General features: G+C 34.1%; 4 protein-coding genes and 1 long non-coding RNA gene across 7 annotated transcripts; 3 read left to right on the top strand and 2 right to left on the bottom strand.

Moving 5' to 3' along the window:
- Positions 1-29,942: 29,942 nt before the first annotated feature.
- On the bottom strand, positions 29,943-31,421 carry LOC127813128 (cytochrome P450 94C1). Its single transcript, XM_052353946.1, has one exon. It carries the CDS (start codon positions 31,419-31,421, stop codon positions 29,943-29,945), a length of 1,479 nt encoding a protein of 492 aa, XP_052209906.1.
- Positions 31,422-40,562: 9,141 nt separating this feature from the next.
- On the bottom strand, positions 40,563-43,621 carry LOC127787251 (uncharacterized). The gene is made up of 4 exons (XR_008020131.1): positions 43,400-43,621; positions 41,738-42,004; positions 41,178-41,354; positions 40,563-41,064 (listed from the first exon to the last, which is right to left on the bottom strand). It is a non-coding gene; the product is annotated as an uncharacterized LOC127787251 (long non-coding RNA).
- An 18,622-nt stretch (positions 43,622-62,243) lies between these two features.
- Positions 62,244-74,769, top strand: LOC127812338 (fatty acyl-CoA reductase 3-like). Its single transcript, XM_052352777.1, has 10 exons — positions 62,244-62,450; positions 62,682-62,785; positions 63,174-63,379; positions 63,499-63,599; positions 63,883-64,075; positions 65,905-66,066; positions 70,590-70,671; positions 70,840-71,130; positions 71,564-71,691; positions 72,717-74,769. Exons 1-10 carry the CDS (start codon positions 62,261-62,263, stop codon positions 72,871-72,873), a joined length of 1,614 nt encoding a protein of 537 aa, XP_052208737.1. The 5' UTR covers positions 62,244-62,260; the 3' UTR covers positions 72,874-74,769.
- On the top strand, positions 62,312-183,537 carry LOC127812351 (fatty acyl-CoA reductase 3-like). Of its 3 annotated transcripts, XM_052352782.1 has the most exons (12): positions 62,312-62,341; positions 105,405-105,507; positions 105,733-105,836; positions 106,212-106,417; positions 130,277-130,377; positions 130,663-130,855; positions 133,106-133,267; positions 134,157-134,238; positions 181,667-181,954; positions 182,378-182,505; positions 182,628-183,031; positions 183,181-183,537. In XM_052352782.1, the coding sequence occupies exons 2-11, from the start codon at positions 105,429-105,431 to the stop codon at positions 182,782-182,784; spliced, it is 1,500 nt and encodes a 499-aa protein (XP_052208742.1). In that variant the 5' UTR covers positions 62,312-62,341; positions 105,405-105,428; the 3' UTR covers positions 182,785-183,031; positions 183,181-183,537. The 3 variants fall into 3 exon arrangements, with proteins under 3 accessions (XP_052208742.1, XP_052208740.1, XP_052208741.1); XM_052352780.1 differs by lacking the exons at positions 105,405-105,507; positions 105,733-105,836; positions 106,212-106,417; ... (2 more) ...; positions 182,628-183,031; positions 183,181-183,537 and adding exons at positions 129,125-129,227; positions 129,453-129,556; positions 129,928-130,133; ... (1 more) ...; positions 135,109-135,236; positions 135,349-135,592; XM_052352781.1 differs by lacking the exons at positions 181,667-181,954; positions 182,378-182,505; positions 182,628-183,031; positions 183,181-183,537 and adding exons at positions 134,411-134,701; positions 135,109-135,236; positions 135,349-135,589.
- Positions 183,538-193,660: 10,123 nt separating this feature from the next.
- LOC127812387 (alcohol-forming fatty acyl-CoA reductase-like) lies at positions 193,661-204,769 on the top strand. The gene is made up of 11 exons (XM_052352784.1): positions 193,661-193,802; positions 194,034-194,137; positions 194,546-194,751; positions 194,888-194,988; positions 195,248-195,440; positions 197,487-197,648; positions 202,548-202,629; positions 202,794-203,084; positions 203,521-203,648; positions 203,770-204,168; positions 204,351-204,769. Exons 1-10 carry the CDS (start codon positions 193,724-193,726, stop codon positions 203,924-203,926), a joined length of 1,503 nt encoding a protein of 500 aa, XP_052208744.1. The 5' UTR covers positions 193,661-193,723; the 3' UTR covers positions 203,927-204,168; positions 204,351-204,769.
- Positions 204,770-239,069: the final 34,300 nt, after the last annotated feature.

Raw genomic sequence — 239,069 nt, 5'->3', positions numbered from 1 at the left:
TAGTAGGTGATTGTACACCACAGGTTGACTTTGATTGTAAACATTTAGACAATCCACACATGGACATCGAATATCACATTCTGAACCTATATGATTTTTCACAAATTTCATAAACATCTCCACGCCTTCTACATATTGAGTTGACCATTTTCTCATAGTCATCCAAGTCTTGTCCATGTGGCTATATCTACACCCACACATACAAATTTTTATTCAAGGTAAGATCAAATAAATTTATCAAAATAATAAACATAAACATGCATGCACTTCAGTTTAATAAAAACATGCCTAAATATCATAAACATGCTTCTTTATTATCTACTGAAATTTTCTATAAACCAAACACATTTTATCAGTAATGAAAAGAACCAAGAGCACTATAGTAAAGGAAAATAGTACTTATCTATAAAAATAAATGACGCAAGAAAGAGATGACAAATTCAGCATACCTTCTATCAGCAACATTCAGCTATCATCTTTCTCATAAAGAGATAACAAAGAAATAACATAATCACCAATGTTAAGGGTAAACAATGAATGAAAAAGTGTTTAAATACGATGCGCTAACAGGCTATAGACTCTAAATAGACTAGACCTTACAGAAATATGACATTTGGCTACCATCTCTCTATCTCTCCCGTCTGTCGCACATCTCCATTGCTTCGATCTACAAGGAAGTAAGTCTCTACCACAATGCTACAAGAAATATGACATTTGGCTACGTTTTTTTTTTTTTTTTGTTACGTTTATGAAAACGTAGCTAATAGTCTACATTTTGCTACATTTTTAAGTTAACGTAGCTAAATATTTCAAATATTGGATGCAAAACTTTATGTGATGAAAAGTTTTTATTAGCTATGTTTTAAAATGTCGCCGATACCTAGATCATAAGGCAACGTTTGGAAAATCGTAGGTAATTCTAGAGCGACCAATCAAAAACATAGCCAATTCTATCATTAGTATTAGCTACGATTCTTGAAACGTAGTCTATACTCTCATATGAATTATCTGTGGTTTGATTTTTATTTTAGCTACATTTTAGAAAACGTAGCTATAGTCACGTCGATTGATTTTCTCTTTTTTTTTTTTTTGCTACATTTTTTAAAACGTAGCTAATAGTTAGTTTATTGTTTTTTTGTTTTTTAAAGGAAAGATGGGTAGGGACATTGAAAATAGATGTCCCACCTTCAGTGAGGGTCGGGTAACCTTGGTCACAGATGGAGGCACAATAGTGACGGCCACACGCGGTCGTCACTAAATGTGCCACCTTCAATAGTGACGGCCACACTTGGCCATCACTAAATGTGATATATGGTAATTATCATTAAATGTATAATTTTATGGATTAAAAAAGAATCATTAAAAAGAGTTGCACATTAAAACATATATATATATATAAATTTAACATGATTTAGTCTTAATACACTTAATTATGTAATTTTAAACTAATAAAATGAATCCACTTAAATAGCGATGGTGTAGTTTTTGAATTAAAAAAATATATAGATATACTAATGTCTTCAGACAAATTAAATTGTAAATTTATATATTTTTTAACTCTAGATAATTAATCATTTTTTTATTCAAATAATTGGATATTTTGAGTAATTTTATTTATCTAGTCACAACAATTCTTGTAATATACAAAAAATAATTAATCAAATTTTTTATTCACTACAAAAAAGTTGTTTCGAGTGTTTTTATTTAAAACAAAATCCAAATTCAAAACACATAAAACAAATTTCATTTTCAATATTTATTCATATTTTATTATTGTAATGGGAAAAATATTACAAAATTCACTAACTTTAAAATGTATATATTTTTAATATTATATTAATATTAAATATTTATAATTTATTAAATAATCAAATTTATAAAGCACACAATATATAACTTTAAAAACTTTCAATTAATCACATAAAATACTCAAAACATAATACTCATTCAAAATGTTTAATACAGTTACAGGAGATCAAGCCATACAATTACTCAAAAGAAAAAGTCAAACTGTAACAGCCTGTCTTCTTGGGCATGTTATGCCTTAGGAAATTTGGTTAAATTTTTTTTTTTTGAACATTATTTTAAAATTCCCTAAGACCGTGTCTAGTGCCAGATGAGATATCTAGACTAGAAATAAATGCAAAGCGGAAGCTGAATCGAACCTGCTCATGGTAATGCATAATTTAATAATTATACATGGCATTTAATACAAGTTATTACATAAAGCATTTGATGATGGGACAATATACATAAATCTTAAACTAATCATGTTACATTTACTCGCATCTTGATGTCTCGTGTCACTACACATCACCACTCTCTGAATCATCTCTGCAAGTCCCGGTTGGAACGTTGAATGTTCCAGGGGCGAACCCATGTTAGATGATGAATCATCTAAGTAAGAATACCAAATGCAATGCTATGAGTGTATGCAATGTCTTTCATCGTAGGTGTCAACTACATCCCTCATGCTGCCTATCATTTTAGCGGCCATCTCTTCGAAGCCGGGGTGTATGGGTGCACCCTTGATAGGCCAGCGGTGTCAGTTCGTACTCCCTACGGCCTCATATGCGTGTGATCAACAGTATCATTGTGCATGTATGCATTTCATAGTCATGCCGTTGATGCAGTTTACATGATGGTTTCATATCATAGCATGCCAATATGATAAAAGCATTTACATTTATAACTGTATTAAATTCAAGCAGCATACTTACAGCTAATTTGTCTCAAACTACGTGCCAAGCGGCTATCCCTTAATCTCCTTGCTCACAAGGACCCCTACAACATAGATTTATTTTTAGAATACCATTTGCTAGTTTTTTCATAATTTCTTTCCATTTTTCTTTTATTCCTAAGCTTAATTTCTTCCGAAATTACATAATAATTATCTAGGATTCATGAAAATTTACTTTATTTTTACCAATATTCCTTAAATATACTCTTAGCATTCTGGAATTTTTCTTGGAATTTTCAGAATTAAAATTCTATTTTTCTTTATTTCTATAATAGAAAAATTTACTTAAATTACATAATAATTACCTAATATTTCATTTTATTCAATTTATTTTCACTAATATTTCTTAAATATCACTTATAACATTCTGAAATTTTTATTGGAATTTTCAGAATCAAAATTCTATTTTTCTTTATTTCTATAATAGAAAAATTCACTTAAATAATTAATAATTTTGACATTTTCAGAAAATTGCTTTACCAATATACCATAATTTCAGAAAATTGCTTTACCAATATACCATAAACAACATTTCAAATTTAATAAATTTTTTTCAAAATTTTACTCTTTTTTTTTTTTTTAATTTTCCTAGCGGGCGCGTGAGCCGCACGCGCCTTCTTCCCACTCGTGGGCGCGTGCAGCTCACGTGCCCGACTGGTTCTTCTTCTCTGGCGAGAGCTTCGCCGCCAGCCGGCCATTTAACCTCTAAACTCGATTTTTCTACTCCTAATCTCTAGATCTCGACATTACGAACACATTGATACAAAAATTACAAAAAAATAGGATCGAACTTACCTCGAATTGGCCGAATATCCCTCGGCTCCGGCGAGTCGCGCGTTTTCCAGCGACGCTTCGATTTGCCTTCTCCTTTGCTCCGTTGGCCTCCAATTTCTCCAGAAACGAAGCCCACGTCTTGAAGATCAGAACCCCACTCTCCAATCTCACAAAATCACTCCCAATCGACTGATCTAGGCTTTGAAATTTTCGGATGGATTGGGCAGCGCGAACTTGGCTATTTATAGCCCATTTTCAACGTGCTTTGCTTCCCCATCGACGGCCACGCGTCCCAGAGGCCATTCCTCGATCATATCAGCATTTAAATCCCCTCATTTGCCCTTAAGAAACAATTTGTAGGCGCGGCCATGCTCTGGCCGGGTACTGCTCTGCAAAATTTGATTTTCGGATTTTTTTAATATATATATATTTACATATACACGACATACATACGAAAGAAAAATTATGATTTTCATTAATTTTAAATCATATTATGATTTCATTTAATCCTTTTAATCATATTTATATATTTATTTATATTTTTCATAATCACACTTTAGGTAAAATTAATGACATACACCTAATAAATCATTTAACATAACTTAATTAAATTTATTTATAAAATTTAGGGTATTACACAAACTATATAATTGATAATGTTGCCGATGCTCAGTGACGATGATGGTTTCCAAACACGACGGGTCCTAACTCATCGATGTCCTCCCGGAGTGGCATCCGACTACCGCTAGTGTTATCAGGGTAAGGTAAAGAAATAGCCTCGGAAAAACTAGGGAGCAAGGCATTTTCTAGAATGATGGGAAGATCTGAGCTCTAGTTTGGGTTTGGATCGGGTTGAGGAACAGGTTGGGGATGTGAAGAATAGTGTGCGAATAGTGAATTCTGCAATAGAGCTCAATAAGTTTGCAGATCACTAACCTGCTGTTGAAGGGCAAAAATCTGGGATACACAACCATAGATGGTGTCCTGAATCCAGGCTTAAGCTTCAAATAAGAGTGTCATAACAGCTCTAAGCCGGTCACTTACCGGAAGATAGGCCAGGAGGATGGAGGCATTTCTGGCACCAAAAATACTGTGGATGGCAGCAAAATAAGTGGATCCTTGCTCATGACAAAAATAAGGAGCAAAAATGCACCGTGGGGTACACTGTCTTCTTAAAATTCTATAGGCACCGCATCGAAACGGGTCGAACCTTAGCATGATAGATCTGAGTCGGGTCGAGTTGGTGGATCTGAGTCAGGTCGAGTCGGGTTAGTGGATCTGGAAGGCATTGGAAATTATTGGTTTGACAAATTACAATAGGCATCGGAAATTATTGGTTGGCATGAACCATTAACTATATATTTGTAAGAGAAACAATAACAAAAAATGCTAAGTTTTTTTTTTCTTTATTTCATTTTTATTATTATTATTATTATTTTATTTATTTTTTTCCAGGAAGGCGCAACCAGCTTATTAATCATAAGAAATTTTATCATTTGGGATAAGGGTTTTACTTACAAATAAATTGAGCTCTAGTTATGCACAGGCAATAGTGGGGAGCAAGGAACAGTTAATGGAGAAAAGAGGCATACTCCTAAAGATAGACTAAAACAGAGAAGAGTGAAGGTTAAGCAGCATGAAACATGAGACTATTGCTTAACTATAGTCTAGCGACACATAGGTATGAGGTGGGCCTATGGGGCTTCTTCATCTTTTCAATTTTGAATTCCTTATAGTTTTACAAAGGGGATAGTTGACAAAAAATATGTCAACTCAAAGCATGTTATAGTGCATCATTGATTGGAGATAAAAGGTTGCAATAAGGGGCTGAAATCCAAGGTATATGCGCCTTGATGTGCCAACATAGAGGGAAAAAGAGTTTTTTTTTTTTTTTTTTGGGGGGGGGGGGGAGAGGGAAAGAATTGGTAAATTTGATATCTTGAGATAGGATTGTGGGCAGGAAATTGCACCCCTATGGGTACATTTGTCCAAACAAACATATTAACACTTAGACCAGTAAGGAAGAGAATTAGTTGCCAGGACAGAAAAAAAAATCACAATTTGTTTCTTTGTTAAAAACCCTAATAGTAAAGATTAAGTACTATCAAATTATTACTATCAAATCCTTTTGCCTCTCCATATGCCACAACCCAAAATTCAATTTTTTTTTCTTTTAATTTCTTTCTTTAGAGTCAGTCAACATGAAGAGTTTTGTTTAAAAATACTATCAAATTATTATAATAGGAATTAACATTTTATTATGATAATAAACTATTTTATGGGTGTTTTTCTTTCTAACTTTACATATAATTACCTATGATTTACCCGTGCCACCAAATATTCAAAATAAAACTTTTCAGCTGCAGACAAGATGAGTTGGGTGCTGAAGCATGCTTAAATAGATGGCAATATAAATCCTAATGATTTTCCCAGAGCAAAATCATGAGAACCACAAAACAACGCATTATCTATAGCAATTTCATTTGATAAAGGCCCAAGGAACATGAGATTTTTCAGATCCAGAAATGGTGGCCTGGCTAAACTCAAAAGTTTTTCCAACTAAAGAAAGGTAAATTAACGTAAGACATATGACAAGATAGTTTTCAAAGCAATGGCACCGAAACATTAATATATATATACACACACAATCAAAATGATAAATCTTAAACCCTAAATAATATATGTATAATCAAAATGATAAATTGGAGATACACTTGAAATCATTGAAATTTCACAAGTTAGATTAAGTGTTTTTCTTGTTTGATAAGTTTTTTTTTTTAATTTAATGTTATTTTATTTTTTAAAAAATTGAATCGTAATTCTATATTTTATTAGTAAATATATATGGTAAAAACTATTATTTTATTAAAAAAAACAAAATAATATTCAAGTTTAATTAAGATTCTAGTTCCTGTCATCCTATGTATGCATCATATTTAAAACAAATTAGATCATAAATTACGCTTATATATTAGATACATTAGCTTAATCTTTAACTTTCTAGGACATGAATTATGACAACCCCTACCTAGCCCTCTCAACTACTTGCAACATCAACAAATTAATCCTAATCCATGGGAAATTGAAACCCAAAAATTTTCGTTGACCATATATATTAGCAAGCAATTAATAGACTGAAGCACTACTTGGAGTCGATACTAATTTCAATTTGGAGGCAGTAACATTGGATGGTTATAATATATATATATATATCATACATATAGTAGCAAGCATATTCACATAGAGATACAAGAAGAGGGAGAAAGAGTCTGGGGGATTTGAGCAATGGGTTTGGGGGATTTGGGCGTTAATCTAGGTGAATCTAGAGAAAGAGAGTTTGGGGGGGAGGGGAGATCTAGGAGATGGGTTTGAGGGATTTGGTTGTTAATCTGGGCAGATCTAGAGACAGAAAATTTAGGGGATCTAGGCGATGGGTTTAGGGGATTTAGGCGCTGATCTGGAGGGATTTAGAGACCGAGAGTTTGGGGGATTTAAAAGATGGGTTTGGGGGATTTGGAAGCTGATCTGGGTAGATCTAGAGATAGATAGTTTGGGAGATTTGGGTGAAGCTTACACAAAATACATATATACACATATAGTTTTTTGTTCATAAACTTACCAACAAAGGCTGCGAGGAGGCGGTGGAGGTGATTCAACAAAGGCAGTGAGGAAGCAGCAATCGAGCACAGCAAGGATGCGACCCAGGATGCAATAGAGGCAGTAAAGAGGCTGCAATCGAGCTGATCTGGGAGATGGCAGAGGAAATTCAACAGAGGGAAAGAAGGAAAGAGGAAGATGAAGAAAATATGGCAGGGGAAAGAGGGAAAGAGGCGAGGCATCTCCTGCCTCTTTAATTATTTTTTAATGAATTAATAATATTTGTTAAATATTATTTTTTATTAAAAATATATTTTTTAAATTAACTTATTAAATATTTTTTAATACTGTATTTATTCTTAAAAGTATTATTATTATTTTTAAATAATTTAAATAATTTTCTACAAATCTGTATTGAAAGTGATTGGTATTTGGTTTTATGGGCATAGAATTTGCATACGGTGTTTGTTTTCAGCCCATAATATATGCTTTTGGGGTAGCTCGACGAGCCGAATTGAACTAGCTGCTTTGCCGCTACTATTATCGTGTTTTAGCCATTTGAAATTGCCTTTTATGATTTTTTACGATTTCTTTATTTTATGTTTCGGTTATGCTTTTGTTTTGAGCCTATTCTGTAAGGCCCAGTTTATTTAAAGTCTGTAGCCCGTTAGCGTATCGTATTTAAACACTTTTTCTTTCATTGTTTGCCCCTAACATTGGTGATTATGTTATTTCTTTGTTATCTATTTGTTAGAAAGATAATAGCTGAATGTTGCTGATAGAAGATATGTTGAATTTATCATCTCTTTCTTACGTCATTTATTTTTATAGATAAGTACTATTTTCCTTTACTATAGTGCTCTTGGTTCTCTTCATTAAATTTTTTTTTTACTTTCAATTACCTACGATTTTCTAAATGTTACCTTATCATTTAGGTATTGCTGATATTTTAAAATGTAGGTAATAAAAACTTTTCATCATATAAAGTTGTCTCTAATATTTGAAAGATTTAACTACGTTAACTTAAAAACGTAGCAAAATCAGAACTATTAGTTATGAAAGTATAGACTACGTTTCAACAATTGCATTTAATAGTAATATTAATAATTTTTATCTATGTTTTAAAAAACATAGCTAACATTATAATTTTAACTATCTAGCCCATCTTCTCTAAAAAAAAAAAAAAATAATAGAAATGTTTGCTACATTACGCAAAAAAACGTGGCTACATGTTGACTATTAGCCATAGAAATGGCAAACGGGCTGGGCCGGGCCGGCCCGGCCCGCCACCAAGTGGCCCGCGGGCCAAGCGGGCCGGGCCAAATCGGCCCGCTTAAAAACGGGCCAGCAGATTGCTGGCCCTAGCCCGGCCCGCCACGGGCCCGCCAAATTTTTGAAAGTCAGAGACAGGCAGCGTGAGCGAGGCAGTAAGCGAGAGATGGCGAGGGGCGCGGGCGACTGAGGAGCGAGGGCGAGAGCAAGAGGCGCGGGCCAGGGGCTAGGGCGTGGGCACGGGCGAGGGCGAGGGCGAGCGCGGGCGCGGGCGAGAGCGAGGGCTAGGGCGAGCGCGGGCGAGGACGAGACAGAGGGAGAGCGTGGGTGAGGGCGAGGGCGCGGGCGAGAGCGAGGGCTAGGGCGAGACAGGGGCGCAGGCGAGGGTGAGGGCGATGACTAGGGCGAGGGCGAGACAGAGGGTGAGCGAGGGAGAGAGCGAGACAGAGGGCGAGGGCGAGGGCGAGGGTGAGGGCGAGTGAGACAGAGGGCGAGACGAGGGCAAGCGAGGGCGAGAGCCAAGGGCGAGGACGAGAATGACAGAGGGCGAGACGAGGGTGAAGGCGAGGGCGAGGGCAAGGGTTAGGGTTAGGGTTAGGGCGAGGGCGAGAGAGAGGCGAGCCTGAGGGTGGGGGGGTTTTGTGGGCCGCGGGCGATTAACGGGCCGGCGGGCCAAGCGGGCCAGCCCGGCCCGCCACCATTTGGCCCGCCGGGCCAAGCGGGCCGGGCCAAATCGGCCCGGCCTTAAATGGGCCAGCAAACTGCTGGCCCTAGCCCGGTCCCGGGCCGGGCCCATTTTTCCATCTCTAATTAGCCACGTTCTAAAAAATATATAACTAAAAAAAGGAGCTTGCATCTATTTTCAATGCCACTACAGCCATCTTTTCTCTAAAAAAAAAAATAATAATAAACTAACTATTAGCTACGTTTTATGTAACACCCCAATTCCTGGGAGCGTTAACGTAACGTAAGATTCCGGGGATAATTTTTTTTTTTCAAACAAAAACCCAACACAAAAACCATTCTCCGAAGATCCCGTTACACCTTCTCAGTATATCAACTATGAACCATTAATAAACCAAGACAGATTCACCAACACAAATGCGAAAGATAGATCGAAATCTCAACAGGTCATAACCGAAACCACTTTATTTATATATAAAGTTGCACCAACGTTTACATAATGGTTTCAAAAGTAAATAACATAACTGAAAAGACATAATGTAAACTATCCGCTAATCGCCGTCACTCCTCGACAATTCCTTTCCCTTTTGCACCGCTGCCTTCACCTGGAACGTTTGAATATTCTAGGGACAAAGTCCAAATTAGATGATGAATCATCTAAGTGAGAGTTCAAAACACATTTTTCATAAATAATGCAAGACATGAAATAAACCAATACACCCGGTAAGCCCTAACTCAAGAGAATTCCCACGCGCTTAACCCTACCAAGGGGAAAGAGCAATCTCTCTAAAAGCTATGCCACCACATCGACTCGACGACACGACGACGCGACGCGATTCTAGCTTAAATGGGGCTGCCAACGCATCTCACCAGAATACGTTCCCACCTTAAGCATCCAGGAACTACCATACAATCCCAACTCCAAAATTTCACATGGACCACCTAGTCGTCTTAGTGCAACTTCCCTGGCCAAACGGCCTGGCAAGGAAATCAAGTCGGCTATCCTGACATGCACACTTAGCATCAGATACCCCTATTATTCCGTCACGCCCTTGGAGAATTACGGCTACACTATCTAGACAACATCCTAGGCTGACATCCCACATGAACAACACAGTATGGACCACCTAGTCGTCCTAGTGCAACTTCCCTGACCAAACGGTCTGGCACGGAAACCAAGGCGGCTATCCTGACATGCACACCAGCATCAGATACACTTATTATTCCGTCACGCCCTTGGAGAATTATGGCTACACTATCCAGACAACATCCGAGGCTGACATTCCATACGTACACATAAAACTCAAGACAATGCCACAATTCACAATTCAATGCATCGTATAAACTACATTTATAAAATGCAATGCACAGTTCAAAATGTTTAGAGACAAACCTCCCTCATAAATCCAACCGTCACCGGTTACCATTTTAATGCACAAAACCATTTTGCATGAAATCAGCATATGTTCAGATAGAACAAGCACAATAAATCAAGTTTTGGGGGCAAACACTCACAACTTAAAACCAAGTTTTCAGGTAGAACACTCACAACTTAAAACCAAGTTTTTCAGTAGAACACTCACCTTGAACGAAACTCAGAACACCTCGAATCTTGTGCCCAACCTCAATTTTCGTGCAACTCCTCAAGTCTTTTAACCAAACCACCTCCTTACAGGTCCTCACGCACTGCTTAAGTGCTCTACGCGTGTGATGCCCCGCGTATGCTTTAAAAACCCTATATCCACTAAACCCGAAGCATTCTCGTCTAGCACAAATGTATCACAACTTCGAATGAGAGAATCCTTAGCCTTGAGCCCCTATTTATATGTTTAGGAAACTTAACCACCAAGAAATATATATTCTGCAATCATTTCAAATCTTTCAAAATCTTTTCCAATCATTCCAAATCTTCTAATATCTTCTATAATCATTCCAAATCTTCTAATATCTTTTGTAATCATTCCAAAATCTTCTAAGATTCTCTGCAATCATTGTAAATCTTCTATAATCATTCCAAATCTTCTAATATCTTTTGTAATCATTCCAAAATCTTCTAAGATTCTCTGCAATCATTGTAAATCTTCTATAATCATTCCAAATCTTCTAATATCTTTTGTAATCATTCCAAAATCTTCTAAGATTCTCTGCAATCATTGTAAATCTTCTATAATCATTCCAAATCTTCTAATATCTTTTATATAATCATTCCAAAATCTTGTAAGATCTTCTGCAATCATTGTTATCCAAATCAAATCTTTTCTTATCCAATCAAATCTTATACAAATCTTATCCTTAAAGTCATCATGAGCCTTCATCTTATCTCCAACGTCATCATGAGACTTCATTCTTATCTCTAAAGTCATTTATGAAGCTTTTTCCTGAATCTCCCAAATGCCCCTAGTAAAAAGATTTCAAGAATTACACTTTGGCCCGAACTTTTGGATAATTGTACTTGGACCCTTTTCAACATGGTCCCCAGGATAATTTTTAATTGCATTTTAGTCCCTGAAAAATGGACTAATTGCGCTAATGCCCCTAATTTTTAGGTAAATTACACTTTTACCCCAACCTCAAAAATTACGATTTTGCCCCTGGCTCAAAAACTGAACTTCTCTTTAAAGACCTTTATAACCCTTTGAAATATCCTAAAACATTCTTTTTAAAATTCCGAAAACATATCGTTTCGATCTCCCTCCGTCAATTTCAAACAAACTGCACTTAGGCTCGAATCGTCGTTTTAGCTACAAACCCTTTTGTTTCTTCCAAAAACTACTGAAGGGTTACTCTATATGCCAAATATGAACTTCCTCGGGGTTCCATTGACTTCCCGGATGCCCCGTACGATAATTCGGTATTTCAGCCTAAATCACAATTGCCTTTTTTTAGCTGTACCGGGAACCGTTCCCGATCCAACTTCTTTTGATGCCTAAAATCATAACTCGTATTACTTGTCGATACTATACCATTTTCCTTGGCTATCTAGGGTCCAGGGTACTCCCTCTGACTAATTCGATCGTCCAAAGTTGCGTTAGTGTACCCTATAGTCTTATTTTCCGCAAAGTCCATTTATGCCCTTCATCAAATATTATTTATGACCTCAAATCATTCTCGGGTATTACATTCTCCCCCCCTAAATAAATTTCGTCCTCGAAATTTGGTCCGTGATAATTGAATCACTGCTATTGTTAATGTCTCCCAATTGAAATGTCCTAATTACCATTCCTAATCCTTAGAATTTACTCATAACCTACATCTCTATATGATTCGAGCTTACCAAACATGTCTCTTATCTTCCAGAATATCTTGTTGTAGCTCAAAACAGGCGGTTACACATATCCAAAATAATTCATAATACTTAATATTATTTCTAATCGTGTCCTCAAAATACATTTCATTGACTCCCAGCCGACTTTATTGCTAATGCATATGATAAAATCACACAGAAATTGACAACATTGAACTTAACTCGGCGTACCTTTCTCTTTTGTCCGGTAGATATCGTCGTCATCCTTTGACAGGTAGAAAACTCGTCCAGGGCGAGCTTTTTGAGCCTCGTTTGCTTTTCCCATTTGTTCCACCTTCTGCCTCTTTGGACATTCGCTCGAGTGGTGACCAGGTTGTTGACACGAAAAACATGTAATCCTCATTCGATTCCTGGTCAGTGGTGCCTCTTTATTCTTAGGACAATCATTTTGCTTGTGTCCTTCTTCACCACACGAAAAACATCGAATATGTCCTTGGAAACATTGTTTCCCAGAGTGTACCTTGCCACATCGGGAACATGACTAATTGCTTTTGGAGTTCCTTCCATCTGATTTATGCTCCCCACCTTTCGGATCTTTCTTCTTCTCGTCCGATCGAATTAAACCAACTCGCAGTAGATTAGTCTCAGTGGATAAGGCTCTATGCAATGCCTCATTGTAGGTGTCCAAAGTCCACGAGCTAAGAGCTTGCTGTAGTCCCACTTTCAATCCACCCACAAATTTCTGGGCTTTCTGCCACTCATCGGCTTCGTACATAGGTACATACCGGATCAGTTGAGTAAACTTTACATCATATTGGGTCACCGACATCTCATCAGTCTGCTTCAACTTCATGAACTCCCAAGTCTTTTCTTCTCTCCAGCTTCGAGGAAAATATTTTGTGTCAAACGCTTCCTTGAATCTAGCCCAAGTCACAGATTGAGCTTGCCTTAGCCTTGGATCTTGTTCCACTTGCCTAGGTGTCCTTTGCAAAGCTCGCTGGGCTGATTGCCACCATCGTGCAGCGTCTTCCTCAAGCATGAACGTAGCACAGTTGACCTTATCTTCGTCACTGCACTGCAAATGTTGGAGCAGCTTCTCGGTTTGCTCCATCCAGTATTTCGCCATGCAGGGGTCGTCTTCTGCTTTTCCCCTGAACACCGGGGGTCTCTGTCGGCGATACTGATCCAACACATGAGTTGTATGCCTCGATGGCTCGTTCCTCGTTACATGTGTCAGCATGCCTTCTAAGATTCTTTCCATTCGATCAAATCTATTCTCATTAGGACCTGATCGCTCATCTTGTCGTCCATCGTTTGTGACACGATTCGTAGAACAGCTATGATGACTGCTACTACTGTCACTTTCATCTCGCTCACTGAGATCCATGACTCTCTGAGTTTTCACCATCTGAAAAAGAAAAACACTTCCTTAATCAGTGCAAATCTCACGTAAAGATAATCTCTATCTTGCTAAAAGATCTTTCAGGTCCCACAACCATTAAGGATACCCTGTCCAAATCTCAAATCATGAATAGTGACAATTTCTAATTTCCAATCATCTTTACGGGACTCGATCCTACAACCCGACCACTTCAATCCTCAAAATCCTTAAACTCGATTCTCTAAAACACTTATCGAATCATCCTGAGTTTAATATCCCTAGGATCCTCGATCCGAATCGAATTATTTCTAACTCGATCATTCTCGATAACTACCAGTTATCTCATTACTCCACATGAAATTTCAACTATTGCCCTCGAATCGATAGTTTCTAAATTTCCAACGAAATCTATAATCTTTAAATAACCATCGCTCTAATCAGAGTCCCTTAAATTTCAAACCCTAATCAGAGTCTCTTAAATTCCAAACCTTCGCTCTGATACCAATTGTAACACCCCAATTCCTAGGAGCGTTAACGTAACGTAAGATTCCGGGGATAATTTTTTTTTTTCAAACAAAAACCCAACACAAAAACCATTCCCGAAGATCCCGTTACACCTTCTCAGTATATCAACTATGAACCATTAATAAACCAAGACAGGTTCACCAACACAAATGCGGAAGCTAGATCGAAACCTCAACAGGTCATAACCGAAACCACTTTATTTATATATAAAGTTGCACCAACGTTTACATGACGCTTTCAAAAGTAAATAACATAACTGAAAAGACATAATGTAAACTATCCGCTAATCGCCGTCACTCCTCGACGATTCCTTTCCCTTTTGCACCGCTGCCTTCACCTGGAACGTTTGAATATTCTAGGGACAAAGTCCAAATTAGATGATGAATCATCTAAGTGAGAGTTCAAAACACATTTTTCATGAATAATGCAAGACATGAAATAAACCAATACACCCGGTAAGCCCTAACTCAAGAGAATTCCCACGCGCTTAACCCTACCAAGGGGAAAGAGCAATCTCTCTAAAAGCTATGCCACCACACCGACTCGACGACACGACGACGCGACGCGATTCTAGCTTAAATGGGGCTGCCAACGCATCTCACCAGAATACGTTCTCACCTTAAGCATCCAGGAACCACCATACAATCCCAACTCCAAAATTTCACATGGACCACCTAGTCGTCCTAGTGCAACTTTCCTGGCCAAACGGCCTGGCACAGAAATCAAGGCGGCTATCCTGACATGCACACTTAGCATCAGATACCCCTATTATTCCGTCATGCCCTTGGAGAATTACGGCTACACTATCCAGACAACATCCTAGGCTGACATCCCACATGAACAACACAGTATGGACCACCTAGTCGTCCTAGTGCAACTTCCCTAACCAAACGGTCTGGCACGAAAACCAAGGCGGCTATCCTGACAGGCACACCAGCATCAGATACCCCTATTATTCCGTCACGCCCTTGGAGAATTATGGCTACACTATCCAGACAACATCCGAGACTGACATTCCATACGTACACATAAAACTCAAGACAATGCCACAATTCACAATTCAATGCATCGTATAAACAACATTTATAAAATGCAATGCACAGTTCAAAACGTTTAGGGACAAACCTCCCTCATAAATCCAACCGTCACCGGTTACCATTTTAATGCACAAAACCGTTTTGCATGAAATCACCATATGTTCAGATATAATAAGCACAATAAATCAAGTTTTGGGGGCAAACACTCACAACTTAAAACCAAGTTTTCAGGTAGAACACTCACAATAAATCAAGTTTTGGGGGCAAACACTCACAACTTAAAACCAAGTTTTTCAGTAGAACACTCACCTTGAACGAAACTCAGAACACCTTGAATCTTGTGCCCAACCTCAATTTTCGTGCAACTCCTCAAGTCTTTTAACCAAACCACCTCCTTACAGGTCCTCACGCACTGCTTAAGTGCTCTACGCGTGTGATGCCCCGCGTATGCTTTAAAAACCCTATATCCACTAAACCCGAAGCACTCTCGTCTAGCACAAATGTATCACAACTTCGAATGAGAGAATCCTTAGCCTTGAGCCCCTATTTATATGTTTAGGAAACTTAACCAGCAAGAAATATATATTCTGCAATCATTTCAAATCTTTCAAAATCTTTTCCAATCATTCCAAATCTTCTAATATCTTCTATAATCATTCCAAATCTTCTAATATCTTTTGTAATCATTCCAAAATCTTCTAAGATTTTCTGTAATCATTGTAAATCTTCTATAATCATTCCAAATCTTCTAATATCTTTTGTAATCATTCCAAAATCTTCTAAGATTCTCTGCAATCATTGTAAATCTTCTATAATCATTCCAAATCTTCTAATATCTTTTGTAATCATTCCAAAATCTTCTAAGATTCTCTGCAATCATTGTAAATCTTCTATAATCATTCCAAATCTTCTAATATCTTTTATATAATCATTCCAAAATCTTGTAAGATCTTCTGCAATCATTGTTATCCAAATCAAATCTTTTCTTATCCAATCAAATCTTATACAAATCTTATCCTTAAAATCATCATGAGCCTTCATCTTATCTCTAACGTCATCATGAGACTTCATTCTTATCTCTAAAGTCATTTATGAAGCTTTTTCCTGAATCTCCCAAATGCCCCTAGTAAAAAGATTTCAAGAATTACACTTTGGCCCGAACTTTTAGATAATTGTACTTGGACCCTTTTCAACATGGTCCCCGGGCTAATTTTTAATTACATTTTAGTCCTTAAAAAATGGACTAATTGCGCTAATGCCCCTAATTTTTACGTAAATTACACTTTTACCCCAACCTCAAAAATTACGATTTTGCCCCTGGCTCAAAAACTGAACTTCTCTTTAAAGACCTTTATAACCCTTTGAAATATCCTAAAACATTCTCTTTAAAATTCCGAAAAAATATCGTTTCGATCTCCCTCCGTCAATTTCGAAAAAACTGCACTTAGGCCCGAATCTTCGTTTTAGCTACAAACCCTTTTGTTTCTTCCAAAAACTACTGAAGGGTTACTCTATATGCCAAATATGAACTTCCTCGGGATTCCATTGACTTCCTGGATGCCCCATACGATAATTCGATATTTCAGCTTAAATCACAATTGCATTTTTTTTAGCTGTACCGGGAACCGTTCCCGATCCAACTTCTTTTGATGCCTAAAATCATAACTCGTATTACTTGTCAATACTATATCATTTTCCTTGGCTATCTAGGGTCCAGGGTACTCCCTCTGACTAATTCGATCGTCCAAAGTTGCGTTAGTGTACCCTATAGTCTTATTTTCCACAAAGTCCATTTATGCCCTTCATCAAATATTATTTATGACCTCAAATCATTCTCGGTTATTACATTTTAAAAAACGTAGCCAAAAAATAGAGAAAATCAATCATCATGACTATAGCTACGTTTTCTAAAATGTACCTAAAAGAAAAATCAAACCGCAGATAATTCATAGGAAAGTATAGGCTACGTTTCAAGAATCGTAGCTAATACTAATGATGGAATTAGCTACGTTTTTGGTTGGTCGCTCTAGAATTACCTACGATTTTCCAAACCTTGCCTTATGATCTAGGTATCGGCAACGTTTTAAAACGTAGCTAATAAAAATTTTTCATCACATAAAGTTTTGCATCCAATATTTGAAAGATTTAGCCACGTTAACTTAAAAATGTAGCAAAATGTGGACTATTAGTTACGTTTTCATAAACGTAGCAAAAAAAAAAATGTAGCCAAATGCCATATTTCTTGTGGTGCTATTTATATTACCGACACTAGCATAGCTATCTACACCAAGGTAAGAGATTTAACACCCCTCCCCTTTTCCCAAAAGTAATCACGTCAACCCCTATTTTCAATTTTTGAAAAAAAAATCAATTTGTTGAGTTTGAGTAATTCAATCGATTCGATTACATCCCTATAACATAGTTAAAAAAATAAAATAGATACAAATTCTGTTATAGTTAAAAAAAAAATTATTATTTATGATTACAGTTGTAATTATTAAAATAATTATAATTGTAACTGTAACTGTAGTTGTAATTGTAATTGAGGTAATTATAATCAATCTATAATAATTATATATAATATTTAGTTTTTATATATATAATAGTATTAATTTATAAATAATTATTTAAATATATATATTCCTTTATAAAATATTCTTAAGTTATAATTTATTTATAAGATTGCTCAATAAATAAAAATATGACATTAAAAGATATTGTAACAATATTTTAAAAAAATTATAAAATTATTTTCATACATGTATGTATATGGGGTATAATTTGGGGGGGGGGGGGGGGGGGGCGTTGTTGCCCAATGTGGCAATGCCAAGTCTACGCCGGGCAATATAAAAAATATCCTACATGTGTAACAAATCGATTCTGTGTATATATATATATATATATAATATGTCAGGGTTCGCTCTCGGATTACCCACTAGCATAAGAAATCAGTGAGAAGGTCCATACAAGATGGATATAGATACAAGACATCAATTAAAAATTTTGCTCATTAACGAAAGGAGCCATAATAAATATTACATAATTTATCTAGGGCTTACCACTCACATAATTTCAAATTGAAAGGTTTCAATACTATAAATACAAAATGAGGCCTACTATTGAAGCCCTTTAAAATTTCAACCATAAATCTTTGAGGCCGGGACATTTCTGTACACATGTAATTAACCAGAATTCACCCCACTTATTTATCTTCCATTTACCTAGAATGACAAAAAGAATAAGAGTGAGCCACAAGACTCAGCAAGTATATATATAGCAAGGGAGACATTAATAGGATAATATATGAAGGCATGAGCAATTCAGAGCCAAGAAAAAATCACAATCTTGACAACCAAACCTCACTTAAAACCACGCCTTCTATGCTTGACAACATCATCTCCCAAGAGGACAATTTTTTACTTTCTATTGAAATACATTTTTCAAAGTGAGCCATAAGGCTCGACATGTGTCTATAAACAATGAAAATCGGGTATAGCTAGCCTATCCCTGAATATCATGCATATCATGCCACATATGAACACTTGCCAATCTCAAAAACATAGATGAAACACAAATCCATGTCTTCTATATTAATCATGATTCAATTAATATATATATCATGCTTTCTTTTCTTACAACAATTCACACATTTTACCAAGGAAGGTAACATTCACCCACTTAGACCATGGCATAACGCCATTTTATTAACATAACTTATGGTACAAAAATGGGTAATACATACAAATCAATCATGCGGTCACACCGCATTTTTGCGAATACACCACCTTTTGTAATATATAGAACATAATGATATGCATCACAATTGCAAGCACAATTACAACAAGTAACATTTACACACTTGATGCCATAGTACAACGCACTTAATCAACATAATCCATAGCATAAGAAAATAGATGATGCACGTATAAAAACAAATGCGGACGAGTCGCCTCGGTAGGATATCCCTATTTCTTTCTCTCTTGCGGACGAGCTGCATTTCTTTTCACATTTCTCCCTTTGCGGACGAACTGTCTTTCTTGTCATGGCATGTCTTGGGGATATCCACTTACTTTCTTCCGTGAAAAATAATAGGTGCGCAAAGACAATATATACACATACATATGCATACACATTCATTATCTTTACAACTTCACAACTGTAGGTTTTGTATAACCTGATTTCTCGGCCAAACACAAATTAAGCGCGATACACAGTAAACCAAAACTTTAAACAGAAAAGTATAAATGCAAGACACAACGATATACGTGTTCGGATCAATAGATCCTACTCATGGCAGAGGCTCCGCCTCTAGTCAATCCACTAGATCTCAAGTTTACAAACGATTACAAGACCATGAACAGTAAAATAGAAACAGTATTGCAGTACAACTGAAAAACAGAAACGAAAATAACAAGATCAAGGTAGATCTGTTCTATACCGATCTCACGATCAAGGCAAAGATCTGTTCTATCAGTTTACAACCTCTCACGCCTCAGGCGTTCTAAAAACAAATAGAGATTTAAGCAATAGCCGTTCTTACCGTCAGATCTTACCATGGAAGCAACCAAAGAATCGAATGAAACATAGATCAGAACGAAGGATTCACGAATAGTGTCTCGCTTCAAGAATCGCCGACTTAAGGTTTTCAGAGAGAGAGCACAAGACAAATATCAGAGAGTTCTGGAAATTAGGGCATCGAGCTGCTCTTTTATAGCAACACCAATCATGGGCTAAACAGGAATAGGCTCGGCCAGCAGCACACAAGGCAACACGGATGGGCTCGGCCCATATAACACAACAGCCCAAATAACATGCAGCTGATATATATTAACAACATATATATATAACAGCATATAATGGGACATTTATATTTAAATGAAACAAGTATAATAAAATACATCTCAGCAACATGTAACAGCATGCCAGAAATCTGATAAAAAAAACATTTTTGAATCACATAATATCAACAAATTCCACCTTGATTCAAGAATGGATTAAAAATAGTGGATGTTGACTAGAGACCCCTGCATATCTTCCACAGCTACGTTGGAAGAATATTGAGCAAGTCCAAAGCCTGCTCAAACTTCACTACAGGTACAGATTTAGTTAGGATATCTGCAGGATTTATCAAGGTAGAAATTTTTTCTATTTTTACCTGACCTTTAGCTATAATATCTCTAACAAAATGAAGGCGCACATCTATGTGCTTGGTTCTTTCATGGAAGGCACTGTTCTTTGAGAGATGTATTGCACTTTGGGAATCACAATAAATTTTAGGAATTTGGTTACCTAAACCTAATTCTCTAAGTACTATTCCCTGTAACCAGATGACTTCTTTCATAGCTTCTGTTAAAGCTACATATTCGGCCTCAGTGGTTGATAACGCCACTATGTGTTGGAGATTTGCTTTCCAACTTATCACATTTCCACCCAAAGTGAAAACATATCCTGATAAGGATCTTCTCTTATCCAAATTAGCTGCAAAATCAGAATCACGGTAACCCTTAATGCTGCTGGAATTTTCAGCATTTGATTTAAACACTAAACCCTTATTCACCGACCCCTTTAAATACCTAAGGACCCATTTAACAGCTGACCAATGTTCCTTAGATGGATTGCACATGAATCTACTTACTAGGCTAACCCCATAGGCTATATCAGGCCTGGTACTTATCATGGCATACATGAGGCTTCCCACTGCATTAGAGTAGGGAACCTTCTTCATGTAGTCAGCTTCTTCTTTAAGCAAGTTTCCTTTTACAGCTTGGAGCTTAAAATGAGGAGGTATGGGGTTTGAAACAGGTTTGCAGCCTTCCATATCAAAGATGCTTATTACTTTCCTTAAATAGCCTGATTGGGACAAGGTCAATATACCCCTTTTTCTATCCTTAGTGATATCTATCCCTAAGATACGCCTGGCTGCTCCTAGAGTTTTCATTTCAAATTCTGATTTTAATGCTTGAGTCAATCTATCTATTTCTCCCTTCTCTTTACATGCAATAAGCATATCATCAACATATATAAGGAGATATATAAACAGTTTTTCTTTAAGCTGTTTATAATAAACACAGTGGTCAAAGTTACACCTAGTGTAATTTTCTTTGAGCATAAACTCATCAAATCTCCTATACCACTGTCTAGGAGATTGCTTTAAACCATATAAGGATTTTTGTAACAAGCAGACCTTATTCTCCCTTCCCTTTTCTATGAAACCTATAGGTTGGTCCATATATATTTTCTCTTCTAGGTTTCCATGAAGGAAAGCAGTCTTAACATCTAATTGCTCAAGCTTTAGATTATTTAAGGCTACTAAGGCTAAAACTAATCTTATAGAAGTATGCTTCACTACAGGTGAGAATACTTCATGGTAGTCAATGCCTTCTCTTTGAGAGAAACCCTTGGCAACTACCCTAGCCTTAAATCTGGGTGGTTCTACACCTGAGATACCTGGTTTTCTTTTAAATATCCATTTACAACCTATAACTTTCTGGTCTTTAGGTTTATTTACAAGAATTCAGGTTTTATTCTTTTGAAGAGATTCCATCTCTTCCTTCATTGCCTTTAACCAGTTAGTTTTATACTTACTGGAACAAGCTTCTTGATAACTAAGAGGCTCTTCATGCTCTATTGAGTCTCCAATGTTAAGAGCATAGGCAATCACATCAGCATGAGCATACCTAGAAGGAGGTTTAATTTCCCTTCTTATCCTATCCCTAGATAAGACATAATCATCCAATTCTGGAATGGTTTCTACTGAGTTTTCATTATCCTCACTCTCTATTTCAGCTTCAGTAAAATCTTGTGAGCTAGACTCTTGATGACTATCGTGGTTAGTCTCTATTATATTCTCATTAATTTTATCTCTTTCCACCTCAAGTTGAAATTTATCAGCTTGATCTTCCTTAGCATTTTCCACCTTATTTGGGGTATAGTATTCTGATTCTTTGAATACTACATCCCGGCTGATAACAGTTTTCTTTTCATCAATCAGCCATAATTTGTATCCTTTTACCCCTTGAGGGTATCCCAAGAATACAGCCTTCTTGGCTCTAGGGTCTAACTTCCCTTTTTTCTTATGGACATAAGCTGTACATCCAAAAGGTCTAAGATGGTTAAGAGATGGGATTTTCCCACTCCATAGCTGCTCAGGAGTTCTAAATTCTATGGCGGAGGAAGGAGATCTGTTTATGAGATAACAAGCAGTTGAAACTGCTTCAGCCCAAAATTTCTTGGGCAAGTTTGAATCCTTTAAAAAACATCTAACTTTGTTTAGGATGGTTCTATTCATGCGTTCAGCAACTCCATTTTGCTGAGGTGTTTCACTGCATGTTCTATGCCTTGCAATGCCTACTTGTGTGCAGTAATTAGAGAATTCTTGATTACAGAATTCCAGGCCATTATCTGTTCTAAGGGTCTTTATTTTCTTGCCTGATTGTAATTCTACATAAGTCTTCCATTCCTTAAATTTAGCAAAAGCTTCACTCTTATACTTAAGGAAATAGACCCAAACCTTCCTGGAATAGTCATCTATAAAGGAAAGAAAATATTGGGCACTTGAAAGGGAGCTAGGGACTTGGGGAGATCCCCAAAGATCGGAATGAACATACTCTAGAACATCTTTGGACTTATGAGTTGCAGAAGCAAACTGCAACCTGTGAGACTTGCCCAAGGCACATGTCTCACAAAAGTCTAGGTTTCCAATCTTCCTGGAATCTAAGATTCCTTGCTTACTTAATTCTAGAAGACCTTTCATTCCTATATGACCTAGTCTCCTATGCCACAACACAGTGTCATCTATTTCAGAAGATGAAACTACAGCACACCCAGAGATTGACTCTCCTTGAAGGACATACAGTCCTTGCTTGCGGATTCCCTTAAGAACTACCATGGATCCTTTAAACACCTTAAGGACCCCATTTTCAGACTTATAAGACCCCCCATTAGAATCTAACATACCTAGAGTAATAAGATTTCTTCTAAGGTTTGGCACATACCTCACATTGTCTAAAGTCCTATATGTTCCATCCCACATTTTAAACCTAACTGACCCTAAACCGGTTACATTGCAGGATTGATTATTACCCATTAGGACTTTGCCACCTTCTATATGCTGGAAGTTGAGCAACCAGTCTTTCCTAGGTGTCATGTGAAAAGTGCAACCTGAATCTAAAATCCACTCATTATCTATGGTATGTTCTATTATAATTAGGCCTTCTGCACTATCATATCCATAAGAAATATTTGCTGCATCCTGATTACTTGGGTTTTCATTTTCTAGATCTTTCTTTCTCTTATAGCAGTTCTTTCTTATATGACCCTCTTTCTTACAATACCAACAGGTTCTTGTTTTTGAGGATCCTCTACTTGTTTCTCTTGATTTAGAATTTGACCTTGTTTTACTCCTACCCCTTGAATTCCCTTTGCCTTTGCTCTTAGATTTCTGTTCCCAATTACCCTTTACATTTAAGCCTTCTGCACTATTTATTTTCTTGTCTTTCTTCTCATCTTCAAGATCCCTAGATCTTAAGGCAGACACTACATCCTCTAAGGTTAAAGAAGTTCTACCATACTGCATTGCAGTCCTTAGATCTCTATATGATTCAGGCAAGGCATTTAGAAGAATTACAGCTTGATTTTCTTCTGAGATACACTCATCTATGTTTTCTAGACCTATTACAATGACATTAAAGTCATCTAGGTTTTCTTCTAGAGTTTTAGAGGTATTCATTTTAAAACCAAACAGTCTTCCTTTTAAGAAAATCTTACTTGTTAAAGACTTAGTCATATATAGAGATTCTAACTTATTCCACACCTTTAAAGCAGTCTTCTCCTTATTTACTTGTCTAAGGACTTTATCGGAAAGGTTTAGGATTATTAGACTGTAAGCTAACCTATCCATTTTCCGCATTTCAGGAGTAGGTGGAGATTCTATTCTATCCTTCTCAGCTGCAGAAGGTTCATCCAGTGCTTCAGAGCACTGGTTTTGAACCAATACTGCAGTCATTTTCTTTTGCCATAACGAAAAATCACCACTACCATCAAACTTATCTAATTCATACTTAGATGGAGCCATTTTATGGATAGGAATAAAGTAGAAATAGGAACTAATAGGTATGAGGAACAGATAAGATATAAATCTTATTTAGGTTTTGAATATAAGAATTTGAAATTTAATTTTTCCAGAAATTAACTAAACCAGAGTTTGAATTTTCAAATTCAGACAAGAATATAAGGTAAAGAATGTTACAGAACAAGGTAAATGATAGATTACTTATTCAAGATCAAGAAAGTACAGCTTGAATTAAAGCATGCAGAACAACGATTTGGAAAAACCCTAAGTTTTTGAAGTTCTTACCAGATTTGAGATTTTACCTTTCGGATCTGAGACAGTCTGACCGGGATCTTAGAACCTCGTGGCTCTGATACCACTCGTAGGTTTTGTATAACCTGATTTCTCGGCCAAACACAAATTAAGCGCGATACACAGTAAACCAAAACTTTAAACAGAAAAGTATAAATGCAAGACACAGCGATATACATGTTCGGATCAATAGATCCTACTCACGGCAGAGGCTCCGCCTCTAGTTAATCCACTAGATCTCAAGTTTACAAACGATTACAAGACCATGAACAGTAAAATAGAAACAGTATTGCAATACAACTGAAAAACAGAAACGAAAATAACAAGATCAAGGTAGATCTGTTCTATACCGATCTCACGATCAAGGCAAAGATCTGTTCTATCAGTTTACAACCTCTCACGCCTCAAGTGTTCTAAAAACAAATAGAGATTTAAGCAATAGCCGTTCTTACCGTTAGATCTTACCATGGAAGCAACCAAAGAATCGAATGAAACATAGATCAGAACGAAGGATTCACGAATAGTGTCTTGCTTCAAGAATCGCCGACTTAGGGTTTTCAGAGAGAGAGCACAAGACAAATATCAGAGAGTTCTGGAAATTAGGGCATCGAGCTGCTCTTTTATAGCAACGCCAATCATGGGCTAAACAGGAATGGGCTCGGCCAGCAGCACACAAGGCAACACGGATAGGCTCGGCCCATATAACACAACAGCCCAAATAACATGCAGCTGATATATATTAACAACATATATATATATATATAACAGCATATAATGAGACATTTATATTTAAATGAAACAAGTATAATAAAATACATCTCAGCAACATGTAACAGCATGCCAGAAATCCGATAAAAAAAACATTTTTGAATCACATAATATCAACAACAACATCATGCCTAAAATCACCCACTAGGATTCTAGGCGCCACATCACATCATGAACATACATATGATTTCATTCACATCCATTAAGGGAAATTATTCATATAGTGATAGGAATGCATCACCCATGAAACTACATGGGCATACCAACCAAAAACATTTCATAACAAACTCCTAATGATTATTTTTATACTTCCTTATGCGAGCCATTTATATTTTTATCTCACGAATCCCATGTATTTACATACATACATCTTTAAACACATCTTACTATTTTAGAAGATTGAGGGATATCAAATGAAGCATTTAAAAACAATTTACTTTGACAATTTTACTTGATTTAGTTTAAGAAAGGCCTTAACCAATTCAAATCATAACCAAAATATATGATATTATATATCAAATCAAATCCTTCGAAGTCTAGTTTATGACGCTTCAAAAGAATCGCAATTCCGAGCTCTACATCAAAAGTTATGGCCGAAACAGCGAGACATGCGCAGAGTAGTTAAGTTGCGGCCAAGTTGACTCGGCGGAAATCTGAGTCGACTTGGCATGAGTCGACTCGCCCAAAATTGAGTTGACTCGGCCCGAGTCGACTTGACCTCATAGGCAAATCGACTCGGCCAAGAACGAAGGAAAAAAGCCAAAAATCCACCAAAAACATTCAAAACGGACACCAAACACTCCAAAACTCCCATTCTAACTTCCTAACTCACCCAAGTCATTCCTTGAAGGAAGAATTAAGTGAACAAATCCCAACGAAACTAACACCAAGACCCAACAAAAGCTTTAACACAACTCAATATTTGAATGAAAGTGAAGATAACATCTTCCATCAATACGAAAAACCATTTTAACATCAAAGGATGCAATACCAAGATATATCTTCGACAATACAACCAAAAGAGAGAAATAACTTACACAATATAGGGAAAAAGAGTGCAAGAGGAACTTGCCTTGGGTGATACTTAGAAGAAGAAGCAATCCACTAGAACTCAACCCTCACCACTTGAAGCTTCAACCAAGATGATGATGGAAGAAGAAGAAAAGAAGAAAATGGAAGGAGAAAAACATTCGGGAAAGAGAAAGAAAAGAAGCAAGAAGAAAAATAAAGAATGGAGGAGGAATGGCTTTCATGCCACCTCCAACCACTCCCCCCAACCTTTCTCTCCACATTATGCCCCTCTACACAACACACACTCCATTAAATATCTCAACCCATTTTGGTCTTTTTCCATTTTCATTTCCTTTCCCATTTATTTATTCCACTCATATAAACACATGGGCCCAAGCCTATTTCATTAGCCCAACTCAAAGGGTCTCAACAAATCCTTAAGCCCATTTTTAACATTTGCTATATTTTTTATTTTCTTATCTCTTTTTCTATATTCACAAATTTTGCACTCACAAAATCATGCACATATGCATATATATATATATATAATGCCAATGCCCACTTTACTAGTGGCCCAATTTATTTTAGGCCCATGGGATTTGTCTAAACCCATCACATTCATTGACCTTAAACACTTGGTCCAAATGGGCAACCCAATTCATGAATTTAAATACATACATTTATTTACATATATTTGCCACATAAAATATTATTCACATTTAATTTAATAGGCTAAATTTTTCAATTCCCATAAATAAATTATTAATAACTCCTAGACCCATTAACGGGTGATTACATAATATTTAGTTATTTTACTTAGCATTAGTACTTGTGCACGAGGCTGAGCCCAAGAATCCCATTTAAGCCAACACTTGTTAGCTAGGGCTACACTTACTCTTTGTTGGGCAGCTAAAAATTTCTGCGAAAATATCAAAATAGTGTCAGTTTAATGTTTTTGAAATGTTTCTTATCCTGAAACATTGAGAAAAATAAATTTTCAAGTTATTTTTGTAATTTTGAAAATATTTCTTGGTCATTTTGAAATATTAGAAAAATATTGAAAATATGTTTATGTTCTGCAACTATATTAGAGACTCTGCTATCTCAATTACTACGTTAAAACACAAATAACTAGTGTTTATATATATTTATAAAAAGACTAATATTTTTTTATTTACACATTTTTCTATGTTTCTATTTTTTACTTTTTTAAAAAATATCATTTCTCTATTTTAGTTTCCATCAAATTTAGCTAGAAACCACAATTGTAAATTTTGAATCAAACAAGGTATTGCATTTTTTTTTATATATATATATATATATACAATAAGATGTTAGATAATATCGTGTATTATTACAAATTTATTGGCATATATAAATTAATAATATGTATTATAAAAATATATTTAAATATTATAAATTTTTCATACCAAAATGACATCATATATATAGAAACATAAAATTTGTTAGTTTCAAAAATATTGGGTAAAAACAAAGTGGAATTGTACTGATTGATATGATCGGGATTGGAGGACATGGTTCGTACCGATTCAAATGTAATATATACTACAAGAAATTTCATAAGTTATGATGCAACAAAACATATTGGTGACAAAATATGTTACAAATTTTATGCATCACTAACAATGTTATTTCTAATGACAAATTTTATGTGTCACTACTTCTCAATACTTCTCAGCTAAATCCTATATGTTCCGTAATGTTGATTAATGTTAATGGTTAGGAATTTGATTTTGTTGTTATTAAGGTGCCCTTTTCTTGCAATTACTCATTAGGAGGTTAGGGTAATGGCTTTAAGAAAATAAACCATTCCCAAGTTAGTGAAAGCGGTAAGACTTCTTCTTTTACGTCCAAAAGCTTGAACTTCTCCGTGTTTGAGGTTGAAAAAGGAGATGAGTTGTTGGGGGAGCTATAAGAAACAGTCAAGGAGACCCTGCCATTGGAATTCCGAAGGTTTACTAGGCTATTGCTTATGGAAATGGAAGGAAAGTCTTGGGTTGATGATGCAGAAGGCTTTGCTGCTTGTTCCTAGTGATCGCTTTCGTTTGGGCAACTGACTGTACAAAGTGAATCGTTATTGTGAAGCTTTGGTAATGGAGGATAGTCCTTTTGTTTTGCTCTTCTAGAAATGAAGATGTTACCTCCACAGATTGTCTTGCAACCAAGGTGAATCGTTACTGTGAATAGAAGACAAGTAAAGGTAAGAGCTCTAAGACAAGTAGAAAAAGGGGCTCCAGTTTAGTTCCATTAGGAAAGAAAAGAAATTGAAGAAGTTTGATCGGATGACCAACCAGGCACAATTTTGCAGAACTTAATATTTGATGGGAACATTTCCAATACGAATCAGATTCTCATATTCTTTGATGGAGTGACCAACAAAAGGTTGTTAACGAGTGGGCTTAGAAGAAAAGCTAGCATATAAGCATGCGGTCTCTGGCTCCGATCGACCACGTTTGCCATAACTTGGCTATTTTAGCCAAGGTTATGGTTACTTGGGAGTTCAAGGTACGTAGAGGAAGTTAGGAAGAGTTGATTCAAATATTAGTCGATCAAGACACTGCTAATCTAAAGGCATATGGGATGAGGAGAAAAGGGGTGATGCAAGGGGTAGTAAGGTGATCCAATGAAGATCCTCTCGTGGAATATATGGGGGGGCTTGCACTTGAGGTTAAAGATGTAGCTAGGCAATCCAAAGATGGGTAAAGAAGAAGGGTGAAGATTTTATTGCGATCCAAGAATGTGAGCTTGATTTAGTTGACGAGGGGAGGGTTCGAAAAAAGGATTTGCATGCAGCTTTTTGATAGATTTTTATATATAATTGGATCTTAGATTGAAGCAGTAAATTCTACATGCCGTATTCTTGTAATTTGGAACTCCAAGGCGTTCGAGTCCACTAAACTGGTAAAATCACACACTTTTGGAATATGGAGCTAGGCCACTTGGAAGGAAGTCAGATTCCATTGTGTAATGGTAGTCATCTATATATGCTCCATCAGTGGAGGTGAACAGAACTGAAGTCTGGTAGATTTTGGAATTCAAATTGACTCCTTTATAGCCTTGGTGCTTATTACTTGGAGACTCAAATTGAAAACCAAAAACAAAATGAAAAGAAGATAGAATTTTGTTTTTCTTTTTTGGGTACAATATATATATAAATTTATTTTTCAGTTTATTTTTTATACATACATATATATATATATATAATTGGCACACATTTTTGAATAATTTGTACTTATGTCTAATACACATTTAACCTCACGCTTACTTTTTCAACTATCTTATGTACATTAATTATGGAATGTAACGTTGAAACAACTCACAGATTCTTCACCGACAGATGGACAATTACCCATTTGATACCCATCAGATCCTGAAGGGCGTTCATATTCACTATCTTTAGATGCAGATGGATAGTTGCCCATTTGAGAGCCACCAAATCCCAAATGGCGTTCATGTTCTGTTTCTTTCTTTTGTTTTTTGTTTGCCCTCTAAGTAATTAAAAACATAGCGTTCATATTTACCATTAGCTAGGCTCTCCGTTCTTGGATTAGCACCGGAAGGCCGCCGCTTATGGTGGCGGTCAGGCCGGGTATGAATCGTGGCCGATGTGTTGGCATCACTGCCCGGAAATCAAACTGCCGGATCAGCGAAATGGTGACGATTTTCATCAGCTCTAGTGCCAATTCCTTGCCCAGACAAACCCTAATCCCGGCTTGAAAGACTGAGTACTTGAAAGGACTGACCGGCCGGAAAACTCCGTCTTGCAACCACCTCTCCGGCTTGAAATCCAGACTACCCTCGCCCCAAACCCGCTCCATCCGACCCATTGCGTAGGGATGGTACGTAACCCTAGTCCCTCTCGCGACAAAAGTACCATCCGGAAGAGTATCGTCTGCTTGACAGAATTTGGAATCAAATTGGACTGGTGGGTAGAGTCGCAGACTCTCGTAGATTGTAGCTTTTAAGTAGTTCATGTCCTTCATTTGCTCGAAGTTCGCTAGGTTTCGAGTTGATCCCATGATTCGATCAGATTCGTCACGAATGGCTTGCACAACCTTTGGATGATGAGCCAATAACCAGAAGAGGCCGGTCAGAGATGAAGCCACAGTGTCATGGCCGGCCAAGAGGAAGCTAATGACAATGTCTCTAAGGTACCCATCATCGTTCGTGGTCGCCATGAATCTAGAAAGAAGGTCTTTCCGTGTGAAAAACCCTAATTTTCTCCTCTGCTCGATCACCTCATCAACCAGGACCATGACCATTTTAATGGCTTCCTTGAGTTTCTTCTCGGAACCCAGGTTTAGTAGCCTCTTGACCTTCCAAATCGCCTGCGAGGCAGCCATGGCTCTCTGAGCAGATAATTTTGAAGCAAGATCAAAGGCCACAGAAAAATCTGAGATCGGTAGGGATAATTGGAGGCAACCGGGGTCTAACCCAAACGAGAATCGACAAAAGTTATCCAATGAGAATCGTCGAAAAACGTCTTGTAAATCCAAAACACAGTTTTCTTTGGATGACAAGAGGGGAATCAGCCTGGACTGGATCTCGGAGCTGACGACCTCAAAAGCAGACGACTTTATTGAGACACTGCCGAGCTCAAGGCTCGCCATCTTCCTCTGAAACTTCCACAATTCGCCGTCGACATTGAAGATTCCCCGGCCGAGAAAATCGCCCATGATTTCAGAGAAGGGCTTTCCTTTTGGGTAATTCTCGAACCTTGTTTGGAGTATATGCTCGACGTTTTCTGGGTTCCCGGTGATGATATTGTTGAGTGCATGAACGTGAACTGTGCCCGTCGGCGAGTTACGGAGAAGATGAGTGTACCAATCGCATAGATTATCGAAATCTGATGTCCAGCTCTTCGTGATGTAACTCTGGCAGATTTCACAGTTACAGCTTGGATTGATCAGCCAGCTCAGTGTGAAGATCAAGAGAGAGAAGACTACGAGAGAGATCGGTGCATAAAAGAATGAGGAACAAAAAGTTGCATAGAAAGATTCCTCCATACTCAAACTAAGAAACACTAAATCAAGGGGAGAGAGAGAGAGAGAGAGAGATTGGGCAGACAATGGGAAGCTAATCATTTTATAATGGCGCTTGCGTGCTCATATGGTGGAGACATCTTAATTAGTAGTAAAGAAGTTTAATTACTTTTACAAGTATAGTTTGGAAAAAAATGTTAACTGAAAGGACTGTTGAATTAATTGGTTGATAAGATTGAGAAAGGTACGTAGGTTTTTATTTTTCACTATTTTTATAATGAATTACTTGAGTTTATATAAGGGAATAATTTAAAAAAGGACCCTTAAGATACAAAGCTCAAAAATCCTTAAATACAACAACTACAGTTCCCGCCGCTGCCAGCCACAGACTTCCTCTAATTCGCAAACTGCTCTACAAGAGCAATAGACCGATCACTGATTTTCTCATCATAATCTCGTGTGGTTTTCTTGTTAATATATTTTTATTTACAGATAATAATAATAATAATAATAATAATAATAATAATAATAATAATAATAATAAACTATTCTGAAAAGAATTAAACTTCAGAAAGGTTGTTTTCTCCACTTCTGATGCACCCACGAAGGATCACGATGCTTCTGCTACCTAATGGGACACTGGCGCCGCACAATGTGTCAAAAGTTAAAAATGAAAATGATGCGAAACACGTGCTGCAAAATGGATTAAATTGCATTGATATTTTTGTACTTTTAAAAATGATCTAATTTTTTTGGGAGTGAATATATAGGCCAATTAAATTGACCATTTACCATTATATATATTTAAACAATTTTTCCTTGCTCTCTCTTTCTTTCCCATTATTAATTCTCTCTCTTCTCTTGTGTGTTGATTTATCGACCGAGGAGTCCAAGAACTCGAGTTTGAGAGTCGTTGATAACCTCTCTCTTTTGTAGAAACTCCTATCGAATGGAATTTCAAACTCTTTTTTTGTTGTTGCCATTGATCAAGATTTCAAATCCCTATTGTTGTTTTTGCAAAAACCCTTATCAACGGGCATTTCACAATCATCAATACAGAAACCTCCTTGTCACCACCATCGATTTGGTTGGAAGCTAGAGATTTTTGGACGAGACATGGTGGGACACTGGTAAAGTCCATGTTTCAATGGTGACTCTCTCTCTCTCTACAACATTCTTTTTTTATATCTTTTTTTTTCTCTATTTTGGATTCAAACCTAAATAAACCTATATTTTTGGGTTTCTAGACTTTCAAACTCTGACAGTCAATACATGTTCGGTTTCATTTTTAACCTAGATTCTCTCTCTCTCTCCTCAACGGTTAATGATGCCCATCATTGACAGTTGGCGAAACCTATCTAGCAGTCAATGATAGGAAACAATCCCATTGTCAATCGTCGAAACTTATGATATTCTATAATTTTTTTTTTTACTTTTATGTATTTTAGAAGAGAGTAGAGAAAGGGAACATTATTTTGGAGATTTTTAAAAAATTAACTATTGTTAATTAACAATAAAAGAGTATGGGGTTTGTGCTATAATTCACCTCCAAGATTTGGTTAAATTGCACTGATTATTTTTGTGTTTTTAAAAATAACACTACCATAAGTCTAATTACCGACTGTCTCATAACAATTCTTTATCATATATTAATTAATTAAACAAACAATAGTAATTAGTTGTTTACTTTTGTTGTCACTTGGATAACAGGCTGTAGGAATGGGCTCCCATGGCTTATACTGGAACCCCTTAATGTTGGCATGCAAATTAAACATATGAAGTGAGGAGTTCAAATCCTGATCCCTAAATGTGTAGACATGCTAGTAGTCCCACATGTATGCATATCAACTTAATTAGTGTTAAATTTAGATTCATCTAATTATATAAAAGAAAAAAATTGATATAATTTTGATATCGTGCTAATTACCGTCTTTTTCTAGGCTTCGCGTCCAGATTCTCTGTAATGAATGTTAAACAAAATAAAAAAAGAAGAAGAAAAGGAACAGTGATAGTGTACCGCAAGCAATAATTGAATTATGATAAAGGCTTCAACAAGGAATCAGAATAAATAACAAGATATATATGGATTGCATGGGGACAACCTTCTCCAATTTAGGCCTGCCATCACATGCAAGACACCAAATTGAACAAATACTCTCTCTCTCTCTCTCTCTCTCTCTCTCTACATATATATATTTATAGTCCCACAAACAATAATTGACTTAGCGATGTATGCAGCGCCCATGAAGAACCCACAAATGTTGTGCAGAAAGTTGGGTTTAATATTGTATGTACAAGTACAACGTTTTAAATTAGCTAAAGTTGGGATTAATTAGGTTCATTAATCCCTATGACATAACCCAAAATGTCAATGTTCCTGTGCTTCCTACAGATCATGAGGCGCCGACAAGCTAGCACATGAACAACATTTGGTTTAGACTGATGAATTATATGATTTTTTTTTTTTCTTTTGTGTTTTGCTCATTTAGGGAAACGAAGCAAATTAATACCTCCCTCCTACATTACTCAGCGTTATCTCATGAATCACAATCAACACGACTGATTGCTTTGAATCCACTGAATTTCCTCTCTGTTAAAAGATGGAGATTAAATTAGTTTAAGTTTGATTTGGGATCAGATTAATTTGTGTTTAAATTAGAAAACTTCAGTTCTAAGTTTTATCTCATTCATGTTTGTCCTTTATTAGTTTTGTTTATAAATGTTTTGCACATCAATCACAAAATTCACTTCAGGATGACTGTGGTTGCGTGACTCCTGTGTTCATGTTTTTAATTTTGTAAGGAGAGGTTAATTGTAGAATGTGCCTCGGAGAGATCAAAGTTTGAACTCGTGATCCACTAGGATGACAGCAATATATCACGACCCGTCCTTTGTCATCCGAGCTATGCCCAGGGCCAGAAAATTCACTTCTTGTTTGATATTTTATATGCCATAGTGTCTGCTCTTGGGAGCACTAATGGTGGTTCTCTTCTTTGTTTCTGCATATAATCGGAATTAGCAACAAATTAAAAGAAAGAAGTATCATTCCACACAATGTGTTGTATGGTTCTCAACATTCCAATTTGAATAGATGATAGACGATGTGGCAGAATGCATGCATGCCCATCTTGAGAAGATAGATACTGGATGTAGAATATAGCCAACTCCAGTGGTCAGTCCACCAATATATATCCACACATTTGGCTTCATCCATTTGTGAGTCTGTGTGGGGGGGGGGGGGGGGGGGGGGGGGTCTGCCTCTCGCATGTGTTTGTGTTAGGAAAATGATAAAAGATCTGCAACGTGCAAAGATTTGCATGCAGTGTACTTTGACCTCATTATTTTTAAAATATATAATAAATATTTTGGCAAGTGTATTTATTTTATTTAGAATATTTTTTTTCTGTAAATATAGAATATTTTTTTACGTATCTTATTTAAAAATAAAAATTAATTACATTAGCAAGATTTGAATCGAAGAGCTCTGAATGATAATTGATTTTTTCAATACTTTTATCCCTGTACTAAACATCATTTGATTTAAAATTTTATCTGAAAATATTAAAAAGTAATCTATATCTGTCAAATGTTACATAATAAATTTTCACATAATCTTTTTTTATAGGTGCCTGACACGATTGTAACATCCCGTTCGAGCGATAGGAAGGACTAGAACAATTTACCCTGATAGATTTACGCGAATTTCCCAGGGGGGTCACCCATCCGTGGATTACCCCAGGTTAAGCACACTTAACTTGGGAGTTCTTTACCAACATTCAGCCCAAAAAGTATCCAACTGGTGTTGTTTCATTTCTTACACTATCCTCAGTATATACTAACTTCTTTGGGCTCTCGGGGTATTACATTCTCCCCCCTTAAGCACATGACGTCCTCGTCATGCGACTTTACAACCGGTCCCAAATCTCTCCCCTTGCATGGCTGATGTGGGATTCGCCTAAGGTGCTTACACGCACCCCCCATAGGGGCCTACACGCACCCCCCTCGGGACTCAGCCTCCTCGCTGAGGTTTGCCCCACCATCGCGTTCAGAGGCTCGGGAGTCGGCTCTGATACCATCTGTAACATCCCGTTCGAGCGATAGGAAGGACCAGAACAACTTACCCTGATGGATCTACGCGAACTTTCCAGGGGGGTCACCCATCCCTGGATTACCCCAGGTTAAGCACGCTTAACTTATGAATTCTTTGCCAACATTCAGTTCAAAAGGTATTCAGCTGGTGTTATTTTCTTTCTTACACTATCCTCAATATATATTAACTTCTCTGGACTCTCGGAATATTACAACAGTCACCCCTCTCTAGTATATATTAATTGTAGTTTGTAGATTTGTTTGTTGTAATTTAAATGATTTTATTTTGTAAATTAACTATAATTGTTTATTTCCTTTTGTACAAGAATAATTAGCTATAACTGAAGAAATTAACCCCTCGTGCAAGAATCATCATCATCTTTTTCTTTTTTAAAACGAAGAGATGATTTTATTCAATTAAAGAGAAAAGTAAAATATTATCTGACAATACTATTAAAATAATTATCTATAATTCTCTATCTTTCTTTTTGGTATATATATATACAGAACAATAATGAAATGCGTATAGTTCCTTGTCCAAACTGAAGTGCATTACATCAATGTGAACTCGATCATCTGAATCGAGCTGCAATTATTATTCATTCTTGTAGAGCTGCAAATAGAGCATCCATGAATTGGTTAAATGGGCCAAAAATGCTAGAAACATTGTAGTTTCTTATTTTTTTCCTTCTCCTATTAGCCTTGAAGATGTATTGTTCCCTATTTGTATCCCAGATATGTTTTTTTTCCTAGCCTCCTGATGTATTTTACCTATTAAAAGACAAAATACATCACCAATAATTAGCGGGACTGACCTGAATTAATGGCTTGAGACCTCAGTGTTGATTGAGAGCCACTGATCGACTGGACCTAAGATTTGGTAACTTGCAGCTATAACGAAAAATTGTTCTAAAAAGGAAGAACAACTAGATGAAAACAAATAAGGAGCTCAAAGAGATGAGAGATCGAGCTTAGAGTTATGTCAATTCGTGATTGCACCCACATCTATACTCGGTTCCATATATATATGTATATGCTCAGCAAATTCAATGAAGCTTTCTGGCATCTTCGTGACAAATTCAGAGTTATTGAAGGTACAAACTGACCAGCTAGCGGCTAGATCACTAACATTCCGTGTGACTGCTAAGGTTGAATATCTACGACAAGCTGATCTATTACCCATTGAATGAGACTGTAGAAAATTTTTCAAAATCTTTATTTCAAGTGCTATTCCAAGCTCATAAAATAGACTAAACTTTTCACTTCAAAAATTACTTATAGCATAATATCTAAACGTATGAACTTTTCCATTAATTCCTAAGAACAAAAACTAACTCAAAAGTTGGTATCAAACATATACCCTGCCATGGAATTACACCTTGTAGATTTGCACCAAAAACAAATAAGTTAGTATATTTGCATACTCAAAATGGTAATTGTATTTAAGAAAAAGAGTAACATAATTGTATTCAAAGAACAGTAGGAGCACGTTCCTTTGGCATGATCAGTAGGACCTTTTAAATGTGCTTATTCATCGCTTCTTACACTAGCTACCTTAGCAATTAGGAATTTCAATAATGGCTAAGGTCTCGGATTTTGTTGAGGATGGTTAATTTCTTGGATTTGGCCGGAGAATTCTTCCTCTCTACCTTTAGACCTTGTTCGGAATCACCTTCCTAGTCTCCCTTGTCTTGAGCACTATGATGAGCCTTATTGGCTTCCAGCCTCAAACGGGGTTTTTTCAGTTAGGGCTATTTTTCAAAACTTTCAGGGTTAACGTCCTTGGGTTTCTTGGTATCTCTTAGTTTGGTGGTCTGTGGGTATTCTCGCCCATTCATTCATTCTCTTGTTAGTGATTTAGGAATGTTTATCTATTCTTGATTGTATTAACTTGTTCTTGTCATTTTCGAATAGATGTTTTTTCAAAATCTTTATTTCAAGTGCTATTACAAGCTCATAGAATAGACTAAACTTTTCACTTCAAAAATTGCTTATAGCACAATAACCAAACGTATGAACTTTTCTATTAATTTCTAAAAACAAATTAAAACTAACTAAAAAGTTGGTATCAAACATACCCTACCACGGAATTACAACTTCTTGTGGATTAGGGGTGCGTAATGGGCTTTTTGGAGATGTTTTTCAAACCAAATCACTAATCTCGGTTTAGCTAATGGTTTCTTGGAGATGAAACCATTCAAACTTTTAGCTTAGCATTTTAGCCAGTTTGAAGAAACATATATAATATAATAATAATTATTGTATGTGTATATCATATAGATATACATAGAAATGTAAGATGATTAATTATTAATATACATGAATAAATGAACATAATTAAAAATTTATTTAACCATGTGTAAGATGTATGCTAATATACAAATAGACTTCAATTCTTATAATTATTAAAATGTATTAATAATCGTTAGAATTTATAAAATATTATGTAGATCTATAATTTTATATAGTGATCTAGTTCAGATGCCCTCGGAGATTGAATTTGCAAGAATTTGAACAAATGTATTGATGAATCGATGTAGTGAATGCGAATTAATTGATTGAAACCTTATCTCTTCTTTCTTTTTCTTTTTTTTTTTAATTTTCCTTTATGGAGATTGAAGCCCTATCAGTTATCATTGTAGAGTGCAGATGTAGGGTATGGCATCTAAGGCCGGCCATTTTCCGGTGGTATCAACTGTTGTATTTAATTGTTCCAAAAGAGATTTGTACCAACAACAAATAAGTTAGTATATTTGCATACTCAAATTGGTAATTGTATTTATGAAAAGAGTAACATAATTCATTATATTTTCACATCCAAGATCAAAATAATTTATTATATTTTTGTACCCAATATCACATTATTAATTATTATAGTAGCTGCTATGTAACAGCATTTCAATTTTATTAATGACGTTAACTTTATTTTTCATTAAAAGAATCTTATACAATTGTAATGCTCAAATCAAAGCTCATATCTAAATTTGAAGAACCCCAATCACCTCACAAGGCAAGAATCCTAAATCGCAATTATGTGTGCTCTTGCCCAATGCGTTTAGAATAAGATTTTAGATCTAATTTTCAAGTTAAAGTTTGATTAAGGATAGTGTTAACGTTATTAATAGAATTAAAATTGACATTTATTATAAAAGCTAACATAATTTTAGATTTAAAAATAAAGTGGTCTATTTGTTTTTTTTTTTTTTTTTTTAAATACAGCAATCAATTTACCTTTCAAATTAAAATAAAATATCTTATTTGGTACTAACTCAAACACAATTATAAAATAAATAAATGAATACAGTCAACACACTTGAAAAAAGTTCACACCTGCCAACTTAATTCAAACAAACTACCTCAAAACAGAGACTTTCCTTTTGAATCCAAAAAGGGGTTTTCCTTGATACCTAACATAATGCATAAAAAGATTCTTGAACAACCATGGCCTGAAAATCTTTAGAAAAGACTTCTAAATGTTCTATTTTCAAAAGAAATATACACCTAAAACTTAGTTCTTTCCCTAGATAAAACTTTTTTTTAAAGGGTTTAATACTCAGTTCATTTAAGCCTTACTACATGAATATTTCAGAATAGAAATAAATATTTTTTTTCTTAATTCTTCATATCAGTTGGATTATTTAGGAAAAATTTATGTTTACATGATCTCATAACAAATCATTAATGATTTGCCAGATCATTGATATAAATTATATCCAAATACCAAATCTGTCTTCTATATAAACCCCCGTGAAGTAAAATAAACTTTTGGGAAGGTCAAAGATTTGTGCTTTAATTTAATATAGGATCACCTAATTTATAGGCAAAATCTAGCCACCCCTCCAATGTAGCGTGTCACCAATATATCGCTTTCGTCATTGTCGGTTGCCATCCAACACCATGTCACCGTCTGGTCGTTGCCTAACATTTGCATGTCCCCAATCACTTCTATCAATCTCTCATGATGTATTTTCGTAGTCCCTCAATTTTTTTCAACTTGATTTCCATTACATTTTTTTTTTTTTTGTAAAATTTCAGCTTCGGTATCTTTTTTTTCTATAGTCAGAAATTTTTATCAAATCAAAGCACTGACTTGTTCTCTTCCATGTTGTATATATGCATCATAGAATGTTTTGATCCAATTCATAGCCATTTGTTTAAAATCTTGGTTCGAAATGACATACCCAAGTTATTTGTTGTGTGTTGGACAACTTTTTATGCAATCTTCGGAGCTCAATTATCTTCAATTCAAGGGTTAATTATGAAATCCGATCATGCTATTGGGCTTGTTTGTTGCAGCTTAAAAGCTGTAACTTTTAGCTTCTAGTTTCAAAAAAATTGGGATGTAGTGTTTGTTTTAGTTTATAGAATTCTAACTTATAACTTCTACTAACTTTTAGAAGGGATAGAAGCTGGCTTTTTCAAACCTGGGGTACCCCAACTTTTACAACTTCTACTTAAATGATTACATTTTTATGACAATTTTACCTTTATTTTTAACAAAAAATTACTTTCTTGTCTACGCAATCATGAGTTTTTCTTCTCCACCACCATCTCCATTTTTAGATCTTTTCCTCTCTCTCGCCATCTTCCTCTCTCTCTATACTTTAATTAATTTTTTTTATAACACTTGAAACTTATACATATACACTAATTAATTTTTAAATTATCATTCTATAACTACTAAGGGTATTATGGATAATTATATAAAAATAAGTTATTTTACAGCTTATTGTATCAAACACCACAACTACTTAACTACAACTTCTAAGAAGTTGCAGCAAATAGGTTCATAACTTATTCTAAGTTTTAGAAGCTATAATCTAAAAAGTTAGAAACTATAATTTCTTTAATTAAGCTACAACAAACGGGGCCATTGTATTATTGGTTATGCCTATTTTGTCACCATCTTTTGATTCATTTGAATTTGAGCTAGTTTAAATAAAAGGTCACTAGTGATGTTAAAATTTTTTATTAAAAAGACCATAGAATGCAATTTGTAAACCCTTGAGAATTTGAATCCCTCTCAAGAAAAAAAAAAAAAAAAAAAGGAGAGATAACCCCATCACTATTAAATATGACTTACAAATCAACACAATCTTTCCGACATAGCAACAGATCTCCGGATTTACCATAGATCTATTATACCCATGAAATGAAAGTTATTACATTTAGAAGCATTTATTACTTTTTGTCTCTACTAATAATGTTTTAAAGGCAAAAACAATATTCACCTCTAATTACCAACCTCTAAAAGATTATTATATTGGCTTGTCCAAATTATAGTTTATTGAACAACAAATACCATAGACTACTATTCTTATAGGATGCGTTTTAAGTGTAGTTCTTCACACCACCCATCTAGTTGAGTTGTGTCACAAACCCATCTATAAATTTGGAAAAACATAAAGCCTTGTAATTTAATTGTGATTAGAATATGTATTTGACGACCCCAGGTAAATGCGCGTGCATTATGTAGTCTTCCCAATCAATGCACTCTGGGTTGCAACAAAACCCTTCGTCCTCTAAACCATCCTTTCCTGCTGTCGTCCGCAATTTTTCAGCGTTAACATCATCAAAACTGCATGCCACAGAAGGCTTACCGTCAACAGGTGTAGGGTTACGAGTTTCCATTGGGATAGAAAGATTAGAATAAATGAGTGCAATCTTCGCATTGAAGCAAAAGGAACTTACATCCCCTTGAAGAAGAGGTATGGTAAGAAAAGTTGTACTAGCTAGTTGCTTCCCGGCGTTGAACTTTTGATAAGAGTTTGTTATATGTGCCTTGGAGACTTCGACAAAGTATTGCATTCAGCAATTTCAATAATAGCAACATAGATTTACCTGCTGGACATTGTTTGTACAACAGTACTGCAACGTATATATGTTTAATCAATGGAAGAACACAGTTGTGTAATTTCCTTGCATCTTTCACTAAATAAAAATATCTCAAGAACATCATCTTATCCTCTTTGCTAATATTAATTGTAAAGCAGATTGAATGCCAACAACTTATGGCATATATGATAAACAAAGCAACCATGTTCAAGACGGTGAGATGGTTCAAATCTTCTCCTAATATTCAGTTTGATAAACTTATTTTTAGATGAAGAACATTAATATAACTTTTAACTGTATAGATAGAGAATTGGTGCATTCTTTACCTAAAAGTGTATATTAATTACAACAATGAGAGTGTCTGAGAAAGAGCAAACAAATAAAAACACACACACACACAGAGGTTGAGAACGAACCTCTCGTGGTACCAGGTAACGTCTTGCAACATATTTCTGATGGCTAGCCATGTCAGTAAGGACTGTAATTTTGCCAACTCTTAATTACCAGTTTTCCGTTGTCACCTATCCATAGATTCTTTTTGAAGTATTGATGGGTATAATCGTGAAGAGTAGCAATTCTTATAGGATTCCCAAGAGAGGATCCGAAATGGTAAATAATTTCCTCACAAGGTTGCTTCTCATTCATAAACATGGCTGCCAAAACGAAATTCACCGCCATGTCACCTGGTATCGGAAAGGAATTGCGAGATTCAGCTTGAAATGCGTTGAAAATATGCATTATATAAATCAAATGTATTTTGTTAAATTAACCTAACTTTGGGTTTTTTATTCAAACATCTCCTCAACTTTAAATTTTATCAAATCGGTCTACAAAGTATCCCGATTAACCACAATACCCCACCTATTACTACCGTTAATAACTACATTGACTATACCCCCCTAAACTTTGGACTTTTATCCTTGACACTCCCTAAATTTTATTTTTCCCTTAATAGGTCCTAAGCTTTTTCAAAATGGCCAAAACAACGCCGTTTATAAGAACCAATCTTAATTAAACTAAAATATGTTAGAATTATCCCTAATATCTACTTAAATTAATTTAGTTAATTTTCTTTCTGTCTTAAATAAGGGATGTTGTGGTCTTTTTAGAAAAGTTCAAGGATTGATTTGGCCGAAAACAAGACTTAAAGGATGTTCAGACTAAAAACTCAAAGTTGGGAGAGTATAAGATTAATTTACTCTAAGTAATTAGTAACAGATAGGGTGTCGTAGCTAATTTTTGAATGATTATGAACTGATTAATTAGGTGAATTATAAATATGAAACGAAAAGAGGTATCCTAGCCAATAGATTTAAAAAAAAAAAATTCATAGAGGACAAACCATACGTAGGATCAAATATGTTAACTCATGTTCTAGCTAGACGGTATTAGTCTAGTCCAAATCAAATTATGAAATAATATAAAGAGACTTTGTCCTGTCATGATCTCCACAATGGTAATAAAATTTATTGTGTTTTAGCCCCCCAAAAAAGAAAAAAAATATGAAACGAAGATAACAAAGCGATCAACAAAACACAACCTAAACAAATAATTAAGGACAATGGTCCATAACCAATTTATGAAAAACAAATAAGGAAGATTAAACAAAAAAAAAAGTCATATGTAGCAATCCAGTCATTACTTTTAATTTTTTTTATGATAAATAAACTAGACTTTATTAATGAAACAAAAAAAAAAGGTCAAGTGATAAATCTAGAGGAGCTTTCAACAAATCACTTTAAACAATTACTTTCACTATTTATTAAAAAAATTACTTTAAACATCTGGAGGAGCTTAACATAGCATATGCAAATCTGCAAGTAACATTGACCAACATGGAGAAGCCATCCGTTCTAGTCGGTAATCGCACTGCTAGTCCAAGGACCACAGACCATATATACTATAAAGAGCAACTAAACGAATGATCCTAAAGTTCCTAAAAAGGATAGAAATTACCAATAAAGATTGTTGTACTCTTATTGAGTGTCCAGGACAACTAAAATAGTAGCAAAATGGTGAAACCACTGCAAAAAAAAGAAAAAAAAGAAAAAAAGAAATGGTGGGTGAAAAGGGTATACCTGCTAAATCAATATTGGGCATCATTAATTTTGGGCTTGGGCATGCTAGATCGGAAGTAGCGTGTTGTCCGAATTGGATTGAGAAAGTAAAGGTAAAACCCTTGGGCATTACTAGATATACACCAAAACCATAATTAAAAATCTATAACAGATTCAACCGAGAGGGTTTTATGGGACGAAAGTTCAACAGGAGTCGATGAAAAGTAAGTGAGACAATGAGAGATAGTGGAAGGGTATATATAGGACGTAATACCGCAACAAGAGGCGACGACAATTAGAGGGAAGAGTGAGAGATAGTGTTAAATGTCATCTCTAATTGATGGGACACCAAGTTGATGATGAGATGAGTCATCATCTTTAAGTTTACATCATTAGTTAAATGTGTGGCTATTATTTAGCCAAATGTGCGGCTATTATTTAGTCAAGTGTGTGGTTATTATGTAGTTAAATGAGTGGTTGTAATTGCTTGAGAACTAATATAAATAGGTGTGTTTAAATTGCTAGTTTCAATCATCAAAGAAGTGAGTGGAAACTCATTAGTAAAGAGTTCCAAGTGTGAGTTAGAAAGGTTCTAGCAATTGTTGTAAATAGTCTCTTCTTCTTTGAGTTGTCAAGTTAGAGTTGAGTACTCCTTTATTTTTCAACAGATACTGTCGATTGTTGTCAAATAAAGGTAGGAGCTTGGTAATTGGAAGGCCTAGCAATGATCAAGGTGGTTGGAAGCGACCAAACATGACCTAAGAGCCACGGTGGCCATTAGCAACTGGGCGGAATCATGCCAATGGCACTCTTCTAGAAAAACCCTAGACAAAGAAAGGGTTGGAGGGGATTTTTTAATTTATTTTGTATATAAGTTTTCTTAAGGGTTAAGGGTTGTGCAATATTTTTCATTAATTATACAAAGAAAAAAATATAAATTGATGATGAATTTTAAGTTTAGTGTTAGAGTTTGATTTTGAGAATGTATTAATGATGAGAGTTTATATGCAAAACTTTAATAAACTTTTTTCACTAGGATGTTTTGATGATGAGAATATAGGATTAATTAACCTTAATGTCTTACTCTAAGGTTTCATGGACTAACTTAAGTATCCAAAGCACACAAGTGAAATCCTAAGTGTACTTAGAGTATACTTAAACATGCTTTGAATGATTAAAGATGATATTTTAAGTGTTCAAATATGTGTTAGTTGAGTAACGCAGAGTAAGCTTAAATTACAAATATTACTCTAAGAGACAACATTACTGAAGGTTTAAAAGAAAGATGTTTCAAATATATACTTGATGTTTAGGTGACAAACATCAAATCCTTAAGTGAATGAATGTGTATTCAAGTGATATAATATTGATACTTGATTTCTGGAAAATTATTCAAATTGATTATTTAATGATTAAAAATATCAAGTACTTGAAGTTCTTAATGCTTTGAAATTGAATGATGTTGGAAGAACAATTAAAAGACCTAATGGTTAATTAAGTGTTTGTTTGCTTGACAAGCAAATCATTTAAATGTTTGAAGGATTTATAAGTTGTTAATCGAGTATTAAGTGACTAATACTAGAAGTGTTTAAGGTTCAAAAATGGAGTTTTGATGAAATCAATAATCAAAATTGTTAAGATTACAAAACATTAGGATGTTAATTGAGTAATATGGCTAACTTAATCGATTAACATATATTTTACTCAACTAAGAATCTGCATTAATTGAGCAATTATTTTAGAAAACTCATTTTTAATTAACTTTCAAACATTACTTGTAGTATTCAATATTATTAATCGAGTAAAATATTTTAGGTTTTGAAGTTTAATTGAATAAGGAAATATCTCATTAGAGTAACAAATATATATCTTACTTGACTAAGTTTTCCTTTTAATTGAGTAAGAGTAGAAAACCTTAATGTTTAATCGATTACAAATCAAATAAGTGAAAATATAATCTTAATCAAGTAACCAAAGAGTTAACCAGCTAATTGATTTTTGTCATGGGGATAGAGAGTCTGTCTAAGTTTTGAAATCTTGCTTGAATTGTTTTTCAGCTTTTTCTGGCCTTAAAACTAATCTGACTAAAGTATTGCTGAGTACATGACTACTATCAAAGGTATCTCTAAAACTCTTTCTCTTGTAGGTTCGCCTAGCGCCGACTCAACGAATTTGGGGGTCTTAGGCAAAAAAATTTGTCGACACCTTTTCAAGAGTTAATTTTTTTTGTAAAAAAATAAATAATACACTTTTTTACAAGAAAATTCCATCATTTTTTAAATTAAAAAAGAAAAAAAAGTTAAACTTCAATCAACTACAAAATACAATAATCTCTTAGTGATAGTAAATTTTCAATTAAAATATAATGTCTCAGAAATCAAAAAAAGCCAAACAACCTACGACAATATATAAAGAAAAACAAAACTATTTTTTCTTAAAACTCTAAGAAGATTAGTCCAAGTCGAGAAAAAAATTATACATTTCTGATTCTCCTATAAAAAGAAATAAAACAAAACATTAAACTGATAGCATTAAAAAGATAAAATTTACCAATAATGAACAAATTTTAATTCCACAAACATGTGTTGAACTATGTTCAACATTAATTTTGCTTGCCTTTTGAGATGCAAAATTATTTATTAAATCTCCATAAGCAAGTTTATCTAATAAATCATGTTTAATGGATAATATAACTAATTTATTTAATCTTTCTTGTGACATAGTTGACCTCAAATATGATTTTATCAACTTCAATTTTAAAAAAACTTCTTTTTGCAGAAGCTACTGAAACTGGAATTGTGAATAATATTCTATAAGCAATATATCCATTCAAAAAATAATCGACTCTTTTGATGTATTGAAGAATTTTCATTGGACTATTTTTTTCCTTTTGAAAAGTTTCTCTTAACACTCTTAATTCTAAAAATAAATCTAAACTATTTATATTAAAAAGTTTATCAAATTTAAAAATGTTTTCAAGATTCAAACAATACTCTTTTAAAACATTTTTATCCATTGATTTTAGTTTCTTGAAATTGCATAGGAATCCAATTTTTTTTTCATATATTCCAAATTGCTCAAACCTATTTTGAAGTGAAGAAATGACTTGATCAATTATGTATATAAAATAATCAACTCTAAAGGATTTTTCAACAGATTGTGTTTTATTATCATTGACGTTTTCATCAAATTATTTTTTCCTATAAATCACACATTTTTCACAAAATATGGGTTCTACTTCCATTTCATTTGCAAGTTTTTTTTGGTAAAAACCATAGCAAATTGAAATCCATTTTCCCTATAAGTTTCAAAAAAAGAAAGAAGACCTTTTAATTGATCTATAGCAATATCAATATGCATATATTCACTTTGAAAGCTCTTACTAACTGAATTAACTGCATACAAAATATTATACCAAATAGTCATGCCCAACAAAAAAAATTAAAATTCTCTAATTCATACATTCCAAGACATTTAGTTTCACTCTTTATTTTAAGATCATCACTACTTTCTGCTAATTCAAAAAAAACATCTCATATTTTTGGAGCTTGAAATCTAATTGCCTTGACACTTTCAATATGACTTTTTCAACGAGTTTGTGACAATAATTTGACAGTTAAATTAGATAAGTTATCCTTTAATATTTTCCATCTTTTGGGTGAAGAATAGAATAATAAAAATATGTGTTGTAGAACTTCGAAAAAATATGCAACTCTAACATAAGAGGCGATAACATCAGAAATTACTAAATTAAGATTATGATAACTACATGGTGTATATAATGCTTTGGAATTTATCTCCAATAGTCTTTTCTGCACACCTTGTTGTTTTCCCTTCATGTTAGACCCGTTATCATATCCTCGTCCTTTTATATCATTGATATTGCGATTCAAATTTTTAATTTCTCTTGTAAGTTCACTAAAGAGGCATTTTCTAGAAGTGTCATCCACTTTTAAAAATCCTATAAAGTATTCTTCAATTATTGGTGTGAGCGATAGATCTACAAGACAAGGCGTTAGTGCAATTTATTTGATAAAACAGAATACAAAAATATACACACAAAGTATATGAAATAAACTCTCTGGCAGTTACGAAGATCACATTCAAGGCTCAGATCTGGGTAATGAATCACCACTTAGGCAACTCCAAGAATAAGGCCCCTCTCTCTTTAGGCCGAAAAACAACCTTTCTTGCCAACAGAATGCTCTACATGAAGTAGAGTCCATAAAGGAACAAGAACCATAAGATAAAGCAAGAAGCGAGAATGAATCGATCGTAAGAGCTTACCTCCATGGATCAGCTATGCCAAATATATAGAGAGGGAAATCGATGAGGCGCAACCCAACAAAGGCTTGAGATCACCGCATGAATCACCAAGGGGATGTCGTACAAAGTAGTAAGAAAAGATCGATATGGGCTATATCCAGGACTAATTCAAGGAAGGGAGAGAGAGAAAATCGGCCTTCGACTAAGGGAAAAAAGAAAGAGAGAGTCTCCAAAGAACATATATATATGAGGCAACTAGGGCATAAAAGTAATTGGGCTTGCACAAAGCAAATGGGACACACACGAGAAATGGGCTAATATAAGTAATGGGCTGGGTATCTCCATCTCTTGAGCAAATGGGTTAAGGCCCATTTCTCCTCTAAATAGATGATAAATGGATTTATGGCCCGACTTCTAATTGGACTACCAATAAGTGGTGATATTTGGGTTATACTTTAATCATGGGCTGAAGCCTATAAAGATCATACCTGATCGAAACATCGTCACTACCTTGGGCCTTATTTGGAAACACAACCTAACAATTGGACCAGTTGAAACATCCATACACCTTAATATGAGAGACATTTGTTCTTGGTGACTTAAATCTGGAGTACAATCAAGTATAATAGAAATATATTTTTCCTCATTAATTCTCTTCAAAATCATACTCTTAACTTCATGTGCTAACATCTATATCAATTCATTTTGAATATTATGTCCCATGTAATGATTATGAATTTCACAATTTTGAATACGTCGAACATGTTCTTGTAATAATGGATCAAATTTAGCTATCATCTCAATAAGACTTAAAAAATTTTCATTATTCACATGATAGATCTTTTCATTAATTTCACGAAATTCCAAATTATTTTTAGCTAGAGCTTTTACCACATCAATGATTCTTTTTAAAATATTTATCCAATGTTCTTTTTCTTTACTAATTCTTACTTGCACATCCCTATCAATTTCTTTACTCTTAGAAAATCTAAATTCTAAATTAAACCAAGCATTCTTGTTAAGTAATTGTTCATATTACAGGTTTCATGACTTTTCAACTTAGTATTAGGATTTTTCCAATCTTTAGTTCCTTAATTGCCAAATTGGCTTCCATTAGATTTTGTACCAAACAGTTTGCAACATAAGCAATAAACTTTGTCAAAATTCTTTCAATATACCAACCATCTTTTGTCATGAGTTTCCTTATTTGATAGCCTCCTCGTATAATAAAAAGTGGAGAAAAGTTTCATCCTACAAAAAATCCATATCACTTTCTCTACACTACAAAAAAATGGCATTTAGCGAAAGTTTTTTTGGCATTTAGTAGTGGTTTTCAGCAACCATTGGAGTAACTGCCTCTAAGTCATATTTTTTATGGTGATTTTTAAAATATTTAGCAATGGTTTTGGAACTGTGGCAAAAAATTCCAAAAATATTGAAAAATTGTTGCTAAAATTCCAAAAATTTTGAATTTTTTCTAGCCCCTCGTGCGCGTGGCCGACTAGGCCCCTCACTCGGCCACCAGTGCCTAGCCCCGCGTGCGCACATGCGCGCCTAGCCCCTACGCACCACGTGGCGATACTAGAAATTAATTTTCCAACATCCTTCCTTGTCTCCGATTTTGAACCCGGGATCTCCCTTACCCGCGTACGCGCGCGAAACTATCAAAGCTATGAAGCCTCGATGTTATATATTTGTGCATATATATTATATGCTAATCCAACCACTATTTTCTAGAATTATATTTTATATTTTTTAATATAAATTAAAAAAACAGAAATTAATTGATTATTTTTTAAAAGAATAATGGAATAAATTAAAAATAAATTAATTGAATTAAATTAAATAAATTAATTGATTAAGAAATAAGAAAGAAGATTTTACATATATATTTTTAAAATTTTTAAAATTAAAATTTTGTTAATTTTTTTATTTTTTTAAATTAATTTTTTTAATGAATTTTGTGACGATTTTTCAAAATTGTTGCAAATGTTATTTAAATTTTAAATTTACAACAGAATATTCCATTGCTAAAAAATAAAAAAAAATTTAAATTTAAATTTTAATTATTTCGCGATGGGCATGACCCCGTCGCTAAATTTTTTATTTATTTATTTTTTAGCGACGGGAGTTACCTGTCGTTGAATTTTAAAATTTTAATTATTTTTTTTATTTTTTAGCAATAGGCGTGATCCGTCACTGAATTTTTAATTTTGATTTAATTTATTTTTTATTTTTTAGCTACTAGCATGACCCGTCGCTTAATTTTTAATTTTTATTTAATCTTTTTAATTTTTTAGCAACGGGCATGACTCGTCGCTGAATTTTCAATTTTTATTTATTCATTTTTATTTTTTAGAAACGGGCGTGACTCGTCGCTGAATTTTTAATTTTTAATTAATTTATTTTTTACTTTTTAGCGATGGGCGTGACCCTGTCGTTGAATTTTTAATTTTTATTTAATTTTTAGCGACGAGCGTGACCCCGTCACTGAATTTTCAATTTTTATTTAATTTTTTTTATTTTTTAGCGACGGGCGTGACCCTGTCGCTAAATTTTTAATTTTTATTTATTTATTTATTTTAGCGATGAGCATGACTTGTCGCTGAATTTTTTATTTTTATTTAATTTTTTTTATTTTTAAGTGACGGGCGTGACCATGTCTTTGAATTTTTATTTTTTATTTAATTTTTTTTATTTTTTAGCGACGAGCGTGACCCCGTCATTGAATTTTTAATTTTATTTAATTTTTTTATTTTTAGCGACGGGCATGACCCCATTGCTGAATTTTCAATTTTTATTTAATTTTATTTTTATTTTTTAACCACCGGTGTTATCCCGTCGATAAATTTTCATTTTTTATTTTTTAGAGACGGGTGTGACTACATAGCTGAATTTTTAATTTTTATTTATTTATTTTTTAGGGACGGGTTTGTCCCCGTCGCTGAATTTTTATTTTTAATTTAAGTTTATTTTTACTTTTTAGCGACGAGTGTTATCCCGTTGCTAAACTTTTTTGTTATTTAATTTTTTATTATTTAGCGATGAGTGTTTCCTCATCGTTAAATTTTCATTTTTTATGTAATTAAATTAAAATTATTTAACGACAGAATATTCTGTAGCTAAATAATTAAAAAAATTAATTAATAATTAGAAACTTTAGCGATGGGATAACCCTATCTCTAAAGCAGAAAAAAAGTAATAAATAAAATAAAATTTATTAATTATGTATTAAACAAAGATTAAATAAAAATTAAAATTCTTTGGTATTTATATTTTATGTATTTTATTTACAAACCAAAATATGTAAATTGATATGATATTGTAAAATTTATAATAAAAAATATGTATTAAACTAATTCTTAATGAAATAAAACTTAAATATTTAAAAGATTCATTAATTACAACATTTAAGTGGTACATTAGTTGAGTTAAAAATTTACGAAATTTATTTTTTTAAGTATTAATTTATGAATAATTTAAAAGATTTAAAATTTAAAATATTAATTAAAACAGCTGACAGCTGAATATAGTATATAATTAATATGTGCAGTATATGTAGTAAGAAGACTTGTAGCTTGGACGGTCGTGCGCGTGTGTGCTCATGCGATGGACCAGGGATTGAAACTAAGGGAAGAAGGGAACTACTTGGCGCGTAAAGGCGTGCGCACATGTCCACTCGTGGGATTAATTATTTTATTTCTTTAAAATAAAAGTCAGCGATGGAATTGTTTCCGTTGTTGATTAGCGACGAAACTTTTTCGTCACTGATTCAAATTTATTTTAATTTTTTTTATTATGTATTAGCGACATAATTTTTCGTTGTTAAAATAATTTTTAATTTTTAAAATTTTTTTGTTTTTATTTTTTTAATTAGTGACGTAAATTTCCATTGCTAATTTGTGCCGTCACAAAGTCCTTCGCTAAAAGTTAGGGATGCCATTTTTAGCGACGAATTTTAATGTTTTATCCGTTGCTAAATATCGTTTTTCTTGTAGTGGATAAATGGTAAGAGCATACATGTTATATATAATGAAATTGAAGTTTGGTTGCTGACTTATCTTTCCAAGCGGCACGTAGCAATTGAAAGGAAAAAGAAAGGGAGAAGAATTAAAGTATAAATATTAATTAAAATTTTAGAATTAAAAGGGAGGAAGGGCTCTATAAATAAAGCACTTTTGTGGAAGTTAAGTATACTTGCAAAAATTTAAAGGATGGATTGAGAGTTAGTAGTAAAGCAAGTTAGATCATTGTAATCATAATGTATGAGATCCAATATTATATTTAAAAGTAGTTTAGTAATATTTAGTTAAAACAATTCTTTTAACTTATTATATTAAATTTTTTTAGAAAAATTCTAACACGTGGCAATAGTGTTTCAACACTTAAAGAATTTAGTCAAAGAAATTTGTCAAGGCAATTAGTAAGGGTTAATATATATTTTACGTGCAAATTTTGTGATCATAACTTGAATGTGATCGCAGAGAAGTGCCTAGACATGAGGCTAATCTTAGGGACATAACAGACCTTGTGTTGGGCTCTATGAGAAATCATATGAGGACCACCAAAAGTCCAGGATGGATGAGGTGGACAACCCTGCATGCATAAATCACTTCATATTTTTTGTCCCTGCTTGTTATAAATTGTGATTTGCTATTTTATATATATTACATTTGTCGAGTCTTAGGACTCACCCCCCTAATTGACCATATAGATAGCTCATGCCCTAATAAAGAAAAAGCAGTGTTAGTGGAAACATAGCCCTCAACTACGGTCAAGGAGCCTTGAAGAGTCTCTTGTCCACAAATCATTTTACCAAATTATGTGGTTGTAATTAACGCCATTTCGGGGCATTTTAATAGCGGATCTAGTCATTTCTAGTAAGGTTGGACTTGGTTAAAACTATCTTTGATGAAAATACTTGTGTATATATATATATATATATATATTTAAGCGAAAGGATATGTATGTCAACCTCATCCAAATTTTTTTCTAGCCTGGGAGAGGGCTGTCACATCGTCAAGACTCCACAAAAAAAAAAAAAAAAAGGCAATTAGAGAGCACAGGGCATTCCCTACACAAACTCTTCGATACTTAATTAATTAGATATCTTCTTGAAAATGCTAAAGAATTTACAGTATTCTTTTTCGAATATAAGTTGACAGTGGTAAATATTCTCTGTATTCTGAGATCATTTAGGATTTGGATTATTCTAAATAAGTATTATCCTTTGAGAGATTCCTAAAAAATTTTTCAGAATTGTTCTGTTTGTACTTATAGTTTTGAGAATATCCAATAAGAGACTTCTCTAGGATACCTTAGGGTCTCTTAAGACCCTCTTTGCACGAGTTTGCTCAGACCCTCCCAAAAACCATACTTTCGAGGGAAAGTTGGATAGGTCTCTCTTGAGACCCTCTTTGTGGGAGTTTGTTGAGACCCTCTCGAAAACCCTACTTTCGAGGGTAAGCTGGATAGGTCTCTTAGAGACCCTTTTTCTAGGAAGTTCTCTCCGACCACAATTCTGACATTATGAGACCAATCATGAGGAAATTAATTAAGATTCCATAATTCAACATTTCTAGCTTATCATAGATGGCAATTGTACTGGATTCTTTTTGACAAAAACTCTTCATGCCAATTGGAATTTCTTTTTCAGAAGCTTTGTCAGCTCGACGCTCGTTTATTTTCTTCTCCATTAGTTTTTTCTCTTCATCAATGTCCAAACAACACTCTCCATTCAGTTCAGGGTCTCTCCCATTCTCAATCGCTTTTCCAAAATAAGCCCAGCCTTTTCCCCGGATACATAAGCTGATGAACAATCCAACAACCAAGAATATAATATAACAAGGAGGTCCAATCATTAACAATTTATCTTCTTCTTAGCCAATTAAACCAGTAGTTATCCAAAAGGAAATTAAACACGATATTGAGTATGTACTGTGAGGGAATTTACACATCTGACTAGTGGACACGTGAGGAAGCATCTTTAAGTTGGTACATCTTTTGTCAAAGTTGAGAACGTGCATGGCTCCCATAACATTGATGTCCATTAAATAAATATATATTAATTTGTGGGCACCTTCCATAAAATTCTGTGGTTGCAGCCTAAGTCGTCAAAACCAATGTCCCCATCAACCAGAATCACCTCTTCTTTTTTCTTCTGAAATTAGGGAATTAAATTTGGTGCCCCCCTTCTTTCTTGAAACTTTGGACTATCCTATTAGTATTTCTCGAAGTACACCTTAAATTACACAATGCATGTAAAATGATAAAAATATCTCTTGTTTTTCACCATCTCATCTCACCGTTTTAGATAAGAGATATTTTTATCATTTTACATGTATTGTGTAACTCAATGTGTAGTTCAAAGAGTATCAATAATATTTTCTTAAAACTTTGAAAAACGTTAGTAACACCTGTATACAACACATTTCTCACAATAAATTGCTAGTTAAATAATATTATAATAGAGGTGGGTGTAGATTAATGACTTTATCAATGGAAGAGCAAGATCTGTCAAAGTCCAAATCGTCCATGATTTGAGTGATTTGAAGTATTTAATTAGTGAATTCATCCTACTTTGAAAGATAAAAAAATCTACTTAAAAAGATTTAATTTAAAAACATCTCTCGAAATTACTTAACGCCCACCCCTTAACAGGTGTGGTGTTTCACATTGAACCCAAGTTAGGGTTCAGATCCCCCCAGCACAGTTGCAGGGATAATTTTTTTAGGGCACAATGGCAGAGATCCACTGAACTTGGGCGAAGGTGAAGGGAAGTGGAGATGAATCTCTACCCAAACATGTTTTAATTAGTTGATGCTCCAGACGTATTGATGAATCGATATGCATGTGGTGAATAATGCGATCAACTAATTAATGCAGGCAGGCCTGTCATTGCACAGGCGCAGCGGTGCAGACGTTCCACCTGGCATCTAAGGCAGGTCATTTAATTTCCAATGCACCTACCTACTTAATTTAATTGCTTGAAAAAGAAATTAATATTTGACTTTATAAAATATCACATGGCTAACTTGTGCTTGATGTATTTCTCTCTATCTGCGTATACTCTTTTTTATTGTGTATTATAATATAAAAGGATAAATTTTAAAATGAAGCGAAAAGACATTGATTATCTATCTATTCTTAAGAATACCATACAAAATCTAAATTATAAAAATAAATTAATTATTAGGAGTAGAGGATCAATTTAGTGGTTTATTGAGACATAAAACTCAAAATAAATCTCATTAAACAGCTTTAAATTGTTAAACTATAACTGATATCACTAATTTTATAATCAAAGTTATAACTTAAAAATCTGTGACAATTTATAATTTGATGAATTTAAATGTTTGATGTTTTGTTTCTCACAAATAGATGCATTTCATTCTATCTATCGGTGGCCAGTTCTTTCAACAAATTAAAACTGCTGGCAGTGACGATGAACTGTATATCTCTTTAATGACTACTGAAAGTAGTTGGGGGTATCAACAAAAGCTTAATTAAGGGATAGAGAAGTGACTCCTTACATTTTTGTTAATTAAAATCTTAATTAAACGTGAAGCTAAGCTTAAGGGATAGAGAGAAGTTATTAATGATTACAACCACCCCATGTGTATTCAATTTCATTAAGAATTATCACTGCTTATAAATGATCATAATAATCATATAATAACATTTTATAAAACTTAAAAATAGTTAAATATAACAAATTAACTTATATTGTTATAAAAATTACATTGTTATAATTTAAAAAGTTATAAGTTTTATAAAAATATAATGTATATTGTTATAAAAATTATTTTCTGTCATTTTAACATTTAATTGAAACTTGACACATTAAAACTGTCTAAATGATTATATGAATACTGTTTATATTCTCTTATTTCTTGTCATTGTGTTATGGCATTTTTTTTATTAATTTATAATTTTTAAAGCAGTAAACTTATCAAATTAGATATCAAAAATTTAAAATCAAAATTACAATACAACAAATTATATTTTTTTTATTTTAAAAATACTTTTAAATTGTGCCCAACAAGCTAGGTTGCTGGGTAGTGGGCCAATAAGCCGAGGTGAGCCAAGCCAACCTTAGTTAATCACGAGCTAAGTCAGGCAAAATCGTTGAAAATATGATTGGCCCCCGTTGAGATAAATCTAGGCTGATATATAAGTGATAATAAGTACAAAAGGGGAAAGTGATATATATTTTGTTAAGTTAAGAGAAGTGAATATGATTTATAGATGGAGGGAATACTCTCTAAATTATGCTAAATCTCAATGATGCAGAAAAAACTCTCTCTTAAATTTATAATATTAATTCACTAAAAAATAAGTTTTGGTGGAAATCCTCCTTAATTTCATACCTAGAAAAAATATAAAAGAAATTTACCTTTTCCCTTGTTTGATTTGTCAACTTATCAACGATAATCACCATCCATCACTTGTATTCAATCTCGGCTCAAGGCATAGGCCACTAAGGCCTATGTCTAGGGTCCCAAAAAAGAGGGGTTTTAAAATTATTTATTAATTAAAATATAATTTTTTTAAATTTTAAGATACCAAATTATTAATTCTATTTTATGTTAATTTTTATCTGAATTCATACTTTATATATTTGTTATTCTATTTGGATAAGGAGGCTCCCACTCCCTAAGTCTATAGATCATTTTTTAATATTAAGTAGTGAATAGTAAGATGCCATTTAAATGAGAAAACCCTCTAATTTTCTAAGTCCATGGATTATTTTTTAATGTTAAGTAATAAATAGTGAAGTGTAAACCAATAACGTAACAAAAAAATAATGGAAGAAGTAACATTATTTTAGGAGAACAATTTGATAAGATGATTTTTTGGATGGCGAAAACTTGGTTTGAGGAATTTCCATTGATTTGGGCATTAAAGGAAAAAAACAAAACAAAAGTGAATTAGTGATTTTTTAAGTTACAAAACTTGACTATCGACTTTCTATATTTTTTACTTATTCAATTCTTATATTTTTAATTTTTTTCCTTATTTATATTATCAATTAAAAAAGATTTATTTTTTGAACTTGAATACAAAAATATAATTAGTGATTTTGCCTCTCAAAAAGTAAACAAAGTAAAAATTAAATAATTTTTAATATTTATTTATATTATTAAACGAACACCAAAGTGACTCTCACAAATATTTTTATTAAGAAATGTAGTTCTCATGGAATTGTTATATTTTGTTATATGCCTTCAGTCACCAGCCCTTTTTTAAATCAGATGCAAAGGCTGGATTAGAAGGAGTTGTAATATAAGAAGAGATGGTGGTGCATTCAATTGAGTCTCAACAATATTTACAGCCCATAAATCATCTTCATAAATATTTTTCAGTCCCAGAAGTCATCAATAGAGAATAATTATGTACCTAATGCCCACCCAATAAGTGTCCTTGAGGTTAGGGCAGCATAAATACAAACAAATTGGAGGTCACAGACATGGCCACAAGTGTTGAGAAGACATCCAAATTAACATCAAAATATATATTCAATGAATCTGTACGGAGTTTTATGAAGACTGTTGCTGCTGTGAGTGACAAAATATATATTAATTTATTTTAGCTCATATTTGAGAAAATGCTATTATTATTATTATTATTATTATTATTATTATTATTATTATTATTAATTTACATTATTTTTAACCTTTTTTGTATTTTTAATTGACTTAAATATTTAATATTTATTTAAATTAATTTATAAATTACTATTTAACTTTCTCAGCTCACTAAGTTTGTAAATTCGATAAATTTCTCAAACCATGATATACACCAGATTAATTAATCAAAAATATAACAACAACAACAACATATCCAATATTTATCCTACTATGTGAGGTCGGCTACATGAATTCTAAAATTCCATGTATTTCTATCTTTTGTCAAATTTTCATTGAGATCCATACACTTCATATCAAAATTTAATGTCTCCCTCAAAGTCTTCTTAGATCTGCCTCTACCTCTTTTTTTGATTAATTGTTCTATTTCATCAACTCTCCTCACAGGAGCGTCTCTTGGTCTCCTTCTCACATGACCAAACCATCTTGGTCTAGTCTCTCTCATCTTCTCCTCTATTGACACTACTCATATCTTATTACAAATAACTTCATTTCTAATTTTATCTTTTCTTGTATGACCGCACATCCATCTTAACATTCTCATCTCCGCTATACTCGTCTTTTGCTCATGCTGGTATTTGATTGCTCAACATTCTGAACCGTACAACAAAACTGGTTTTATAGCCAAGGTTGTTAAAATCGGGATTTTAAGTGGGATCGACAAAGGGTCCATAAAATCGTATCGTAAAATCGTAAGATTTTAGAGATAATTAAAAATACCCTTTAATTTTTGTAAATATATGTTTATAATAACATAATTTTGTAGAAAATAAATTAATATCATTTAATAACCTAATTATTCTTTATTATAATTCAAAAGATGATATTTCTAAAATATAGCTCAAAAACTAGCAGGTTGGTATAGGCAATTTAAAGGCAAAATATAGGTAATTTGGAGGTAAAATATAGTTTAAAATTCTTTAGAAGATGCTTCCAACGTCTTCCATGAGATTTAAATTGTAATTTTTTCTTGATTTAACATTGATTAAATCAAGTAATATCCCGATTTGGAGTTGGGTGGTCCATTAATTAATTACTTGTTTGTCTTGATTTACTTATGCAATCAATATTAAATCAAGTAAAAATTATAATTTAAATCAAGTAAATTGAAACTTATGCAATTAATGTTAGATGCTATGTGACATTGGAACTTATGCAATCAATGTTAAATCAAGTTCCAATTTAGAGGCAAAATATAACAATTCATTGCATAAGTTCCAATGTCAGATGCTATGTGACATTGAGACGTTGGAAGCATCCTCTAAATTACAACTTAAATCAATGGAGGTCTTTGAATCGTAAAATCGTTTGAAGATCTCTGAAGCGTAAAATCGTAAAATTGAACATGTAAAATCGAGATTTTATAGGATTTTATCCCAAATTGGATTTTACATGGGATTTGAATCGTTTGGGGGTCTTCGAATCGTAAAATCGTAAAATCGTACGCATAAAATCGAGATTTTAACAACAATGCTTATAGCTATCCTATAGAATTTTCCTTTCAATTTTAATGAGATTTTACCATCACATAACACTCCCAATGCATTTCTCCATTTTAGCCAACCTGCTTTAATTCTATGTGTGACATCCTCGTGAATTTCTCCATCTTTTTGAATCACTGATCCCAAATATCGAAAATGGTCTTTTCTTTGTAAGATTTGGTCTTCCAATTTTATTATAACATCTTTCACTCTTGCATTCTTACTAAATTTACATTCCATATATTCTATTTTCTTTCTGCTTAATGTAAATCCCTTAGATTCTAAATTGTTTCTCCATAACTCAAGCTTAGTGTTCACTCATTCTTTTGTTTCATCCACCAACACTATGTCGTCTGCAAATAGCATACACCATAGTACATCTGTCTGAATATCTTTAGTGAGTTCATCCATTACTAAAGCAAATAAGTATGGACTTAGTGCAGAACCTTAATGCAATCATATTGTAATTTTAAACGGTTCAGTATCCCCTCCGCATGTTCTGACCCTTGTCTCTGCACCATGATACATGTATTTAAGGGCTTGTATATAGGCTATTCGGACTCATTTCTTCTTTAAAACCCTCCATAATACTTCTCTAGGGACCCTATCATAGGCCTTTTCTAGATCTATAAACACCATATGTAGGTCCTTCTGATGATCCCGATACCTTTCCATTAGGCGCCTCAGTAGGTATATAGTTTCTATTGTTGACCTACCGGGCATGAAACCAAACTGATTTTCTGAGACCTCTGTTTCTTTTCTGAGCTTCTGCTCTATTACTCTCTCCTAGAGTTTCATGGTATGGCTCATTAACTTAATTCCTTTGTAATTTTCACAGTTTTGAACATCTCCTTTGTTCTTATATATAGGGACTAAAGTACTCTTCCTCCACTCATCTGGCATCTTTTTTGATTTAAGAATCGCGTTAAATAATTTCGTTAGCCAGGAGATACCCTCTTCTCCCATGGATTTCCATGCTTCTATTGGTATATTATCTGGTCCCATCGCCTTATGATTTTTCATCTTTTTTAATGCTTGCCTTATTTCATTTGGACTTATACGTCGATAAAATATATAGCTCACGTTCCCTTCGCAGTTACTAAGATGTCACAACCTAACTCTTGTGTCGCCATCATCATTGAATAATTTTGTGAAATACTCCTTTCATCTCTCCTTAATCGCTCCCTCGTTCACTAATACATTTTGATTTTCATCTTTTATGCATTTCACTTGATTTAAATCCCTTGTTTTAGCTAATTTATATATATTGCTTTCTCCATCTTTTGTATCAAGTCGTTTATATAGATTCTCATATGCTTTTGACCTTGCTTCATTAATAGCTTTTTTTGCTGCATTTTTTGATTCTTTATAATTTTTTTGATTTTCTTCATTATTGCACTGATATACAGCCTTATAGCAATTTTTCTTATTTTTAATTTTCAATTGCACTTCTTCATTCCACCACCAAGACTCCTTAAGGTTAGGGGCTCTACCATTTGTCTCTCCAAACACTACCTTTACTGTGTTTCTCAAGGCATTAGCCATTTCTCTCTACATTTGGTTTGTCTGTCCTTCTCCATTCCATTCTCTTCTACCCCTTAATTTTTCTTTGAAGATTAGTTGTTTCTCCCCTTTTAAATCCCACCACCTGATTCTTGGATTTTGTTTTATGTGATTTTTTCTCTTCCGATTTCTTACTTGGACGTCAAGTACTAGAAGTCTATGTTGAGTAGTCAAACACTCTCCCAGTATCACCTTACAATCCCTACAACATACCCGGTCCTCTTGTCTCATGAGGAAGTAATCTATTTGGGTACTTGATGTGACATTTTTATATGTGATTAAGTGTTCGTCCCGTTTTTTGAACATAGTATTGGTTATGATGAGCCTATATGCCATTGCAAAATCTAGAATAGATTTACCCTCATTATTAATTTCCTCGAATCCATACCCTCCATGTACCTCTCTATAGCCGTTTCCGTCTCTACCCACGTGACCATTTAAGTCACCTCCTATAATCACTTTCTCTCCTCTTGGTATCATTTGTATGAGTCCCTCTAGGTCCTCCCAGAATTTTGCTTTTATCTCCTCACCTAACCCCGCTTGTGGTGCATATGTACTAAAGATATTCATAGTCATTATTCCTAGAGTAACCTTCACCATAATAATCCTATCCCCTATTCTCTTTACATCCACTACCTCATCTACTAAGCTTTTATCCATAATGATCCCCACTCCATTTTTTGCTCGATCATTTCCTGTGTACCATATTTTATATCCATTTTCTGACAAAGTTTTTGCTTTTTTCCCTACCCATCTCGTCTCTTGAAAGCACATAATATTAATCTTTCTTCTAATCATCACATCTACCACTTCCATAGCTTTGCCTGTTAATGTTCATATGTTCCATGACCCAATCCTTAATCTATGATTTTGTTTTTGGCTTTGACTTTGACTTTGATTTTGTTTTTGATTTTGATTTTATTTTTGGTTTTGATTTTGATTTTGATGTTGGATTAACTTCTTTACCCACATCCGTCCAAGCAAATGCGAGAACTCTTGATCATTTGTCATTACATCCGGGCACCGATGCAGCGGCCCTAGCTTACTTGACACTACATGCGGGCAGTGTAGCGTGTCGCTATGAAGGGTTACGCCCACACCCAAACGTTTTTTCATAATTTGTCTAGAATTCATGTTTTGGATCCGACTAAGTTTTACGTTGGCTGTCGGCTACCTAACACAACCCTCATCCTTTATCTGGGCTCGGGACCGACAGTGGATAACATCCCCAGACGGAGTTTTTAATTAATCAAAAATATTAAAAATAATTCTGCATAAAATTCTATGTCAAGACAAAAGTTGACTTTTCAAACAAATGTTAGTATTATTTTTTGAAATCATAAAATTCTATTGAACTCCTTGGTTTTTTAGTGTAAAAACCATTTAATTGATCTTCCTTAGGCTATGATTTTTGTCCGAAGTTTTAGAGCCAAATAATTAGAGGTAAATAGGGATAAATATAAATATATGTCTCTAAATATTTTACTATATGTCCCTTAATTATAAAATATGTGTAATTTGATAATAATAATAATTATTGCTAAAGATATAAATAGAGACCCGAGCCAATAGAATGCATATATTGCAAAGAGGGCATATATATTTGTCCTGTTCACTTGTGTTCATAGTTAATTATTAATTATATCTTTAGTAACAATTAATCATTATTAAAAACACAAATTTAATGATTTAGAGACACATGACATTACACTTAAAACACATTTATCAATTTTTATCTTTAATAATTATATTAATTTGAGTCTAATTATTTGGGTTTACAGGATACATTTGTTGAAACAAAATATCTATAACCATTTGTGAAAGCAATCCACATATTAATTAAATTAGTATTTCTTAGACCTAAAATCTAAGGAATTGCGTGCACTCCATCCTGTGTATCACTTTGAGCATCATCAGCTATATATATGAACTGTTATTGGGCTTCTTCACTTGAGCTCTCTCGACGTCTTTCCTGTTTCTTGGGCTCTCTCTCTCTCTCTCTCTCTCTTCCTTCCTGCTTATCACTTTCTTCTTCCATGGAGTTGCCTAGTATTCTCCAGTTTCTAGAGAACAGGACCATTTTAGTCACTGGTGCCACTGGCTTTCTAGCAAAGAGTACCCCCCTTCTCTCTCTCTCTCTCTCTCTACATGTACATATATATATAATATAATATTTTTTATAAATAAGATTTCACCGCTAGGAACTTAATTAGTGTTTGAACTTAGAATTCAGACTGACCACATTATTATTAGATTACAACTCGCGTGATTAGACATGCATATATATATATATGTATATGTATATATACCTGTGAATATGGTGACACCATGCTTGAATGGATGTAGTTTTTGTGGAGAAGATACTTAGAGCTCAACCAAATGTGAAGAAGCTCTACCTTCTTCTAAGAGCTGCAGATGCCAAATCGGCCTCTCAGAGGTTACAAAATGAGGTCAGCGCCAACATTTCTCTCTCTCTCTCTCTCTCTCTCTCTATGACTATATCTCTGAGTCATGCTTTGTGTAAACTTTTCCCAGTAAACAAACAAGAAATATATATCTTGACTCATGAATCAGATGTCACCTTTTAATTTACGAGCAGTCTTTTTCTTTAAAATAATATACAAATAATTTAGAAAACGTATATGATCACCATCATGCATTATTTTGGACGAGTGGTATCTTCTTCTGTGAAATGAACAAAACTCCATCCAAATCAAAATTGCATGATTTAATTTTTCAGCCGCTTTGAATGGGTGATTGCTGCTATATACATACATAATTACATATACAGTAACATACATGCATGTGTGTGTGTATATATATATATATATATTATAGGTCATAGCAGAGGACTTGTTTAGGGTTCTAAGGGAGAAAATGGGAGAAAATTTGAGCTCCCTTCTAGCAGAAAAGGTGACGCCGGTGGCCGGAGACATTAGCACCGACAAGAACTTGGGCGTGAAAGACTTGAACTTGGTGGAAGAGATGTGGAGAGAAGTGGATATAGTAGTTAACATGGCCGCAACAACCAACTTTGATGAAAGGTATGGATATACTGACTTTCAGTTCATCTTATCATCGTATATATATTCATTACAACGACAACAAATACTAGATTCAAATATTTATTGTGCGCTTTGTGTTTGATTAATTTTGTGTGTAGATATGATGTGGCATTGCATCTAAACACATTGGGAGCTAAGCATGTTCTCGACTTTTCAAAGAAGTGTGCCAAGACAAAGATGCTTCTCCATGTGTCCACTGGTTAGAACATTCATTGGTCAATCAAGGACTGATGAATTAATTGCTTGTTAATTTGATTTATGTTATATTTATTATTATTAGTATTTCGGCGCACAAGTTATTGCACTCTTCATAGAAGTTTGAATGTGTTTGATTAATTATGATTTAATAATAATTTAATTTCTTAATTATCACCACACACACACACACACGCAAAGATAGAGTCATTTAGGCTAGTCGACAATTAATTAATATATAATTGAAATAAGCACCACTTTTAATTAAAATAGGGGTAATTTTGCAGCTTATGTATCTGGTGAAAGAGGTGGGCTCATATTGGAAAAGCCCTGTCGCATGGGTGAGGCTCTAAATGGAGCCCCAGGGTTGGACATTGACATGGAGAAGAAAGTCGTGGAGGCGAGATTGAGCGAGCTCCGGCAGATAGGAGCCACAGAGGGAGAAATTACAATGGCAATGAAGGATTTGGGCATTCAAAGGTTAGTTGCCACAACTCATTAACAATTAATTAACCTTATATCTTATTAACTAATTAATTGAAGCATTTATAATTACTTATATAATTTACTTAATTTCTAATCATAAGAGCCAACCCAAGTGGGGATGATATACACATGGTCACTTGATTTTGTCATCAACTAACTAAAATTTCTTTTTTATTTTTATTCTTTTTGATACGTAAAAACTTAAAACAACTGCAAGCATAGCCTCCAACATTGTAGACTAAAGATGGCGGCCCTCCCATTAATGCAAAACAAGATGCAAACAAACTATGAATAAACCCTAAATCCTAAATACAACAGTCTTTATAAATCAAACCCACTTCAACAAAACAAGAGAGAATCTTCTATCCGAACAATAAACCCATTTAATTTTGGGGGGCTATTCTTGATAGCTTGAGAGGGCTCCAAAAAAAGGATAAAAGCGATCGTTGCATATGAGTGTACTCTCATTAAGAGGTCATGGCTACAAAACAACCTCATACATAGACTGAAATGGAAAAGAGAAGTTTATGACTGATGGGTTCGTAGATGCACCCATTTGAGTGAGGAAAAAATGGGCCGCCCCTGGAAAAAAAATCATCCTCTCTCAAAAAGAAAGGTCGCCAGGGGACAGTACGTGGGGGTGCGATGCAGACATTAACGCATACACAAAGAGTAAGAACAAGATAAGATTTATTTAATTTGGTGCATCAAATGCTACCTCTTCTCATATTTGTCCTTAGAGTTGGTAAATGGGCCGAGCCGCCAAAGGCCTGCCTCCTAACCCAGTCCGACCTGATTCTGTAGCAAATGGGTTGGGCTGGCTTGCCCCAATAATGCAGGCTGTGTCTGACCCATTTAATAAAGGCAGGTTGTCTTTAATAACAAATGGATGTGCCACTTAAGTTGGCACATCGAATTTTTACTTTAAAAAAATAGAGGTAGGTTGTCTTAAATGACTGAAATGTTAAGTTAGGTACATTTATAAATAAGCAATTAAAACATTTAATACAAAAAAAAAATTAACATTATAACAAATTTTATTATAAATTGTCCCTATCTATGTTTTTATGTTACATATATGGGACTCCAAATGTCTTATGTTGAGGCACATTTAATAGTTGTCTCTAATACTTTGTAGAAATATGTGTTATGAGGGGCTGTTTACCTTTTTGTTTGAAAATACATCTAGAGACAAAATTAAAATGTCTCAAAAAAAAAAAAAAATTTATCGCGCATATAGATGATTGAAAAACACAATTAATAAAGCAATTCTATAATTAAGGTGAAACATAACTTCTCCTTTGATGGTGATGAGAGCATATATGTGAATATATAGCCAATGACACATCAACATATATAAATCACGATCATTAGTATTCTGAGATATATATATATATATGTGTGTGTGTGTGTGTGTGTGCGCGTGCGTTGGTGCGTGTGCGTGTGACAAGAAAAGAAATCAAATCAAATCAATCTGTCAGGTTCACTTGTTTTGGAATATCATAAATTTTACCCAAATTGGATATCATAAATCAATCTATATATGTAATTTTTCCCAGTTTACATATTTCTACTTCTAATTAATGACTGCAAAATTTAAATATAAAAAGACAGAATTTAATAGTTCTGTAATAATTAAAGTTCCCTAATTCATACTCTTGAGACAACCAAAAGAATATGAAATATGACGTTTTGAAAAAAAAAAAAAAGAAATATGACACACACACACACACATATATATATATATATAGAGAGAGAGAGAGAGAGAGAGAGAGAGCTAACAGCCTTTTGATGAACCATTTGTATCTGTTTTTGTTTGGCAGGGCAAGGAAGTATGGGTGGCCAAACACCTATGTGTTTACAAAGGCAATGGGAGAGATGCTTTTGGGAGACTTGAAAGGAAATCTTCCCTTAGTTATCATTCGTCCCACCATCATAACTAGTACTTTCAAGGAACCTTTCCCAGGTTGGATTGAAGGTGTCAGGTACATACAATACAAACTCTTGTTTTTTATTTTTTATTTTTTATTTTTTATTTTTTCTTAGTTGGTAATTAAATATACAAACTTAATTATAACAGCCAAGGGTTTGGCAGTTTTTTGGTAGTTGGGCAACCTAGGGTGTTTATTTTTGAGCTGGTGTTTAGTTTTTATTGGTTTTTTACAAGTTAATTAATTTATTTTTATCTACTTTATTGTAACAAAAAATTAGACTCTGTGTATATTGTGGAATACCCTAAAAAAATGAAATCAAAATCCAAGTATTCAAGAAAGCTGAAGACCCTGAAGAGTCTTTCGAGCAAAAATCTCCTGATGACTCTAAAGTATCTTTGGGGTAGCCATGTCCTTAAGCCCCAAAGCCCAAGACTCATCTCGAAGAGGCATTTAGGCATAAGTCACTTGATGACTCCGAAGAGTATTTGAAGAAAGGCCCCTTTGAATGCCCTTACGTTGTTCAATCCTGAAGACTCACCCTGAAGAGTCTTCCAGGCCAACCCCTTTAATTATCCCAAAAACTCAAAAAGTCTTCGGGGTCTTAGGAGAGATCTCATCCCAAAGGATTCTTCTTGGGGTATCTCTTCCCCGAAGATACCTTTAGATCCTCCACCCTCATCTATTGCCTTTTTGCCCAAAGAGTCGGACCACCTTAGCTTGTCATGTGTCCGGCCTTACCACTTGGCTTAGCAATCGAAACCCATAAATAACCCCCCACAAGTTCGCGTGCTTGAGATCCAGATTTAGCACCCGAAGACCTAGACCTAGACCTAACACTTCATATCCAAACTCATCTGAAGACACCCATCCAAAGACTCTCATCCAAAGCCTCATACAACATAAACTCATACTTCATTTTACAGCATGGCATGATCTGACTTTGGCATCGGAGGGCCTGCACAGGGGAGTTCTCTACGTACTTTCTAATTATGCTTGGGCCACAAACTCACCCGAAAACATCGGAGCATTGCATCGCCTAGAGACTCTCTTAACTCTCCCAGAGTCGAGTCATCCTAAGACTAGCTAGCCAAAGACCCACGTTTTTGAGGGAAAAGCCTCCCAAAGACCCATTAGGCATCTGAAGACTCAAGGCATCCTATTAGCTCTCTCAGATAACAGATCGAGCTTGGCCCTAATAATTCTTCTCTCCCGTATACCAAATCGAACCATCCTCCCATTAGGAGCCTGCTAGCATCCCTTGCCAACACATACCTTACCCCTGACTTCCTCATTGGGCTTTGCCAAGTTATTTCCTAGGACATAAATTTAATTATTGTATTTCAACAAGAAGTTGGCATCGTCTGTAAGGAAACAAGAAAAAAGTTAAACTTTATGGCAAGGCGAACAAGGTCTACTCATGGAAGGGTATCCCAGCCTAAGGCCACACATTTCATTCTCCTAGTTGGATAATGGAAGGCTACTATTAGAAAAAGTCCTTCTACTATTTCACTAGGTTCATGGGGCGCGAACCTTGCAACATCGCAAAGAAAACAAATGAGCTGAGTGGCCAGCGAAAAATATTTTCTATAGCAAGGCTGGTTCATCGAGTAATCATCACTTGATCATGCCTTCTTTACATGCCCTGACGACCTTTCGGACAACGAGGATGTCCTATTTGGCAGGTTCTTAAGCCTGACCAACCCAGTGACACAGAAGGTGATTAGGTCCAAGCTGAAGCACCAAGAACCTCTAGAGCTCGAAGGTCATCTATTGTATATCTTGAAAAGTTTCATAAGTTAGAACAAAGATACGATGACTTGAGGAGAAGCAATGAAGAAAAGTTCAAGGTCTTAAAGCATTTATCTGAATTGTTGCACGCACTCCTACTAACTCTTGGGAAGGCTTACACCTCTAAGCCTCCTACCTTAGGGGGAATTCAAATCGGTGCCTCCCCTAGGCAGACTCTAATAGCTCCGTAGCAGCATCCATCGTAGCCACTAATGGCCCCTCTAAGATCACAATTACGTGTTGCTATGCAAGATGAGTTGTATGCAGAAAGGCATAGGAACACATGCAAAATGATTACACAGGAAGACACGATGGGGAGCACCACCTTTGTCAAGGATGTGTGGAGGCCAACACGAGACTCTAATCGTAGAGCCCTTCTAGCTTCTTGGAGCTCAAAAAATGGCAAGAGTAGTGCCTAGTGATAAACAAATGCGGAGAGTCCCATTTTTTGAGGAGATATTGAGTTGTTCCCTTCCTCCTAAATTCAAACTTCCACAGTCGCCCAAGTTTGATGGAAAAGGAGACTCTATTCTCTAGGCACAACGGTTCAAATCCTTGGCATATTTACATAAGTAAAGGTGATGCCACAATGTGCTTAGTCTTCCTTCAGTCTTTGGTCGAGTACCCTCATGTTTGGTTCGATGAGCTTCAATTCGTCTAGATTCGCTTCTATGAGCAGTTACGCTCAAAGTTCATAGCAACTTTCATAGCTAATGCCCTAAGGAAGAAGGCTCCCACTTTCCTTCTTGGTATTCATCAAGGGGCCAAGGAAACATTGAGACAATACATCGACCGTTTCTGGAATGTCATCCTAGACGTCCAAGATTTGTAGGTTGGTGTGGCAATATCGACTTTTTTGTAGGGAACTACACTTTTACCGCTAAGGAAGTCCCTAGCTCTTAACCAATTGACAACACTGGTTGATTTATTTTCCCATGACAACAGATATGTGGTGCAACTGGATATTCTATGCACTTGTGAATTCCTGCCAGAATAGCTTAACGAGGAGACAAAGAAAATGGGGTGACTAGCTGGTGAGAGGTCTAGGCAACATGATGTAAAAGGCTCTAGGTCTGACGACTACAGTCGACCTAGGCTTTAGACAGATGTACCACCCTCGGCTAAGTTCTAGGCGTACATTTCTCTGTCTAACTTTCGCATAGCCATTCTTTCATTTGTGGCGTATACCAATCTCATCAATTTCCCTCCACCATCTGATAGACCAATAAGCATGGACCTACAATCTTTCTATTAATTCCATCAATGTTTAGGCCATGCAACAAAGGAGTGTCGCCATCTTCGTGGTTATATTGAGTTATCATCCAGAGAGGGTAAACTGGATCAGTTCCTCCTAGATCGGCCTAGGCCGGCCCAAGAACAGCAAGGGGGCCCACACTTTGGCTATTTCCAGCAACCGGATAAATCTCCAAGAATGGACCCCAACCCATGGAGAGAAGAACCCCGAGGTGGTGGTAATCAGCAAGAAATGGCTCGGCAGTAACAATAGAGGAAGCCCCAAGAGGGAGAAACTTCTACAACCCCTACAAACAATAAGCCAACATGGGAGCACATCCACGTTATTTCTGGTGGGAAAACTTTGGCTGGGGACTTTTCATCAGCAAGGAAATCATATGTGCGTCAAGCCCTTCATGTGGATTAATTTAGTGGCTCAAGTGAAATTTGATAAGGAGCCTATAAATTTCAGTCCTGCAGACTAAGGGAATGTGTTTATGCCCCATGATGATGCTCTAGGGTAGTCATCCATCCTGGCTATCTTTTGATGAAGTTCTCAACTTTTAATGGTGTGAGACAAGTTTGAGATGATTAGAAGAAGGCTCATATATGTTATGTCTCATCCATAAAGAGTGTCAAGGGCAAGAAAGTTTCTGATGCTCCAGTTGAGACCACATCCATTTCTGAGCAGGCATCGTTGAAGCCATAGTTGGTGAAGGCCTTAGAGCCTGTCAAACTATATGCATATAATAAGGAGAAATTGGTCTATGTCAGGAGCCAACTGCCACCACAAGAGAAACAAGAAATTATACAATGCCTACAGAATAATGCAAACATTTTTGCATGGAGACATGCTAGGAGATAATCCTCAGGTGATCTCCCATCAATTGAATGTACGACCATGAACTAGACCTTCCACACAGAAGAAGCGAAATATTGCACCTCAGAAGTTGTCAGCCCTCGAAAAGGAAATTGACAGGCTTTTGAAGGTCGAATTTATTTCGTGAGGTCTACTACCTCAACTGACTTACTAATGTGGTAATGCTAATGAGGTCCACTAAACCCGAAGTGAGTGAATTTCAAAACCAAAACTCAATTTCATATGTCCCAATAAAAGTCCATATATACTATTCCTTAGTTTATATTTATATATATAGAAAATATATTTTAATAAATATATTTATTTTCATACTACTTTTAAATATTTTTATAAAATAGATTTATAAACTATATATTCTTTAATCACAAATATTGAGTTATGTACAGTTGATTGAAGAAAATAAAAAACATAATTTTAATTGAATTTTTGTTATATATTTAAAAATATAAATTATTATAACTTATATATATAATATTTACAATTAACTTTATATCATTTCTAATTATTTTACTATTTAAACTCACCTTATAACTCAAATATTTACCCAACATTAACTTTTAAACTTGCCTCAATCAACTCAACTCAGCTCACGCCCGAAGTTGTTGAGTCGGGTATATTTCTCCTTTAATTAAATAAATTTTATTTGACTTGTGTTTTGGCTGATTACATGCAGAACGGTTGATAGCTTGTACATTGGATATGGGAAAGGAAAGTTAACATGCTTCCTTGGTGATCCAGGATCTATAATCGATGTGGTGGGCTAATTAATTAATTAATTACTTAAACGCATTATTTTCTAATTTAGTAAGCAGTAATTAATTAATTCCGATAATGATTAAACCATGTTTATTTTGCCCAAGTAATTAAGAAAATCAATTAATGTTCATTTAGAAGATTAATTAATTATTATTGGATGAATGCAGATCCCGGCAGACCTCGTGGTTAATGCGATGATGGCGGCCATGGCAGCTGATTATTATGCAATTAATCAAGCAGCTGCAGGGGATGAAGAGACCATAATATATCATGTGAGTTCATCGGTAGCTAATCCCATAAGATTCACCAAACTCCAAGATTATGCCTTCCATTACTTCACTGAGCATCCTTGGATTGGAAAAGATGGAAAACCCGTCAAAGTTGGCAAGCTCCCAGTGTTCAGCTCTATGGATAGCTTCCGCAGATACATGGCATTTCGTTACGTCCTTCCACTCAAGGTTTGTTAGTTGATTAATTTTTCTAGTTAATGTCAACTTTAGTATTTCTTTAACTAAATTAATTAATGTCAAATATGTCTTCTAATTAATCATTAATGTTACTAGGATGTTCTTTTTTTTAAAAAAAAAAATTTACTAAACACCCTTAATTAAAATTTATATTTTGGGACACTTTAATTACCACTTGTGGTTTTGTTTTGATAGATAACCTCTTGACCTAAAATTAACTGTCAAAAAAGAAAAAATTAATTCACATGCTGAAAAAAATTTTAAGTGACTATAGAATGGTTTCTAAGGGGTTTCTCTGTCAAAAATAAAATTTTAAGATGGTAAAACTGTCCCTAATTGTAAACTTAATGTAAGGGGATTTAATGGATTTTATTCTTTTTATCTTTATGGAATCTAATGGTATCATTTCCTATCCTTTCTACAGGGATTACAACTAATAAACATGGCATTTTGCCAATATTTTCAAAAGATGTACATGGATCTACATCGAAAGATCAACTTTGTGATTCAGATGGCTGAGATTTATCAACCTTACCTGTTCTTTAAGGGCATGTAAGTGCTCATTACATATATTTGCCTTGGTGTTAATCTAATTGTTGGGGCGGAAGCACTCGCAAAACAAGGTTAATGCACAATAACCAAAACTAAAAGAGTAAACCGATAACAACAACAAGAAGAACACAAAATAAACTCCCTATTTTGGCCAATGAATGACAGTCATGAAGACAATGGATCAAGGCTCAAACCTGGGCTATAGAACCACCACTTAGGCAACACCACAAATAAGGCCACCAAACCCCAACGAAACCCAGCCATGAATCGCCCAAAACGCCCCTCTCTCTCAACCAAAATGAAAAAAACCTCTTGTCAACAGCTCTACACAAAGTAGAGTTCACAAAGGAACAAGAATCATGAAGATAGAGCTAGAGACAAGAATGCAGTAAATCGCAAAAGCCTCTCCCAAAGAATCGGCCATATCGAATATTTAGAGAAGAAAATCGAGAGGCGCAGTCTAAGAATGGCAAAGAGATCACCGCACAAACCAGCAAGGAGATGTCGCACAAAGCGGCAAGGAAAGTCGGTGAATGAAGAGGAGACATCGGCGCCGACAAGAGAGAAAGAGAGAGAGCGACTTGAATCTCCAAAAGGAACTAACAAGGCTTATATATGAGGCAGCTAGAGCACCAACAAATGGGTTGCGGCATGGGCCACACAGAGAATGGGCTTGCACAAAGCAAATGGGCCATCATAACAAATGGGATTGCACAAGACAAATGGGCTAAGACTTCTCCATCTCTTGAGCAAATGGGCTAAGGCCCATTAATTTCTCCTCCAAAGAGATGGTAAATGGGCTTATGGCATGACTTCTAATTGGGTTGCCAATAAGTGGTGATTATAGGTTAATACTTCAATCAAGGGCCGGAACCTATAAAAATTATACCTACTTGAAACCATCGTCACCGTCGTAGGGCTCATTAGGAAACACAAACCCAACACTAAGAATTCATTAATTAATTACTAATATTCATATCCATATGGCTAATTAGTCTAAAAGTGAAGGTGTTTTTTGCATTCAGGTACGATGATATAAACATGGAAAAGTTGCAGATTCTAGCCCGAAATGGTGGCAATGTTGAGACAGATGTGTTTTACTTTGATCCCAAGATCATTAATTGGGATGATTACTTTATGAAGACTCACATTCCTGGCATGGTAAAGTATGTGTTTAAGTGATAATTACATTAATAATTAATAAACATATGTTTCTCTTTCATGAGAAATTGTAAAATATTACATCAAGTCCTCATATATATATATATATATATGCCACAAGAGGTTTACATATAGTTGTAAGGAGTTTCGATCGAAATAATATGAAAGGAAGTACATGGCAAATGTTGCATTGAACCAATGGAACCTACATCATCTGGAAGAACTTGTATGGTAAGTAAACTTCTGCTAGTCGAATCCTATTTTTTTCTTTCGATTGAAGTCATGATAAGGAAAAACATTCTGATAAGAAAAGAATATGTTGCGAAAGAACACTTACAAAGTAGAACCGGTTAGTGCAATTATAAAAAAACAGAACATCGAAAATAAGAACCCAGATAAGAGCATGAAATAGAACTCCCTGTAAAGGCGTTTCAAGACTCAAATTTGAGTCTTCCCAGTTCGTACCACTCAGGTAACACCAACGGAATAGAGTCACCAAATCACAGAAAAGCCCTAAAAATCCCAAGGATAGTAACCCTCTAACACTCAAGCCCTCTTACCGATTTACAGATCTCGCTCAGAAACCACCCAAACGGTTACTCACCAAAACGATCCACTAAGGAACAACGAGCACCACTCAAAAAGAAGATGGAAGTAAGAATAGTAGGCCGAGAGCATCCCTTAGACGGATCTGCCGAATCGAATAAATAGAGACTACTCACCGATCGACCAAGAGGTCCCAAAGGAAAGGAAGACCACTGCCATGGAAAGGGAGATTTGGCTAAAAGAGAAAGAACAAACTCACGAAGATCAGCCATCAAAGGAAACTATTGAGAGAGCAAAGAGAGAGAGAGAGAATTGGCCGTTAATAAGGGCAACAAGAAAAGGGAAAGAGCCTTTTTATACGACAGAGCTAGGGCAAGGCAGAGGGCTTAGTGGGCTTGGGCTTCCTTAAGCCTTGAGCAAATGTGCTCAGCCCATTTCTCCTCCAAAGGCTTAATAAAGGGCTTACGACCCGACTTCTTTAATGGGATGCCAATGAGTTGTATTTTTGGACTATACTTCAATCCCGAGCCGAAATCTATGAAGATAAACCCAAATTATCGTCATCGCCTTGAGCCTCATTGGGAAACAAAAACAACATAATACATGTGGAATCATCTATCTCTACTTCATCCAGTTCCCTGTACTGAAAATGGCTTACATATCCATAGGGATTTGGAGCATCATTTATTTTCCTCCAATCCAAAAAGGCATGTCTCCCGGAGATACCGGCAAAGTGCTTTGTTCAACCATTTCAATAGCTAATGAAAGTAATATGAAAATCTGTATCTGTATGGTTCTAATTAAGGGTGTGCAATCGGTTATAACCGAACCGAATCGACCAAAAAATACTAACCGAACTGAACCGACTAGTATATAATAACTTAACCGAATCGAACCGACCACTACAAGAAAAATGTATTTTAGCGACGAAATTTAGTGATGGAATTATTCGGTTGCTCATTAGCGACGGATAGCGACGGAATTTTTATCACAAATTTTTTTAATATTTTTTTAATTTAGCGACGGAATTAACGACGAAAATCTTATAGCAAAAAATAAAAAATATTAAAATTTAGCAACGGCCTCAACCCCATCGCTAAACATTAAAAAATATTAAATAAAAAAATTAAAATTTAGCGATGGGTCAATCCTATTGCTAAAAAATAAAAAAATTAAAATTTAGTGACGGGCTCAACCTCGTCGCTAAAAAATAAAAAAAATTAAATAAAAAATTAAAATTTAGCAACGGGCTCAACCTCGTCGCTAAAAAATAAAAAAAAATTAAATAAAAAATTAAAATTTAGCGACGGGCTCAACCTCGTCGCTAAAAAATAAAAAAAAATAAAATAAAATAATTCAAATTTAGTGACATGCAACCCTATCGTTAAAAAATTAAAATAAAAATTAAAATTTAGCGACAAGGCCAATCCTGTGGCTAAAAAATAAAAAAAATAAAAAAAATTAAAATTTAGATAAAAGAGTTTAAATAAAATTAAATAAAAAAATTTAAAATTTAAAATTTAAAATTTAGCCACGGGGTACACCTCGTCGCTAAAAAATGAAAAATAAATAAATAAAAAAATTAAAATTTAGCGGCGGGGGAACCCGTCTCTAAAAAATAAAAAAAAAATTAAATAAAGAACTAAAATTTAGCGACTGGTCAACCCCGTCGCTAAAAAATAAAAAAAATTAAAATTTAGATACGCGGTATTCCCGTCGCTAAAAAACAAAAAAAATAAATAAATAAATTAAAATATAGCGACGGGGTTCACCCCGTTGCTAAAAAATAAAAAGATTAAATAAAGGATTAAAATTTAGCGACGGGTGACTCCGTCTCTAAAAAATAAATAAAATTAAGTAAAAATTTAAGAATTTTATATTTAAACATATCATAATAATTTTTACTAACATTAATATTAGTAAAAATTAAACTGATAATTTTTAAATATATTACAAATTAAAATAAAAAAACATAATTTTTCAATGCTAATATAATAATTAATAAAGTTTTATTTGAATTAATAATGAAATAAAATTAAAATTAATATTCATTTCCCTTTACTAATATTAATATTAAAATTAATATCATTAAATAAGTTTGAGAAATTTTGGTATATAAATATAATTCTAAAATATTTGAAAATGAATACTATAAATATATTTTATCTACATTAATAAACAAGAAGGCTTCTAGATCGGTTGGCTTGCGCACGGAACTTGGTCATGAGAGGTTGGGGGTTCGAATTCGGTGGAGAGCTTGAGATAATAACTGGGAGTAATATCGCATCGTTGCGGGGATGCCGGGGGGCCTAGCACGCATTGAATTTTGAATTTTGGGGTTGAATTCTAAAAAATAACATATTAAAATTTAGCGACGGATTCAAACACATTGCTAAAAAATAAAAAAATAAATAAAATTTAGCGACGGGCTCAAACCCGTCGCTAAAAAATAAAAAAATTAAAATTCCCCATCGCTGATTAGCGATAGGTACAACCCCTATCACTGATTCCGTTGTTAAATTTCAACGACGCCCTTTTTAGCCACGAAAAGATACCCATCACTAAATTCGTCGCTAAAAATATTACCTACGAATTTTGATGTTTTAGCGATTCCATCGCTAAAACGCTGATTTTTTGTAGTGGACCAACCCCACTAACCGAAACTGAACTAACTAAAAACTAAACTGAATTAACCAAATCGATAATCGATAACCGATTATGCAAAATCAGTATAAAAACCAACCGATTTGTAGAAATGAAATACAAGAAGAGCATATGCAAAACCATTTAGAAATTGAGAGAATACAAATTAATTTGTGCAAAAAAAGGAAATAGAAATGAAAGGAAGAAATATCAAGAAACTATCTCACTGAAACTAACCTCACTGAAATATCAAGAAACTAACCCATAACAAGGAGACGAAGGGGACGGCCAATCATCACTGAAAGTTAACAAAATTGAAAAATTAAAACCCTAACCTAACGTCAATACTAACTTCTATCTGACGGCCAATCATCGTTGGTATGGGGTCGATCGTCCAAGCACAAGGAAAGGAAGAAACAAGGAGATGAAGGGGACGACGAACCTCTGTCTTCGAAGTGCACGTCATCGTCGCTGATTGCCCCTCCACCACTTCGGCAGCCGCCGCCATAGCCTAGATCTTGGAATAGCCCTTGTTGATCGTCCAAGAACAAGGAAAAGAAGAAACGAAGGCGAGGGATGGTGGGGTGAGGGTTAGGGTTCGATTCGGTCGGGTATGGATTCTGTGTTTTGGGTAGCCGGAATCGATCTCGCAGTCTCGCCTGCGAGTGAAAGGGTAGGGGCAGATAGATAGATAGATAGATAGAGAGAGAGAGAGAGAGAGAGAGACAGAGAGAGAGAGAGAAGGGGGGGAGTGTGAGTGTCGTGGATTGGGTGGGTTCCGTGTTTGGGGGTGGGGGGGCAGTTATTGATTCGCTGAACCGGTTACTTCGGTTAACCGAATAACCGAAAATTAAAAATATTATTAACCGAACCGAACCGTCTCATAAAAAAATCGAAGCAAATTAACCGAACTAAATTATTTTATCAAAAAAAACTGAACCGAACCGACCAAACTAATCCGTTTAGTTCGGTTAGTTCAGTTTATTCGAACTTCTGCTCACCCCTAGTTCTAATACGAATCGTATCTGTATTTGTACGGTTCTAAGTAGTATCTATATCTGTATAGTTCTAATATAATTATGAGAGGCAAAAATTCATAAATGTCTTTAAATATAGGCCGAATAGACTAATATATCTTGAACTTAAGGTCAATTTTCATTTTTATCCAGTTTTGACCTTTGCTTCAATTTGGTCATCGAACTTTCACTTTTGTTTCAATTTTATCCTCGATCTAGCAAGCGTGCATTCCATCTTACGTGGTAGTTGATGTAGCGTGCTGACGTGTTCAATAATAGACATGTTAGCAAAATGACGCCATTTTTGTGTCATACCAAATTTATCAAATTGAAAAATGAGGCGAAGAGTCAGAAGTAAAAGTTAGGGACGATAAAGCTAGATCTAATGATCTCTCTAGCAAAAGATGAGGTGGAGAGGTAAAAGTAGATGTCGTCAGATTCGACAATCTGACGGATCATCAGTTCTTGAGGCGACATGAATTGATGTAGCATCCATCGTAAGATTCAACTATCTTAGCTAACTGCCAAAGGCGATGGAAGGGTTTTCGGTGCTAGAGAGCTTAGAGGATGGGGCAATCAGATTGGCGTTGCAGATGAGGGTATTGGGGACCTTGAGCTCGGCCTCTTTTTTGTCTCTCTTCTAAGTCATGGCTATAGCAGCGACAACGACGACGTGGTTTGTGGCTGGTGAGAACGGACGACGTAAGAAGAAAGAATAAAATAGTGGTTTGGGTTTTATTATTTGATGGGGCTTTGGCTTTGGGTTTGATGGAAATTAATTTAATGCGATTGAAAGGGATTGAGAAATTTGGTATGGGTTTGAGTTTTCAGAACAAAAATCTCCAAATTGTCCACAATCTTCCACGTATTGTCGAACACGATACATTGTGCTACTCCCAGGCCGTTGTCCGCTGTTTCTTGTGCGGCTCCACCACCCTCTCGCCAACTATTGAGGACGACGATGCTTCTTTTGATGCATTGTCCACCTTCAACTTGAGGCCCAGTGCTTCGAAGTCGTAATCCATGTCGCTGCCGTCGTCGTCATAGGTTTACAACAGCCCATCGAACGTCAGCCCCTTCTCGTTATCGATGAACTCATCATAGGTCCGAAAAACTTCATTGAGAATCACATTTATTTGCTTGTGGCTGAACTTGACCCTAGGGTTTACGACGACTACTAGAGTTGCCATTTCCTCCCTATTCAGCCCACCATCTCTATTGGCATCGAATTGTTGGAAGATTCTCTTCGCCTTCTCTAATCTGCTACCTCTCGTCGCCATCCATAGATCACAATTCCAAAAATGTTCCCATGGTTTTAGAAAATTTACAGCCATTCTAAGCACACTGGACTTGGCCCAGATGCAACCCAACCCGACCCAATTCACCCATAGTTCTAACCCAAATCTTGCCCAATTTACCCATGTTGATGACTTGTCTATTATTGGACACGTCATCACACCACATTAGCTGCCACATAAGTTGGGACACACGTTTATTAGATCAAGAATAAAATTGAAACAAAAGTGAAAGTTTAATGACCAAATTGAAACAAATGTCGAAATTGGATAAAATTGAAAATTGACTATAAGTTCAGGATATATTAATCTATTCGGCCTTAAATATAATATTATATGCCTCTAAATTATTTAATATGTGTTTTTAATTAATGATGTCAAACCATCTAGGGGCTTGTAAGCTTGCTTGGCTTAGCTTGTGATTAACTAAGCTTGGCTTGGCTCGCCTCGTGCTTGTTGGCCCACTATAGCCCAACAACCTAGCTTATTGGGCACGATCTAAATGTATTTTTAAAATAAGAAATTTACAAATTGTTGTATTGTAATTTTGATTTTAATTTTTTGATGTTTAATTTAATAAGTTTACTGCTTTAAAAATTATAAATTAATAAAAATATGTCGTAACACAGTGACAACAAATAAGAGTACACAAATAGTATTCATATGATTATTTAGACAATTTTAATGTGTCAAGTTTCAATTAAATGTTAAAATAATGAAAAATAATTTTATAACAATATACATTATATTGTTATAAAAGTTATAACTTTTTAAATTATAACAATGTAATTTTTATAACAATATAAGTTAATTTGTTATATTTAACAATTTCTAAGTTTTATAAAATGTTATTATATGATTATTATGATCATTTATAAGTAGTGATAATTCTTAATGAAATTGAATACAAGTGAGGTGGTTGTAATCCTTAATTACTCATGCTTAGCTTCACATTTAATTAGGATTTTAATTAACAAAAATGTAAGAGTCACTTCGCTATCTCTTCAACTTTTGTCGATAAACCCAACTATTTTCGGTAGTCATTAAAGAGGTATATAGTTAATCACGACAGCTAGAAACTTTTTAATTCGTTAAAAGGACTAGCCATTGGTAGATGAAATAGAATGCATCTGCAGGTGAGAAATAAAACATCAAACGTTTAAATTCTTCAAATTATAAATTGTCACATATTTTTAAATTATAACTTTATAAAATTATTGATAAGTTATAGTTTAACAATTTAAAACTGTCTAATAAGATTTTTTTTTATTTTTATGTCTCAACAAACCACTAAATTGATCCCTTACTCCTAATAATTGTTTTTTTAATAATTTAGATTTTTTATGCTACTCTTAAGAATAGATAGATAATTGATGTCTTTTCACTTAATTTTAAAATTTATTCTTTTATATTATAATACACAATAAAAAAGAGTATATGCAGGGAGAAATACATCAAACACAAATTTATTTTTAAAATTTGAAGACTACAAGAAGGCATCGTCAAGCTAGCCTCCGGTGGTTTCTACACGACCCAAGCTTCATCTTTTCTAGAATCTGTGTCAACATGAGAGGTATTCTAATCTTTTTTTTTTCCCGATGTTTTCTCAATAGTTTTGGGTCCCAACAATGCCCGATATCCAACTTCCTCTTAACACATTGGCGATCTACCTGGCTTACTATAAAAATAAATGCCTCATAAGGCGACTTACCCAATGCTGGAGTGATAACTATTATTGTAGGCAACTTTCACCAACTATATTTAATCATTTCAATAGCCATGGAACTTCCTTACGCACACTCCCAGCATATCCCCCTATGTCCGAATAAACCTCATTGTCCGCTTCACCACCACGGACGAGATACAATGCTGAACTTCCACATGGACCTCAAGGTATAACGCAAAGCGTCTTTCAAGTCCACAGATGTGGTCAATACCAAAGCCTTTACTATTTAACATTCAGGTTCTAAAAACCAAACCTCCCCATCGAGGGTCTTTCCCAATAAGTTTGACCCCTTTTCTAAGTCACTCAACACAACGGAGCAGTGATGCTCAAGATCCCTCTTTAATAAACCACATCAATGCCTTGTTGTCTAAGAGACCCTATATTTGCAACGATCATACATAGCGATCACTTCCCTACCGCTCAAACCCTGGGCAAGATCCACAAAGAGACTATTCCTTCCGCCAAGATTCGCATTTTCTATTCCTAGCATACATCTTGCAATTTCCCAACTTGGACAAGGTAATCCTTTAAGCATTCCTAGTGACTCTTTTCACTAGGCATGTATCTCCACATCTCTCCCATAAAAACCGTAGTGCTAATTCAGAGATGACTTATCTCCCTGTCTCACCGTTCACTAATACTATCTGGACCACATGACTTATCTCCCCGTCTCAGTAGTTATCCCAACAATCATCCTCTTACGGCGGGGTTCTTATTTGTCACGGTCACTTATTCCCGGCACCACCATCCGTGCACGGGAATAAGTGAGTCTCTTCACTTATTTGTCACGGTCACTCTCTGTATACTCTTTTTTATTGGGTATTATAATATAAAAGGATTAATTTTAAAATTAAGCGAAAAGACATTGATTATCTGTCTATTCTTAAGAATACCATACAAAATCTAAATTATAAAAAAAATAAATATTAGGAGTAGAGGATCAATTTAGTGGTTTAGTGAGATATAAAACTCAAAATAAATCTCATTAGACATTTTAAATTGTTAAACTATAACTGATATCACTAATTTTATAATTAAAGTTATAATTTAAAAATCTGTGACAATTTATAATTTGATGAATTATAAATTTATATTTTGTTAAGTTAATAGAAGTGAATATGATTTATAGATGAAGGGAATATACTCTCTAAATTATGCTAAATCTCAATCATGCGGAAAAATATTTCTCTTAAATTTATAATATAAATTCACTAAAAATAAGTATTGGTGGAAACCCTACTTAATTTCATACTTAGAAAAAATATAAAACGAATTCGACTTTTCCCTTGTTTGGTTTGTCTAACTTATTAACGATAATCATCATCTGTCACTTGTATCCAACCCCAGTTCAAAGCATAGGCCACTAAGACCTATGCTTAGGGCTCCCAAAAAAAAACGGTCCCAAAATTGATCACTTATTAATTAAAATGTATTTTTTATTTTTGAAACGTAAAATTATTAATTAAAATGTATTTTTTAATTTTTGAAATGTACAATTATTAATTCTATTTTATATTAATTTTTATTTAAATTCATATTTTGTTTATTTTGTTATATTATTTAGACGAACACCCCTATTCCTTATGTCTATAAATTATTTTTCAATGTTAAGTAGTGAATAGTAAAATGTCATTTAGACAAGAAGACTCCCAACTCCCCAAGTTCACTAATAATTTTTTAATATTATATAATGAATAGTGAGGTATAAATCAGTAACGTAATAGAAAAAAAAAAAAAAAAAGAAGACAAAAAGTGACGTAATTTTAGGAGGGCAATTTGATAAGATGATTCTTGGGATGACAAAAATTTCATTTGAGAAATCTCCATTGATCTGGGCATTAAAGAAAAAAAAAAGTGAATCGATGACTTTTTAAGTTGTAAGACTTTGATTGTGGATTCTTCACATTTTTTGCTTATTTAAGTCTTACATTTTCAAATTTTTTTCTCTTGCCTATGTTATTGAAAATTATTTATTTTCTGAACTTGAATACAAAAATTTAATGAGTAATTTTGTATCTCAAAAAGCAAGTAAAGTAAAAATTAAATAATTTTTAATATTTATTTATATTATTAAAAGACCACCAAGGTAATTCTCACCTAGAGCCACAAATATTCTTAAATCGGGTTGCAGTTTTCATGAACTTGTTATATTTTGTTTCTATTTAATAAATAACTGACCAACCAACCATAGTTTTTCTATCAACCCATGTCACCCAATGCCTTCAAATGCAAAGGCTGGATTAGAAGGAGTTGTAATATAAGAATAGACGTGAATTCCATTTATTGAGGTAATATTTGTTAATTAAGATATAAGGTGAAAAATGTTAAATATGGAAAGTATTTAGAATATTTTTCATTTTCAATGTATTTGTTAAACTTATCTGACATTCCCCAAAAAAATCTTCACGTGATTTCTTATTTTATTTTTTATAGATAAATTTATTTGACATTTTACAAATAAGCCTAAATTACTCATATGTCCCTTATAGAATAATATAATGTCATTTAATATATTTTTAAAATTTAAATTTATTAAGTCTTATTTTTACAATAAGATTGATTTTAAAAGAACTTATTTATTTAATTCTTATAATTAATGTCATTTAATATATTTTTAAATTTCCATATATTTTGAAATTTTTTAAAATTTAAATGAAATTATTCCTTTCACTGATTTTAAAATTTTAAATTTATCTCTCTCTCTCTCTCTCTCTATATTTTATTATCTAATACAAATTCTTTTCACGGATTTTTTAAATTATTTCATTCAATTTTATATTTTATTAACTATTATGAAAATATGTTTTGACAATTTTAATTATCTATGTGGAATTATTGTAATTTTACCAATAATCATTTTTAGTTACTAAGTCTTTTCAGAATCTATTTTTGAACATTAATTTAGAAAATAAAACACTATTTTTTATTTTTATTTTTTAACAGTTCACATAAATCATGAAATACTATTTTAATCATAAATTTGTTGTTGATGTTAATATACAGTTTTAAATGAATTTTGTAATAGAGATATTTTAATAAAAAAACCTTATCCTGGTGTTTATCATATGCATTTAACAAACATATAGAAAAAAAGTATAATTCTCATTAAATTTCAAAAAAATTAATAAACAATATGGTATAAATTTTAGAATACTTCCCAACCTTATTTTTACCATTTTATATTTTGATTTAGAAAATATTTCAATTTTATCTTGATACTCTTTTATTTTACTCATTTTAACAAATGCTACCTGAAAAGAAAAGAAAATGGTATAAGAATTTTGAGTCTTATAAATCATCTTCACAAATATTTTTCAGTGCAGAAGTCATCAATAGACAATAATTATGAACCTAACGCCCACACAAGTAGTGTCCTTGAGGTTAGGGCAAAAAAAATACACACAAATTGGAGGTCAAAGAAAAGGCCTCCAATTTGTGTTGAAGACATCCAAATTAACATCAAAATATATATTAAATGAATCTGTACGGAGTTTTATGAAGACTGTTGCTTCTGTGAGTGACAAAATATATATTAATTTATTTTAGCTCATATATCAGAAAATGCCATTATTATTAATTACATTATTTTTAACTTTTTCTGTATTTTTAATCAACTTAAATATTTAATATTTATTTAAAATATTTATATAAATTAATATTTAAATTTCTCACCTCACTAAGTTTGTAAATTCGATAAATTTCTCATAAAATTGTTTCAAAAATTGACTTTTGAAACAAATGTTAGTATTATTTTTTGAAATCATAAAATTCTATTGAACTCCGTGGTTTTATAATGCAAAAACCATATAATTGATCTGCTATGATTTTTGTCCGAAGTCTTAGAGCCAAATAATTAGAGCTAAATTGGCATTAATATAAATATATGTCTCGAAATATTTTACTATATGTCCCTTAATGGTACAATATGTGTAATTTGATAATAATAATAATAATAATAATAATAATAATAATAATAATCGCTATAGATATAAATAGAGATACGAGCCGAAAGAATGCATATATTGCAAAGAGGGCATATATATTTGTCCTGTTCACTTGTGTTCATAGTTATATCTTTAGTAACAATTAATCATTATTAAAAACACAAATTAAATGATTCAGAGACACATGACATTACACTTAAAAACACATTTATCAATTTTTATCTTTAATAATTGTATTAATTTGAGTCTAATTGTTTGGGTTTACAGGATACATTTGTTGAAACAAAATGTCTATAACCATTTGTGAAAGCAATCCACATATTAATTAAATTAGTATTTCTTAGACCTAAAATCTAAGGAATTGCGTGCACTCCATCCTGTGTACCATTTTGAGCATCATCAGCTATATATATGAACTACTGTTATTGGGCTTCTTCACTTGAGCTCTCTCGTCGTCTTTCCTGTTTCTTGGGCTCTCTCTCCCTCTCTCTCTCTTCCTGCTTATCATTTTCTTCTTCAATGGAGTTGCCTAGTGTTGCGGAAGATAATGTAATTCAAAACAGAAAGGAGGTTAGAGCAATATATAATCAAACCAAATAGATATCGAACAAATCAGCCAAGAACATGATAGAACAAGAGAAACTCCCTGTAAATAACTTGTCAAGGCTCAGATCTGGGTCAGTCCAGATTATACCACCCAGGTAACACCAAAATAGGGACACCAAGCCTCACGGAAGCTCACAAAGGACAAGCCACACAAGACCCCAAATCGGAACCCTAAACCCTCTCGGCCAGTACACCAATCTTCTCCCAAAACCACACAGGTAACGTTCACCACAAGATCCACCAAGGAACAAGAACGATCACAGAGATATGAGACGAAGAACAGTGTAATGACCCTAAATTGGGTCTAGGTGTTTTAATATTTAATTTTAATTCAAGGGCATTCTAAATGTGGGTCAAAGTATTTTAACAATTTATTTTGATGGCATAAAATGATTTTGGATTAATATGAAATTTTCTTAGTGCATGTGATCATGAATTTAAGTGTATGGGTCTAATTTTTAAGAATTTAGGAAATTGATGTTTTGAGCTCTATTTAAATAGTTAAATGAGTTCATGGGTTTATTAGGTGGGTTAAATGAATTGTTGGGTTGGGCTTGGGCCCAATGATGAAGGAGAATTGAATTCCATGTGAGCCAGAAAAGGAAAAATGGAAATTTAAAATATGTCTCAAATATCAAGAATGTCCTAAAAGATTCTTTGTAATGAGATAAAGGAGGGGCAACTCAGTCTTTTTGAGGGGGACAGTAGCAGCCTTCTCTTGCTGTGCCTTTTACTTTATGCTCAAACCATAACCCCATTTTTTTTCAGCGCCTATATACCCATGTGCCCCTACTATTGCATTGCCTTTCTTCTTCATTGCTTGCTGTGTGTTCTCGTTGCTGGTTGAGTTTGCGCATTCCATCAGGCAAGTTCCTCTGTTTGCAGTCTTTTTAAACTTCAGCAAGTTTTCTTATGCTATTTCTCCAAGTTGTTAATCTCCATTGTTAACCTTTGTTCCAAACTCGCTATATATATATATATATAAGTATCAACATGTTGATTCATTATGGAGTTCTTATTCAGCCAGGAATGTCCCTATGTAAATATATATATATATATAAGTATACATAGAACGTTCTCTATCCCAGTGAGTTCCTTCTTCACCTATGCTTGTCCATATATATAAATCCATATATTGCGTTGTATGCAGTGAATGTTAGCTTGTGGATTATACATTCTGAATCATTGTGCTACGACTTTCCAGTTGGTTTTGGATCTCGTTGTGGTCTCCAATGGGGTCTCATTTCACCCTAAGTTTTCCTTCTGTGAATGGCAATTTTTTTTTTTGGGTAGATGAAGATGCAAAGATTTGCTCATTTTTGTATCTATATAAGCTGGTCATCCGACCCAATAATCGTAAGCTTGCTGAAACCATCAGGATATAAACCCAGCCTGCTCCATTTACATATTCCCCCATGCCTTTTTGAATCTTATATATATATATATATATACATATACAAACAGCCTCCATTGATGGCCCAGCCGAGTGACCCACATATATATTTGTATACATATACATACCAATCAACTCCACTGTTATCCCAACTGAGTGACCCACATATACATCTATACACATATACATAACCGATTAGCTATCTTAGATTGCCCTGTTTCCGTTCCAGCCAACCCATCATTTATGTGCTCATACACATGTTCATATGCGCGCAGTGCAGCCTCTCTCTCTCTCCCTCTCTGTTTTATTTAAATCCCTCCCCTGCACTCACTGTAAGCGTAAGGCACTGAATGATACACATATATATATATATGTTATATATGTTTAATAGTCTCTGTAAGTTAAAAATAAGTTTAAGAGCACTTAAATAATATATATATGTATATGTATATGTAGATTTGCTATTCTCTGTAAGTTTAAAAAACCAGCGTAAGGCACTTAATAATACACACATATATATATATGTTATATATGTTTAATATTCTCTGTAAGTTAAAAGTAAGTTTAAGAGCACTTAAATAATATATATATATATGTATATGTAGGTTTGCCATTCTCTGTGAGTTTAAAAAAAAAACTAGCGTAAGGCCCTTAAAATATATATATATATATATATGTATATGTGTGTTGCTATTTTTTATAAGTTCAAGAGCACCCAAATAATATATATATATATGTATATTATGTATACACATTTAACACCCACGCACCCATTGTATATTGCCATGAGCATTGTTTAATTAGCTATTAAATGATTTTTGAATATGTCCAAATTTATGAGAATTCATACCAAAATTTTTCTTGTATTTTTAATAATTATTGGAATACGACCAATAAATTAAATGCCACTGTGTGTAAAGATTAATAGGGCTAATGTACTTGATGTGGCTCTTTTAGTTGCATGGGAACTCAAATCATAAATTTGAGACTTTTTGTGGAGGTATATTTGTCATCAATACGTGATATTAAACCATGTGAATACTTTTTATGCATTTGAGAGCATGGCATCAAGGTCGGTAACCTTGCGTGATTTCATAAATGGTATGTCAAAATATGATATATATACCATTGTTATTAAATTTTGCGCACCTATTATTTTGCGCGGAGGGAATGGTACCCTAGAGCACCTGGCACGGGACGAGGTGGCCATAGCTCGGCAGGTTGGCTCCATATTGAATGTGAGTTTTTATCCTCTTGATGCACTTAAGTACAATGGGTGGTTTTCAGCAACCACTGGAATAACCACCGCTAATTTTAAATTTTGCGACGATTTTTACCATCGCTAAATAAGTCATTTAGCAGCGGTTTCTGTAATATTTAGCGGAAATCGCCGCTAAAATTAATAATTTAATTCTAAAATTAAAATATTATTTTTTTACGGACCGCACAAGCCAGCCCGCCCCACCCCTGCGCGCCACGTGGCGATGCTGGAAATTAAATTCAACCATGCTCTTCCCAAGTTTCGAACCTGAGACCGCTTATGCGAGCGCGCGCGCACGAACCGCTTGATCTGCGAATACATCCTTAACATATATGCATATATATAAATTATATACTAATCTAACAACTAATTTTTAGAATTATATTTTATATTTTTTAATATATATTAAAAATATTTATTAATTGATTATTTTTAAAATAATAATAGAATAAATTAAAAATAAATTAATTGAGTTAAATTAAATAAATTAATTGATTAAAAATAAAAAAGAAGATTTTATATATTTTTTAAAAATTATTAAAATTTTATATATTAAAATGTTTTTAAATTTATTTTTATTTTTTTAAATTATATTTTTAATGAATTTTGCTATTAATTTAAATGCAATTTTATATTTATTTTTAATATTTTATATTTATTTAATTTTTAATTATTTTCTTAAGAAAAATTTAATTTTTTTTAATGAAAATAATGAATTTTAATATTTCAGATTTTTATTTAATTTAATTTTTATTTTTTTTTCAATTTAGCGGCAGTTTTCGAAAACTGCCGCTAAATTTAATTTTTTAATGAATTATTTTATTTTTTTTAATTTTAAATTATTTAATTTTTTTTTAAATTTAGCGGCGATTTTTGAAAAACCACCGCTAAATTTATTTTCTTTTGAATTTTGCGGCGGTTTTTGAAAACCGCCGCAAATGTTAATTTAATTTTAATTTTAAATTATTTAATTTTTTTAAATTTAGCGGCGATTTTTGAAAAACCGCCGCTAAATTTATTTTTTTTGGAATTTTGCGACGGTTTTTGAAAACCACCGCAAATGTTAATTTAATTTTAATTTTAAATTATTTAATTTTTTTTAAATTTAGCAGCGATTTTTAAAAATCGCCGCGAAAACGAATTTAATTTTTTTATTATTTAATTATTTTTTAAATTTAGCGACAATTTTTAAAAACCGCCGCCAAAAAACATGTTTTACTGAATTTTGCGGCAATTTTTTGAAACCGCCGCAAAATTTTAAAGAAACCGCCGCAAAATACCATGTTTTGCGGCAATTTTTAAAATTGTCGTAAAAAATCAATTTTTTTGTAGTGAAATCAGGTGATGCGATCATAAGTCTCCATGATCGCATTTTCAATTTCGGCCTGAACGGTGTTGATAGGCGAGCTAACTTGAGACGACACGAATGGACTAGCGTTCATGAGTAGGCAGAAGTCCGTCGAAGGGCAATGCAGACCGCCATGAGTTTTGCGATCGAAGTGGACGACGGGTGCGGAAGTTTCAATGTGATAGTGAATTCCGCTGGTGTTAATGTGGACGACTAGGAGACTCCCTACCAAAGTAGAAGGCCTGTACGAGAGCTCTGTTGTAGTTAGCGACTCGGAAGAGGAAGGTGTTCTAGCTATTACCAAATGTGACCAGTGAATTCCGTTTGATTTTCCTTCCTCTAAACTCTCTCTCTCTCTCGAATTCCGTTTGATTTTCCTTCCTCTAAACTCTCTCTCTCTCTTGATCTTTCCCTCCCTCACTTTCTGTTCTTCCCTATTCTTCTTTTAAATTCTCCCTTCATTCTTCTAATTTCCAATCCAACCTTAGGCTATACCCTAGGTTTATGACAAAATTGTACCACCATTGGGCCAAGGGTAGCCATTTGTGCCACCCAATTAGATGCACAAAACACAAACACCTCAAATACGTTTCCAAGCACAGATTTACTCGCTTAGTCTACCCATCTGTTTTCAGATGGTAGGCCGAGGACATGTGTAGGTGTGTTTCTAGGGACTTCATTAGCTCCTTCCACAATAAACTCGTAAAAATTTTATCCATGTCTGAGACAATCGTTTGAGGCAGTCCATGTAACTTCCCCACTTGGTTTAAAAATGCCCTAGCTACCTCTTGGGCCATGAAGGGATGGGTTAAGCTAAGAAAGTAGGCATACTTCATCAGTCCATCAACCACCACAAGGATACAGACCTTTCCCTCGGACTTAGGCAGGCCTTCCACAAAATCCATATTGATATGAGTCCACGCCTATTCAGGTATGAGTAATGGTTGCAATAGGCTAAGGGGGTGTATATTCTCATGCTTACATCTGTTGTAAACATCACGTCATCACATACTCCTTAATTGTTTTCTTCAACTTAGGCCAATAGAAAAGCTGTTTGATCCTGCAATAGGTGTTTTGTATCCTCGAATGTCCCCCAACTAGGGACTCATGTAGGGCCTTCAATATCCTATTCTTGATGGAGTCATTATCCTCGATCACTAACCTCCTTTTATACCTGATCAAACCATTGCCAAGTGTGTATCCTTATCTACTAGAGCGATCAAGGATTAACTGCTCCATTAGCTCCTTAGTCCATTCTCCTTTATCATAACTAGATGCCACTTCCTAGTACCAATCTGGAGTGAGAGAAGTGATGGTTGTGGATGTCCCTTCTTCAAAACATGGGGAGAGGGCACCTACTACCTTGTTCTCATGTCCCTTCCTATATTGAATTACATAATCAAGTCCCATTAATTTTGATGTATCTTTCCTTTGAAGATGAGTATATAATGAATTTTCCCCCCTTTAGATAGTGTTTCCACTTCTCCACAACTATTAGAACGACCGATAATTCCTTATCATACACATTGACACTACAAAAAAATTGATTTTTTACGGTGATTTTTTTGCGGCAGTTCTAAAAATCGCCGCAAAACATGGTATTTTGCGACGGTTTTGAAACCGCTACAAAATATGATTTTTGTGGTGGTTTTCTTAAAATTTTGCGGCGGTTTCATAAAACCGCCGCAAAATTCAATAAAACATGTTTTTTTGTGATGGATTTCAAAAAATCGTCACTAAATTTAAAAAATAATTAAATAATAAAAAAATTAAATTCTTTTTCGCAGTAGTTTCTTAGAAACCGTCGCAAAATTAAAAAAAATTAAAATTAAAATTAAATTAACATTTGCGACGATTTTTGAGAAACCACTGCAAAATTCAAAAAAAATTAAATTTAGCGGCAGTTTTTCAAAAATCGTCGCTAAATTTAAAAAAAAAATTAAATAATTTAAAATTAAAATTAAATTAACATTTGCGGTGGTTTTCGAAAGCCGCCGCCAAATTTAGAAAATATTAAATTTAGCGGCGGTTTTTGAGAAACCGCCGCTAAATTTAAAAAAATAAATAATTCAAAAATAAAATAAAATAAAATAATTCATTAAAAAATTAAATTTAGCGGCGATTTTTGAAAACCGCCACAAAATTCAAAAAATATTAAATTTAGCGACGGTTTTTGAGAAATCGCCGCTAAATTTAAAAAATTAAATAATTTAAAAATAAAAATAAAATAAAATAATTCATTAAAAAATTAAAAATCGCCGCAAAATTCAAAAAATATTAAATTTAGAAACGATTTTTGAGAAATCGCCGCTAAATTTAAAAAAAATTAAATAATTCAAAAATAAAAATAAAATAAAATAATTCATTAAAAAATTAAATTTAGCAGCGATTTTCGAAAACCACGCTAAATTGAAAAAAAAATTAAAATTAGAATTAAATAAAAATCTGAAATATTAAAATTTATTATTTTCATTAAAAAAATTAAATTTTACTTAAGAAAACAATTAAAAATTAAATAAATATAAAATATTAAAAATAAATATAAAATTGCATTTAAATTAATAACAAAATTCATTAAAAATATAATTTAAAAAAATAAAAAAATTTAAAAAAATTTTAATATATAAAATTTTAATAATTTTTAAAAAATATATAAAATCTTCTTTTTTATTTTTAATAAATTAATTTATTTAATTTAACTCAATTAATTTATTTTTAATTTATTCCATTATTCTTTTAAAAATAATCATTTAATAAATATTTTTAATATATATTAAAAAATATAAAATATAATTATGGAAATTAGTTGTTAGATTAGTATATAATATATATATGTGCATATATGTTAAGGAGTTTTTCGCAGATCAGGCGGTTCGCATGCGCGCGCACGCACAAGAGGTCTTGGGTTCGAAACTTGGGGAGAGCATGTTGGGATTTAATTTCCAGCATCGCCACGTGGTGCGCAAGGGCGGGGCGCGACGGGCTGGCTTGTGCGGGCCTAAAAAAAAATAAATTTTTTATTTTAGCGGCGGTTTCAAACCGCGACTAAAATTAACAATTTAATTTTTTTTATTAATTTTGCGGCGATTTTTAAAATCACCGCAAAATTTAAAATTAGCGGTGGTTATTCTAGTGGTTGCTAAAAACCGTCGCTAAACGCTCCGCGACGCTGACTTAGCGGCAATTTTTGTTAAAAACCGCCACTAAATGCAAAAAAACAGTGCTTGGCTAATGAAAGCTAAAGGCTTGCCTCCTTGCATTAATATTGCCCCTAACACAAACGACTGACTAAAGTTGGGGAGACTTAGTGTAGGAACTTCACTCAAAGCTTTTTTAAGTAGCTCGAAGGACCCCTCTGCCTATTTACTCAAGTGGAACCATTCATTCTTCAATAGTTCTGTCAATGGCTTGCTTATTATCATGACCTTAGGAGCAATAAAGGGGTAATATTATAATAGGGTTATAATTTTGTTATGAGATATTTTGTAATTTGTTAGGAATACATGGGTGCTGTTATGAATTCAGTTAGCAGCCAACTATGCCTATAAAAAGGGCTATTGTAAAAGGATGGGATTATATGAAATGATATTGAATTCCCTTTCCTTCTAATTCTCTCTATCATTCTCTTGGTTCTCTGTAATCTCTCTCTCCCTTTCTGCTAATTTCTCTCCCCCTCTCTATTCTTCTACAACTCTCTCTCATTCCCGTCTATTATCTCCCCCATTCTGTCCAATTCCCTCTCCAATCACTTCTATTCTTGGTCCTAATTCCCTTGGAATTTTTCAATTTCCAATCCAAACCCTAGGCTAACCCTAGATACATGACACTTATAATGCCACAATTCTTCACAAATCTTCGATAGTAACCTGTGAGACCCAAAAATCCCCTCAAAGCTCTCACATTAGCAGGTCGAGGCCATGCAGTCATGGCTGCTATCTTCTGAGGATCTGTGTTCACTCTTGCACCCGAGATTATATGGCCCAAGTACTCCACTTGGGTCCATGCAAATGCACATTTAGACTTCTTGATAAACAACTTGTTGAGTTTAAGGATTTGTAAGGTGGCCCTTAAGTGCTCTAATGTGTTTGGAAAATATAGGACCATAAACTAGGATGTCATCAAAGAATACCAGGATAAATTGGTAAAGGTATGGTTCAAATATTTGATTCATGAGGGCTTAAAAGGTTGCTGGGGTGTTGAATTTGTAATGTTCTTGATGGGTTTTGAATGCTGTTTTATGTATGTCTTTAGGATGCATTCGTATCTGATAGTACCTCGAACGGAGGTCAAGTTTGGTGAATGCTATGGCTCTGTGTAATTCATCCAATAAATCCTCGATGATAGGTATGGGGAATTTGTTCTTGATAGTGAGGGAATTGAGTTGGCCATAATCAATACAGAAACACCAACTTCCATCTTTCTTTTTGACTAGGAGTAAAGGAGAGGCATACGAGCTTAGACTTGGTCTGATGATGGACATGCATTTGCAATATGTCTTTAATCATCCTTTCTATTTTGAATTTTTGTTTTGGGGGGTATCAGTAAGAACGTAGGTTAACAGGTTCAGTGTTTGGTTTAAGGTTGATGGTGTGATCTAGGGGTCTTTTAGGTGGTAGGGTCTCAGGTTCCTCAAACAAGTCCCCAAACTCAACTAAGAGTGAATCAAGAGAGTCTAGTTGGTTTACCTCCCAAGGAGTTAGGGCATAGCCATTAGTGATCAGCTTTAGCTCTCCTCCTCTGCCTGATTCTTCTTCCTCTTGCTATAGAGCATTATAGAAAATAATTGGGCCACCTACAATCATTTGTTTTTGAACATTTTTTGCAGCCTTTTTCCCATGATTAACTTACTCATCTGCACTGCCTGTTATAGTCATTCTTTTACCCCCATTTTCAAATGTGATTTCCATCTTGTTGAAATCAAAACATATGGGGCTTACATCTTTCATCCAATCCACTCCGAGGACAATGTCACATCCTCCAAATTTAAGTAATCGCAAGTCAGCTTCAAAATCTTCTCCCTACATCTGCCAACAAAACCCCATGCAGGCTAATTTGCATAACACCTTATACCCATTAGTTACAGTGACTGATAGGGGGTGAGTCTTCGTGAGGCTGCACTTTAGCTTTTTAGCCGTCCCTTCATGTAGGAAGCTATGGGTGCTCCCACTACCGATTAGTATCATCAAGCTATTGTCCCAGGCCTGCCCTTCCACCTTTATAATCTTACTGTTAGTTAGTCCCCTTAACGCATGTAGTGAGATCTCCACATTCTCTTCCTTCCCCTGATTGCCTTCCTCTTTTCCTTCTTTTTCCTCTTCCTCATTTCCCTCCAGTAGTAATAGCTGACATTTACACTAATGCCCCAGGGAGTATTTGTCTCTGCATCGAAAATAGAGGCTTGCCTACCTCCTCTATTCCAACAATTTATTGGCCATCTGTTGTGGGGGTGCTGGGAGAGCTAACCCCTTACCCCCCTACCACTTTGTCCACCACCTCTACTCCACCCCTTGTTCCCTATTATACTGATCCACTCTGTCACCCCTTACTGATCATTCTCTACTTCTTCATAAGTGCCTCCATAGTCAGTTCCTATAACTTGGCACACTTTGCAGCTTGGTTGATGGTCCTAGGTTGAAACATCTTGACTGTAGAATGTAACTCTTCGTTCAAGCTGCTAATGAAGCTTGATACTAAATAACCTTTAGTAAGGGTGGGATTCAAAATCAACATTAGAACTTTCAACTCCTCAAATTTTTGCTGATAGATCTGGACTGTTCCCCTTCCGCCTTAATTTGTTAAATTCCTTGACAACATCCAACATTTCCCTTTCGCCAAAACGATCGCAAAGATTCTCCACAAACTCTGCCCATGAACAATTCTCCTTTACCCCACTCCATCCTTGGAACCACGCGTCTCCCGTGTCATTTAGATAGGCAGTCGCTAAGGTCACCTTATGTTTTTCTACCACATTGTAGAGGTTGAACATCCGTTCATAGCGCCACACCCACCATCTTGGGTTATGGCCGTCAAATAAGGGGATCTCTATCTTCAATATTGGAAATCTGATTTGATTAGAACCAGTCACATTTCCATGCCTCATTCTTCCTTCATTCTCTCCTATTGCTTGAGGTTTTATCTCAATTTCATTCGATCCATCAAATTGGGAATTCACTCCCTAACTGGGTAAGATTGGCTCAGATCTCTTCCTAGGAGTGAATTCAGGAGTCTTACTTGGGTTTGGTTGGTGAACATCATCATAAACTATTGCATTTGATCCCGTAGGATTTGGCCCTACACCCTCATATGATTTGGCAGCCTCGTATTTTGCTCCCTGCTTTCTTTACGCCACCTATTCATTGCCCCTTTGATCCTCCTCTCCACCTCTCCACTACTAAGTCTACCAAACTCTCGAGTGTTTCCATTCAAATCTGCATGTCTACTATCATCACCCACACCTATTGAAGTTGTGCCTCCATCTGCTTCATCCTTGCCCAATTCGCCATGATCAAATTAGGAGGATATTTTTTTGTGGCCGGGACCTTGCTCTAAAACCAAATTGTCAGAGTTTGATTCTGACAAGGGGAATTCTCCTGTAACCAATGGTGTGTTTGATCAAAGAGAATAGTGGGAGAGAGAGAAGAATTGAGAGAATATATATATACACATTATATGGATGGAGAGAGAGAGAGAGAGAGAGAGAGCGCGCTAGAGATTGAATCAATTGTATTCACCCATGCCTCAATTAGCCTAGGGGTTCGGATTATATACTAATCCGAAGAGGATTGGAGCCAGAAATTCAAACTATACATCTTCTACACACTTCTATAGGACCCCTGATACAATCCATATTACCCCTTCTTGCCTTGTACCCGGTTACATGACACTATCATTTACATGTTTGATGGTTTATTTGTCTATGGTTTCTATATTAAAAAGTAGAAAAAAAAAATTATTTACTGGATCAATTGTGTTACCGTTGAGGCTACTATTATCTAATTGTGGCAATGGGCCAGGTTTTACTCACCTTGTCCCCAATCTTGATATCCCAACTCTCTCCCTATTTGTCCTGTGGCCTATTGGGGTAAAGAATTGAAATTTCATCCCTGCCCCCAATAGGGAAGAATATCCCCAAACTTGTCTAGTTGAAATGTGACTTTGTCCCCAAAGCTGATTAAATGATCTTACAAGGCTTCCCACTTTGTAAGGGTTTAGGAGATGATTGTTTTTGCATGCAGCCTTACCCTTGCTTTGCAAAGAGGTTGTTTTCACAACTCAACCCATGATCTTTCAATTATAATGGAGCAAACTCACATACCAAGGCCCACCCTTGATTCAATGAGATCTTATAAAAAAATAATAATAATAATAAAACAAATACTTACCAAAAGAATAGATGTAGTAGAAACCAACTAATCAACACCAAGATTGTAGCTCCCAAGCTTAGGAAGCGACAATGAAGGTAGAGGCAGGCTAGGAAGAAAAAGGATACAAAGTCAGCAAACTGGCTGATGGCTTGGGGAGGAAAATAAAAAGGTCATACACTGATAGATGGACATGATTTGCTACATCATCTAGGGAAGAAAAGGGGGAAGGAGGAGATGAAGCTGGGATGGTCAGAAAGGGGATAGAAGTTGGCAAGTGGTCAGCTGGAGAAGAAAAAGGAAAACCAAAGTGAAATTTCTGAAGAGGAGAGGATTGAGTGATGATTAACAACCGACTATGTTAAACAACATGAAATTCTCAGGTCTATATACAAAGGAGAGGATTGAATGTGACCGAATGTGAATGATTGATTGGGATGAGAGATCAGATCCTAATGTGGCCTTAAGAATATATTAAAAGCTATATTTGCAATTTTATGTACTAGTTTTGGGTGAGGTGTATTTGTCAAACCCACCCATCCTCAACCTAAAAGAATTGGGGAAGCTCGAAGCCAGTCAAATAGTGTGGACCTCACCCCAATTGGGGTATGTCTACAGGTTTGGGTAGAATTGCCATCTCTCTAGTATTAATCCCTATCTTGAGAGTTAATATTCATTTTAATGGGGTTGAGTTGTAAGCCAGATTACTCATACGGGCTACAAACTCTCTAAAGGCTACACTGACTATTCATTTCTGACATAGATACATGTTGGCTTGTGAAAATACGTCTTGTGCACAACATGAGGCCATGGTGTGCCCAGTGGTGGCCAGCTGGTGAAGTTGGGGTATGTGTGGAAGTTGAGAGTTGAGTTTGTTTTTGTTTTCCCCACCTTTTTTGTGTTTTCTCGAACACAAGTTCTTTAGCTTAAGTTGTTTTTATATTTGTGCAATAGTCATCTTTGAGTTATAAAAGAGTGTCACTGTTGTATATTGGATCATGTTTAATTTTTCCCACCTTTTTTGTGTTTTCTTGAACACAAGTTCTTTAGCTTAAGTTGTTTTTATATTTGTGCAATAGTCATCTTTGAGTTATAAAAGAGTGTTACTGTTGTATATTGGATAATGTTTAAATTTATGGGTTAAATGGTATTTTTCATGTTTAATTTTTTTTTTAATATTTTGGTGGTTCATGTAAATTAGATGGAGATAGCAATATCTTCCCCCTATGTTCCTGATATGTTAGCATTTTCATTCTTCTTTTGAATTTGTGTATCCCATATTCCATATTAGTTTTTCTATGGCTAATGTTATATGGAACATACTTGGCCCTTTTTGTCTATCCAGTTTGAGATTAATATTATTACTACTACTACTACTATTTATTTTTTGGGGGGGTGACTGGATTCTTGGCAAAGTGGCTGGCTAGTGTTCAACGCCGAAGGGTTTTAGTTGCCTTGTTCTTTGTTGTAATTTTTGTTTAGCCTTAAATACAAACTGAAGTATGTTTTTACTATCAAAAAAGAAGAGAGAGAGAAGTTCTTCCTATGTTGTTTTTTCGTCCTTCGGTCACAGTTAAGCCATTAATGCCTGCCTTAGACCTCCCATTTTTCTTTTATGGTGAACTTAACCTTCTTCTCTTGATAAGGAAAAACTACCTTTTCTTTTCTAGACTGAAACCGTAAGAGCTTGCATCAGTACATTTCCACTATGGGCGGGGGTGGGGTGGGCTCTAAACTTTCTGCATAATCAGATTTGATTGACTGGCAGAGTTTTATTTCTTCCTTGTTTGGATATAGTGGACTCAAAACACCTTGTTATTTGCCCTTTTCTATTTGGTTTCTACTACTTAGTGTTGGATGGGGATCCCAAAGTCATTTACCCAGGCTTCTGCAGGGAATGAAGAAGCACAAACTGCTGAGGGAAGATATCCTTCCATCAATGGCATCAAACAGAAAAGTTCAGCGCCTGCTTAATGAATTCGTGGATCTTCTATCTGAATATGAACTAATTGACGCCAATCCAGAGCATAAAAATTCCACCCCTCCGGCACCCTCTTTGCCAGCAACGGATGAAATGGATAAAGCCCCTCCAACTGAGAAGACGGCTTCTTCCCCTCCTGCAGCAGATCAGATAGGCTCTTCAGCACCAGCGAACGATAAAACAGACTGCGGCCCAACATCAACAGATAAAATGGACTCTGTTCTCCCAGTAGCAGACGAAGCAGAATCCACAGGGCCCATGGTAAATGAAGTAAACCTGGATCAACCTGCTGCAGATCAACTAAATCCAGCGACACAAGTAAAAGAGACTGCTTCCTGATGATAATCTGTACCTTCTCATAGTAGAGGCAGTGTTTCAAGAGATTGAACACCGATGCACAGAGTTGTTAACTATTTGATTCTGCCGTGCTTGGCACTGTTGCATGACGCCGGTTTGACCCCCCCGGAGTTCCAGGACTGGATCGCCGTTCTCATGGTGATATCTTTGTGTATACTTTTGTCTCCGGCACATGCTCATTCAAGTAATTCTGGGGTGTGGAACTGGAGTTGACTTTTGTAACAGCAAAAGGTTTTGATTTTAATTTTAGTTCTGATTTTGATAGCAACTTAACAAGTTTCTGTAATCAAGTTAATTTAGCGGATGCGGAGTTAAAAGGTGGATCTTGTCAGTTGTATATCATTCTTACCTTCTTCCGTTCAATTCTGTAGTGTGTAATGATAATTTTTTGTTTAATTATGTTGGAGTAAGCTAAGCTCATAGGATTGCATCGGATGATTGTCTGGTCCATGCATGCAATGCCTCCTGCCCTTTCTACGGTTTCAGGATGGTCAAGTCATCCGGTAGTTTTCGGCCTCTTTGTGAATCTTTTACAGGATCAGACAGACTTATAGAAAGTGAGCTAAAAGATTAAAATACCCTCACCCACATTGCATTAGAAAAAGTGTAATACAATGTGAGTGAGGACATTTTAGTCTTTTAGCCCATATTTTGTAAGCCTATCTGTTAACTTGTCTGGCTCTGAAGAATTTTTCTTCGGTTTAATCAAATTCGTTAAATCAAATTGATCAAATTTGTCAGTTCAATTTGGTTATTTTCTTGTAATGGTTTGGTTTTTAGTTTGGTTATATTTTTAGTTTCTTTTGTCGGAATAATCGAATCGAATGAAGTATTTTTTTTAGTCAATTGATTGGTTCGGTATTTTTTTTTGTCAATTGATTAGTTCGATTTTTTTGGTCTATTGGGAAGTTCGATTTTTTTTTTTTTTTTTTTTGTATTAGTTCGATTTTTGGTTCGATTTATATGGTTTATATTTGGTTAATTTAGTTATCGATTAGTTTGGTTATTTGGTTTAATCGCTCAATTCGATTCAAAATCAATCGTTTGCACACTCTTACTTTGAGGTAAGAGTTGTATAAGCGCAACCGAGCTCATTTATTTACATTAGTCATAGACTCATTTTTTGGGTCGTGTCATCTCAAATTAATTAAAGAAAATATTATATTGATAAATAATTTTGATAAATTGATTTGATATGCATATATTTATAATAATTTTATTTAAAATTAATGATAATTTATAGTAGCCAGTAAATTTATTAATAATTTTAGATAGAATTATTATGAATTTAGATTAAACAATTATGAATCTGTGTAAAATTATTATAAATTTGTGTATGTTACGTCAATTTATGAGAGTTATTTATCAATTTTTTTTATAAATATAACATTTTTTTATTAAAACAACAATGATAAAATATAAAATTTTAAACTAATTCGATCTTTTGAGGAGACAAACAATATAATTTATCCTCGTATTAAAGGCTCAATTACATATATTCAAAAATTTATTACCTTTGGCAAAACTTAGTCATATTTTTAAAAAATTTCTATTCTTTTTTATTTTTACTTTCTACTCCTTTTCCACCCTTACTCTAAAAAACATGATTTATAATTCTTTTTCTTGCAAGGTTTATAAAACACAATGTTTATCCTTCAGTCTTGTTAGTTTTCAACACAAAAAAATCTCTTTAATCTAAGTCCTACCTATATTATTATTGAAAAATGCAAGATTTATAAAATTCTCACATTTTCCCTCGTTTTTACAAAAGTTTTAGCACAACGGGTGAGGGAACTTTTTCCGCAATATAACTTGAATATATTTAGTTTTAGTTTAATGTCTCTAATTAACCATTTCATGAATTAAAAACCTATCAAGAATGATGGAAAAACTTTGTATTTTTAAAGTCTAGTAAGAGTAAAGATTTTGTGGACTGAATACGGATGAAAATAAAATAAATAATTACAAAAAAAGATTGCAAAATTATTGAAAATATGAGTAATCTTGTTGAGATAAATTTATAATAGTACAACGGTACCTCATGTATACAAAAGAAGAAAAATATTATGATAAATATGTCAAATGAATGACGAATTTATTGGTCGAGTTTAATGACCAACAAATCACTCATTTTGACCTTACTACAACAATCACAATTGTTGTTCCAGAAATGGAAAAATGAAAAATTGTGACAAATTAAATATTTATATGATCCTTCCTTATTCAGAAGAAAAGCTACATTAATGCATCATAGTACGAAACTGGGGTGGATTCATCGATCTACATTTAAAATTGTTAGGTGGCCGTCAGAGGCAGCTGCACTCGCCAAATTCCAATCAAATTAATTGCCAAACCTAATGCTTTGCTCATGGCAACACTAAATCCGATCACCAATAATTACTTCACAAGTATTGTTGAGGTCGTTTTCAATTTTTTATTTTAATTTTTATTTTAAACAAAAAAAATGAGGTTTATTGTTGTGGCATATTTATTTCTTACAAATTGACTGCAGTCCTCATGGAGTTGTCATATTTTGTTTTTTTTTTTTTTAAGATAGTATTTTTTAAAATAAACAAGATAAGATTGTAATACTTTTTAGAGAAAAATATGGAACGGTCAAGATGAGACTGAGAAATATTTTAGAATTTTTATTAAATTGTCTGTTAAATTTTTTTGAATACACTGGAGAACATATGCATTATTTTTTCTTATTTGTAAGATCCAAAATATGCTTATCTAGAAAGAGGAAAGATAAACATATATAAAAATACCACATAAGAAATCACGTGACTTTATTTTAGGAGTCAACGAATATATTTAACAAATACATTAAAAATAACAAAAATCTGAAGTACTTTACATATCTTACATTTTTTTTATTTTTTTTTGTTACACACCATCTCAAGCGTCTCCCACTGTTCGGCCCCACGATGTCAGCAAGAGATGTAAATTAGGAAACTCAACAATCAATTTAAATTCCTGACACACCTACTGACGTGAGAGCGAAATGCCTTTTTTTTATCTATATTATAATTAACCAACACTTGTTTAATAAACAACTGACCAACCAACCAACCACACTTCTTCTATCGACCCATGTCACCCATCGGCTCTTTTGATAATCAGATGCAAAGGCTGGATTAGGAGGAGTTGTAATATAAGAAGAGATGGTATAAGAATTGTGGGTCTGAACATTAATATTTACAGCTGCTTGTAGTATGTATGTACGTATAGTGGACGAAACCCATGAATCATCATCATCATCTTCATAAATATTCTTCAGTCTCGCAAGTCATCCAAGGATGGAGCCAGCATAGGCCCAGTGCGGGCCATGGCCTTGACTGGGCCTTGGCCCGCTATTAATTTGGCCCACACTAAGGCCTGCCCTAAATCTGCAAACCCTCCCATGTCCCACCTTCATTTCCTCTTTCGCTCAAGCGCCCGCACTCAGTTATCGCCCATCCCCTGTCTTTCGCTCTTGCCTTTATCTGGCTCGGTGGCTCCGTTGCTCACTGGCGCCGCCTCGGCCTCGCTCTAACCGCCTTGGTCATCTCTTCGTTCGCCCTCATCGGTCGCCAGCTCTCTCTCAAACCTCGGTCTCTCGCAGTCTCGCTCTTGCTTGCTGCTGCCTCTCTGAGCTCTCTCACAGCCTCACTCCGTCGCTCGCCGACTCACCCCTCCTCCGGGTTTCAGCCCTCTGTCACTCGCTGCCGCCTGCCTGACTGCCTCTCCACTCCGGCTCTCCGTCTCGGCCCTGCTTCATGTAAATCAGTGAGCAGCACAGTAGTAAGCTTCTGCTTCACTAATTTTTGTTGTAAAATCTTGTTTTTTTTCAATTTTAAAATTAATTAAGTGAACTTGAATTTTGTTAATTGATGTTAGATTTCTCAAAAATAAGTTTGTTAATGTGATGTTAAAGATTGATAAATAAGTTTATTAATTACACGGGCATAATATTTTGATTATTGGAATAATTGCACAGGCATACATAATTTGATATTTGATTGTTGGATCACTTACACATAATTTGATATTTCAATTATTGAATTAATTGCACAAGCACATATAATTTAATATTTTAATTGTTGGATCAATCACATAATTTGTGAATTTATGAATTTGTGCATTCTCTAATTATCATTTGTTATATTAAATTTGAAATAGTTATGGAGAAATTTTTAAAACGAAAATCTTTGTCATATGTTAACAGAGAGAAATTAAATAAATAATATTAATTTTTAATATGTTTATATTATTTATTATTTTTTTTTTAAATAAATTTCGCTCACTGAAAATATTTTCTTCAGTCTCAGAAGTCATCAATAGACAATAATTATTATGTACCTAACGCCCACATGTGGTGTCCTTGAGGTTTAATCCACACGAATTGGAGGTCACAGAAATGGCCACAAGTAGTGCTGTAGACATCCAAATTAATTAACATCATGTGAGAGTAGCATCAAACCAGCAATGAACCCAATGTTTCTGCCCCATCCTACTAATTATATAAGCTCTTATTCTTATATATATTACAGAATTCTGTGCAAAAAACCCACATGAATACGTGCAAGATGGTACGAAATTTTAATTAAGTTTATAGCATTTAAAGTCTAATTAATATTACTGTACTGTATATAAATTGAATCTGTACGGAGTTTTATGAAGAATGTTGGTGCTGTGATTGACAAAATATATATTAATTTATTTTAGCTCATATTTCAGAAAATGCCATTGTTATTAATTACATTATTTTTAACTTTTTTTTTGTATTTTTAATCAACTTAAATATTTAATATTTATTTAAATTAATTATAAATTATTATACTATTTAACTTTCTCACCTCACTAAGTTTGTAAATTCAATAAATTTCTCAAACCATGATATACATCAGATTAATTAATCAAAAATATTAAAAATAATTTTGCATAAAATTCTATGTCTTGACAAAAACTGACTTTTCAAACAAATGTTATTATTATTTTTTGAAATCATATTCTAAAAATTAATAAGAAAAAAAGTACTTTTAGGCCAGCTGTTCCACCACATTAATATATTGTTGGAGGTAGGTTGGAGCTTATCTAACCCAACCATCCAATAAAAGAAGAAAAAGACATTATTTCACAAGAATAATGTTGGGAGTTAAGTTGATTGCAATGATTAGTTATGTAGTGTCTTTTTATTAGAGGAGGTTAAGAAAATAATGTGCTATTATTTTCTCTACCTATCATCTCTTTTAATAAGAATGTGACACATAAATGATAATATCATTATCTGTCATGACTCATAACATTACTTATTTCACAATTGTGGTTGAAATATATCTGTGTGTGCACGCAAGCGTGCAAGTATGTGTGTGACCCATCAATAAATGTTGGAATTGTAAAGTCAATTTAGGTCATTAACTCCATGGTTTTTAATGTAAAAACCCATTTAATTGATTTTTCTTAGGCTATGATTTTTGTCTCAAGTTTAGAGAGCCAAATAATTAGAGGTAAATAGGGATCAATTTAAATAAATGTCTCTGAATATTTTATTATACCTCCCTTAATAATACAATATATGTAATTTGATAATAGTAATTATCGCTAAAGATATAATTTTGAAGCATGAAAACAGCAAAGACGACCTGAAATGTTTTTTGAGCTATTTTTATAATTTGTGAAACGTTTCAGAGTGTTTAACAAATTACAGAAAATGGCCAAAAATACATTTCCGAAGACCAGTAAATTCTAGTGTTCAATCTTCTTCTTCTTTAAGTTATTTGCGTTTTTGAATCCCGAAGTTCCACATCTTGCATTAGAGCTTGCTTCTCCATCATCGTTTCGTTGCTTTTGGTCGTTATTGCTCATTGCTGCTCATATATATGTGTGTGTGCGCGCACGTGTGGAGAGAGTAGGGAAAGAGACTGAAATAGAGATTAATCAAGGAAGAGACGGACAAAAAAAAAGTAGAAGAAGACGCACAATCAAAGGACCCAAGAAAGGAGATTAAGGGCGTCAGGACTACTGCATTTTTTTTAATATAAAATATATTAATAATATATTATAACATTATTGCACCAAGGGAGGAACAATTCCACTTTATCTAGTTTCTTGATCCAAAAGGTGAAATCGCTCATTCCGGACGCCCCCCACACACTTTATCTAGTTTCTTTGTTGTAGGCGCGTTATTTCCCCTGCAACATCCTATCTCTTTCATTATCTTTTATTTCTTTCAATTTGATTTGACAAATTTTATTTTTTTTGGAATTAATTAATTAATCATTATAATATAATATACACTATAATAATTATACACAAAATATTATACAATAATTAATTACATATTGAAAACATTTCTAGAATTAGTTGTACATGTATTACTAAAATAAAATTATACATTAACTTTAACATGCTATATTTTTATGTAAAATCTTCTAAAAAACTATTTTTTATAATTTTTTATATTAAAAATTATATTTATAAAAAATTATTATATATATATTTTAAATTTATACTTTATCCCGCTTTTCCTTTTTTTAAAAAAAAATACTATTTTTTTATTTCTATTTTATATCGAAAACATTTTTCATTTCCGCGCGACATAAGATATAAGTAAAGATGCAATCAAGTCAAATGCATATATTGCAAAGAGGGCATATATATCTGTCCTGTTGGCTTGTGTTCACTAGTTATATCTTTAATAATAATTTATCATTATTAAAAACATAAATTAAATGATTTAGAGATACGTAATATTACATTTAAAACACACTTATCAATTTTTATCTTTAATAATTGTATTAATTTGAGTCTAATTATTTGGGTTTACAGGATACACTTATTGAAACAAAATGTCTATAACCATTTGTGAAAGCAATCCACATATTAATAATTAAATTAATATTTCTAGGCCTAGCTTGGAGTTAAAAAAGGATCTTCAAAGTAAACTAGCCCTAAAGTCTAAGGAATTGTGTGCACTCCATCATGTTTACGATTTTGAGCATCATCAGCTATATATATGAACTGTTATCGGGCTTCTTCACCTGAGCTCTCTCGTCCTTTTTCCTGTTTCTTGGGCTCTCTCTCTCTCTCTTCCTGCTTATCATTTTCTTCTTCAATGGAGTTGCCTAGTATTCTCCAGTTTCTAGAGAGCAGGACCATTTTAGTCACTGGTGCCACTGGCTTTCTAGCAAAGAGTACCCCCACCCCCCCTCTCTCTCTCTCTCTCCATGTACACATATATATAATATAATATTTTTTATAAATAAGATTACACCGCTAGGAACTTAATTAGTGTTTGAACTTAGAATTCAGACCGACCACATTATTATTAGATTACAACTCGCGTGATTAGACATGCATATATATATGTATGTATGTATACCTGTGAATATGGTGACACCGTGCTTGAATGGATGTAGTTTTTGTGGAGAAGATACTTAGAGCTCAACCAAATGTGAAGAAGCTCTACCTTCTTTTAAGAGCTGCAGATGCCAAATCGGCCTCGCAGAGGTTACACAATGAGGTCAGCGCCAACACTTCTCTCTCTCTCTCTGACTATATCTCTGAGTCACGCTTTGTGTAAACTTTTCCCGGTAAACAAACAAGAAATATATATCTTGACTCATGAATCAGATGCCACCTTTTAATATACGAGCAGTCTTTTTATATAGATTAATATACAAATAATTTAGAAAACGTATATCCCCATCATGCATTGTTTTGGACGAGTGGTATCTTCTTCTGTGCAATGAACCAAACTCCATCCAAATCAAAATTGCATGATTTAATTTTTCAGCAGCGTTGAATGGGTGATTGCTGCTATATATTCATACATACATAATTATATATACAGTAACATACATGCATGTGTGTGTGTATGTATATATATATATTATAGGTCATAGCAAAGGACTTGTTTAGGGTTCTAAGGGAGAAAATGGGGGCAAATTTTTGCTCCGTTCTAGCCGAAAAGGTGACACTGGTGGCCGGAGACATTAGCGCCGACGAGAACTTGGGCGTGAAAGACTTGAACTTGGTGGAAGAGATGTGGAGAGAAGTGGATATAGTAGTTAACATGGCCGCAACAACCAACTTTGATGAAAGGTATGAGTCTACTGACTTTCAGTTCATCTTATCATCATATATACAACATATATATATATATTCATTACAACGACAATAAGTACTAGATTCAAATATTTATTGTGCGTTTTGTTTTTTTATTAATTTTGTGTGTAGATATGATGTGGCATTGCATCTAAACACAATGGGAGCTAAGCATGTTCTCAACTTTTCAAAGAAGTGTGCCAAGACAAAGATGCTTCTCCATGTGTCCACTGGTTAGAACATTCATTGGTCAATCAAGGACTTATGAAAACGGGTAGGGTAGGGTCTTGCGGACCTGCCGACCTCCACGTGTTGTAGCCTGCCAACTACACGCGTCGTCTCAGGCCAAAAAGTAGGTTGGCATGCACCGGTCAAAGCGAAGCTACTCGGATAGGCAATCACGAATTTGGGGTTGGTTTACCCCGAATCACTCACTACACAAAGCAATAGGAGTTAGACAATTCGAGTTCCAACGTAAACCCTAGAATCACTTACCGTGAAAATCAATCGAGAAAACCAGAGTGGTTTTTCGATTAGGCTTTGATTTCGCACAACCCAGGAGCCACATGAGGCTCTGATACCATTTGTTGTGGAAGAACACTTACAAAGTAGAACCAGTTAGTGCAATAATCAAAAAACAAAACATCGAAAATAAGAACCCAGATAAGAGCATGAATGTAACGCCCCGCTTTCCCGGGCGCGTTATGACTTTGGACAATTCCGGGACAATAAATTTTTTTTCGTTCAAACACTAAAGCTGAACCACATCATTCCTCGAAATCGTCCCAGAATTTTCATTTATTTATCTCGAAAGAGAATCACTATACATATCAAATGCGAAAGCAAAGATCGAAACCTGATATCTTAACATTGATCATAATTCAGTTCTTACATTTTCATTAACTATAAGAATATAAATCAACATTCCTTAAAACGTTCGAAATCTAAAGTAGCAGAACTTAAATACATGGGTTGCACAACATACATTCCATTCTTCATACACCTTACTAAGTGCCATTTCATGCCTCAAATCTGCTACAATCTCCACCTGGAACGTTTGAATATTTCAAGGGGCAAAAACTCAATTTAGATAATGAACCATCTAAGTAAGGGTACATAATGTTATATCATGTGTGTATGTAATGTTTTTCATCGTAGATGTCAACTGCACCCCTTATGCTACCTACCATTTTTGCGGTCACCTCTTTCGAAGCCGGGGTGTATGGGTGCACCCTTGGTAAAGTAGCGGTGCCAGTTCGTACTCCCTACGACCTCAAATGCGAGTGATCAATGATATCAACGTGTATTTATGCATTTCATAGTCATGTCATGTATGCAGTTTAGGTGATGGGTACATATCAGAGTATGTCAATATGATGAAAACATTTACGAGGAACATAAATCACTTATAAACCAACCATTTTCCATAAAACTAAATTCAGTTGGGAAGTACCACTTACCTTCTCAAGCTTATTTAGCTATCTCGATATTCGCGCCTGTCTCGAAATTCGTGCATCACCTCGATTTGCGTGCCAACCTCAAAATTCGACAAGTCACTTCAACTTAAGCCTCAAAGCATCCTAATCACCATAATTATTTAAATAAACATGAAAACCTATTTTTCCATAATTTCTGAAATTTTCTTTAATTTTCTTTCTATCTCTTCCTAATTTTTCTTTATAAATCCAAACTAAATATTTCTAAAATATTTTCTCAAATATTCTTTTACAACAATTCATAAAATAATATTCTTGAATTTCTAGAATTTTTTAGGAAATTTTACTCACCTTAACTTAGCATCTCTGACTTCCTCGGTATGCATGCCATATTCCCGAAACGCATGCTCGAAACTTTTTTTTTTTGGTCCAAAATCTTCGGGATAACCATAAAACTCTATTTCCTATTTTTCTTAATTTTTTTCCCACATTTCCTCTATTTTCTACTATTTTTTCTTTCATTTTCCTTTTCTGCCTTTTTTTTTTTCTTTTCTTTTTTTCTTTCCTTTTCTTTTTTCCCTCATTCTTCTTCCTCCTCCCTCCCCGCGCTGCCTGCCAACTCTCTCTCTCTCTTTTTTTCTTCTTCTTTTTCTTTCTTTCTTCTTCTTCTTCTTCTTCTTCTTCTTCTTCTCTCTGCTGCCTCCTACGCAAACAGCCATGCGCATGAACCAGCCATGCAGCCATCGCTGCCGGGCCCTTCGCCCACACCGCTGCTCGCCAGGGATTCCGCGCACCTCCTTGGCCGCCCCCGCTGCCCGCACAACGCCGCTAGCAGCTATTCCCGGTCGCCTTCGGCCACAGCTAGTTGCGGTCATAGCCGCCATGGCTTCCGTCGGCCGGTTCACGGGCCTCTACCGAGCTCTCCCTCCTCCACCGAGGGTGCTGCTAAATTACCATAAACGAAACGAATGATACTACCATAAACGAAATGAAATGAAGAAGCAACTAACCGCTGAAAGTTGAAGCAGATCTGGAGTTAGAGCATCTGAGAAGCAAGTCTAATCTGATGACCCAATTGGCAATCAAGAGGTAGCGAGCCACCGACCACAACCCACAAGGGCGAGCGACGGAGAGCAATGGTGAGCCAGCGACCGAGCAGAGCAACGAGAGGCGATGCTTGCTGGGCGAGCGCCCGAGCAGCGAGCCACCGGCCACGAGGGCGAGGCAAGTCGCTGAGGACGAGCCATCGCCGATCGAGCAGCGAGATGGCGAGAAAGCGAGGGCGAGGGCGAAGGGCGAGGAGCAGCAAGAAGAGAGAGAGGTAGCGAGCTACCAGCGACGGAGCAGCAGCGAGAGGCGAGAGCGAGGGTGAGGGCGAGGCGCGACGGAGTGAAAGAGAGAGATGGAGAAGGGTCGCGAGAAATGGGGCGAGGGCGAGGCGCAACGGAGCGAAAGAGGTAGGGCTACTAGGGCAGCGAGCGAAAGAGAGAGGGGGAGAAGGGTCACGAGAAGAGGGTGAGCGGGCAGGCGAAAAAAGCATGGGGCCCTGAGCTGTGAAATTTCAATGGGCCCCTAGTTGTGAAATTTGCATGGGCCATTTTCAATTTATAGGCCCCTAAATTGTAAAATTTCCATGGGCCCTGAGGCAATTGCCTCATGGAAGGTTCGGCCCTGACTGCCATGGCCGATGCCGCTTGCTCGCTGCTTCCTCTCCAACTTCGCTTGCCCACTTTCCTTCTACTTCTTAGTCCTATTTATAGGCAACCGATTGCTCCCTCACCTCATGGCCATATCATCTTGCGTGTAAAATCTTCCTTACGTGCAAAATCTTCCAAATCATGGATGGCTTGGGGATTAAAAGTTGCAGGATATGGGAGAACGTTGCAGAGGGTATGGGGTTTGAGTGGCATGGCTATTGCGTGCCTGACCACACATATATATAATTATATAATTATATATTGTACACTAATATTTATAAGAAATTATACCATTAAATTCTAATTTTCATCTTATATCACTTGGGCAATTTTCTTATTGCAATCATGCCCTCAAACATTAATTAAATTTGCATTTTAATACCGAAAATTCATATTTAATAATCCAAATCTTAGTTGAAAATGACGATTTTGCCCCAGTGTCCTCACCGGGCTATCGATTAATCCTGAAACTATTGAAGGGTTATTCATAACGCAAAACCAGAGCCCCCCTAGGGTTCCGTTGATTTTTTGGGAGTCCCCTGCGATAATTCGATTTTTCAGCCTAAATGGCAGTTGTATTTTAGCTGTACCGAAAATCGTTCCCAATCCGATTTCTTTTGCCACCATAAATCTTATCTCAGAACGCTTGTCGAGACCATATAATATTCCTTAGATAATTTCACTCCGAGGCATTCCCTACGGTCGATTCGGTACATATAACTACTATCAACCCAATTTTTTGGTATCCTAAATTCATCGAAATTACGTGGCATCCTCATATGATCATGAGGTATTACAATGAAATAGAACTCCCTGTAAAGGCGTTTCAAGACTCAGATCTGAGTCTGCCCAATTCGTACCACTCAGGTAACACCAACGGAATAGAGCCACCAAACCACAAAGAAACCCTAAAAATCCCAAGGACGGTAACCCTCTGACACTCAAGCCCTCTTACCTGTTTACAGATCTCATTCAAAAACCACCCAAACGGTTACTCACCAAAACGATCCACTAAGGAACAACAAGCAACACTCACAAAAAAGATGGAAGTAAGAACAGTAAGCTGAGAGCATCCCTTAGACGGATATGCCAAATCGAATAAATAGAGACTACTCACCGATCGACCAAGAGGTCCCAAAGGAAAGGAAGACTATTGCCATGGAAAGGGAGATTTGGTCGAAAGAGGAAGAAATGACTTACGAAGATCAGCCATCAAAGGAAACTATCGGGAGAGCAAAGAGAGAGAGAGAATCAGCGGTTAATAAGAGCAACAAGAAAAAGGAAAGAGCCCTTCTATATGACAGAGCTAGGGTAAGGTAGAGGGCTTAGTGGGCTTGGGCTTGGGCTTCCTTAAGCCTTGAGCAAATGGGCTCAGCCCATTTCTCCTCCAAAGGCTTAATAAAGGGCTTACGACCTGACTTCTTTAATGGGCTGCCAATGAGTGGTATTTTTGGACTATACTTCAATCCCGGACCGAAACCTATGAAGATAAACCCGAATTATCGTCATTGCCCTGGGCCTAAACCCGAATTATCGTCATTGCCTTGGGCCTGATTGGGAAACAAAAACAACAGAATACATGTGGAATCATCTATCTCTGTCGTTGTCCAATCCCATGTCTATTTCATCTAGTTCCCTGTACTGAAAATGGCTTACATATCCACAGGGATTTGGAGCATCATTTATTTTCCTCTAATCCAAAAAGGCATGTCTCTTGGAGACACCAGCAAAGTGCTTCGTTCAACTATTTCAATAGCTAACGGAAGTAATATGAAAATCTATATCTGTATGGTTCTAATTAAGGTTGTGCAATCTGTTATAACCGAACCGAATCGACCAAAAAATACTAACTGAACTTAACCCACCAATATATAATAACTGAACTGACCACTACAAGAAAAATGTATTTTAGCGACGAAATTTAGTGACAGAATTATTCCGTCGCTCATTAGTGACAGAATTTTTGTCACTAATTTTTTTAAATATTTTTTTAATTTAACGACGGAAACTAGTCACTAAATTTAGCGACCGAATTACCGACGAAAATCCTGTAGCTAAAAATAAAAAATATTAAATAAAAAAATTAAAATTTAGCGACAAGGTCAATCCCATCCCTAAAAAATAAAAAAATTAAAAATTAAAATTTAGCGACGGGCTCAACCCCGTCGCTAAAAAATAATAAAATTAAATAAAATAGTTCAAACTTAGCGACACGCAACCCTGTCGCTAAAAAATAAAAAATAAATAAATAATTCAAATTTAGCAACGGAGTCAACTCGTCGCTAAAAAATAAAAAAATAATAAAATTTAGCGACAGGGCCAATCCCGTCGCTAAAAAATAAAAAAAATTAAAATTTAGATAAAAAGAATTTGAATAAAATTAATTAAAAAAATTAAAAATTAAAAAAAAAATAAAATTTAGTGACGAGGTACACCCTGTTGCTAAAAAATAAGAAAAGAACTAAAATTTAGCGACGGGTTAACCCTGTCTCTAAAAAATAAAAAAATAAATAAATCAATCAAAATATAGCGACGGGGTTCACCCCGTTGCCCAAAAAAAAATAAAGAATTAAAATTTAATGACGGGGTGACCTTGTCGCTAAAAAATAAATAAAATTAAGTAAAAAATTAAAAAATTTACATTTAAACATATCATAATAATTTTTACTAACATCAATATTAGTAAAAATTAAACTAATAATTTTTAAATATATTACAAATTAAAATAAAAAAAACATAATTTTTCAATGCTAATATAATAATTAATAAAGTTTTATTTGAATTAATAACGAAATAAAATTAAAATTAATATTCATTTCCCTTTACTAACATTAATATTAAAATTAATATCATTAAATAAGTTTGAGAAATTTTGGTATATAAATATAATTCTGAAATATTTGGAAGAGAATACTATAAATATATTTTATGTACATTAATAAACAAGAAGACTTCCAGATCGGCTGACTTGCACGTTGAACTTGGTCATGAGAGGTTAGGGGTTCAAATTCGGTAGAGAACTTGAGATAATAACTAGGAGTAATATCCCATTGCTGCCACGTGGCGAGTAGAGGCGCAGCCATGTGGTGCACATGAGGGGAGGTCGGGGCTTGGCGCGAGTTGAATTTTGAATTTTGGGGTCCCCTGTCGCTAAAAAATAAAAAAATTAAATAAAAAAAATTAAAATTTAGCGACGGGTTCAAACCCGTGGCTAAAAAATAAAATAAAATAAAATAAAAATTAAAATTTAGTGACGGGCTCAATCCCGTCGCTATAAAATAAAAAAAAATAATAAAATTTAGTGACGGGGTTGACCCCATTGCTGATTAGCGACTGGTACAACCTCCATCGCTGATTATGTCGCTAAAAAATACCCGTCGCTAAATTTCATCAATGCCCTTTTTAGCGACGGAGAGATACCCGTCACTAAATCTGTCGTTAAAAAAATTAGCTATAGATTTTGATGTTTTAGCGATTCCATCGCTAAAACGCTGATTTTTTGTAGTGTACCAACCCCATTAACCGATCTAACCGAAATCGAACTAACCAAAAACTAAACTGAATTAACCGAACCAATAACCGATTATGCAAAATCAATATAAAAACAAACCGATTTGCAGAAATGAAATACAAGTACAGCATATGCAAAACCATTTAGAAATTGAGAGAATACAAATTAATTTGTGCAAAAGAAGGAAATATAAATGAAAGGAACAAATATCAAAAAACTATCTCACTGATACTAACCTCACTAAAATATCAAGAAACTAACCCATAACAAGGAGACAAAGGGGAAGGTCGATCATCACTGAAAGTCAACAAAATTGAAAAATTAAAACTCTAACCTAATGTCAATACTAACCTCTGTTTGACGGCTATGGTATGGGGTCGATCGTCCAAGCACAGGAAAAGAAAGAAACAAGGAGACAAATGGGACGACAATCGGCGTCTGCAGCGTCTTCGAAGCACACGTCGTCGTCGTCGATTGCCCCTCTGCCACTTCGATAGCCGCTGCCATGGCCTAGATCTTGGAATAGCCCTCGTCGATCGTCCAAGAACAAGGAAAAGAAGAAACGAAGGAGATGGATGGTGGGGTGAGGGTTAGGGTTCGATTCGGTCGAGTGTGGGTTATGTGTTTTGAGGCCACCGAAATCGATCTCGCAGTCTCGCCTGCGAGTGAGAAGATGGGGGGAGATATATATATATATATATATATATATATAGAGAGAGAGAGAGAGAGAGAAAGGGGGTGCGGTTTCAACAACAGTTGCAGGGGAAGGTGGGGGGAGAGAGAGAGAACTCAGAGAGGGATGGAGTGTGAATGTCGCAGGTTGGGTGGGTTTCGTGTTTCGGGGTGGGAGGGGGGGCACGGTTATTGATTCGTTGAATCTGTTACTAGGGGGGTGGTTATTGATTCGTTGAATCAGTTACTTCGGTTAACCGAATAACTAAAAATTGAAAATATTATTAACCAAACCAAACTGTCTCATAAAAAAATCAAAGCGAATTAATCGAACTAAATTATTTTATCAAAAAAACTGAACCGAGCCGACCAAATTGATCGGTTCGATTCGGTTAGTTCAGTTTATCCAAACTTCTGCTCACCCCTAGTTCTAATATGAATCGTATCTGTATCTGTACGGTTCTAAGTAGTATCTATATCTGTATGGTTCTAATATAATTATGAGAGGCAAAAATTCGTAAATGTCTTTAAATATAGGCCAAATAGACTAATATATCTAGAACTGAAGGTCAATTTTCATTTTTATATAGTTTTGACCTATGCTTCAATTTGGTCATCGATTTTCACTTTTGTTTCAATTTTATCCTCAATCCAGCAAGCGTGCATTCCATCTTACGTGGCAGCTGATGTAGCGTGCTGACGTGTTCAATAATAGACATGTTAGCAAAACAACACTATTTTTGGGTCATACCAAATTTATCAAATTGAAAAATGAGGCGGAAAGTCAGAAGTAAAAGTTAGGGACGATAAAGCTAGATCTAATGATCTCTCAGGCAAAAGATGAGGTGGAGAGGTAGAAGTAGATGTCGTCAGATTCGACAATCTGACGGATCATCAGTTCTTGAGGCGACATGAATGGAGGTAGCGTCCACCATAAGATTCGACTATCTCAGTGAACTGCTAGAGGCGATGTGAGGGTTTTCAGTGCTAGAGAGCTTAGAGCATGGGGGAACCAGATTGGTGTTGCAGATGAGGGTATCGGGGACCTTGAGCTCGACCCTTTTTTTTTCTCTCTTCTAAGTCATGGCTACAACAGCGGCAACAATGACGTGGTTTGTGGTTGGTGAGAATGGACGACGCAAGAAGAAAGAATAAATAGTGGTTTTGGTTTTGTTATTTGATGGGGCTTTAGCTTTGGGTTTGATGGAAATTAATTCAATGCGATTGAAAGGGATTGAGAAATTTGGTATGGCTTCAAGTTTTCAGAACAAAAATCTCCAAATCGTCCACAATCTTCCATGTATTGTCAAACACGATACATTGTGCTACTCCTAGGCCATTGTCCGCAGCTTCTTGTGGGGCTCAACCACCATCTTGCCAACTATTGATGACGATAATGCTTCTTCTGACGCATTGTCCACCTTTAACTCGAGGCCCAATGCTTCGAAGTCGTAATCCATGTCGTTGCCGCCATCGTCATAGGTTTGCAACAGCCCATCGAACGTCAGCCCCTTCTTGCTATCGATGAACTCATCATAGGTCCGAAAAACTTCATCGAGAATTGCATTTATTTGCTTGTGGCTGAACTTGACCCTAGGGTTTACGACGACTACTAGAGTTGCCATTTCCTCCCTATTCAACCCACCATCTCTATTGGCATTGAATTGTTGGAAGATTCTCTTCGCCTTCTCTAATCTGCTACCTCTCTTCGCCATTCATAGATCACGATTCCAAAAATGTTCCCATGGTTTTAGAAAATTACAGCCATTCTAAGCTCACCAGACCTGGCCCAGATCCAACCCAATTTACCCATGTTGATGACGTGTCCATTATTGGACACGTCATCACACCACATCAGCTGCCACATAAGCTGGGACACACACTTACTAGATCGAGAATAAAATTGAAACACACTTACTAGATCGAGAATAAAATTGAAACAAAAGTGAAAGTTTGATGACCAAATTAAAGCAAAGGTCGAAACTAGATAAAATTAAAAATTGACTATAAATTCAGGATATATTAGTCTATTCGGCCTTAAATATAATATTATATGCCTCTAAATTATTTAATATGTGTTTTTAATTAATGATGTCAAACCGTCTAGGGGCTTGTAAGCTTGCCTGGCCTAGCTCGTAATTAACTAAACTCAGCTTGGCTCGCCTCATGCTTGTTGGCCTACTATAGCCCAACAACCTGGCTTATTGGGCACAATCTAAATGTATTTTTAAAATAAAAAAATTACAATTTGTTGTATTGTTATTTTGACTTTAATTTTTTTATGTCTAATTTAATAAGTTTACTACTTTAAAATTTATAAATTAATAAAAATTGTCGTAAACAACAAATAAGAGTACACAAATAGTATTCATATGATTATTTAGACAATTTTAATGTCAAGTTTCAATTAAATGTTAAAATAATGAAAAATAATTTTATAACAATATACATTATATTGTTATAAAAGTTATAACTTTTTAAATTATAACAATGTAATTTTTATAACAATATAAGTTAATTTGTTATATTTAACAATTTTTAAGTTTTATAAAATGTTATTATATGATTATTATGATCATTTATAAGTAGTGATAATTCTTAATGAAATTGAATACAAGTGAGGTGGTTGTAATCCTTAATTACTCATGCTTAGCTTCATGTTTAATTAGGATTTTAATTAACAAAAATGTAAAGAGTCACTTCGCTATCTCTTCAGCTTTTGTCGATAAACTCAACTGTTTTCAGTAGTCATTAAAGAGGTATATAGTTAATCACCACAACTAGAAGCTTTTTAATTCGTTAAGGGGGTGTTTGTTAACCAAGATAAGAGGGAGAAAATGTTAGATATGGGAAGCATTCCGGATGTTTGGTCTTTTCAACGTGTTTGTTAACCTTATCTGACCATTTCCGGAAAAGGCCTCACGTAACCTTTTATCTTCCCCTTTCAAGATAAATTTATCTGACCTCCTCCCTCGGATAAATTTATCTAGCTCTTTCAAGATAAGGCTAAATTACTTATCTGCCCCTTGTAAGATAATTAATGTCATTTAGTGCATTTTAAAGATTTAAATTTATTAAAAAATCTTATTTATTTAACTCTTATAATTAATATTTTTTTAATATATTTTTAAATTATTATATGTTTTGAAAATTTTTAAAATTTAAATGACATTATTCATTTCATTGATTTTTAAAATTTAAATTTCTCTCTCTATATATATTTTATTTAACTCTTTTCAACTCTTTTTAAATTTATTTTTTAACATGAATTTGGAAAATAAAATATTATTTTTAATTTTAATCTTAATTTTTTTGACAATTCATATTAATCATAAAATACTATTTTAATCATAAATTTGATAATAAGGATATTTTGGTAAAAAAATCCTTATCTTAGTGTTTATCATATGTATTAACAAACACATGGAAAGAAAAAATACAATTACCAGTGGATTCTAAAAAATTTAACAAACAGTCTGATAGAAATCTTGGAATGCTTCCCGACCTTTTCTTGATCATTCCATATCTTGGTCTGGAAAGCATTCCAATTTTATCTTGATACCACCTTTCTTGCTCATTTTAACAAACGCCCCCTAAAAGGACTAGCCATCGGTAGATGGAATAGAATACATCTGCAAGTGACAAACAAAACATCAAACGTTTAAATTCTTCAAATTATAAATTGTCACATATATATTTTTAAATTATAACTTTATAAAATTATTGATTAGCTATAGTTTAACAATTTAAAACTGTCTAATGAGATTTTTTTTTTATTTGTATGTCTCAACAAACCACTAAATTGATCCCCTACTCCTAATAAATTTTTTTTTTATAATTTAGATTTTTTATGCTATTCTTAAGAATAGATAGATAATTGATGTCTTTTCACTTAATTTTAAAATTTATTCTTTTATATTATAATACACAATAAAACAGAATATATGCAGGGAGAAATATATACATCAAACACAAATTGATTTTTAAAATTTGAAGACTACAAGAAGGCATCGTCAAGCCAGCCTCCGGTGGTTTCTATGCGACCCAAGCTTCATCTCTTTGAGAATCTGTGTCAACATGAGAGGTATTCTAATCTTTTTTTTTTTTCCTGATGTTTTCTCAATAGCTTCGAGTCCCAATAATGCCCGATATCCAACTTTCCTGTCAACATATTGGCGATCTACCTGGCTTACTATAAAAACAAATGCCTCATAAGGCGACTTACCCAATGCTGGAGTGATAACTAATATTGTAGGTAACTTTCACCAACTATATTTAATCATTTCAACAGCCATGGAACTTCCTTACGCACACTCCCAGCATATCCCCCTATGTCCGAATAATCCTCACTATCCGCTTGACCACCACGGATGAGATACAATGTTGAACTTCTACATAGACCTCAAGGTATCACTACAAGAAATTCGGGATTTAGCGACGGACATTTCCTTCGCTATTTTGCGACGGAACAGCGACGGAATACGAAATTTTTTTTTTTTTAAATTAGCAACGGATTTTAGCAACGAAAAATAATTCCGTCGCAAAAAAAATAAAAAAATAATTTTTTAGCGACAGAAACAGTAATCCATCGCTATAATTAGCGACGGAAAATTATTTCCATCGCTAAATTTTAATAATAATAAAAAAAGTAAAAATAAAAATTTTAATTTTAGCGACGAAAACAAATTCAGTCGCAAAAAAATAAAAAAATAATTTTTTAGCAACGGAAACAGTAATCCATCGCTATAATTAGCGACGAAAAATTATTTCCGTCACTAAATTTTAATAATAATAAAAAAAGTAAAAATAAAAATTTTAATTTTAGCGACAGAAAACAATTCCGTCGCAAAAAAATAAAAAAATAATTTTTTAGCAACGGAAACAGTAATCCATCGCTATAATTAGCAATGAAAAATTATTTTTGTCGCTAAATTTTAATAATAATAAAAAAATAAAAATTAAATTTTTAATTTTAGCGACGGAAAAAAATTCCGTCGCAAAATTTTAAAATAAAAAATTAATTTTAATATTAAACGTTAAAATAAAAATTTAAAATTTAAAATTAATTTAAATTAAAAAATAAAGTTAGCGATGGATTATCCGATTCCGTCGCTGATTTAGCGACGAAAAATTTAATCCGTCGCTAAAATTAATTTTTTTATGTTTTTTATTCAGTTAATTTATAAATATTTAAATTTGAAATGAATATTTAAATATATAAATATTTAAATATATAAAAAATTAAATATACATTTAACCATGAGATGAATATAAAAAAATTAATTTATAAAATTGAAATAAATATATTAATATTAAAAATCATAATATTGCTAAATTCTAACTCATCAATTAATATATTTCATGTGCATAAAATAAAAAATATTAAATGTATAATAATTAATTATTTGTAATATTTATTAAATGTGTACAAAATATAAACAAACACTATATTTGAAAAATAAATAAAAAGTTTTAAAACTATAATATTATTGAAATTTTCTTTATTTTAAATTTTAGAAATCATAAAAATAAAACAATATTGAGGGATTACATTATATAGAAAGAAGTCTATGAGCTATCTTGTTAGTATTTTTCTCTCTATAAATAGGAGAATTTTTTGGTAAAATAAAAATTTTAAAAACCATAATATATGGATGACATTGTGTCTTATACTTGATAACAGTATCATATGTTACTATCTAATATATAAACATTATAACACAATTAAATGTATAATTAAGTCGTTCATAATAAACAACTAGAGAAGTGACATATGCTGATCATGATAAGAAAGTATCAAAATAAGTTCGGGATGATTTTCGAACGAATTTATGGAATGATTTTCCCCCCTTAATAGTTAAACTATAAAAAAACTATATGGGTTAATTTTTATTTTTGAAGTTTAAGTATTATGTATAAAACATTAATGTTGACTAATAAAAAAATAAATATATCTCTTTATCATTTGTCCTCTCTAATTTTGTTTCTAAGTTATAGATGAAATTCAACAATTTAGAACTCATTGTGTTGATTAAATGAGTTCTGCCATTAGTATAAATATTATGTAGATTTTGTTTAATATAATTTTTATTTATAGAAAAAATTTATTTTTTTAAGATTACAAACTATTAATAAATAATTCAATATATCAAATTAATTTATTATAATTATTAGATTTATAATATAATTAAATTTTTAAATAAATATTATTTTGAAATACAATAATTTAAATTATTTTATTATCACATTTTAGATAATTATAATAAAATTTTATTTAAATTATATTATTTTTATTAATTAAATAATTATTAATATTATTTTTGTATAATTATTAAATATTAAAAAAATAATTTCAATTCCCGCCTCTGGCAAATCCCGCCCCCCCTCCCCCTACCTTTTCCCCCCCAAATCCCCCCAAAATCCCTAAAGTCCCCCCCTCCCCCCAAATCTCTAATCCTCTGGCTCTCTCTGGTTCGCTTGCCGTCACCTCTCGCCGTCGCTCTCTCATCTCGGTCGCTGCCTCGCCCTCACCCCCGCTCTCGCTCGCTGTTTCGCCCTCGCTCTCGCCTCTCGCTCTCGATCGCTCTGTTGCCCTCACTGTCTCGCCTCTTGCTCGCTCTGTCGCCCTCGCGGTCTCGCTCTCGCTCTCGCTCTCGCTGTCTCGCCCTCGCCCCTGCTCCTGCTCGTGGCTCGCCCTCGCCTCTCGCTTGCTGCTCGCCCTCGCCTCTCGCTTGCTGCTCGCCCTCGCCTCTCGCTTGCTACTCTGTCGCCCTCGCTGCTCGCCATCGCCCTCACCTCTTGTTAAATTTTGTAAATTTGGTGTTTTCTCATTTTTTTGGTTTAATTTTTTTTATTTTTCTTTCTTTCTTTTTTGCTGCCCATGTTAAATTTTGTAAATTTGTAATGTTTGTTGCTGTGGTTTTTCTAGTGAATTATTAAAAATATTTTTTTATTTTTTATATATATTTTTATGTTATTTTATTAAAAATTTATTTATTATGTTATTTGCTGCTCATGTAATATATTTTTTATGCTTCTTTCTTTTTTGTTGTATTATTTTATTTGTTAATACGTTTTATTTTTTTCAATAAATTATTAAAAATATTTATTAGGATTTTAGTAAATTATTTTATTTGTTAATATATTTTTTAATAATTATTATTTTTTTATTTTTTTATATACTTTAGCGACGGAATATTTCAATCGATAAATATTTTTTTATTTATTTATTTTATATTAAAAATAAAAAAATATATTTATAAAAAAATTAAAAAATAGCGACGGAATATTCCGTCGCTAAAATAAATTTTTTATTTTTTAAATAATTTTTTTTTTAAAAATAGCAACGGAAATTTTCGTCGTTATTTTTTTAAAAAATATTTATTTAGAGACGGAATTTTTTCCGTCGCTGATCCGTCGCTAAATTGGCGACGGATCCGTCGCAAAAAAAAAATAGCAACGAGTATTTCAATGACAGAAAAAATCCGTCGCCAATCCGTCACTAAATTTATTTAGCGACGGATTTTTTACTTTAGCGACGGAAATATTCCGTCACTAAATGGCGAATTTCTTGTAGTGTATAACACCAAGTGTCTTTCAAATCCACAGATGTGGTCAATACCAAAGCCCTTACTATTTAACATTCTAGTTCTAAAAACCAAACCTCCCTTATCGAGGGTCTTTCTCAATAAGTTTGACCCCTTTTTTAAGTCACTCAAGACAACGGAGTAGCGATGCTCAAGATCCCTCTTTAATAAACCACATCAATGCCATATTGTCTAAGAGACCCTATATTTGCAACGATCATACATAGTGATCACTTCCCTACCTCTCAAACCCTAGGCAAGATCCACAAAGAGACTATTCCTTCCGCCAAAATTCACATTTGCTATTACTAGCATATATCTTGCGATTTCCCAACTTGGACAAGGTAATCCTTTAAGCATTCCTAGTGAGTCTCTTCACTAGGCATGTATCTCCACATCTCTCCCATAAAAATCATAGTGCTAATTTAGAGATGACTTACCTCCCCATCTCACCGTTCACTAAAACTATCTGGATTGCACGACAATCTTAGAAAATGCCCCGTCTCAATAGTTATCCCAACAATCATCCTCTTACGTCGGGGTTCTTATTTGTCATGGTCACTTATTCCTGGCACCACCATCAATGCACGTCCTTTCACTACCATATTACTTCCTCTCTTTACAAATTGATCATGATCATCTAAGCGCTATTAATATATATATATATATATATATTAATACTACGCATCGAATATAAATACACATACATGTATATTTTTATAATTATAGACCGCATTACTATTTCAATGGTTTTAGAAAATCACACTCAGTAAAAACACAATCGACAGACGAAAGAAAATGAGTGACCGTTCACAACTAGTCGACAACTCCTTAGCATCGGTCAACAACTGCTATGCTTTGTCAAAAGCTTTGTAATTTCTTTTTCAGAAGCTTTGTCAGCTCGACGCTCGTTTATTTTCTTCCCCACTAGTTTTTTCTCTCATCAATGTCCAAACAACACTCTCCATTCAGGGTCTCTCCCATTCTCAATTGCTTTTCCAAAATAAGCCCAGCCTTTTCCCGGGATACATAAGCTGATGAACAAACCAACAATATATATATATATATATATATAACAAGCAGGCTCAATCATTAACAATTAAGCATCCTGTTTATTAGCCAATTAAACCAGTAGTTATCCGAAAGGAAATTAAACACGATATTGAGTATGTGCTGTGCGGGTATTTACAAATCTGACTACTATAGTGGACACGTGAGTAAGCATCTTTTGTTAGCACGAGTGTGATTTTGTTCACCTTTTAACAGGATGATCATCATCCTTACTACTTTTGTGAAGATAAAAAATAACGGAACGACATAAAAATAATATTTAATTATTATTTCGTTATTTTTTATTTTTATAAAAATAGTGAATGTGATGATAACCCATTAAAGAGCAAACAAAATCGCACTCAGTTGGCACATCTCTTGTCAAAGTTGAGAACGTGCATGGCTCCCATAGCATTGATGTCCATTAAATAAATATATATTAATTGTGTGTCCCTTTCATAAAATTCTGTGGTTGCAGCCTTCTCCTTCACTGTTAAGTCGTCAAAACCAATGTCCGGCAGGGACCCGCTGAACTTGGGGCGAAGATGAAGGGAAGGGGAGATGAATCTCTACCCAAACATGTTTTAGTGGTGAATGCGATCAACTAATTAAAGCAGGCGCAGCGGTGCAGACATTCGTTACCTGGCATCTAAGGCAGGTCATTTAATTTCCAATGCTAATTTGTGTTTGATGTATTTCTCTCTCCGTATACTCTTTCTTATTGTGTATTATAATATAAAAGGATAAATTTTAAAATTAAACGAAAAGACATTGATTATCTATCTATTCTTAAGAATAGCATACAAAATCTAAATTATATATATAAAAAAAATATTAGGAGTAGAGGATCAATTTAGTGGTTTATTGAGATATAAAACTCAAAATAAATCTCATTAGACAGTTTTAAATTGTTAAACTATAACTGATATCACTAATTTTATAATTAAAGTTATAATTTAAAAATCTGTGACAATTTATAATTTGATGAATTATAAATTTATATTTTGTTAAGTTAATAGAAGTGAATATGATTTATAGATGAAGGGAATATACCCTCTAAATTATGCTAAATCTCAATCATGCGGGAAAATATTTCTCTTAAATTTATAATATAAATTCACTAAAAATAAGTATTGGTGGAAACCCTATTTAATTTCATACTTAGAAAAAATAAAAAAGGAATTCGCCTTTTCCCTTGTTTGTTTTTTCTAACTTATCAACTATACTCATCGTCCGTCACTTGTATCCAACCACGATTCATAGCAAAGACCACTAAGAGCTATGCCTAGGGCTCCCAAAAAGGAGTGGTCCCAAAATCACTTATTAATTAAAATGTATTTTTTTATTTTTGAAATGTAAAATTATTAATTCTATTTTATATTGATTTTTATTTGAATTCATATTTTGTTATTTTATTTAGAGGAACAACCCCTACTCCTTACGTCCATAAATTATTTTTCAATGTTAAGTAATGAATAATAATTAGATGTCATTTAGACAAGAAGACTCTCAACTCTCCAAGTTCACTAATAATTTTTTAATATTATGTAATAAATAGTGAAATGTAAACTAGTAATGTAATAGCTAGAAAAAAAATAAAAAAAGACAAGAAGTGACATAATTTTAAGAGAACAATTTGATAAGATGATTTTTGGGATGACAAAAATTTTATTTGAGAAATCTCCATTGATCTGGGCATTAAAGAAAAAAAAAAAAAAAGTGGATCGATGACTTTTTAAGTTGTAAGACTTGATTGTAGATTCTTCACATTTTTTGCTTATTTAACTCTTACATTTTTAAATTTTTTTTCTCTTGCCTATATTATTGAAAATTATTTATTTTTTGAACTCAAATACAAAAATTTAATGAGTAATTTTGTATCTCAAAAAGCAAGTAAAGTAAAAATTAAATAATTTTTAATATTTATTTATATTATAATTAAAGGACCATCAAGGTAATTCGCACCTAGGGCCACAAATATTCTTAAATGGGGTTGCAGTTTTCATTAACTTGTTATATTTTGTTTCTATTTAATAAACAACTGACCAACCAACCATAGTTTTTCTATCGACCCATGTCACCCAATGCCTTTAGATGCAAAGGCTGGATTAGAAGGAGTTGTAATATAAGAAGAGATGTGCATTCCATTTATTGAGTTAATATTTGTTAATTAAGATATAAAATAAAAAATGTTAAATATAGAAAGCATTTAGAATATTTATCATTTCCAACGCATTTGTTAAACTTATCTGATCTTCTTCAAAAAAATCCTCACATGATTTCTTATTTTATTTTTTATAAATAAATTTATTTGATATTTTTCAAATAAACCTAAATTACTAATATGTCCCTTATAGGATAATAAATGTCATTTAATATATTTTTAAAATTTAAATTTATTAACTCTTAATTTACAATGAGATTGGTTTTAAAAGAACTTATTTATTTAATTCTTAAAATTAATGTCATTTAATATATTTTTAAATTGCCATATATTTTGATTTTTTTAAAATTTAAATGAAATTATTCCTTTCACTGATTTTAAAATTTTAAATTTTTCTCTCTCTCTATATATATTTTATTATCTACTACAAATTCATTTCATGGATTTTTTAAATTATTTCATTCAATTTTATATTTTATTATCTATTATGAAAATATGTTTTGACAATTTTAATTATCTATGTGGGATTATTGTAATTTTACCAATAATTATTTTTAATTACGGAGTTTTTTTAGAATCTATTTTTGAACATAGATTTAGAAAATAAAATACTATTTTTTATTTTTATTTTTTAACAATTCACATTAATCATAAAATATTATTTTAATTATAAATTTATTGTTGATGTTAATATACAGTTTTAAATGAATTTAGTAATAGAGAAGTAATATCCTGAAAATTCAGAAATAAATAATGAATATTAATTCGGTGTTGAGGACATTAATGCATATTTGAGAATTTAAGTGGAAGTATTTACTTGTGTGGTTTTGAGGAAAATAAGGAATTAAATTTAATTAATTAAATTATTTGGTTGATAATTATTAAATTATTTGTATTATGGAAGTGGGAAATTAATTGTTGGAAATCTGAGGGTATAAGAGATATTTTGATATGGGGTGTTTATGAGAACTTATGAAAGTATGGGGGTTTAAATGTAATTTCCGGAACCGTTGTGGGATAACCTTAAATCTAATTTAGTGTTTATATGTTGAAGAATGCAGCAAGATTGCGCGGTCACGCCCGCGCACGAGGGAGCAGCAGGTCACGGGTTCGAGCCCCCCGCGGTGTGCGCGCAGTGATGGATTTTGGCTGGAATTTTCCAGCCAAACCTTGCCCAAAACGACGTCGTTTTGGGCAAGGCGGCGGCACCAGCTGGGCTGCCACGCGGCAGCCGTTGGAGGTCTCATTTCTCTTAATTTTTAAGCTGCAATTGCAGCACGAAATTGGATCAAATCGGGCAGAAAGCGGAGAGGAATTAAAGGGAAGAAGAAGCAGCACGCGGGGCCGATTTTTGGAGAAAAAAATTGAAGATTAAATTACGTTTAATCGTGGTTTAATTAATCAGGTAAGTAAATAAATATGTAATAATTATTCTGTATGGTTGAAATTTTATTTTAGGTCTAATTTTATTAATTTTGGGAGTTATTCTATTTTACAGCGTGTATTATTTTGATGGCATTTAAGTGTGAAAACGTTGTAAACGACTAGATACAGACAAGCTCTCACCTACTCTTATAATTTCTTTCCATTTTATGAACCCCTCGTCTTCTCTTAATTCGTTTTGGTGGCGCGTATTAATTGTATAATTGAGAATGTTATTAGTGTGATTTAATTTAAATTAAATATGAAACTCGTTGGGATTTTAATTGTGGTACGCCTACATGAGATTTTAGACAGTTAAATTATTTATATTACACGGTTAGATTTAATTAATGCGAGTTATGAGTTTTATTAATTGCTATTAAACATTTTACTTCGCAGCGAGAGTGCAAGTAATGCAAGAAACGGTCGTGTAAAGGCAAGCTCCTAACCCTCTTCTCATGATCTTTAGTTCCCGTGAAAGACCCCGTGATTTCCTGTATTTTATCCTTTCCCTTACTCTAATTCGGCACCTAGCATTAATTATTGAATCATTATTCATTTATTTTAATTTAAATTAAATCCGAGACTTCTAGAATTTTATTCGTTGTGAGCCTATGGGGGTTTGTACCGCCCCCACTCCTTTTGGGAATGATGCTGAACTAGCCTGGGAATTAGGTTCCTAGACGTGCGGGTTTATTTATTATTTTTCTCGAATTTATTTATGGTTCGGTTAGAGCTATCGAGCAGTAGGACAGGGGTTGATTGTTGGTGACGTTGGGGTAGACTATTGTACGGCCCTGAAGTGGACCGTCGGGTGGACACTCCTAGTCACTGGCCGTTGACCGATGCCGGGCACTGCTGACCAGCTCTGCCAATACGTGATTTACTGCACGTTTAGATTCATTATATAACTATTTATGATTTGATATGCACATGGGTACGGGTTGCATGTTGGGATATTCATTTATTGAGTATACTTGGACACAGACATTCTAGCTTGGTTAGGTTACATCCAGCACGGGCATATGCATTGTGTGTGGTTTACTATGTGGGCGGAGCATGGCCTGATGCCTGGATGTATGGGCGCCATGTATCACGTTGATGCTCACTACGCCATTGCATTTCTATGTGCATTGCATGGCTACTGGTAGTATATAGTTCTTGGACGGGAGTACCGTTCCGAGGGAGCCTATGGCTTCGATGTTGGGAGTACCGACATGGACGGGTGACTGGAGTACCGACCCGGGACAGTGCGCGCAGGTTTGTTGGAAATACATGTTGCCTCTTAAAGCAGCGACAGGTTGGTATGGGAATTGGGTGTCGTGTGTCTTGTGTGGGCCCCAAGGACCGGTATGTGCTTTTATTATGTTATACTATTGTGTTGTAGCGTCTCACGGCTTGTGTGTACTTGGGGGTTTATTCTGGGGAGAGTTTATTGGATCTATACAGCCTTCAGCCTTTATTTCCTTATGCTTGCTGAGTCTTTCGACTCATCTTGCTTTCCATCATTCCAAGTAGTGGCAGCGTGGGCCATGGCAAGGGAGTCATCTTTTAGCGGCAGAGTCGGTATGATGTACAGGCAGTCCCGTCAATTCCTATCAACTCTGATGTCTGAGTAGGGTTTATTCTATTATTTTGTATTGTGCCAAGTCTTTTCTCGAGTCTCGTGTATGTCGGCACATGAATCTATGTTTATTTATTTATCGTGTGATCGTTGTGCTAGCGGGCTACCCGTAGTGCATGCATGTGTTTAGTTTTACTTCCGTTGTTCTTATTTTTGTGTATGCATGCCAGGGTGGTTTTGGTCTTATGTGTTCCATTCTTTTTCCCTTCCGTAGGCGCTCCCATTCGGATAGTCCGGGTGGTTGAGATATTCGGGCGGGGGTGCTTACAAGAGATATTTTAATAAAAAGACCCTTATCTTGGTGTTTATCATATGTATTTAATACACATATAAAAAATATATAATTCTCATTAAATTTTAAAAAAATTAATAAAATATATGGTATAAATTTTGAAATGCTTCACAATCTTATTTTGATCATTATATATCTTGATTCAGAAAATATTCTAATCTTATCTCGATACTCTTTTACCTTACTCATTTTAAAAAATACTACCTAAAAAGAAAAAAAAATGGTATAAGAATTTTGAGTCTCAACAATATTTGCAGCCCATAAATCATCTTCATAAATATTTTTCAGTGCAGAAGTCATCAATAGACAATAATTATTAACCTAACGCCCACACAAGTAGTGTCCTTGAGGTTAGGGCAACAAAAATACACACAAATTGGAGGTCAGAGAAATGGCCACAAGTGTTGAAGACATCCAAATTAACATCAACATATATATTAAATTAATCTGTAGGGAGTTTCATGAAGACTGTTGCTTCTGTGAGTGACAAAATATATATTAATTTATTTTAGCTCATATTTCAGAAAATGCCATTATTATTAATTACATTATTTTTAACTTTTTCTGTATTTTTAATCAACTTACATATTTAATATTTATTTAAATTAATTATAAATTACTATTTAAATTTCTCACCTCACTAAGTTTGTAAATTCGATAAATTTCTCAAACCATGATATACACCAATTATTTTGCATAAAATTCTATATCAAGACAATAATTGACTTTTGAAACAAAAGTTAGTATTATTTTTTGAAATCATAAAATTCTATTGAACTCCATGGTTTTATAATGTAAAAACCATATAATTGATCTTTCTTAGGCTATGATTTTTGTCTGAAGTCTTAGAGCCAAATATTTGTCCTGTTCACTTGTGTTCATAGTTATATCTTTAGTAACAATTAATCATTATTAAAAACACAAATTAAATGATTTAGAGACACATGACATTACACTTAAAACACATTTATCAGTTTTTATCTTTAATAATTGTATTAATTGGAGTCTAATTATTTGGGTTTACAGGATACATTTGTTGAAACAAAATGTCTATAACCATTTGTGAAAGCAATCCATATATTAATTAAATTAGTATTTCTTAGACCTAAAATCTAAGGAATTGCGTGCACTCCATCCTGTGTACCATTTTGAGCATCATCACCCTATATATATGAACTGTTATTGGGCTTCTTCACTTGAGCTCTCTCGTCGTCTTTCCTGTTTCTTGGGCTCTCTCTCCCTCTCTCTCTTCCTGCTTATCATTTTCTTCTTCAATGGAGTTGCCTAGTATTCTCCAGTTTCTAGAGAGCAGGACCATTTTAGTCACTGGTGCCACTGGCTTTCTAGCAAAGAGTACCCTCCCTCTCTCTCTCTCTCTCTCTCTCCATGTACATATGTATATAATATAATATTTTTTATAAATAAGATTACACCGCTAGGAACTTAATTAGTGTTTGAACTTAGAATTCAGACTGACCACATTATTATTAGATTACAACTCGCGTGATTAGACATGCATATATATATATATGTATATATACCTGTGAATATGGTGACACCATGCTTGAATGGATGTAGTTTTTGTGGAGAAGATACTTAGAGCTCAACCAAATGTGAAGAAGCTCTACCTTCTTTTAAGAGCTGCAGATGCCAAATCGGCCTCGCAGAGGTTACACAATGAGGTCAGCGCCAACACTTCTCTCTCTCTCTCTGACTATATCTCTGAGTCACGCTTTGTGTAAACTTTTCCCGGTAAACAAACAAGAAATATATATCATGACTCATGAATCAGATGCCACCTTTTAATATACGAGCAGTCTTTTTATATAAAATAATAAACAAATAATTTAGAAAACGTATCACCATCATGCATTATTTTGGACGAGTGGTATCTTCTTCTGTGCAATGAACCAAACTCCATCCAAATCAAAATTGCATGATTTAATTTTTCAGCCGTTTTGAATGGGTGATTGCTGCTATATATTCATACATACATAATTACATATACAGTAACATACATGCATGTGTGTGTGTATATATATATATATTATAGGTCATAGCAAAGGACTTGTTTAGGGTTCTAAGGGAGAAAATGGGGGCAAATTTGAGCTCCCTTCTAGCCGAAAAGGTGACGCCGGTGGCCGGAGACATTTGCACCGATAAGAACTTGGGCGTGAAAGACTTGAACTTGGTGGAAGAGATGTGGAGAGAAGTGGATATAGTAGTTAACCTGGCCGCAGCAACCAACTTTGATGAAAGGTATATATGGGCTTACTGACTTTCAGTTCATCTTATCATCATATATACAACATATATATATATATATATTCATTACGACGACAATAAGTACTAGATTCAAATATTTATTGTGCGTTTTGTTTTTTTATTAATTTTGTGTGTAGATATGATGTGGCATTGCATCTAAACACATTGGGAGCTAAGCATGTTCTCAACTTTTCAAAGAAGTGTGCCAAGACAAAGATGCTTCTCCATGTGTCCACTGGTTAGAACATTCATTGGTCAATCAAGGACTGATGAATTAATTGCTTGTTAATTTGATTTATGTTATATTTATTATTATTATTATTATTAGTATTTCGGCACACAAGTTATTGCTCTCTTCATAGAAGTTTGAATGTGTTTGATTAATTATGATTTAATAATAATTTAATTTCTTAATTATCACCGCACACACACGCACAGATAGAGTTATTTAGGCTAGTGGACAATCAATTAATATATAATTGAAATAAGCACCATTTTTAATTAAAATGGGGTAATTTTGCAGCTTATGTATCTGGTGAGAGGGGTGGGCTCATATTGGAGAAGTCCTATCGCATGGGTGAGGCTCTGAATGGAGCCCCAGGGCTCGACATCGACATGGAGAAGAAAGTCGTGGAGGCAAGATTGAGCGAGCTCCGGCTGGTAGGAGCCACAGAGGGAGAAATTACAAAGGCAATGAAAGATTTGGGCATTCAAAGGTTAGTTGCCACAATTCATCAACAATTAATTAACTGTATATCTTATTAACCAATTAATTGAAGCATTTATAATTTCTAATATAATTTACTTGATTAGTAATCGTAAGACCCAAGTAGGGGATGATATACCCATGGTCACTTTAAAATTTCTTTTTTTATTTTTAGTTTTTGAATACGTAAGAACTTAAAACAACTGCAGCTTAGCCTCCGACATTGTAGACTAAAGATGGAGGACATCCCATTAATACAACACAAGATGCAAACAAACTATGGATAAATCCCAACAACACTTGCATACTTGAGCAGGAAAGTTAAAGAAAATCAAATAGTGAGCAACACAACAGGCTTTATAAATCAAACCCACTTCTTCAACAAAATTTCAAATAGTCGAGAACTAGAGATGAGGGCAAAAAGAACCTAACAAGAGAGAATCTTCTATCCGAACAATAAACCCATTTAATTTTTTTGGAGGCTATTCTTGATGGCTTGAGGGCTCCAAAAAGGAGATAAAAGCGATCTTTGCAGATGAGTGTACTCTCATTAAGAGGTCATGGCTACAAAATAACCTCATACATAGATTGAAATGGAGAAGAGAGGTTTATGACTGATGGGGGGTTCATACATGCACCCATTTGAGTGAGGAAGAAAAGGGCCTCCCTTGGGACAAATTCATCCTTTCACAAAAAGAAAGGTTGCCAGGGACACTGAGTGGGGGTACGGTGCAGACATTAATGAATGCACAGAAAGGAAGAACAAGGTAAGATTTATTATTATTTGGCCCAATATATAGGTTAGATGACTAAAGGGCGAGCGATATGTCAGAATAGTCCGGTGGATCATGAGTTTAATTCTTCTTTTATATAAGAGACAAAGGTCTAACTTGTGATTTACCTCTCATTGCATAATCAAAAACACGAACACAAGAGGTTGCAAAAGAACGATCATCTCAAGTAAGATTTATTTAATTCGATGCATCAAATGCTACCTCTTCTCATACTTGTCCCTGAAATGGACACTTAAGTTGGCAGATCGGATTTTTAGTTTAAAAAAATAAAGATAGGTTGTCTTGTTGCCCCACTGCGCTCCTCTTAAATGAATGAAATGTTAATTTAGGTATATTTATAAATAAGCAATTAAAACATTTCATACAAAAAAACTTGACATTATAACAAATTTTATTTTTGAAGCAATTTTATTATAAATTGTCTCTACAAAGTATTAGAGACTAACTATTAAATGTGCCTGACAGAAGACATTTGGAATCCTATGTTATGAGGGGGCCCTTAACGTTTTTGTTTGAAAAGACATCTAGAGACAAAACTAAAATGTCTCAAAAAAAAAAAAAAAATCAAATCTATCGCGCAGTACTGCAATTAAAACATGCATGAGTTAAAAGTGAAGTCTATTCAATCACTTAAAACATTGCATCACATCTCATATTGATTTAAAATTTGTGTAGAAGATATAAAAATTAATTTACCATCTTCAAACATCATTCATTTAAAAATTACTTTTTACTTCTATATGCATAGTACAACCCACAGATGACAGATCTAATATAAGATAATTAGATGAGGATTCCGCCAATACATTATTTAATTATTGGTCTAAAAAATTGTACAAGAAAATAAATCTCCTAAAGTTGGGGTAATTATGTCTATCAATTAAGCCAAAGCCATAATCAGAAGCCCTTTTCTACGCTTAAATTTGGGATTATTTTCAACACAATCTCCAACTTCCAAACTAACTTCCCATATAGATGATTGAAAAACACAATTAATAAAGCAATGCTATAATTAAGGTGAAACATAACTTCTGCTTTCATGGCGATATATGAGAACATAAATGTGAATATATAGCCCATGGCACATCAACAATCTATATATGCGTGTGTGTGTGACAAGAAAAGGAATCAAATCAAATCAAATCAATTTTACCCAAATTGAATATCATAAATCAATCTATATCTGTAAATTTTTCCCAATTTACATATTTCTAGTCCTAATTAATAACTGCAAAATTTAAATATAAAAAAAGACAGAATTTAATATATAGGTTCTGTAATATATAATTAAAGTTGCCTAATTCATACTCTTGAGACAACCAAAAGCATATGAAATATGACGTCTTGATAAAATAAAATAAAAAAGAAATATGACATTTTGATAAAATAAAAAAAAGAAATATGACATTTTGATCAATCACACATAAAATTAAGGTGAACCATTTGGATCTGTTTTTGTTTGGTAGGGCAAGGAAGTATGGGTGGCCGAACACCTATGTGTTTACAAAGGCAATGGGAGAGATGCTTTTGGGAGACTTGAAAGGAAATCTACCTATAGTTATCATTCGTCCCGCTATTATAACTAGTACTTTCAAGGAACCTTTCCCAGGTTGGGTTGAAGGTGTCAGGTACGTACAATACAAACTCTTATTTTTTTATTTTTTCTTAATTGGTAATTAAATATATACAAACTTAATTATAACCAGCCAAGGGTTTGGTAGTTTTTTTTGGGCTCTCCAGGGTGCTTATTTTTGAGCTGGCGTTTAGTTTTTGTTGGGGTTTTTTTTACAGGTTAATTAATTTATTTTTATCTATTTTAGTTTTTATCTGTTTTTTTGACAAGAAATCTCGTGATTTAGCTCATTTGAGCTTTAGTAGTGGCATCTATGATTAATCTAATTGAGTTTCCATCCTAATTGAGTTGAGTTGGGGGCCAAATACTAAAATTTTAATTTGGTAAACACTTACTTTTCCAACTAAACCCAAAACTCAATTTCACAATTTTGGTGATGTCGAGTTTAAGAGAAATAATATATTTTATTTTTTTGTGTATTTTAATTTTATCCTTCTATAATAACTAAAAACAAATTTTAATTTGTCATGTGTCCCAATAAAAGTCCACATATACTCTTTCTTACTTTATATTTATATATATAGAAAATATATTCTAATAAATATATTTATTTTAATACTACTTTTAAATATTTTTATAAAATAGATTTATTAACTATATATTCTTTAATCACAAATATTGAGTTATGCACAGTTGATTGAAGAAAATAAAAACATGGTTTTAATTGAATTTTTGTTTTATATTTAAAATATAAATTATTATAAATTATATATATAATATTTACAATTAACTTTACATCATTTTTAGTCATTTTTCTATTTTAACTCAAATATTTACCAAACATTAACTTTTAAACTTACCTCAATAAACTCACCTCGGCTCACGCCCGAAATTGTTGAGTCGGGTATATTTGTTTGAGTTGTGTTTTGGCTGATTACATGCAGAACGATTGATAGCTTGGTCGTCGGATATGGCAAAGGAAAGTTGACGTGCTTCCTTGGTGATCCAGGATCAGTAATGGATGTGGTGGGCTAATTAATTAATTAATTAATTAATTAAACGCATCATTTTCTAATTTAGTAAGCAGTAATTAATTAACTATGATCATGATTCAACCATGTTTATTTTGCCCAAGTAATTAAGAAAATCAATTAATGTTCATTTAGAGGATTAATTAATTATTATTGGATGAATGCAGATCCCGGCAGACCTCGTGGTTAATGCGATGATGGCGGCCATGGCAGCTGATTATTATGCAATTAATCAAGCAGCCGCAGGGGATGAAGAGACCATAATATATCATGTGGGTTCATCGGTAGCTAATCCCATAAGATTCACCAAACTCCAGGATTATGCCCTCCATTACTTCACTAAGCATCCTTGGTTTGGAAAAGATGGAAAACCCGTCAAAGTTGGCGAGGTCACAGTGTTCAGCTCCATGGATAGCTTCCGCAGATACATGGCATTTCGTTACGTCCTTCCACTCAAGGTTTGTTAGTTGATTAATTTTTCTGGTTAATGTCAACTTTAGTATTTCTTTAACTAAATTAATTAATGTCAAATATGTCTTCTAATTAATCATTAATGTTACTGTGATGTTCTTTTTTTTTTATATATTTAGTAAACCCCCTTAATTAAAATTTATATTTTGGGACACTTCAATTACCAGTTATAGTTTTATTTTGATAGATAACCTCTTGACCTAAAATTAACTGTAAAAAAAAACTAAATTCACATGCTAGAAAAAATTTTAAGTGACTATAGAATGATTTCTAAGGGGTTCTCTGTCAAAAATAAAATTTTAAGATGGTAAAACTTTATGTAAGGGGATTTAATAGATTTTTTTTTTTTTATCTTTATGGAATCTAATGGTGTCATTTCCTATCCTTTCTACAGGGATTACAACTAGTAAACACAATATTTTGTCAATATTTTCAAAAAATGTACATGGATCTACATCGAAAGATCAACTTTGTGATGCGGTTGGTTGAGATTTACCAACCTTACCTATTCTTTAAGGGCATGTAAGTGCTAATTACATATATTTGCCTTGGTGTTAATCTAATAATTCATTAATTAATTACTAATATTCATATCCATATGGCTAATTAGCCTAATGGTGTTTTTTGCTTTCAGCTACGATGATATAAACACCGAAAAGTTGCGGATTGTAGCACGAAATGGTGACAGCATTGAGACAGATGTATTTTACTTTGATCCCAAAATCATTAATTGGGACGACTACTTCATGAACACTCACATTCCTGGAATTGTAAAGCATGTGTTTTAAGTGATAATTGCATTAATTAATAAACATGTGTTTCTCTTCTAAGAAAAAATTATAGAATAATATTACATTAAGTCCTCATATATATACATATATGTATGCCACAAGAAGTTCACCATCAATAGGTATAGTTGTAAGGAGTTTTGATCGAAATAAGAAGACTAAGAAAGGAAGTGCATGGCAAGTGTTGCATTGGAACCGATGGAACCTACATCCTCTGGAAGAACTTGTATGGTAAGTAAAGTTCTGCTAGTCGAATCCCACTTTTTATCTTTCGATATATTGAGGTCATGATGATAAGGAAAAACATTCTGATAAGGAAAGAATACATGTGGAATCATCTAAACCTATTCAGCAAACTATTCCTTAGGAAGAAAATTACTGTTTGAAAGAGGTAAATGAATGTTTTCCCGGTCTTGGCAGCATCCTTCTCTGCTCGCTTCTTGCATCTGTGCATTTTGGGCCTTAGGCAAGTCATCCCTCCCGCCATTCCTGGATCAGGCCTATCTCTGCCGCTGTCCAATCCCATGTCTACTTCATCCAATTCCCTGTACTGAAAAGGGCTTACATATCCACAGGGATTTGGAGCATCATTTATTTTCCTCCAATCCAGAAAGGCATGTGTCCTGGAGATACCGGCAAAGTACTTCATTCAACCATTTCAATAGCTAACGCAAGCAATATGAAAATCTGTATCTGTATGGTTCTAATATAATTATGAGAGTCAAAAATTCGTAAATGTCTTTAAATATAATATTATGTGCCTCTAAATTATTTAATATGTGTTTTTAATTAATGATGTCAAACCGTCAAGAGGCTTGTAAGCTTGCCTGGCTTAGCTCGTGGTTAACTAAGCTCGGCCTGGCTCGCCTCATGCTTGTTGGCCCACTATAGCCCAGCAACCTAGCTAGCTTAAAATAAAAAAGTTATAATTTGTTGTATTGTAATTTTGATTTTAAAATAAAAAATTTATAATTTGTTGTATTGTAATTTTGATTTAAAATTTTTGATGTCTAAATTAATAAGTTTACTGCTTTAAAAATTATAAATTAATAAAAAAATATGTCGTAACACAGTGACAACAAATAAGAGTACACAAATAGTATTCATATGATCATTTAGGCAATTTTAATGTGTCAAGTTTCAATTAAATGTTAAAATAATGAAAAATAATTTTTATAACAATATACATTATATTGTTATAAAAGTTATAACTTTTTAAATTATAACAATGTAATTTTTATAACAATATAAGTTAATTTGTTATATTTAACATTTTTTAAGTTTTATAATATGTTATTATATGACTATTATAATCATTTATAAGTAGTGATAATTCTTAATGAAATTGAATACAGATGAGGTGGTTGTAATCCTTAATTACTCATGCTTAGCTTCACGTTTAATTAGGATTTTAATTAACATAAATGTAAAGAGTCACTTCGCTATCCAACTGGTTTCAGTAGTCATTAAAGAGATATACAGTTAATCGCCACAACCAGAAGCTTTTTAATTTGCTGAAAGGATTGGCCGTCGGTAGATGGAATAGAATGCATCTGCTAATGAGAAACAAAACATCAAACGTTTAAATTCTTCAAATTATAAATTGTCACAAATTTTTAAATTATAACTTTATAAAATTAGTGATCAGTTATAGTTTAACAATTTAAAACTGTCTAATGAGATTTATTTTGATTTTTATGTCTCAACAAACCTCTAAAATTGATCCCCTACTCCTAATAATTAAATTTTTTTATAATTTAGATTTTTTATGCTATTCTTAAGAATAGATAGATAATTGATGTCATTTCACTTAATTTTAAAATTTATTCTTTTATATTATAATATACAATAAAAAAAAGAGTATAAAAGTGAAGGTGTTTTTTACATTCAGCTACGATGATATAAATATGGAAAAGTTGCAGATTCTAGCACGAAATGGCGGCAATACTTAGATAGATGTGTTTTACTTTGATCCCAAAATCATTAACCGGGACGACTACTTTATGAACACTCACATTCCTGGCATGGCAAAAATTAATAAACATATATTTCTCTTTTCGAGAAAATTATAAAATATTACATTAAGTCCTCATATATATATATATATATATACATATATGTATGCCACAAGAAGTTTACTATCAATAAGTATAGTTGTAAGGAGTTTCGATCGAAATAAGAAGACTATGAAAGGAAGTGCATGGCAAGTGTTGCATTGGAACCAATGGAACCTACATCCTCTTGAAGGAAGAACTTGTATGGTAAGTAAAGTTCTGCTAGTCGAATCCCAATTTTTATCTTTCAATATATTGAGGTCATGATGATAAGGAAAAACATTCTGATAAGGAAAGAATACATGTGGAATCATCTAAACTTATTCAGCAAACTATTCCTTAGGAAGAAAAATACTGTTTGAAAAAGGTAAATGAATGTTTTCCCGGTCTTGGCAGCATCCTTCTCTGCTCGCTTCTTGCATCTGTGCATTTTGGGCCTTAGGCAAGTCATCCCTCCCGCCATTCCTGGATCAGGCCTATCTCTACCGCTGTCCAATCCCATTTTTCTTTATTAATATTCCAAAATAAATACCTACACCTATTTTTCTTCAAATATTTTTACATGGAAAATCACCAAATAATTTTCTAAACATTTTAAAAAAAAATTACAAAAAAATACAAGGCCGCACGCGCCGGCGGATGGTAGGGCGTGTGAGACTGGCACGTGGAGCCCACGCACTGGTCATCTTCTCCGGCGATGGCTTGCCGAAAAACCTGGATTTTTACACCATGACCAAGCCTATGCTGAATCAATCCTAATGGTACCTGAGATGGCTCGAAAGGAGGTCTGGAAGTGTCTCAATTTGAAGCTCGAATTCTCGGCCAGGCAGACCGCTTAGGGTTTCAGCGAGGCTTTGATTCTCCTTCGTTTCTGCTCCATTGCTCACCAAATGCTCCAGATATGACCTTAAACCTATGGGCAACAAAAGCCCTCTATCCTTGCCTCTTACCTTCGATTTGAGCCTCCAATCTTTGAAATTTTTGGCCATTAATGTGTTCTAATTATAGGCGATGTTGAAGCTCCAAATGGCCTTGGCTGCCTTACCCATTGCCTTAAGCGTCTTCACCGCCCCTAGATTGACCTAAAAGCATCAATAATTGACTGCAAAAACTAGTTGCAGGGCTCGACTTTTTGGCCAACTTTCTTTGCCAATTTTTTCAAAAATTCAACCACTCTAGTGGCCATTGTCGGCTCATCATCACTCCTTGCCCTCCTTGACCATTGCCCATGCAACCCTAGAAACTTTCAGCAACCCCTCATGGCTTGATCGGATTCAATGGCCAAGATTTTCATTTTTTTGCACTTTTGCCCCACTGTTTTGGTTTTTTTTTCTGTTTTGGCCCTTCTTCACAAAAGCCCCTCAACTTTCTATTTCTCCCTTGAAACTTTCAAAAAATGTCATCTTGACCCTTTCCGGCAATTTTAAAAAATTACACTTAGGCCTGAATTTTCGTTTTGGCTTTAAACCTCTTGGTTTCTTCCCGAAACTTCTGAAGGGTTGTCTTACTCGATAAACCAGAGCTTCCCAAGGCTTCCGATACCTTCTCAGGAGTCTTCTACGATAATTTAGTTTTTCAACCCGATCCATAACTGTATCGAAAATGATTTCTGATTCGATTTCTTTTCGTCTTAAAAATCCTACCTCGATATGCTCATTAAAGGCGTTCCTTTTTCCTTAGACATTTAAGCTTCAGGGTTCTCCCTTCGGCTGATTCGGTAAATTTTTTGGGCTTTTCAGATACCTATTTTCCCCGAATTTCCATTTTTCCTTTAAAATAACAACCCAAAGTTATTGGGTATTACATTCTCTCCCCCTTAAAGAAATTTTGTCCTCAAAATTTTTGCATTTATACTTACTAAAACATCAATATCTGGCTAATGATTTATAAGAGTAACGTCTTCTATTTCTTAGCCAAGCATTACCGTTGATTTTTTTTTTGCAACCACATTAATTTACACTATTTACACAAACAATGCCTATCGGGCATACTGTGTTTATTATAGAATGTCCCGTTGTAGCTCTTTACCATGGGTCACACATATCAAGATTAGTCTATATTTACTCAAATGTAAATGTACTATTCAAAATTATCCCTTTATTTCACAATACTCTTAGTACATTATATAAAGCCACAAAGTTTTGCTACTCTTATTTTATTTCCTCGAATAATTGGAGATATTTTTTCCTAATCGTATTCTCGAGCTCCCACGTACCTTCTTCCTCAGTGTGATTTCTCCATTGAATCTTTACCAGCAGGATGAATTTATTCCTCAGAGCTTGGTCGCATCGATCTAAGATTAGCTCGGGCGACTCTGGATAACTCAAATCATTTCTTAGCTCGATTACTTCCACACAAATTTCTTGGGTCGGATCCTGTATATGTCTTCGAAGCTGAGACACATGGAAGACATCATGGATGTTGGACAGGCTAATAGGGAGTTCTAAACGGTAAGCCAACGGTCCAACCTGTCCTTTGACCAGATAAGGTCCTATAAATCGAGGTCTCAACTTACCTTTCTTTTTTCCCCGTGTCGCCAAATGCTGGGGTAATACTTTTAGATACGCATGATCTCCTACCTCGAATTCCAATTCTTGCCTCCTTTTGTCTGCATAAGACTTTTATCGACTTTGTGTAGTTCGAATTCTCTATTGTATCTTCTGAATCTTTTTCGTAGTTTGCTGAACCAACTCAGGTCCCAATATTTGTCTCTCTCCTACCTCGGTCCAATAGATCAGTGATCGAAATTTTCTTCCATACAAGGCCTCATAAGGTGCCATTCATATACTGCTATGGTAACTGTTGTTATAAGCGAACTCTACCAAGGGCAGATGCTCTTCCCAGTTACCCTTAAAATCTAAGGCACATGACCTTAGCATGTCTTCTAGTGTTTGAATGGTCCTTTCAGATTATCCATCCGTCTGCGAGTGATAGGCCGTACTAAGATTCAATTGGGTCCCCATGTACTCCTGCAAGCTTCCCCAAAATCTTGAGGTAAATCTCGGATCTCGATCGGAGACTATGCTTACTGGTGTGCCATGAAGTCCGATTATCTCTCCAATATACTGCTCCGCAAACTTTCGTATTAGCCTATCCATTCGCGTAGGCAAGAAGTGTGCTGACTTTGTTAGCTTATCTACGATGACCCAAATTGCATCGTTACCTTTCTGACCCCTAGGAAACCCTGTCACAAAATCCATCGTGACATGCTCCCATTTCCATTCTGGGATATCTAATGGTTTCATGAGCCCAACCAGTCTCTGGTGCTCGATCTTTACCCTCTGGCATGTATCACATTGAGCTACTTTCCTTGCCACACTTGTTCTCATTCCCGGCCACCAATAGACTTCTCGGAGATCTCTATACATCTTCGTGGCTACTGGGTGTACTATATAACGAGTTCTGTGGGCTTCATTTAAGATCCTTTGCCTTAAGTCTTTCAAGTTTGGCATGTAGATCCTTTCCCAAAATCTCAATATGCCATCATGCATTTCAAAGTCAGATCTCTTAGGCTGGCCATGCTCGTCCACCCATAGATGTATTTGCTTATCATCCACATATACCTCCCGTATTTTGTTCACCAAATCCAGCTGAACTACCATGCTAGCGATAAGGATGGATGATTCCTTCGCCACTACACTCATCGTCAGATGGTTAAAAGCCTCTAACATCTGTCACTCACGGACCATCATCCCGGCCATTGAAATAGGTACATTCCTACTCAGTGCGTTAGCCACCACATTGGCACGCCCCGAGTGATACTGTATGGTGCAGTCGTAGTCCTTAAGAAACTCCATCCATCGTCATTGTCGAAGGTTCAACTCCTTTTGTGAGAACACATATTTCAGGCTCTTGTGGTTCATGAACACCTCAAAGGTTTCACCATACAGGTAATGTCTCCATAGTTTCAGAGCATATATTACGGCTGTCAATTCCAAATCATGCGTCGGGTAGTTTACTTCGTGCCTCTTTAATTGTCGCAAACCATATGCGATCACTCGTCGGTGTTGCATTAACACGCAACCTAGGCCTATCTTAGAGGCATCCGTATACACAACGAATCCTCCGAGCCCACCTGACATTGCTAAAACAGGTGTTGTGGTTAGTCGATCCTTGAGCTCTTGAAAACTTTCCTCGCACTTGGCAGTCCATTCGAACTTGACATCCTTCTGAATAAGCTTCGTTATAGGTGCGACTAATTTCGAAAATCCCTCCACGAATCTTCGATAGTAGCTTGCCAATCCCAAAAAGCTTCATATCTCCGTCATACTCGTTGGCTGCTTCCATCCCTGAACAACCTCAACTTTTGCCGGATCTACTGAGATTCCTTTGGCAGAGATCACGTGTCCAAGAAACGCGACTTGGGGTAGCCAGAACTCACACTTTGAGAACTTGGCATATAACTGATGCTTCCTGAGAGTTCCTAGCACCGTCCTTAAGTGCTCCTCATGATCGCTCTCATTTGAGGAATAAATCAATATATCATCTATAAATACAATCACGAACTAGTCCAAATAGGGTGTGAACACCATGTTCATGAGATCCATAAATACTGCTGGAGCATTTGTTAACCCGAATGGCATCACGAAATATCAAAATGGCCATACCTTGACCGAAAATCCATTTTTGGAATATCATCAGGCTTAATCCTCAATTGGTAATATCCAGACCTTAAGTCAATTTTTGAAAATATCTTTGCTCCTTGCAGCTAATCGAACAGCTCATCGATCCTCGGAAGTGGATACATATTCTTTACCGTGGCCTTATTTAGTTGACGATAGTCAATGCACATTCTTAAACTTCCGTCCTTTTTTTTTTTACAAATAGTACCGGCGTGCTCCATGGCGATGTGCTTGGCTTAATGAATCCTTTATCTGTCAGTTCCTGAAGCTGACTCCTTAGTTCCTTCATTTCTGTCGGAGCCATTTGATATGGAGGAAATGATATCGGTTTGGTTCCTAGCATTAGCTCAACTGAGAATTCGATCTCTTGAGGTGGCGGGAGTCTTGGTAGTTCTTCCGGAAACACATCCTCATACTTTTGTACTATCCGCACTTCCTTGAGTTCTGGTACTTCTTTCTCTTCACAATGAGCATAAGCTATACATCCATGGGCTCCTTGGGTTATCAACTTTCTTGCCTTCTCGGCCAAAATCATTTTCCCATTCTTGTGGTCACCCTGACCTCGAAATTTGTCCCATTCACCTTCGATTTTCTTTATGGTCATTATTTTTCTTCGACAATCTATGCTGGCATCGTATCTAGACAAGAAGTCCATTTCTAAGATTACGTCGAAGTCATATACTTCTAGCAAAATTAGATCAACTTGAAACTGAGCATCACTTAAACTAATTTCACATCCTTATAACACTTTTGAAGATCTTGCACTTTTACCCATGGGCGTTGAAATTACTATCGAAAACTCCATAGGTTTAGTTTCTACCCCTAAACTTTCAGCCAAAGCCTATGACATAAACGAATGTGTTGACCCAGGGTCTATTAATGCATGTATAGGGGTATCCAATATAAAGAGTGTACCTCGTATGACTGTTAGATCTATCCCCACATCTTCCTTGGTGAGGTTATAGACGCATCCCTAACGAGTCCCACGAGCCTCCCCTGCTTTTTCAACTGGTCCATCTACTTGTCCGAGTTTCAGCTTCTTCAGGCAGTTCCTGGAATAGTGCCCTAGTTAATCACACTGGAAACACACCACCTTCGTTAGGCTTTTCACTGAAGGTGTTTCTTTTCTCTTGCGACAATCTCTACTTATGTGTCCTCGTTCTCCGCACGAGTAACACCTGGATGTCCCTGCCAAGCATTTTTTTCCTGGATGGTTCTTCTTGCATTTGGGGCATTGCCTGCTGTTTTGGGAGCTTTTATTTCCCGATTTCTGTTCCGAGTTTCCCTTCATTTCACCAGACCTAATGAGCTTCACTTGAAGAAGATTCCTTTCTCTTATCAAAGTTTTACTCAAGGCCTCTTCATAGGAGTCAATCAACCAAGTGCTTAAAGCCTGTAGCAGCTCTACTCGAAGCCCTGACATAAACTTCTATGCCTTTTGCCATTCATCGACATCATACATTGGCACGTATTTGATGAGCTAATTGAATCAGGTGTCATATTGAGCCACTGACATTTCCCCGGTCTGCATTAGGTTTGTAAACTCCCAGTTCTTTTCCTGTCTCCAGCTAAGAGAAAAATACTTATCATTGAAGACTTTCTTAAATGCCTCCTAGACTGATACCAGAGTCTCATCGGATTCTGATCTTTGCCTCGAGTGGGATCGTTGTAAAGCTCGTTCTGCTGTCTGCCACCATCTTCCAGCTTCTTCCTCCAACATGAAAGTGGCACAATTCAATTTGTCCTCATCATTGTACTGCAAATGTCAAAGCAACTTCTCTGTTTGCTCTAACTAGTATTTGCCCATGCTGGGGTCATCATTGGGTTTTCCCTTGAACGTTGGTGGTCGTTGTCGCCTGTACTATTCCAGCACATTATCAGTGTGCTTGGCCGGTTCTCCCTTAGTTGTGTGGGTTACGAGATTCTCTATGATCTTCTCAATCTTATCCAATCGTCCTTCGAGGACCGTTGATTCTGTCTCTTGTTCCTCAGTCCGGATGCTACTACTATTGGCACAACTATAGCGACGATTCCCACTGTTTCTTTCATCCTCGATTTCTCGATTGGGGTTGAGAGGAGTCATGTTCCTTTGTTGTCTTGTAGTTACCATCTAAAAGAAAAGACAAGATCTCACTCCACGAGAATTTCTTCAAAACGAAATTTCATTTCAAAACACGATATATATAACATCGTTTAAGAAAAACACACATCACACATCTGACACACTAATAAGTGAAATAAAATCGTTCATGATTCTTCCTATGGGCTGGTTGACTTCCAGAGCCAAGCATTATCGTTCGCTGCGTCGTCTTCAGACTTGACTGTAGGTCCCTCGAGGTCGCCGTGCACAGTTGCTTCTTCTTCTTCGTCATCCAAGTCAAGGTAGCCAACGCCCATCATATTGGCTTCGACTGCCTCGATCTCATCCCAATCTTCATCTGAGTCCATCATTTCATCTCCTTCTACTTCAATCCCCTCATACATGTTGGCGGCATGGTCGCTAAACTGTTGGCAATAAAAGTATAAGGATGCGTAATTGCCTTGAAGGTGAAGTCCTTCAGCTAGGTCTCGCCAAACCCCTTCCATGTGATTTATCAAGAATTCTACCTAGGCATGCATCGGGGTTGGTCGCACGAAATTGCTCGGTGGCACATCTCTTAGTATACCTTCGAGAAGATCAAGGTGACCGGAGACGTCTACCATTATTGGTTCGTTGTCCACCCATCGGTTGTTCCAGTGGGTCACCCAGAACTGCTTAAGGTAATCTCCTTCCATTCTGACATTGAAAAACCGATTAGATTTCCATTATTCACCGAAAATAGTAGACCATAGTGTCTGTACATGAATAATACACCAGGTAAGCTCTCAGGAAAGAAAGGTGGGTCCCAAATGAACGCATTTAAGTACCAAGTCTTTCTTTAGCCAGAACTTTCCTAGACATGTACATTCACTACAGCACACTTAAGTCCATAATCCCTAGGTAAAGATTTCTTAATCTAAGTTTTTCTAACCTCGGTTTCATAGATCCCAAATGATCTATCCTAAATCTCCAAATAAAACTGTAACACACCGCCTTCCAAGGCATTAACATATCTGCTAGGATTTTTTTTTTTTTTATATACCAACACAAATCAATAATAAATCCTCAAGATAACCTTTATATATAACACTCCCAACCATAGCGAAGGAATGATACAATTTAAACATAAGCGGAAGTAAGATTAGAACCTGCATGAAATGTCAAAAACATAACCTAGGTTCATAAACATCATTTACCCAACACATTTATTTAAAATCTAAATAATACAGCCGAATGAAATATATGGTCCTAGCCCCTTATGGGACTCACAAAATTTTCGTCACGATCAGGTCTCGATCACCTCCTTGCCCTTCTGGACGCTTGCCTCGTCTAGAATGTAAAATATTCTAGGGACATAGTCCAATATTAGAAGATGAAATCTTCTAAGTGAGGGTTAGATAAGCATGAATGAATAAATGATGCATGAACACTTATAAACAGATACCCTTAGTGTAACTTCCCTGACCTACTAGCCCGGCACGGAACTCTAGGCAAAATCTCGAACCTCTACAGGATAACCCTAACACTGTTCCACCAATTTCCCTTGGGGAATTACAACTACACTCTTAGGGCGACATCCCAATCCCATGCATGAGTTTCAATATGACAATAATATCGTGTCATGTAAGTATCACAACTTTCCATGCAATTAGAATATGAACAAATATGACAAAGATGATCATAACATACATAAATATCATGCATAGAAAGGTATTCATGTTATATATAGATTATAGGGACAAACCACTCACCTTTCACAAAAATTGAGACACCTCAAAAAGCGTGCAAACTTCTTCAATTTGCGTGCCAACTTTGAAATTCGTGCCAGATGTTTCACCTCAAGTCCAAAAGCACCATAGGCAAGATATTTAGTTAAATAATCAATAAACACTATTTTTCCTCAATTTTCTTGCCCTTTTCTCTATTCTTCTTTAATTTTTCCTTACTAATATTCCAAAATAAATACCTACACCTATTTTTCTCCAAATATTTTTACATGAAAAATCACCAAATAATTTTCTAAACATTTAAAAAAAATTGCAGAAAAATACAAGACCGCACGTGCCGGCGCGTGAGACTGGTGTGTGGAGCCCATGCGCCGGTCATCTTCTCCGATGACAGCTTGCCGAAAAACTTGGATTTTTACACCACGATGAAGCCTATGCTGAATCGATCCTAATGGTAACTGAGATGGCTCTGAAGGAGGTCCGGAAGTGCCTCAAATTGAAGCTCGAATTCTTGACCAGGAGGACCACCTAAGGTTCCGACGAAGCTTCGATTCTCCTTCATTTCTGCTTCATTGCTCACCAAATGCTCCAGATATGACTTTAAACCTATGGGCAACAAAAGCCTTCTATCCTTGCCTCTCAATTAGTTCAAAAACACCTTTAATTTGAGCCTCCAATCTTTGAAATTTTCGGCCATCAATGTGTTTTATTTATAGGCAATGTTGAAGCTCCAAATGGCCTTGGCCGCCTTGCCCATTGCCTTAAGCGTATTCACTGCCCCTAGATCAACATAAAAGCATCAATAATCGATTGCAAAAGCTAGTTGCAGGGCTCGACTTTTGGGCCAACTTTCTTAGTCGATTTTTTCGAAAATTCAGCCATTTTGGTGGCCATTGTCGGCTCATCATCACTCCTTGGCCCTCCCTGACCATTGCCCATGCAACCCCATAAGCTTTCGGCGACCCTTCATAGCTTGGTCGAATTCCATGGCTAAGATTTTCATTTTTTTGCACTTTTGCCCCACTATTTTGGTTTTTTTCTATTTTGGTCCTTCTTCACAAAAGCCCCTCAACTTTTGAATATTTCCCTTAGGTCCCTCAAATCCTAATCTTTCCATTTCTCCCTTGAAAATTTCAAAAAAATGTCATTTTGACCCCTTCCGGTAATTTTAAAAAATTACACTTAGGCCCGAATTTTCATTTTAGCTTTAAACCTCTTGGTTTCTTCCCGAAACATCCGAAGGGTTGTCCTAGTCGATGAACCAGAGCTTCCCAAGGCTTCCAATACCTTCTCGGGAGTCTCCTACGATGTTTCAGCTCAATCCATAGTTGTACTGAAAATGGTTTCTGATTCGATTTCTTTTGGTCTTAAAAATCCTGCCTCGATATACTCTTTAAAGGCATTCCTTTTTCCTTAGACATTTAAGCTTCAAGGTTCTCCCTTCGGCTAATTCGGTAAATTTTTTAGGCTTTTCATGTACTTATTTTCCCCTAATTTCCATTATTCCTTTAAAATAACAACCCAAAGTTCTTGGGTATTACAGGCATAACACATCACAACCCAACCCTTGCCACAAGAGGATCACATCAACACTAACCCTAGGAAACAACGTCCACCTTAGAAATAATGCTATCGCTCAAAGGAATCTAGGGTAGTGTCCACTCTAAGTCTCGTCACTTGAGCCAGATCCGGGGTGGTGTCTACTTTCAGTCCCGTCACTTGTGAACCACTCAGGGTAGTCTACATTCTCAGCCACTGCCACAAGTGGGCATTACTCATTAGCATGCATCCCTAGTGTTATCACTCAAGGAATAAATCCTAGGTTGACATCCCTACATCCCACATGGACAACACCTAAACATGTCAATGTCGCTATCACATACCATGTATCATATAAAATCAACATTTCAATGCATGTATTTTAACGCACGAAATTCAATGGACATGTATAAAATATTTTGGAACGAAGTTGCCACATGAAAATAACCATTCACAGGTTAAATCATTTGCAATGAAACCAAATCAAGTATAGGGTCGAATAACCCACAATAAACGAAGTTTTAGGTAGGAACACTCACAAGTCAAAACCATTTGTATAAAATCAACAAAATTTTGATAGTAAAACCACTCACAATAAACCAAGTTTGAAGTAGAAACTCTCACCTTGAACGTAACTCAAATTATCTCGATTCTCGTGCCCAATCTCAATTTTCGTCTTAGGCCTCAATTAATCATACTATTACTCAAGCTCGAGTCTCAACAATCCCTAGACATCATATTCATTCAAAGGAATGTCAATATTTATTTCCCCTAATTTTTCCTATTTTCTTCCCTTTTTTTCCTCAATAATTCTATAATAAATACCTCATCAAGCATTTTCTTAATTTTTTCTTCACCATAATTCATAAAATAATTTTTTTTTTAAATAAAATTAATTTCTGGAAAATAGCTCGTTCCACGCGCCTTGCGTGTGAAGACACGTGCGTGCACTACACACGCCGATTGCTTTCTTAGGCGAGCCAATTGCCGCCGGCGACCAAAAATTTTCCCCGATCACACCACCTTACAGATCTCTTTAAGTCGATCCAAGTGGTACATTCTGTTGCTTGAAAAACCCACTAGAAATGCTCCAATCGAACGGCCAAAGCCTTGGCTCTAACAACCGGTCGCGATTCTGGCCAATTTTAAATCCCACTCAAACTTGCATCAAAACTTCCCAAATTTTCCAAAAAAAATCTCCAAGGTACAAGGAACAAAAGCCCTTTATCCAATCTCTTAAAAACACTCCAAAACATGAGCAATTTGTATGCTAACCTTCGACCAAAACCCTTGCTATTTATTGGCAAAAATCGGCCACCTTTCGGCCAATCAATGGTCGATCCTTGGTCGCCAAGTTGCCTAGGCCATAATGGCCTTATCTTTGAGGGTCTATGGTGGCTAGCCAGCCGGTAGCAGGTGTGATAGTGCGGTGGCCGATTTTTGTTACAGTGTTCGTACTGTAAGTTTCAAAAATTATACTTTTACCTTCTGATCATTTCTAATTGCATTTTGGCCCTTTTCCAGAAGTACTTAAACTTTGATATTTTACCACTTGAATCCCTAAGTTCCAAGCTTCTTAATTGGACCCACGAATTTGGAAAAAATATCATTTTCAACCCCTTTTTAACTAGAATTAAAAATTACACTTAGGCCCTAAAATCATACTAAGGCATCTTCCAAAAATTTTCATACGAAACTGCTTTAGGGTTGTTCTACATACAAAACCAAAGTCTCCTTAGGGTTCCGTAGATTTTTTAGAAGTCTTCTATGATCATTCGATTTTTCAAGTTGAATCATAGTTGTACTAAAAACTGTCTCCATTTTGATTTCTTTCAACGACATAAAACTTGTCCTAATATGCTCGTCAATAACATACATTTTCCTTAGATATTTACATTTTGGGGGTACTCTCTTCCATTAATTCAACAATTAACTAACTACATTCTCAAACCGATTTTCAGTTCTTTGAACTTACTTAACATTACGCAATATGAGGTATTACACACAAGAACAATCATAGATGCAGCTATAGGTGGAGCACTTATGGATAAGTCATTTGATGATGCCTACACCTTACTTGAAGACATGGTTGCAAATAATTTGTTGATTATGAAGCATTCGACGACACCGTTTCAAATTAAAGGAATCGGGCATGAGAGTCAGTTGCAACCGTTGTCACGTGGCAGTGGAAGGCAGCTTGGCAACCGCCCGGCTGTCCTTCTCTCGATCGTGATGAATGCCTTATGCTTGTGCTCAATTTGGACCGTAGATGCTGCCTTTTATCTACTGTAATCCCCGCCATTCTTTTGCATCATGCAACCCTTATTTATTCATTGTGTATCGGGATTTGTAATGATCAGAGATTGAGAGGGGGGTGAGTAGACATTAAGGGGTTCGAGGGTTTTTCTCATTTTTGTTGTTTTCAAACTCTCTAGCTCCTTCTCATTCTCCTTTCTGGTTCAATAGGGTAAGCCTCTAATCTTCCTCTTTTTATAGTTTTGAGGCGATTTTGATAGTGAACCAATCTGTGTAAATAGAGTGGTTGTGAGACTTGTATACTGTAAGTATTGTAAACCCTATTTTACTCCAATAGTGAGCTTTCCTTTGCCGGAGCTCAACGTGGACGTAGCCCTTTTGGGTGAACCACGGTATATCTCTCGTGTCATTTACTTTCCATTATCTTATGATTGTGTTCGTTGTTTATGTTTTTCATTACCAATTTTGTCTCTGTTGTTGGATTTTAAAGGCTTGCAGTGGTATTAGTATGTGTGCGTGCGCGATTTGCGATTCTGTTGTTTTCGCAATATAATTATTAGTGGAATCCTGATAGGACTCCTCGAAGAAGGATTGCAGGTGTCTATGAAATTGAAGTAATATTTGCCTTAATCGCTTAGGTGCATGCTTTGACTAAGCAGTTAGCTCAAAGTGGAATTCAGACATCTCAAGAAATTAATTGTTGCATCATGTGATTTATGTGGAGGAAATTATCTCAGGGAAAGGTATGGATTGATGGCTGCACTCTCACCTTGCAATTAAAACACAATAAAAATACAATTAAAACATAATAAAACTTTTATTTTTTTTCTTTATTTCGATGAGAGGTTTATACTCGTCAATGTACGAGTGCAGTTGTAGTCCAAATTTAAATTTATATTTTCTGGATGAGTCCAGGTCGTCCACTAAGAGATTTATTTATGGCAAAAGAAAAAGAATGTCACATACACACACGCATTTAGATAAATTGGTAACAAGATTTTTTTATGAATTTTTAGATAACAAATACTAAGAAATAAAGCAAGGTAAAAGTTGAAATAAACGCTAAATGTGAGGATATGAAATTGGATAGCACTTGAGTTAAAAACAATTTTAGCACCAACCCGTTGATTCCCAAATTTTAGCAGACAAGGTTAGTAACATTAATTTAATTTCAAATATGAGGGTTTGTTATTAAGTGCAATTAGAGATGATGATAGCTCTAGTTTAAGCAATCTCATACATGATATGCGGGATTCTAGTTTAAGCAACTACCATAAATCAGATTGCAATTAATATACAAAACAACTAAATTAATCATCCGGGTTTGGGTACGATAGCATTTTCAGTTCTAGTAACTCCCATACATGGCATGAAAGCTCTAAATGTATTAAACCAATTAATTAAATAAAATAAATTAATTGATTAATTAATTTAAAATAAATAAATTATTTAATTTAATTGAATGAAATTAAATAAATTAATCGATTTATTAATTTAAAATAAATAAATTAATTGATAACTTTAAAATAAATAAATTATTTAATTTAATTGAATGAAATTAAATAAATTAATTGATATAAATAAATTAATTGATTAAAAAACAAAAAATTTCAGATTATTTTGTAAAATTTAATTTAATTTAATTTTGAAATTATTAATTATTTTTTGAAATTTAATTTTTTATTAATTGAATTTTTTTATTATTGAATTTTGAAATTATTTATTTTTTATTACTAAATTTAATTTTTAATTTTTTTATCATTGAATTTTGCGGCGGCTTAAAAACGTCGTGAAATTTAATTTTTGATTTTTTTATTATTTAATTTTGCGGCGGTTTAAAAATCGCCACAAATTTAATTTTTGATTTTTTTTATTATTTAATTTTGCGGTGGTTTTGATGAAATCGCGGCTAAATTTCATTATTTTATTTTTTTTATTATTGAATTTTGCAGCGGTTCTGAAAACCTCCGCTAAATTTAATTATTTTATTTTTTTTATTATTGAATTTTGCGACGGTTCCGATAAAACCGCCACTAAATTTAATTTTTGATTTTTTTTATTATTGAATTTTTCGGCGGTTTTCCGAAAACTGCCGCTAAATTTAATTTTTTAATTTTTTATTATTGTGTTTAGCGGTGATTTTTTAAAACCGCCGCTAAATTTAATTTTATAATTTTAATTAATTAATTTTTGATTTTTTTTATTATTGAATTTTTCGGCGGTTTTCCGAAAACTGCCGCTAAATTTAATTTTTTAATTTTTTATTATTGTGTTTAGCGGTGATTTTTTAAAACCGCCGCTAAATTTAATTTTATAATTTTAATTAATTAATTTTGCGGCGATTTTTCTAAACCATTGCAAAATATTGGATAAACCGCCGTAAAAAACATATTTTGCGGCGGTTGAAAAACCGCCGCAAAATACCATGTTTTGCGACAGTTTTGAAAACTGCCGCAAAAAAATCGCCACGAAAAACTTATTTAATGTAGTGATTAGGATTAAAAAAAATGCTTGGGCCTTCTCCAAATGACGTCTTCCATGAGCTTGCTCAAGTTGGGTCTTAAACATGTGTTGGGCCTTGGGCCTTTAATTTAATGAGCATGTGTTGAGTTTTAATTCTTCATGGGTTGAGTTTAAATTCTTCATTCTTAAATCCAATTTGAGTCTCCAAGCCCATCTTCTTCATGCCTACAAGAAAGCAATTGAGTATTATTAAATTATATATTATGTATATATTTATATGGTATATTATATACTTATATATTATATAGATGCTCCATGCATGTACTTTATTGAGTATATGTATTATGTTATAATATATATTATATTTACATGTTTATTATAATATATTATATTATATATATATATTACACATAACTATTCAATTAAACCAATTTAAAATCAAAACGGGGGTTATAATTATAACAAAATTTTACAAAATTAACCACTAATCATATCCCCCAACTTAAACATTTCTAGTCCCTTAGCAATCAGACTATACACTTGCCAAACTTTATTCGCAATAACTGTATGAATGTAAAAATTTCAAATTCGAAACCGAAATGCATAAAATCGAATAAATAATTTAGTATTTTAAATCAGATTTTTGGTTAAAGGTCATACAATCTCAAGAATGGCAATTAGGATAACCAACACATAGACTTACTCTCTCGAAGTTTTGACTTCAAACCTTACTATGGATTTTCCCTCCAATAAAAAGGATTCCTCAGGTGTACACACAAGGGGGTGCACCGTTATAAGAGTAAATGCAGAACAAGTTCAAAACTCGATGTCATCCCAAATACGAGGAACGTATTTTCATGAAAGTACAGGGAAAATGACAGTTTCATGACTGAAATAATGCTCTAGATGAATAGTTTCTGAATTTAAACATAATTCCCTACTCCAAACTCGAATTCTGAGATTACATGATTTATAGCATCAAGAGGAACTAGACCGAGTTGTAATTGGGTTATGAGGTTAATATGGGTTGTCAAAGAAAAGGTAGAGTGTGCAAAGAGTGTGTCGGGATTTTTTTTTCAGCATTTATTTTGAAACAATTGTGCTGAATAGCTAAGAGAATTTCTCCTTTTTTCACTTCTTTTTTTCTTCTTCTTTTTTTTTTTTAAATATGAAAATAGCTAGATAGACTAATTCCCAAAAACACACCAGGTTGGACAAAATTCATATGATTATTGGTTAAGCGAGGATAATGAAAGAAATTGTACTACAAATGACTCAAATGGGCTAGCAAGGAAGGTTAATTTAAGGAAAGAAAAAGGTTAATAGGCTCAAAATGAAAGAAATTTATCCCCCTATCATGATTCTACAAAATGATGATACTCAGTCATCTAATTCGGAGTTTGAAATCAGTTAAATTCATCCGCTATCATACTAGACATTCAAAGCAAATTGATATTTTGAAGCTATTGAAAAGATAAGATAAATAATAAAGCATATTTAGAGTAAGTGTTATTTCACTCAGAATTAACGGTTATTAGGCTCAAACACTCACTTGGGTAATAGTCTCCGGCCACTTCTGTTGAGGGATCATACAGTGTACGATTGCTAATTACTGTTACCTTTGACATTATGACCGATAACCAATTTTTAAATTTTGAATACCCGATGAATGCAAATTACTTGTTCTAATGCATATACGTTTTCAAATAAGAAATCAATGTATTCATATTTCGTATTGCAAACTTAACCAGCTATCTGCATAACTTCAAAACTTTAGGAATAACACAATTTTTTTTTTTTTTATAATAAGAGTAGATAACGATAACTAATTCACACAAGACTACAAGCAAACAATAGCAAACTCACAATTAAACATGAACTAGATAATTCATAATTAGACCTTACACCCCCCAACTTGAATTGCAATAATAAAATAGGGTTGTTAGGAATACCTGTAACTCCACAAGTCCATAGATTTACTGTGAACTACTAAAAATTAAACAAATAAATGAGCATATCATATAAATATATATTTATATTTTCACACCAAAATAAAAATTTCATGCAAGTTATAAGATAAACAAAATGCTTCTCAAGAGTACAAAAAGTACTCCTTACTCAACCATCTTATTATAGACTTGCCTAACAACATTCCACAGTTTTTTTTTTTATTAATTAATTTTTTTTTTTAGGAACACAACTAAGAAAAATCTTGCAAGTTATACAATAATTAGATGCATCTCAAGAGTACAAAAAGTACTCCTTACTCAGCCATCTTAACAAAGAGCACTCCTCACAATGATAAATTTAAATTAATCGGACCCCTTTGGTGCTTGTTACTGATTGCCTTAGACCAATCTATCCGAGGCTCATAAGGATCGTGCTGCGAAACATAAGCATGTAATTTCTCTAGTAGCTCCTCAATGGTGGATGCAGAAATGAGAATCTTTTTTGCTGAAAGAGAAATAAACTTTTGCTCCACAACCTGATCAAGAAAATAAAGCAACCCATCAAAAAAATGGTTAACATTTAAAAGTCCAATGGGTTTGGTATGGAGATTACTCTTGCCCTAGGAGATTATACAAAAGATTTCTTCAAGTGTTCCAAAACCTCCTGGTAAAGCAATGAAGGCGTCTGATTGATAAATCTTATAAGCTATGCGCTCAAACATAGAAGTTGTTTCTATAAGTTGACTGCGTGTAATCCCGAAAATATGTGGTTCATCCAAAGGGATTGGCATTACACCTACCATATATGATTTTCCAAGATGTGCAGCTTGTGAAACATAACCATTCAATCCATGACTTCCCCCTCCATATACCAAATTAATTTTTTTCTCTCCTAATTTTTGGCCTAGTTCGCTTGCTGCAAGTGCGTAACAAATATCGTTCCCAAGTTGAAAGCCACAAAGTACACATATGATATTAATTCGACGAACTAACTGACCTTCCATGTTTGTTCCTTTTGTATGCCCTAAAAAGAGGTTTGGCAATCAAAAGTAGTTATACAAAAATTCAACAAGAAATAAATATAAACAAAAATCATGCGTATGTACAAGTAGTTGTGATTGTGGCTCACATCTTCCTCCAGTTTTATGTCCAGAAACGGCTTAAACACTTTCTATGAAGTGGGGATAGGCTTCCCATCCAATTTTCTTATAGATTGGCAAACATGGTCGTTTTTAGTCAGATTCCCAAGACTATAGCATTGGTGGTCACTTATGAACTGGGTCCATAAAGCAAGAAGTTCTCTTTGCACTATTCCACATGAATGCGTCTCAAGAGTCAATCAGATATCATCCAATGACTCCTTACTCAGTCCATCCTTTATGAAACTAATTTTATCTTCTCGATTTACGGACGTGAACCCCATAGATTTGCATCGTGTGTTACAGGTCCAACGAGCACACTTGTGACAACCATTTACTCTTTTCGCTCTTCGTTTCTTCGCAAAACTACTCTTTCCCAAGCCTGGAAAGTGCTTAAAACTAGGTGAAGTTTCGCCAGCTAATCGAACTTTTACTTCGATCAGCCAACGAATATCTTTAGGGATGTTATTACATATCAACAGCCTAAGTCTTTCGCACCTAGCAGCATAATTTTTTTTTAAATCATTCTGCAAGAGAGATGGATAATACTTGCGAATTTTTGAGAGATAAAGATTTACTTTTTTTTTTTTTAAGAAAACTATAATAAGAAGAAAGTAAAGAACAATAACTTTACAAAAGGGATGAGAGTACCTGATCGGAGAATAACACAAAAGAGAGAAGACTGAGCTCAAAGAAGTGTGGCTTGCCTCATACAGATATGGAGTCTCTTATAGAGCAATGAGCATCACCATTCTACAATCAGCTCGAGGTATGCCATAATTGCACTGTCAGACTTGGCGTCGTCTAGCGTCTCAATTTTCAACATTTGGCAGTGTGCCTCTTTTTTCAACGCTTGGCGCCTCCTTTTTCAACATTTGGCAGTGTGCCTCTTTCTTTATAGGGCAATGTGATTGCTCTGCCCAAGAAAAATGGCTACCACCAATCTTAAGTCTGTCTCCCTCTTTTCTCTATCTTATATATATATATATATATTTTTATTTTAAAAAAACAAATTTCTATTTTATTATATATTTATATTTTATTTTTTAGAGTTTTTTTTTTTTCTTTTCTTCCAGTTAAGGATCAAATGAGTGGTTACCCACCTAATCGTATAATAACTCCCATTCGTTACACCACTTTTAAAGTTATTTTCAAAATTATGTAAATTGATTTTTCTCATGAATGCACATACATATTTTGAAAATATATAATCTGGAGGTGTTGGTTTTATTACATCAGAGTATGGCATATTAATTCGCATAAACACCTCACACATGTCAGGTTTAATTTGATCCCCAATAATATAGACTAGCCTAAAAAATAGAAATTTAGGCTTGAATGTGAATAGACCTATGACATCTTCACATTTTGGCTCTCAGATTTTATCCTCTTCTTCCTATCAAGTTTCTTCTTTTCTCACATCATTTTGGTCCAATTTTTCTTCTATAATTGCTTGTACCATCCTAAGTTTATCAAGTCTCTCAATTGGCTCATCATTCCTAGGGATGGATGTAAATTGGACCAACTCTTGACCTATGGGCGCATTGAATGACGATTTCCCCTTTTCAAAATTTTGATTGGGTTGGTTTGGAAACTCGCTAGGCTCACTCACTCTCGAGGTCTGTGTAAGCTCAATCAACTGTTCTAAAATGTCACCTATGGCCTTAGTAGTTTGTTCTTGAAATTCGGCCACTTGTGCATTAAAACTCATTTGACCTTGCATAAACTTCTGAAGGGTGTCCTCTAAAAAATTTCCATCCAAAGGTTGATAAGTATCAGATGTAACCCCTTGTTTTAACTCGAATTGGTGAGATACTGGAAAGAAATGTTCATGAGATTGGAACAAAAAATTATCGTTCCAAGAATAATTCCAATGGTCATAGGAACTGGGGTAATCAGTGTAAAGATCTGGGTCGTAACCCGAGATATAAGAATTCTCCCTCTGACTCTGGTTAAAAGAAAACCTCCCCTCACTGGACTCGGGATGGCCAAATGCATTAAAAGACACATAATTGCTAAAATACTGAGACATAAAGAATATGAAAATGACAATTCAACAACAGATAATGATGCTAATGAATCAATTAATGTTTCAATAATCATACCTGACAGTAGTCTTTTGCACTGTTTAGTAACTAATAGTTATCTAAATATATATATTTTTTATTTTTTTATTTAAATTTTTAATTTTTTTTAATTTATTTTTTTTTCTTTTTGCCTCAATCTCCCCAACAATGGCGCTAAAATTTGGCTGCACTCTCACCCTGCAATTAAACACAATAAAAACATAATAAAACTTTTATATTTTTTTCTTTATTTTGGTGAGAGGTTTATACTCGTCAGTGTACGAGTGCAGTTGTAGTCCAAATTTAAATTTATATTTTCTGGATGAATCCAGGTCGTCCACTGAGAGATTTATTTATGGCAAAAGAAAAAGAATGTCACACACACGTACATGCATTTAGATAAATTGGCAACAAGATTTTTTTATAGATTTTTGGATAACAGATACTAAGAAATAAAGCAAGGTAAAAGTTGAAATAAACGCTAAATGTGAGGATGTGAAATTGGATAGCAATTGAGTTAAGACAATTTCAGCACCAACCCGTTGATTCCCAAATTTTAGCAGACAAGGTTAGTAATATTAATTTAATTTTAGATATGAGGGTTTGTTATTAAGTGCAATTAGAGATGATGATAGCTCTAGTTTACGCAATCCCCATACATGATATGCGGGATTCTAGTTTAAGCAACTACCATAAATCAGATTGCAATTAATATACAATACAACTAAATTAATCATTCGGATTTGGGTATGATAGCGTTTTCAGTTCTAATAACTCCCATACATGGCATGAAAGATCTAAGTTAGGCTTACGCTCCAATGCAAACCTAGTGATTTCTCAATAATTATTACACACCCATACTGAAATTTAAATTAATGTCACTCATTTAAAGTGCACATTTCTTTGAGAATCATTGACGTTGAACACTGTTCTTACCTTAACCCAAGATTGGATTCAACTACTCATTTCTATTTAAAAGTTAATTGACAGTAATGTAAATGGCGTAATTTAAATAACAGAATATAAATGACAGGAATTAAAATAGCAGAAATTAACTGGCCATTTAGATAGTGAAAAATAAAATGACAGGAATTAAAATTACAGAAATTTAAAGGCATAAATTAACTGGCCATTTAGGTGGTGGATAATAAAATAACAATAAATGACATAAGAATTCAAGAGAATAAAAAAAGAAAGTAAGATTGCAAGAGAAAACAATAGAGAAAATAAGAAAGAACAAAATCAATTCTCAAAGGGAGAATTCTAAGAAAACAACTAAACTTTTATTCAAGAATAATAATTACCCTTATAAATGCAATCAAGTGAGCTATTTACAGCTCACAAGATGCAATACAAACCACACAATTTTAATTATTCAACTAGATATAATTATATCTAATGGGCACTCACACACTTAAAGTTAAATGGATTTTAGCTATAATACACACCTAAAGTTAAATTGATTTTAGCTAAAATACACACATAATAAAACATTCATAAAGTTAAATAGATTTTAGTTATAATACATACCTAATAGTTAAATGAATTTTAGCTAAAAAACACACATAATAAAGCACTTATAAAACAAATATTTAAAAATAAAAATAAAATAATATAAAATAAATTTCCACAATTGGGTTTTTGGTCTTCATTAGGATTAAAAAAAATGCTTGGGCCTTCTACAAATGATGACTTTCATGAGCTTGCTCAAGTTGGGTCTTAAACATGTGTTGGGCCTTGGGCCTTCAATTTAATGGGCATGTGTTGGGTTTTAATTCTTCATGTGTTGGGTTTAAATTTTTCATTTTTCAATCCAATTTGAATCTCCAAACCCACCTTCTTCATACCTACAAGAAAGCAATTGAGTATTATTAAATTATATATTATGTATATATTTATATGATATATTATATGGTATATTAATACTTATATATTATATAGATGCTCCATACATGCACTCCATTGAGTATATGTATTATGTTATAATATATATTATATTTACATGTTTATTATAATATATTATATTATATATATATATATTACACATTACTATTTAATTAAACCAATTTAAAATCAAAACGGGGATTATAATTATAACAAAATTTTACAAAATTAACCACTAATCAATTGAAAACAGAGTTTGCACAGTATGTTGGCAATTATAACAGGCAGCAAAATAATCCCAACTTGAATTTCTATAATCTGGGTTGAAGAATTTCTCATGGAGCAACAACAGCCTATTCATAGGTCAAATAATGGTCCTTCAGGATTCTATAACAATCTAGTGCAAGACAAAGTTAAATCAGTTGATGAGTCTTTGAATAAGTTCATGGGGCAGACTATAAATCTTTTTCAGAATCAATATGCCCAAATTCAAAGTCAAGGAATTGCAATAAAGAATATTGAGAACCAATTGGGGCAATTGACAAATTCCATGAATGTTCGACCACAAGGTGCCTTACTCAGAAACACTGAACAAAACCCGAAGCAAGAAGGTAAAGAATAGTGCAAAGGAATTTCAAGCCACCAAGCTCATGAGCTGACCAGCTTATATGCTCAACAGTCGGATCCCAAGGAAATAAGTCAGTAGCTCGTGCAAGGCCAATTAAATTTTAAGCAATTTGTGGATATGGATAATGAGTTGAATAAGCAAGGAGTGACTTCAGGTGATCAAAATAAGGCTAAATTTGATGCACATGGAGAAAATTCTAAGAGGCAAAGGAAGAAGAAAGAGGATAACTATTCAACCGAATATGACCCCAAATTTGGACACCTACCTCTTTCTTTTCCTTAATGCTTACAAAAACAAAAATAAGAGCAAAAGTTTTATAAATTTCTTCAGATATTTAAAAAACTGAACATTAATATTCCTTTTGTAGATACATTGGAGCAAATGCCAAGTTATGCTAAGTTCATGAAGGACATACTCTCAAGGAAGAAATGGTTTGAAGACTACGATAAGGCATCGTCAAGCCAACCTCTGGTGGTTCTTACGCGACCCAAGCTTCGTCTATTTGAGAATTTGTGTCAACATGAGAGGTATTCTAATCTCTTTGAGGCTAGGGAAGTCCTCTATGGTAGATATCACTACAAAAAATTCATAAACTAGTGACGGATTTAGCGACAAAATTTTTTCGTCGCTAATTAGAGACGTCTAAGTGACGGATATTCCATCACCAAATTTTTTATTTTTTTTTAAATTTAGTGACGGAATTAGCGATGGAATATTCCGTCACTAAATATTTTTAATATTTTTTATTAAAATTTTAAATTTAGCGACGGAATATTCTGTCGCTAAATAATTAAAAATATTATTATTATTTTTTATTTTTTAGCGACGGGTGTGACCCGTTACTGAATTTTTAATTTTTATTTAATTTTTTTAATTTTCTAGAGATGGTTGTGACCCCGTGATTGAATTTTTAATTTTTATTTATTTATTTTTTATTTTTAGCCACGGGGTTATCCCATCGCTAAATTTTTATTTTTTAATTAATTTTATTTAATTTTTAGTGACACGCGTGACCCCGTCGCTGAATTTTTAATTTTTATTTATTTATTTAGTTATATATTTTTTTTAGCGACAGTCGTGACCCCGACGCTGAATTTTTAATTTTTTTTATTTTTTAGCAATGGGCTTGACCCCATTGCTGAATTTTTAATTTTTATTTATTTATTTATATTTTTTAGTAATGGGCATGACCCCATCGCAGAATTTTTAAATTTTATTTAATTTTTTTTATTTTTTAGCAACGAGCGTGACCTCGTCGCTGAATTTTTAATTTTTATTTAATTATTTTTTTATTTTTTAGCTACGGGTGTGACTCTGTCGTTGAATAATTAAAAAAAATAAATTAATAATTAGAAACTTTAGCGACGGGATAACCCCGTTGCTAAAAAAATAAATTAATAAAAAAAATAAAATTATTAATTATGTATTAAACAAAGATTAAATAAAAATTAAAATTCTTTAGTATGAATATTTTATGTATTTTATTTACAAACCAAAATATGTAAATTGATATGATATTGTAAAATTTATAATAACAAATATGTATTAAACTAATTTTTAATTAAATAAAAATTAAATATTTAAAAGAATAATTAATTACAACATTTAAGTGGTACATTAGTTGAGTTAAAAATTTACAATATTTATTTTTTTAAGTATTAATTTATGAATTTAAATTATTTAAAATTTAAAATTTTAATTTAAAATAAAATTAAAATGGTTGCAGCTAAATTTAATATATAATTAATATGTGCAGTATATATAATAAGATGACTTGCAACTCGGATGGTCGCGTGCGTGCATGCTCACGCGAGGGAACTAGGATCGAAACTAAGAAGGGGGAAAATATGGCTATGCTGGGGAATTAATTCCAGCATACACGTGGCGACTTAAGGGGGCGACTCTTGGCGCGTAGAGCCGCGTACACTTGTTCGCCCATGGGGTTAATTATTTTATTTTTTTAAAAATAAAAATTAGCAATGGAACTATTTCCGTTGCTGATTAAAATTATTTTAAATTTTTTTTAATGTTTAATTTTTTATTATGTATCAATGACAGAATGATTATTTCAAATTTTCGTCGTTGATTCCGTTGCTAATTTGTGCGGACACAAAATCCGTCGCTAAATTTTAGTGATGCTATTTTTAGCGACGGATTTTAATATTTTAGCAACAAATATTTTCGTCGCTAAATGTCGTTTTTCTTGCAATGTATCTTGATGAATACTTTTTGAAAACCATAAAGTTTCCCCACATTCAAATGTTTAAGGATTTCGATTGGTGGCGGTTTATATCTATACATAGAACTATTTTGGAAGATGTTGTTAGGGCATTTTATTCGATTCCTAGCAATCTTATCAATGTTAACACGTGTTCACCATCCATGATGTCAAGACCAAATCAAATTAACATTAATTATGTAAAATTTGATTATGAATTCTCTATTGTGAATAATTAATTTGTTACCTAGCAAAAAGAAAAAAAAAAATTGTTGGGAGCTATCATAAAATTTAGTTGTAAAGTTCTTTTTTTTTTTTTTAATCAATCCCAACCTTTTTTTACATTGTTTAGTTAACTATGTTAATTTAGATCTATCTAGCTGAAGTTAAATAACTCATTCTTTTGATTTAGCTACACGTGGTATATATGTTTGCTATAATTCTCTTTATGTCTGTTTTTTTGTTTGTAAGATCTTGTAAGTTAGTAGCTTCTAGAATCTTTTAAAGAGTGTTGTTGTCTGAATATAATAATAAATTTATTTATCAAATAATCGTCTTTCAACTGTTAAGACTCTATAAAAAAAAAGACAATCAAAGAACACAAGACATCGTCATGAATCTTCATAGGGTCTACGATTCAGGACACCGTCATGAATCTTCATAAGGTTATCCTAAAATTTTCATAGGGTTGGGCAATCAAGTAATTGTCTTGCTCAATCTTTTAGTTGTTAAGTGATGTGGCACCACTTAAAATTATAAGAATACCCCTACGCGCTAGTAGTCTTGCTCGTCACGTGGATTGCTTGAGAGACTGACCCCTAACAAGTTCACAATTCGAAGCGGAATTCGAAAAATTCGGGCCCGACCGCGAGACTCGTTCCAGCTTGAACGGGGTTCTCGAGAGTCATGCCCGCCTATCTTAGGCACCCTATAACGGACCCACCTATAAAAAGCAAGGGTCCTTACCAGGTATGATGAATCTCTCCAGCTCTTCCATTTATTACTACATGCATTTACTCTACTGATTTGAGCGTCGAAGTCCACCTCGGAGGATCCGAGCCCCGCCACTCCATTGTCTTACAGGTTCTATCCCCGAGTTCTATTCTCGAGGTCTATTCGCAGAGGTGGCACATGGTGGTCGGTCCCAAAAACCATCATCATTTGGCGCCCACCATAGCCAAATGGCCTTGGCCGAGGCAGGCCAAGGTCGAGGTTGGCCATGGTTGACCTGGCCGACCCTGGCCGTGTCTCGGCCAAGGCCAAGCGTGAAGAACAGCCATGGCCGATTCTAGCCCCGAAAGGGCTTAGAAAAATGCAAAAAATAATAAAATTAATATAAATAGAAAAGCAAAGAAAGAAATAAAAAAAAGGGAGAAAGGAGGAAAAAACAACCTCAAGAGTTTGGGGCTTGGCTGTCTCATGCTTAAAAATACTCTTGTGCATCTTGGGGAGAATCTACAGTCAAATAACCTCAAGAATTAAGCTACTACTCGACCAAGCATTAGTTTAAGCTCGGCTCAAGGAGTGGGGGCAAGTGATGTGGCATGACCTAAAATTACAAGAATACCCCTACGCGCTGGTAGTCTCACTTACCACGTAGATTGCCCGAGAGACTGACATGTGACAAGTCCACAATTCGAATCGAAATCCAAAAATTTCGGTCCGGACCACTAGACCCATTCCAGCTTGACCGAGGTCCTCGAGAGTCATGCCCTCCCATCTCAGGCACCTTATAATGGACCCACCTATAAAAAGTAGGGGTCCTCACCAAGTATGATGAAGCTCTCCAACTCTTATATTTATTACTACCTACATTTACTCTACTAATTTGAGCGTCGAAATCCAGCCGGGGGGATCCGAGCCCCACCACTCCATTGTCTTGCAAGTTCTATCCCCGCGAGGTCCGACAATATTATCAATTCCGAGGTTCTATTCCCGAGGTCCATTCGCAAAGGTGGTACGTGGTGGTCGGTCCAAAAAACCATCATCATAAAGACTTCACAATTTCTTGGAAATTTTTACTCTAAGGCTGGGTTATCCCAACTTTATTTCGAATTAGGACTTCATTTGATCTTTCTTCTTACTTGGGAGACTTTCTCACATCTCTCTCTTTCTTAGTTGGCCTCTGGAAGGGCCTTACGGGAGATTCTCGAACGGTAGGCCTCAGAGAGAGGGCCTTGTTGGAGAGTCTCTTACAAAATTTCTACTAATGGACCTTTTGTATAATTCTGGAGAGTGGGTGGAAATGGAGTCTTTAGTAGTGCATTCTAGAGGAAGCTTGTCATCTCTCGAATAGCCTTGGTGCTCTCTTCGCACTATTGTTTAAATCCTAAAAGGAATAGTTTGAGCAACTGTCCTAGAGCCTCTAATTAGGAGGACAAGTCAATGTCATGACTGTCCCACTTGTTCTTGTTTTCAATAGTGTGAGATCTTGGAAAACCTTTTTTAGTTTTCCAAAACTTTTCAATCGGTTTCTCATAAACGACACCAATTGTTGTTATATGAATACAACAATGAATTTATTTGTTAGGAATCGTTTTCTAGTCGCCAAGACTTCACAAAAAAAAAAAAAGGCAATCAAAGAGCATAGGGCATTCCCTACACGAACTCTTCGATACTTAATTAGATATTCTTGAAAATGTTAAAGAATTTGCAACACTCGTGAATTAGTATTAGAGGTATATATTTTTTGAATATGAGTTGACAGTGATAAATATCCTTAATATTCTAAGATCATTTAGGATTTGGACTATTGTAGATAAACATTATCCTTTTAGAGATTTCTGAAAAGATTTTTGGAATTGTCCTGTTGATTTTTGGAATTGTCCTGTTTGTACTTTTGGTTTTGAGAATACCCAATAAGAGACTTCTCTAATATATGTTAGGGTCTCTTGAGACCCTCTTTGCAAAAGTTTGCTAAGACCCTCCCAAAAACCATACTTCCGAGGGTAAGTTGGATAGGTCTCTTGGAGACCCTCTCTCTCGGAAGTTCTCGCCGACCATAATTCTAACACTATAATAATTTTAAACTATGAGCTTTCCCACATAGTTTTCATAGTTAAATGTAAAATTTACAAAAATTCCAATTAACTTCAAAACAAGAACAAAATTTTTCGTTGCTAATATAATAATTTATAAATTTTTATTTGAATTAGTAATGAAATAAAATTAATAAATTTTAAAATTAATATTCATTAAATAAGTTTAGAAAACATTTTTAGTGTAAATGTAATATTGAAAAGTTTGAAAGAAAATATTATAAATATATTTTATGCAAATTAATAATCAAGGAGTCTTTCAGATCGGTTGGTTCACGCGCGTGACTTCCTCCCAGGTGGTTGACGGGGGTGCCCGTCACTATTCAACGACGGTGCTGCCCGGCGCTATTCAGCAACATGGGCTGTCCGTTGCTAATCAGTGACGAGATTCTCCCGTCGCTGATTCCATCGCAAAAAATTGCTTGTCGTTAAATTCATCACTAAACTATTTAGCAACGAATTTTTAAGGTTTAGTGACTGAAATTTTTCGTCACTAAACGTAGGTTTTGTTGTAGTGTATAAGCTGATGAACAAACCAACAACCAAGCCAACAATATATATATATATATATAACAAGCAGGTTCAATCATTAACAATTAAGCATCCTGTTTATCTTCTTCTTAGCCAATTAAACCAGTAGTTATCCGAAAGGAAATTAAACACGATTATTTACAAATCTGACTATTATAGTGGACACGTGAGGAAGCATCTTTGAGTTGGTACGTCTTTTGTCAAAGTTGAGAACGTGCATGGCTCCCATAGCATTGATGTCCATTAAATAAATATATATTAATTGTGGGCACCTTTCATAAAATTCTGTGGTTGCAGCAGAGCTTACGATAACATCAACGAGCCCCCGCATAAAATTCTGTGGTTGCAGCCTAAGTCGTCAAAACCAATGTCCCCATCAACCAGAATCACCTTTTTTTTTTTTTTTTTTTTCTGAAATTAGGGAATTAAATTTGGTGCCCCACTGGCCACTTCTCTCCTGAAATTTTGGGCTATCTTAGTATTTTTTGAGGTACACTTTAAATTATATAATGCATGTAAGATAATAAAAATATCCCTTGTAACTCACCATCTTGTCTCATCACTTTACATGAGAGATATTTTTATTATTTTACATCTATTCTTTAGTTTAAAGTATAGTCTAAAGAGTACCAATATTATCATTTTCTTAGAACTTTGAAGAACATTGTACGCAACACCCAATATACAACACATTTCTCACAATAAATTGTTAGTTAAATAGTATTATAATAGAGGTGAGTGTAGATTAATGACTTTATCAATGGAGGAACAAGATCTGTCAAAGTCCAAATCGTCCATGATTTGAGTGATTTGAAGTATTTAATTAGTGAATTCCTCCTACTTTGAAAGATAAAAAAATCTACTTACAAAGATTTAATTTAAAAACATCTCTCAAAATTACTTAACACCCACCCCTTATCCGGTGTGGTGTTTCACATTGAACCCAAGTGAGGAATGAACCTCAACGACTCATGTGTTAGGGTTCAGATCCCCCCCCCCCCCCCCCCCCCCCCCCCCAGCACAGTTGCAGGAATAATTTTTTTAGGGCACAATAGCAGAGACCCACTGAACTTGGGCGAAGGTGAAGGGAAGTGGAGATGAATCTCTACCCAAACATGTTTTAATTAGTTGATGCTCCAGACGTATTGATGAATCGATATGCATGTGGTGAATGCGATCAACTAATTAATGCAGGCAGGCCTGTCATTGCACAGGCGCAGCGGTGCAGACGTTCCACCTGGCATCTAAGGCAGGTCATTTAATTTCCAATGCACCTACCTACTTAATTTAATTGCTTGAAAAAGAAATTAATATTTGACTTTATAAAATATCACATGGCTAACTTGTGCTTGATGTATTTCTCTCTATCTGCGTATACTCTTTTTTATTGTGTATTATAATATAAAAGGATAAATTTTAAAATTAAGCGAAAAGACATTGATTATCTATCTATTCTTAAGAATACCATTCAAAATCTAAATTATAAAAATAAATTAATTATTAGGAGTAGAGGATCAATTTAGTGGTTTATTGAGACATAAAATTGAAAATAAATCTCATTAGACAGCTTAAAATTGTTAAACTATAACTGATATCACTAATTTTATAATCAAAGTTATAACTTAAAAACCTGTGACAATTTATAATTTGATGAATTTAAACGTTTGTGATATCACTAATTTTATAATCAAAGTTATAACTTAAAAATCTGTGACAATTTATAATTTGATGAATTTAAACGTTTGATGTTTTGTTTCTTACCAGCAGATGCATTCCATTCCATCGACCGGTGACCAGTTTTTTCAACGAATTAAAGCTGCTAACTGTGGCGATAAACTGTATATCTCTTTAATGACTAGTGAAAGTAGTTGGGGATATCAACAAAAACTTAAGGATAGAGAAGTGACTCCTTACATTTTTGTTAATTAAAATCCTAATTAAACATGAAGCTAAGCTTAAGGGATAGAGAAGTAATTAATGATTACAACCACCCCATGTGTATTCAATTTCATTAAGAATTATCACTACTTATAAATGATCATAATAATCATATAATAACATTTTATAAAACTTAAAAATAGTTAAATATAACAAATTAACTTATATTGTTATAAAAATTACATTGTTATAATTTTAAAAGTTATAAATTTTATAATAATATAATGTATATTGTTGTAAAAATTATTTTCTGTCGTTTTAACATTTAATTGAAACTTGACACATTAAAATTGTCTAAATGATTATATGAATACTGTTTATGTTCTCCTATTTCTTGTCATTGTGTTATGGCATATTTTTTATTAATAATTTTTAAAGCAGTACACTTATTAAATTAGATATCAAAAATTTAAAATCAAAATTATAATACAACAAATTATATTTTTTTTTATTTTAAAAATACTTTTAGATCGTGCCCAATAAGCTAGGTTGCTGGGTATAGTGGGCCAACAAGCACGAGGCAAGCCAAGCCAGCCTTAGTTAATCACGAGCTAAGTCAGGCAAAATCGTTAAAAATATGATTGGCCCTCTTTGAGATAAATCTAGGCTGATATATAAGTGATAATAAGTAGAAAAAGGGAAAGTGATATTGTAAGGGCCCACGCTCGAATATTCCCGCTAGCATAGAATATTCGAAAGGAGGTCATCACAGAGATGATATAGAACAAACCATAATAAAACATACAACTCAATTTATTACTAGCAGCGGAAACTAAATTAAGATTCAATTACACTTCCAATATCTCAAGAGTTCGGGCTCAACGGCCATACAAAATAGATAAGAGACTCTAATGTTAACTAACAAAATAAGAGTCATTTCATCTCAAGTCTCACCAAAATGCTAAACAGGATCTTTAAGTTAGGACGCGTCCCCGTACACCACTATCCTTAGGCCTTAGTCCCACTGGACTCGCCCCCAATAATAGCTTTCTCTTTACCTGGAATGGCAAAGAAGATCAAGTGAGCCACAAGGCTCAGCAAGTTCTAAGACAATAATGATCATGAACCGAGAATAAGGTGACACCAAAAAGAGAGTAATCCAGAACTCAACAATTGTATACAAGTATCACAATTTAAGAATTGATCAATTCTAAGTTAAATGTATCATGCCACCATGTACTATTTTGAAAATGTGCATATAAATTAATGTTAGTATCAAATCTCATAGGCTCGCAAGCCATCAATTCACACACGCCCAAGTGCATCATGTAAATAGAAACTCACAAATAAATATGGAGCCAACCTGCTGGGCTATGGCCATCTCATCCCGTGCCAAGTGCTCTAGGGTACCCTTTCCTTTCGCGCAAAATAATAGGTGCGCAAAGATAAATAATACAAAGTATCATAACATACACATGTTAAACATGTACGGAACATATCATGCATTCCTTTCCATATATATATATAGAATCCACGAAATTTCATCTCACAAATTATTGTCATACTTATACAAATAATTTCTTCCCATTCACATTATTGAGTAGCTTTTCGCTTACATCAAGCGTACACACGCTACAATAATTTATTCAAGAGTTCATTAAATCGATTACTAAGATTTATAATTTACCGGGTGCATAACAAGTATTCATATATATATATATACACGTATATTATTTATACATATACCTTGAGCTATTAAAATTTAGAACATCACCAACTATATAAGATATTTTCTATTATGATTATAATAGAAATATGTGGTTAAGGATAAGGTGCAACGCAAGGTCATTCCAATGGGCTTTTAATATATTGAATGGCTTGGAATATATATATGGACCTTGAATATTTATGTGGGTGGGCTTGAGTATTTATATAAGTGGGCTTGAATATGTACATAGAAATGCACTCTAATAGTATATATGAGTTTGCTTGGACATCCAGTAGCTTATCTTGGACGTGTGTAGATATATATATATATAAATATAGAATTTTAAATGGGTTTACATGGAGCATCCAGTGGGTATGGATATATAGATATATGGCTTCCAAATGTGAACAATGGCTGGACTTCACTTCTTTACAGTGGGTACTAATATATGTATATATTTATATATATAAGAGAATGTAAATGGTTTCCAGTGGCTTGAACGTGTATATGTATACATATATATATATATAAATGTAGATGATGAGTTGTTTGGAGCAGAGTATTTGCTTGGACGTGTAAATGCACATATATATATATATATAAATGTAAATTGGGTTACTTGGAGCAGGGCGTGGACGTGGATATATATATATATTATATATGAATGTAAATTGGTTGCTTGGGGCAGGGCATTGGCTTGAACGTATCTGTAAATATAAATGTAAATGGGTTCATTTGGGGCAAGCATCCAGCAACTTGGGTGTGTATGTATATAAATATATATATATCTGCAAATGTGGGGTGGCCGAACAAAAACAAAGCAAGTTGTATATGCATATATACATCTTGGGTGGTTCAAATGGGCAAAAAGGAGCTTCCGGGTGTAACAGTGAGGGGAGAGAGAACCCCATTTGGATGGTTTTATTGATATATATATATAGAGAGAGAGAGAGAGAGAGAGAGAGAGCTTCCAGTGAGCAGCTACTCTGCTACGCACAAAAGTATATAAGTATGAAGATGTAAATGGGTCTACTGGGAACAGAGCATCTATGGTCGAACTGTGTATGCATATATATTTATATATATATATATGTAAATGTAGATGGGTTGCTTGGGACAAGGCATTCAACGGCTAATACAGCTACAACAATATATATATACAAATGGGTTTGCTATTCTGGTTAACGCATTCAACAGAGATGGTGCATATATATAAATATGTGTATATATACATCTCTATATAATTTAGCTGTTATGGATACAATGAATTAAGATTTGCATCCTTATCTACCAAGGAGCCATTCACTTGAAATAAATAGGGCGATCCGAGTCCCCACTGTAACTCAACAATTTTGTATGTATATGCTATCTACCTTACATCATGCTAGCAAGTTGCAAAATGCTAAGAAGTTGAGTACGAAATGTAGAGAGTGTAATAGAGGTTGAGTAAGAAACTTGCCTGATGAAGATGTAAGCAAGAAAAGCTCCACCAGCATAAAAATGGAAGGCAGCAGCGAGATGAACATAAAATGGAAGGGGAAGGTGAAGTATAAGAAGATGCTAGGGAGTGAGGAAAGGAATCAAACAGTGAAGAAAGGAAGGGTTTTAGGGGTTTTATTGACAAATGCTAACTTAATTTATTTTCTTATTTTTATTTTATTTATTATTGTTATTATTATTCTTATTTTAGTTTATTTTTATTACACCACCAATTTCATTATTTTCAAGCTATTTATCACCATGGGCCTAAGCACAGCCCCATGTACTCCATATATATATATCAAGCCCACTAGGCTTGATTTCCCACCCTGGTCAAACTCATGATCTTGTTAACTAATTAATTGCGGCCCATTACATTATTTCTAAATTCAAAAAAAAAATTAGACCCACACACTTATCTTCCGACCATATGAACTATAAAATAAAATTATTCGACCTAAAATTATTTCTACGCCCTCAAAGAAATTTTATTAAATATTAAAATAATTAGACCTCACATTTAAAATACCATTAAACTAATGTTAAGTGTTAAAACATCTAGACCCACTTTAGGGCCGTTACAGATATATATTTTGTTAAGTTAAGAGAAGTGAATATGATTTATAGATGGAGGGAATACTCTCTAAATTATGCTAAATCTCAATGATGCAGAAAAAACTCTCTCTTAAATTTATAATATTAATTCACTAAAAAATAAGTTTTGGTGGAAATCCTCCTTAATTTCATACTTAGAAAAAATATAAAAGGAATTTGCCTTTTCCCTTGTTTGATTTGTCAACTTATCAACGATAATCACCATCCATCACTTATATTCAATCTCTGCTCAAGACATAGGCCACTAAGACTTATGTCTAGGGCCCAAAAAGGAGGGGTTTCAAAATCACTTATTAATTAAAATATATTTTTTTAAATTTTGAGATTCAAAATTATTAATTCTATTTTATGTTAATTTTTATTTGAATTCATACTTTGTGTATAATTTTGTTATTCAATTTGGATAAGAGGCTCCCCACTCCCCAAGTCTATAGATCATTTTCTAATATTAAATAGTAAAATGTCATTTAGATGAGAAAACCTTTTAACTCCCTAAATCCATGGATAATTTTTTAATGTTAAGTAATTAATAATTAGGTGTAATTCAGTAATGTAATAGAAAAATAATGCAAGAAGTGACATTATTTTAGAAGGACAATTTGATAAGATGATCCTTTGAATGGCGAAAACTTCGTTTGAGGAATCTCTATTGATCTGGGCATTAAAGAAAAAAAACAAAAGTGAATTGGTGATTTTTTAAGTTGCAAAACTTGACTCTGTACTCTCCATATTTTTTATTTATTCAACTCTTATATTTTTAATTCTTTTTTTCTTATTTATATTGTCAATTAAAAAAGATTTACTTTTTGAACTTGAATACAAAAATATAATTAGTGATTTTGCCTTCAAAAAGTAAACAAAGTAAAAATTAAATAATTTTTAATATTTATTTATATTATTAAAGGACCACCAAAGTGACTCTCGCCTAAAATCACAAATATTTTTATACAGAAATGTACTTCTCATGGAATTGTTATATTTTGTTATATGCCTTCAGTCACCAGCCCTTTTTTAAATCAGATGCAAAGGCCGGATTAGGAGTTGTAGTATAAGAAGAGATGGTGGACGCAACTTAAAAAAATGGTATAAGAATTTTACAGCTGCTTGTAGTATGTATGGTGGACGCAACCCATAAATCATCTTCATAAATATTTTTCAGTCCCAGAGAAGTCATCAATAGACAATAATTATGTACCTAACGCCCACCCAAGTAGTGTATTTAGCGCAACGTAAATACACACAAATTGGAGGTGACAGAAACGGCCACAAGTGTTGAGAAGACATCCAAATTAACATCAAAATATATATTAAATGAATCTGTATGGAGTTTTATGAAGACTGTTGCTTCTGTGAGTGACAAAATATATATTAATTTATTTTAGCTCATATTTCAGAAAATGCCATTATTATTATTAATTTACATTATTTTTAACTTGTTTTGTATTTTTAATCAACTTAATATTTAATATTTATTTAAATTATTTATGTAAATTACTATTTAACTTTCTCAGCTCTCTAAGTTTGTAAATTCGATAAATTTCTCAAACCATGATATACACCAGATTAATTAATCAAAAATATTAAAAATAATTTTGCATAAAATTCTATATCAAGACAAAAATTGACTTTTCAAACAAATGTTAGTATTATTTTTTGAAATCATAAAATTCTATTGAACTCCATAGTTTTTTAATGTAAAAACCATTTAATTGATCTTTCTTAGGCTATGATTTTTGTCCGAAGTTTTAGAGCCAAATAATTAGAGGTAAACAGGGATTAATATAAATATATGTCTCTAAATTTCTTACTATATGTCCCTTAATGATAAAATATGTGTAATTTGATAATAATAATTATCGCTAAAGATATAAATAGAGACACGAGCCAATAGAATGCATGTATTGCAAAGAGGGCATATATATTTGTCCTGTTGACTTGTGTTCATAGTTATATCTTTAGTAACAATTAATCATTATTAAAAACACAAATTAAATGATTTAGAGACACATGACATTACACTTAAAACACATTTATCAATTTTTATCTTTAATAATTGTTTTAATTTGAGTCTAATTATTTGGGTTTACAGGATACATTTATTGAAACAAAATGTCTATAACCATTTGTGAAAGCAATCCACATATTAATTAAATTAGTATTTCTTAGACCTAAAATCTAAGGAATTGCGTGCACTCCATCCTGTGTACCATTTTGAGCATCATCAGCTATATATATGAACTGTTATTGGGGCTTCTTCACTTGAGCTCTCTCGTCGTCTTTCCTGTTTCTTGGGCTATGAATGTGTTTGATTAATTATGATTTAATAATAATTTAATTTCTTAATTATCACCACACACACAGGTAGAGTTATTTAGGCTATAGTCGACAATCAATTAATATATAACTGAAATAAGCACATTTTTTAATTAAAATGGTGTAATTTTGCAGCTTATGTATCCGGTGAGAGGGGTGGGCTCATATTGGAGAAGCCCTATCGCATGGGTGAGGCTCTAAATGGAGCCCTAGGGCTGGACATCGACATGGAGAAGAAAGTCGTGGAGGCGAGATTGAGCGAGCTCCGGCAAGTAGGAGCCACAGAGGGAGAAATTACAATGGCAATGAAGGATTTGGGCATTCAAAGGTTAGTTGCCACAACTCATCAACAATTAATTAACCTTATATCTTATTAATTAATTAATGAAGCATTTATAATTTACTTATATAATTTACATATTTCTAGCTCTAATTAATGACTGCAAAATTTAAATATAAGAAGACAGAATTTAATAGGTTCTGTAATAATTAAGTTGCCTACTTCATACTCTTGACACAACCAAAAGAATATATGAAATATAACGTTTTGAAAAAAAAAAAAAATTGACATTTTGATAAAATTAAAAAAAATGACATTTTGATCACACACATATATATAAATATATATATATATATAGAGAGAGAGAGAGAGAGAGAGAGAGAGAGAGAGAGAGAGAGAGAGAGAGAGCTAACAGCCGTTTGGTGAACCATTTGGATCTGTTTTGTTTGGTAGGGCAAGGAAGTATGGGTGGCCAAACACCTATGTGTTTACAAAGGCAATGGGAGAGATGCTTTTGGGAGACTTGAAAGGAAATCTGCCCTTAGTTATCATTCGTCCCACCATGATAACTAGTACTTTCATGGAACCATTCCCAGGTTGGATTGAAGGTGTCAGGTACATACAATACAAACTCTTATTTTTTATTTTTTCTTAGTTGGTAATTAAATATACAAACTTAATTATAACTAGCCAAGGGTTTGGTAGTTTTTTGGTTGTGCACTCTGGGCTGTTTATTTTTGAGCTGGTGTTTAGTTTTTGTCGGCTTTTTTTACATGTTAATTAATTTATTTTTGTCTAGTTTTTTTTGTAGCAAAAAATTAGACTATATATTGTGGGATATCTTAGAAAAATGAAATCAAAATTCAAATATCCAATGAAGCTAACAACCCCAAAGAGTCTTTTGAGCAGAAGTCTCCTGATGACTCCAAAGTATCTTCGAGATAGCCATGTCCTTAAGCCCCAAAGCCTAAGACTCATCCCGAAGAGACTTTCGAGCACAAGTCACCCAATGACTCCAAAGAGTATTCGAAAAAAGGCCCCTTTGAATGCCCTCAAGTTGTTCAATTCCAAAAACTCACCCTAAAAAGTCTTCTAGGCCAACCCCTTTAATTATCTCAAAAACCCAAAAAGTCTTCGGGGTCTTCGAAAGAGTCTCATCCAAAGGATTCTCCTTAGGGAATCTCTTCCCCGAAGATGTACCTTCAGGTCCTCCGCTCTCATCCCCTGCCTTTTTACCCAAAGAGTTGGGCTGAATGTAGGCAAGGAACTCCTAGGTTAAGCGTGCTTGAGCTGGGGAAGCTCAAGAATGGGTAACCCCCTGAAAAGTTCGCGTACTGTAACAGCCTACTCCTTCAGAGCGTGTTATGCCTTAGGAAATTTGTTTTTTTTTTTTTTTTTATCTTTACATTATCCCAAAATTCCCTAAGACCTTATCTAGTGCGAAATACCTACACTAGAAATAAATACAAAGCGGAAGCTGAACCAAACTTGCTCATGGCATTATATAAATAACCGAACATAGTGTTTATTACAAAATTATTACATAAGCTTCTGAAAATAAATGCAATGTACATAATTCTTAAACTATTCATATTACAACATGGTACATTTACTCGCCTCTCGACGTCTCGCGTCACTACATCTCACCAATCTCGGAATCATCTCTGTAAGTCCCGACTGGAACGTTGAATGTTCCAGGGGCGAACCCAAGTTAGATGATGAACCATCTAAGTAAGGGTACATAATGCTATGTCATGAGTGTATGCAATGTCTTTCATCGTAGGTGTCAACTGCACCCCTCATGCTATCTACCATTTTAGCGGTCACCTCTTTCGAAGTCGGGGTGTATGGGTGCACCCTTGGTAAGGCAGCGGTGCCAGTTCGTACCCCCTACGACCTCATATGTATGTGATCGATGATATCAACGTGTATTTATGCATTTCATAGTCATGTATGCAGTCTACGTGATGGATACATATCAAGGCATGTCAATATGATGAAATCATTTTTGAGGAAGTACCACTTACTAACCAAGCATTTTTCATAAAACTAACTTTAATTGGGGAGTATCACTTACCTTCTCAAGCTTATCGGGCAACCTCGATATTCGTGCCTTGCCTCGATTTGCGTGCCAACCTCAAAATTTGCACGAGTCTCTTCAACTTCAGCCTCAAAGCATCCTAATCACCATTATTATTTAAATAAACATTAAAACCTATTTTTTCATAATTCCTGGCATTTTCTATAATTTTCTCTCTATTTCTTCTTAATTTTTCTCAATAAATCTAAATTAAATATTTCTAAATATTTTCTCAAATATTTCTCTACGAAAATTCATAAAATAATATTCTTGAATTTATGAAATTTTCTAAGAAATTTTACTCACCTTAACTTAGCATCTTGAATTTCCTCGGTATGCGTGCCCTAACCTTGAAACGTGTGCCCGAACTGTTTTTCTTTCCAAAATCTCCGGGATATCACCGAAACATAATTTCCTATTTTCTATAATTTTTTCTGGAATTTTGCTAACATTTTTTCTATTTTTTCCTAATTTTTTTTCTTCTTTTCTTTTCTTTTCCTTTTCTTTTTCTTTTTCTTTTCTCCTCCCTTCTTCTTCTTCCTCCTTTTCCCGCCTCCTGCACCTCCAACTTCTTCTTTTCTTCTTTCTTCTCTTCTTTCTTCTTCTTCTTTTCTTTTCCTTCTTCCTTCTATTCTTCTTCTTCTTCTTCTTCTTCATGGCCGAGCCAGCACCGCTCGCGGCCGTCGCTGCTAGCCGCTTCCAGCCCCACCGCGCCTTGCTTCCACCGTCGCTGCTCTCGGATCAGCCACCATCGCGTGCTGAAGCTCCTCATCGCGTTGCACCCTGCTGTCATCACCGCGGCAGCTGCTCCAGCTCGGTGAGCTCGCGGCCATGGCTACCATGGCCGCGGGCTTGCTGCTCTCGGCCGCCTCTCGAACTCCATCGCCGCACCAACTCGCCAACAAGCTGCCTCTCGCCACGAACCACCGTGCGAGGTTGCCTCGGCCCCGCATCCACACCCCGTTGCAGCTTGCTGCTGCTGCCCTGCTCCATTCGAGGTGCTGCCATGGCCGCCTGCCCAAGCTTTCCTTTCCTTCTACATTTCTTGCATTTGCTCTCCACTTCCTCTTCTATTTATAGGCAACCCCGACCCTCAATTCCTTCGGCCGTCCCTCCTTTTAGCGGGAAGATTACGGCATTTACAGAGCATGGCCACACTTGCGTACATATATATATATATATATATAGTACCACATTTAATTAATGAGAGATAAGTCAATCTCTCAATTCTCCCTACCCCATATCTTTTTGCTAATTTTCTTTCAAATCTGGCAGGGCGTCGCTTAAATCTTGTAGGGTGTGGCTGGAGGGTTACAGGGGGCGTGGCCATTGCGTGCCACTACACGCATATATATATATATAATTATATATTATACTAATTTATATAAATCTCAATTTTTATTCATAATATCTCTTAGGTAGTTCTCTTATTCTAACTATGCTATTAAATTTCAAATTAATTTACATTTCAATACCGAAAATATAAAATTAATAATTCGAATCTTAGCTAAAAAGACGATTTTGCCCCAGTGTCCTTATCGGGCCGTCATTTCACTCCGAAACCACTGAAGGGTTGCTTATTACGCAAAACCGGAGCCCCCTTAGGGTTCCGTTGATTTTTCGAGAGCCTCCTACAACGATTCAGTTTTACAGCCTAAATGGCAGCTGTGTTTTAGTTGTACTGAAAATTGTTCCTGATCCGATTTCTTTTGATACCATAAATCCTATCTTGAAACTCTCATTGAAACCATATAATTTTCCTTAGATAATTCTACCCCGAGACACTCCCTGCAGTTGATTCGGTACCTGAAATTGCTATAAAATCTATTTTCGGTATTCTAAACTTATTAAAATTACATGACAGCCTTATCTATACATGGGGTATTACAGCGTAGGCCTATTAGGGTAAGTTGTTCCGGTCCTTCTTTATAGCTCGAGGTGGGATGTTACAGCATGATCTAACTTTGGCATCGGAAGGCCTGTGCGGGGGAGTTCCCCGCGTACTTTCTAATTATGCTTGGGCCACAAACTTATCCAAAGACATCGGAGCATTGCACCTAGAGACTCTCTCAACTCTCCCAAAGCCAAATCATCCTAAGACTAGCCAACCAAAGACCCGCATTTTCGAGAAAAAAGCCTCCCAAAGACTTATCAGGCATCTGGAGACTCAAGGCATCCTATTAGCTCTCTCAGACAACAGATCAAGCTTGGCCTTAATAATTCTGCTATTTTGTATAGGGAATCAAACCATCCTCTTGCTAGAAACCTGCTAACATCCCTTGCTGGCACATACCTTATCCTTGACTTCCTCACTGGGCTCTGCTAAGTTGTTTCCTAGGACATAAATTTAATTGTTGTATTCTAATGACAATTTGGCACTGTCTGTGGGAAACAAGCAAAAAGTCAAACTCTATAGCGAGGAGAACATTGTCTACTAATGCAAGGGTATCCCAGCCTCATGAGACCACACATTTCATTCTCTCTAGATAACGAGAGGCTACTACTAGGAAACGTCTTTCAGCTATTTCACCATGTTCATGGGGTACGAGCCTTGTAACATCGCAAAGAAGATAAAGGAGTCGAGTGGCCTACGAACAGTATTCGCTAAAGCAAGGCTGGTTCATCAAGCAATCATCACCTGCGCATGCCTCTCTTGCATGCCCAACCTCTACATGCCCCAGATGACTTTTCGAACAACGAGAATGTCCTATTTGACAGGTTCCTGAGCCCGACCAACCCAATGACGCAGAAGGTGATCAAGTCTAGGCCGAAACACCAAGAACCTCTAGATCTTGGAGGTTATCTATTGTATATCTTGAAGAGTTTCAAAAGTTAGAACAAAGATACGATGACTTAAGGAGAAGCAATGAAGAAAAATTCAAGCTCTTGAAGCATTTATCTGAATTGTTGCATGCACTCTTGCCAACTCCTGGGAAGGCTTACACCTATAAGCCTCCTAGCCTTAGGGGGAATTCAAATCGGTGCCTGCCCTAGGCAGACTTTAATGCCTCTGTAGCAGCATCCATCATAGCCACTAGCGGCCTCGCTAAGATCACAGTTGCGCGTTCCTATGCAAGAGGAGTTGTATGCAAAAAGGCATAAGAACACATGTAAAACGATTACACAGGAAGAGACGGTGGGGAGCACCACCTTTGCCAAGGATGTGTGGAGGCCAACACGGGACTCTAATCGTAGAGCCCTCCTAGCTTCTTGGAACTCAAAAAATGGAAGGGGCAATGCCTAGATAAACAGACGCGGAGAGTCCCATTTTTTGAGGACATATTGAGTTGTTCCTTTCCTCCTAAATTCAAACTTCCACAATTGCCCAAGTTTGATGGAAAAAGAGACTCTATTTTCCAGGCACAACGGTTTAAATCCTTGGCATATTTACATAAGTAAGGGTGATACCACAGTGTTCTTGGTCTTCCCTTAATCTTTGGTCGAGTACCCTCACGCTTGTTTCGGTGAGCTTCCATCCGTCTATATCACCTTCTATGAGCAGTTGAGCTCAAAGTTCATTGCAACCTTCATAGCTAATGCCCTAAGGAAGAAGGATCCCACTTTCCTTCTTAATAATCGACAAGAGCCCAAGGAAACATTGAGACAATACATCAACTATTTTTGGAATGCCATCCTAGAGGTCCAAGATTTGTCAATTGGTGTGGCATTATAGACTTTTTTGTAGGGAACTACTCTTTTGTCGCTAAGGAAGTCCCTAGCTCTTGACCAACTGACAACACTGGTTGATTTATTTGCCCATGACAACAGATATGTGGTGCAACTGGATATTCTTCGCACTTGTGAATTCCCACCAGAGTAGCTTAACAAAGGGACAAAGAAAAAGGGAAAACCAGTTGGTGAGGTGTCTAGGAAACTTGATGTAAAAGACCCTAGGTCTGATGACTATAGTCAACCTAGGCTTTAGACATACGTACCACCCCCGACCAGGTTCTAGGCGTACATTCCTCTATCTAACTTTCGCATAGCCATTCTTTCATCTGTAGCATATACCAATCTCATCAATTTCCCCCTACCCTTTGACAGACCAATCTGCGAGGACCTACAATCTTTCTGTTAATTCCATCAATGTTTGGGCCATGCAACAAAAAAATGTCGCCATCTTCGTGATTATATTGAGTTGTTGGCTAGAAAGGGTGAACTAGATCAGGTCCTCCTTGATCGGCCTAAGTCGGGCCAAGAACAATAAGAGGGGCCGCACTTTGGCAATTTGTGGCAATCGGATAGATCTCCAATAATGGACCGCAACCCATGGAGAAGAGAACCCTGAGGTGGTGGTAATCAGCAACAGATGGCTTAGTAGTAGCAACATAGGAGGCCCTAAGGGGGAGAAACTTCTACAAACCCCTACAAACAATAAACTAATGTGGGAACACATCCACATTATTTTTGGTCTTCATCAGCAAGGAAAACATATACGCATTAGGCCTTTCATGTGGATTTAGTGGCTCAAGTGAAGTTTGATGAGAAGCCTATAACTTTCACTCCCGTAGACTAAAGAAATGTGCTTATGCCCGATCCTCTGGTTATCTTTGCTATGATTCTGAAGCACCCGATTGATCAAACTCTTGTTTATAGTAGTAGTTTTATTAATTTGATTTATTGGAATTATTTCGAGCAAATGCATATTGCTCATGACTACCTCAAGCCTATTTCTTCACCTCTATACAACTTGACTGATGAGGTGGCACCCGTCGCGGGTTTTGTACAGCTACCAGTAACATTGGAAACGCATCCCCAGAATGACACTGACTAGGTGAATTTCATGGGGAGATCACTTATCAATAACACGAGGGCAGTCATCCATCCTAGCTATCTTTTGATGAAGTTCCCGACTTCTAATGGTGTGAGACAAGTTTGAAGTGATCAAAAGAAGTCTCAGATCTATTATGTCTCATCAATAAAGAGTGTAAAGAGCAAGAAAATTCCTAATGCTCCAGTTGAGACCATGTCTATTTTTGAGTAGGCATCGCTGAAGCCACAGTTGGTGGAAACCTTAGAGCCTGTCAAACTATATGCATATAATAAGGAGAAATGGGTCTATGTGAGGAGCCAATTGCCATCGCAAGAGAAACAAGAAATTATACAGTGCCTATAGAATAATGTGAACATTTTTGCATGGATACCTGCAGACATGCTAGGAAATAATCCTCAGGTGATCTCCCAATATTTGTGATTAAAATTATGTTTTTTATTTTAACCCCTAACCTTAACTCAAATATTTACCCAACATTAACTTTTAAAACTTGCCTCAATAAACTCAACTCACCTCACGCCCAAAGTTGTTGAGTCGGGTATATTTCTCCATTAAATAAATTTTATTTGACTTGTTTTAGTTGATTACATGCAGAACGATTGATAGCTTCTACCTCGGATATGGCAAAGGAATGTTGACATGCTTCCTTGGTGATCCAGGAACTATAATGGATGTGGTGGGCTAATCAATAATTAATTAATTAAATGCATCATTTTCTAATTTAGTAAGCAGTAATTAATTAATTCTGATCATGATTAAACCATGTTTATTTTGCCCAAGTAATTAAGAAAATCAATTGATGTTCAATTAGAGGATTAATTAATTATTATTGGATGAATGCAGATCCCGGCAGACCTCGTGGTTCATGCGATGATGGCGGCCATGGCAGCTGATTATGCAATTAATCAAGCAGCTGCAGGGGATGAAGAGACCATAATATACCATGTGGGTTCATCGGTAGCTAATCCCATAAGATTCACCAAACTCGTAGATTATGCCCCCCATTACTTCACTAAGCATCCTTGGATTGGAAAAGATGGAAAACCCGTCAAAGTTGGCAAGCTCACAATGTTCAACTCCATGGATAGCTTCCGCAGATACATGACATTTCGTTACGTCCTTCCACTCAAGGTTTGTTAGTTGATTAATTTTTCTGGTTAATGTCAACTGTAGTATTTCTTTAACTAAATTAATTAATGTCAAATATGTCTTCTAATTAATCATTAATGTTACTGGGATGTTTTTTTTTTTTTTTAATTACTAAACCGCCTTAATTAAAATTTATATTTTGGGACACTTTAATTACCACTTATAGTTTTGTTTTGATAAATAACCTCCTGACCTAAAATTAACTGTCAAAAAAAACTAAATTCACATGCTGGAAAAAATTTTAAGTTACCATAGAATGATTTCTAAGGGGTTCTCTGGCAAAAATAAAATTTTAAGACAGTAAAACTGTTCCTAATTGTGAACTTAATGTAAGAGGATTTAATGGATTTAATTTTTTTGTATCTTTATGGAATCTAATGGTGTCATTTCCTATTCTTTCTACAGGGATTACAACTAGTAAACACAATATTTCGCCAGTATCTTCAAAAAATGTACACGGATCCACGTCGAAAAATCAACTTTGTGATGCGGTTGGCTGAGATTTACCAACCTTACATGTTCTTCAAGAGCATGTAAGTGCTCATTACATATATATATTTGTCTTGGTGTTAATCTAATAATTCATTAATTAATTATTAATATTCATATCTGTATGACCAATTAGCCTAAAAGTGAAGGTGTTTTTTGCATTCAGCTACGATGATACAAACACGGAAAAGTTGCGAATTATAACACGAAATGGTGGCAGCATTGAGATAGATGTGTTTTACTTTGATCCCAAGATCATTAATTGGGATGACTACTTCATGAACACTCATATTCCTGGTATTGTAAAATATGTGTTTAAGTGATAATTGCATTAATAATTAATAAACATATGTTTCTCTTCGGAGGAAAAATTGTAGAATATTACATTAAGTACTCATATATATAAATATTATTATATATACACGTATGTATGCCACAAGAAGTTTACTATCAATAAGTATAGTTGTAAGGAGTTTCGATCGAAATAAGAAGACTATGAAAGGAAGTGCATGGCAAGTGTTGCATTGGAACCAATGGAACCTACATCCTCTTGAAGGAAGAACTTGTATGGTAAGTAAAGTTCTGCTAGTCGAATTCCAATTTTTATCTTTCGATTGAGGTCATGATAAGGAATATCATTCTGATAAGGAAAGAATAAATGTGGAATCATCCTTAGGAAGAAAAATACTGTTTGAAAAAGGTAAATGAATGTTTTCCAGGTCTTAGCAGCATCCTTCTCTTCTCGATCGCTTCTTGCATCTGTGCATTTTGGGCCTTAGGCAAGTCATCCCTCCCGCCATTCCTGGATCAGGCCTATATCTGCCGCTGTTCAATCCCTTGTCTACTTCATCCAGTTCCCTGTACTGAAAATGGCTTACATATCCGCAGGGATTCGGAGCATCATTTATTTTCCTCCAATCCAGAAAGCCATGTGTCCTGGAGATACTGGCAAAGTGCTTCGTTCAACCATTTCAAAGGCCTATATCTGTATCTGTATCTGTTCGTTTCTAAGTAGTATCTGTATCTGTATGGTTCTAATATAATTATGAGAGTCAAAAATTCGTAAATGTCTTTAAATATAATATTATGTGCCTCTAAATTATTTAATATGTGTTTTTAATTAATGATGTCAAACCGTCAAGAGGCTTGTAAGCTTGCCCGGCTTAGCTCGTGATTAACTAAGCTCGGCTTGGCTCGCCTCGTGCTTGTTGGCCCACTATAGCCCAGCAACCTAGCTTATGGGGCACCATCTAAATGTATTTTTAAAATAAAAAATTTACAATTTATTGTATTGTAATTTTGATTTTAATTTTTTGATGTCTAATTTAATTAGTCTACTGCTTTAAAAATTATAAATTAATAAAAATATATCATAACAGAGTGGCAATAAATAAGAGTACACAAACAGTATTCATACGATCATTTAGACAATTTTAATGAGTCAAGTTTCAATTAAATGTTAAAATAATAAAAAATAATATTTATAACAATATACATTATATTGTTATAAAAGTTATAACTTTTTAAATTGTAACAATGTAATTTTTATAACAATATAAGTTAATTTTTTATATTTAACAATTTTTAAGTTTTATAAAATGTTATTATATGATTATTATGATCATTTATAAGTAGTGATAATTCTTAATGAAATTGAATACACATGAGGTTGTAATCCTTAATTACTCATGCTTAGCTACACGTTTAATTAGGATTTTAATTAACAAAAATGTAAAGAGTCACTTCGCTATTCCTTCAATTTTTGTCGATAAACATAATTGCTTCTAGTAGTCATTAAAGAGATATACAGTTAATTGCCAATCGCCAGAAGCTTTTTAATTCGCTAAAAGGATTGGCCGTCTATCGATAGAATAGAATGCATCTACTGTGCCCCCACGGGCATAGCCCGTAGGGTTGAGACTGTACATATGTTGGTCCCAAAAAGACTTGGATTCTAGTTGCTATATAGCCAATCACAGGTCCCGTGTTCGAATCTCATTATTGGGTTCCGTAATTTACCTCTCCTGCAGAAATCTTGGGGTTGAGCTATGGGGGGCTTTTAAGGTAAGGAATTTCACCTTTTGGTCCCAAAAAATGCATCTACCGGTAAAAAACAAAACATCAAACATTTAAATTCTTCAAATTATAAATTGTCACATATTTTTAAATTATAACTTTATAAAATTAGTAATCACTTATAGTTTAACAATTTAAAACTGTCAATGAGATTTATTTTGATTTTTATATCTCAACAAACCACTAAATTGATCCCCTACTCCTAATAATTAAAATTTTTTATAATTTAAATTTTTTATGCTATTCTTAAGAATAGATAGATAATTGATGTCTTTTAACTTAATTTTAAAATTTATTCTTTTATATTGTAATACACAATAAAAAAGAGTATATGCAGGGAGAAATACATCAAACACAAATTAGCTATGTGACATTTTATAAAGTCAAAAATTTCTTTTTCAAGCAATTAAATTAAGCAGGTGCACTGGAAATTGATAGAGTTTAATTTTATATATATTTTTATTCAATTACCAGCTTAACTCTATCTTATTTGTCCTATTAAAGTGTGAGTTTATATGAATTTTATATAATTCGAATCTTTTTATAGGAATCAAGTAAATGAGATAAAGTTAATAAATTGGGCTCTTAAGAATATATTTTTAATTAATTTATAATATTAATTTTGATATTTTAAATTAATTAATAAATTAATAAATAGAAGGCAGCGGGGCAATTCAAATGGCAATTGGAGAAGAGACTGGAATTGAAGTTGGATTATTAAATTGAGGGAAGCGACAAAAGTCCAATTAGAAGAGGAGTTCAAATCATTAAAGAATTACTTGAAAACAGAAGGAATTGAAGAAGCAGATCCGTTACGGACAGAAGGAAGCGGCGGACAAAGGAATTGGACGGTGCAAAGGAGGATGCTTGGAATTGGAAGCAGCCAAGAAAGCACGTGCAAGACAGCGAATGCACACAGCAAATCTGTTCTAGATTTGTTTCAGATCTGGCCAGAGAGCTCCTTTCGTTTCTTCTTTTGAGTTTCTGTTGTTCTTTAATTGTTTAAAATTTCAATTATGCAACAACTCTCAACTCGGTTGATTTTAAGAATATATTATTTATTATGAGGGGTTAGTTAATTGTCTAGCGTTTCTAAAGGATCTTATGTATTGAAACTTTATTGGTTATTCAATTTTTAGTTGTAATTGTTACTTCAACTATGTTTATTTTGTTTTAAACTTAATACTTATAATTACTTGATCACCAATTACATGAGAAATAAACTCTTAGACAAAATAACATATATTAATTGAGGAAGATATTCACTTAATTGCATGTGCAATCTTTAATTCTAATTCATATAGACATGTAGTGAGTTAGGCTAATTGAATAAATTTGTTAGATCTATACATAGGCTAATAAATAAATTAGAGTACTTGATTGACATAGCTTGTAACTTAATCAACCAAAGATTGAAGTAACTTGAAAGTGGATTTGCTGGGTAAATTTAGAAAATCCTAAGTCTTAATCAATTAAATTTTAATTTTTAATTGATTCTTAGTTGTTTATTTTTTTTAGTGTCAAATTTAAGGATTAATTTCTTTGAGTAATCAATTGTTCAAATATAGTTAGTTGTGACTAATTTTAGTAATTAAGAGGTCTAGTTACCAATTTTCGTGAGAACGATTTTTATTCATCACTTTACTTGTCTTGACCACATATACTTACGAGTTATTCGTGGATTACATAAAATCACGAACAAGTTTTTGGCGCCATTGCCGGGGATTGTGTTTACTATTTTTTTTAATATTAATACCAATTGCAATTAATTATAATTTGAAACTTATGTTTACTTATTTATTATTATTATTTCTTTTACTTGTGTAAAGAAGTAGGTTAATGCATCAATACAAGATCTAAGGGCATTGATCCTATTCCACTTGACTTGGAAATTGAGAGAACTATTTCTCGTTTGAGAAAAGTAAGGTGAGGTAAGTCTAGCAAATCAAATCAAGCTGAATTATCAAGTGAAGATAAAAAGGAACCAATAGATCAGCAAGAAGGACAAAGAAAATTGAAAGAATATGCTATGCCTATGGTGAATGGGATTAACTCGAGCATTCAGAGGCTAACAATATGCAAGCAAATAATTTTGATATCAAACCATCCATAATTTAGATGATTCAGACGTCTGTTCAATTTAGAGGTTTGTCGAATGATGATCCCAATTAGCATCTCATTAACTTTCTAGAGATATGCGACACTTTCAAGTTTAATAGTCTGATGATACAGTGAGACTGTGGCTTTTTCCTTTCTCCAAGATACAATGAACAAAAACTCTCTATCCAATCTCTTAAAAACATTCCAAAACATGAGCAATTTGTGTGCTAACCTTCAATCAATACCCTTGCTATTTATAGGCAAAAATCGATCATTCTTCGACCAATCAATGGTCAATCCTTGGTCGCCAAGTTGCCTAGGCCATGATGGCCCTATCTTTGAGGGTCTATGGCGGCTGGCTAGCCAGTTGCAGGCGTGCACAATGCGGTGATCGATTTTTGTTGCAGTGTTTACACTGCAAGTTCCAAAAATTATACTTTTACCCTCTAATCATTTCTAATTGCATTTTGGCCCTCTTCTTGAAAACCTTAAAATTTGATATTTTACACTTGAACCCCTAAGTTCCATGCTTCTCAATTAGACCAACAAATTTGGAAAAAAATCATTTTTAACCCCTTTTCAACTAGAATTAAAAATTACACTTAGGCCATAAAATCATACTCAGGCCTATCTTACAAAAATTTCCATACGAAATTGCTTCAGGGTTGTTCTACTTACAAAACCAAAGTCTCCTTATGGTTCCGTAGATTTTTCGGAAGTCTTTTATGATCATTCGATTTTTCAGACTAAATTATAGCTATATTGAAAACTGTCTTTGTTTTAATTTCTTTCAGTGTCATAAATCTTGTCTCAATATGTGCGTCAATGACATACATTTTCCTTAGATATTTACGTTTTGGGGCACTCTATTTCATTGATTCAGTAGCAATTAACTAACTACATTCTCAAACCAATTTCTAGTTCCTTGAACTTACTTAACATTACGCAATACGAGGTATTACACATAAGAACAATCATATATGCAGTTGCAGGCGGATCACTTATGGATAAGTCATTTGATGATGCCTACACCTTACTTGAAGACATGGCTGCAAATAATTATCAATGGAATCCTCATAGGACTCCTCAAAGAAGGATTGCAGGTGTCTATAAAATTGATGTAATATTTGCCTTAATCGCTTAGGTGCATGCTTTGACTAAGCAGTTAGCTCAAAGTGAAACTCAAACATCTCAAGAAACTGTGGCATCATGTGATTTATGTGGAGGAAATTATCTCAAGGAGAGGTATGGATTGAACACAGAGTTTGCACAGTATGTTGGCAATTATAACAGGATGCAAAATAATCCCAACTCGAATTTCTATAATCTGGGTTGGAGAAATCATCCAAATTTCTCATGGAGCAACAATCAGAATATTCAATAGCCTATTCATAGGTCAAATAATGGTCCTTTAGGATTCTATAACAATCTAGTGCAAAACAAAGTTAAATCAAAAGGGGAAAGTGATATATATTTTGTTAAGTTAAGAGAAGTGAATATGATTTATAGATGGAGGGAATACTCTCTAAATTATGCTAAATCTCAATGATGCAGAAAAAACTCTCTCTTAAATTTATAATATTAATTCACTAAAAAATAAGTTTTGGTGGAAATCCTCCTTAATTTCATACCTAGAAAAAATATAAAAGGAATTTGCCTTTTCCCTTGTTTGATTTGTCAACTTATCAACAATAATCACCATCCATCACTTGTATTCAATCTCGGCTCAAGGCATAGGCCACTAAGGCCTATGTCTAGGGTCCCAAAAAAGAGGGGTTTTAAAATTATTTATTAATTAAAATATAAATTTTTTAAATTTTAAGATACAAAATTATTAATTCTATTTTATGTTAATTTTTATTTGAATTCATACTTTGTTTATTTGTTATTCTATTTGGATAAGGAGGCTCCACTCCCTAAGTCTATAGATCATTTTTCAATATTAAGTAGTGAATAGTAAGATGCCATTTAAATGAGAAAACCCTCTAACTTCCTAAGTCTATGGATCATTTTTTAATGTTAAGTAATAAATAGTGAAGTGTAAACTAGTAACGTAACAGAAAAACAATGGAAGAAGTGACATTATTTTAGGAGAGCAATTTGATAAGATGATTTTTTGGATGGTGTCGAAAAACGATAGGAAGCCTTAGGGTTTTACAACTTTCAATCTCAGACTATCAATGGACAAAATAGGAAACAGAAATAAGCATCCACAGAAATGAAACGAAAAGTGAAAAATGAGACACGAGGGATTTACCGTGGTTCACCTCAAACCGAGGCTACGTCCACGTTGAGCTCTGGTGAGAAGAGCTCACTGAACTATGAAAAACCAAGATTACACCCATATATAAAACCTCCCCCTCTCTCTGTACATATAATGGTTCGAGGAAACAAAACTTGCCCTTAAAATCACTTAAGCATATAACATGCTCTATACAAAGCATTTACAGAAGAAAAAGAAACAGAGAGCAAACCAGGAAAGAAAACCCTAGCCCTAGGGCGAAAGCCAACAGCCGAAAACAAAATCCTCATTTTTCTACTTCCTTTCCTTCTTCTCACATTTTTTCCCGATTTTCGTCTGATTTGAGCACATCCCGAGGCGAGATTAAAAGCTATAAGAAATGGCTGGGATTGACTCTCATAAAGCACTGAAGGATGGCTGAGATTCAATCGTGCAAGCACGATTGATTATTCCAAAAGAAATAGTAGGGAATAATATCGGGCATGAGAGAAATCAACAAGGCGCCAGCTGAGGCTACGGATGGTTGCCACGTGCTGCCATCCAGCAGCTGCCAATTGGCAAGCTACGGTTGCAGCACGTGACCCTCCAATCCAGCTAAGAGGGACGGCGTTGTTTAATGCTTCATATCTAGCAATCTCCACCTTGAAGCATCAAACAGAGGGCAAATCTCACAGATTCTTTAAAGTTTAGCATGCATCAATCCTCACCTTCATAGCTCTAGCTGAGCTGATCAACCAATACCCACATGCAACAAGTCCAAGCAATGCTTGAATTTTGTTGCATTTAGCAACTTTGTACCCATGTCTGCAGGGTTATTTTCTGTAGGCACTTTTAGTATAGAAATAGTGCCATTAATAACCAAATCTCTAACATAATGATACCTGACATCCACGTGCTTTGTGCATTCATGATAGACTGGATTTCTAGTCAGGTGAATCGCACTTTGATTGTCTGAATACATCTCAGCCTTACCTTGAAGCAGGTGAATTTCCTGGAGAATACCTTGAAGCCATACAGCCTCTTTAACAGCATCAGTCACTGCTACATACTCAGCCTCAGTGGAAGACAGAGCAACCAAAGGCTGCAGCTATGATTTCTAGCTGATGCAATTTCCACCTAAGGTGAAATATAGAGCATTAGTGGACTTTCGGGTGTCTCTATCCCCTGCAAAGTCAGAATCTACATACCCAACAAGATCAAGAGAATTAAATCTTTTCTTGTAAATTAATCCAACATCAGTAGATCCGTGTATATATCTTAATAAATATTTAAGAGCCTCCCAATCAGGTTTACTTGGGTTGGACATGAATCTGCTAAGGGATGATATAGCATAGGCTAGATCAGGCCTTGTACTAATCATAGCATACATGATAGTTCCAATTGCATTAGCATATGGAACCTTTTCCATTTTAATGATTTCAGGGTTGGACGAAGGGCATTGAGATTTAGTTAAGACAAAGTGTCCAATTATTGGAACACTTACTGGCTTGCAGTTTTGCATGCCAAACCTTTTTACAACTTTCATTAAATAGTCATTTTGATGAACCTTTAAGCTGAAATTTCCTCTATCCCTTTCTATTGACATTCCTAAAATTTTCTTAGCTGACCCTAAGTCTTTCATGTCAAAACTTGTGTTAAGCATTTGTTTTAATTCATTTATCTTAGACTTAGACTTGCTGATTAACAGAATGTCATCTACATATAACAGTAGATAAATTGGAACATTTGAGAGAATAAAATAGAAACAGTTATCATATTGACTCCTTACAAATCAAATCCCTAAGACAAAATTATCAAACTTTTTATACCATTGTCTTGGGGATTGTTTTAAGCCATAAAGGGATTTTTTCAATAAACATACATGATCAGGCTTATTTGAATCAATATATCCAGCAGGTTGGGTCATATAAATTTTCTCCTCTAAATCTCCATGCAAAAAGGCTATTTTAACATCCAATTGTTCTAATTCAAGGTCAAATTGAACAACTACTGATAACATCATCCGAATGGTTTTGAATTTAACTACAGGGGAGAAAATTTCAGTGTAATCTATACCTTCTCTCTGAGTAAACCCCTTTGCCACTAATCTTGCTTTATACCTAATCGGGTCAATGGGAGATAAACCTTCTTTTAACTTATACAACCACTTACACTGAATTAACTTCTGTTTCTGAGGTCTAGACACCAACTCCCAGGTGCCATTATTTTTAAGTGAGGCCATTTCCTCATCCATGGCCTGCTGCCACTTTACACTTTCCTTGGAGCTAACAGCCTCCTCAATTATTAATTCTATTTTATGTTAATTTTTATCTAAATTCATACTTTGTTTATTTGTTATTCTATTTGGATAAGGAGGCTCCCACTCCCTAAGTCTATAGATCATTTTTTAATATTAAGTAGTGAATAGTAAGATGCCATTTAAATGAGAAAACCCTCTAACTTCCTAAGTCTATGGATCATTTTTTAATATTAAGTAATAAATAGTGAAGTGTAAACCAGTAATGTAACAGAAAAACAATGGAAGAAGTGACATTATTTTAGGAAAACAATTTGATAAGATGATTTTTTGGATGGTGTCGAAAAAAGATAGGAAGCCTTAGGGTTTTACAACTTTCAATCTCAGACTATCGATGGACAAAATAGGAAACAGAAATAAGCATCCACAGAAACGAAACGAAAAGCGAAAAATGAGACACGAGGGATTTACCGTGGTTCACCTCAAACCGAGGCTACGTCCACGTTGAGCTCTGGTGAGAAGAGCTCACTGAACTATGAAAAACCAAGATTACACCCACATATAAAACCTCCCCCTCTCTGTACATATAATGGTTCGAGGAAACAAAACTTGCCCTTAAAATCACTTAATACATATTAAAAGGCAACCTAATCGAACCATATAACATGCTCTATACAAAGCATTTACAGAAGAAAAAGAAACAGAGAGCAAACCAGGAAAGAAAATCCTAGCCCTAGGGCGAGAGCCAACAGCCGAAAACAAAATCCTCCTTTTTCTACTTCCTTTCCTTCTTCTCACATTTTTTCTCGATTTTCATCTTATTTGAACACATCCCGAGGCGAGATTAAAAGCTATAAGTAATGGCTGGGATTGACTCTCGTAAAGCACTGAAGGATGGCTGAGATTCAATCGTGCAAGCACGATTAATTATTCCAACAGAAATAGCAGGGAATAATATCGGGCATGAGAGAAATCAACCAGGCGCCAGCTGAGGCTGCGGATGGTTGCCACGTGCTACCATCCAGCAGCTGCCAATTGGCAAGCTACGGTTGCAGCACGTGTCCCTCCAATCCAGCTAAGAGGGACGACGTCGTTTGATGCTTCATATCCAGCAGATGGCGAAAACTTCGTTTGAGGAATTTCCATTGATTTGGGCATTAAAGGAAAAAAAAAAAAACAAAAGTGAATCAGTGATTTTTTAAGTTGCAAAACTTGACTATGGACTTTCTATATTTTTTACTTATTCAACTCTTATATTTTTAATTTTTTTTCTTATTTATATTATCAATTAAAAAAGATTTACTTTTTGAACTTGAATACAAAAATATAATTAGTGATTTTGCCTCTCAAAAAGTAAACAAAGTAAAAATTAAATAATTTTTAATATTTATTTATATTATTAAACGACCACCAAAGTGACTCTCACAAATATTTTTATACAGAAATGTAGTTCTCATGGAATTGTTATATTTTGTTATATGCCTTCAGTCACCAGCCCTTTTTTAAATCAGATGCAAAGGCTGGATTAGAAGGAGTTGTAATATAAGAAGAGATGGTGGTGCATTCAATTGAGTCTCAACAATATTTACAGCCCATAAATCATCTTCATAAATATTTTTCAGTGCAGAAGTCATCAATAGACAATAATTATGAACCTAACGCCCACACAAGTAGTGTCCTTGAGGTTAGGGCAACAAAAATACACACAAATTGGAGGTCAGAGAAATGGCCACAAGTGTTGAAGACATCCAAATTAACATCAAAATATATATTAAATGAATCTGTAGGGAGTTTTATGAAGACTGTTGCTTCTGTGAGTGACAAAATATATATTAATTTATTTTAGCTCATATTTCAGAAAATGCCATTATTATTAATTACATTATTTTTAACTTTTTCTGTATTTTTAATCAACTTACATATTTAATATTTATTTAAATTAATTATAAATTACTATTTAAATTTCTCACCTCACTAAGTTTGTAAATTCGATAAATTTCTCAAACCATGATATACACCAATTATTTTGCATAAAATTCTATATCAAGACAATAATTGACTTTTAAAACAAATGTTAGTATTATTTTTTGAAATCATAAAATTCTATTGAACTCCATGGTTTTATAATGTAAAAACCATATAATTGATCTTTCTTAGGCTATGATTTTTGTCTGAAGTCTTAGAGCCAAATATTTGTCCTGTTCACTTGTGTTCATAGTTATATCTTTAGTAACAATTAATCATTATTAAAAACACAAATTAAATGATTTAGAGACACATGACATTACACTTAAAACACATTTATCAGTTTTTATCTTTAATAATTGTATTAATTGGAGTCTAATTATTTGGGTTTACAGGATACATTTGTTGAAACAAAATGTCTATAACCATTTGTGAAAGCAATCCACATATTAATTAAATTAGTATTTCTTAGACCTAAAATCTAAGGAATTGCGTGCACTCCATCCTGTGTACCATTTTGAGCATCATCACCCTATATATATGAACTGTTATTGGGCTTCTTCACTTGAGCTCTCTCGTCGTCTTTCCTGTTTCTTGGGCTCTCTCTCCCTCTCTCTCTTCCAGATTATCATTTTCTTCTTCAATGGAGTTGCCTAGTATTCTCCAGTTTCTAGAGAGCAGGACCATTTTAGTCACTGGTGCAACTGGCTTTCTAGCAAAGAGTACCCTCCCTCTCTCTCTCTCTCTCTCTCTCTCTCTCTCTACATGTACATATGTATATATATATATAATATTTTAAGATTACACCGCTAGGAACTTAATTAGTGTTTGAACTTAGAATACCAGACTGACCACATTATTATTAGATTACAACTCGCGTGATTACACATGCATATATATATATATGTATATATACCTGTGAATATGGTGACACCATGCTTGAATGGATGTAGTTTTTGTGGAGAAGATACTTAGAGCTCAACCAAATGTGAAGAAGCTCTACCTTCTTCTAAGAGCTGCAGATGCCAAATCGGCCTCGCAGAGGTTACACAATGAGGTCAGCGCCAACATCTCTCTCTCTCTGACTATATCTATGAGTCAAGATTTGTCTAAACTTTTCCCACTAAACAAACAAGAAATATATATCTTGACTCAATCAAGAAATATACAAGAAGGTAACATACATTCATTATTTTAATGGGTAACATTAAAATAAGAAATATTTTGGACGATATATACAAGAAGGTAACAAGAAATATATATTTAGAAAACGTATATCACCATCATGCATGCATTATTTTGGACGAGTGGTATCTTCTTCTGTGCAATGAACCAAACTGCATCCAAATCAAAATTGCATAATTTAATTTTTCAGCCGCTTTGAATGGGCGATTGCTGCTGTATATTCATACATACATAATTACATATACAGTAACATACAAGCATGTGTGTGTGTGTATTATAGGTCATATCAAAGGACTTGTTTAGGGTTCTAAGGGAGAAAATGGGGGCAAATTTGAGCTCCCTTCTAGCCGAAAGGGTGACACCGGTGGCCGGAGACATTAGCGCCAACGAGAACTTGGGCGTGAAAGACTTGAACTTGGTGGAAGAGATGTGGAGAGAAGTGGATATAGTAGTTAACATGGCCGCAACAACCAACTTTGATGAAAGGTATGGGCATACTGACTTTCAGTTCATCTTATCATCATATATATTTATATATATATATTTATATATTCATTACAACGACAATAAATACTAGATTCAATTTATTGTGCGTTTTGTGTTTGATTAATTTTGTGTGTAGATATGATGTGGCATTGCATCTAAACACATTGGGAGCTAAGCATGTTCTCGACTTTTCAAAGAAGTGTGCCAAGACAAAGATGCTTCTCCATGTGTCCACTGGTTAGAACATTCATTGGTCAATCAAGGACTGATGAATTAATTGCTTGTTAATTTGATTTATGTTATATTTATTATTATTAGTATTAGTATTTCGGCACACAAGTTATTTCCCCCTTCACAGAGGTTTGAATGTTTTTGATTAATTATGATTTAATAATAATTTAATTTCTTAATTATCACCACACACAAATAGAGTTATTTCAATTAATATATAATTGAAATAAGCACCAAAATTAATTAAAATGGTGTAATTTTGCAGCTTATGTATCTGGTGAGCGGGGTGGGCTCATATTGGAGAAGCCCTATCGCATGGGTGAGGCTCTGAATGGAGCCCCAGGGCTGGACATTGACATAGAGAAGAAAGTCGTGGAGACAAGATTGAGCGAGCTCCAGCAAGTAGGAGCCACAGAGGGAGAAATTACAACGGCAATGAAGGATTTGGGCATTCAAAGGTTAGTTGCCACAACTCATCAACAATTAATTAACCTTATATCTTATTAACTAATTAATTGAAGCATTAAAAATTTACTTATATAATTTACTTAATTCCTAATCTTATAAGACCCAATTGTAGGGGATGATATACGCAAGGTCACTTTAGGTTTTGTCATCAACTAACTAAAATTTCTTTTTTTTTTTAATTTTTATACTTTTAGATGCATAAAAGCTTAAAACAAGTGCAGCTTAATCTCCGACATTAATTGTAGACTAAAGATGGAGGCCCTCCCATTAATGCAAAACAAGATGTAAACAAGCTATGAATAAACTTTAAATCCTAAACTCTAAACACAATATCTTTTATATATCAAACCCACTTTAACAAAATTTTAAATAGTCGAGAACTAGAGATGAGGGCAAAAAGAATCTAACAAGAGAGAAACTTCTATCCGAACAATAAACCCATTTAATTTTGGGGGGCTAGCTTGAGGGCACCAAAGAGGGGATAAAGGCGATCGTTGCAGATGAGTGTACTCTCATTAAGAGATCATGGCTACAAAATAACCTCATACATAGATTGAAATGGAGAAGAGAGGTATATGACTGATGGGTTCATACATGCACCTTGCAACAAATTCATCCTTTCACAAAAGGAAGGTCGCCAGGGGACAGTGCGTGGGGGTGTGGGGCAGACATTAATGCATACACAGAGAGGAAGAACGAGATAAGATTTATTTAATTTGGTGCATCAAATGCTACCTCTTCTCATACTTGTCCCCCAAATGTACACTTCAGTTGGCACATCGGATTTTTACTTCAAAAAAATAAAGGTAGGTTGTCTTAAATGAATGAAATGTTAAGTTTGGTATATTTATAAATAAGCAATTAAAACATTTAATACAAAAAGAAAACAACTTAACATTATAAAAAAATTTATTTTTAAAGCAATTTTATTATAAATTGTCCCTATCTATTTTTTTTTATGTTACATATATAGGACTCCAAATGTCTTATGTTAGAGGCACATTTAATAGTTGTCTCTAATACTTTGTAGAAATATATGTTATGAGGGGCCGTTTACTTTTTTGTTTGAAAAGACATTAGGGACAAAATTAAAATGAATCAAATATGTCCCGCAGTACTGCAATTAAAACATGCATGAGTTAGAAGTGAAGTCTATTCAATCAATTAAAACATTGCATAACATCTCATATTGATTTAAAATTTGTGTAGAAGATACAAAAATTAATTTATAATCTTCAAACATCATTCATTTAAAAATTACTTTTTACTTCTATATGCATAGCACAACCCGCAGATGACAGATCTAATATAAGATAAGATGAGGATTCCGCCAACACATTATTTAATTATTGGTCTCAAAAATTGTACAAGAAAATAAATCTCCTGAACTTAGGGTAATCATGTCTATCAATTAAGCCAAAGCCATAAGCAGAAGTCCTTTTCTACACTTAAATTTAGGATTATTTTCAACACAATCTCTAACTTCCAAACTAACTTCCCATATAGATGATTGAAAAAGACAATTAATTAATAAAGCAATTCTAAAATCAAGGTGAAATATAATTTCTGCTTTCATGGCGATATATGAGAACATAAATGTGAATATATAGCCCATGGCACATCAACAATCTATATATGCGTGTGTGTGTGACAAGAAAAGGAATCAAATCAAATCAAATCAATTTTACCCAAATTGAATATCATAAATCAATCTATATCTGTAAATTTTTCCCAATTTACATATTTCTAGTCCTAATTAATAACTGCAAAATTTAAATATAAAAAAGACAGAATTTAATAGGTTCTGTAATATATAATTAAAGTTGCCTAATTCATACTCTTGAGACAACCAAAAGCATATGAAATATGACGTCTTGATAAAATAAAATAAAAAGAAATATGACATTTGGATAAAATAAAAAAAAGAAATATGACATTTTGATAAAATAAAAAAAAGAAATATGAAATTTTGATCAATCACACACACACACACATAAAATTAAGGTGAACCATTTGGATCTGTTTTTGTTTGATAGGGCAAGGAAGTATGGGTGGCCGAACACCTATGTGTTTACAAAGGCAATGGGAGAGATGCTTTTGGGAGACTTGAAAGGAAATCTACCCTTAGTTGTCATTCGTCCCACCATCATAACTAGTACTTTCAAGGAACCTTTCCCAGGTTGGATTGAAGGTGTCAGGTACATACAATACGAACTCTTGTTTTTTATTTTTTTTATTTTTTCTTAGTTTGTAATTAAATATACAAACTTAATTATAACAAGCCAAGGGTTTGGTAGTTTTTTGGTTGGGCACTCTGGGGTGTTTATTTTTGAGCTGGTGTTTAGTTCTTATTGGGTTTTTTACAAGTTAACTAATTTATTTTTGTCTATTTTACCGTAACAAAAAATTAGATTTTGTATATATTGTGGGATACCCTAGAAAAATGAAATCAAAATCCAAATATTCAAGAAAGCTGAAGACCCAGAAGACCCCGAAGAGTCTTTCGAGCAAAAGTCTCCTGATGACTCTGAAGTATCTTCGGGGTAGCCATGTCCTTAAGCCCTAGAGTCCAAGACTCATCCCAAAGAGGCTTTCGAGCATAAATCACCCCGTAACGCTAAAGAGTATTCAAAGAACGGCCCTTTGAATGCCTTTAAGCTTTTCATCAATCCTGAAGACTCACTTGAAGAGTCTTCCAATACAACCCCTTTAATTATCTCGAAGGCCGAAAAAGTCTTTGGGGTCTTCGAAGAAGTCTCGTTCGAAGGATTCTTTTTGGGGCATCTCTTCCTCGAAGATACCTTTAGGTTTTCCTGCCTCATTCGCTGCCTTTTCGCCCAAAAAGTCGGGTCACCTTACCTTACCATGTGTCATGCCTTACCACATGGCCCAACAATCGAAGCCTATAAATACCCCCTAGGTTCGTGCCCTTGATATCCAGATTTAGCACCCGAAGACCCAGACCTAACACTTCAGAGCCAAACTCACCCGAAGACACCCATCTGGAGACTCTCATCCAAAGCCTCATACAGCATAAACTCATACTTCATTCTACAGCATGGAATCATCTAACTTTGGGATCAGACGGCCCACGCAGGGGAGTTCCACACATACTTTCTAACTATGCTTGGGCCATAAACTCATCCGAAGATATTAGAGCATTGCACCTCCTAAAGACTCTAAACTCTCCCGAAGTTGAGTCATCCTAAGACTAGCCACCAAATACCCAAGTTTTTGGGGAAGAAGCCTCCCAAAGACCTATCAAGCATCTAAAGACTCAAGGCATCCTATTAGCTCTCCCAGACAACGAATCGAGCTTGGCCCTAATAATTCTACTCTCTAGTATAGCAAATCGAACCATACTCGATCCCGCTAAGCGCCTGCTAACATCCCTTGCCGGCACATACCTTGCCCTTGACTTCCTTGCTAGGCTCTGCCAAGATGTTTCCTAGGACATAAATTTAATTGTTGTACTCCAATAACAATTTGGTACCATTTGTGGGAAACAAGTAATTAAAAATTCAAACTCTATGGCGAGGAGAACAATGTCTACTCATGCAAGGGCATCTCAACCTGAGGCCACACATTCCATTCTCCCTGGATAACGAGAGGCTACTACTGAAAAATGTCATTTAGCTATTTCACTAGGTTCATAGGGCGCGAGCCTTGCAACATCACAAAGAAAACAAAGGAGCTGAGTGGCCAATGAACAGCATTCACTAGAACAAGGCTGGTTCATCGAGCAATCATCACCAGTGCATGCCTCCCTTGCACGCCCAACCTCTAAATGCCCCAGACGGTACTTTGGACAACGAGGACATCTTATTCGATAGGTTCCTGAGCTCGACCAACCCAATGACGCAGAAGGTGATCAGGTTCGAGTCGAAGCACCAAGAACCTCTGGAGCTAGGAGGTCATCTATTGTATCTCATGAAAATTTTCAGAAGTTAGAACAAAGATACGATGACTTGAGGAGAACCAATGAAGAAAAGTCTAAGGTCTTAAAACATTTATCTGAATTGTTGCACACACTCTTGCCAACTCCTGATAAGGCATACACCCTTAAGCCTACTGCCTCAAGGGGAATTCAAATCGATGCCTCCCCCAGGCAGACTCCAATACCTCCATAACAGCATCCATCGCAGCCACTAGTGGCCCCGCTAAGATCACAATTGCACACTCTTATGTAAGAAAAGTTGTATGCAGAAAGGCACACGAACACAAGCAAAACGATTATGTAGGAAGAGACGATGGGGATCACCACCTTTGCTAAGGATGTGTAGAGGACAACACGGGACTCTAATCCTAGAGCCCTTCTAGCTTCTTGGAGCTAAAAAAATAGTAGGGGCAATGCCCAGTGATAAACATACATGGAGAGTCCCATTTTTTTAGGACATATTGAGTTGTTCCCTTCCTCCTAAATTCAAACTTCCACAATTACCCAAGTTTGATGGAAAATGAGACTTTATTCTCCAAGCACAACGATTTGAATCCCTAGCATATTTACATAAGTGGGGTAATGCCACCATGTGCTTGGTCTTCCCACAGTCTTTGGTCGAGTACCCTCATGCTTGGTTTAGCGAACTTTCATTCATCTATATCACCTCCTATGAGCAGTTGTGCTCAAAGTTCATTGCAACCTTCGCAGCTAAGGAAGAATTGATCCCACTTTCCTTCTTACTATTCGACAAGGGCCCAAGGAAACATTGAGACAATACATCGACCATTTCTAGAATGCCATCCTAGAGGTCCAAGATTTGTCTATTGGTGTGGTAATATTGACTTTTCTATAGGGAACTGCTCTTTTGCCGCTAAGGAAGTCCCTAACTCTTAACCAACTAACAACACTAGTTGATTTATTTTCCCATGACAACAGATATGTGGTGCAGTTAAATATTTTACGCACTTGTGAATTCCCACTGGAGCAGCTTAATGAGGGGACGAAGAAAATGGGGCGACTAGCTGGTAAGGGATCTAGGCAACGTGATGTAAAAACCCCTAGGTCAAATGACTACAGTCGACCTAGGCTTCAAACATGCTCACCACCCTCAGCTATGTTCTAGGCGTACATTCCTCTATCTAACTTTCACATAGCTATTCTCTCATTTGTAGCGCATACCAATCTCATCAATTTTGCTCCACCATCTAACAAACCAATAGGCAGGGACCTACATTCTTTCTGTCAATTCCATCAATGTTTGGGCCATGCAACAAATGAGTGTCGCCATCTTCATGATTATATTAAGTTGTTGGCCAAATAGGGTAAATAGGATCAATTCCTCCTAGATCGACCTAGGTCAGCCTAAGAACAGCAATGAGGGCCGCACTTTGGCTATTTGCGACAATCAGATAGATCTCCAAGATTGGACCACAGCCTATGGAGAGAAGAACCGCGAGATGGTGGTAATCAGCAACAAATGGCTTAGGAGTAGCAACAGATGAGGCCCTAAGAGGGAGAAACTTCTACAACCCCTACAAACAATAAGCCAACGTGGGAGCACATCCACGTTATTTCTGGTGTGGAAACTTTGGCTGGCGACTCTTCATTAACAAGGAAATCATATGTGCGTCAGTCCCTTCATGTGGACTTAGTGGCTTAAGTGAAGTTTGATGAGGAGCCTGTAACTTTCACTCCCATAGACTAAGGGAATGTGCTTATGCCCTCCGATGATCCTCTGGTTATCGCTGTTGTGATTGTGAAGCACTTGATTGATCGAATTCTTGTTTACAATGGCAGTTCTATTAATTTGATTTATTTAAATTGTTTCGAGCAAATGCATATTGCTCATGACTACCTCAAGCATGTTTCTTCACCTTCGTACAACTTTACTGATGAGGTGGCACTCATGGAAGGTTTTGTACAGCTACCAATAACATTGGAAATGCATCCCCAAAATGACACCGACCAGGTGAATTTCATGGTAATAAAGACATTGTCTACAACATATAATGTTATTCTAGGGAGATCGCTTATCAATAACATGAAGGCAGCCATCCATCTTGGCTATCTTTTGATGAAGTTCTTGACTCCTAATGGTATGGGACAGGTTTGAGGTGATCAGAAGAAGGCTTAGATTTGTTATTTCTCATCCATAAAAAGTGTAAAAGGTAAGAAAGTTCCCGATGCTCTAGTTGAGACCATGTCTATTTCTGAGTAGGCATCATTGAAGCCACAGCTGGTGAAGGCCTCAGAGCCTGTTAGACTATATGCATATAATAAGGACAAATTGGTCTATGTCAAGAGCCAACTGCCACTGCAAGAGAAACAAGAAATTATATAGAGCCTACAGAATAATGCGAACATTTTTGCACGAACACCTGTAAACATGCCAAGAAATGATCCTCATGTGATCTCCTCTCAATTGAATGTATGACTAAGAATTAGACTTGTCAAACAAAAAAAACGAAATATTGCACCTGACAGGTTATCAGCCCTCAAAGAGGAAGTTGACAAACTCTTGAAGGCCGAATTTATTTGTGAAGTCCACTACCCTAGCTGGCTTACTAATGTCGTAATGCTAACGAGGTCCATTAAACCCAAAGTGAGCGAATTTCAAAACCAAAACTCAATTTCACAAATTTGGTGATGTCTAGTTTAAGAGAAATAATATATTTTATTTTTGTATATTTTAATTTTATCCTTCTATAATAACTAAAATAGATTTTAATTTTTCATATGTGCCAATAAAAGTCCATATATAGTATTACTTACTTTAGATTTATATATATAGAAAATATATTTTAATAAATATATTTATTTTCATACTACTTTTAAATATTTTTATAAAATATATTTATGAACTATATATTCTTTAATCACAAATATTGAGTTATGTACAGTTGATTGAAGAAAATAAAAAACATAATTTTAATTGAATTTTTGTTTTATATTTAAAAATATAAATTATTATAACTTATATATATAATATTTGCAATTAACTTTATATCATTTTTACTTATTTTACTAACTCACCTTAACTCAAATATTTACCCAACATTAACATTTAAAACTTGCCTCAATAAACTCAACTCAGCTCACGCCCAAAGTTGTTGATTAAATAAATTTTGTTTGACTTGTTTTCGCTGATTACATACAGAACGGTTGATAGCTTGTACATTGGATACGGCAAAGGAAAGTTGGCATGCTTCCTTGGTGATCCAGGATCTATAATCGATGTGGTGGGCTAATTAATTAATTAATTAAAGGCATCATTTTCTAATTTAGTGAGCAGTAATTAATTAATTCTGATCATGATTAAACCATGTTTATTTTTCCCAAGTAATTAAGAAAATCAATTAATGTTCATTTAGAGGATTAATTAATTATTATTGGATGAATGCAGATCCCGGCAGACCTCGTGGTTAATGCGATGATGGCGGCCATGGCAGCTGATTATTATGCAATTAATCAAGCAGCTGCAGGGGATGAAGAGACCATAATATATCATGTGGGTTCATCGGTAGCTAATCCCATAAGATTCACCAAACTCCAAGATTATGCCTTTCATTACTTCACTAAGCATCCTTGGATTGGAAAAGATGGAAAACCCGTCAAAGTTGGCAAGGGCACCGTGTTCAGCTCCATGGATAGCTTCCGCAGATACATGGCATTTCGTTACGTCCTTCCACTCAAGGTTTGTTAGTTGATTAATTCTTTCTAGTTAAGGTCACCTTTAGAATTTCTTTAACTAAATTAATTAATGTCAAATATGTCTTCTAATTAATCATTAATGTTACTAGGATGCTCTTTTTTTAAATAAAAAAAATTACTAAACCCCCTTAATTAATTTTTTTTTTTTTGGGACACTTTAATTACCACTTACAGTTTTGTTTTGATAGATAACCTCTTGACCTAAAATTAACTGTAAAAAAAAAAAAAAAAACTAAATTCACATGCTGAAAAGAATTTTAAGTGACTATAGAATGATTTCTAAGGGGTTCTCTGTCAAAAACAAAATTTTAAGATGGTAAAACTGTCCCTAATTTTAAACTTAATGTAAAGGGATTTAATGGATTTTATTTTTTTATCTTTATGGAATCTAATGGTGTCATTTTCTATCCTTTTTATAGGGATTACAATTAGTAAACACAGCATTTTGTCAATATTTTCAAAAAATGTACATGGATTTACGTCGAAAGATCAACTTTGTGATACGAATGGCTGAGATTTACCAACCTTACCTCTTCTTTAAGGGCATGTAAGTGCTGATCATTACATATATTTGCCTTGGTGTTAATCTAATAATTCATTAATTAATTATTAATATTCATATTCATATGACAAATTAGTCTAAAAGTGAAGGTATTTTTTGCATTCAGCTACGATGATATAAATATGGAAAAGTTGCAGATTCTAGCACGCAATGGTGACAATGCTGAGATAGATGTGTTTTACTTTGATCCCAAGATCATTAACTGGGACGACTACTTTATGAACACTCACATTCCTGGCATGGTAAAGTATGTGTTTAAGTGATAATTGCATTAAAAATTAATAAACATATATTTCTCTTTTTGAGAAAATTATAGAATATTACATTAAGTCCTCATATATATATATATATATATACATATATGTATGCCACAAGAAGTTTACTATCAATAAGTATAGTTGTAAGGAGTTTCGATCGAAATAAGAAGACTATGAAAGGAAGTGCATGGCAAGTGTTGCATTGGAACCAATGGAACCTACATCCTCTTGAAGGAAGAACTTGTATGGTAAGTAAAGTTCTGCTAGTCGAATTCCAATTTTTATCTTTCGATTGAGGTCATGATAAGGAATATCATTCTGATAAGGAAAGAATAAATGTGGAATCATCTAAACTTATTCAGCAAACTATTCCTTAGGAAGAAAAATACTGTTTGAAAAAGGTAAATGAATGTTTTCCCGGTCTTGGCAGCATCCTTCTCTGCTCGCTTCTTGCATCTGTGCATTTTGGGCCTTAGGCAAGTCATCCCTCCCGCCATTCCTGGATCAGGCCTATCTCTGCCGCTGTCCAATCCCATGTCTACTTCATCCAATTCCCTGTACTGAAAAGGGCTTACATATCCACAGGGATTTGGAGCATCATTTATTTTCCTCCAATCCAGAAAGGCATGTGTCCTGGAGATACCGGCAAAGTGCTTCATTCAACCATTTCAATAGCTAACGCAAGTAACATGAAAATCTGTATCTGTATGGTTCTAAGTAGTATCTGTATCTGTATGGTTCTAATATAATTATTAGAGGAAAAAATTCATAAATGTCTTTAAATATAATATTATGTGCCTCTAAATTATTTAATATGTGTTTTTAATTAATGATGTCAAACGGTCAAGAGGCCTGTAAGCTTGCCTAGCTTAGCTCGTGATTAACTAAGTTCGGCTTGGCTCGCCTCGTTCTTGTTGGCCCACTAGCCCAGCAGCCTAGCTTATTGGGCACCATGTAAATGTATTTTTAAAATAAAAAAGTTATAATTTGTTGTATTTTTAAAATAAAAAAGTTATAATTTGTTGTATTGTAATTTTAATTTAAAATTTTTGATGTCTAAATTAATAAGTTTACTGCTTTAAAAAGTATAAATTAATAAAAAAAATATGTCGTAACACATTGACAACAAATAAGAGTACACAAATAGTATTCATATGATCATTTAGACAATTTTAATGTGTCAAGTTTCAATTAAATGTTAAAATGAATAAAAATAATTTTTATAACAATATAAGTTAATTTGTTATTTTTGACTTTTTTTAAGTTTTATAAAATGTTATTATATGATTATTATGATCATGTATAAGTAGTGATATTTTTAATGAAATTGAATACACATGAGGTGGTTGTAATCTTTAATTACTCATGCTTAGCTTCACATTTAATTAGGATTTTAATTAACAAAAATGTAAAGAGTCACTTCGCTATCCCTTCAACTTTTGCCGATAAACTCAACTGCTTCCGGTAATTATTAAAAAGATATACAGTTAATCATCACAAGTAGAAGCTTTTTAATTCGCTGAAAGGACTCGCCATTGGTAGATGGAATAGAATGCATATGCTGGTGAGAAACAAAACATCAAACGTTTAAATTCTTCAAATTATAAATTGTCACAAATTTTAAAATTATAACTTTATAAAATTAGTGACTAGTTATAGTTTAACAATTTAAAGCTGTTATTATGTCTCAACAAACCACTAAATTGATCCTCTACTCCTAATAATTAAATTTTTTTTATAATTTAGATTTTTTATGCTATTCTTATGAATATATAGATAATTGATGTCTTTTCACTTAATTTTAAAATTTATTCTTTTATATTATAATACACAATATGCAGGGAGATATACATCAAACACAAATTAGCTATGTGACATAAGTCAAATATTTCTTTTTCAAGCAATTAAATTAAGTAGGTGCATTGAAAATTGATATCTAATCTTATACATATTTTTATTCAATCACGAGCTTAACTCTATGTTATTTGTCGTATACATACCTTATTTAGCTATGTGAGTTTATATGGATTTTATATAATTTGAATCTTTTTATAGGAATCAAGCAAAGGAGATAAAGTCAAGAAATTAGGCTCTTAAGAATATGTTTTTAATTAATTTATAATATTAATTTTGATATTTTAAATTAAGTAATAAATTAATATTAAAGAATTAATAAATAGAAGGTAGCGGTGCAATTCAAATGGCAATCGGATAAGAGATTGGAATTGAAGTTAGAGATTAATTTGAATTATTAAATTGAATAACGCGACAAAAGTCCAATTGGAGGAGTTCAAATCATTAGAGAATTGCAATTGAGAATTGCAATTATGGGAAGAAGAGGGAGCATATATATATATATATATATATAATATTATAATGAAGACAGAAGACTGAGCAAAGGAGGATGCTTGGAATTGAAGAAATTGAAGAAGCAGATCCGTTGCGGACAGAGGGAAGCGGCGGACGAAGGAATTGGACGGAGCAAAGGAGGATGCTTGGAATTGGAAGCCGCCAGGAAAGCACGCGCAAGACAACGGACGCGCACGACAAATCTGTTCTAGATCCGTCTTAATCAATTAAATTTTAATTTTTAAGTGATTGTAATTAGTTGTTTAATTTTTTTAGTGCACAATTTAAGAATTAATTTCTTTGAGTAATCAATTGTCCAAATATAGTTAGTTGTGATTTATTTTAATAATTAAGAGGTTTAGTTACCAATCTCTGAACGATCTTTATTCATCACTTTACTTATCTTAACCACGTATACTTGCGTGTTATTCGTGGGTTACATAAAATCACGAACAAATTTTTGGTGTCATTGTCAAGGATTGTGTTTACTATTATTTTTAATATTAATATCAATTGCAATTAATTAGAATTTGGACCATATTTTTTTTTTTTTTTTTTTTACTTGGGTAAGGAAGTAGGTTAGTGCATGAATACAAGATCCAAGGGCATTGATCATATTTCACTTGACTTGGAAATTGAGAGAACTATTTCTCATTTGAGAAAAGTAAGGCGAGGTGAGTCTAGCAACTTAGATCAAGCCGAATTATAAAGTGAAGAAAAAAAGGAACCAATGGATCAGCAAGAAGGACAAAGAAAATTGAAAAAATATGCTATATCTAAGATGAATGGGATTAGCTCGAGCATTCAGAGGCCAATAGTGCAAACAAATAATTTTGTGTTGTCCATAATTCAGATAATTCAGATATCCATTCAATTTAGAGGTTTTCCGAATAATGATCCCAATCAACATATCATTAATTTTCTAGAGATATGCAACACTTTCAACTGTAATGGAGTGTCTGATGATGCAGTGAGATTAAGGCTCTTTCCTTTCTCTCTTCGAGATAAGGCTAAAAGTTGGTTGAGTTCGTTACTCCATGGATCCATTACTACTTGGACTGATTTGGCATAGAAATTTTTGGCAAAATTTTTCCCACCTAAGAAGATGAGGAATGACATTACTCTCGTTCATGCAACAAGATTTAGTGACTTTGTATGAGCCTTGGGAGAGGTATAAAAAGCTACTAAGAAAATGTCCACATCATGGTATTCACTACAAGAAAAATAGTTTTTAGTAATAGAATTTAGTGACGGAAATTTCGTCACTAATTAGCGACAGATATTCCATCATTAATATTTTTAAATATTTTTTTAATTTAGTGACGAAAACCCTGTCACTAAATAATTTTTAAAATTTTTAATAAATTTAAAACTTTAGTGACAGAATAAATTAGTCGCTAAAAAAGAAAAAAAGAAATTAAAAATTTAAACTTTAGGGATGGAACAAATTTGTCGCTAAAAAAGAAAAAAATTAAATTAAAAATTCAAACTTTAGCGAAGAAACAAAATCCGTCACTAAAAAATAAAAAAATTAAATTAAAAATTTAAAATTTTAGCGACAGCACAAATCCGTTGCTAAAAAAGGAAAAAAATAAATTCAAAATTTAGCAAAGGAATAAATCTGTAACTAAAAAGAAAAAAATTAAATTCAAAATTCAAAATGTAGTAACGAATCAAATTCGTCGCTAAAAAAGAAAAAATTAAATTAAAAATTCAAACTTTAGCAGCAAAACAAAATTTGTTGCAAAACAAAAATTAAATAAAAAATTTAAAACTTTAGTGACGACACAAATTCGTGGCTAAAAAATAAAAAAATAAATAAATAATTTAAAACTTTAGCGACGGAACAAAACCAGTTCTAAAAACTAAAAAAAATAAATTAAAATAAAAAAATTAAATAAAAAATTTAAAACTTTAGCGATGAGACTGATCCGTCTCTAAAAACAAAAAATTAAATTAAAAATCAAAATTTTAAATTAAAAAAAAAATTCAGACTTAAAAATTAAAAAATAAATTAAATGGAGTTTATATTTAATGTGAAATTCATACTTTAATTTTACATTTTAGCAATTAAATTTATATTTTTGGCTCAATTTAACCAACCTAATCAAGAAGGCCCACGGGCTACAGTAACCAACCAAAAGAAAATTTAAAACCCGACAATGACATAAAAGTATTTAAATAATAACCCTAATGGGCTATAGGCTCCTATAGATCGGGCCCTTACATTAAAGGCCCAAATCAAAATAAAAGACTCTAAAATAACTAAAAAATGTATTTAAACATAAAAAGAAAATTTAAATGAAAAAAAAACATAGTTAGTATAAGCAGCAAAGTTGCTAGTTGCAACCGTCTCATCGAGCTATCCTAAAAGCATATATTATGAGTTAAAATCGGAGCCCGTACACAAATTCTATGTTTGTTTCTTCAAAGAGTTTACATACAAATTTAGTAATGTTATTGTAAATAACCTTTAACAAAATATTTATAAAAATTTAATGTGAAATTTATAAAATATTTAAATTAAATTTAAAATCTGATTTGATAACAAAATTTTTCATAGTAAAATGTAGAATTTATAAAAATTCTAATTAAATCCAAAATTAGTAACGAAAAATTTGTTGTTAAGTTGTAAAATTAATAAAATATGAAATTACAAATTAAAATCAAAATAAGAACATAAAGAACTTTGATTAATTAAAGTATGAAATGATATTCCAATTATCCTTGGAAGACCCTTCTTAGTCAGAGAAAGAACTTTGATTAATGTTTAAAAATGAGAACTTACCAAGAAAGTTCAAGACTAAGAAGTCACATTTAATGTCTTTAAACGTATGAAATTTCCTAATTAATGATGTTGACAATTGTTTCAAGTTGGATGCTTTGGAAACTTTGATGTTTGCCTTTCCCAAACCTAAAGAAGATGATCCGTTCCAAGTTGCCTTGACAAATTTTGAGTCTTTTGATGATAAAATCAATGAGTGTTATAGGTTTCTTGATGCTACACCAAAAATTCTGGCCAAGAAGACAAAAACTGATCATTTGCCATGTAAAAAGTTAGATTTTTATACTTCCTCCCATGAGCAATGTATGAATGTAAGTGAAACTATTCCTACATTAGAATTGAAACCTTTGGCTTCTCATCTCAAGTATGTCCTTTTAGGTGAGTCTTCTACATTTGCTGTGATTATATCTACTGATTTGAATGAGGAACAAGTAGAGAAATTACTTAGGATCCGTGGAGAGTATAGAAAGGTTATAGGTTGGACGTTATCTGATATTAAAGGAATTAGCTCTTCAATTTGTATGCATAAGATTAATTTGGAGGAAAATAGTAAAGCAACTATTGATGCACAAAGATGACTAAACCCTATCATGAAAGAAGTGGTAAAAAAAGAGATAATTAAATGGTTGGCAATGGCATAATTTACCATATTTTTGATAGTTCATGGATTAGTCATGTTCAATGTGTTCCTAAGAAAGGTGGGATGATTGTAGTTCAAAATGAGAAAAATTAATTAATTCCCACTAGGACTATAATCAGTTGGAAGATTTGCATGGATTATAGGAAACTTAATAAGGCTACAAGGAAATATCACTTTCCTCTACCTTTAATTGATCAAATGTTGGATAAATTAGCTAGTCATGAGTTTTATTGTTTTCTAAATGGTTATTCTAGTTATAATCAGATTGCTATTACCCTTGAGAACTAAGAAAATACCACTTTTACTTGCCCTTATAGGACTTTTGTCTTTAGACGAATGCTATTTGGTTTATGTAATGTACCTGCTACTTTCCAACAATGCATGATGGCCATATTTTTTGACATGATTGAAAAGTTCATTGAGGTGTTTATAGATGATTTTTCAGTGTTTGGTGACTCATTTGGTTTATACTTAGCTAACTTAAAACTTGTTTTGTAGATATGTGAAGACACTAACCTTGTGATAAACTAGGGAAAATATCACTTTATGGTTAGAAAATGTGTGGTATTTGGTCATAAAATTTCTCTGAAAGGCATTGAAGATGATCGTGCTGAAATTGACACAATTGCCAAGTTACCACCACCTACATCTATTAAAGGAGAAAGGAGTTTTCTAGGCCACGCAGGTTTCTACAAGAGATTCATCAAAGATTTTTCTAAGATCTCTAAACTCTTATGCAACTTGCTTCAAAAAGATGTGCCATTTATTTTTTATGATGTAGGCATGAATACCTTTCTAGTTCTTAAAGAAAAATTAACTTATGCACCTATTATTGCTACTCCTAGAACTTACCCTTTGAATTGAAGTGTGATGCTAGTGATCATGCCATAGGTGCAGTGTTAGATTAATGGAAAAGTAAATTGTTTCATACCATCTATTATGCTAGTAAAACTCTTAATGATGCGCAATTGAATTATGCTATTACTGAGAAAGAGTTACTAGCCATTGTTTTTGCCTTTGACAAATTTAGATCATACTTGATTGGTTCTAAAGCTGTTGTTTTTATTGATCATTCTGCAATCAAGTATCTTCTTTCTAAACAGGATGTTAAGCCAAGACTTATTATAGGTGGGTGTTGTTACAGGAATTGGACTTGGAAATTAAAGATAAAAAGGGTGTCGAGAATCTTGTAGCTAACCACCTCAATAGATTGGAAAAGCATGGAAGCAAAGCAGAAACACATGACGTGATTAGATAGGAGTTCTCGATGAAAAATTACTTACTATTCAAACTTCTTCAATTGCTTGGCATGTTGGGTTTGTCAACTTTATTGTAAGTAAAGTCCTTCCCCCAAATTTGAATGCTTATCAAAAGAAGAAATTTGTACATGATGTTAAGTATTATATTTGCGATGAACCTTTGTTGGTCCCTTAAGGTATGGCCACTCAAGAGGGGGGTGAATTGAGTGTTTAAAATGTTTCTCTCTTTTAATAAATATTATTGATTAATTATTTTCTTTTAATTAAATTCTTGTTATTTAATTTTAAACAAATTAAGATTTTATAACTATGTATATGTAAGTTTGAGATTAATAAATTGCAAGCCACAAGATATAGCAAGAATAAATAAATGAGGCACAAAACAATTTATAGTGGTTCGGTGTCTCCACACACACCTACTCCACTCTCCCAATGTCTCAATCACCCTTGGGGTTCCACTATTCTCACCAAGATTTTCACACTAGCTCACATTGGAAACCTAGATACACTCCTAGATTACAATAGGTTTTAGGAAAACCACTAATACCAAGGTTTTCGCCCTTCCTTATTTTGAAAACTAGATTCACTTAGATTTTAATGGTTTTAGGAAACCTATACAATCTACAATAGTAATTTAAATGTTATAAATAATTTATCCACATTTGGACACAAATAAGCAATTAAGAAAAAAATATACAAGGCAATAATATTTAAATAAATAAATAAACGGTGACCTTAGTTTTAATGGAAAAGATCGAATTTGGCTTTGCGATCTCTTTTTCTCCTCTTGCCTTGTAGCTCTTTGGTAGATGAACAATGAATCTTTGAAAGTCTTGAAATGCTTGAAAATTAGCTTGAGAGCTTTTTGGAGCTTTGGATGTGCAATATATGCAATGGATACTCAAAAATGAGTTTGGAGGTATTTATAAGCATTTTAGCCACTAAAAAAATGGTTAATATTAAATTTGAAATTCAAAAAATGTTTAAGCTTTCTCAAACAATAAAAAAACATATCTCACCTTTAATTCAAAATAAATTTACTTTTTGCATGAGAAATCAAGATTTAAAAATTCAAATATAAGCTTTTGAGACATAAATGATTAAAATAATAAAACATGTCTAAAAGCAATCTCTTTTAATTCAAAATAAGTTTACTTTTTGTATGAGTAAGAAAAAACATGTTTAAAAACAATTCTCCTTTAATTCAAAATTTAAAAATTCAAATATAAACTTTTGAGACATAAATGATTAAAATAAGGAAACATATCTAAAGACAATCCACCTTTAATTTAAAATAAATTTATTTTTTATATGAGAAAGAAATACATTTATATCATAAAAATATTTTTGTTAATCATTAAAACTTAATTAATATGAGCAAGTTGGCTCAACAACTTTACTTGTTCATAATTTGTAATAATCAAATGCTTAGGAGATGTATTCCTAATGAAGAATATAATGATATTTTGATCCATCGTCATGCCTCTGATTATGGTGGTCACTTTTTAGGGAATAAGACTGCTACAAAAGTCTTGCAGTCAGGCTTTTATTGGCCTACTCTTTTTAAGGAGGCCTTTAACTTTGTTAAAAATTGTGATAGATGTCAGAGAGTAGGTAACATATCTAGTAGACATGAGATGCCACTGAACATAATGCTTGAAATTGAACTTTTTTATGTTTGGGGTATAGATTTTATGGGACCATTTGTTTCTTAATCTGGAAATAAATACATCTTAGTTGCTGTGGACTATGTTTCCAAATGGGTAGAAGCAATGGCATTGCCTAAGAATGATGCTAGAGTGGTGACTAGATTTTTGAAAAAAAACATCTTTACTAGGATTGGCACTCTTAGGGTAATTATAAGTGATGAAGGTTCACACTTTTGTAACAAATAATTTGATGCTTTGCTTTCCAAATATGGGGTTACACATAAAGTTACCACTATTTTTCATCCCCAAACTAGTGGACAAGTAGAAATTTCTAATAAGGAGTGTTAAGCTCAAGAGTAAGTAAATACAATTTTGATGATAACAAAAATATTTTTATGATATAAATGTGTTTCTTTCTCATGCAAAAAGTAAATTTATTTTGAATTAAAAGTGGGTACAAAGAGTAAATTTATTTTGAATTAAATATGGATTGTCTTTAGACATGTTTCCTTGTTTTGATCATTTATATCTCAAAAGTTTATGTTTGAATTTTTATTTCTTGATAAATGCATTTTTATTTATGCAAAAAGTATATTTATTTTGAATTAAAGAAGAATTATTTTTAAACATGTTTTCTCTTTCTCATACAAAAATTAAATTTATTTTGAATTAAAGAGAATTGGTTTTAAACATGTTTTCTATTACTCATGTAAAAAGTAAATTTATTTTGAATTAAAAGAGAATTACTTTTAGACATATTTTCTTGTTTTAATCATTTATGTCTCAAAAGTTTACATTTGAATTTTCAAATTTTGAATTAAAGAAGAATTATTTTTAAACATGTTTTCTCTTACTCATGCAAAAAGTAAATTTATTTTGAATTAAAGAAAAATTATTTTTAGACATGTTTTCTTGTTTTAATCATTTATATCTCAAAAGCTTATATTTGAATTTTCAAATCTTAATTTCTCATACAAAAAGTAAATTTATTTTAAATTAAATGTGAGACATGTTTTCTTATTGTTTGAGAAAGCCTAAACATTTTTTTAATTTCAAATTTCATATTAACATTTTCTTTAATGGCTAGTGTGTTTGAAAGATGTATATATATAGAGTAAGTATGGAGGCTCAAGGTAGAACAAACTTGATAGAGCATTCAAACAAGAGTGAGAAAGTTTGAAGTGCTGAAAGTGTGTTGGCTGGTAGAATTCTCAACCGTTGGTGACTTGTTTGTAATTGTTTCTGGTTGTAAGTTTGTTATTTTTACTCACTTGTTATGTGAAAGGATTGTATTTGATAATAGTGTGCTAGTGGTTCTTGCTTAGGCAAGGGATTGTATGTTGGTTCGAATTCCAATTAAAAGCTAGTGTTGATTCTCCATAGTGAAACCTCAAGGTAAGTCTTAAGAGCCTCAAACTAAATCTTGAGAGAGATGATTAGGCTCTTTAGAGCCGAACCTCTATAAATTTCTCTTGTTCTGTGTGGTTGTGTGATTTTATTGATTTCAATCCTACTGCATTCACCACATATTAAGATCACAAATTTAAGAGTTTTCAAAAGAGTTAAAATTATTAATTTTTAAAAAACTCAATTCACCCCCCTCTTGGGTATTTTTCTGGGCAACAGGGAAATTAAAAGAATCTTGGAAAAAATAGTGAACGGCTTTAGGAAAGATTGGTCTCAAAAGCTTGATGAAGTATTATGGGCCTATAGAACTGCGTTCAAAGCTTCGATTTGAATGTCTCCTTGTAGACTAGTATTTGGTAAAGTATGTCATTTTCCTATTGAACTTGAACATCATGCATATTGGGCTATCAAACACTTAAATTTTGATATGCAAGCTACAAGTGAGAAGAGGCTTTTGCAATTAAATGAGATGGATGAATTCAGGTTAGATGCATATGAGAATGCCAAATTATACAAAGAGAAAACTAAGATCTAGCATGACAAAAAGATCTTGAATAGGAAATTTGAACCTAGCCAATTGATTTTATTGTACAACTCTAGGTTAAAGCTTTTTTTTGGTAAATTGAAGTCTAGATGGTCAAATCTATATGAGGTTATTAATGTTTCTCCTTATGGAGCAGTGGAACTTCAAGATTTGGATACTAATATAACTTTCAAGGTTAATGGACAACGGTTGAAGCATTATTTTGGTGGACCTATTAATCTCCAAGTGTCCACATTCAAACTTTCCACTCCCCAATGAAAGTGGTCATCAAGCTAAGGACTTAAAATTAGAACTACCACTTCCCTTTTAATCAACTTTTTAATTTCATGATTTCTTTCTTTCTTAGCTTAATAAGTGGTAATTGGCCATATTTGTAACGACCCGTTAGTGGGTCTAGGTGTTATGGGTATTTTAGTTTGCACATTAGAGTTGTTGCCTTTATTAATTAATTGTTAAAAATATTATATGAGTTGGTAATTGGGGTAAATTAATGAAAATAATATTTGGTGTGAAAAAGTCTCAAAGTTGTGGGCTAAATGGGTTTGGGCCTTATTTGAATTAGACCATTGATAAATAATTAAATCTTAAGTGTAAATGAATTGGGTTGAACCCAAATCTCAAGAAAAGTCCATTGGGCCTTAATTGGCTTGGGCCATATATTTTGACTTGGGCTTGGGCTATATATTTTGACTTGGGCTTGGGCCATGGGCATAGAGAATGGTATCTTAATTAAAAAGAAAAAAAAGATTAAGAAAATGGTAAAATGACCAAAATGGGTAAGAGATATGTGAATTGTGTGTGTTAGTATGAAGGGCAAATTAGAGAAAATTAAAAGGGAGATGGATTGAAAGGAGTTGGGAGACAAGTCTCCCACATTTTTTCCCTCCTTTTCTTCTTCTTACTTTCTTGTTCCCTTCTTCTTCTCCCTCTCCCGATTGTCTCTTCTTCCTCCATTGTTCTTCTTCATTGAAGCTTTAAGTGGAGACTATGGAATTTTCAATTTCAAGGGGTGTCTTCATCTCTTTGGATTTGCAACCATCTAAGGCAAGTTCCCTTCCTTCTTGTTTCAAATTCAAGATCTCCTTCTTCTTCTTCTCCTTATGATTGTGTAAGTTCTTCTTCTCTTGATTATCTTTTAATGCAAGTTCTTCAACCTTGTTTCCATCTTAGAAGGCTTGTTTCCTTCATTTTTAAGTTGTTGCTCTTAAATTCTTATTCTCGGATTCACTGACCATGTTATGTTCTTTGGTCTATAACTCCTTGTGTTTATATCCAAATTGAGATCCGTTTGTTGGGTTGTAAACTAGACATCTTAATATTCATTTTAGACACAAGAATCGAATTTTTTGACTAAGATTTGATCATGTTATAGCCTTGTAAATCCCTGCTAAGATCTGGAAATTTTACTGCTTTCGAGTAAACTGACCTTGTTGTACTCTTTAGGGTATAACTCTCTGTGGTTATATCCGATTCAAGATCCGTTTGTTTCTGTATAAACTAGACTTGATAATCTTCATTTGGTAAATTTTTTAGAATTTTTGGCTGTGTTTTGAGCCTACAGTATCCTTGTAAATTCTTGCCCAGAATCTGGAAATTTTCTGCTCTATTTTTGAATAATCTGTTCTTGCTTCGGTTTTGGGGGTATAATGCTCTGTGGTTATATCCAAATTGTGATCCATTTATTTTTTCTATAAAATAGACTTCATGGGCTTCGATTCAGTATAAGATTTGAAATTTTTGGTTATGATTTGTACCCATAACAACCTTGTTGAATTCTATGTAGAATTCTGTAAATTACTGTTACAAATTCTGCCTTGTTTCGGTTTTTGTGGAATATCTCCTTGTGATTATTTCCGATTTCAAATCCAGTTGATGTTCCAGAAACTAGACTCATTAGGCTTTGATTTGGTATATCGTTTGTGGTAATTGACCAAATATTGAGCCCAGATTGGATTTTTGAAAATATGCTTGAAATCTGGAAATTTCTTAAATATGTTGTTATTCAACTCTTCCTATGTAGTCTATCCTTCCTACGTTTAAAATTATGATTTTTGTATAGTTCTTCCATTGTTTTTTTGAATTATTCTTGATAACCCTTATTGTTGGATAAAAGGGTTTTATTTTCCTTATTTCGATAAATCTTGCAATATTAATTCGTTTTCTTGTTGAACATTGCAAAAATCTAAATAGGGTTTTGTGTCACCCTACATTTCTTAAGGAATGACGTTTATTCATTAGGGTCTAGTGTCATGCAAGATTTAGTGTTTCTTGCATGTATAAATTTTGATTCCTTGCGATTATTATTGGGGTAAAAATATACCGTAAATATTGGTTTGGGCATTTCTATAAGTATGAGTCAATAAATGTATTAAAATTTACCCTGTGATCATAAGATAGTGCACACTTTAATTTATGTAATTGTGCATATTAAGCATGATTTGAGATTTTTCTTAATCATTGAGGATTGACATGAAATGGGGATATGCATATGTGATGCATGATTATACTGATTTGCGCATCTATTATTTTGCGCGACGGCTAAGTCCGTGGATGAGAAAGGATATCTTATGAGCGCTTGACGCGGGTGAGGTGGCCATCAACCCAGAAGGCGTGGCTCAAATTGTTATCATTTGTTGATGTATTTTCATGATGCATATATATTCATGAATTGATATATATATATATTTATATATAGGCCGTGAGAGCCTTGAGAATTATGCAGAAAAATTCCCTACTATTGGTGCATATGCATGAGCATGGGAACGAGTGCATAATATATGTAATAATCACGGCATGGGAAATTAATGTAAACCGAGAACTTATGAGTCGCGTTATACTAATATCTCCTCATAGAGTTGTTTATTCTATCTTGATTATCCCTGCCTTTGATTCTATATCTCCATGCTTTATAAATACACTTGCTGAGCCTTGTGGCTCACCTTGTTTACTCTCATGTCATTCCAGGTACAAGTAGAGCAGTGGTTGAGGGCGAGCCCAGTGGGGCTAAAGCCCAGGGTTAGAAGTGTACAGAGACCTTCCAAATTAGATGGTCTATGTTAGCATTTGTGATGAGGGCAAGTGTGAGGAAATTTTATGTTGTAAAATTTGTTAGTGCCCTTGTATTTCATTTTGTTTAGACTATGGTCTAAGATGTTGTAAACCTTTATGTTAGCTTCCGCTGAGTTTATCTAAGGATAGTATTATGGTGTTGTATGTTATTGTTCTATATCACACTTGTGATGACCTCCTTTCGGATATCCTATGCTAGCGGGACTATCCGGTAGTGGGCCACTACAATATTAGTACTAGTTATTTCTTTCTTTTTCGAATGCTACTTTGTTTCTTGTATTCTCAAGTGTCGGCAGGTTTCATGGCTAGTGGTTGTGGTCTCCTTTTTCTTTCTCAATGCATAATTATCTTCCAACTTTAGCTCATGAGCCGCACGCTTTGAATTCACAATCAGGGGAGTATTGCTTTTTTTTTTTCTTATTTTTAAACATTGAGGATAATGTTTAATTTAAGTGTGGAGGTGGCAAATCCAATAATTCTTATATTTTTCTTGATTGATAAAAAAAATAATATATAATATGCATGAATAATTATTTTTTTTAGAAAAATGTTTTATTTTTATGTCTAGACCGATTTCATGTTGCCTGTATTAACTTTGGTTCAATGCATAGTTAATTCAAGATTGGAAATTGTTCTATTTGATTATTGATTCTAGGTTTAGCAGTATTAAGGAAAAGGAATTGATTATGCCAGATTATCATGATTATTGAAATATATACTTCTTGACAAAACTCATGGGATTTTGTGATTATGCATGATTGATTATATGTGAATAATATTGTGATTATTTCTCAAAATTAGACCTAAAAAAAGTTGAAGTAAAAAGGGATGATGGGAAAAGAATAAAAAAAATGTTATTGTTATTTATCTACTCCTATGTTTTGAGTTGTTTAGTAGTAACTGGGGTTTAACAGTTTGCTCTTGCATCATCCTTCACGTCAAATGGTGGTTCAAAATATGAGTATACATATGCATCCTAAGCAATTATTTAAGGGAGTAACTAGGTGTCCTCATCACAAAATGTTGACATTCGCGTTAAAAGCCAAGTAATGCTTAAGAAAGAAAATAAAAGAAAGAAAGAAAGAAAAAACTCATCCTTGTTACTCCTTATGTTTGTAGTAGTAGAGAGAAGTGATTACAAGAAAACTATTACATGATTTAATTGAGTTAATTGCAAGGTTTAGTGAATCAATTTTGAAGCATACAAGGAAGAAAAAATGATGATTTTGCAAGATTAAGGCTTTTAATTAATGTTGTTGGATTTAAAATTGATATGATAATATGGATTGTAACTAATTTGGTGATTAATAATATGTTGTGGGTTTCTTGATTTTAGCCTAGCGTAAAAATAAAATGTTTGTTTTTAGTTTCTTCTCTATTTTGCTTGAGGACAAGAAAAAAGTTAAGTGTGAGGGTATTTCATAGGGTTTAAATTTATACATATTTTTATTCAATTCCAAGCTTAACTATGTTGTTTGTCCTACTTAAAATGTAAGTTTATATGGATTTTACATAATTTTAATCTTTTTGTAGGATCAAAGGAGATAAAGTCAACACATTAGGCTCTTAAGAATATATTTTTAATTAATTAATAATATTAATTTTGATATTATAAATTAATATTAAAGAATTAATAAATAGGAGGCAATGGTGCAATTCCAATGGCAATTGGAGAAGATATTTGAATTGAAGTTGGAGATGAATTTGGATTATTAAATTGAGGGACGCGCGAAAGTCCAATTGGACGAGTTCAAGTCATTAAAGAATTGCAATTGAGGGAGGAAGATGGGAAGACACACACACACATATATATATAACACTACAAGAAAAACAGCTTTTAGCGACGGAATTTAGTTATGGAATAATTTTGTCACTAATTAGCGATGGATAAATTTTTGAGACAGATTTGCAACGCTTTATTCCGTCACTAATTAATTTTTAAAACATTTTAAATTTAGCGACAAAAAAAATAAATCGCTAAAACAGAAAATTATTTAAATTAAAAACTAAAAAATTTAGCGACGAAAATTATTTGTCGCTAAGAAAAATTAAACTAAAAATTAAAAACTTTAGCGATGAAAATTATCAATCACTAAAAAAAATTAAATTAAAAATTTAGCGACGAAAAATATTCGTTGCTAAAAATGAAAAACAAATAAATTAAAAATTAAAAACTTTAGCGACGAAAAATATTCGTCGCTAAAAAAGAAAATAAAATAAAATCAAAAATAAAAAAATTTAGCAACAAAAAATATCTGTTGCTAAAAATGAAAAAACAAATAAAATAAAAATAAAAAACTTTAGCAATGGAAAATATTTGTAACGACCCAAATCTAATTATGCAGTATTTATTATGCTCTGAGGTTGAATTAGTTAGCCTAAATGTGTACTTGATAGTTTTTCGTAGTTATTTTCTAACTATTTGGATGTCTAGGTGTGGTGTATGTGTATATATTTAAAAATATATTGAAAGATCCGAATGGGGCATGTAAGGGCCCACTCTCAAATATTCCCGCTAGTATAGAATATTCGAAATGAGGTCGTCACAAAGATGATATAGAACAAACTATAAATAAACAGACAACTCATTTCATTACTAACAGCGGAAATTAAATTAAAGCTCAGTTACACTTCTAATATCTCATGAGTTTGGGCTCGATAACCATACAAAATAGATAAGAGACTCTAATGTTAACTAACAAAATAAAATCAATTCATCTCAAGCCTCACCAAAATACAAATCAGGATCTTCAAGTTAGGACGCGTCTCCGTACACCACTATCCCTGGGCTTTAGTCCCACTGGACTCACCCTCAATAACGGTCTTCCCTTTACCTAGAATGGCAAAGAAGATCAAGTGAGCCACAAGGCTCAGCAAGTTCAAGGAACACGGAACAATGCACATGATGCAAGAAACATAGTGACACCAAAAAAGAGTAATCAAGGACTCAATAGTTATATACAAGATTCGTAACTTATGACTTGATCAACTCCAAGTCAAATGCATCATGCCACCATCTATCACCATGCAATTGTGCATATAAATTAATGTCAGTATCAAATCTTGTAGGCTCATAAGCCATCAATCAACACATACCATAGTGCATCATGTAAATAAAAACTCATAAATAAATATGGAGCCAACCTGCTGGGCTATGGCCATCTCGTCCCGCACCTGGTGCTCTAGGATACCATTTCCCTCTACGCAAAATAATAGGTGCGCAAAAATAAATAATAAGAAACGTCATAACATGAACATACTGACTGTGTACAAAACATGTCATGCATTCATTCCCATATAAACATTATGAAATATCGTTTCACAACTGTTGCCATACTTATATATATTTTCTGTCCATCTCACAATATTAGATAGTTTTCCACTCACATCAATTATGCTCACGAGACACAATGATTTATCCAAGAATTTATTTAATCAATTTTCAAGAGGCTCATGAATTCTTTATTGTAAGGCCCGCTTCCAAATATTCGAAAGAAGGTCCTTACATAGATGATATAGAACAAAACTGAACTCAAATAACAACTCATTTCATTTCTAGCAGCGGAAATTAAATTAAGGTTCGATTACATTCCCAATATCTCATAACTCTAGGCTCGATAGCCATACAAAATGATAAGAGGATCAAATATCAATAACATAATAAATTCTCATTATTACAAATCTCACCAAATCACTAACTAGGATCTTTAAAGTTAGGACGTGTCTCCGTACACCACTATCCCTAGCTATAATCCTACTAAACTTGCCCCCAATAATAGTTCTACCTATACCTAGAATGGCAAAGAAGATCAAGTGAGCCACAAGGCTCAACAAGTTCGAGAACAAAGAACAATATATAGGATCCAAGAACATGATGACACCAAGAAGAGTAATTAAGGACTCCACAATTATATACAAGATTCATAATTCATGAACTTATCAATTCAACTTAATATATCATGTCACCATATATCAATATGCAAATATGCATAAATCTTCAATGTCATTATCAATTCTCATAGACTCGCAAGCCATCAATCAATACATGCAATAGTACATCATTTCATTATCAATATCAATTTTTCCTGGCTCTCAAGCCATAATTCAATGCATGCAAAAATGCATAAGTTCCATAAAACCTCACAAGTAAATATGGAGCCAACCTGCCGGGCTATGGCCACCTCGTCTCGTGCCAGGTGCTCTAGGGTACCCTTTCTCCCTCCACGCAAAATAATAGGTGTGCAAAACATATATATATGAAACCTATACATGTATGCATTTGCCAACCATATGTATTTAAATTCTTGTTTCTGCAATATTCATGCTGTTAACATCACTTACCCATACCGGGTATTTTTCCATCATCAGATAAATTCAACATATCTTACTTCATAATGTTTACCACATTCCAGATGTAATTTATGACACAGAAATGCTTGATGTAATTTACAACACAAGAATGCTTCTTTGAGATGTGCTATTTAATATTAAATCTCAATTCACCAGCTGAGGAGTATTATAATTTAATAACTATTTTTTTTCCCATCATATGATTGTTGTGATTTCATTTAACCAGTGATAGTATGCATTTACTTGCATTCGTGCTCATAGCTCAAATTCATGATTAGCCCCCATGCAATCAAATGACCACACCACACAAAATTTCTGGTCAAACATAAACCTGAAATTTTTCTAAGACAATGGACCAAATAGAACATATTTTGAAAATGTTTTCATTTTGAAAAACTAACTCCCGGTATTTTGATAACTAGCATTCATTGTTGTAAAAATAATTTTTAATGAATTTTTCAAGAAACGAAAACTATGTATTTCGATGGAGGTAAAATTGCAAATTCGTGAATTTGTACTAAAACCAAAATTATATCTTTTTATTTTTATGGATTTTGATTTTTTGATATTTTTATTGAATCCAAATGGGGGTACTTTCTTATTTACATTTATGTATTAAAGTAAATGAAAGGTAAAATAGATAGGATGTGAGCAGAAAGCTCCCATTCAAAGGCTTATGGGACGAGCTCGGGAATAGCTCGAGGTCTTGAGTTCCCAGCTTACGGAGAGAACTCGGGAGAGCTCGGGGAGAGGACAAGTGAACGAGCTCGAGGTCATGAGGTGAACATGAGTTCACTGAACAAGCTAGAGGTCAATGGCTTGAGAAACGAACTAGCGGGAAAGAACTCGCGATTGAGCTTATGGTCAGATAACATATAGGTATGAGCTCACGGCAAAGAGCTAGAACGAGCTCGCGGAAAGAACTGGAACGAGCTCGCTAGAACATTAATGAAGCTGAACGTGTATATATATATAACTGGATTTGCCGAACAAAACAAAACAGGGGCATTCGAACGACTGTTTAAGCATGAGTATATAGTGGATGTCGACGTTCAATTTTAGCCAACCGTGATTCGTTTTGGGCCGCGGTGAGTAAATCAAAAATACCAAGAAGAAGAAAAAAACCCTAAATTCCAAACGTGAGTCAACACCGGAATTTTTTACGTGGTTCGGCCAGAACGATACCTACTCCACGACCGCACTCTGATAATTCTCTCAGAATGGCAATATCTAATTATTCTCCTTGTCTCTCTCCATGCCTCTCATGATATATATTATTCTTATTTATACTAAGGGGTTTTTACAATTTAGATAACATAAAGAAATATAATGAGTGTATAATGGGGGACAAATAGCCCTTATCGTCTACACAAAACCGAGAGTGGGATCATCATTACGAGGGGCATGGGTTACTACAGGTAAAGTGAATAGTCCCTACCTCTGACTTCTCAGCAACTTTACCACTTATGCGAGCTGATGGTTTTAGCCAGCGACCTGGGTGGTACAGCGAACTGAGAGTTTTATAGCGAACCCGTTAGTCGATCGTTGAGAGCTCGCCAGGGGTTTTATCAGGAGCTCATAAGGTGCTTGCTTTACGGGCTTCGAGCTTCGGTGGTGTATGGATTTCATTTGACGAGGTCGCTGGGATCTTCTAAGCTCTGGGTGATTGGGCCGGCCTATTGGACTGAGCTTGGCCCATAAAGGGGTGATGCTAGAATAGCGTATAACAGTGGATTAGTTAGGCAATGCATGCTCTAATAAGCTTTACAAATCTCTGAGGGGTATCAGCTCATTACGCATGTTATATATATGTATTTATAAGTGGGTCTCATATATGGGCGAACAGTATATATATATTTCCAGTTCAACTTTTGATGTTTGATGCGAGATCTCCAAATACCTCAATGAAATCATTCGAATGAGTGGCAGATAACTTAGCATTTTACATTCCGACATAGCACACACAACTATAAGAAGCATTTGGAGCAGCGAGCTCATTCAGATATGATATACACACAGATATATATATATACATACATTTAGCACTGCTTCTTTGGATGCAGAACGAGTAGAGGTTCTCATCCTCACCTAGCTATATAAAATGTCATTCACGAAGAAAGCTTGGGGTGAAAACAAGCCCCATTTCGAGACCACAAGGAGACCCACAAGAGATACAGAAACAAAAGGTTGAACACAGTGAACTAAAGAGAACACAGCGAGCTAAAATGAACATAGGAAACCAACATGTACATATCAATCTTTTCAACAAAAGAAGATATATAAAAGAACTTGCACTGCAAATCAAAAGGAAGTACAAGAAAAACTTGCAAAACAATAAAAGAGATAGCAGAAAATCCAAGAGAGTGAAATACAAGGCATATAAGCGAGCTTGGGCTGAAAATACAGAGGGAGTGCAAGAAGAACTTGCCTGATAGCTTCGCTTATGCAGAAAAATCCTCTCTTCCTGAAGCTGCTATCAACCCAGATGAAAATATGAGCAGCCAGGAGGGAAAATGAGACATAAGAAAAAGAAGTCATAGATAGGAAATGTGGGTATACTTAGGAGAAAGGTTGCGAGTGCAGGTGCAGCATGAAGAAGGAAAATGCACAGTCTGCACCTACCACTTGGTCGAAATGACCTGATTGCCCTTCACCTTTACAATGGCCAAATGGAAGACAAAAGGGCACTATTGACATTTGCTAGCCAATTTAATTTATTATGATTTTCTTTTAAAGATTTCAAATTTCATTTCTCAATTGGGCTCAGCCCATGCCATGAGCCATTCCATAGCCCAACTCACTAACCCAAATAAATTATCATAATCCAAGTCCATTCATAAAATAATTAAAATTCCAAACACATCTCAATGGCCCAATTTATTTGGACTTTCCCCACATTTTTTGGATCCCATTTGAATAGGCTACAAAATTTTTATTTCCACTTACTCTTTATTCCAATAAGCAAAATAAAAATATTTTCAAACCTCAATTAATTGAAGCAAAAAAATTTTAACCCAAAATAAAATACCCGAAAACATCTAGGCCCTCTAATGGGTCGTTATATTTACAATTTATTTAAATGAGCCCCAAGTATATTTATATATATAAATATATACATATATATTATTTTTGATATATAATTTACGTTATTCATGGGATAACAGTAACAAAAGGGATATATTCAGCTTTATATATATATATATAACTATTTGGGTAAGGATGAGGGCCATTCGGGTGTTGGGGGGGGTTCTGATACCAAGGCATTCGAACAAGGAGGGGGTCAATCGAGTGTGGCTTGGGTGCTTACGTATATATATATATATGGATAGTTTAAATATGTACATGCCTTGCGAACTAGGTATAAGTAATTATATATATATGACTGATCAAATACGCGTAGTGGGCCTTGCGACGAATTATATACATACATATATTCAAAGGGTCACGGTGGTTCACTGATTCAAGGGCACCAAACAGGGTGAGTATATATGTAAGTGGGTGTTAGGTTCGGTTGGCTAAGGGGCAACCGATACAGGGGGTGATTATATATATATATATAAGGGCTATTAGCATTAAGCAGTGCACATGTAAGACTAACCGCAACTTGGACACTACTCGTAATAGGGGAGTTTTGTAACATCCCGCATCGAGCGATAGGAAGGACCGGAACAACTTACCCTGATGGGTCTACGCGAACTTCCCAGGGAGGTCACCCATTCTTGGATTACCCCAAGTCAAGCACGCTTAACTTGGAAGTTCTTTGCCAACATTCAGCCCAAAAGGTATCCAGCTGGTGTTGTTTCCTTCCTTACACTATCCTCGATATATACTAACTTTTCTGGGTTCTCGGGGTATTACATTCTTCCCCCCTTGAGCACATGACGTCCTTGTCATGCGACCTTACAACCGGTCCCAGATCTCCCCCCGATGCATGCCCAATGTGGGATTCGCCTAAGGTGCCTACACGCACCCCCCCTTAAGGACTCAGCCTTCTCGCTGAGGTTTGCCCCACCACCGCGCTCAGAGGCTCGTGGGTTGGCTCTAATACCACTTGTAACATCCCGCATTGAGCGATAGGAAGGACCGGAACAACTTACCCTGATGGGTCTACGCGAACTTCACAAGGGGGTCACCCATCCTTGGATTACCCCAGGTCAAGCACGCTTAACTTGGGAGTTCTTTGCCAACATTCAGCCCAAAAGGTATCCAACTGGTGTTGTTTCTTTCCTTACACTATCCTCGATATATACTAACTTTTCTGGGCTCTCGAGGTATTACAAGTTTTGTTCAGGCAATAGCAGCGAACAAGAGAGAGAGAAAGAGAACATGTCAGCCGAAACAGAGGCGTTCGAATGGAATGCGAATATATATATATATATATATACTTCAGTGATTCGAGCAAGGTAAGAGGGGTACCCGAATGAAACGGCGAGGGAGAGAGAGAGCTTCCATTCGGCCAAGCTCTTTGCTAAGCATTTATATATATATATATATATATATATGAGTGTATATGAAAGTGGGTCAGTGGGTTCGTTGGAACCAAGGCATCCGCACGATATTATAAATATATATATATATGTATGATTCAAAAAGGCATAGGGGAATATATAAATGGAGCCACTACAAAAAAAATTGATTTTTTGTAGCAATTTTTTTCCGGCGGTTTTAAAAATCACCACAAAACATGGTATTTTGCGGCGGTTTTGAAACCGTCGCAAAATATGATTTTTGCGGTGGTTTTTTTAAAATTTTGCGGCGGTTTCATAAAACTGTCGTAAAATTCAGTAAAACATGTTTTTTTGCCACAGTTTCCAAAAAATCGTCACTAAATTCAAAAAATAAATAAATTTAGCGGCGGTTTTTGAAAAACAACTGCTTAATTTAAAAAAATTAAATAATTCAAAATTAAAATTAAATTAACATTTGCGGCAATTTTGAAAAATGTCGCAAAATTCATTAAAAAATTAATTTAGCGACGATTTTTGAAAAATCGCCGCTAAATTCAAAAAATTAAATAATTAAAAATTAAAAATAAAATAATATTTGCGACGGTTTTAAACCGCCGCTAAATAAGTAATTTAGCAGCGATTTCTACTTTAAAATGCATGCTAGGGTCGTGGTTTTTGCTTCCGTGGGCAAATTTTTTATTAGGTATATGTGAATCTAGGTGTGCATGCATGGCAAGTCTGTCTCCCTTTAAGTTCCTTTTTTTTCCCTTCAGGGCCACTCGCTAGTGTTCTCCAGCTTAGCTAGAGGATTCAAGTGGGGGGTCCCACAATATATGTCGCTAAAAATAGAAAAAATATAAAATAAAAATAAAAAAACTTTAGCGAGGAAGGAAATCCGTGGCTTAAAAAAAATAAATTTAAAATTAAAAAATTTCACGACGAAAAATGTCAGTCGCTAAAAAAGATAAAAATAATAAACTTTAGCGATAGAGGAAATTCATCGCTAAAAAGGAAAAAATTTAAATTAAAAATTAAAAACTTTAGAGACAAAAAAATATCTGTAGCTAAAAATAAAAATATAAAACAAAAATAAAAACTTTAGAGATGGAAGAAATCTATCGCTAAAAAAGAAAAAACAAATAAATTAATTTTTAAAAACTTTAGCCACGAAAGATATCCATAGCTAAAAATGAAAAATAAATAAATTAAAATGTTAAAACCTTAGTGACGGAATTGTTCGTCGCTAAGAAAGGAAAAAATAAATTAAAAATTAAAAATGTTAGTGACAAAACAAATCCGTTGCTAAGAAACAAAAAAATAAATTAAAAATTACAAACATTAGCGATGGAATAAATTCGTCATCAAAAAAAATAAATTAAAATTTTAAAATGTTGGCGACGGAACAAATCCGTTGCTAAAAAATAAAAAATATATATATTTTAGCAACTAAATTGATAAAATGTGAAATTCACACTTTAATTTCACATTTTAGCAACTAAATTTATATTTTTAACTCAATTTAATTAAATATATTTTATTTTTTTGTGATAACTTAAACTTTTTGTTATTCTAATTACATCTATGTATTTATATTTATCTTTTTTTTCTTACACAACAAAGTAAAGTAGTTACATTCATTAAAAAATATAGATATAAAAATTAAATTAACTTAAAAATATAAATAAAGAAGTGTAATTAAATAACAAAAAATTCAAGTGATTGTACAAAAAAAAAATGTAAAAGTACATAAATAAAAATCTAAGTTTTTTCCATATATGCATATATTTTTTAAAGACATTGATCTTCATTATTGAGTAATATGTTGTCCTTTAGCGGATAGCCTTTTTTTTAATTGAATAACATGCAGATAGAATTTTTAATATCTACAATGTTGAGATGATATGTTTTACTTGTTTTAATGTCACGCTATATAATTTAGGAGTTCACACAAAAAAATTAGTAATGTTACTAAAAGTAACCTTTAACAAAATATTTATAAAAATTTAATGTGAAATTCATAAAATATTTAAATTAAATTTAAAATCTGATTTGATAATGAAAATTTCCATAGTTAAATATAGAATTTATAAAAATTTCAATTAAATTCAAAAATAGTGACAGAATATTCCGTTGTTAAGTTGCAAATTAATAAAACATGAAATTACAAATTAAATTCAAAATGAGTGATGGAATATTTTGAAAATAAGTTTTGAAATTTTTGGGGTGCAAATATAATTCTGAAAAGTTTAAATAAAAATACTATAAAAATATTTTATGCGCATGATAAACCAAGGGGTCTTCCAGATCAGGTAGTCGCGCATGCAGGGGTAAGGTTAGGAAGTCCAGGGTTCAATCCCTGAAAAAGGCATGAATAAAGTGCTCATTGGGAAAACAATTCCCGGCGTCACCACGTGCCTATTGATGGGCTTGCCAAGTGGCAAGCAGAGGCGAGGCCACGCAGTGCCCGCATGGTGGGAGTGCGAGCATTGATTTTATTTTTTTCCCATCATTGATTTAGCGACATAATGGAATTCCGTTGTTGAATTAGCGACGGAATGTTCCCTGTCACTAAAATTGCTCCGTAACTAATTTTCGTCACTAAAATTTGGTAATGCCAATTTTAGCGACGGATTTTTTCATCACTAAATGCTTGATTTTTTGTAGTAATATTATAATGGAAACAAAAGACACTCGATTGAAGAAATTGAAGAAGTAGATCCATTGTGGACAGAGAGAAACAACGGATGAAGGAATTGGACTAAGCAAGGAATGATGCTTGGAATTGGAAGCAACCAAGGAAGCACGCGTAAGATAGCAGACGCACACAACAAAATTTGCTCCAGATCTAGGCAAGGAGCTTCTTTCGTTTCTTCTTTTGAGTTTCTATTATTCTTTAATTGTTTAAGATTTTAATTATGCAACAACTCTGAGTTGATTTTGAGAATATACTATTTATTATGAGGGGTTAATTAATTGTCTAGGATTTCTAAAGGATCCTATGCATTGAAGCTTTATTGGTTATTCAATTTTTGGTTGTGATTGTTACTTCAACTATGTTTATTTTGTTTTAAACTTAATGCTTGTAATTGCTTGATCATATTCAATTATATGATTTGAGATTTCTTATTATGCTAGACATAGATAAGTACGGAATAGACTCTTATGTTAGTTTGATTTATGGCAGATTATATCCCAAGAGTGGGGACAAATTGAATTGTAATAAAAAATTTGCTTCTTTAAACATTGTGTAATGAAAGAACTGTAGGTTTCGAAATATTTCGGTTATGTTTCGAAATCAAAATCTTTGTTTGATCAAGTTTTGAAATATAATATATAAATTTCGAAATATAAGTTTCTAATTTTAATTTTTCGCTTATGTTTCAAAATCTTACTTTTGTAAAGAAGATAATCTTCTTAATGATGAGTAAGCAAGAATTCTTATAAACAATGATGCTCGTTTGTTTTGATCAAAAATAGTGTTTTTTAACTTATGTAAAAACCTATTTTCCATATTTCTTTGCACTTTCTTTATTTTTCTCTATTTTTTCCTATCTTTCCTCAATAAATCCAAACTAAATATTTCTAAAATATTTTCTCAAATATTTCACTATGAAAATTCATAAAATAATATTTCTGAATTTCTAAAATTTTATAGAAAATTTTACTTACCTTGACTTAGCCTCTCCGATTTTCTCGGTATACGTGTTATATCCTCGAAACATGTGCCCGAACCATTTTTCTTGCCAAAATCTCTGAAAAATTACTACATCCCCAAATCCTATTTTTCAAGATTTTTCTAACAATTGTTTCTATTTTTTTTCTCCATTTTTTTTTCTTTTCTTTTCTTTTTTCTTTTTCTTTTCTTTTCTTTTTCCTTCTTCTCCTTCCTCCTCATTCTTCCTCCCTGCCTCCTGCACGCAGCACCATGCCCAGCTTCCTTTCTCTTCTTCATTTCTTTTTTTTTTCTTTCTTTTCTTCTTCTTCTTTTCTTTTCTTTTCTTTCTTCTCTCTTTTCTTCTTCCTTCTCTTCTCCTCTTCTTTCTCTCCTTTCTTCTTCTTTCGCTGCAACGCACCAACGCGCATGGCTGCCTCACGGCCCTCGCCACCTGTCGGCCTAGCCGTCGCTTGCCCGCACCACCACACGCCTCCGCTGGCCGCCCCTTGCTGCCTCAGCCCTCCCCTGCTCGTTGGGGTACTGCCATAGCCACAGCCATGGCTGCTGCAATAGTAGCTTCGCGACTGCCATGGCCGCGCCTCCATTCCTCTCTCTCGATCTCCATTCTCTCCCTTACGATCTCTAGCCGATTACTCGATGCCTCAGCCACCCATGCTTGCTCTTGCAACTTCAGCCATTACTTTCCCTCTCTAAACTCTCTCAACTCTCACTGATTGTTTACCCTTTGCTTTTCAATTTTCCTCTCTATTTATAGGCGCTCGATTACTCCCTTACCTCACTGAGGCCATACCTCATTGCGTGAAAATTACTTCACTTGCAGCAGGGATTTGCAGAGCACGGCGATTGGGAGTTGCAAGGCATGGAGATTTGCAGGGGGTGTGGCCATTGCGTGCCTCTACACGCATATATATATATATATATTATACTTTAAATTAAAAATTACACATTAAATCCCAAATTTCATCCCTATTACACTTGTGCAATTCCCTAATTACAGTTATGCCCTTAAACCTCAAATTAATTTGCATTACAATACCGAAAATCCACAATTAATAATTTCAAAGTTACTCGATAATGATGATTTTGCCCCAGTGTCCTCATCGGGCTATCATTTTATCCCAAAACCACTGAAGGGTTGCTCATTACGAAAAATCGGAGCCCCCCTAAGGTTCCGTTGACTTCCCGGGAATCTCTTACAACGATTCAGTTTTGCAGCCTAAATAGCAGCTGCATTTTAGCTGTACCGAAAACCGTTCCCAATTCGATTTCTTTTAATACCATAAATCCTATCCTAAAACGCTCGTCGAGACCATGTCATTTTCCTTAAACAATTTCACTCTGAGGCATTCCCTGCAGTTGATTCAGTACTTATAATTGCTATCAAGTCAATTTTTCGGTATTCTAAACTTATTAAAATTACATGGCAACCTCATACGAATATGGGATATTATAGTTAGAGACAAGATTTCACAAAATTTTAAAATAAGTTTTGAAACACAATTAATTAGGTTTCGAAATATCCCAATTTGTACTGAGGTTTCGTAACATACTCCATGTTTCAAAACATCTTACCACTACAGCTGGCCCTGCAAACTGGGATAGCATTTAATGCAAAGCAACAACATTTACCTACCAAGATTTGCAATGATTAAAATTTTAAATTTGAATTTGCTTTCACAAAAATGGAATTAAGAGTTTGAATTGCTTTTAGATACAAAAAGAAATTTCCATAAAAAAAAGTATTTCAAATTTTCTTACTTTTGCTATCAAAAATGACAAATAATTTTGAAATCTAGCATGCATATTTCTTTCAAAATATGAGAACTTAGAAACATTGGTTTTGGACCAAAGCCTTATTTCGAAACACATGCATTTCATAGATGTTTCAAAACAAAATATTCAAGTTTTGAACCTTGACATACATACTACAAAAAACATTTGAAATCTTATCAAGTTAGTTTCGAAACATGTATAGAAACATGATTAAGATAAGTTTCGAAATATAGAATATAAGTTTCAAAACATAATGTACAGACTTTAGATTTTTCAAATTTTTGAATTTTCGTACCAAAACTACATTTGGATTTTCCATAGATTTCAAAACATGATTTCAGCACATTGAATTTTTTGTTCTAATTTTGATTTTTCATAAAACACATTATCTCATAAATCAAAAAATATGTCACAACATCTTAGACAAAATAACATATGTTAATTGGGGAAGATATTCACTTGATTACATGTGTAATCTTTGATTATATTTGTGATGTATATTTTCATGTTATGAGTAGTTATGCTTAATGTGTGTTCTCTAATTCTAATTCACATAGACATATAGTGAGTCAGGTTAGTTGAGTAAACTTGTTAGACTTAGACATAGACTAATAAATAAATTAGAGTGCTTGATTGACATAGTTTGTAACTTAATCAACTAAAAAAGTGGATTTGCTAGGTGAATTTAGAAAACCCTAGGTCTTAATCAATTGAATTTTAATTTTTAAGTAATTGTTAGTTGTTTATTCTTTTAGTACACAATTTAAGGATTAATTTCTTGAGTAATCAATTGTCCAAATATAGTTAGTTGTGACTAATTTTAGTAATTAAGAGGTTTAATTACCAATTTTCATAAGAACAATCTTTATTCATCACTTTATTTATTTTGATCGCGTATACTTGCATATTATTCATGAGTTACATAAAATCATTTCTTGGGTGATCATGATTTTATGTAAACTTGCGTATATTAGTTATCTTACATCCAAAGATTTTAAGTGGAATTCATAAAAAACCATTTCCTAGGTGAATTGATAGTTTGAGGTAACTTCTCCTTTGACCTTGCATTTTATGGTAAGAGTAAAAGAAACTCCAATCTTTCTGTAGCTTCATGGCAATTGTAAAAATAAACTATAATCCTTTTAGAGAACAATTGGACCACTAAGGACTTGCTCTCTATGTTTAAAATGTAACAACCCGTTAATGGGTTTAGAATTTTATGAGAAATGTGATTTTATTATGTGTGGTGTATCTTGGGCATTTTCCAATTTAAATGGGTCAAAATATTTTGTGTTTATAAAAAGACAAATTAATAGAAATGTTAATTCATGGAAAAATGAAATGTAAGTGAAAAATTAAAATGAAGTATAAATTGGGTTGATCATGTTAACAAATGGGTTGGGCCAATGATTGAAATGCCTAAATGGGATGGATTGTTGGAAGATTTAAAATAAACCCATCTCTAATGGATTGGGCTGCTGAAATTGGATTAAACCCAAGTGCAAATTGTGTTGTATTTTACTTAAATTAAATGAAATGGGTTGGGACCAAGTTGAAGAGTTAGCCCATTATTGGGCTTAATAAATGTGTTGGGCTAATGGATTTGGGCTTGGACCATGTGCAATATAAGTGGAGATTTAAACAAATGAAATGAAATGATAAAGGACCAAAATGGGCTTGGGCTTATATGTGTGTGTGCGCGCAATTGAGGGACAAATGTGGAATAGGAAAAAGGGATGATGGGAGTAGTTGGGGGTAGACGTGAATGCCATACCCCTTTCCTCTTATTGTCTTGTTTTTCTTCTACTTCACTTTATCTCTACCCCTCTCCCAGCACCTTCTTCTTCTCCTCCTTTCGCCTTCATTTTCTTATTCGTCTTCCATTATTCTTTATATTGGAGCTTCAAGAAGGTGGATTTCCAACTCTAGCAAGTTGCTTCTTTTTCTCCTTGGTTCAAACTTCAAAGGTAAGTTCCTACTCTTCTTCTTATTCTTTCAAGAAAGCATCTAATATCTATTTCTTCTAAATGATGGCTGAGATGTTTCTTTTGTATAAATGATCATGGCTTTTATCCTTGTGGTAGTGTTGAGGACCATTTTTGTAGTTAATGGATTTTATTTCATTCCTTTCAAAATTTATGGGTTTTCTCTTAAAATGTTGTTGAGACTCATTGATAGTCTCTATGGGGTTTCCCCATGTTTTTCTTCAAGAAATGTCATTTGTGGGTTAGGAAACCAGCTATGGGGTTGGGTGTATCTCATGTGATTTTTTGTTTCGCATTCGTGTTTGTTCGTGACCTAAGTCATCCAGTACCTTGTATGTTGCTTCGGTTGAAGGGTCGGTCGACCTAAGATCATGAATAAGCATTATGCCCAACTTTGGTCGACTAAAGTTGAACTTCAATCAACCTAAGTCAGAGTTCGGTTGACCTAAGCTTAGAAACCTTCATTCTAGCCAACTTCAGTCGGCCTAAGTTAGATTTTCTGTCAACTGAAGCTTAAAATCCAGTATTCTGCCCAACTTCGGTTGACCTAAGTTGAACTCCGGTTGACCTAAGATACTTAGCCATTTCAGCACCCTTATTTTTTTTTTTTTATTTTTAACACGAGAAGACCTAAGATACTTAGCCATTTCAACACCCTTATTTTTTTTTCAACATGAGAAGTTTTGAGCACCTTGCGCTTTTTTGGGCATAACTCTTTGTAGAAATATTAGAATAGAGATCCATTTTTTGCGTTGTAATATAGACTTGATAAGATTCAATTTGGTATAGGATTTGAACCATTTGGACAACTATTGAGCCTGTGGTATTCCTTTGAAATGTATACTTGATTCATAGCTTTCTCCTTCCTTAAAATTCGTTCAATGCTAAATTTTGTAAACGAATACTTCCACCTTGACCCGGTTATTAATATTATCAAATAATTTCACTTAATTGATGGGGTGGAACCTATTTAAATGTTGAATTGTGTGAAATAGCCAAGAATCTTAGTTTGCAAAAATTAAGGGTGCGTGAATGCATGTTACTTGTTATAACTTTGTTGGCGGCTGCATTGCATTGCATTGCATTAGGTTACTATATTGCTTTGTATTATGATGTTGGGCCATGGGTTGCATTCATTGAGGGGTCATGCCTTGCATGTGTTGGGAGCATAAGCATTGGCATGACACGGTTGGCCTGTTGAGTGCTAATTTGTGTATGTTAGACGAGCATATGCATTAAAGAATTTGTTTGTATGAATTCCTATGTGGGCCAAGCATGGCCTGATGCTTGACTTATAGAGGCCTTGTCATTACGTTAATGCTATGAGAGACATTGTATTCCTTATGTATTGTATTGTATGGTGGTGTGTCCATGTAATTATACTACGTGGTGCTAATGGTGGTGGAAATCGGCTTGTGACTGTGATGCATCATAAGACTAGGGAGTTTGAGTCCCACAGCAGCTGTATCTTGTGACGCGTAAGACTAGGGGGTTTGACTTCTACAGCAGCTATATCTTGTGATGCATAAGACTGGGAGGGGGATTTGAGTCCCATAGCACCTATATCTTATGATGCATAAGACTGGGAATGAGGGTTTAAGTCCCACAGCAACTTGTGATATTGATGTGATTGTGAGTGCATTAGCACGTGATGATGATAGAGGTGGATATGATACTAGTGGATGTGATATGAGAGCCTTGGGCTCCTGTTATTAATTTGGTAGCATGTCCTTAGTTGCTGGCAGGTTGTATTCAGGGTCTTGGGCACCAGTGTATGCATTTTATGTGAGGCTCAAGGACCATATATGTAATACCCTAGGACATCATAAATAATAATCACAATTTTGGTATTTAAGACCCTAAAGAAATTATTAGAATTTTAAGTGTTTATCAGTAAATTTAATAGGGTAAGTATAAATTTATTTATAAATTTAGTTGTATGTATATAGTTTAATCATATATAGTTGTATTCATTTGTATAAAATATATAGTATAATTATAGTTAAAATATACCTATGTACCAGAAATTATTTATTGGTATTTATTGGAATTTTTACTAATATAGGTATAATATATAGTTGTACGTAGTATGTATGTATATATGTATATTATGTATATATGTATATGTGTATATTAAAAAAAATCAAAAAATCTGGAGCAGACGCACGACCATGCTCTGGTCGCGCCTGCAATCAAGTATAGAGGAGAGAAGGGGCTTTAATGGGAGAAATGGCTATCGGGATGGCCTCTAGGACGCGTGGTGCCCTTGATAAGACAGCTCGCGGCGGATTTTTGGCTATAAATAGCCGAGATCGAGTGAGGCCCTTCATCCAAAAATTTTACTTCAAGAAGTGGTCGATTGGGACAGTGTTTGAGAGTTTTGTGAGTGAGGTTTTGGTCCTTGCATCGTGGGCAAGGTTTCTGGAGCGTTTGGTGGCCAATGGAGCAGCGGAGAAGGAGAATCGAGCTCGCCGAAAAATCGCGCGAATCGCCGGAGCCGCACCTTCAAACGCAAATCGAGGTATTTTTGCTATGTTTTTCTCAAATCTAAGGTTGTAATCGGGTTTGGGAGGTCGAAATTGAGGGAGAGGGAAGCTTTTTTTGAAGCTTGGAGGCCGGCAACATCGCCGGCGGCGAAGCAGCTGCCAGAAAAGGCGGACCAGTTGGGCGCGTGCAATCACATGCCCGCGAGTAAGAAGAAGGTGCGTGGCTTGCACACGCCCGCCAAGAGAAACAAAGAAAAAAAAAAGAAAAAAAATAGATAAAATTTTGCAAAAAAAAATTCAAAAAGTCTAGAATTTTGTTTATGTCTTATTTTGTGAAAAATTTTCTGGAAAATGATAAATTAATTATTTATTTAAATAGTTTTGCTATTATGGAAATAAGAAAAAAATAGGAATTTAATTTGGAAATTTTCAAGAAAATTCCAGAAGCGTAGAAATATTATTTAAGGAATATTAGTAAAGAGAAATTGGGTTATATGAAAGTTTAGATATTTATTATGAAATTTTGAGGAAATAAGACTTAGAAAATAAAGAAAAATCATAGAAATTATGAGAAAATAGTGAATTAATATTCTGGAAATAAATTTAATGTTTTAGGAATCCTTGGGGAACGAGGATTGGGAAATAGCTCCTCTTTCGAGGATGACACGCTTTTCGAGACAACTTAAATTGTAAGTGTATTATTACAAGTTTAGTACGGTATAGATGTTTAGACCCGATCTTCGGGAATACTTTCATCATGTTGACATACTCTGATATATATCGATCACGTAGATTGCATACATGACATGACTATAAAATGCATAAATACATGTTAATATCATTGATCACGCGCATTATGGTCGTAGGGAGTACGAACTAGCACCGTTACTGTACCAAGGGTGCCCCCATACACCCCGGCTTCAAAAGAAGTGGCCGTAAAAATGGTACGTAGCATGAGGGGTGCAGTTGACACCTACGATGAGTAAGACATTGCATACACACATGATAAACATTTGTACCCTTACTTAGATGGTTCATCATCTAATTTGGGTTTTTGCCCCTGGAATATTCAACGTTCCAGTTGGGATTTGCAGTGATGGTACGGATATTGAAGATATGTATGACACGAAGTTGTTGAGGAATGAGCCAGTTGTACCACGTTTTGTTGTAACATGAATATTTCCAATATTATGTATGTTTTTAAGCTTATGTATTGTACCAAGAATTTGAATATTATGAATTATGTTCAATTATCAATATATGAGATGTTATGATCAAGTTCGATTTCAGCTTCCGTTTTATAAGATTGTATTTATCTCTAGTGTATAAATTATTTCGTCAAGCACTAGATAGGTCTTAGGGAATTTCGGGAATAATGTAATTTAGAATAAAAAAAAATAAGACTCCAAATTTTCTAAGACATAACATGCCCTGAGTAGGTGGGGTGTTACAATATATGTGCATCTATGCATTTGTTATGGCTGGGTAACGTGTTATATAACCGCATGACATGGATTGTGTGTCATTTATGTATATATGATGCATGTGATTAAAGGGGCCTTTTGTGCCAATCTGCGATGCATGTACATGGTTACCTTATGGGATCGAAAATGTGTTTTGATAAAATGTAAGAAATTGTATTTTTTTGAGGATGTTGTTGTTAAGTGTAGAAGACATGAATCCAATTTATGTCTAGCTATCAGGTAGTGATTCTCCCTTGGCTCGGAGTTATTCATCCATTCATATATTGATCTATTGATATTTCCCTTTGCTATACACTTACTGAGCCTTGTGACTCACTTTGTTTCTTTTGTCATTCCAGGAAAGAGGAAGATAATTATTTAGAGCGAGTCCCGATTAGATATGTACAGAGATGTCCCGGCCTCAAGATCTATGGGTATAGTGTTGAAGGCATGAGTAAAGTACTTCATTTTGTATTTAAAGTCTTAGTACCCTTTTATTTTGAAAATGTATAGGTGGTAAGCTTGATATGATGATGTAAAGGATATTGTAATATTTATTGCGGCTCCTATTAATAGTGAGCAAATATGGAAATAAAAAGAACTTTTTACAAATTTCGAGTGATTTTTGTATCTGCATCCATTTGAATGGACCTTTTTTCGGACTTCCTATGCTAGCGGGTAAATCCAGGACCGGGCCCTGACATATAATGACTGTAGAAACAACATAAATGAAATTGTTTTACTAATGGTTTCATATATACACAGAACCCTCGATGGTTTTGTTGAGCTTATGGGAAAGGGAATTTAATTAAGCTGCATGGCATGGGATCCAAAATGTGTACTTGACCTGGCAATAAGTTTTTGATGAGGTTCGTGTGTCTAATACGGAAGAACAAGCCATTGTATTTCTGGAACGTTACGACGATCGATGTTTGAAGAAATAGACGTAACTTTCGCATACGGTGTCCATTTTGGGCCCACAACCCCATTCCGGAAAGGTCTCGACGAGACGAATCAGACTCACTGCTTTGTTATGATGTATGATGGATTTTGACTGTTTGAAATCATTTATAGTGTTAAAAATATATTTTTGTGTTTTTAGTTCATTATTTTAAATATTTCTTTATTTTGTTTTGAAAAGCCCAGCCCGTTAGGGGATTGTTGGCCCAATAGGTTTTTAGTTTTCACCTATTTAAGACATTTATTCGCATTGTAGGATTTTTGGTTGCTAATGAAAAAAGAACGATACTCGTTTTCTTAGTGCAA

Source organism: Diospyros lotus, chromosome 1, assembly GCF_014633365.1.
Source record: "Diospyros lotus cultivar Yz01 chromosome 1, ASM1463336v1, whole genome shotgun sequence".
In the NCBI taxonomy this organism is placed as follows: domain Eukaryota; kingdom Viridiplantae; phylum Streptophyta; class Magnoliopsida; order Ericales; family Ebenaceae; genus Diospyros; species Diospyros lotus.
The sequence above is the reverse complement of the archived record's forward strand: the minus strand, read 5'-3'. Positions and strand labels throughout refer to the sequence as shown.

Excerpts from the sequence above, each read along its gene's own strand:
- LOC127812387 (XM_052352784.1), top strand. The coding sequence starts at position 193,724 with ATGGAGTTGCCTAGTATTCTCCAGTTTCTAGAGAGCAGGACCATTTTA. Across the intron at positions 195,441-197,486 it reads AAGGATTTGGGCATTCAAAG|GGCAAGGAAGTATGGGTGGC; the intron begins GTTAGTTGCCAC and ends TTTGTTTGATAG. Across the intron at positions 203,085-203,520 it reads GTTACGTCCTTCCACTCAAG|GGATTACAATTAGTAAACAC; the intron begins GTTTGTTAGTTG and ends TCCTTTTTATAG.
- LOC127813128 (XM_052353946.1), bottom strand. The coding sequence starts at position 31,421 with ATGGAGGAATCTTTCTATGCAACTTTTTGTTCCTCATTCTTTTATGCA.
- LOC127812351 (XM_052352782.1), top strand. The coding sequence starts at position 105,429 with ATGGAGTTGCCTAGTATTCTCCAGTTTCTAGAGAGCAGGACCATTTTA. Across the intron at positions 105,508-105,732 it reads CACTGGCTTTCTAGCAAAGA|TTTTTGTGGAGAAGATACTT; the intron begins GTACCCCCACCC and ends GAATGGATGTAG. Across the intron at positions 182,506-182,627 it reads TACATGTTCTTCAAGAGCAT|CTACGATGATACAAACACGG; the intron begins GTAAGTGCTCAT and ends TTTTGCATTCAG.
- LOC127812338 (XM_052352777.1), top strand. The coding sequence starts at position 62,261 with ATGAACTGTTATTGGGCTTCTTCACTTGAGCTCTCTCGACGTCTTTCC. Across the intron at positions 62,786-63,173 it reads CTCAGAGGTTACAAAATGAG|GTCATAGCAGAGGACTTGTT; the intron begins GTCAGCGCCAAC and ends TATATATTATAG. Across the intron at positions 71,692-72,716 it reads TACCTGTTCTTTAAGGGCAT|GTACGATGATATAAACATGG; the intron begins GTAAGTGCTCAT and ends TTTTGCATTCAG.